The sequence below is a fragment of the Paralichthys olivaceus genome, chromosome 1 (assembly GCF_024713975.1).
Source record: "Paralichthys olivaceus isolate ysfri-2021 chromosome 1, ASM2471397v2, whole genome shotgun sequence".
Classification (NCBI taxonomy): domain Eukaryota; kingdom Metazoa; phylum Chordata; class Actinopteri; order Pleuronectiformes; family Paralichthyidae; genus Paralichthys; species Paralichthys olivaceus.
The window spans coordinates 27,359,281-27,615,947 of record NC_091093.1 but is presented as its reverse complement, the minus strand read 5'-3'; the positions used below and the strand labels follow the sequence as shown (position 1 = coordinate 27,615,947).

Below are 256,667 nucleotides of genomic sequence, written 5' to 3'. Positions count from 1 at the left end.
ACCCTGTCTCCTCCATGTTAGCAGATGGAGCATTAGAGATGGTTTCAGTCAGAAAACAGGGTGAAACCTCACGATTGACAGCTCAGACTGACTCATGGTCAATGTTTTAGCCTCAAGTAGACGTGGAGATGAATCGTCCACATTTATCCACAGTCTGTGGTGTTGTGTCTTTTCATTACCGCTTTATTTTCATAAATAAATTTCACGTATAACACCTTTATTTCAGATTTCACGTCATTAATTATTTTCTGTCATGATTACGATTCTTCATCGTTGATCCTTTTTCATCTGTTTGGGTTCATGCGTGAGGAAAAAAATAATATTGCAGATAATAGGTTTTGAACTTAACTTTATTGTTTCAACATTGTCAAAACTTTTACCTTTGTCAAAGTTTAATTTGCCTGAACCTGCCACTTAATTAACCTTTTAAATAACGAGGTGATGTGAAACATAAATATAGTCTCAGTTTAGCATATTAATTAGAAATTCACCCATTTTTCATCTAACATCTGCTCTGAAGATTTTCCCTCATTGGTGAAGACAGAAGAGATGAGTGTTTGAAACTAGAACATCTAAATCTTCTCTGTAAAGTATTGCTTTAACTTTCCCTCTTGAAAATTCCTGAGACACCAGGTGAGTGTCGGAAGTTGGGGGTTTGATTAAAGGGGGCAAACTTCGGTCACCTCCAAAATGCTCGGGCCGGCCCCGGCTCGTCCCTTTGATGCTGAGTCGTCCTGTCGCGAAGATCATCTCATGGCAATCAGTTCAAGGCCTGTGTGACAATTACGACGGCTGACAGCTGTGAGAATCAACTTGAAGATGGTGCTGCTCCCTCTTGAGCTCTGTGAGCGGCTGAATCCTTCTTTCATGTGGATGTCAGGCAGAAGCAGCGCGTCCTCTTCATCTGTGAGGACGTCAGATTTAAGCCGCGGGACACGACTCGGCCTCTGCAGCCGTCGCCCTCTCTCTCTCTCTCTGAAAGCAGTCGGGCAAGTTTAGATATTTCTCCTCGATCTGAGCTCCCTGGATTCCACTCACGCAGTCTGATTGTCGACTGATGCAAATCATTTTGCACATGGATTACAGGCAGAGCATCATCTGCATTCGTTGGCTGCTCTGTTTTTGACCACCCACAGTGAATTCACTCTTTCATAGGCGAAATTGCTAATTGTGTTTGCTGGAGCCGGGTAAGAAGCACACAGATGTTTTATCTGAGCGTTTTCGGGGGAAACTGTTTCCTCCTGCTGCCGGGAACGAGGCTGATGTGAGAGCTGAGTGAACCAAAAGAGTGAAAGAGTCATTTTAGCTATTGTCCCTGCAACAGTAGTTATGGTACATAACATATATACATATAGATATATTATTGTTAATCCGTTTTATGCACATTTCCTGTTTCTAATTGAGTCGTGTTGTTTAACGATATAATAATATTTCAGTCAGGAGCGACTCTGATGTTACAGTTGAACAAACAATTGACATGCACAACAAAGAAAGTGATGGTAAATATTGTAAGCACTTAAGAATTTAGTTTACTCCTTCACGTCTTTATTTCATCATCATTAAGAGCCCTTTAATTACTTTGGTATACACTACAGTGCGTATTCAAGTAATTAAAGTGCCTGTAGTATTATAGTATAGCTTGTAGTAATGATTGTAGTAGCTCAACAAACTGGCAGAATGATTTTATATCAGAGAAACTGGAACTAATGTGCAACATTTTTTTTTTAAACACTAAACTCTGCCCAGCTGTCCTGATGGCATCTTCTAGATAAATGAATGAATTGTATGAAAAGCAAAAACCTTGCAGCTTCAGGTTTTAATTAACAACTACCCTTTACTCTTCCCACCTGGAGGCTCAATCAATTAGCATGGAGTCACAGTTGAGCATGAGGAGCATTGTTAATCTTCATGGCCTCAGAGAAAACAGGGAAACGGCAACAAAGTTGTGGGTAAATAACCGGCAGTGTCTCATCCATCATCCTTCCCGTCCTCGAGGATTATTTTCACTTGCTTCTTGCAGCTCGGCGGCGGCTCGCAGAGACGCTCGCTCCTCGTACTCCCACGTCCAGCCACTCCCCAGGGACTGAGACGGTATCTGTGTGCATGTGTTGGACATGATTATCATGCTTCCTCTGCATACACCTCACTGAGGTTGATGTGGAAGGGACTGAACTTTGCTCGTTCTCACAGCTTGAAGCGACTGCAGAGAGCTGGCTGTTCTGAAATTCTTCTTATAAAATAGTTTCTGAGCATTCGTATGAGATGGATTATTTAGACTTTTGTTCACTGTGACTCATGCATTTTAAGAAATGGGAGAAATATTGTTTGGAGCTGCACTTATTTCAGAGAACTGTCTCTAAAGTGTCGGCCCGCTGTAGAAGCTCAGGAGCTTTTTCTTGTTCATTCTGAAAACAAGACCATTGTTGCCGTGTGTGCAGCGATGGGTGTGTTGAACCAGATTGTGTTTATCAATTGAGAGCTCTATTCCACAGTTCTGTCCTCATCTGCGGCCCCCAGCTCTTGGTGGTAACTACGGTAGTGAAATTGAAAACGCAAGAGGCGACAATGAGTTTCCTCCACAAGTTGTGTGCACTCACCCTCGGGGGGGGTCGGATAAGGGGCTTGGAGTGGAGCTGCTGTTCATTTGCGCTGAATGGACCTGATTGAGTTGGCTCGGCCGTCTGATCATGTCTCCTGGACGTCTCCCTGGGGTATTCCAGGCAGTAGTCTGAGACCCTGGGGCAGAACCGAAACACACTGGGATTATGTACTGTACAACCATCTGGCCTGGGAACGCCTCGGGGCGCCCCAGGAGAATTGTGGAGGTTGTGACTTAAATAAAGAACATCTGGGCTGCTCTGCTCAGCCTGCTGCCACCACTCACTGGAGGCAGATATGTGAGAAGTCAACAGATGGATTGTAACTCAATAGCAAGGATTTCTTTTAGATGGTCTATACAATTGGAGAGAGAGTGGGAAGAGAAGCGGTGAGCGACACTGAAACACGCTCTTCATTTTAAAGTTAAGTGGGACTTGCTCGTTTATCGGTTGCCGGCAAATATCTGCCGTTTGCAAATATGAAAACTTTTACTTTACAAAATCAACAATACAGAAATAAAAACATTACAAAACTACACATTGAGACCATAAACAATGTAATTTAAAATTGCATTACAGTGATTTCACATTCATCCACATGAAATTCAAATGATTTGAAGTAACACAGACCCTCTGTTAAACCCTGACCACCTGAACTGCAGCCTGTCGCCATGGTTTTGTGTTAAAGTGCAGCAGATTGTGCTGATGACTTCCTCCGAGGCCACAGAGCTGACACTCATCTCCTACCTCCAGCTTCATTTAGCATGAAGTGGTGACAAGCGTCTGTGCTGTGACCTTCTGCGACCAACAAGGTAATATGCCAGCATGTTATTGGTAGGGGACTCATGTAGATATTTGACATCACCAGTCTCCGAGACGCTGCACATCACCTTTTCCTCCGAGAGTCTGCGGAGTCCTAGAAAGGCTTTATTAGCAGAGGTGATTTATCTGATCTGGGCCGAGGAGCGATGATGTGTGAAACCACGAGTGATGATTAAACCTTTCCAGTGTCGGTGAGACGGTCCTCTTCAGAATTTAAGACCCCTCTGCCTCGACATGCCAAACTCTAAACTCTGCACCGTTCACTCCTTCTCTTTTGCACGTTTCCCTTTGTCCCCGAATCCCCACTCGATGTGGCAGAAACACAGATTGATTCATTTAATTGCTGTAAAGATTCAACTCACGGTGGGAGGAAGCGTCAGATCACAAAAAGTCATCATGTCTGTCTGGAGAATAGTTTTTCTTATTTCTAAAGACGGTAATTAGTTGATCAGACATTGACCAACCAGTTGTGAGGCCTTTGTCAGAATTTCAAGCCAGGAAGAGAAAGAAGATTTCCCGCAGCTGAGAAAACTCAACTGACTTCCTTCAAAGGGTCTATTGTCCAAAATTTTGCCCCCTAAGATTTTTGTCTCTCGCTAAACTCAAAAGATGTGAATAGAATTTACTTTGAGGCTTTCACAGGATGGAAGCTTGTGTTTTCATTAATTCAGTAAATCCACACTTCTTTGTGAAAGTAGTGTGGACAGTGTTTTTCTGAATAATCCACAAACCTCACTATGAACTCGAGCTGTGGTTTCCTGTTCGATGCGGCTGATCGATATGCTCTCGTCAGATGTTTGTATAATCGCCAGTGTAACATTCATAAGGAGAAAAGTGCTGCGTCAATAGGCCTCCAGGAATAATCCATTGCTTTTGGCAGTGGGTGAGACAAACTATGACTTTCACAACTTTTCACAACTCACCCAGTTTGAAGCAGACTGGTTTATCCAACTTGTTCAATCGTTTGGAGTCGGCTCCAACTGCACTGGAACCGTGAAGAGGAATTTGTGAATATTCAGTCGTACATTATCCCCAGAAGGGAAACTTGGCCTGCAGTCACAAGATGAGACAACAAAACAGTGAAGTACAGTGTGGCTGCATTTTGTTAAAGCAGATTAACAACAGAAACTATGATAAGCAGGCTAACTTGTTTGAGTTAGGATGATCCGTCAACTTTGTCTTTAATGCTTTAACACTTGAGACGCATTTCAATATGTTTGAATACCTCCTCCCAGGAAGTTGTATATCAGTTACCGTTTGTTTGTGATGAGCAGGAGTTCTCAAAAACCTCTCTGGAGGTGAATCTGGATAAATGGTTGGATCCAGCTCGGTTTTTTCCGCAATGAACACCATTAAAACTTCAATATCCTGCGAATACTAGCTCTTTGTTAATTTACAATTAATTTAGAAGAGTGTGAAGCGTAGGTACAATTTATTTTTAACTGTTTTATGCTATAAATAGTCCCTAACATCTCTCACACCTCCATTGCACTGGTGAAGACAGAAATCCTGCTGATATCTGTTTTTCACATAATAGCGACATTACTGCAGGGACACACTAAAGTCAAAGTATGATAGGAAATCCTGTCTTCCACATCAAATAGCACGTGAAGGGAAAAATGTGTGTGACTTTGTCTTTGTGTGCACGTGCATTTGTTTGTGTGTGTTTTCACGTGTGTGCATAATGAGGGAGAGAATGCTGATCACAGCATGAAGAAAGCAGGGACTGTGTATAAATAATACAGCCCAGTGAGATTTTCATTTTCCCCTTGATTGACTCTGAATTGGAAAAGCATCCTTTGGACACTGATGGTGAGTGCTGACATCACGCTGAAAGGCAGAGAGCACAGTGGGGAGATATATCGAAGTAAATATCCGCTCGCTTTCTCAAATTATTTTATAGTTCAATGTTTCAGGGGGGATCGGGGTCAATCCCAGCATGCACTGGGTGTTGGCTGGAATACTGTGTGCGCAGGTCAGGACTCTAGCACAGCGGGAAACTCTGACAGCAACGTGAGGCAGAAAAAGCAGAATTTGGGAGAAATTGAATGAAATACTCGGTAGACTAACCCACAGTCCATCTAAATATGGTCTAACATCAGTTCCAGTTTCACCTTGATACATTTTATTTGAATCATTAATGGTCGTTAGCAAGAAAACTTGGTGCTAAAGGTGTCAAAAGCAAGATTCCATGGACCCGACATACCTTATATCAACACTCCAGATTGTTGGAGGCGTAATGATGTGGAGAATCTATTTCTTGGCAAAGTTTGAGCCTCTTAAAACCAGTCAATCATGGGCGGGAGGCCCAGGGCTACCTGAGCGATGCTGCAGACCATTTCCATCCCTTCACGGACACAATTTGCAAATGACTAAAAGCTGCTTTCATCGGGATGACGAACCAAGTCGAAAAGAAAATCACGATGAGTTCGGTGAACCTCAGTAGCCGCCAGTCACCCAGATGTGAATCCAGTAGTTTGGGCTGTGATTGAAAACAGTGCAACTCGCAGCATGAATGTGCAGAAATGTTGCGATGTTGTTCACAACGAGGATCTTTGATTGTGGGACGTTTTACATGAACCTGATTGGAACAAAAGGAAGAAAGAAAAGGAGAGAAACCTTGGTCCGGGTTATCATTCTTTCAAGCACTAATGTGGAAGCTTGCATTGACTGAATACAATGCAAATCATTGTCACAAAATGCTCAGAGAACCCTGCTCAGCTCGGTGAAGTATTCCCACTGCGATGTGATAGAAAATAAGAATTTAACCTCAAATGAGCAACAGCATTGTCCCAGTGAGAGCTGTATCAGTGAAAAGAACAGTGTGATCTCTTCAGCAGTGTCGCTCCGTCTGGCCCCTGGCCAATCAGCTCAAAGCGAGCAGTCAATAAATGACCCATCAGATGGTGAACAACAACTCTGCCGCTGCATCCAATCAATCGCTTCACTTGGAAGTTTGCTTTTACTTTAATAGCTGGAAATGATGCAGTTGAACGAGTTGAACACAGCAGAGTTTGTGTGGTCGCAGCCCTACCTCTCTTTCGCCTCTTTCAGTTCCAGTCTATAAAGTCCATTAGCCCTAAAGCAAATCACTCACAAACTACCAACAACATATATGTCTTTTAAAGAGTCACTTTACGTAAAGTGCACGACTGTGGTCTGCCTTGTAGCTGTAGTTTCATCATAACAAGCTTCAGACAACACGTTTTCATTAGATTCACTTGCGTCTTTAACGGAGCTGCAGTAAAGTTTTACTCTTAGATTTCTGGCAGATTGAATTGTGAAAAGCACATTATGCATTTGAGATTATAATATGTAAGAACTTCTTTATCATAGTGTCTAAATGTTCCATCTTTTGTGTGCTTTCATTCATCTTCAATTTTATTCAACGTAAACGAACATTTAATTTTGGTCGTCTCTTTAATTGGGTCATATCCACTTCACCTGATAAAAATCACTTCAGTGTAAAAAAGTTAATTTTCCCTCTGGCAATGGAAGCTGAGACATCAACTCCCATGATCCCACGCTGCTTCACAACTGATATTCGTACAAAAGCCAGTTTTTTTAAAACATCTCATGTCAGATGAAACACAAGAAGAAGATCGGAGATGTCCTAGATTTTGAGCATCACTCTTATAAATGTGCTGTACAGTAACACTTTGGCACAATTATCAAAGAAACAAATCAGTGGTGCCTGCTGATCAAATGTCTTCGTCCTCCCACGAGAAGCTGCTCAGCCTAAAAACCAAATCTCCCTCCGCCTCAGCTTGTTTCCCTGTGAATCAAATCGGAGAATGTCAGATTGCGATTGACAAGGATACACCGGGACGCACGATGTAAATACGAGGGAGGCCTCACGGGGAAATTTATTGTGTTTCCTGCATCCTGGTGTCTCGTGCATCTGCGTGCTGCCTGTGTTTGTCAGAACATCCTGGGCCGGGGAGAGAGTCGGGGGAGTGAAAGCAGCAGGAACGCAGCCTGTGGTCTTTATGAACAATTGACTGTGATTTCTCAAGTTTACATGTAGAGCTCATTCCAGTCAACAGAAGCAGCTTTGTCAGTTTTGCAGACTCTTTGGCGGCGAGTTTTATTAGAGCTCAAAGGTTTTTCACACAAAGAAACAAACACTCATTAAATGCTTTGCTTAAACAAAACCACAAAGGGTGAATTCAGGTAATCTAAGAACATTTGTTTTCAACTTTTGATATTGGTTCTACACATTAGATCATCTAAAATGTGATAAACTAAATCACCTGGTTTTATGCACGTCAAGCTCAATATTACACATTTTTTTAAAGCATTATGCAAAAAGGACAGAAAGCTGATGTACATTATTCATTAGTACTGTATTTACTTATTTTTATTTAATAGTTTATCATTGTTTTACCTCAGAAAGTCTTTAAATGCATATTTCACCCATTTTAGAGACATTTATAAATCAAGTTTGATTAGTGGGACGAATAAAAAAACGACTAAAGCACATTTTCAACAGCTCAACGCATATTTTGTTATTCCATGTTAACTGTAGTAAAAGTCCTGTGCGTGTGTGCGTGTCATCGTGGTAAATGTGCTTGAAGAAGGGTATGGTTTCCCACCGATGAGTTTGGGGAATAAAGATGAACTTATGATGGGATCACTTCAGCTGCGATGCCCGTCAACACCTTTACATTTTCACGCCTGAGTAGCTGCTGCAACATTATTACATGAATAATCTGTATTCAGCCACCGCAGTGTCAAATCTGTCCCCGTTCAAATAAACACCTGCTAAAGTAAAAAAAAAAAAAAACAACCTCTGTGGGAGTTCCAGCTACAGTCGGTGTCACCAGGACCACGTTTTACCGCAATGAAAATTACACACACACACGCTCAGAGGCTCACAGGGTAAAAACAATACCAGCCTCGCTGTCACAGCTGATAATAACTACTGAGCACTCAAGGGTCAAAACATCAACATGTTGACGGACATCACTGCTGGTGTGATCCAGGAGGATCGAGCTTTCCCTCCAATAATATAATAATAACTGACAGAGGTTGCAAATACACCTGTGGAAGAAACACATCAGAATAAAGAGGTCTAAAAATAACAATACACAGGAAATGATAAAATGAAGATCTGAAAAGAAAAATATATTAATATCAACCATGTTTAATTGTTAAGTGGACAATACAGGTAAGATAAATAAAGTAAATCACTGATCTGAGCTCTTGTTTCATGTTTGGTGATGAAATATTTTCTCTGGCCGTGAGATGTGAAGCCGTGGAAGTAGAATGAACGCTGTTTGGTTCCTGCTGTATTCAGTCCGTCCCTGCCGGGGGAGGCAGCGCTGGCCAGCAGCTGTCTTGTCAACATGAACAGTCGCCTACAGATGGATTAGTGAACTCAAATTCATAATTAAAATGGATTCCTGCACTTAGAGGAAACATCTGCAACTGACCATATGCTGCTTTATGAAAGAGCATTTATTTTCTGAAATATGCATAAATGTGACACATCGTAAGTCATCCAGGAAAATGTGTTTTTTTATAATTTAGCTCAATGTCGCACATTCAGACCTAAACAACACAAATATCTCTTGTTTTGCATTTAGCCTAAAATTTCTTCCAAGGATAAATTCTAAAAAGCATTTTAGACAATATAACTAAAACTGCCTTGAGTCTTTAGCACTGATCCACCCCTGGCGACTGTTGGATGTATTTTGAATATATATATATATACATATATATGCAATTTTTAACTTTATTTAAAGACTGAGTTACCAAGCTAACAAGCTAACTTAACATTTAACTGTTGTTTGCTCTGTTGGTGAGTAGATGCTCGTTTGCAGATATGTCACGATATGATTTACTTCTCAGATAATAACTTGAAGAGCCAGATGTTCCAACAGTCCAGCCGTGTACATTAATCCCACTGAGATACTTCTGAAGGTGTCTGCACGGATACTGCAAAACTGGCAATTAATTCTCTCTTGGCACCTCTGCAGCAATGCAACAGGCTGTAAACCTACACCCGGAGATCACTCCTCTACAAAATTAAAAAACTATTTACCACAGTCGCCAATTTCCAAATCCAAGAGAACCAGAGCAACGTCGGCATCGTGTTTTTAGGCGACCTGAGTAAAAATAAGTTGAACATTTGCTTTCCTTTCAGCTGCTTCTCTGCCGTTTGGTGGAGTTTAGCCTCTTTCATTGAGATCAGCTGCCTAATTAAAGCAGTGAGATTCAAAGATGCACAATGAAGAGCAACCTCTTTCACATGACTATCTTGATTTGTTTTTCATGTGGACAGATTAGACGCTACACCTCTCTCGCTCTCGCTCTATCACCCTCTTCACTAGCGAGCAGTCGTCTCTGCGTAGGAGGGTCCTCACAACTGATGTTTCCATTGAAGTGTTGATTAGAGTGAAACCAGAGAAAATTGTTCTGTGAGTGGATGTCGTGTTCACCAGCCTGGATGGAGAACCGTCATTCTTATAATTATAGATTATATATTGGTCTTTCCAGGTGACTTAACAGCTTGTTGTTGTGTCCCTGTCCTCATTTGCTTGTTATTGTGATTTTAACCTATATGACATTTCAAATATTGTTTTTTTGAAGTGTATTTTTTATTACCTCACTCACTGAATCACTGCTGCTTCTCTCTGGTGAGGCATCTGACGTCTGATGCTAGTGACCATGATGCTAGCTGGTGTGAGCTACATTAACTCCAAGGTTAAATCTTCAACCTTGGTTGTGTCGTGTTTGGTTTACAGAGACAATAAAATGCCGTGTTTGCATTAATGTTTGTTGCCGTGTTCCCTCCGTATCTTGTGCCGTAACAAGAATCCACTCTGCAAAAGATCTTTCGAGACAAACCAACAATTTCACCGTGTCAGCTCCACAGCAGCAACATGGTCCTTGAACAAATTCTTCTTTTGAATGAGGTTTCAGCTTCTTAACTATTTGCTCACTCATCACAAACACCTGCGTAACGTTGTTTTGTAAAAGCTTCTCGTTGGGCACCAAACTCTGTGAAAGACAATGAACTTCAACCAACATCATTTGTCCTTGCGACTCATCCTGTTTATTTAATTTAATTTTTTTAACTGCTTGGCCATTTCCATCACTGCGATTAAATCCTGTTCTCTACATTTGTTGGAAACTGCAGCATTTTGTATTTACTTCACCGTCGCCATGAAACGTAACAGCTGTATGTGCCGGAAGAAACTACTACACACTTACTGCTACTTTTACTACTTGATTTTCTTTTACACCATAAAAATGTAATTGCTCTCATGATACCAGTAGTTTTTGGAATTGATTTTAAACTTTTATCGCCTATTTCCTAATCACTGTATGGCCTCTTGCCACCTTAGTTAGCAGAGCTTAACTCTCTTTCTCGTAATCTTCGTTCTGCTGACCAGCTGTTAGACCTGAGACAGAGGTACGGCTTCTAAATTGACTCTTTTTTTTAATTGTTATCCTTAATTTTATGTATTATCTCTTAAATTAACCTAAATTTAATGTGCTTTTATGTCTTTGAAGCACTTGTGTCACTTTTTTTGTTTTCGTGAATTGTCTCAAAGTTTGTAGTCAATTGTCTTGTGGGCCACACAAGACCAAGAAGTTCTCCACCGCTGCTTCTTCTATCTTCGCGCTTCTATCGGCCTTCATGTAAACATACAAACAGCTCATCCTCTTCATTTGTAAATAAGAAGTTATTCAAATATGAAGTATGTGACTGGAGCAGTTCAGTTTGTTGAAGTGTTTTCTATCTTCTGGTACCAGGTGTTAGGTGGTTTTTATTTCTGACAGTGTACGATATGTATTTGCTCTCAGCAAACGTAATCTCTTGTGCAGCTCTGACATGATAAATAGTTGCTCACCGTGGACGAGGTGGCCGCAGGTTTCTACATGATTTCCTGAATGGAATGTTCCTGGATGACTTTCTCCAAATACTCACTATTTCTGCTTCACTGGTTTCATATTTCAATTTAGGAACAGCTACACTGTGTTACCCGCTCTTAGTTACAAATATCAGCCGCAGCAAATGGGCTCCCATTAATATACAACAGCCTGCTCGGCCATATTTTTCATGGGCGAATTGGCAGTCTCATTGTTTTTAGTCACTGGTAACATATGCACCTCTCACTCTCTGCTTGATAATGCTCTTGAACTTTTCAGCAAAATTGCATCGTTAACGACGAGGTATTTATCAAGAGGAGGGCGCCTCTGTGGGGAGGAGAGGACTTTACAGTGGGAGGCAGCTTTTAAACCATCGTGTTTGTCCAGTCCGATGGCGTTAATGGGATTCCTGGAGCGCAGATGTTGGAGCAAACAGCGTTGAGGGAGCGAGGGGGTCGGACATTAAGAGGATGGGGGCTGAGGAAGAAGGTGTGAGGTTAAGGGATCATTAATGTGTGAATGCATCCTGGATTAGGAAGCATTGATCTCAGATGAAGACGTTGGCTTTGGCTGTCTCTATTACTCTTCTCTAGCTGCTGAAGGAGTTTGGACATTTAACCTTCAATCTCCTATTAGGCACTCTGCAGATTAATCAGTGTTCCTCCTGCTTTTATATCGTCTCTTTTGATCGACGTCAACCGTTCGATCTGTTTTGTGTCTTGCTGCTTCTCTTTGTTTGTTTCTTTGTTCTTTTTTTCGGGGGCACAGCAGGGCAGGTAGTTATCTCCTACTGCTGTGCAGGCAAAATATGGATTCTTGGCTTGTAAAGGCACATTACAGTGTACGGAGCCACACAGCAATGCATGCTGGGTGCAACTTTTTGTCAAGATTTAGTGAAAACCTGTGCTTTCCATTAGCCTGTTGTTAATTACATACACATCTTTTTTTTCTGCATACTCTATAACACAGGGCTCAGATCAACTTAAATAGCAAATAGCCAAAAGTGTAAAGGTATTTTGCAAATCACAGCCATTAAAACCCCCCGAGCATTAATGCACCTTAGCACTTGTAAAGTACTTGTATATTCATGTTTGCAAATTGTAATTAAGGGATTAAAACAATCAAAGCATTTCCTTTTAGGAGCATGTACAGTACCGTGTAAGCAGGCTGAGGCTTTAGCTGATAATAAGGCTCAGAATTACAGTGTCAGCGATCTTAGAGCACAGATAGATCTTTATAGTCATTGTGCACAGAGAACAATGGAAATCTGTACGGCAGCTCTTCAGCAAACACACAATTATGCTAAAAACAATACAACTGCACACAAAGCTTGGAGAGCACCGGGCCGCTGGGTGTAACAGCACCGCTATCGTTTAACTCTCCAATAATGGCATGAAATTAATTATAGTTTTGTTCTCGCTCTCATATTTGCTGATCAGATATTTCCTGATCCAACATTCAACACTGTATTGTTGTATTCAGAACAACAGATGCACCTTTTTTTTTGTGCTTATGTTGCATTCCAGTGTTCAGTCAAAGCATATTTACTGCCTCCAGTGGTGAACACGTGTAACTTCAAATTGACAATATAATTATATAATATATAACTGAAATATCAAAAAGAACGACCTTAACGTAGTTTCAATGTCCCGTCTTGCACACTCTGCCATCTTTCTTCCCGTGTGGGAAAAGAAAGAATAAAAAACTTTCTCGACTACCCACAAAAGAGCGTTCACATTCACAAACACGTAGCATGCAACACGAAAACAGAGTAGCCTGCAGGTCTACGCTCTGCCAGTGACCCACAAGTAAACTTGCCATTTAAACATATGAAGTCAGACCTTCCTCCCTCAGAGAGCAGATAGCTTTCACACACCTCCGCTTTGCCTCGAGTCGTGCACACTCCCTCCAGCGCAGCCGGGCAGAAAGGTGCACGCTTGTTGTTCTGTAAATATGCAAAGCTCGGCTCTCAAGCAGAAAGCCGTGACACCGTCCAGGGCATCGCTGCCCTCGCTCCACCCGTATCCTCCCTCCTGGTGGTGACTGAAATGTCACCATTGTATCAGGAGGACGGTCACACTGCCCGTCCTGCACACAGTCAGACTTCTTCCCCCCCACCCCCATCATCATCATCATGAATATGGATATTTTCCAGATTTCCCACAAACAGGGAGGATTTGTTTTCTGCCCTCAGCCCCAGGTGGGTTTAGCAACGACCTGTCGGCACAGAGGCCAGACTCACTTTTTCAGGAGATTGTTTCTTTCCAGCTTCATTGGCCACACTCTCTGTTCTTGTTTTCACCATCTGGAGTCATGACGGTCACCAGTCAGAGAGCTGTGACTTCTCTCTAACTTTTTTTTTTTTACTCTTTCTCTGACTCTGCTCTCTTGTTTTACATCAATAGTGATTTACATCGTTATTTACTTCTGGCTGTTCTGGCTTTTTAAACGTCTGACACAGCCGTTTGTCTTGATTAGTCAACAGCCCATTGATTTGATTTTAGCCTTCCAGTAATTTTTCTGTTATTGCACATTAGAGGAGAGTCCAAGCTTCCATTCATGTGGCAGAACGGCTGAAGTAGATGTGTGTTGTGGACATGATGAGGTTTGTGAATTAAGTTTTCATAGATTTTTCAAATATAGGAACTAATCTGAGGTATTAATATAAATGAATGTGGTGATGCTTTTTTTTTTTGTCCAGTTGCTTGAAAAAAAAAATCACATTTTGTGGAACAAAAGCAGGTACACCCCTGTGCAGTATAACCAACATGTTTAATTATTAAAAAACTGCATCATTACACTTTAAATATTGGCCCCAAAGTACATCCTCACAACAACAAAAGCGAGTACACCAGTGGTTTCCAGAGAAGGCTAATTGCATGAATAAGGTTATAAAATAACCAGTAAACACTGCAACTTCCTGGGTTGTGTATTATGCATCGTGGCTCCACATAGTGAGGAATCGCTTCAACAAGTAAACCAGCGCTTTGGGAAAACGTTTGCACCAATGGTGAGGAGGTAAAGGAAGAGCTGTCAGAGCAGTGGCTCTGAAGTTGCATTGCACTTAGCAGGGGAATACTTTTCTTTCTTCCCATCGCAAAACCCGGCTCAACTTTATTTATATAGCTCAGATCCTTCACCATTTAACGCCTTAGATGAACGTCAGGATTTTAAAATTCACGTGCTCCCTGTTGCTGCTGCATTTTGGACGAGATGGAGACGAGATAAACAAACACGACTCTTGTTTATCTGAAGCCTTTTTCAGGAATGAATCAATGTCCATCGAAGGGATCCGGACTTTGTTTTTTCAAATGTGACCAACGCAGCAGGAGATTCTCTGGTCAGACGTGTTCACAACCACACGGAAGTCTCTGGAGCGTTCGGGTGAGGGGTGGCACAGCAGACAGGAGGCGTAACGTATTCATTCCGCTGCGGATGTCAGATGTTTTCTCATCAACACCGGCATCGACACTTCGAAAAAGTCATCTTTGTCAGCGTCTTCCACGTGTGCGGCTCCTCGTTTTCAATCCTGAGATGTTTGTACTCTTTTAGTTTTTTCCGGTTTTTACGTCCCTCGCATGTTAGAAACGTTATCGACACCCAACTCCTTTACAGTTAATACTCTAAACACTCTGGAGATTGTCCGGAACATGTCAGTCGGACATAAGCCTTCTCGTGTAATGTCAGGAGATTATCCGGAGTTCAGTGCATGTCCTGAATGATTCCAAAATATAGAAGCGTTGCTGTGAGCAACGTTGGGATGATATAAAAGTGCAGAATTGATTGTAACTGCATGAGGCAGAAAGTATATCACCTTGTGTTTGTTTTCAAACTTCAATAGGTCAATTTAGTTCAATTCAACAGAAGGGAGGCTAATGTGCCGAGATGAGTATAAATAATGTTTGTCAGATTCACTGGACCAAACGAAAACAACCTCTGTTTTATTCTCACAGAGATGAAGAAGGTTTGTATTCATCCAGTCAGTCAACCAGTTAGTTTGTTGTAGTTATTAGGTTTTAGACGAGCGCAGGTCCGTGTATCATCTGCATAAAATTGAATAATGAAGCCGAGCTGAAGCAAATAGATGGAGAAGAAGATCGGAGGATAGAAGCAGAGATATAAAACCTTGGGGGGTACCGTATGAGACTGGGAGCTGAGATCTGTTGCGTAGGATTTAAATGTTAATCTCCGCTATCCCCCTTTCTTCACTGTTGTGCTGAGAGACCCACATGATGTAACCCTGAGTTAATGATGACATCCACAGCTGTGCCAGAGGAGTTAGAAATATTTACCGGTCCTCACCAGCGAGAGGAAGAAGAACCTGAAGGGAATTATTGGATAAATATGAAGAAAAGCAGTTCAAGGCATGTATTGGAGGCTAGAAGATATGAAAAAAAAAAATTATTTATCAGTCGAATGCGAAACCAAACATTGTAGAACGAGTTTTGTCAGTTAATGTTGGCACAGGATAAACAGATTTTATAAATCCCAGAGCAGTTTCAGTGCAACCGTTTTATTTTGTTTGGCCTTTATCTTGATTCAGTGTAAGAGTACGTCTTCTAATTATTATTGATTTTTTGCAACTTTCCATCTTAACCCCCCCCCTCTGCTTTATTATGACCTTCTAATCATTACTTTGATTCTTTTTAAATGTCAACTATTTAGTTAGAAGACGAGGTGGCGGGAAAGAGTAACTAAGCAGACACCAAATGTGAAATGTGAAAAATGTGTGCGTTTGTAGAGCAGGTTGAATATATGTGGTGATGGATGGTGTGTTCAATGACACAGCAGAAAGGTGTTTGTTTTGAAGCTGACCAGAAAGGTCTGGCTGTCCAAGATAAACAGCGCTCACTACACATGCTGAAGGAACTGAACGTACACATCGATCAGCCACCAAGTTAAAACAGCTAACTGCTGCAAACAGACAAAAATGGGACGTTTCTGAGAACCGTGACATGTGGTTCGAAAATATTGTGTAAAAGCATTTGTTGTGAGGGGGAAATTCTTCAGGGCCAAAAGCAATCAAAAGTTTTCCTGCACAGTCGCTGCTCAGCAGAGTAAATCCTGAGGCAGGTGAACACGGCAAGGTGCAGCTACATTTACATTCTTCATATAATAAAACCTCCATCTCAGGCATAAAAAACAAAACCAAGGATGCTTCTTCAAAATTAACCTGAAAAATAGATAAACGACTGTGGATTATTCAGGAGGAACTGGCCGAAGGGGGTTTAATTAACAGAGCTTCCTCTTCGCAGGGGGGAGTCACCACACAAGAGGCCAAAGAACCAAGTGAGGTAAACAAACATATTTTGGACAGGGAGGATTAATGGATTGTAATCATGTTTAAAGAAAACTCAGCGAAGGACGAGGTCTCCGCTGACGATACCTCGCATTCACCACGTCCCAGGAGATTTGACAACCATTCACAACTGGCCTCATACAACTCTTAACGACTTTTGTTACAATAGCCAGAAGCACTGGAGCACTAACGGACCGAGAAACCTCAATGCCTGGGCTCCCCAACAGTCTCTCACAACTGGGAGGTGAAACTACTTCAAGTATAAATAAACCAAGTCCAGTTGCTCTGAATGCAACTGTGATTATCTTCCACCATTGCGAGGAAATGAAAAAGACGAGACAAAGATTGACTCATTTTTCTGTCACGGGATGAAACAATCATCGTTCAGTGTCCAGGCCTCGTTCTGTCTCTTTGTAAAGACGACAAACATCATCCCTTCAAAATACAATTTCGATCTTCTGTCCTTGCTTCTCTGTCCAGTGCTGTTAAGGATTGTGGGGAATTAAGATGGATTTACTGGGAGAGCGCAGAGGGTTGAGATGGAAATGGCTCAAATCTAAAACCACTTGCCAAGACGGAAATATCGTTTGTCTTTGTGGATATGCAGATTCAAACTGAGATGAGTTTATTAGTAGGAGAGATAAGTGGAAACCTTTATACGGCCGAGTATAGTGGATGGAAATTATAACGCTCCATACCAAGAGCTGTATGGACCTCACGAAATAAAAGAAAAGAAAAGAAAGTACTTAACTTTATAGCTTCACTTCTGCAAAGTGTAATTAAAAGTGCATCCCTGTAGTTTCACATTAACTGAATTTTATTTTTCGAGCAACTAAAATTAAGAACTTTGCATCCACTGCTGGCCCCGTTTTTATTTTAATACTTTGTAACAACAATGACTAAATAAATACTGAGACGCCTGGAAAGTATTTGCTTCCTGATTCTGTGTTATTGGTCACAAATTGGCTCCCAGCGGTAAAATGCTAAATGTTGCGAAAACAAACTATCAGTGTCAGTTCTGCCTCGTCGTCAGTCCAAGAAAAGAAATACCTGCTCTGACGTTTTAGCACAGAATGTTTTTTTTAAACAAAGAATCCAGCAACAGCTTAAAAACTATACTGAGCTTCAATCCTAATTTAAGAAATGCTCTTACATCTGTGTGAGTGTATCCAGCATGTTCTGTCTTCAGTGGCCTCTCCTGCAGAGTGTCTGATAATCCAGCCAAAGGCCAGTAAATGTCAAATGCTGAGGTCTGACTCCCTCTCCTCCTTCTTCCCTCAGATCCTCCTCCCCTGCAGCCACCTCTGAAGGTTTCCTGCTGACTGAGGTCATGCGAGGATCACACCACGTTCCATCCAGAGCTGCAAGGTAGGGCTGTAAAATATACCGTGAGTAAACATCCACACATACATGCACGGCGAGATGAAACAGCAGGCGGCAACTCAACCTGTCACACTTCGCAGCAGCGGTTAATGAGAATAATGGAGACTGCTCGGTCTGACTAAAACTTTCGTAAAGTTTCCTGGAACGTTTACGCCGATGTCGCTCCGAACTAACACCTCGTCCAATAAGCGGTCGGTTTCTTAAATCAGAGCTTAAACTTAGCGAACATCACAACTACATCCAACATGGGATTCAATTAAAAACACTTACTTGGATGTTTCCACATACTGAGTGCAGACAAATCCGAAATGACATATTTCAATATTTGTTTTTCTAATAATTAGGTTAAAATGATTTAATGTAGTTTGTATGTGCATCTAGGCTAATGGACCAACGGGTAGAGTGCACTGGTCCCTTTAGGTAATGTAGAGAAAACATGCAGACTTTTTTTCCCTTGTGACCAACTGATTGATTAAAGTGTATTTTAAGCCTAGATTGTATTATAGCATAAAAGATTTTATACGAACGACAAACTACTTGTGTGAGTCACATGAGCTCGGCTTTCTTCTTATGTTCTTTGCAAAGTATCTCAGAAAATGAGGACGTCTTGGCCAACGTTTTGTATCTATGACAACTGTGAGGACATGAAGTCACGCTGGAATTCAGCCTGAAAGCTGCAGAGAGTTTGTTCCCTGTAGGTCAGGCTCCTGGGGACTCTGCTCCTCTCAACGCCTCCCGCCAGGCAGCAGATTGTGTGTAAACCAGGCCAAAGTATTTGGCACCAGGGTGAAGGGGAAGCAGTCCCAGATTGTTGTGGGTGTGTGCGGGTAGACGCTAGAATCACTAGGTACAGATGGGTTGTTGAGTTGAAGCATCACAGTGTCGACCTACTTGTCTCATTCGGGGCAGAAGAGAGCGGAGAAGCAGGAAGAATGACACGACATGACAGTGCTTCCTCTGCAGTTTGTAACTGAATGTTCTGGAGCCTGAAGCAGCCGCACACGTCTAGGTAGTGACAGAAGAATCTTTCAGACTGTGTAGGCTGTATGTCAGGTTACATCAACTTTCTCTGCTCTTCCTCCTGCTGCAATTTCTATCATTAACCATATCTGAGACACTTTTTAAATTCAGAATTCCCTTCTTACTTCATACATTTGAATTTATCTTGTGGAAATGCATGCCAGCCTTTCGATAAGCCATCATGGAAAAGCCGACATTTTTCCCCGGGCTTTCTTTGCATGAGATCCAAAAATTCAAGGCCGACGTCTGGAAGCAAGTGAATTGCAACCCCCATCTATCCGGGGTTAATTGACTCTTAGAATCCATTTCCAGTGCTCGTATTTCTCTGTTGCCCGAGCCATATCAATATCACTTCATTATGCTGGCAAACAAAACAGCCGTTCCACACAGAACAAACCAAATATTCATTTCTGAACCTTCGCTGCTGGTGAGAACTCTGTCTAGACTACAGTGTGCACCGAGGTGCCATCGGTTTCCAGGGCGGTGTTCACCATCTGCTCGCCCAGATAAAACATTCAATTTCATTTGTGTTGCAACTCGAGCCGCGCTCCCATTTCTGCTCGGTCTGTGTGAGAGCTACAAGAAGCAAAGACAAGAGCGGGACATTGGAAACCAAAGCCCACAGGGAGTTTTCGCCGTCTGCCTCGGCAAACCCACTCAACAAATAATCAACTACCTGCAGTGAATACACCTCCGGAGCAGCAGTGGAGTGCAGGCGCTGCAGTGAAAGTATTGTACAGGGACCTGAGCTCATCTTTTGACTAAGGAAGAGAAATCACTCATTCATTAACCCTTACTTTATAAATATCTTTACCGTATACAAAGTTTTTCTCTGCACCTGTGATTACGACATTGTCACAGGGTTGTGACGTACAACAAGAAAAACCGGCTGGTGAAAATCCAACATGTTTAGGTTAAAGAACCTGATCATCTTTAAATGTAGAAATAAACTTGTTTGCGCTGCAGTGAGCTGCTCTGCTCGTATTTACATTGGTACGACAGGTTGGGCTGTTCCTGCTCTCGCTCCTCTCGTCTCTCCGAGCGCAATGCGTGATGGTAGATATTGCTCTAGTGGACTACATAGTGATTAGTTAGTGATTTCGGACACAGTCATCTGAGAAGTGATTCCACAGGAGAATATCTAAGATAGCATCATTTTTTTTTGTGTGTGTGTGTCCATATGTGACTCTCTCCTCTGAGGCTCCCCGCTTCTCTTCTTATGAAAATGTGTCTTTTAATTAAACGGGTTGGTGGGACGCATCGTGCTCGGGGCTCGGTGCCAGTGATGATCAATGTTGGCTGAGGGTCAGAGCTGGCACAATGAGAATGACGCTTTGTTTTCAGGCGTCCTCCCTGTTGTCTCTCAGTCCCACTTTAAGGCATATCAATCCATCTCTGAGTGTGTGTGTGTGGAGAGGTGATTATGAAGACTGTAGAAATTGGTGCACAGACGGTGTGGTTCCATTTCTACGGCCCATTGTCCTCTATCAGGCACAACGGGATGTTATCGGCCTAAGCCAGGCTCAACCTTCTACAATGCTTCATTACCTGAGAGAGAGAGAGAGAGAGAGAGAGTGTGTGCGTGTCCTTATCCCGCAAACAATGCTTCATTACATGTCTCTCCCATGGCTCCCTTAACACTTCTTATTGTCTCTGTATCCAGTGAGAGTCGTGTTATCTGTCCTCGTCATATTTACAGAACAGACCTTTGCCTTCTCAGACAAACACACACATTTTTTCTCGTGTCTATAATTAAAAAGAAATTTACTAATTTAAATATCTTATACTTAAGAGAAAAAAAACACTTCATATTCCTCTTTTCATTTTTTTTCTTATAAAATAATCCCTTTACACAAAAATGCAGCACGCACAGTGTTAATTCACAAATCTCATAAGGGAGGGGACAAAAGTTCAGAGTGAGCAAAGACGGAGTCAGCTATTTATATAATACTGTAATGACAGTAATTTAATGTTGCTCAAAGAAACAAGATTCTGTATCAGCCTATGCAGTTGGACAATGCATGACATCACCCCATTCACAGTAAATGACTCGAAGCTCCAACGGGTTTGAGCGAGTGCTCTGTCAGCCCTTATCATCCGTTGCCTTTCTAGACTTTACTCCACGTCTCCTCTTTAAAATGCGTAAACATGCTAGAAACATCAGGATGTGAAGGCTTTGTCAGCTCCGCCATGTGGTTCAGGACGGATTCTGTCAGAGTCTGTTTTGTTCACGGCCAGATATTCAAAGTCAATCAGCGTGAACGCAGATGAATATGACGGCAGGCCTGCAGGATGCAGAGCGTCACATCGAATAAGAAACTGTCAGGTTATCGCAGGAAGTTTATTGATCATTCACATCTGGCCCAGTTTCTCTCCTCGGCCCTGATTAAGGATTTCACAGCGGAAGAATGAATCACAGAAAAACACAGAAATAGGGACACGGGGAGTTGGGGGGTGTATAATTAGAAGAAATCATTCAGTGTTATGCAATCTGCTTTTACATTTATTTCAAGGAGCTGTGTGTCATGCTGGTGCAACATAGGATTAATGGTTTACATAAAAATCAGATTCGGTTTAACCTGCACGTACAAAATATTCAATATTCTAACTGTCTCAAATCCAAACTTTGATTTAAAAACTGGAAATTTAAAAAGCACTCCATTATAATCTGTATTTATGATGGAAAATGTTCAATGTGTTGTTTTTCAAATTAAACCTTTTCTGTTCCACATGTGATAAATCGGGAAATAAATAAATAAACCGGATTCAGAGAGATTTTTCTGTAATAACCTGTCTTTTCTCACAACCAGACTCAGTGGATAATGGAGCCTCAGGCTGTTGAACAGCTGATTGTGGAAGCATGTTTTTTTAATAAAGGCCGGATGCCTGCTCGACGTATTATGCACCGTCTCTATACGCAGTGATAAACAGGCACATTAGAGACCGGCGTATCTGCTGACGTCTCCTGATATACAAGGTCTTTTCAAAAATCCATTTACTTGTGTTTTTTTCTAAATGGGCCTGGCTCTGGTGTGGACGGCTCTGCCTCTAGGCTGCGTGCCCTCTCCAATTAAAGTCTGTTTGCCTAATTGATAAATGTTATCACTTAATAAGTTGTGACAGAAAATTAACTGCGCTGGTCAGGGTGGGTGTGTGAAGGTCGTGGTGGACGGCTGATGGTTTAATTGTTTTTTTACTTTCATTCAGAGTTGTTTCCAACCAGACGTAGTATCCTGAAACCACGCTGATGGACAATTCTGGCGCACTTACTGCCACTTTAATCAGGATCCAGTGTCCCAAATGACTCCAGACCGGCCTGCTGCCTTTAGATTTACTGTATTACAGTGAAAAGCCTTCCCAGGATGCACCTGTAGTGTTATATATTGTACCAGTGATCTGATGTGTAAGAGTCTGAGGGTTACTTTGTGATGAGATCCTGCAGTTCAATCAATTTTATTGATTTGCTGCATTATCCAGAACGCCTTTTAGCAAACCTTGGAGGCAGGCCATGAAACCGCGTTCCGCTGTGAGCATGTTTCTCACACGTTGGCGAGCATGTGCAGAGAGATAAGCCGTTTTCTAACATGAGCTCCACAACATGTCCAGACATCTGGGTCCACACATACTTTCGACGTTGCCCTTCACACGTGAGGAACGTAGCGGGAGATTGTCCAAGTCTAACACGTTCACAACAACAGGAAAATGTCCAAAACATTCAGACGAAAGATGACATGAGCATGAAAAACGCAGTCTACACGCAGAAATTGTGTGTTTTCGTTGGTTTTTATCGCCAAAAGCTCGTTTTCATCCTAAAATAATATTTTAAATGTCATTATATACATTCTTCTGTATTCTCCAGATATTACGCTGCTGTATTGTCACATGGGAGGCTGGAAGAGTATTTGGAGCAACTGACTCAGAAGTTTGCGTTCTCACTCCCTCTGAGTAATTTCAGGAGAATGTCTGGAGTTCAGTGCACGTTCGAAAGCAGGAATACAGTATTTTACCCTGAAGATGGAGATGAAGTTTGTACATTAATCCTAATGTTTCCCCTTGTGTGCGACGAATCAACTCATTGCTAAATACCACGTTAGTTAATGTTTATCTCCTGGCTTGTTTCAATTTATTTTGCCCCCTGGTGGTCATAAAGGAATTAACGGAGCCTTACGAGTTCACTAATCACATGTAAAGCAGTTAATGTCTTGGCTGCAGGACACAGTTGAGCCCTCTTAACATCAGCTTGGCCAGTGCTTCTCCTTCTGTGAGTGCATTGAAACCAATTTGCATTTAAAGCTTCAGTTCGGCGAATTTGCTTTTGCACGGTGTTATTTCTTCCCCTTTACTTTCCACACGAGCTCCATTATCTGCAAATTTGTTTAAGACGTTTAAGGGAATAGTGGAAACATTTTGGCAAATATGCTTTTTCGATTTCTCGCTAAGAGCTGGATGAAAAGATAGGTAACCCCGGTCGTACCTGGGAGGATTCAGCCAGGAGACAGTTGGAGACAGTCGGCTTAGCGCAAAGAGCAGAGGGGAAACAGCTTTAGTTGATCTGTCCAAACAAAACAAATCCTACCTACCATCACCTCTGAAGTTAAGTCTTTATTAGATCTCCCGCTGCTCCGTCTCATCTTTCTCCTCCATATTCTCCCTTTCAGCAGCTCTATGAAAAATTCATAGTATGGGGAAAGAGAACAGCCCACTCTTATTTAAAAAATAATCTGTTGGTATATTCACTCCACCTCCTTAGATCTGATTCTGCACTTTACAGAGAGGAAAGTTCTGAAGGTGGTGGACTAAAAGGTCTGAGTAGGCAATTCATTAGCATGCTGGTGCAGGTTTCTCCTACAGCTGACTGAACATAAATACATTCAACACCTCTGGCTATGCTAACCAGACTTTTGCCATTTGAAAAATACAATACTCCTGGTGCTGTGCTCCACATAGTTTCCAATTTTCAGGGACTTGAGAACATAAAATGAGTCGATCTCGGATTGTTTTTGCTAGTTGGTCTGATTCCCACTGCTTTAAATGTAATTTAACGTATAAAAAACAATGCATGGATTTCAATCAACTCTAAACATTTGCAAAATCGACGAGCAGGAAGGGTCGGCAGGTCGTATAAACACATTAGATATACACACACGCTCCGTGGCACTGGGTTAAATAAACACTTAGCTGCTCCAGCTGACCGCGGGTCAATAGTGGGGTTGCGGGTTGCCTTGTCACTGGCTCACCTGCACTCTGTAATTATACACCCATTGATTGGTCAGGATGTCGATAACGCATTTAAGCAGCTTAATCCTCGCTGTATCAACATGAGCAACATATAGTACATGTACATAGCACATAGTTTGTGTATTAATTCTTAGCCTGAGGTAGAGCACTTGTATTTGTAGCCTTTTTGCATTTCAAGCGTGCTGCCTTGGGCGTTCATGAAATGTCAATAGATGGAGGAGAGGTTGATCGATTTGACTGCTGATGGCAGGAGGAGGAGGAGGAGGAGGAGGAGGAGGAAGAGGGGGTTGGCTGCTGAAGTTACTTTCTGTTTCACTGAGCTGATGCCAAAGTGCCATCTCTCCTCTGTTGTTCTAAACCAACAAATCCATCAGGAGGAGTAAGACATCTCTTACAGTTAAATTGGAGCTGATTGAAAAAGCAATTTTCGATCGTACGCGTTTCAGTCAGTCCATTCATGTGCAGATTCTGGGTGAACCCGCCTCCGCCTCCTCCTCCTCCTGCAGCTGTACAGTAGATGAGAGTTGTTACTGAGGGAGTCTCTCCATCACTTCTGCGTCGACCTCCACGGTTCCAGCCCATGAATGGCAAGCACCTTTGGGTGGAGCCGTCCCGGGCTGAGGGGGCGGACCAGGGACCTGAGGACCACTACTCACTACGACCATGACAAACAGAGTGTGGAGAGAGAGGGGACTTGCTTTACAGCTCACTGACAGCAGGTTAATTGACTGAACCCTCCACAGCACAGTTCAATAGAGAGAGAGAGAGACAAGCTTTACAACAACGTCAGCTCGCCCCAAATAATCGGTGTGTTTTTAAGACAAACTGGTGTCAGGCTCGTCCGGTCCAGAGCTCGAGTGACGCTGCTGCTGCTGTTCCCCTCAGACAAACATGGGAGGACAGGCTCTGACCCATCGGTGCTGTCAGAGAGGAAATAATCCTCGTGACGCAACAAGACCAAGGCTGACGGGGTCATGTACAAAGTGAGCGGTTTTAGTTTGTCTTCAAATAACTGATTTAGTTTGTTTAGAAATGGCTGAGGGGATTCCTAGAAAACACAGTATTGCAGGCCTGTAAAATATAACTAGCTCAACTGTTTGTTCGCTCAGATCGTTATCCGAGAACTTTCCTCTGCACACAACACATTTAAATTCACCAGATCCGCAATTTTATTTGTAATTGTACCAAATTGTAATATCAGTCCCCTAAACATTCATCAAGGTCCAGGAATTATTCTCTGAGAAATGAATGTTGAGATTCCTGGATCTGCCCCCTGATTTGGATCGACACCATGATTTAATGAGTTCTCTCCTGACTCCTGAAGTTTTGTGCCAATTCATTCAGTAGGTTTTGTGTAATCCTGCAGATGAAAATAGACTTGAAGATCAGAATACGAACATTATCTTTATTATACTGCCAATGTTTGCGTTTAGTTCAGGAAGATTTTACTAAGGAGAGTGGTTTGTATATTTGATATTTGACAGCAGAGCGGCCACAACATTTGCTTTTCACACGACTTTGAGGGCAAAACGTATCAGTAAAGAATAATACTTATGCAATTAGAGGTGGGACTCAGTGTTTTTAGTTCAACAAGACATATTTCAGTTGACTGTACCCAACATTTTCCATGATGAGTTAGTGTAAGAACGGGTTTCACTCCTGATGAATTCAGATTTTTTGTAGGAGGAAGGTTTTTTATTCTTCTTCCTGACGAAGGATACAAGTATTTATTAACAAAGAAATAAAATGTTATCTTATCCTGGTTGTATGCAGTTGAAAGTTCCTGCTGATTTAAAGAATCACATTTCACTATTTTCTTATCATTTAGATTTTTTTTCATTACCAACTGTGGTGCTGCAGGAAAACATTAGATCCCATGTTGTGCACCTTTCAGGTTTTTTTTTTTTTTTTTCTCCACACAGTGAAGCTTCAAAAGTGTTGCTGTACCTGTTAGCGGCACAGCTACGCACCATTACGGCTTCAAACACACGCACTTATCTTTACTGCAACACAGCCTTTCATACATTTCCTGAGGGGAATGGAGATATTGATAAAAAAGAACAAACATGAAAGACTTTTCCAGCTCTGCATCCTGATGCTGGGATTCATCTGTCAGGCTCAGACAAACTCTGCGATCGCTGGCGACAGGCGACGTGAAGAGCCCCACTGATATGAAGGAGTGAAATTTGGCTGATGATTTAAAAAAGGATTGAAATTTCATTATCTGTTTTTAAATCATCCTTCAAAGTGTAGTTACAGAACGGCTTTTACTTGATTTTATTCCCCCCACCCCCCCATTACTTACTTTCTTTTGCCGTAACTTTTAAAGGATGTTGTTTTTATTCTTGTTATTTGTCCTCTCTGTGAGTAATGCACCTTGACGTTGGTGGACTCTTGCCAATAAACCAAACAAAGAATAATAAGAAGAAAAAGCTTTCATAGAGAGGAAAGCACAAGCGAGAGATGGGAAGAGGGAATGTGGGAACTCGCGCCTCCACACAGGGGGCACTGGTGTTAGCAGGAAATCTTTGCGGGCACTCCAAGAAAGATTTTAAGTAAAACTTTTGTCTTTCCAGGCATTTTTCTGTAAAATAAAATATTTAATATGAGCAAATACGCGTGGCCTAGTGATGCGTAAGCGATATTGATATTGGATGGATGGAAATAGGCAAACAGATGAGAAACAGTCTGTGTGTCGGCCACCTGATGGTTGTGACGCTACTACTAGCAAACATCGAAGTGAAGCCAAATACTCACAGCAAATAAAGTAAACAACTAAAATATTTATTAACTGAAGTTTTTTTTTTTTTTTTTTTTTTACAGCAAACTCTTATCACGACACAGTCTTCAAGTCAAATGACACTTAACCCTTTGAGTACAATTAAGTCGGTCACTCTGAACTGGAGAGGAAACGATGAACAGACCTGGGAGGGGGTGGGGTGGGGTGGGGTGGGGTGGGGGGGCTTTCTCCGCCGTGGTCCTCTATCAAAAAACATGAACGAGCACATCAGGATCAAGACGGTCCAAAACCGTTGCTTTTTAAAAAGTCAGACATTAGATGAGAAACAAGATGGCTTGTTTTTTTTTTTTTTAGTCGGAACTGAATCGAGAACAACATTAGATTTTTTCTTTTCCTTTACATGTGTACATAGTTCTATTTTGTCTTTTTTTCTCGTGAGGAGATTGTTCAGTTCACTTTCAGTGGAGGTGGAGAAAAAAAAGAAAATAAAGAAAAAGGCTTGCGAACAGTCTGTTCCAGCTCCCGTCAGTTTGCCGAGGCGATTTTTTTTCCCCAGAATCCACTGCTGTTGATGCTTTTAAGCGAGGGATCAGAGATCTGTACATGTACACACGAACTTATCAAATCCATCGTGTTGTCATAAAACAGTGAGGAGACATTAAACTATGGCAGATACTGAAAGGGTTAAGGCAAGAATAGAAAAATAAAATAGTAAAAACAATAGAAATGTTGCATCTCTCTCATACTCGACTTGCAATGCTCGTATCCTAAGAAGCTGTGGTAGTGAGAATTATTCACATTAGTCTTACTGTCTTTACAGAACCCTTCACTTTACACAGTATTTACAGCCAAACAAAAAGAATAGTAGTCCACTAAAATTAACACATTATTCATGAACACAATGATAATTAAAAAACTGTATAATTTTATCATCAGTATGTAAAAACATTTACACACAGACTTGCAAAGTGTTTTACAGTCGTCGTATTTCATATCAAATCAAACAACAGAGCAATCTGAAAACCTTGTTCTCAGTGATCGTTTGTACAAATGTCTGCCTTCGATTGCTGTGTCAAACGTTTATGGGTACAGATAGCATTTACAGCACTTTTTTGTGGGTCAGGTGTGTGTGTCTGTGTGTGTGTGTGTGTGTGTGTCATTGTGATAATGGAGGAGGGGGGAGGGGGGCAGACGCTCAGACGAGACACAAACAGATGTACTGAAAACCAAAGACGGCGGAGAGATCATCGCACATCGCTGCCGAACAATCAGCATCTCACAGGGCGCTCTGCGCTGAGAGGGCTCGGCTGTATGTGTTTCTGTGAAGGATCAGAGAGACGAGCCGGTGCGACATTTAATAATGGAGGCTGAGGAGGAGGAGGGAACCGGTGGAGACGTTTACTCTTAACTTCCCTGATGCTGGTTCCAAACAGAATGCTCTTTTCTTTACACTTTGAAAAAAAACGATTGTTGTATTGCTCTCATTTTACAGATGAAGATGAGGTGTACTGCTCCTCCACTGGAACAAATGATATCACAACAATGACCTTGTTACACGTGTCTCTGTAGTCGTGGTTCGTTGTTCACTAATTCTGCTTTTATGCTTATTTAGTTTCTTGACTCCTTTTGAAATCTCGTCAGAGATAGTATATCTTTCATAGTTGTGTTAATAGGTATCTCGGCCATTATATTAAGGGTACGTGTCTTCCGAAGAAGTAAAACGGTGAGGATTAATGATGGAAGTATATTTATTTTTTATTTACTATCACTACTTTGATATTTTGGGGTTTTAAATATGACGTTAAGTTACTCATCCACTGCTGCCTTCATTTCCTGCCTTCAGCCGGATGTTGTAATATCAGTGGATACTGTTCATCCCCAGCGTCGTACCTTTGTGTTCTACATGTGCATCGTGTTTTTAGCTCTGACAGAAATGCATTGTGGGATTGCACACGATGGGCTTTTGTCTTAGAACAGGAAACATTCATGAAGTTGGTACTATAGCTTTAGAGTTGAACGTCAACACCAAACCCGACGTATTGTTTTCTCTGTTCGTTGCAGCTGTGGAGTTAATGTCGTTTATTAATATTTATACTGTTGAGTGGTTTTTTAGTTAGATTTTTAATTTGAGGTCATTTCCTGGTTGAAGTACAATTCGTAGCTACAACTAGTTTTCAAAGTTTGTGCTCAAGGCCCGTGATAGAGATTCTCTCAGTGACGGACACTCAAGGTGATAACGAGCACTTGAGAGAAACTTGAGCACTCTCAAGAAGAACTTGAAGATAACGGTGGGCGGTGTGAAGGAGAGGACAGGATGTCAGGGCAGCATCATGTGAACTGTAGCAGGAAAACCTTCAGACTCTCCGGCCTTAATAAGCCGCAGCGTCTGTAAACACGTCTGACACTTGGTGACCTCCTGGCATATAAACCCAGCCCTGCCTGACACGGCTTTAATTATCCACATTCTCTCATTTTCTCTTCTTTGTCTCTGTGTGATCTGCACTTTCTCAAACACGACAAGATGGATTCTCTCAGCAAATGAGCATGCAGCATTCATGTCGGATAAGGTGACGCGACGCGGCTGTGACTCTTCGGCAGAACTCACAATGTCGTAGGATTCTTTAAAAAGACCCGTTTTTATGAAATATCCAGAAATACGGATGTGATAGGAGGCAGTGTCTGAATTGGGAGCAGCAAATAGCCATCACAGAGTTTTTAAACAGTATGAATAGAGAAGCTGATCTCAGTTTATTCCTTTGCAGGTTTGCTTAGAGAACTACAATACAACAGATGCACTGAAAAGTAAAGGTTTAGTTGAATAGATTCATATTTTCCACCTGTTTCCCACAGACTCAAGTCTTCTTCTGAGAATAATGTAAAAGTTCTGTGTAGGTATCTTCCTTTGCTTTTGCACTAATATACTTCATGTGGTGAGCGAGCGCAGAAGCAGAAACAGCTGTGAAACCTCCTCCAAACTAGACTTCCCCTTGAATTCAATCAAGCCGCACTTAATTGCACACACTCATAGATATCAGTTCCTTAAATATGCCAGATGTTTCTCAATCAAGATCCATTAAGTATTCCCTGGGACATCTGTACCAAACACCTCACATCTCACAATGTTAAAGAAAGTTATATAAAATTCTGGATATGCCCCTTTTGTTCAGATCCAAAATTGAAAAATTCACTTTGCGTTATCCTGCTGACAAACAAACAAGAGGAAAAGACAAGTTGTGACTCTGAGCTACTCGTCTCTGGTTTTTGTTTTGACGTAGGACACATTGAAATGGAAACACAAAGACACATGAACAACACAGTGGCTGATGTGAGAGCAACCTGGCTTCAGTCTTCTCCTGAGCCCTGCACACACACACACACACACACACGGACACACACAGCTTGTTGAGGGTACAGAAGCACAGCCTCAGTGCCCCAGTTCGTCCAGTGTGTGTTTGTATTTTCTGTGCTCACACCGGCATGCACGTGTGTGTGCGTGAGTCTGTCTTATGAATCAGAGGGGAGAGTCGTCAGATGGAGGAGGGGGGTGTGGCAGTCCCATAGTGAGAGGAGGAGGAGGAGCAGAACAGGAGGAAGAAAGATTCAGTTGTTCTGAAGGCAGTCGAGATCCACTGAGCAGCAGACGTTCCCGTTCTGAGCAGCGTAGCAAGAAAAGACAGGAGAGAAGAAACATGAAGTTAGATTAATGGTGTTTCACTACGAGTTGAATGTTAAGATACGTTCCAGAGCCTAAAATACAGTATGTAGGACTCAGTTTACACAGATTACACAACATTCTGTGTTTTTCCCCGACCACTAGTGTTTTCGAGTCATTTTCAGGATTGTCCGCTTTGCTTTTGAGAAATGCAGCCCGGAGATTTATGCTGCCACTCCGGCGCACTGGAAGTGAACAGAATTTAGGACACTCGGCTCTGAGCGCTGACAAATTTGAGAAATTGAAGAGAAATGTGTCTTTTCGCAGACAAGGTCCGTGTGGTTAATCAGCAGAGCTCAGTGTTGCTGTGCCACGCTTCCCACTGGAACTGACAAATAGTCCCTGATGAAAAGGGTCTCCGAGGACAATACCTCAAAAGCTCCGCAAATAAACTACCTGCAGGGTAAAGATACATCTGTGGTCAACAGGAAGAAGGAGGATAGTGACGACCAGGAAGGAGGGGTTCTAACGGATTTAATGGGACATGCCAAGTTAAAGAATATAGATTGTGTCCAGACATTTTTTCCTGAAATGTCCGTGACAACACAAATATCAAAGTCAGTTGTTTTTCTGCCAGCCTCCAAGTAAAAGGTCCATAAAATGTCCAAATGTGAGAATGCCGCAGGAAAATAAACAATAAACAGCAAGCAATGCAATGCAAAACTGGAAGAATACAAATATCTCTGTGTGACCGGAGGAGCCGAACGAGTAGGAAGAGGCTGACGAAGACGAAGATATTTGAGAGCTTGTGGTCGTGTCCTGGCTCCTGCAGCTCCACCTCTGACTGTTCCAGACATGTTCTTGTTGTTGTGACAGTATTTGATCCAAACAACAAATTTTCTGCCGTGTCAGAAAATGTCCGAACCCAAATTAGATTGTTTGTGATTCCTCTTTGTCGGCAAATTTTGGAAAAACATGCAATTGACAGCGTTATGTTCCCTCATCACCATGAACAAAGTAGGCACAGTTCAGTTTGAGTCCTGCTGTGACATTTCAATCTGCTGCTGAACAAATACATAAATTCACTGATAATTCTTGTTCGAGTGATGTTTACTTAAACCTGCAGTTCCTCGTGATTGCAGAACAATGTTGAGCCTTGTTTTTAAATAAAACTATATATCTGTGACCTGTTTTTACAGCTTTACATATTCAACAGGAATGAATTGGTTGAATCGGGCTTCAGGCTGAGTTCCACTGACGTGCGGCAGCAGATTATTTTCTCCTGAATGTGTGGAGATGATCTGAGCGATGGTGACATGTTCCTGAAACGTTGATCTGCATATTTTGTTGTTACATCATCTGATTTTTGTGTGTCAGAACAGCACGACGTTACATATCCTGCAGCTCACATTAGCTTCCCATTACCAGCTCCAAGAAGATGCTCCATCAGCTACAGCTCGGATACACCATTAAGATGGTGAGGGAATTTAAAACCGACATAAACACGAAGTGGGTCTGGAACTTCTCGAGAGTTTTATATCACAAACTACAGTTGTGTAGTTGCAGGGATGAACCTTAGACTGTAAACTTCTTCTGCCATCTTGTGTCGATGACGTTACTAGTCTCCACCCCCACTTTTGTTAACATCACGTAACTAATTAAAACCAAAATTATCAGAAACATAAACACGTAAGAAAAACGTAAGACATCTACCTAAAATGACAGAAATCATACGTAACCTTTTACTTTTAATTTGTCCCAGCCACTTACATGGAGGAGGCCGGATATAGAGTTTATATGTCCTCGATTATTATTTTTTTTGATGGGCACTAAATGAGCCAAACAAGTGTTTGAATGAAACTGAATCAAACCTCCACTGTGGCTGCTGTTGCGTTTGGCCTACCTTGCACTTGCAGGTGGTGCAGGGTGAGTTGGGCATATGCCATGTGTCCCCACTGAGGCGGACGAAGCCTGCAGGGTCCTGGCACGTCTGCCGGATGTCGTATGACAGGTTGTCAGCCAGGCAGGGGTCTGTGACGCAGCGCGGGCAACACTCGCCCTCCGCCACCGCCGTGTACTCGCACATCAACACGGGGCAAACCAGAGGCCAGCAGTCCACCTCCCCCTCCTGCACAGGCACAGAGAACGTAGCGGGAAGGAAGAGTGAGAGCAGTAGGAAATGTTACCTGATGTGTGAACCAGCTGCAGATGTAGCTCACACACTGATCTGTTGCCTCGTCTCTAATTAGAGAGGTGGTAATTATCTGAGCCTTCCACACACGGCCGAGCAGCAAAGCTCTGAGCTGCATGTTGACCAGATTTCATTTGTTTTCTTTTATGTCCCCGGCTCCTTCTAACAGCCCTGTTTCACCCCATCTGGGATTTCCAATGAAGGTCAGCTTTCATTGCTTTGTTCGAATGTGTGTGTGTGTGTGTGTGTGTGTGTGTACAAACCATGCAGCGGCACTGCTGGCAGCCGTACATCCAGGACGCTCCGCTGCGGTACAGTGTGCGTCCGCTCTGGTCCAGACACTGACTGCTGGGCCGGTTGTCGCAGCTGGGACAGCAGAACAAATCCTCATCTGGGTCGCCGCAGTCGCAGGGTCTCCGTCTGCAGTACGTCTGCCCGTCCTGCAAAACAGAGGCCACGGCGGTCAGGGAGCACTGACGTACTGTGAGATTTAAAGCTCCTGCAAGGAACTTTTTTCGCTGATTTAGCGTTTTCACCCGTCGTAAAAACCTCCGTCCAGACACCATTCGCATTTGTTTTGGACGAGTTCGGGACAAACACCAAGAAAACACTGCGCCTCTCTATGGATTGTTTTTACTGTGATGATATAACATGAAACAAGGATCAAAAGACTAAAAATAAAGATACATAAAATATGAATCTATTTGACAGTAAAGAGATTCTTCCAACACAACATAAAACTAGGGGCCTCAGAACGAGTGTGATAGATGTAAAAAATAAAATAAGGAACTTTTAAAGACACTAATGTGAAGAAATACAGCTTGAAATCTTTCTTGAATCTTTCCCATTAGTGTAAATGACATGTTGTCCGATGTTAAAAGTTGCACTTGAACACACCGTAAAGGTCAACAGGCCACTGACTGCACGAGAGGAAACACTCAATATTCTGTTTCTCATCAAAAACTGAAATGAAATATAAAGCCGACCTGGTTTCTCTGTATGTTTGCTGCTGGATGCTCAGGGTAAGAATTTCATATGACACTGAATTTATTAACCTGTTGTTTATTTGCTTCTACAAAGTGGAGAAGAAAATAAAGAGATCAATAATCACATATTCAGTCCTGGATTTTTTTTTTTTTGCTAAAAAAGTGATGTAATTTAAACTCAATATAAAAAGCACAATATCAGGATTTAAAGATCCGAGACTGTGGAATACGATCGCTACGAGTATCTCAAACCTCAAACCTAAGCTGTTCGCATTTGTGCATGTTCAGGCAGCTCCCTCAAGGCTGGTAAACAACTCTAGCAACCCTCCATTTTCTAACTGCAGTTTATCGGCGCTGTGACTGAAGCAAAGAAACGCCAGACGTTTGGAACCCGTGCTGGAATACAAAGTCAAATTGCGGAGGAGTCTGACGTCTCCGTGAGTTTCTCCTGTCACCGTTTCCCTGGCTCTCCGTCTGCACCCGGAGAAAACTTTATGGGCCGTATTACTCAGCACAGCCAGCACTGTCTGGCCTGGGGACCACGGCGTAATGGAGATGTAAAAATGTTACATAAAATGGCTGTTAGAAAATGTATGGGGGCCATAAAATCATTCTGCATACCATTAAAAGGGCAATTCAGAGCCAATTTTTTATTGATGCATATTGTCCTGCTACAGTAACCGCAGAGTCCCAGGGTGCCAATATCCATGGCCTTGGTCTTTACAGTTCCGGCCCTGGACTTGCTGGTAAATTACTGCCAATTGTAGCGCGGTGGCAGGATATATACGATGACAGACAGTTCATTTTAATGGCAGGAGTAAGAACAGGTCTGCATGCCAATGCTGCACTGTTGTGTTTTCTAAAACGACATCATTACTGCAGTTTTATGACAACTTTGATGACGACTGTGCAGTGATGATGAATCTGATGACTACGTATTTTTATTATTATGAATATAATTATTATTTATTTTTATGATTCGACTTGCTTTCGGGCACAGACCTTAAAGTAGTTTTTATCTTCAAAGTCGTTTATTTCAGAGTCTTTTGTTGCGCGTGGAGCCACTTTTGGAAAAAGCTAAAAATCCTTTCTACACTGACAAAAGAAAATTGTTCATCTTTAAAAATGTGTCGGTTGGCAACACACAAATGAACAAGAGGAGCAATGTGAACGGTCTCCTTATGAAACCACATTTAAAGTCACTAGATCTGCATCTTCATGTGGATCTGCACCAAATTTCACACACAAATAAAAATCCACCAAAAAGAGCCATAAATAATTCTCTGGGAAAAGATTCTTTGATCCACACCAACATTTAGTTTAAAGTTATGATTTATTTTACTCTAGCTTTCTGAACAAACATATTCAAGTTGTGTGTTCGAAATAATGGTAGAAAAAAAGAAGTAAAAAATAATTATTCTTCTGCTGTTGAAAAGATGCCGTGCTCATCTGTAAAGGTCTTTAATCACCAAACCAGCAGGTTCGAAACAATTTGCACAGTTTCCAGACAATACGACTGAGAAACGTAAAGTTTAAAGTAACTTGGACATTTTTAAGTGTTGAAGTAAAATGTTACACTCGTTCCATTCAATAAAATCCTCTGTGTCTGTTTCCCGTTAATCTCACTCACCTTCGAAAAGACAAATCTGATCAACGTCTCACTCACAGACACAACTCACCAGCTCATTCCGAGTCTCGAGCACAGACACGAGTTGATAAACTGACACAAATATTTGCCAGACTGTAAAACCGGCTAATAACAAACAGACGGGAGCACCGAGGTGTGTTTTTCTCCTGCTCGAGTCGACGCTGTGTGATGCTTATTTATTCTCTCGGGAACCGCTGATATTTTTGTGTTTGGTTGATAATTATTCATAGTGATGTCAGCAACGTCAACCGCCGACAGTCAATTACGAGTGTGTGTGTGTGTGTGTGTGTGTGTGTGTGTGTGTGTGTGTGTGAGAGTGGTGTCACAACAGTGAGTATATTGAAGGCTGTAAAGTTAACCTGGCTCCTCACTGTTAATGGGTTTTCTAGAACATGAAATGTATTCCATATTCCATACAGGAAAAATAATTTGATCCTGATAGAATTTCAGTTTTCTGTCTCTCGTGTCTCTTCGAGTGATTCTCCACCTAAAATCTAACTTTATGTTTGGAGAAGTCGACAATTTACAACATTTTTAAAACACGGAAGTTAAATTTTGTAAATTAAAACATATTTGCGTATGCATGTCAAACATATTGTTTTCACATACACATCATAGATTGTAAATAACGATGGACGGCGTGTGGAGCAGTGACCGCGTCTCACCGATCCACAGGCTCGACCAATCACGCGCCAGTCGATCGTGGCATTTCACCCCATTTTTATAGCATCAAATACATCATATAAAAAGAAACTTAGTGGAAAAATAGATGTGAACATGCATCAGTGTGATAAGAACTATTTAGAATGACAGAAACCATCGTAAACGTTGACTTTTTAGTAGCTCAAAGTCCCGTCCACTAACATGGAGAAGGTAGTTTTTTAACCTATACTGCAGAAAGCCATTAAAGGTCAATTCAGATTATTTGGCTTTACTTTTGTAGTTTTTTTTCTACCCTTCGTAAACAGCTCAGTTATACAGGGCATGATATTTATACGTGACACGTGGATGTTCCCTCGTCTTTACCTTGCAGGAGCAGATAGCGCAGCGGTCGAAGCTCGGTTTCCAGTCTTCTCCGTTGCGTCTGATTCCTTCCTCCTGTGGACAGTCGCCGCTGCAGCCCGGCCCGGACGTGCACACGCAGTCGTAGCCTCCCGGGAGGTTCACGCACACGCTGTCGTTCCAGCAGGTGTGCGTCTGCAAACTGCACTCGTCAACGTCTGGAAGACAAAGAGCAAATTACCGCCGATTAGCCGTTTGTAAGAGGAATGAAACTGTGTGTTTCACAGTCCTGTCCGTCTTGAAGCAGGAGGTTCAACACAACAGCAAACAAGCAAACGCATTGTTGTCGTTCTTTATTTAAGTGACGAAGTTTCCCTTCTGTTTTATATTTCTCTCTCTTAGAATCACAGTAATTTCATTAGTTTGGAAATACAAAACATGTTTGCTTAAATTACTTTGTTAGTGTGACAAATGCCTGAGTATTAAAGCTCAACACTTTTGGTCCCAATTAAAAATTATTATTTTGCCCATTTTACACAATAATTGAGCAGAATTTCACACTTCTAAAACAAGAATATCCCTCAGTAGAATATTTATCTTTTATAAGATTGTGTTAGAATAAAACTTTATTTTGTGATATTATTAAACATTTTCTCGGCCGTGAAAAACCGGCGACGCAACTGACGTCCTCTGACCGGCTACAGTTTCATGAAGACGTGGAATTTTTACGCTTGACACTTGTTTTGAATTCAGCAATTTTCTTTGTGATGATTCTTGAATCCACATGCACTAAACCAAACTTCCCAGCAGCAACCTCTTTAGAAACCAGTCCACGGAATCTATGAGCGTGACTACACATCATTTTTAACAAGACCGTGATTAGCTCATGTCTCAGTTAAAGTTTAGTTACAACTCTGGACCAATGTGCAAGATGAAAAGCCATCGATAGATAATGAGTATTGTTAAATGATTGTGTATATACTGGCAATATAAATACACATTTCTCAGTAAATAACCACAAAGTAGAGAATGAACAAAGTTCACAATTACACAACCTTGATCCATATCTTTATATTGCACACACTTTATTATTTCTACATTGTTGTATACACTATTTCTATTTTTACCCACATTTTTATTCTTACTACATTGTGTTGAGGATCACATATTATCTAATGCATCTCGTATTGGAAAATAAAGTGGATTTAATGGCTCTTTACACATTCATTGTGGTTCAGAGGTTAAAACTGTCCTCCCACAGTGTTCATCACCTTCTCTGCTCTCGGAGAGTTTGCAGTGTAAGTGTAATATTTGTAATATCATATGCACGACTTCAATGTGCACGAATAAGAACAAGCATAAATAAATATTTCAGTTGATGTATTAGTATATATTTCAGGTTGTCGTGGTCAGTTGAGTGTAAGAAGATGTCTCTATTGTTGTGTAGTGCCAAACAAATACTGCAATATGAGATATACTGAAGGCAACAGTATATTTCAGGTTTTGACAGTGAATAATAATATTGTGTTGTCTCTCTCAGTCTGCAAACATGGTTATCTGCTCAGTCAGCGCCTTTCTGTTGCTCATCTCTATCAGGGCAGAACAGGAAACCAGGTAGCCACGGTCCGTCCCTCCCTCTTCATCAATCCATGACATTTAACTTTTTATCCACACTGAATGTGAACTGTTCACAGAGAAGAAAGAAAAAAAAAGACCAAAGTCCCTTCGACAGCAGCTCTGCTCTCCTGCCTGCAGACATCGATCGCACCCACGCCACACTGGCAGCGTGCTGGGTGAACAACGCCAGGGAAGAAGAAAAACCAAACTAAATAATGAAAAAAAAAATCAAATGGAATTCATGTTTTTGTTTGTTTAACTCTGACTGCGCTCTCACGTAGAGAGCAACATGGTCGACAAGTCTATTACTTTATACACAGCCGGCTGAGATGGAGAAACTATGGAGACTGCCGACGGGTCTGCGAAGCTTGATTTCCACATCATGTCTGTGGTGATGCAGGATACAGTGAGAGGAAATCATCTCAGCCAAGAATTTATTGTGCCTTCGAAAGACTATTTGCATACGCTAAATGAAATCCCCATCATCCAGTCAGACATACTGTTCCTCTGCTGGTGAAGGATTAATGCTCTTCATGCTACATTCACCGCAGCCACGAGCTGCTGCTGCTGCCGCTCACAGATGAAGCCAAGTCTTTACACGTCAACTGTGAGCGACCGTCATACAACCAAACACAAAAGCCCCAGGAGAACTCAGCCGAACACAAGCAACAATATGAAAAACTTTCCCTCGCACCTACATGCGCTGTTGTAAATATGAACGCACTAATCCTGCAGTGCATGTACAAAAACAACATGCGTTTGTGTTCATAAAAAACATACACACAGACAAAGTGAACAAATAAATCCCTCTGACAGATGTTGGTAATTAGAAGGCACCAGAAAGCTCAGTATTTGAGAGTTTAAATGATATTTCCTTGGTTTGTCTGCAGGCAGCACATATGGAAAGGTCATGTACATCTCGGGGAGAGAGAGAAAATGATACACACTCTGTCGTGCAGAGAGACAGTGGGAGTTTGTGGTGTATTATCCTCATCTTTATGCACAATCTGTTTATTAAAGCCACCTGTCTCTCCCTAAAGCACCAGGCATAATAAACATGTTTTCAGACGCAGTGAATGCAGCAATAAAGAAAAGAGCAGCTGTTTGCAGCTGCTCTTTTCACAATATGCAATGCAACTGAATACAGTAGCGTGTATTGCATCGCAGCGTAGCTAACTGCAACAAGACAGAACTTAATTATCAAACGTGAATATTATTATGATGTAACACATACAGTATTGTAAGAAAAATTAATGTGTTGTGTTGATGCACAACAACATTCAAAGACCGAGTTCACATGTTACAATCGAAGATATCCAGCAGAGTTTCAGGAAAATTTCATTCATCCTCTCTTCTCTTTTCCAAAATCACCAACAAACTGTGAAATCTGGTTGATGGTGTGGTTGTTGCTAGTGAATGGGGCTTTGCAACACAAATAAAACGCATTGGAGAGGTGATGCATACCTTGCACAAGCTTTATATGTACCCTAGTCTGGCAATGCTAACTTTTCCATGCTCGAATAATGGCATTTCATAATGGTGCCTTCAATTAAAACTTAAATTTAAAACTGCACTGTAAAGCGATTTGACTGAAGTGATTTATAAAATACACGGTGAAGGGAGAAAAACTGCTTCTGTTGATGTCGGAGTGGAGGCTAATGGACGAAATCAAGCGAACAGAAAACACACAAAAAGGATGAGAACAAAAAAACACAATAATGCATCAAGCTTCAATAAGAGTGATTTCTGCTGTCCAGGCGTTTCACTGCAGCAAATCATTTCTGAACCTGACCCAAGCACCAAACCTCTTCCTTTGACAGATGTAATTATACCCACAATTACTGGTATACAGTACATATACACAGACCTTCATCCTCTCCTGTCTCACTAAATCTCTTCCCTCGTTCTCTCTGACACGACTCCTGCACGACCATTTGTTTAAGCGGCTGGAGCTGCAACTCTGTGCCTGGATTTTTACAACAAAATGCTGCCTTTTCCGTTTTATTTGACTCGTGACGGATATCGTGGAGGCCGGGAAAGAAAATCTCCTGTTAAACTGTCATTCGTACTTATTTCCCATGTTGGCTTCCAGCCTAATGCTGCATAGAGGGAGGAGAGAAGGTGGCAGATACACTGTCACTGCTACATGCACTTGTCTAGATAAAGAGTACAAGTACACAACACACACAGACACACACTACACACTCTACAAAGTATATGGAATAAATGGGATTGAATTAAACATAAATATAATGAAATACACAATAAGTGATTTCACTCATCATATAATCTAAGTTATGTTTTTAATCAGATATTGTTACATGAACGATGTTAACGTCCAATTGGATGAGTAACTTCTGTCATGTGCTGCACATGTGAGTCACGTGTGGACGAATGATTTTACGTCTCTTCAATCATTCTTAGGATTTGTTTTAGTGGAAATATGAGGCTGTGCTGTCTGCCTGTCTCAAGTGCATTTCCATCCCTGTGTTGTTCGCACATCGTCAATTAACACGGAGCAGAGACACTATCAAAGATGCTTTTACACTTGACTGAGGTGCAGTAGAAGCTGGTGTATGGAATAAAGCAAAACTGTCGACTTTAACATTTAACACTCACGGAAAGGACACAGATATGTAATGTGTTTACCTCCGTTGTGGAGAAACTATGAATTTAAGAAATGGCTGACCACAGCAGAGAAGTGGATCAGGCTGCAGGGAAGTTCTGATTCTGTACCGTGACTCTGGAGACGATTGTAGTCAATTACACCTGCTGTCAATGAAAGCTGACGAGAGCAGGAAGCTACAAACCTTTCATAGCCGGGGGGGGGGGGGGGGGGGGGCAGATTTTTTGAATTTATCCCCAGCAGATAGTTTTTTCATCTCTCATTCCCACTCCACTAAACGTCTGTTCTTGCTATAAAGCTGCTTTCAGACATGAACCGAACCACGGATATTCTCCTGAAATTATCCAGAGGGGCTTGATGTGGGAACGAAAAATCACTGAGTCAGAGGCTCCGGAGTTTTTCCTGCCAGCCCCCGAGTGAAACCGGAGAATTCCCTGGTGAGTCCGTTCGAGAACGCATCAGGAAAACATCTGGAGATTTTACCGCGAGCGAGCGGGTGTGCCGATGCTGTTACTAACACGACGGACGCAAAACTGAAAAGAATTCAAATATCTCAGGATGAAAAAGAGAAGAAGGTTTCTTTCTCTCTGTTCCCGAACTGGACCTGACCGAGTTAAAACATCAGGACATCAAGATCCTCGTTTTCTAACACTTTCCTCTCTTGGTTTAAATTAAATGGAATAACTACACAACATTTACGTGTGAAACATTCATCAGGATATTGTCTATGACTTCAGTGAATCCCATCTGGTCGCAGCATCAGGATGAGAAGCAGAACATCGTCAATTTTCAAAGAGCTCAAATCAGATCAAACAGACTCATCAAACTATTTAAAACGGGTCCATTTGGCAAGTGCAAGACGCAGTTGAAGTCGATTCCAGCTTTTCGCAGCCTCCTGAAACTTTCATCTGACAGCAGCAGAACAAATGTCTGGGTGTGGGAGTGACAGTCGCAGCAGCTGCGCCGGAGTAAACGCTGCTGAAACTCATTTCTTTCTTTCACAAGAAAAAACAGAGAAGTGGGAAAATACTTCTGTTTAAAACGTGGTTGCGTGAATCTGTGAATGTGTAATTAATTAGATTCACGCAGAGGCACATTAACACAATTAGCACCAATCGGAAAAATATATGGAAATTAGTTTGAAATTACAATTGCAGTCCACAGGTGCATCTAAAAATGTTGAATATCGTTAAATGGTTCAATTCTTTTCGTCAGTTAGTCAAGAAAGTGAACATTTAATAAATCCTAGAGTCATCATCCACATTACGAAGGTGAGAGGACCTCTGATTAGTTTCCGAGTACGTCTACTTGATGGCACATTAGAGCAAACACACACATGCACCCGTCGCAGTCCACATGCAAGACTCTCTGACAGTACAAACGAGGCAAATGGAGGTGATGGAGTGATCACGGAGGAGAAGAAAGACGTGGAGGGGAAGTGAGGGAATGACAGCTGAATTCCTGAGTAATTGGGCGGAGGGAGAAAGAGAGGGAAGGAAAAGAGCGCAAAGTAGCTTAGAGGCTGAGAGACTCTCCGGCAGCGATAAGGATGTTTTCAGTTCTGTGTTTCTCTCACCAATGCAGGAGCTTCCATCAAGCAGGTAGGAGCCATTGTCATGGAAACCACTTCTGCATTCACAGTGGTACCAGCCGGGCAGGTTGACACAGCGGGAGTGGTTGTGGCACTCAATCAGCCCCTCTGCACACTCATCGATATCTGAGGACACAAACAGCAGAGAATCAGTATCGGTCGGCATTATGTTTGTTTCCCTGGGAACCAAAATGAACCTGAAACTTCAGCACAGTCGTGTCCCCTTTTTGCCGCCACAACAGCAGAGCGGGGTCAGCGGCACGTTAGACGGCGAGCACGCCGGCCACAGCGAGAATCAAAGTGTTTTATAAAATCACACCGCTCGGCAGCGCAGTCGTTTCCCATGTTTCCCACGTCTCCATTTCTTACTCTCGCTCATTCTAGCGTTTTTTGCTAAGCTAGCTTTGTCTCAGGCGTGTGGTGCGCATACACAGACCCGGAGGTGTTGGGTCTCTGCTCGCTCAAATCCCTCTCATCCATTATGTAGGATGCAACCCTGCATATCTCTCTCTCTCTCTCATCTGCAGCTCTCTCAGGTGTAAGACCTGAACCACACACACACACACACACACACACACACACACACACACACCCCTCCGATGGTTAAAGCGTGACCTTCATTTCTTCAATCACCCGTGGACCAAATGCAAACCACAGCAAACAGGGGGAGGAGGTGCTAATTAACCGTCATGTGTGTACACCTGTGCTGCTGAGGAAGGAAACTCCCACATCTGCTGCAAACAATCAGGAGAAAGTGCGTTCAGAGCTCGATCAGCAGGCTTTTTCTGCTTTATGTTCCATTAGTGGGTTTCCATGGGCGGAAATTAAAGCTTTAAACTCACAGCAGTTCTCTCCACCGTATAAAATATTTCTATTTATAGAGCGGACGCTGTGAGAGCAATTCCATTTGCCATCAAAGCAACAACAACACAAACTGGGCTTCTGGTCTCACATGCTGTTCGTGTGCTGCTGCAGCTCTGTTGTGAAGCCACAGGTAAAACCTGAACACACACACACACACACGCACACACACACACACACACACACACACACACACACACACACACACACACACACACACACACACACACACACACACACACACACACACATTTGTCTGTGTCCAGATAAGAGGGACACTGGGTCAGATTTAGCAGTGTGTGTTGTGGCTGTGCCGTCGGACTGGTGCACTGTGGGTAATAAGACGTGACAGCTGCTGGGAGGGCCGTCCTCTGTCAGTCTCTAAAGATTAAAGGTGACTGGCGGGTGAGAGCAGCTAACCCTTCAACAAAAGAGCACCGCTGTGTGGGAGCACGAGGGCATGGGCTCATTTTTAACCAGCTCAGTGCTTCATCTATAGTGCGTGGAGTCAGGGCGTGGCCAAATCCACCTCTGCTAGCTTAACGGCGGAGAAAGAAAAGGTTGCAGTGCAGGATGCATGGTGGGAAAGTGCTGTATTAAAGTCCCCTAATAATCACAACCTGTAATTGGGTTTAACAGGATTTTTTTTTTTTTTTTTAAAGTGTCACTTTGTTCGGCTGTAAAAACGAACAATTATGGTCCGAAAAGACAAAATCAACAAACGAATGTTTTCATCCTGCACCAGTTTACAAGGACGTGATCACACAACCGGGATGAAACACGACCAAATCACTTCGGTCCCAGTGCCATGAAGGAAAAATTGTGTCTTTTAAAAAAATAGTAGATGAGAATGTTTTTGTACTTTGTCCTTCATTCTCACATGTTTATGGAGAACAATAGCACCGAGGCACAAACCCAGACAATGATTTAATATCAAAATATAACAATTCAATTACACATGGCTCTTGAGACTGCAGAGAAATAAATGAGACTTGTATCTGAACAATTCAAGCAATATATGGAATTCACTTTGAGGCATACGCTGTCGCAATACGAGGAGCATCGGGGAGAAAGTGCAATGAGCAGAAATTGAAAACGACAACTCACTTATCATGCTACCTTTGTTATAACAGATTTATTTAGCAGTTCGTGAGTGCAAAGCTTTGGTATTTGTTAGCAAACAGCGGGAGTTATCAATCACTGTAACTGCCAGCAGCTCTGACACACGGCACCCTGTGACCATCACTTTATCCAACCTACAGAGCGTCGCCTGTCTGCCGCAAGTCTCACTGTTGCTGGAAGTATTGGTTTGTCAGCTGTCACAGTTGCAAATGATGTGCAATGTTCAGGGAGAATTAGCATCGTGACACGTTTCCTTCGTCGAGATAGATTAGACTTTAATGTATAAAATGTTCTGATGCTTTACTTTTTACAGGTTTTCTCTCGTTTTCTCTGATTCTTTTGTTTGTGAAAATAAGATCAACGTCATTTAGTTCTCTGCCTGTTTTCCTGTTTCCTCTCTCTCTGTATTTGACTACTGACTATGAAATTAAACCCCAAACTTTCAGCTTCAAGGGTGCGTGAGGGCGATCACCGGCCGTGACATGCGGGGCTGCTAATGTTTATCACCTCGTGGATCTGAACAAGTGCGGAAGGCGTCTGTCTGTGGACGAGTTTCATCACCGCGACAGGGTCATAACCGTTCAGGATATAATCACCAAACTTCAAACACGGTAACAGTTGTGTATCGTTGACAGTTGCTGTGTTTCAGATGGACGTGGCCTGAGCAGAGGATGTAACCCAGTTTAAACCACTCCTGTCCACTCTGAGATGTTCGATACCCTGCCATGGGATCACAGCAGCTGTCAGTCATGTGGAGGTGAATACGCTGCAGTCACAGATCATTAAATCTGTTCTGAGCAGTGAAATCATTCAGATGCTATAGACTTCGAAAGTATCTGGAAGCTTTTAGTCCCAGAAACTTTTGTTCACCTGCGTTTCCACCAACCAAGACGTTTTTTTTCCAAAGTCACCTGACCGCACACGGCTGATGATGAGGACATTTAGTTACGTCCTATGGGGAATACGGTGATGCATCTTTTACTGCAGACTCTGATGTTCCCTCTCGTTCCTCTTTAAAGACTGCGGTCGATGAACGGCGTGATTCAAGTGCTTTTATGTTGAACTCTCCATGAAAGAACCGCTTCATTTTTCCTTTTTTTGCAAAAAATTCAGCCAGCTCATCGATTCCATTCAACGTAAATGAAACCTTAATGCTGGTGTGACATTTGAAGCTGAAGTGTCCCTGAAACAAGCAGGAAGTTCAGCTGAGAAATAAAGGAACATTATATTTATATATATATATGAAACACCTCGTCTGAAGTTTACCTTAACTTATCCTTTTACTGTTTTTTCCCCAACAGCTACAACTCTTATGAGTGAAGCTGAAAGTTAATATTGACAACATAGGTTTTTATTAACAGAACAAAAATGAGACTGAACTGCATTGTTTGGATGAGATCTACAGATTTTACATCAGCATTACAGTTGAAACACGAGTAGAAAACCTTTCCACCGGTTTTCCAGCTCGATTTCATCATCGTTCAAAGCGCTCATCAAAGCTCATCGACCTTGTCTGTAACTTATTATTCCATTTGACACACATGCACACACACACACACACACACGCGCACACACACACACAGTTTTGTCTTTCATCAGTAAACTCACTAGCTTCCATATTTAGCAATTTTATTTGGCACAGAGCTTTTTATAAAATGAAGGTGTTGGACTGAGCGAAACATTAAGGGAACAATAAAACTGCACGTTCAGATGCATTGTTATTTAGATGTAATCTGTGTGTAACATTAAATTCTTCTTTATACATTATAAGAGTCTTAAAGTCTGGTTTCTAAAGATTCAGACACCGTCCGGCTCGTATTTAATGAACTACATTGTGGTGTCTGTGAATCACGAATTGACTTTTCAACTCCAAAAAACGGGATCAGTAAAGTTGAAAATCAGGACTAAGACGTCTTTCCGGCTAATTTTGTCGTCCCGCCGTCATCACCTGCGCTGGCTGTGTCGACCTATACTCAACATTGATTGATTTGCAGATGGACGTGTGTCTGACGTTGTCGTGTTAATCTGTGGTTTGGAAGGGAATTTTTTTTTTATTTCATTGCCACCTTCATATCGTGATATTATTGTGGGCGTAGGATTAAGATGTTTACCTGAGATAATCCGTGGGGAGAGCAGGCGGTTCGATGATGTCATAGGCATGTATTTCATGTGCGAGAAGAAAAGTACACGCTGTGAGTTGTTGTACACAAGAGAGTGCAAACGTTACATAGATATACTACCAGCATCTTAGTATTATACACTGGTTCAAATTCACCAAATCATCGTCCTCGATGCTCAAACATTAAATTGTCAGAGAAAAAGATTTCAAACAATTCTGTGAGCGTTGGCCAATCCGGTGAACTTTCCAAAACAATGAAGTGAACCATCAGTTTGATCCAAGCTGAGACCACCTGGTGATCCGAGGCCCTTTTCACACCTTTTATTTTAACATGTGTGAAAGCGTTCTAAAGCTACGTCACCAGCTCGCCTCAACTAGTAGTTTAGTTTTTCTCTTATACTGTTGTAACATGTTAAATAAAGTCTAAACTCATATTAACCGAGAGGAGAGTAGAGCGATCATGTGCAGGTGCTGTGAAATTCTTACAGACGTCATTACGTTGGAATATATCGATCAAACTGATGGAGACACTAGAGGTCACGACGACAACAATTAAGCGTCTCCTTGTCCGCAGCAAGAAAGTTAATTTCAAATTAAACAGCAATTAGAAGACGTGAGAGCGGCGATAATTCACAGCTGCACAGAAATACCTGATTCCACCGGGACTCCGAATCTGCTGATATTGGAGAGCGCATGTTATTTAAAACATCATCCCTCACCCACCTAGTACGACCTTTTTATTTAGACGCAATAAAAGCTCATTTCATTCACACACACAGTCAATAACTCCTATTGCTCAATAGTCGTATAAAGCTGTTTGTTAACTGGTGTGTGTGTGTGTGTACAAGTGTGAGTTTGTGTGTGAAGAGCCATTCATCCTCTCCGTCTGTGGCAGTGAAGTGGATAGGTGACCTTCCTGCGCTATGAGGTACAATATGAGTACATACACACACATACACACAAAATACACACACTCACTCCATCAATCTTCATTACAGCCACAGGAAGGAAAGCAGCCAGACAGCATTTCACAGTTCTCTCTGTTTCCCTCCATTACGATGCAAACGAAAAGTACAGTTTCTCCTCCGGCTTCACTTTCACCATCGGGACACGTGAAGACTGCGACAGCTCGGACTTGTGAGGTTCTGCGACTTTTTAGCTTAGTAAGGAAACGAGGATTAATCCACACGCAGGATATTTCTCTAAGCTCTTCGGAGAATCCTCTGGACCGCTGAGCTTAAATTACACTTATCTGGCCTCTACTGAAACAACGTCACAGGACATGTCTCACGCTGCGTTTACTGTAATTTGCGTCAGACAGGAAGAGTTACCGGGGTTTTGTTTGTTGCTGACAGTCTGTGAACCGTCAAAAATGAACAGCCGGCTCGACTAAACGAGGCGCTACAGTGACCACAGACCACAGCCAAGTGCTAATGAGGAGAAATCAGACACCAGCTCTCACTTTCATTTACTTCTTGAGAGATTTGTTTTGGACATTGTTCATTTTTACCTTTGCCAAAGTGGTTATGTTTTCATTTTTATTTGGATTACGCAAGAATTACAGAACCAATTTTCTTGCATCGTGATGGAAGGGGGGGGTTTGGAGCAGATTTGATAAAAGGAGAGAAACTAAAATGACACAATAGATTGCATACTTCCACCAGAGTCCTTTACTCTTATAGCACTTTTTAAAAAGAGTTTTGAAAAGTAAATATAAGAGAAATGACAAAATGCAGGATGCAAAGGGGGCCAGACAACCACAGTATGGTCGGAAAACAAGGTAGTGTTCAAATTCAATGAATAAATATAAAGGTGTGTCACATGAAAAACTTGAACGCATAAAAGTAATATGACAATAAATATAAATGTACAAGTAAAATAAAAGGTCGAAAGAAAAACAATGAAAAAACTCCATCAGTGTAATGGAGTTCAGCTTTTGATCTTGAAGAAAATCCTTTTCAGAAATTAAATCAAGAAGTTCCACCAGTGGATCCATGACGGCCATGAAGAGAAAGACTGGATCAACGTGAGAGAAGACGAGCAGATCAACTCTGTGTCTTTTTATTCAGAGGCTGTTAACTGAGCCGAGCTCTGAGCTCCAGTGTGCAGAGGAGAGGAGTGATGTGTTTTTACAGGAGGGCAGAGCAGCAGGGAGGCAGACGGAAGTGAAGACAGAAGAGAGAGACATATTTACACAAGAGACAGACAGCGACAGACAGACACACTCAGGTAGACACAGGAATCACAACAATTTAACACGGACTATTATTATCATAAGATTCTGTACATGGTTTTTATTATGATGGTATTTATTTAAAATATATATATATATATATATAGGGCCATGGGGAGGAGAGGTGTTCGTCCATATTTTGGTTCCTATGAGCTGCTGCTTTCTTTACTTCTTCTGCTTCTCACTTCCAACCTGTTTTCTTCTTTACATAATCTTTCCTCCTCTCGCCCTCGTCTCTGAAGTGCTTCAAAGAGAAGCAACATAATCGTTTTGCAGATGCAATTATTCAGACCCATCTTGCATTTTGTTAGTCATCGGAATTTAAATCACGAGCGCAAATGTGGAAATCTGTGCCGAGCTGCTGCGGTGGCGAAACGATACCGCTTGGATATAAATTTCATCTGCAGGGAGCAGCACTGAGGTTTTGCACGCCACGTTAATTAATTGATAGATATGTGATGGGAGGTTAATTAGCCCTTGGTTGATTGCCAGCTTTAATGAAATGTGTTACACAGCGATTGCAACTGATTAACTTTCAAACCTCAGAGTATTTCTGAATTAAGTTAAAAAATGTATTAACACAACAAGTTCTGAAAGTGTATAATTTAACTACAGAGGGGCCTGAATGACTCTTCATGTTGTCTAACGTTTGAGGAATGTAAATATACTCATTCCTATTAATGAACTGTAAACTTACCGATCATGTTTTAAAAAAAGAGATGTGAATTTCCCTCGAATGCAGCGACAAACATGGACAAATCAGCTGTATGTATAAAAATAAACATTTGTTTTAGTGTTTCAATAATCATTCATTATTGTTTTAACTTAATGTATTATTTTAAACTTCTGTTGTTCGGGGAAAAACTTTAAAACTGAGCTGCATTTTATGCCATGAAAACATATAAAGTATCCATGATAAAGTATATTATCAATATTATTCTTACTCATGCAGTATGTATGTTTCTACTTATTCAAGATATGCGATATAAAGTTCTAAGTTGGGCAAATTTTCCTTTATCTGACGTTATCTCTTTTTGTGCTTAAGAGCAGCATAAATGAGCTCATACTATTAAAGCAAACAGATTTTTTCGATAGTGTAGAAGACAAAATACTTCGCTCAGGACGGCTTTACTTGCTAGCATCCTCCATTTTTGCATCAAAACAACGTAAGAATCTAACTTGACTGGCAATAGGTCAAGGTGATCCTGAGCGCCCCCTGCTGGGTCATGAGGAAACAAGCTCTGCTGAACTTCTAAACTGTTTTTTTTTTTTTTTTAATTCAAAAGGTTGTTACAGTTCGAATAAGAGATTTGTCCACCACGTTGAAATGGATTTCGGATTTAGAATAAAAAGTGACACCCTATAGGGGAACGTTTTCACACACGCACACACTCACACACACACTAAACACGGATTCTTGATATCATCTGGTCTCCACTGTGTTCACTAGCGTGTTATCCACAGACAACACAGACTTAGAAAGAAAGGAAACGATCACAGGGGGACTGCAGCAGAACACACATGTACAATCTTCCTGCACTCAGATTGTTAGCAGAGGCTTATAGGGCTCAGAACAGCTGCCTGGTGTCGCCACCGTTGTGTCTACATGTAGAGCCCATGTTTCCAGTAACAAGCACATGTATGTACTCTCAAACCTAAGTGGGAGCTGTGGCAACACGCTGTGAGCGGCCGACCTGCGAGAGCCGGTTGATCACTTCTGCAAGAATGAGGCCGCAGAGACAGGAGGTTTAATAACAGAGGAGAGAGGAGAGAAACGAGGGATGAAAAGAGGTGATGAACGAGCAGAAAAAAGACGAGGAGCCGAGGGAAAGGGTAGAAGCAGGGGAGGTTGAAAAGGAAAGGAAAGGAGAAGAGAGGAGAGGAGGAGAAGATGAACAAAGGAGAAGAGAGGAAGAAAAGCACAACAGAGCGGAGGAAGGTGGGGAAAGGAAAGGAGAGGAGAGGAGAGGAGGAGAAGATGAACAAAGGAGAAGGGAGGAAGAAAAGCACAACAGAGCGGAGGAAGGTGGGGAAGAAACTGGAAGAGGAGAGAAGAGAGAGAGAGAGAAAGAGAAGGAGGGGAAAGAGGGAGGAGAGAGGAGGAGGCGAGGAGAGAAGAATTAGCTGTCGTTTTCTACAGCTCTCCTGGGATCCTCAATTGCTGCAGTGTCCAATTTAAACACAGTGCTTTAGAGATGGAGTGTGAATGTGTGTGTGTGTGTGTGTGTGTGTGTGTGTGTGTGTGTGTGTGTGTGTGAATGTGCGTGTGTGTGTGTGTGTAAAAGATAGTGTAAGTGAGAGAGAGGGAGAAAAGAAGGAGAGAATAACAAAGGGCAGCTACCGAGTCGTCAGACCAACCTGATGAGAATTCCTCTCTGATGTCATCTCTGAAACTTGGTGTGTGTGTCTTCGTGTGTGTGTGTGTGTGTGTGTGTGTGTGTGTGTGTGCGCTGTATGTATACGAAGCTCGAGCTGTAATTGCGAACAAACAGGAAAACTGAGAGGTCAAGTGTGGTCTTACCCGTCTCGCAGCGGCGTCCTGTAAATCCCGAGGGACAGACGCACGTGTTGGGGGACACACAGATTCCTCCGCTCCTGCATCCCTCTTCACAGAAGGCTGGAAAGAGAAAGAGAATCATTCGGTGAGCTTAAGTTTATCTTCGTGTACTAAATGTCACAACAGCAGCAGCAGCAGCACAAACGGGTCTTTGAATTCCTGCAGTTTAACGTCTCCCGAAGACATTACAAGCAACAAAGTGGTTCCCACGACTATGATTTAAAACAGTGGAATAGTTCTGTGAGGAAACACTTGCACTGTTTTGTCATTCACACGGGTTAATGAATGTGTGTGCGTGGGCTCAGGACGCTGGAAGAAATCCGACAAAATATTATCACAAGATGTGAAACGGCCACATTGTGCATCTCAGAGAGCCACTTTTGTTCCAGTTTTATGACCTGACTTCACCTCGTATGGAGCTGAGAGCCGTAACCTGTCCTCCTTAAAATTCATTTTGGTTTATTGGAAGTGTCTCAAGTGAAATCTGTCTTTCAGGCGCTTGTCATCTAGAGGACAGCAGCTCCGTGGGGCTGTAAAAGTTTCAGGGAGATGCAGATAAAAAGTCTTGATGGGTAAAAGTGTCTTGAGGGGACGCAGGCCGTAATAATGCCGCCTGCTTTATTTTGTTTTTAGAAGTTTCACAAATACATATTTTTAGAGGAACACAGAAGAGGTGATGCAACTGTGAAACATACTTTTCAGACGTTCTCTGTTGCCTGGATACAAGAGTTGCAATGTCATCAGTGTCCAAATCGCTCACTAATCACCTTATATCCCACTAAATAGTCAATATGCCATTTAGAAGTACTGTGTGAATATCAAGTGACATTTTATTATATCCTCAATACGTGACTCATTGTTTCCCACAGTGCAAATGTATACCGTCACGAACTGGGCTTGCAGCATTGACAGGAAGAAAAAAAGGTTTCATTGCTTCTGATCTAATCAAAAAGATCTGAACGATTGTCAGTCAATCAAATTCTTTATATAGAGCTCATATTCACAAATCACAATTTGTCTCATTTAACAAGGTGTGACATCCTCTGCCTCATATAGAGATTTTAACACCGTATGTTGTGATTGGTTTATATTTTGATTTGTTATCAAAGCATCACATAATTAATTAAAACCTAGAGTTCTTAATTTCTCATTTGATGCTGACTCTCGATTGGTTGATTGTGTGACTCGATCAGACTCCGGCTCCAAATATACAAGATGGCAGCATTTGTCTTAATGTGGGCTTCATTTCTGGACAGTGGAGGGAAGTAGATCGTATCGTCCATCTTTATTTACATTCAAACAAAACCCTGAGACACTATATTATCTTGGTGAGCAATTTATTAGGAACGCCAGAAATACTGGGTCTCCCTTTAATCTCAAAATAGTCTCATTTCTTGTTGGCATGAATTCCATAAAGACGTTGAGACTTTACATTGAGATTCTGCTCCATGTTGACATTTGTGCACATTTCTTAGCTGCGCGTTTAAGCTGCAAATCTCCAAATCCCAGTGGTGCTCTATTGGATTCAGATCGTGACTCAGAGAGGCCACTGAAGTTCACCGAACTCGTTGTCGTGTTCATGAAACTCATTTGAGGCGGCTTTTGCTTTGAAATATGACGCATTACGAAGCTGCAAGTAGCCATTAGAAGATCGTAAATTGTGGCCATAAAGGGATGCACATGGTCAGCAACAATACTCGGGCTGCGGCATTCAAACAATGATTTGTTGCTGCTGAAGGACCCAAAATGTGCCAAGAAAACATTCTCTGCACCGTTACACCACCGTCTCCGCCCCCATCAAAATCACTGAGATCACATTTTTCCTCATGGTTTGATGTGAAGCTCCTGACCTGAAGCTGCATGGTTTTATGCCACATAATTAGCTTATTGGATAGTTGCATGAATAAGCAGATGTGTGTGTGTTCCTAGTTCAGTGTCGGGTGAATGCACATCAGCGTTATACAGGCATGTTATTTTTGTTTAGCTATGAAAGGGAACATTCATTCTGGACCCTGCCACTAGAGGTCACTTGTCTGGATAATCATAAAAACAGAACAGGTCAAAGGTCAAATCTGGATCAATGGGAGTAAAATCCAATCCAATGACCAGGCGTCGTTGTTCTATGATAGTCAGTCATAACTTTTTGCTCGTTTGCTTTGTCTCGTTTGTCACATCACGAACACGTGGATGAGCGCGTGCGTACGACTGCCTCACTGCCTTTGTCCTGGAAGCAGACTAGCCGTGAAAGTGCCTGTGATTTGTTCTGAGGGCGCGATGCATCAACGGGGGGCTGAGACGAAGGAGGAGGGGCAGGTTGCGGGATGAATGTCGTCCGAGGAACAAAAGAAGGAGCGAAGAGTCGGCGAGAAAAAAGTAGTTACTCAGTGCTTAAAGCGAAGAAGAGGATTAAACTAAAAAAGAGGGCAGACTTAATTGAGCAAGTTCATTAAAGAGAAATTACTTGAGTATTTCTGAGCTTAATTAATGACATGATTTGAAAGATGAGCCTTAATGGGCTGAAAAGATCTATTTCTAGTCACATACATAGAGAGTGTGAGTGTGATATATGTGTGTGTGTGTGTGTGTGTTTAATGTATGTGCAGCAGCTCGTCTCTCTTTGCTTTATGAATCCAAATAAACACCATTTATCTGAGTGAATTATAACTCTGGCAGTTGGAGGAAAAAAAAAATGCTAAACATACAAACGGATGCATCAGTGCAATAAATAAAAGCAGAGTCCGACGCCAGGAGCTATTAGAGCTATCAATTTGACTGGCTCCTCTATTTAAGAAGTTCTATCAGGCGCTCATTAGGAGCCTGATTGCCTCTGTACTAATAAACCTCACATTTAAAAATTAATTACACTTATATTGACTCAATCTATCTCCAGCCCTAATTATCATTTCACCACCATCAGCATAATGCCGCCTGCCTGTCAAGCTAATGATTTCCAGAGATGATGGGGATTCACTGGGAGTGGGTGTGGAAATGTTTTGTGAGACTGGCATTTTTCAGTGGAAGCGGCTGGTTAACCATTTCCTCGCCCAGCGACAACGTACAATTCAGAGTTCCAAGGCAGATATTTACACCAGTGGCAGGATTTCCCCGAACATTATAAGACTATAAGAAAACACTGAGATTTGTGTACCTCTCCTGAGAGAAAAGAAAATATAAGACGCTACTTTTCCTCTACATTTCAGGACTAGACATTCTCTGAAAATAGAGAGAGCACCAGTGCAACTATGGTCTTTTCCTCAGTGATACATTATGGATTACTTGTATGTTGCTAGGCCAGTGACTGCTGCCGATTCCATTTATAGTGTAATTCAAAATGAATCAGGCTTTTGTTAGTCCAGTTTATTCTATAGGAGTTTATGCATATTTAAGATGTTCTCAAGCCGTGTCCCTCTTCCTCTTCCTTGGCCCTAACCCTAGATATGAGGTAAGTGTCGCCCTCCAAGGGAGAGGGCTAGAAAATCTTCCCCCAGGAGTTGGGACACCACTTGTGATGTTAACATCAGTTATTTCAACGTCCTGTCCATAGAAATGTCTTCTACGCGCTAAAATTAGGAATAGCGTTTTAATTTGCGACTGGTTATGGTTATTTTGCAGCAGTCGCCGTGTTGATTCACTTTGTCTGTTCGTAAAGCATTGTGGAAAATTCTGAAGGGACGAGGGCTGATGAAGAGCTGAACAGGAAGAGTAAAACTTAATGCATATTTTTTTTTACCACCCAAAAATTAGAAGATGAGCTTGAAAAGTTTGTGCACCAACCATCAGGGCAAAAAATAATGCGAGATCACGCGAATCAAATTCCAACACAAACCCAACAGAGTCGACTAGTTTCTCTTGTAACGCTGGGGGTTTCTTTCTGACACTGTAAAGGTCATATGCATTCATTAAGCTGCAGCAAGTAAAGACCGGTAGACAATAGAACCCTGGAGCTGAGCCACCGCTACTGCACAAAGAGCTGATCACCTGTTTATTCAAAGGTTATATTGGACATATCCAGTTGTTCACGTGGGACCAAATACTCTCCTGGGCCTTTCATAAGACACATGACAAGTGTGAAGCGGATGAGCTGAACAGTTCTCGAGATATACCACAACGAAACACATGTTCATTTATAGCTGAATTGATATGTCTCCATCCCAGTGTCCTTGCAGCCATGCTATCGTCCATACAGGAAGTTTTGCATGTGAAAAAAATTCAATATGATAAAATGATCAGCAGATTTTGCTTTCTTGGTTTTTCCTTCCTGAATAACATTCAAAAGAGAATAAAACTGTGAAGCTGCTGTTCAACAACGACAGCTGAAAACATCCAGTGCTGCTGAAGACGAGTGGTATTTCACATCCTATACTGTCCTCGACAAGATGAGGTAAAGCTGCGGTGTACTCTGTTGCACCGGCCTCCCCTGTGGAGACAAAAATTGGTCTTTTACTTTTTCCTCTCCGACACCAAAACCTGATGTTTACCAGATCCTTATCGTGCTCCATTGTTACTGGAAATATCTCAAACCTTCACCAACTCCATTGTAATATCAGTAGTGAGCAAAACCTCAGTTCCTCCCACCATCGTCCACTCCTCTTTTTGTCCATTTCTCCTCTGTGGCCCCTCCCTCCACATTACGTTTCCAGGACAGCGGAAATTAGCCCGAGCTGAAGCTGTGAGGAAGAGGAAGGTCCTCTCCTTGACTTCAGTCCCTGTGACCTCCAGCTCAGCTATCTCACTGCTTAACTGAGCCTGTTGCTGACTCGAGACTTCTTGAGACATGCTTATAACTATAGATTTGCTCTTTGAGTTTCCCATTACGGGCCGAGATTGCTTTACAGTGGGTGGTGAGAGTGGAATCATTCCACTCTGCGCCGTGGCTAAGAGCCACATTCACGGTCATTGGGCGTTCAAGGAGCCATCCCAGAATTAATATCGGCAATATCACAGAGAAAGACAATGGATAGTCCACAAATTCAAGTGGAGGGAAAAAAAGAGCTTTGCAATTCTATGATAGAATAGAAACAAGCTAGTAATTAGCCTCCCGTGGAGAATAGCACTGCTCAGTGATATGCTGCATTAAGACTGTTAGCCTCCTGAAAATGATCTCATCTCAAACTAGCTCAGGTTTTTGGATTTTAAATCTGAGTTCCACAATATGTTTTAATCTTGACCCCAGCACTGACTGAACATTATGTAAAAACTGCTGCTGCTAGCAGCAATTTGTGCTTCGCCTGTGATAGCACAAGCATTAGATTCAAGTCACAGTGGTGAGCATCCATTTCTGTAAAAGATAAATTTCCAGCCGTGCACACGCTGAGACAGTCAGAAGAGTCTTTGAGGATTCGGGAGACGTCCTGAGAACATCAGTAATGAACCGCTGGGTTTTTCAAACACAGGCAGGTATTAATCTCCAAAGAAAAACAGATGCTCTCCACTGTGAGTCAAAAGTAACACTAAAAGATAAGAGGCACAAACTGAGGCTGGGTCACTCATAGTGATAAACCTGCAGCGTTAACATGCAACTCAGAGCGTGCGGGTATCTGGATGCAGTTTTTGAAACACAGAAAGGCAACACATCAGTAAATATTATATACATACAGCAGAGACAGTGTATAAAATGATATGAAGCTGCCATCTTGCACCGCTGGAATCATTCGGAGCCAGAGTCTGCAGAAAGAAACGTGTACAGTTCAGTTTGGTCCTTGTCCCATCCAATAATATGAAGTATGAGTATTTCTCCAGTGCTCAATCAAAGCCCTAGTTTCTCCGTGATTACATGAACAAAGTAAACAAACCATAATCTATAGTTTTTCTCATTATAACAGGCAAATTTTGAGAATTGCAGCTGGTGAAGAAAGTGTCAGATATATGAATAATTCTGAATACGTGATAATGTCACTCAGTGTCGGGTGAAAGTACAAAAAAACATTTGCCTTAACAATATTCCACTTTGACTTCATGTCAGGGTCTAGTTTCCTGTCTGATGTTTTGTTGCAGGGAAAAAGAAATGATCTTCTGAATACAAGCATGACTTCTAACAGATGCAGAAATCAAGAGGAGGGAGAGAATAGACGATAAAACAGATCCCACATTGTTCCTGAACACACCATAGACCCACTAAATCTAATGGAATAACAGAGGGGCGTCCATGTGATGCACTCCTGTTTCTTTTTCATCTCTCTGTCCTGCAAACCTGATCTCTCTCTTCCTCTCTCCGCAGTGCATCTGTATAACATCTGCACAGCTTCCCCCTGATAATGAATGCACAACAGCAGGCCTAGATGCAGCGGTAGAAGTCCATTGTCAGGTTGCACGGAAGAGCTGAGAACACCAGTTCACCCTTGGCTGTGCTCTCTGTTCGGCATTTACTGAACATCACAGATAATGGCTGCACTTACAAGACAATAAGGGCTCAAGCCAGGCGGTCGGCATGGATTAAAGATGCATTAAGGAAGATTTTTATTGCCATAATGTATCTGCAGAGGGTTGAAAGGGTGGTTGATCAATACTGCTGACACAACGGTCCATGCCACCAGGTGGTTTCGGAGATTTCTTGCTCTCGAATGCAGCTCCGCACATTTCAAACTGCTCAAAAATGAAAGAGGGAGCGGGGGGGGGGGGGGAGTAGAGATGCATTTGAATTTCAAACTAAAACTGCATTAATAATTCAGGGGTTTGTATAGTGATATACTAAGAACTCTTTCTCCTATATTATATTTTCTCTTCGATAAACTGTCACTTGGTTGCACGTGGAGTGTAGTTCAATGGAGACTGCATGTGGTATTCTCGGGAATGAAACCTGTTTGCTCCCCCCCGTTATACTTTAATCAGTTTGCTATATGGGAGGTACAATATCATGCAAGAAAAAGAGTGGAATATGAATTAATTTCCATTGGTAATACTTTCAATAACAACTGGTAATATGACCGATCAGAGCATATGAATAATTTGTCCCCTCTGGTGTCAACTGTATACGTTTCCTGAAATAGTGTCCAATGTGGGGACAATGACAAACCCATTATAACAACAATAACAATAATTATCGACCTATAATAATGTACGTGGCCCAGGTATCTCGAGAACCATTTATCTTAGCAGCTTCACGTTTGTATTTTGGGCCCAAGGAACCGGGCGATTCTGGAAACACGATCCGTTCAACGTAAGTATGAATAAACAGGCGGCTAGCGCTCTGCGGCAGCATCACCACAGGCCGAGCAATTAAAACAAATAAGTCATGAAGTCATCGGCTTTAAATAAACCGCAGCTGAGTTCTTTACATTTTGAATTCACTAAATAGTTTTAGTAGATTAAAAAAGGAACAAATATTAGTGTCAGCGGACTTTGACCATCGCTTTACTTCCTCATCCAACTTTCTCCTGTTTTGCTGCCGTGCCCAAAAAAAAGGCACAGGCCACTTAAGAGGAGTTTTCTTTTCGAGGGCCCATCTCTTCAGTTCGGTTTTGCGACTTTAACTTTAAACCTGCCGGTGAACTACACTGACCATAATTCATTGCGCCTGTAGCTATAGTGTGTGCAGAGAGACAGTTTGAAATGATGCCTCCATTAACCGACTGAGCTAAAACTGAGGTGTCATCCGTTTATGTTCGTCTGCGAGATTGAAAAACATGAGCTAACTGATGAGCAGATTTTTTTTTTCCTGTGCCACATTTCCTGGATGTAGAACAGCTGTCAATATTTAAATGGCCCTCTGAGATTCTCGCTCTCGCTTTAAAAGCATTTTGCAGCTTTTTCTCCCTCTCTCTAGCCATTACATTACATTTTTGACCACAAAACTCTTTTTTTCTTGAGTTATCTGTTACCGCACAGCCTCGCTTAATGCCACTTTGAAATCAGAAGATCGCTGTCTCGAGAGTTAGACTGATCTCTTAAAAGCATGTACCGTAATCCTAATCCAGAGACGCGCTTTTATAAATATCCACAAGTAAGACGCTGCCTCTAAAGACTCGCTAATGCTTTATCTTACACTCCCCTGCTCTGCTTCACACGCACGATCCTGCGGTTTACGTCCTCGCACTGACGAAATTTAACAAGCGTGTCATGAACTTTAGACTTGAAGTGACAGATTATAGCACAACTGACGGAGAAGAGACGGATAAAAAGAGCAGAAGGAAGGAATCATTTAAAAGACGTGAATTAAACCTTGAGTGTTAATCCCACATTGGACCTCCTGTCATAAAGGTCACAATTTAGGGACATGGAAATGTAGGTCGTATGAATAACGCCTGTTCCCTTGTGGCTCTGATATAACGGATGAAAGGTTACTGTTGCTGTACGTGCTCAGCATCACAAAACGAGAAAAACACAAATAAGATCACCTGAAAAACGCCGCGGTGTTGGTTGTCTGTGAAAGATGCTCTCAAACAATGTCCAATAAAGACGGAGGTACTGGATCAGAACACATTCATGTCAACAACAATCTACGTTGGTGTTTAGGTTTAAATTGGTCCTTTAATTGAATAAAGTTTGTTTTCATTAATCATCAAAGCCAGGACAGTTCTCACTCCCCTCAGATCTGAGGAGCAGTTCAGTGTCTCAGATTATTGCTCCTGCTCCTGTTTCACTTTCACCTCTCGTCCGTGGGGTTTCCAGACACAGCAGACATCATGAGCTGCGAGTGAGAAAGTTCCCCTCCCACCCAGCGAGCACCAGCAGACACCCACAGTTAGACATCACCTGCCGAACTGAACACCGTGAGGATTTCTAACCATTAACAAGCCTGATATTGTCCCTGTGAAGGAGTAAAGACATTTGAAAAGGAGAGTGAATGTTCCCAGGTAACGTACGGACGTGGGCCACTTCAGGCAACGATGCGACACTTCTGCGGCTCGAACAAAATGGACGTGGGCCTGAAGTTGAAAAATAGCAGACGTGGCCTTTTTTGGCAAACGTGCGGTGCTCTCGGCAAAGTGTAATCTGGAGAGTACATCTGGCAGGATGCTGTGAATGAATATAAAGGAAATGTCCCTGAGGTTAAATCATCGTTTTTTTTTTGTGTGTTTTCATGAATAAAAAAAAATGCTAAATGACAACTGAATGAATGAAATAAATAAATTCACCTCATTGCCTCTTTTTCAACTGAGTCAGTGTGTGGTAAACATTAACTGGCTGTTCACGGCCACGTCGGGGTGATTTTATCTGTTTTCATCTGTCGAGGAGTTGTGGTGTTATGGTCCTATCAAAGCAGAGAGGGGTGGGTGGGGGTTGGGGGGGACGCCCTTGGCAGCTGATGTGAGGAGCTTTCATAACGGAGGGCAGAGCAGGACGAATGATTCCCGCTATCTGAATCCATTACCCAGACACAAACAGGTAGGCAGCTGACAGAACCGCTTTCTACCACCGCTGCTGTTTCACTGATAAGATGAGGTTTGCCGCTGAGAGATGAGATGCGGCGGTGGAATTACCCGTGACCCACCCATGCAGCTGAAATCAGGAGGAGGGATATGCATCACATCAAGGAGCCACGATGGGAATTAGATATCAGGAGGAAGATTGTGTTGAAAAGACGTCACTTTTTTTTTGCTCGGAAGTGGTTTTTATTTCCATTCCAGTCAGGTTTGCCACTTTTAGCTAACAAGGAGAAACTCACGATTTTGATCTACATTCTTTCACAGATTTCTGCCTCCCCCCAAAATCAAAAGACATAAATGAAACCATTTTTAGAAGCAATGTGTTTTTTTTCACTATCAACGTCCATAACTTTGGACAATCTTAATTATATCTTTAATAGGTATTATTCCATTTGGGTTAATTGCACAGACACTTGGAAATTAGCACATTCAGAGAGATTGTTGGAACAAGAAGATTTGTGTGGCTCCTAATTTCCTACTTGGCAGAAACATTGTACTAATTAGCTGAAGAAACCTGGATATCAGATTCTAATTAACAGACACGTGTAAAAACATGTACACAAACACCTTGCTCGACCCCCCCCCCCCCCCCCCCACACACACACACACACACACACACAGCAGATCCCATTATCTGCACTCGCTCGGATCATCTCTCTCTCTGTATCTTATCTGTATCTAAATCCTGGACCATACCCCGACTACGATGGCAGATTGAAAAACATGATAATTAATATAACGAGAACAGAGACGGTAACTATGAGTTAAGATCCATTTATAAAATGACAAATGCTCCGTATCTCTGTGTCCATCAGCTGGTTACTGAGGGGATGGAATCATTGACTGATGTCAGTTACGTTCATACAGACCGCTGGTCGTCTGTTTATTCAGATTTATCAATACTGAACGTAACATACGTCCAAAACACAAAAAAATTCAACACTTAATAATACACACACATGACAAGTGTGAAGTTGGTAAAAATTAATTGTTCTTGAGAAATGAGTTCCAAATACGGACTGACAGAGATTTCTGGAATTAGATAGTTAAGGGTTAGGACAATATAAAATATCTAGAATTAGCTTTTGACATCTTGATGTACAGACAATTATCACTGGATTATTTTGATACTGAACAAAGCTAGATGATTCTTAAGCAAGCTGTGCAGAGTTGTAAGGAGAGTCTTCATTTTATCAATTCTAAATGGATTTGTGGATGTTTGTTTACAATGAATATCAGAAATAATGATATAATCACTAAAGTAAAAGTTGCAGTATTGTGATTTAAGCCCCTTTGTTACTTTTGTTCTTGAACGCTGCTTTATAAATATTTTCTTTTTTACTTTCGATATTTTTCTTATCATTTTTAAAGTTATAAAACAGTTTAAAATGACTGTTTCTCAAAACATCTTGTCAAAGTGCCGCCTTATAACTAAATAAATAAATACACACATTTCAAGAAATATAAAATTGATAGTCTAACCTGAAAGTTCTGTGACATTTAAGTGATAAATACTTAGGAATTAATTACCTTTTAAAATGCATACACATCCCCAGCAATGGCTGTAAGTAAACAAACTTAAGTTTCAACGTGTTTTCTTTTAGTCAAGTATTTCCTCTACCCATCTATCCATTATTTGTGTGTGTGTGTGTGTGTGTGTGTGTGTGTGTGTGTGTGTGTGTGTGTGTGTGTGTGAAGCCTGCAGCCTGCCATAAATCAGTCAGGGGCCACAGATCTGAACTAACAGCTTTTGGAACCTGCAGCCTCTGGGCTTTGCGCGTTTGACTCTCAGTCGAAACCTCGTCTGTGTTTGAAAACCGTCTTTTCTTCCAATCGCAGTCGTGAACTTAATTCTTTTAGAGCAGGTTCCAAATGTAGTTTAACTCATGTGAGTGCAACACATTTGGTTCTGAGTGATGTTTTTTTTCCCCATCAGCCGACTACAGGAGAAGGAAACTAATGCTTGTGCATCATCTCCACACATGTTGCAGGAAGGTTTCACTTCACTTTATTTACTTCAACAGTATAAAAAGACTTTTGAAGCACAATTTCCATTTCCAGTTGTTGATGAGTGCATCAGTGTTTAATGTAGTGAGCGATATGTTTACACCATAGGCTGTATATAGATAAGATACAAACCATCTGGATCCCCCGGTGACGTGCCACAAACCCTACCTCCTCCATGTTAGCCGATAGGACATGAACCAAACTAAAAAAAGTCAAAATCAAAGGCTTCGCGTCTCTCAATTTTTGATGGCAGCGCCTAGAAATGCAAAGGGTTCCTGTTTACTAATAATAAATGGGAGCTTTTGATTTTGTTTGGAAGCTAATGTGGGTAACTCATCCTTTAAATATTCAGAAAACATGAAACAGTAAAATTCCAACACTAAGCTGAAGGCATAATGTCAAGGTCCGTAACTTTGGATTGATACGTTGGGAGTTGAGGTCAAATGAGCTCAAGTACTTTTGATTTTTCTTAATTATGATTTTTTACAAATGAACAGATGTTTGATATACTATAGAAAAAAAAAATTAAACTGTCATTCTTTCCAGATACTACCAACTACTTAGAAGCCAAAAGCTACGAGAACTATCGGAGTGAAGCTTCAGGAAATTAAATCAAATCGTGAAAAACAACCAATTAAATGACTTTTATAACTGTTCATATTCATAAATGTGATTTGACATTTTCATCCTGTGTGTTCATTTTTCAGGTTACCGTGAAGGACACGATCCCACAAAGACACAAACATCTGGTGTTGTGTTGTGTTGCAATAGAGAAATATTAACAGAGGACACTGAGGTATTTGACAGAATGTTCAAATTCTTGTAAAACAAGAAATAAAATGAGAAGACTCCTTTGATTAACTGATGTGAATCTTTTTCTCTGGCTTTTTCTGAAGCCGTTTTCAAATCCTCCTCTGACTCCGTGGAGAAGGCCATTACAGATAATGTGTTCCCACAAGACTCTTATCACAGGCTTAGAGGTAAAACCAACATGAAAGTGCTTTAATTGGCAGTTAGACTAATGGTCACTAACCGCAGGCTTCCAGTCACGTTCAAGAATAAGAAAAGAGGTTTGAATGGTTGGAAATTCAATGTTTCTACAAAAAAAACCTCACACAATTTGACTTTTCACCACTTCAGACCCTATAGAAATATTTCAAATGATGAAATCCAAGGAAGAAAAATGACTCCCTCTCATCACACCTCCGCACTTAAGCCGTAATCTTTAACAAATAATTACAAACAGCTTCGATTAAAAGTGGCACGATGTGAAAAAGGTTGGGAACCTCTGATAAATGTTAGAACACAAACACATCAACGTTTCCCTGCTGCTTCCATGTGTTCTCGTCTTTGCTTGGGTGCATATGCAAACATTTGACACTTCACTGTGCCCACACAGCTCCTCTTATCTCACAATCACCTTCACCAGCCAAAGTAAAAGCACTGATAAAACACTGACACGCTGCATTTCCAGATCCAAACCAGACACAATGCGGGTGATAAGAGTTGATTTAACTAAACAATGTTCTACCGGCCTCAGTGGACTCTGCTGGTCCCTCTTGAGAAGCTGTCAGACTATTAAACACATACAGGAGGTGCACACATTCTCACCGTTTCCTCACATTCTCTCCCCAAAGACTCAGAAAACCGGCCTGTACCATTATCAGCAGCAGCAGCTGCTCCAGAGCCGGTGCCGGGTCTCTGGAGGAAGGCGTAAATCTCAAATACAAGTCAAATCTCTGACAGAGTTTAGACTTCAGAAGATGCACAAGAAGAACTGAAGGTCTCCAAAAAGTTTTCTTTCATGCGCTTTTCCTTTAAAGCAGTTTTTGTGCTACTTTTACACCTCGTCGGGGAGACTGAGCCCTTCAGCTGCTCGGGCCTGATAACTCATTAAAGCATGATTACAGTTTTGATTGTACAACTTAATTTCTAGCTGTAATATCAAAGCAGTGAGAAGAAGAAATCCAACAACACAAGAAACAGACAATAAGACAGATCAGGTTTCAGATGTAAAAATCTTTTTTGCTATGTGAGGCTTGATTATCTTTGTCTGAGAGGAAACATATTTAGATTTTTCAGCAGCTAAAGCTCCTTTAATTTCACATCTGCACACGTCAAGCGCCTAGTGTGACCATAGACTGTAAAAACTGGTGGACCAATCACAAAAGAGCGGGTTCGGCTGGCCAATCAGAGCAGACGTGACTGCAGCAGGAGGAGGGGCTCTTAAAGACACAGGAGCTAAAAAGTGGGAGGACGAACGAGGACGGAATTAGGAAAGCGATTTTCAAGTGAACCTTAAATATAGTAATAAGACAAATTAAAATTATGAATTTATTGTATTTAATCTTTGGAAAGTCTTTATTTATATAAGACAAGTTGAGGCTTTGGAGTCAAAATCAGAAAACTTTAGAACGTAGACAAGGATGGAAAAAAAGTGTCTCTCTGATCCCTGGTGTAAACGAGTAGACAAAATATATAAGTACGCAAAATATTAGATACACAACGCCATCTTGACTTGATAAAGAGCTTCAGTGAGTAAATGACCTTATTTTTGATGCAAGTCTTACTTTAGTCCGTATCTCAATTCCATTGCTATGATTAGCTACATTATATATATTTCTATACGTACAGTTAATAAATCCAAGTATTTCTCTTTCTATTACTGTTATTGTTACGTTCCGTGGCACCTCACCTGTACTGCTCTTCATCAATGAGAAGCATCTCCTTCTTGTCACTGACGTGTATCACTGACACAAGGTTGATTGAAGAGGAACAATCACCACAGAGTCGATAGACTGACGAAGACACGCTAGTTTTAAAGGAGTGGATCTGATAGAGCTGAAGAACCAGAGAGGATTTTTCTAACAGCGGCACAAAGACTAAAAATAATTGCCTCAAATGATAATTGCTACAAACCTTCAAAAAACACTGTTCTTTCCTCCCCCATTCTTTCTTTCTTTCTCTTTTTTTCCATGTTTGCAATTAATCATAGCTTCAGATATTGTGGTTTTCACCCAATTAAATGTTGTAAAACACTGAGCCCTGTAGCACAGAACAACACAGCAGAAAAAACACTAAATGCGCTTCTCCTATCAAGAAGGGATGAAGGGGTGCAATAATTATGTAAACAGAAAATTAAATGCTTCAGACTTGTCGGAGAAACGAAGGCTGAATCCAACACCTCCCTCTCTCATTTCCTCTCGCCTCCCTGCAGCAAACACTCCCCCCTTTCCCCTCTATCTCTCAGAATACATTAGCCTAAGTTTCACTGCCGGCTGTGAGCTGGTTGCAACATGGCTCCTCTGCGATTAGCACCGATAGTGAGATGAGAAAAGCACGAGTCAATGCCTTTGTCCACTGTGCTGCTGTTTAGACTCGCTACTCAAATCCCCTCTATTTAAAACCCCCTTTGTCTATACAAACCAGTGCTGGGGAATGAAACGGACCATTAACAAGATTAGCTCACTCATTCTGCCGCCGACAAAGGCTCTGCAATAGGCTGCTGATAATTAGGCTGGCAGTGGGAAAAAATGTTGATCTATAATCTTATGTGGCGCTCCGATTGAACTATTGTGGCCCATTTATTGTGCTGTAAGGGAGATGACATAATGGTAGTCTTTTTCTCCCTGAGAGAATTGCAATACAAAAGGAGGGGGAAAGTGAGATGAAGGGGAGGAAGACGGAGTAAGTAAAAGGTAGAGCGAGTCGTAACCCCTCATTTCTTCTCACTTCCAGTCGCCAGAGACAATCAATAGCAGTAAAATGGGCTCTTGAAATGGAGGCCTTTCTTTATGTGCCCCAGCAATCATCCCAGTCACGGCGAGCGGAGGGCGGAGGGCTTCGAGGAGCTGGGTACACACCTGATATGGAGTTTAATTGAAAGTGCAGTATGTGATTACCGAATGCACTAACCAGCTCACTGTTTTTCAAGTTGGAAATTGTGCATTGGAAAAACTCTCAAGCAGAGAACACAGTCATTTGAACACAGTATCTTAGATTGTGTTTTCAAACCAAAGCTGTGCAGCAGCATCACTTCTCCATGTATCATCTGTTTGCATAATATCATGAAGTCAAATCTCTTGTTTCGTTCGCAGCGACCAAAGGAGCACGACACTGCTGCAGCAGCTGAATTAGCAACAATTACTCGAGATGGGTGTTTGGTGTTATCACCACTCGGTCTGCAAGCGAGCACGAGTGGGCCGGACGCTGTAGACCGACCGTCTGACTGTGGCGAATGTGTCTGGCCTCGCTGAGCTCCCCAGAGAAGATCACCGAGGCAAAGATCCAGCTGCAGCGGGGGAGGACCGGCCCCGCCGAGAGCCACACTGGAGCCACATTACACACCCGTTACAGGGGCCTATCAGGGGAAATCTAATAGGTTCACCCTGGTGGTAATTCTCTGGTGTCCAGCAAATCCTCGCAGGTGCGTGTGGGGAATGTGGCACATGTGAGCACGAGAAGATGGAGAACTTATCATCACTGAATCACCAGCTTGACCTCAGCAAGAGTCATTTGCTGCTCATATATATGTCGCACTGGACATTTTAAAGTCTCTCTCTTGTGGCAAATTGTCTTTCACTTTATTGAATTAATGCATTTTAAATGTAATTAAGACCAAAGGTATACGCATCATTTGTGTAGCCTGTGTATGTTTGGTGTCTCGGTTGTGTACGTCCTCATAAATTGACACTACACAACGTGGCCACAAACAATGAATGAATTGATGTACGGAGTACTGTTAAAATACGTAGCAGGTGAGGTCAGCGTCCCACAGGGTCGATGTGAATGTGTGGATTAAAAGTAAGGATATCTGCAGCCATGATGATGTCACCAGTAACAGTGAATAGAAAACTCTTGCTCGGGTGCTGTTCCTTTAAGTTCCTCCACTTACTTTGCAGCTAAATACCAAAAGTTCATTCTCATTCTACGAGGTTTGTTTAAAATCATTCAGCGAAAGGTAAGTATTCACCAAATGAAAAAGAAGGTCCTCAGGCAAGCTGAGTATGGAGCGATAAATCCATACTTCATCACAAAACAACATGTGACTCGTGTAACGACACTTAATGAGCTCTATCAGAGGACGGGGATCTGAGGAAGGATTTTCCTTTCCGGTCTAATGAAAACCAAAATGAGAGATTTAGAGTTTTAAAGTCATTGAGAATGCAAAGCCACATCTCTGGTCGTCCTTGTCATCTGCGTATAGTCACAACAAATACAAAAGGTCAAGTTCTGCAAATAAAATGCTCTCTCTTTGGAAACCAATTCGAAAGTGTCAGTGGAATTTGAAAATATTTACCTGTTGTCACGTGAGTTAATCCCACTCTTTTGCCTCAGAAACCAGATTTTGCCTCGTCTGCTATGTTCTCATTGCTCAAGGTTGGTTAAACACACGATGGCGACGTATTAACATTATCAGGGACAGAGTGAGGAGCTGCAGTCACACTCACACTAATTCCCTTATTCCTGAGGGGGCTGCGGTGATGTATGAGGGGAATGAGATGGGAGGCACAGGTCGATTGGCCAACACTGTCGCCATCACACAGTAATGAGATCTCAGGGGGAGGGGAAAGGGAGCGGACAGTTCCTCCAACTACCTGCTCTCGCATAATTCTAATTGGCCAAAGGTAGCTCGGATGTGGGAAGTTTTAATGACATTATTAAAAAGTAAGTGTCAGTGAGGAGGAGTGACAGTGACATGAGTGTGTCTGTGTGTATACTGACTGATCATACATTCAATTTACATTAAATACACAACAAGGCCAAACTTTTGTGGACATGTCTAACCACTTACTGTCTGTACTTTCAGTCTGAGGATGGTTTGGGGTAGATTTCTGATTTTCACTTATTATCACAGCATGAACTCATGTTTTAGGCAATCGTTTAAATTCGCGATTAAATCTATGACAATATAAGGACGGATGACATGTCTCCACTGAATTGGCACCCAGCAGTCCCCACATTTAAATTCACAATATAAACTCGATCTGCAATAAAAAAAAAATACAATAGAAAGTATTTAAAATATAAAGGGCACATTCTAGGGTAAAGAAAACAACAATTAGGACAATTTAGATGAAACACACGAGTGAAAACATCACTAGGATTATTTTATATTCTGCCAAACGATCCCTTTCACCTAAATCTTACACACTCAACCTTTAAAAAGTGGATTTTAAAATGGATTATAAACTAGATCCGATGCCATTGTGTAAGGTTTTGAATGGGTAATACAGCTTTTTTTGCTGTAGCATTATGGATGAGGTACAGTTTGTGATTTCTTAAGTAACAAAAGGCTGATTTCACATTTGATTCCCTTTGATTCACTGGTATCACGAGCTCCAGTCCTCACATTCTGTCCCAAAATCAATGACTTCACTTCGGTCTTTTTTCTTTATTCTAAGAGAATCCAGACACTGATTTGATCAATGCACTGCAGTCTGAGATGGACTGTTGACATTGTGCATGAAAAATAAGTGGAGGTAGCACTTCAGTCCGGTTGTATTCTGTCTGCATGAGTGTTTCTGTGCCTGGAGAAAATACAAGGCCGACATTGTTCAGACGCCACTTTGCAAATTGCATCGACCTCTCTCTAAATCTGCCTTCCAACCGCCGACCATCCTGATGTCTGTGTTACAGGATAAGAGCAGCTGCAGAGAACTACTTCTTTTTCCTTCCTCCGTCATTTTCTGCTTCTCTCCATCTTTGCTTTTAACTTGTGTCTCACTTTCATTAACTGTCCTGCGTTAGCTCTCCACTCACACATGAACACACGTGCACCTGCAGTAGCATATGACACACTTTCCCTTGCTAATAATTGGTATGTCCGACATGCTTCGCCCCCCCTCCCCCGTCCTGTCCGTCTAATTACAACATTATTAGTCGCCACGCTCATGAGCAGCTGTGCAGATACAGGACACGACTTAATGAGTGAGAAAACACGGTGGAACGTGGCAGCAGGGTCAGAATCCTCCGTATTTTGATTTGACGTCCGTTAAAGAAATTGAAAGATGATCAAAAATATCTCAAAAGGAGGATCCCGGTCCATCGATCGTCGGAGCGGATTTTGTTTTTAGATTTGAATTTAAAAAAGACGTTTTGTTCAGGGGTTGACGTCTTGCACCGCTGCAGGTGCTGTGTGTTGGAGGCACCTGCACTGGGAGGTGTCATCTGGTCCTTACTGTGCCTAATATCCCATGATGCAACTTATTTTGCCTCAATCTAATCGAAATGGTGTTTAAGTAGTTTGGAAAATTAAAGCCTAATTAAGCTTAATGGTTCTCTTATCATCTGTTGGCCAGCAGCCAGGCATAAGCAGAGACTGATAGAAATTACATGAAAAAGCTTTAAACAAACTCATGGGATCTTTTTATCTACAAACCAAGCACGAGTTTATCAGTCTCGTTGATTTCTCATCTTTTGGGGAGGTGATGTAAAGACAAATACAAATGGAAAGAAGAATGGAACTCCAGTGGAGCACCTACTTTATCACAATCAGAGAACCAACAAAAACAAAAGACTAACAACCGTCTGGGCAGGTCTTTTTTTATATCACTACCAAAATTCAGTTTAAGAAATATTACCGTCACATGAGACAATGTGTGATTCCCTTATCACTGCGTTAAAACAGAGTTTCCTGTTAATGATCTAAAGTGTTGCGGTGACAATTTTCTAATTCGTCCTGCCACAGTTTCATAATGTGCCAAAAATGTTTTGACACTTCTTCTCAATTTCTATGTTGGTGTTTTGCTCCATTTCAGAATCGCACAACCTTGTGCTATCTTCCATTTGCTTATTGCTTACGTGCTTGATCATAAAGTTGTTATTGTCCTCGCAGACAGTCACACCTCATAGTTTCAACTGCACTGCAACTACTGACACTAACAGACAGATTAACAAAGAAAACATAAGGTCCTCGGCAGAAACAAATACAATGTTGGGAAATAAATAAAACTTAAAAGTCCATTGTGTAAGATTCAGGTGAAAGGAAACTACTGGCAGAAATGTTCTATAGAATAATCCTAGTGATGTTTTATAAAGTGTGTAATCATCTTATTGTATGAATTGTTGTTTCTTTACCCTAGAATGGGCTCTTTATATTTAAATACTATATTTACATCTCAACGGAAGCCGCCATGTTTTTTTTCCAGCCCTCCAAACTGGACAAACTAAACACCTTTTGAGTTTTCATGAAAATTTAAGGCTTAAGGTATTTTCCATATTTGGAAGGGAGGATGAGGATGACAGGTGTTCAGCTGCAACTTCACCACTAAATCCTACACAGTGAACTTTCAAATACTCAAAATGCTGTAAAAAAAAAACAATATCTATCACATATACGGCATATATGGTGAAGTATAAATGGTTTGGCTAAATTGCAACCTGAAGATTTGAATTCTTTGCTTGTGAAAATTATAAAAAAATTGAATAAGACATCAGTCTGTATTCCCCCTGATTCCTAAATAACTAACTCTATCAACAATGCTATAAATCAATCTCTGCTGATACAGTATCTCAGGAGACTTTTCCGGTTACTTAAAGACTTGACGTGTAGTGTACTTTCTCTCTCTGCACGCTGCCAACCCTCCTAACAAGTGTCCTCACACTCCATAAGGGCCTATATAATTGACTGTCCTGTTTCATCTGCCGTGAACCTACAGCGACTGTCCCACTGCGGGAGCCTTCAGAGCAAACTCCCAGTTAAAAATAGTTCACGCAGCTCACGGTTGAGTGGACACATGGACGGTAAGAGTCTAAAACCAGAGGTCGCCCTGTACAATGTGTGCACTCACACCTCAGAGCCTCCGAGGGCACAAGCAACACAAAGATCCACTCACATTACAGGACCGCAACTGATAAACAAACAAACCCCTGCATGCTCCCAATTTACTTCCCATGTAAACTGGAAAAAAACATAAATATAATTTAATGATTTTTTCATTCTCAATTCTTTGTTCGGTTCGATAAGAGAGTTGTTAAGCACGGTGAGCACGGTGCAGCTCCACAAACGGGAAATCATTTTGGTGTCATAAAAACGCAGTAACTCATTGTTATGAAGACCATTGACTGCTGTTGGGCTCACAGAGTTTATTAAAAATGCCATTTCTGAATTGGCAGACCAATAAAAATGGCTGATTCTGGCCAAGAGCCAGTGTTTATGGGCAACACATTAGCATTGATTGTGACCGGCGACTGAAAACAGGCAGTAAGTGTCAGTGTTGATCATTTACAGCAGAATATTTAAAACGTTCTACACTCAACACCAAACGTGGTTCAGACAAAGGGAAGTTAAAACTATGACAGAAGTAATATCAGGTAATTTCTAATCACTGGGTTATTGTGGTTTACGTTATGTTAACGTCAAATAAATCAAATAAATAAATGAATAATTTTTTTAATTAAGATATTGGATCTTTATGCTGACTTTGTGTTTAAAAAAAACAGCCACAGTGCATAACTAGAGCTTGAACAGCATTTTAATTATGAAGTTTTGTTTTGTCAGTTAATTTTAAATTTAGTCTTAGTCTCGAGATTAGTCAGTTATATTTGGTCCAAGTTCGTCAAAGTAAAACAAACTTCCACTCCAGTTCTAGTCCGGCACCGAGTGTTTTAGTCAAACCTCAGCAAACTGCTTAAAAATAAGATTTCAACCAAACGACAATAACAAAAAGTAAATTAAAGTCTGCAACAAAATCAGCAAATCCAACACAATCTGTGCTTTGAAATATGAGTCAATCAGAAAGTCAAAAGAAAACCTTTCACGATAAATACAGACCTTGTATCACAGCCCTTCATAATATTCAGTTTTGTCCTGAAGCGCTAGAATGGATTGATTTGGTTGATTTAATTTAATCTCTGTAATTTGCAGACCCTGGAGGACGTGTTCTACTGAATTGTGTGAAATAAATTTGAATATATTTGGAACTTCTTTACACACAAACCAGACTAAGAAAATCACACTAACTTCCCTGTATATTTTAATAACTAACAGAGGCCACAGATAAGTACAAAGCCAATTACATTTTGTGTGCTTCAACATTTTTAAAGCACCAAAACAAAGTAACCTGTCTGAAGCAAAGAAATTGGACAATGTAGAGAAACCAAATCCCCATCTGCCTGTAATACAGTGAAGTGCTAAAATCTTTAAAAGTAGAGTACAAATGATTCAACAGCTTGATGCTGGGTTACATCAGCCTCTGTGTGGTGCCTTAAAGTGTCTCCTGAGGTCTGTGGTTTTCTGCCCAGTGATTTTGGAGCCACAGGGCGTCTCTCCTGGCAAAAACTACACACTTACATTCTCTCTCGGTGGAATAATATCTGAAGTGGGGTCAGACATCAGCCTGTTTTGCTGCTGTCGTGTCCCTTTCTGCCTTCACTGCATGTTATCCAGTGTCTACCGTCGTAGCTTTTAAAGTGCATATAGCTAAGGCCGGTGCAGCAGTGTGTTCACGGCAATACATGCACACACTGCACAAAAATATTTGTATGATACGGCCAATGGGTTGAGGCACCTGGGTGGAGTAACAGGTCAGCAGGGAGCAAGGTGAGCGAGAGGAGCTGAAACTGGTGCAGAATTAATTTTCATTATCTGTGAGGCAGCTGCTGCCTGGTTAGCTGATGTGAAGGCGGAGTGAACCGTGGTGTTACGGAGCAGAGATCCGGCCACAATCAGGATGTGGGGGAAGGTCTGGGTCCGTATCTGACGGTCAAACCTCCAGGGCCGTTCCCCGGGCAGGAGCTTACCTCTGCAGATGGTGCCGTTGCCCACGTAGCCCGGCTTGCAGGTACACAGGTGTCCTCTGATGGTGTTGGTGCAGATGGCGTTCTCATCACACAAATTCTGGCTGCTGGCGCACTCGTCATGCTCTGAGGGAGAGAAGAGCAAAGGGTTGGACCTGAACCAGCGGCTGCTACAGGACTCAAACCTCCGTATGTGGGGAACCCGCCCCACCCAGCTCGCAGACACCACCAGAAGGATTTTATGATTGTGACAGACAGCACAAGAAGAGTTATGTTGCTCTTTATCACAATGTGAGTGACGGACGACACTTCTATCATTATATCACATCTAAACATGGATAATGTAGGTGACAGAGCTCCGATCGATTTTGGCAGCGATTGTGTCGGCCAGGTTGGAGAAGCCGATCAAATGATGCGACATCTAGAGTTTACGGTGTTTTGCCTCTTTTCTGAGCGTGACGTGCGGTTCTCCACAAAAACAGAGGGAAAGATCTGCTGTTACATTTTCGTTTCACTGTCCAGGATGATGCACTTTTTTCCTTTGTGCTCTTTGTGTAGCAGTAACACACAGTGGTGGTGTGAATACACACACGAGAACGAACTGCACCCAGTGAGGTAACACGTCATGCACATGCTGTAGGCAGGAGGTACGCAGGGGGGCCCAGGCAACAGAGCTGTTACAACAACCAAAAGAAAAATCCGCAACAACAACGAGATGCATACGAGCGAGCGCAGCACCAGAGCGAGTCTCCGCAGCGGATGACTGCAGCCTCGTCACATCCTTGCACCTTTGCTTTTTCGTCTTTTCTCTCTGCAGTAGTTGCACAGTCCTTCATGGACTATATAAATTCTACGACCATAAAACGGACTAATTACAGAAAAGCTGGCCGGGTGAGTGGAGGGGAGTTTTCATTCATGAAATGCTGACTCTCCAAACATGGGGGGAACACACAGCTTTATGCCCAGGGTCACTCTTTTGTGTTCTGGTGTCATGAACTTGACTTTTATAGTTCTCTCTCAGCTGGAGGCCAGAGGGAATATGATGTTTACTGCTGCAGACAAAGTGTGATTAACCACGAGTGAACGTCAGGAACGTTCACATGTAGCTTCCACTCTCCAGATGTTAGCCACAGGTTGAAACTACTTTTCAGACTTTGATGGCCGACTGCATCTGTTTATGGTGCAGTATGTTGCACTAAAAAAACGTCTCGATATCAAACACTCACCTGCAGACTGAAAAGTTTGTATTTACCAGGAATTAAAACAGCTACTCTTAGTCAGTGAACAAAGTAAACGTCTATATAAACTTCTCTAAGTACGTCTGCGGCAAAATTCATGTTTCCACTGATCGATATATGAATCGTTACCTTCAGAAAGAAAGTGGAACTCTAGTGCTGGAGTGATTTACTGGTTCGTCTCTCAATATCGAAATGTAAGAAGAAATCTAAATGTTCAAAAACCAGATATTGAGCCTGTCCCTGCTGAGGTTCCAACTCTGATTTCTTGGGAATTAAACTTCAAATGTGAGATTTTAGCTCAACTGATCTGCTCCATGAATGAACCAATGGATGTGCAAATTAAAGTAAGATCCAAGCTGCATGCTAATACTGAAGAAGTGCTTATTGAGTTTCCACTATATTTCCTTCTCTTCTTCTTTTAATCCACAATAAACCCAAAGTATCTTTAGGCTTGAGGAAAGACCACAGCAAACAGAGTTTATTCAGTTTACACCAAGTTATCTGAATTGTACATGTAGAACGGATCCATTGTTTCCATGATGAATCAAAAAATTCATCACAATTTTTAACATTTTGAGTTGTTTTAGTATAAAAAGCCTCATTAACAGTGTCTCAGTGAGACATCACAGTGTGACTGAGCAGGAGCCTTATCCTGAATCATTCATTACGTCCACCAAGGAATGTTTTTACTCAGATTACGTAAAAACTACAGAACAAATTTTCCACCAAAAATCAACAATTTAAAAGTCTTTGCAATTTGGTGCAGATTCAAATTAAAATCTCTGATCGAATGAATTTAAATTTGGTTTGACAGCGGGCAAATGCTTTAAAGGTTCAGTGTGTAGACTTTAGTGACATCTAGAGGTGCAGTTGCATGTTGCAGCTGGATACTCCTCATCTCACCCTCCCCTTCCAAACATGAAGGAGAACCTGTGGTGAACTTCAGTTGTTGTGATAACTCAAAAGATTTCAGTTTGTCCAGTTTGGCGGCCTCCACAAAGAGGACCCCCACCCCCCCCGCCAAAAATCCCTTCCACCTAAATCTCACACCCTGAACCTTTAATTTATTGTTTTCATTTTTTTCTCAACCTATCATTCTTCCGTTAAGAGAGTCTGATTTCATTATCAGCCTTGTTTTGTTTCTCACAGTTGATTGAACGTACAGGGACTGAGAGCTGGGCGCCATTCAAGTTTTATTTGTGGTTTTCCAGCTGTGATGAGCCGAACATTCAACCAAACCAGCATTTTTTTTTATCTCTGCTCCTGTGACGTGAAATGAATTTCTCCATCACTGATAAACGTCCTTTTGAAAGTTTAGCACATGATCAATAATCTATGAGTGCCTAATTTCTCTCGGCTCTAGTTTCTCAGGTCCACCGTTGGTCGCAGCTCTGCAGCAGGTTTATGGCACAAGGATCAACGTGCACGTGATGTAACCCACTACATGTTCCACTAATGGGCTCCACAGTGAACGGTCCTAATGAGGCTGATCTGCAGTTGACCTGAGGGCATCATAACGCATCTTAAGTGGGATTGAGCCATTAGCGAAAAGGGGAAATTATATTCATACATGTTTTTAAAAAAGCGTCATCACAACTTGTCTAATTGTGAATCTCTGCAGTTTGCAAACATCAGAGCAACACACATGTTTTTTAGACTTGCTGCTGACATCATCAAGCAGGTTAGGACGCAGACCAATTAGAATGATGAATGAATTTGGATGATTACGAACAATACAACCTTTGATTATGCAGCTGCAACGCTGAAGTATTGTTCTTTAATATCAAACCGTGAACTGTTTCTTATAGTACCGGTCGTGGCCCGAGGCTGCCACCGCTCCGAAGGTGCACACTCACTATAACACACTCCTCATTAATATGCAAAAGCTTTGGTGGGAGTCATGACTAATGCATTCCCCCTTAATTAATGAGTGGTGCTCACGGAGCCCCCGAAGCAAGTGGGAGAAATTATTTAGCTTTTCTCTTCCTGTGGATTTCCTCCCCGTGTTGAACTATAAAGTGGAGGTGAATGTCAACAGAGCTGCTGGGACACATGAGAGTTTATGAGAAGGGATAGGAAAAGTATACTACATTAACGGTACAGTACAAGAGGAAGGTTTGCGTCATTAAATATTCAGTGTGCTAATGGCCGCGAGCTGATGGAGGAGAGAGCAACACAATTAAAACGCTGACGGCCTCGGCTGCTTATTAATTCTGTTTAATGTCGGCCGGCCAATTGAAATTATAGAAAAGCATAAACACACAGATGCAGAGGCTGAATCGATGGATAGTGAATAAGTGGGAAATAAAGGCAAAGCTCAATAAGCAAAAAAAAAATCTCCTCTCACAACACCACATTTCTGCGGTGGTGCAATCTGTGACGTTCAGCTGGTGCTGCACCATCAAGACAACAATGTGAATTCTAAAGGAGAGGGTTTTTCTGCATTATTGAGCCGTGTTGCTCTGCATCGCTGCGATTGTTGCAGCTATTTCTGAGCAGGTGATGCATGACTGAGCGTATTTATTAACCACTACACCCTCAGAGTTTTAAGTTCTCGACTAGCAGGCGCCGTTGGACACAGCAACACAGTCTGTGCACTGACCCCTTATTGTTATTGCACCTTGAATATCCATCTTTTCAAAAAATCTAGCTGTTGTATCTGTTCCCAACAGAAACAGAACAAAAACTTTATTTGTACAATAAACACCACAAAGTTGTATTATTATTATTAGTAGTTGTAGTAGTAGTGGTATAAGTATACAGGCTTTAGTGCTTCTGACTTCACAGGTGTGTTGTGGATGAACATACCTTATCCATTGTGACACTGATGGAGGACTCTAACCAGTCCTGCCGATGTTCTCTTTGCTATGCAGCTGCTGTACAGTCTCAGATTCATCGCACCTTGGCACAGGTAACAATGGCCACATCAACTTTAACTTTCATCCATCACTGGTTTAATGCACCACACAGAGCTTCCTGCAACCCGCAGTCTGCAGCTCAGTCCATCAACGCTGCCTTTTGTCCTGCACCTCAGAACGAGCACAATGCTCATGTCAGAGCACTTGACAGGTCCTCACTCACACGATAAAAGCAGTCCAGAGAAGAAGGGAGCTGCAAGAACATGCTGGGTTTTCTAATCAATATAAAAAACTGAAATCAATGTGTAAAGAACATTCTTTGTGTGTGGTTTGCGCTGAAAGAGGGTTCTGGCCGGGATCTTCAAAGGATGATGGATGGATTGACGTGTGTACGTGTTAGAGGGCTGCACTATTCTCCATCCTCTGCGTCCATCTCTCTTTAGCAAATACAGATGTTTTTATCATTAATGTGTAATAATAATTGATACGACTGAGGTTTACAATATAATCCTAATGCTATCGAAAGTGTACGTTTCCAGCTCACACTGCAAAAGCTTGTTATATATTTTTAGCATTAGCTTCAAAACAGAGAACACGACGTTAATCTCCCTCCATGTTTGTTTTCCTTCTGAAGTTACTCAAGTTTCTTGGAGATCTCAAGTCTCCGGAATCTCCTTCGTGAAATTGTTTCCTACAAACGGCAAATTATTTAGTTTGGTAAAATATGTCATGATCTGCAAAATGTTTGATTCAGGTTCAGAGTTGAAAATCCTCCTGTGTGAATCAGGTGTTATGCAGCTGGAATATCACATTTTATGAATTCTGTATTTCTCTTGACATGTTATTTTCACTGAAAACCACATATTGGATCAGATTTCAATGCACTGCCACTCTGGTTTCACAAATCAGTAGCAGCAGCTGTCGCTTGGTGGGCGGACTGAAAAATAACAGGTCTTGCAGAATAATTAATGGGATGTTTTAACCATTAGAGATTGATAAGATCCACCAGTTAGAATATCCGAGGGGGGATTCTCTCCCTCCGTAATACAATAACCAGACCCAGTGATGAACGATTGTGTCACTGGAAAGTTATTACACTGACAGTAGTGAGGACAATGATTTTCCTGGAGATAACAAGTGACACCAGGTCTGAGCTCAATACCCAGGTTCTGGTGTAATTAGTGAATAATAAAAAGATTGATGCAGCGTCAGGTCTAAACATGAGAGAGACAGTGTTATAAAGCCTCCGGATACACATTGATTCTTTTGGAAACATGTTTAACGCATGGACAGTCATTTGCCTTATTTTTGCCTTGAGCTAATAATTTGTGTCAGCGTGTCCCTTCACGCTGAGTTTGTATGTAACACGTCGTCTGTAAAATGAGCTGAATTAAACACGAAATGAATACGTGAGGAGGCAGCGCAGTAACGAGCAAAGTACATTTACTGAATTTGGAGTATTTTTGTTTATTCGTCAGCAGGATTATGTAAAAACTAATGAATGAATTTCCACAAACTTTGGTGGAAGGACCAAGATATTTCCCAAAGAATAATTCATTGATCTCCTTGAACAAAAAAAAAGGAATTTGGTGCAAGTAAAATAAAAATCCACTGAATTGAAATGTGGTTTCATCAGGGGACTGTTGGGTTAACCCTAACCCTTCAATAATACATAGAACAGCTGTGGGTTCATAAATTGTCAAAGTGGTTGAAACCACTCTATAGTTAATATATATATATATATTAGTATCTAATATTTCAACTTATAAAATCTCTGATTTGCAAATATATTTCCATTATTTTATTTCTCTAATGTATCATTGTATGATCACTGACGGTCAGGACATGAGCTATGCTGGGAATCACTGCTCTGAACTGTATTTATAGATAAAACTAGCTTGAACTCAAAAAGCTTCAACATTAAAATTATAATAATGTACTAATCATAATACTCTAAATATTCAAGAGCTGTTTTACTGCAGAATAAATATTGTTACTATTGATACAAAAGTACATTTTGCTGATAAAATGAATATAATCTGAAGTAGGATTGTGAATTGGGAGTATTAATATATTGTGGTATTGGTACTTCTACTGCTGAGCACTTCTTCCACTTTCACAAAGTATAAAGCAAAGAGAAAGTGAACTTCAGAGTATTTGCATTAAGTATTCTGCTACTATTATTAAATACTCTTTCCGCAATTATCTCTTGAAAAAAAATATTTTCTTTAACATTTCTTTAACTTGAAACCTTGACTTACTCATTACGCTGATGATCTTTTCATTGAAGCTTTTTCTGGCAAATAAACAACTGAAATATTTATATAAATGAAATGTGCTGTAACTTCAGCAGCTCTGACTGTGTGTGAAATTCAACGTGATCTGTGTTGAAGTGTGGAGGATAAAGCTCATCATTTTTGGAGTGCATTAAATGTGTTTGAGTATGTGTCATAATTATAACGTTAAAAAAAAGAAAAGAAAGAGGCATGAGTGGGACTGTAATTAGTGTAACACAATCAAAGTCCCTTTACTCATGACTGTTATTAGACACAGCAGGGGCTCTGCGCTCTGAGTGTAAAGTCACTAATTCAAAATAGGACCAATGAAAGATTGAGACATTTTCCAGTAAATACGGTGACAATCTGTCTCCATTCTGCAGACAAGAAGATAACAAAGCAGCTCGGGCAACAATATTTTGTCAGGTTTGGAAAAAGTCACAGTGAAATCTTTTATTCGGTCTAAGAAACCAATAATAGCTAAAATAATCGCTGTAATTACTTTATCAGAGGTGAATCCAAAAAGAAAACTCACAATGTTTGATGAAAGTTAAGCGTGTTTCTCTTCTGTCATATGTCGTCAGAGGTTAAAGCAGAGACGGTTGAAGCCGAGGATCAATTGGATATGACGCAATTAACAGGCGACTAAAATGAAACGTCCGGAAAACTGGAATAAAGATTTATTCCAGATATCTCAGAGTTTGAACATTGTAGGAAACATTCTGGACGATGTAAACATGTCAACAGAATATATTACATAGGTCTATTAGATATTTGAATGAGGTATTGTTACATATTAGATCCTTAATTTAGCCTTAACAACGCCTGTATTTTGATAATTAATAAAACTCGGTGTTAATCAGCTGAGTAGCATCTCAAGTGTTAAAAAACCCCTTTAACCAACCATCTCTCCTCCTGAAGCAAACACTGCAGCGGTGACGTCCCCTCACATATTCTTCTGTTCATATTTCACTGATCTCTCTTTGCCTCAAAGAGACGGCCTCTGTGTGCATTAGCCGGCATCTCCGAGTAAAACCAACTCCTCGTGATTCACTTCAACTTTGCATAATGAATATCTAAAACACGTCCTCGTCGCTTAAGCACCTACCGTTGTCTCATTCAATAATGTCAAGCAGAACACATCACTAATGTGAAATTTAATGACCAGTGACAGCACCGTAAAAAGAGCAGAGCACGCCAGGATTTTTCAAGGGTTTTTCCCCTTGAATATATTTTTTATTTATGCCAAAGTCGTCATGCTCTCCTGCTGCTGGTCACCTTGACATGATGCGAACCCGACAGAGATCCTTCTTATGTCACTGGGGAAAAATATTGACTGCCTGTTACAGCATTTAGCCTGGAGGACACGGATTCCCATGAAATTAGTCGGATGGATATTTCTGATTTTCCTGCCGTAATCCACCTGGAGTTCAGGAAACGGTTTCCTTTTGACACGAAGGTCAATTAATTCCATTTTACACAGCTGCTTGGCAATACGACTGCGCGCAGGCCGTTTGTGCAGAGAGGAAAAAGATTTTATTAAGATTTTATGGAGACAAAACAGAGCTTACAGGGCTAATTGGATAGGGCAGTGAGGAATTAGGAACCTTTGTGTCTTCTGGCGACTTGTTAAGGCTCATTCTCTTCTTTCTCAAAGCAGACTTACTTTTAAGTTCCTCTGTCTCACGCTTTTTTACATCATAATTTATACCATTGTTGAATTAAAGCACAAGGATATGGAGCATATGTATGAGATATGTCAGGATTTCCAGTTCCTACTGTTTATTCTAAAGAGGATTTTGCATTTAGTCCATGTTCCCTCAACCTACAACCAGACCTTTACTTCCATTTACAGATTACTTGGCCACTTAGGAGCAGAGGAAACAAGCTGTAAACACAACGTTGACATATTTTCTCTGTGTAAAGACGTTAATGAAAACCAATTTAAACATACAGAGGCTGTGGGGTAATAAAAGAAGTGATGAATGTAAGTCCTGTAATCACTTTCCCTTTTACCAGCCTGCCTCCTAGAAATTACATTAAGGAATGACTAAATGTTTTCCCAGTTATAATCTGGTGGCAAATTAAACACTGGAATGAATGAATGAATGAGTGAATGAGTGAATGAATGAATGGCTGCAGAGTTGGCAGGATGTGCTGGGTTTGGTGTTATTTGGTTGAGGAGTGAACGTTCAATTCATCCAATGCATCCAACTTGCCAATTACACAAATCAGCAACATTTGCTCATTAAAATAATAGAAAATATGATCTGGTCACAATTATATTTATTAAAGAAAATCTGCTGTGTATTAGTCGTGAATAAACATAATCTCCTGGATACAGGGTTTTGCTATTTTGGTGCTGAGACAGGTGGTGTAATGATGAGACTGATTAAACTGTTGAGAGGAAACTGAGACGTAAAAGTTGCAGCTGCACAAACTATGAATAAAAAAGGGCGACAAGTCTTCACTTCCTGCCACTATCCAGAAATTACACGAAAATATCTTGGACAAAAACCGTATTAAAACCAAACTGAGTGAGAAAAGTAAAAACCAGATATTCATCAGTTTATTAAGAACAAACTTAAATGGACAGAAACCCTCTTTGCTCTTTGAGAAAATATTTACTTGGTTGATGTCCCATCCGCTAACATTGAGGAGACGGAGTTTATAAACTACACTGCAGCCGTCTATGGTTTGAAATGAGTAACTCCTTTCCTGCTTCAACTATAAAAGTAAACTGAAGTTGATTTTGTAGTATTTCATACCATATTTGTTGTTTTGACACGAATTCCAAAGTAAAAATCATCATTTACAATCTTACCTCCGTTGGCTTCTTTATTCTGACATGTTTCAATGGACACAACATTTCTGCAGCACATTTATACCAACGTGCTGCACAATACGACTCATTCACCTTGACATCAAAACAACCATTCAAATCTAATGGCCATGGCAGCGATAATATGGACTTTACCTCCGCGTGGGTTTTTATTTCTCATCAATGTTTTCAACTTGTGATGAAAAGAAGCCAAAGAAGTAGAAAATAAACGTGGCATCCGAAGAGAGTGAACTGCTGAGGGAGCATGTGTGTGTAACAGTCACACGCAGCACTAAAGACCTGGCACTTTAAAACAACTGCTTCTCATTATGCTGCAAATATTTTCATTTACATCATAAATTACAGCTGCTTCCTTGGTGGCGAGAGCTTTTATAGAGTCCGCAGCAGCCAGTTCATATCCTTTGTGTGCGGTGGCACCGGAGGGAATAATGCAATTCATTTATGACCCCGTGAAATATACAGCTCACGGCAATAAAGATGCTTAGGTTGCAGTTCCCATTAATGAAAGCATGTTCCATTAATGTGCTCTGTCGGTAAACATCCATCCCACAGCCACAGAGCATTATTATTCCACATGTCTCTACGTGCATTGAGCCGGTGGAGCAGCGAGACCATACATCAAAGAGGAGACGAAGCTTTAATAAAACTCCAGATGGTTGTACAGTCGGAGACGAGCGGGAAGGAAACAGACATTAACATCAAACCTTTACGGAGAATCTAAATATAAACATTAGCATCTCGGAGTCAGTGGGAAATGAGGAGTAAGAAAAACTTATCTGACTCCTTCTCCAAACTGTGTTTGATGGGCTTATTAAATTGGCTGGTGCTGAGCCAGCCTGACAGCGCCGTGACCTCCATTTTTGAAGCGTAAATGTACACAGGGAAGGTTGCCAAGGTTTCCAGGCTCGTCACACCTGAGCTTCACATTCATTACATGCATAATTGGAATTGGATTTGATTAAATTTTCATTAAACATGTGGTGTGTTTTTTTTTTTTTTTCCCGCCAATGCTACAATTTTTGAGAATACACGCAGCATCTGATGCATGAAATTAATGGTTGCTACTTTCGTTCAGTCTGAGCACGAACGCCTCGTAGATGGAAAGTTAACGAAGGCAGGTATTGATCAGTGGGATGCAGATGAGTATAAAGGATAAATACATTCATTGAAAAAGCAGCAGAGAGTAAACAAGCCGAAATCAGCCAATACCAATATGTGTCACTTAAATAAAATATAAACAGCCTGATGGTTTATTCCTGAATAGTTTATTGTTAATGACGTCTTGAGTTGACGAAGAGGAGGATAATATCTGCAGCTCTCAAACACAAGACACTTTGAGTGTGAGTTCACACAATGTGAAAAACAACAGCGCCCATTTCCCCTGCAGGCCTGAGCCCAACCTGACGGAGTTTACTTACAGGACGGAGTCCAGAGGAAGGAAGTGACCTCACAACTCTCAATGCAGCTGTTTATCACAGGGAGTATTATCAGTGCCTGTTTAACGCGGGAAACAATTCGACAAAAGAATAAAAACCCAGAGACAAGTGCACCGTGGGAGTCACAGAGCAACAGACGATTAAGTCAGAGATCGTAACGACCGCACACAGAGGAGATGAGGGTGAATGGTGACATCATCCACAACTCAGAAAACTGGAGCTTGAACATATTGATCATCACATCTATCTTTAAATACATATTCTGATCTGTTTCATATATTTAACTCTAGGTGCACCCTGTGTTCTCTAAAACGATTCCAGCTCTCAAAACTCTGTCTGCCTGATTTTTAAAACCAAAGTAATGACTGAAACATGTACTTTGACTTTTAAGTTTGTCCCACGTCCCATCTGCTTACATGGAGGAGGCAGGGTTTATTTCCTATACTGCTGATTTGTCTTCACTTTTGGGGAGCTGTCATGTCGTCCATCTATATATACAGTCTACGGTTTATCTTAAAGAGACTGTGTTTTAAAAATACAGAAAATCCAGGGTAGGTCTGTATTCCAATAAGAAAACCTGTGCAGGTAAAAGAAGCGGTGGGTCAACGGGGGTCAAGGAACTAATTTACAGCTGCAGAGTTCAACTGGTGGTTTAATCTGTACATGTAAAAGTGAACTGTAGAAAATGTTTGGTGATCTCTTTGTTGAGGGGCTGATCAGATGTGATAGCAACAAAAAAATATTACGAAGCATTAGTTCCACATCAAATGTCCTTTAAATGTTGTTTCGTCCTGGACACTGAACTATGAACAGATTCGGTCTGCACAAACCCCCCCGAGCTGCTCGCCTGCATCCGTGCAGGTGAAATCAAGTGAAACCACGATTACCGGAGCCTCCGATTGTTTACAGGGCACCAGCTCCACAAAAGGACGGGCTGCTCCACCGGCAGGCAGGATGGGAGCGATGAGGCTGAGTGTGTCCAAAGAAGAAGGCGATACATGATGAGTCGTGTAAACATGCTGTGGGTGACATTTGATTTCTCTGAGGAAGGAGCTGCTCACGATGTAATATTGAGAGTGAATCTGTAGAGAAGACTGTGTGGCGCCTGAGGTGATATCAGGTTCGGTGTGTGGGCGGATGGAGCTGCCTGACGTCTAGAGAGAGACACACGCACAATGTGCGTAGCAAAACGCTGGGATGTTTGTTTTGTATCATTTCTGCTTGATTGTCACATTTAAGGCATAGTATACGTCCATACGTGTCAGGAAAGTCAATATCTGAGACTCTAAATCTGTGACACTCCATACGGACGATTAATGTGCCATTTATTTTTTCCCCGAGATCCAATTCACTGAAGCTAATTTCACTCACTGTGCAAACCAAACAGACGCCTGCGTCCCTGAATAAATGTTCCCTCAGCCATTTGCTTGATAGACTGCTCAAAGATCTCGCAAATTTCTTTGTTTAATCACAAAACGGTTTTCCGCGGTGCCTGCGTGTGTCCCGTTTAATGCAGCGACAACAATGCAATTACCGAAAAACCTTTCCAGATCCGCAGACACAATGAAGAATAACAATACAGATTTGAGCGCGACGCTGCAATTACAGGAGCTAATGGGCAATCATGTTAGCATTGTGAAATATGAGCAGTCGCCTCCGCACGGCGTGAACGGCGGTTTAGCATTCAAGCGGAGGGACGCGGCGAGCGGCGAGAAGAAGCCGAGAGGAGACGCAGGGAGAGAGGAGAGGAGACGGAGGGAGGATTTATCTCTCCCAGCAGATGTGGAGAGCACTCCTTGGGCTCCCAGTCAGCAGCCACGACAGTTTACAAGCTGCAAAAGAGATTGATTGTCCATGGATCCCTGTCCCTGCGTGGCTGCCAACTCTGAGCTAATTAAAGAACACTTCTCCGGAGAAACACTGAGCAGAAACCAAGCGCATCCTATTCACCCTTGAGAGAACATGCTGCTTTTAACCCCTGTAGAGGGAGATATTGCTAGCTTTGCCAAAACAGGTGTCACTGAATGGTACGCTGAGAAATAGCTTCACGTCCATAGAGATAAACAAGGGCAGCAAATGTGCAGTATGTCGTTAAAAGTCTGTCGAGATGTTGATGAAATTCTTCTTCGGCTCTGAGAAGGTCAGAGATGAAGAGGAAACAGGATCCTTTTCATCAGAATATTTATGGTGGACTAAATATAAAAAAACCTGGACGGCTGCAATCACTGGCTCTTGTTTAGTCGAGCGCTGATTCTCTCAATCTTTCAAAAGACAGATTCTGCAGGGTTGTTTTTTTCAGTTTGCATTAATTTCTGCACTCGTTCATTTTCTGAAAACGAAGGACAGCGTCTGTGTGTCAGAGTCACGAGGGAAGCAGCTGATTGGAGTTTTCCAGCAAATTTAGGAATCACTGCACACAAACAGTGTGACGAATAAATTACTCATTCATCCATTCATTTGTCTTCTCGTGTTAGAACTTCCTAAATGTCGCAGGGGTATTCTCGGCTTCAGTCTGATCTGATATCTGGTAAAATTACCCTGTAGTGTGACGGGTTTGCAGACATAGGCCCCGTCCCAATTCTTCTCCCTCGGCTCTACACCTCGATATGAAGTGTCCAAACAGAGCCACAAGGGAGAGGGCAAGAAAATCTTCCCCTAAGAATTGGGACACCACTCACTACGTCATCAGCAGAAGACAACAGTGATTATATTAACAACTGTTATCAATCAACGTTATAATAGAGACACATCCGTCTAAGTGGAGAATCTCCTGCTGTGTCGTTCATGTGTGAATGGAAAAAACTCCAGAGCAAGTCCAGACCCAATAATTACTAAACAACGGGAACACAGCGACAGTTTTGCTCCTCCATGAAACAAATCATCAGAGTTAAATCAGCAGGAGATCTTAATACGTGTGTGTGTGTGTGTGTGTGTGTGTGCAGACGTACCAGTGCAGGAGTATTCGTCCACTCTGATGAAGCCTGGCAGACAGTCACAGCGATGGCTGCCGGGCAGGTTGACACACGCCGTGTTGGACTGGCAGTAATGCATCTGCGTCGCACACTCATCAATATCTGAGGACCAACAGAGCAGACACAATGGATCAGTGACTCCGTGACGCTTCTCTACAGGCGACTGATGAAGCAGGTGGACGAGGCTCATCGAACCGACTCAACACTGTCGCTTTATTCACATCACAAAACCAGGGTCTGACCGCATGCCTCCGCCGAGGCTAAACGAAAACTTTAAACATGCTGTTATTTGGATGTGCTCTGCTTCATGCAGCATCTTTTACACTTCAGTCCGTCCTGCGAGAGGAATCCCTGACTGATGCGACTCTCTCTGAGGTCTCTGGTTTTGAATCACTGACAGAGGGTGTTGCACCTTGTTAAGCCCTGTGAGAGTGTAGTGGAAAAAACAACTTAGTGTGGTGGGAAACTGTTTTGAGGCTGAGTTGTAGTTATCCCTGTATAAGCCTTTTATGACCTGAACTGTTTGTGACCTACATTTTTATTACCTTGCTAATACCTTTATGACCTTTCTATTGCTTAATGTGTGTCCAAGGAATTATGCTCGATCTTGAAAGGAAGCAAATAAGTTCCCTGTGTCTTAATACCTGTCTGAAACTCCGCCTGCAGAACCAGTCTGAACCAGTCAAACAGCCTTAGATCTTCTATATAAGATGTTCGCATTTGACTGTTCTCCATCAGAACTCTGATCCCTGTGACTCTCTGTGTTGATCCTTTCCTCAGAAAGCCCCTAATAAATTTAGCCTCTTGTATTTTCAGATTTCCGTCACGAGACAAATTGTGAATTTAGGCAATTTAGGTTCAGTATCATTCCCAAGACTGGGATCGAACTGCCGATCATGTTAGAGGAAGACCGCTCACCCACAGCCGCCCCTGCTTATGAAAACACAACCTCGTCTGTGGAGGTAATAAGAGCGCTGTCCATCCGCGACTGCTCCCAAAAATTAAATCAATCACACAAGCAAACTTTTTCAAAGGCAAGTCGAGCTTTTCCCCCTTTCAAAAAAAAAAAAGACGAAGAAGTGAACGAAGACGAAGAAGGGAAAAGGACGAAGCTGATAAGGACGGACAAACCGGAGAAGACAGCAGAGAAGAGAGCGCAGCACTTTTTCCTGACATGGATAATGTTCCACTAATATCATGATATATTACATCCTCTCGCTCCACACACAGAATCACTGTCTTTTCTAATGTAGCTTGAAAGACGTTGTATGAGCATTAACACAAAGAGCTGAGGGAGGCATTAGCTGAGCAGGATGACTGCTGATGAGATGGGATCAGAAACACGCTTGGGAGGTGTTATGCAGAAGAGCCTGGATCTGTGAGTGTGTGTGTGTGTCTGTGTGTACCATGGTCATATTTATGTGGATGAGACCAGCAGAGACCCGGCTCCCTGAGGCTAACAGGCCTTTCCACAGCATAAGGGACTCGGTACGCTGCACTTAATGGAGAGCGAGGATGAGGAGAGCATTTCCATATCCTCTCCTTGGATAAATACATTCCAGCTTTGAGGTTCTCAGCTTTCCCCCTTACAACAGAATGAATTTGTATGAAGTGTGTAATTGACTTACATGCAACACCCAGAGGTTTTTTTTTTTTTTTCCTTCTGCAAATTTCATCCTTGGTGAGTGTACAGTAGGAGCATTGAATTGCACAATCAAAGAGAGATGGATCATGTGTTCAGGCGTACAAAGCCTCGCCGGCCTTCAGCATAACAGGCATTGATCTGCTACATCAAAAACAAGGAAGTTATTCCAGCGCTTTAAGGCTGGAAACAGAATCTTATATTCATCTCGTCTTGAAGCAGCACTGCACAATGAGAGCTGCTCATTTGATTATTGGCAAAATAAATAAAAAAATGCAGCGATGCATTGTTCGAGCCGGATGATGGCCCGCTCCGTGATGTCTGCGACGCACCGCCTCAATAATTCAAAGACGAGAGCTCGCCGCTTTTGTCAGCTCGCATTTACAGTGGGAAAAGCATCTGCTGTCAAGTCTGCAGACGTGATGAGGTGTTCTGATCTCTGCTGGTCCGAAGGTCTCGCGTCGCATGTAAATGTGCATCCGAGAGTGTGTGTCTGTGTGTGTGTGTGTGTGTGTGTGTTAGAGTGTGTGAGTGTGTTCGCACTCTGCAGCCTCCTCTGGGACGGTCGTAGCAGGTGAGGTCTGCTGACAGAACTGGAACTGTCATTTTGCAAAGAGGGGAATTCATTTTTCTGGATTTGTGTGTGTCTCTCCCCCCCTCCTCCCACCGCCACTCCCCTCCGAGTTCACTTTCTTCGTGTCTCTGTTGCTTTATTCATGCTGTGATGTAGGTCAGAGCTGCTGGTGGTGGGTAGGTGGGGATCAGCTAAAAATAAGGCAGGATAGGACTCTCTCTGCATGTGCGTGTGCATGTGTGTGTGTTTGTGTTTGCACTGGCTCATCCCTTTGTGTGTTTGGGAGGGAGAGACTGTGCATTCGGATGTTTTGGATGCTGTGAGGCAGAAAGAGAGAAGAGGCTTCATATTATTTTTATGTGTGTGCATGCACGTGCACTCATATCTGCATTACATTCTATATTGTGCAGAGATTAACAGAAATAGCTTCAACTTCAACAAAATGATCTCCTGCTGCTGCTGAAATGCCTCTTTTCTATCCTCTAATCAACCCACATATTGTGTTGTGTTTGTGTGTGTGTGTGTCTGTAAATGTCACCCAGGTCTGCCTATTATAAACTTCTATTAATGTAATGTTCTGTTTTTATTGGCTGCACGGCTGTGACAATACCGCTTCTGTCGAACGCTATGGAGCTTTTTGAATTGGCATATCAATATTCACAGGGAGGAGTAGACGCACTTTTAAGTTAAGATCAGGGACATAACCTTTTTTTTTTCTTGCATATGCATAAAGAAATATTGAGTAAAAAATTATTATTTCAAGCCGAGTACTTTATATGTCATAAAACATGTCCGGGGGGCGTTTTAAAGATGTAAAACAAGACAAACTGTGTGGTAGCTTTAGATTAACTGTCCACGGCCTGACAACCACAGCACAGTTTATTTTCCATAACATTCGGTTAAACAGTGGTCGGCCTATCCAGAGCCGAGCAGGATTCCTGAAACAATTTCCAATATGCAGTAATATCATAACTGCACATTTATAAAAAAAAAAAAAAAAAGTCCAGAGGCACAATGTGAAAACAAATGCAGATGATGTTAATATGAATTCAGTCACACTGAGACAACACTGCTGTGACTCCCACTGCTCCTCCCTAGAAATGACTTGTAGCCACAACACCCACTAACTTCAGCTGACGCTAATGTAAGAGCACAAATTACTAATTCATGTGCACGAGTTAAGACAAAAACAAGTTTTTTTGGGGGGAGGGGAGTTGATGTACCCCGGGTACAAATCTCGTTCCTGTCTCGGCAGACGTCTCCTTCACACGCACACGAACACGTGTTCGCAACAGTCTGCACCCCCCCCCCCCCCCCCCCTTCTTCTCTGACCTTCCTCTCACTCTTTCTATTTTTATGGACCCAAGAGTTGATCTCATCCAGCGATCACACACCATGATGATAATTGAGGTGGAGCTTTACTTTTAGCACACACACAAACGTGCAAACACACACACATAAACACAAACGCACACATAGTAAGAGAATTACGATATTTGAGTAGTTTTCGCAAATGAACGAATTTTAAAACACATTTGTACAAAACTGCTTTTAATTGTTTATTCTGATTCAGATATTTTTCTTTGGTTTTATTTATTTTATGGTGGTTATAATGATTAATTGAACCTTTGTTAGTGAGTTTTAATCATTTTATCTATAATCTATATCTATGTCATCTATATTTGTAAGAGACAGAAGCTAAAACCATGTGTTTCAGACAGAGGCTATGGATTATACGGAAGGTGACATTAGAGCATGTAAACCTTTTCATGTAATAACACCTAAATAATTCCAAACTTGGTTAATTAACAATTAAGGTTGGAGTTCTGGGTGATGAGTGTGGTCACCAGTGTGAAGTCAAAAAGCGAAAAATGCAGCTAAACCACAATGATTCAGTTTCTAAACTGCATTAAATACATTCATGGATTATACAGATGTGGCAGTGGTTTGAGGGAGCTCTGATTGAGTAATTGATTGATTGGGAAATGACATTGAGTAGCAATTAACAATCAACTCTATAATTACTTCAAACATGGTTCTGTTTTACTGAACCTTCCACAAACAGTCACGAATGATCCTCACTTAACTTCTTCACCAACATCTTCATGTGACTACAACCAATCACAACACTTCTTCAAATGTTTGCATCAAGGCCTGGCTGAAGAAAAGACCTGATGTGTCCTTGATAAAGGAGCTGACGATCATCTGCCTCCATCTTCATGAAAATTCAAACAAACACACTTTGAGTTTTGATCTCACTTTCATCCAAGAGTCTCTATCCCCACAGGAAACCTGTCAGCAAACCCAACACTCTTGTCGGTTCTGTTTGATTTAGTCGAACCTGTTTTTGTGATCATCAACCTGAACTTCAGGACCTCGGTTGATCACCTCACTGTTCTGCTTTCGAGGAATAGAAAGTTAAGTTTGTTTGTTTGATGCCAAACAATCAGATTTTTTCTTTGAATGCAGAAACACGTTTCGTCTTTGTGCATCAGACGACAGGCAGGGCAGCGTAATGCAGAGCTGTGCGTGGTTAAATGAAGATGAAATGAAAATCTTCTTCTCATTACATTACTATCTCTGTGTGGACTTTGTTTTTAACACAGAGAAAGAACATCAGAAAAATGGCCTCCTCTGAAGGAGGTAATTAATCTCAGCTAGCAATTACACACCATCATAATTGAGTTTCATACACAGCATAGTTTTCCACAACTTGTAAGGTTAAGAGAGGAAGCTCGGTTATAACCCCCACTAAGCACCAATCCTCCCTGCGCAGCGGGAACCTCCACTACTGACATGAACTTCCTAAGAACTGTTATATCATCCTGTAATTTGAACTGAGGACCAAGGGATTTTCATGATGGTTATTTGATCTCCGTGATGAAGACTTGTACTTAACTGCAAACACATCAAATACAAAATAAAATGCAGCTCAGGACTACACCTCTCTGAAATGCCGGAGCCAGAGGAGAAAGAGAACTGGCTATTGTATTTAATCAGAGCTGCAGCACCATCTTTGTCCTTCTGGAAGACACAGATGGAGCCGATGGAGCAGATTCGAGCCGGCTGAGGGACATGTCGCGTGCATCGGCGAGGAGAGAAGAGCTCGTGGGTAAGAGAACTGAACGATGGCGAGGGTCGCTGTCAGGAGGAAGAAACGGCGCGTGCAAGGCGGTTTAATCTATCCGTCACTCTGCGGCTTCGACGAGGATCTGCCATTCACCGAGCCGCAGACTGGCAGAGTTTCAGACTGACACTGAAGGCAGAAAGTGTGGCAGAGTCCTTCTGTCAGACAGAGCGGAACAGTTTACCTCCATGACAGATGCTCTGTGTGTGTGAGTGTGAGTGAGTGTGTGTGTGTGTGTGTGTGTGTGTGTGTGTGTGTGTAGGATGTTCACACGGGTGTACTTACTGCAAAGCTTAGGAGTACACCTGGGTGCCCACCAACTAAATATATATACCATATATCAGGCTGGAGGAGGAAGCACAGTGAGGGGTTTCCTCATGGTTTCACAGAATATTGCACAGCTGAGGTCTTATTAAAATCCTATAAGAAATCCGAATCTGCAGCAGCAAACAAACAGACCTGCAGCTGTGGATCAGGAGGGAGAGCGGGTCGTACATTAACCAGATGGTCGTTGGCTCAATCCCGTGCCCCTCCAGTCCACATGTCCCTAAGCAGAAAATCTCACAATGCAACCTAAGTGATAAAATATATCCCGACCCTGCACCTTTGTCTAGATACCAAGAAGTTTTTTTTTTTACTCATGTCTCATCATTTCACCAAATTTCATGGAAATCCGTGGAGTCGTTTTTGCTCAATCTTGCAGAAAAGCAAACCAAACAATCCGACCATTAAACAAACAAACATAAACTCCTCAGCAGAGGTAATAAAGATATCTTAATATCATATCTGCAATAGAGTTCCGGAGTTGAGCAGTTTGTGCAAAAGAAAAAGTGCACCGTCATTCGGGGGAGAGAAGTCTCTACTTTGAAAAACTCCTTGTTAATTTACCACTGGCTCTGTTGTCTATTTCATTTTGAAATATGTTAAAGAGATGAAATATCAAATTGCTGCAGGCAGTTTGTCTGAATTTAAAGCTGAATACAAAATAAACGCATCAACAAGAAGCGTTGAATCAAAGAGCAGCAGCTGGTGTTAGAAATGTTTTTTACTGCGAGAAGTTGGAACGGAAGAAGCCTGATGGACGAGAGGTGAAAAACACCTTAAAACATCCAAGTACGGCCGACCTTGATTCAACTTTTCTTGGCTAACCATGACCTGGACCACTGAGAATCTCCACAGACACAATAAATACATGTTTTATTAGACAGTTTAACAACGGCGCTGCCTCTGTGAAACCTTGGGGTTCTCGTATGTACAGATTTATCACCACGTTTCATTGAAAATAAATATATATAAACGAAAATGTAGAAAGTAAGGTCGACATTACATTTTCAGTTTATGGTGCTATCTCTCAATATATTACAAATTGGATAAAAGGCTCATCTTTTACTTCAGTTACTGTTCATTTTAGCTTTTGAAAAAGTCAGTTTAGGAGAGAGTCTGTAATGCTGCTGCTTATCTGTGTCAAACACATCATGGAGCTCAGCCAGCGTGTGTTTTCCGTGTGTGTTTTTTTATCTGTGCACGTCTGCATTTGGAGCATGTGTCCCTTAACATCATCTCAAAAGAAGGTCCCTGGTTTGCTCCTCTTGAGGGTGCTGAAGTGTCCTTGAGCATCAATGTGTGAATGTGTGTGAATCGGTAAATAAGACGTGCATGTGAGAAGCTTTGAGGTCAGCGTTCATTCAACAGGTGCACCTACAGTATATCACAGTTTTCCTGCAGCTGGGTATCAAACATGTCAAGTGTCCCTGTTCCTCCAGTCCCTACGTGCCGAAGTCTTCGTGAGCGAGACACTGAACTCTGTGTCAACAGCATGCGAATGATTTGCAGAGGAGCAAGTGCCTCACATAGAGAACGTACGACTGTGCGTGAATGGTCGAATGTGAGTTGTGCTGCAAACGAGTCGGTCTCCGTCAAACTGAACCACAGTTTGGTTTTTAGTGAAAACACTGTTTTGGATAATCACAGGAAGTTGAGACGGCATAGAACCATAGAAGAAGAAAAATTTGTGAAATGTGAAACCAAAACTAACCAGATCCAATGTCACAATGTCACAAAGACCTGATTCGAGCCTTTATTCAGACTGCAGAAAAAGCACTTTGTGAACGCAGTCGATTATTACTTGACACATACAGACTCTTAACAAACGTACAAAGTAATCACAGGCTGCGATGCACACGCCCGGAGAGGAAAAGTTTTCCTGGCGACAGGCTGATAATCAGGAAGCGCTGCAGATGCCGTTGTGAATTGAGATGCAGTGAGAAAGCTGAGTGATAAACACAGATGCTAACAGAGGAAAACAGTGACAGAAGAAAAAAAACCCAACCCTGATTAAATTAACCGTCACAGCGGTTCACGCTGAGAGTTTGACATAAGACGACAAAAAGCAAGTTAACAACGGTTCTCTGTGAAAAAGATTCTCCGTCAGCACATTCTCACCTGTTGACGTGTGTTTGGTTTATCTGTCCGTGTGTTTCCACCACGTCCACTGGATTGTTTTCTATTTTGCCCAAAGTCACAACCAGCATTATTATTCCATGTCAGTCCCCTTCACACACACACACACACACACACAATGACAACCACACACACAATCTCACACAGACACACACACACACCCTTGATTGTCCCTGAGTCTAGTTTTATGGGTAGGGCGACAGCAGCAGATGGTTGAATTTAGCTCTCATTGTTTCAGATTACTGCAACACACACACACACTGATACATATACACTAAACTAAATCTGTCAGGTAGATCATCGACCAGTTGATCTGCAAATTGCGATAAGAACTTGATTAAGAAATGATTCCACCGTTAGTGAGCAGTTGCTAGGTAACGGTGAAGCCTCGCGGGTAACGACCTGCATGACCTAATTGACCCCCCCATCAGTCACCATTCACCTTGTAGCCGACAGGAAATACAAAAAGCAAAGGAGAGGACGTGTGGAGCTGTTATTATTCTCAAAGTCTCGACCGAGAACAAAAACTAAGATGGAAAAAAAGACGCAGAAACAGAAAAGGAACATGGACAGAAACGGAAAATCCAAGAGACGAGGAACCAGGAAGGACCAGTGTGACAGGCACTAATCATCTGACTGGCAAACTGGTATTGGGTTATAAATATTTGACAATGCAGCGTTAATTAGCGTCATTGTTACTCTCATCCAGAGGCAGCTGTTACCTGTGCTGACAAAATGCTGTGTGTGTAAGTGCAGGTGTATATTTCATATTGCCTCAGTTTTATTTGCAGATGGTGCCGGTGGGTTTCGGGAGATTAGTCATGAGATTAGTTGATGTTGTTCATTAAGTCGGTGGATGAGTTCGTGTGGGAGGCAGAAAATGGATTAATGTTTTTTTCAAGGTGAAAAGAAACTTCATGGATCAGAGGTTTGAGAATAAACATTTCAAGTTACATTCAAGAAAACATTGATACCCGTGATAAATTTAAGAATTAAAGCCTGAAACTAATCTAATCACCCACTAGCGTTTATGACCTATACCGCAGCCAGCCACCAGGGGGCCATCTAGTCGATGTGGCCTCACTTTGGGGGAGCCGTCATGTCGTCCAATTTTTATTTGTGATCGCAGAGTAAGAGATCCTCTGATGACGCAGCAGAATCAATACGTCACATCTGCGGCTCCACCCTTCGTCTGAATCCTGCAGAGAATCCGTTGCTGTTGTGATCGCGTCCGAGCGGAGAACCTCCCACTGCATCGAGCGCGTGCGAGAGACAAACTGAGGAGAAAAGTCTGAACCAAATTCTTCAGAGATCCTCAAGTAGGACACGAATGAAAATGGTTTAAGAGAAGTGCTACAGGTTCCTAGCGGACCCTTCACACTATTATTCAAGTTTGTGAAGCTGAAGAGTGAAAAATTAAAACACAACTGAACTCCATCACTAAAGTAAACACTTCTTTCTGGGCTCATTAGTGACCCACTTCAGGTTAATAAGCCCAGATTTGGTTTTAAGTAAATCGAACAATATTATATATATTTATAATACATGTATTTTTTATTTAATTGTGATTTCAGGGACATTTTTTTTCTCTTCAGGAACTCGTACATTTTTTAAAGCAGTTTGTAAATATGTTTTCATGCCCCAGTGCTGCTGCGTCCCATTTTCCTGAAAGGTAGATGTGCCGGTACGAGTCCCAGCGGGAGAACGAGGAATGTGACAGCAGAGTCGCTGAGGAGAAAGGAAGCAGCAAACTCACACGCACCCTCATTCACACACACACACACACACACACACACACACAGTTATTGTTCACTGTTGGGGAGGCAGAGGCAGCAGATGGCCCTGCAATAGTTCTCATTGTCTCATGGTGTGGAGACAGAGAGCGAGGCGTGCCCTGCTCTGGGGTTCGGCCCCCGGCCCGGGGACGCCACCGCTGCTGTGCCTCAGTGTCGCAGTCAACCTCTTGGTCATAATTAAGGCCAGCCCCCAGCGGTTCCACTTGACAGCAGAGAGCAGCTGGAGGCCGGAGGAAGAGGAGGAGAGGTCGAATCCTCCAGATGAGAAGCAGCTGAGCAAGAGACACAAATTCACGTCCTCTTGACACAAGTTTCTCTGACGATTGCTGAGGAAAACTACATGTTCAGAGCCGAACTCGACCTGCAGCACGGCGTGAAACTAGTTTAAAAACATAAATGGAAGAAACTTTGTTTGCTGAGTGTTTAAACTGTTAACAAGCCACAAATGTCTTTTATTATTGCATCTATAAAATGGGGGAAACCCACTTCAGGCTGTTCGAATATCTTAATTCTATTAAGTGTAGATTATTGATGTGCTTGTAAACGTAGCCGGTGAATTCATTATCAGATTGCTTGAGTCTCTAATTCAGGACTGTGCCTCTTCAGCAAATATTTGTGTCTTTAAAGTATTGATTGTTGTATTTTAGCCTCAGCGTGTTTTTATTGGGCTCAACACTTTGATTCTCCTACAAACGTGTCCAATCTCTTTTATTGGCTGTTTAAACCAGTTGGCAAACTCTTCCTTAGCAAGTGTTCACTGGGTCAACATATATTACTTCTCTAGTTTTAAAAGCCACTCAAAGCTTTACAATACACGTCACATTCACACACACACACACACACACACACACACACACACACGTACGCTGCTTCGGCGGGACCTCAATCCTGCGGCACAGACTCTGGCTCCAAATGTGCAAAGACGCAGCGTTTGGAGGAAGTGGAGACACGTCATCCATCTTTATATTCAGGACATGATCCTTTACCACATGAGAGTAATAAACTGGACAAGAATGGTTTATTCAGTCAGGATGATGAACGATTTATGCCAATGAGTTCTCCTGCAAATTCTAATCCTAACTTAATCCTAAATATGATTTAGTCCCATTTCCTGAAACTATTCCTTTTGGAAAAAGTGATGACAAACCACGCTGATCTGCTTGGAAGGATTTCCTCTCACTCACACACATGCACACACACATAAACTCTCTCCGACCTCAGCCCTTCTCTGCACAGACACTTGTCCCACCGTTCTAAAACGATGCTGAAATTTAAAATTCTCCACCACAACACCCATGACTTGAGTTGAGGTTTTGTGACTGGATCAGAAGCGACAACTGGAACAGACAGAGCAGCTCCCGTCCTCATGGCAACCGCATCAGACACACACTCGCTCCTGTGTTTCAACATCGCAGCTCTTCTTTTAAGACACGGTGTTGACAACTAACTTTGGTAATACATCAGCCGTGCAGGAGGCGCCACATCTGCTTCTGACAACATCCTCGCTCGTCAGCTGCTCCGCCAGCTGCAGGTCCTCCACTCCCCTTCTCCCAAAACTGCAGAGCGAGGGATGCATCATAATCAGTCCTGCTAAGTTAGTGCGTCTGAATCTGCCGCTGACCCCCTGCACATGAACAACTTGTTGCCTGATGGATGCAGACAGTTGCATCAAAGAGCTCGGTCCATCACGGCTGCTTGTTATTTCAGACGGATTTATCTTCCTCTGCAGCTCGTTGATTTCACAATGTTAGCTCTCCGTCACATCACACATACTGTACCACGGAGGTCTATTTATTTCTGCAGTTTGACTGTGGTACCGTATCAAGATGCATTTGCTTCTAATACAATCAGTTTGGTTGAGTTAGTAAATGTATTTATTTTGTGTCATTGCTGCAAGTGAAAAGTGAGAATGCCACCATGACTCTGCTCACTGGCAATATTTGCACAGTGTTGCATTCGTGTACCACACAGTAAGTCCTGCACCAAATTTCACAAACTTATGGACCCCAGTCTTTTAAATGCGCCTGACTTTCATTGGTTTGTACAAAACTCAGTGAGAAGGATGGAACTTGGGCCAGGAAAACTTTTTTAAATGAAGATCTGGAAAAAAAGAACGGATCCTGGATATGATCCTCAGATATGATGGGTTAGTTTTATTGGTTGTGACATTAGAGATGAAAACTGACATGACATAAGTTCTGACTGGTCCAATAACAGCATCTGTCCTGCATCCTCTCAGTTTTAGCTCTTGTATAATTAATAGATCTTGATGGTGAAAAATCAGGCACACTTTTGGATACTTTGGGAACTGCTATCTATGACTGTGTGTAATTTGGTGCATTGATTTAAAAGGAACTACTGCAGAGGTTTTCTACTGAGCGTCACAGAGTTAATACAGGTCATTAGTTTCTCACTGATACTTCAGTCTTTCTCTTCATATTTGATTGTATGAGGGATGATTGGTATTGTGCTGTTTGTAGCCTTCTTAAAATCATGCTCCCAGCTTCTGCTTTTTTAAAACTCACATCAGGTTTTTCCAGGGCTCCGGTGATTTCCATTCATTCGGTATTTCATTAAAGTCAACTTGCAGACGCAGGTAATCAGTCAAAGTAAGAAATCTTTGCTGAATGAGAGCAGGCTCTACTTTGACTTTGTGCAGAGCATGATTATTTTCAAGGAACAGCAGGGTTGTGCTCTCTCAGACGGAGGGTTGCACATTACACAGGTTTTGCTTCGACTATATTGGACTAGACCCCCAGATACACTCAGCTCTGTAGCATGTGTCCAGTGTAATTCATATATTGATGAAAGAGAGAAGTAACGGCACATGCGGAAAAACAAATATTTTGTTCAAAGCCAAAGTCTCAGAGTTATGAAACTATTTCAGATCCGAGAACTCAAATCTCACACAGAAGAAAATATGATTCTATTGTCAGGACAGCATCGTGTAGTGTATGTAGTTAGCTGCTCACGCTGCTCTTCATTCTCTGCACTACCTCAAGCAAACTTTTCGCTTTTGTGAAACCCAGGACAGAAAACTCTCAGTTTGCGCCTTTGAGAAGAGTCAGACATGACAGAGGAAGAAGAAGAAGAAGTCTCAGAAACAGACATACAACATGTTTTTCTCTCCTGTCTGACTTTACAACCCTGTTTGTAAAATCAGCTGTCGGAGGCTCCTTGAACACACCACAAACTCGTTTTCTCGTGCTTCTCTGTTTCAACCTAAATGTACATTTTTCATCACCTCATGGAGGTTACGTTTTCAACCAAGTCCATTTTTTGGTTGGAATATTACACAAATCAACAGAACCGATGGAATCTACAGTGGTAAGATGTTATACGGATCCAGGAAGAACTCTTTTTTGCAGAGTGAGAGCAGGGGCTGGAGTGAGGATGTATTTTTTTGCTATTTTTCAACATTTCCACAGTCTCTTATGAGTGTGTATAATCTGGTGCAGCTTGATTAAATTCATGCTTGATTAAAAGGAAGTGCCGGCCCCTCAGAGGTGATGTTCACTCTACTGAGTGACAAGTTTGGTTTTTATACTCTAATGAGATTAACCTAATCTAATGTCCGTGGCACAGGCTGCTAATGCAAAAACATATCACATGACACTGACGGGTGAAATGAAACTCTGTAAATTAAAATTCATTAGAAAAGATGGACGTCTGGTGACCGTTACGACCAGTCGGAGGTACTTTATGACACCGACGCAAATAAAAACAAAGAGCAAATCAGATGTAACTTTTCTAAAACATCTCATTAGGTATCGGATGTTTGTCTGCAGGATTACACAAAAACTACTTAACAGATTTCCAAAAAACTTGGTGGAACGAAGGTCACGAGAGAACTGAATAAATTGTGGCTCGGATCCACACGAGGCAGATCCACGATTTTTTCTCACTTAAACATTGGAACGTAGCGCTTTTTTCACGGACATATTCAGTGATGTGATATCTGCAAGTGTCTGCGAATTGGTGAAGCCTTATTAAATATAAGGGGACTGTTGGGCCCTGTATGCGTTCTACTAGTGACACTGTAGTTGTAACAGCATGTATTTAACGTCATTAACATCTATTTGATATCTCCTCTGGTTCATCCAGTTTGTTTTGGCTCATGTCCCTGTGTCCTTCCCCCAGCGACGGCTCCATCTACCTGAGCCCGACCTCCCTCATTCCTCCCGCCTGCGCTGATGCTATCAGCCCATGATTCACTGTAGCCGCCTCAACTCTCATAATTGATACCGAATCCTGATGCCCCGAGCAGCTGACATTCAACGCAGTCTGAAGGACAGCGAGGGAAATGAGCAGCACATAATGGAATATGCCGCCAGCGCAAACAGTAGGAAGAGCCACTTGTAATATGATCTGCTCCAGCGCTTAAATATCAAGTGCAATTAAATGCCAGTGATGGCGGGACAGCGATGAGCCGCATGTGTGTCTGGAAACAAATTTGCTCTCAATCGGCCGTGACATCCTTTATGTAGTCAGCTATCATTTACTGTGTGTGAGTGAAACAGCAGGTCTGCTGGTTGTACCCGAGCAGGAGGGGAAACGCTCTCGCTCAATTCTGTGAAATGAGGACAAACGAAGCAGTAGATGGCATTTCCTGGACACAAACAAGGATACGATTGTTCCTCAACCACGAGCGGTGACCTCAATGCACATCGGACGCCTTTCACATCGTCTAACCTTGGGTTGCAAACTTTTCCAATTTTTACAGGTCAACATGAGTGAAAGTTGGTGCTTCGATCAAGTGATTTGTAATCAGGAAAATAAATGTATTCATGGTGCATCCTGAGTGAATCCATCTACCTCTAGGAGGCAGTTATATAACCCTGAACCAGGTGATTAAGATGCAGTGCTACAGCAATAAAATATACATTTTTACGATATTAAGAACTGATTATTTCAGCGTTGTCCCTGATTTCTCCTCTAGCTCTTGTTTCTGACCCACTGGCTGCAGAGTCTTGTCTTGTCCTGTCGCTGTCCTCTGTCCTCAGCCTCTGCAGTGAACTCTTGCAACCTCTGATGGGTCTGGGTTGTCTCTGGGCCCCCGGAGGCTGATAGGGGGAGGCTGCACTCAGTGGAGCACCAGGTCAGCCATTTGGCTCATCTTTTTTTCATGTTCCACAAGTTGTACACTGCAGGACTTCACTTGGGACAAAGAGAGTGGTGGGGGATGTGCACGGAGTCGTCCACGTGTGTGCGTACGTGCACGAGAGCGCCTGTGCATCAGCATGTGTGAGACCTTTCTACAAGGGCACAGAGCTCAGAGGGGCAGGCAGAGATTAATGATCGGAGGTGACACGTCTGCTTCAATATTAAAGGAAGGAAGTTCTGCCATTGTGTGGGCGGCTGGGGGAGGGGAGAGGGGGCGGGGCCGAAGGAGGATTTACCCTTTCTAATTCCAGTGATTGTCAGAAGTAGCATCCTGGTGTAAACACAAACTCACTACCTGCCACATTCACTTTGAATCAACGAAAAATAAATACAAATGTACAAAGGACAATAAAAACTGCTCATCAGTGACGGTCTGTATGGAACCAAATATATTTATTTCAGTTCTAACATGTTTGTTGGTTTGGCAGCAATGTTCCGCAAAAACTTCTGGACTGTTCAAGGTTCGTTTTGTACCTACACAGAGGAGGTTAGGTTTTCTCTGCTGTTTGTCTGTTAGCAGAAATAACACGAAAAACTACAGGAGTGCTTTTCTTTAAACACGGGCCGAGAAGGAAATCCTTCGGAGTGAACTGGATTAAGGGGGTGATTAACATTGCGAGATGGGGCATTAACATTGGCACTGGGCTGTACTCTCTTAGTGCCCTTCTAGTTTAACTATGACAAATAACTCACGCAGGTTATCACACTACCTTTATTTCTTTTTATACTTCTACTATAAGAACTTCACAATCTTGTGTAGGATTGATCGGCCTTGGCGGAGTTATTCATTCTGCTGAGATTCATTCTAGTAAAAAAATACATTCATCCATGTTTTTAGTGTCTCTCTGTAACTTGTGTTGCAACTTATTTCCTTTGCTGTGAAGGGGGCGTTTCTTAGTGCTGCATGATTCACTTTTCTTTGCTAAAGTCATCTTTATAATGTAGCTGTCGTTCAGTTGTTTTAGCCACAATTTCTACATTGAGCTCCTGAAATTGTGTTTCTGGGAAACGGTTGTAATAAATTCTCAAAACACCAAATATTGCATAGTTTATGCAAAACAAGTATTGTCTTGATATATTTCAGGCTTTCTTAGTTCTGGTAGTCAACCCTGCTGTTGTTTTGATTAAATTAATTCTTTAGCCATATTCCTGGAGAAGAGGAGAAACTACAAGATGAACAAGATGTTTATCGATATGTGCACAGCTGGAGAGGAGAAGAATTCACATCGCGCCGCTGTTAAAACTTCATATAAATGATCCCTGTGGGGCAAACAACCTGCAGGTAAAACACAAGCTGTTAAATTAAAAACTCCTCCGTGACGGGGGGATCTCTTCCCCAAGTTGTGCTTGATCAGAGGAGGAGTGGGACACCATTTTGACATCCATCACCACAAAGCTGTCACACGCTCCTAATCACTGCCAGTGTTACTTGTCAGAATAAAGACTTTTGGTTTAAATGACTCAAGTCTTCGGTAAGCCCTCCAGAAACACCTTTTCTCAAACATCCCTCAGTTTTAACAACTGCCACCAGGATACACTCACTAATGGAACTTTCATCAAATGACAAAAATATGTTGAACTCAATAAAAAAAGTGCAGCTGCAGTGCTAATACTGATGAAATTGCTATAATGATAAAGAAATCCAAACCCAAATGTGCTTTCATATTGAAATGAGGTCCAAATACAGGAGCAGCTTTCCTCAAAATGTTTTGCTTTTTCAGGAACCAACTTAATGAGGTGAACTCAAGGAACTTCGGTACACGTGAGTGACAAATTAAAGGAAAAACTTAAATTAGAGAAAATACAAATGGAGATGCTTGTCACAAATGAATGATAAATTCCATTATTGATGAATCTGATGATCATTTTCTCAACTTTATGATTCACCTTTTTATCTATATATATATATATCCAACCAAGAATTCAAAACCCAAACACAATCAATTGATCTAACTGTTAAAGTAACAGGGACACTTTAAGGGCCAATCAGATCAGATCCCTCCCTGGCCCCACCCCTGGATCAGCCCCTGCTTTAACTCTGCGTGATCCATGTCCAGTCCACGGACACAGGGAACTGTAATCTGTGTCCCCACTGGAATTCAGAGGAATTCTAGCATTGTTTGCATGACAGCAGGGGATCGGATCGTCGATTAGCAGTTATGGAAGAGTCACTTTCATTGTTCACAGCCTTGATGGGGGGGGGGGGGGGGGGGGGGGGGATCTCCTGGGTCCGCCTGGCTTCACATTGTTCTGTTCGTCGTGCTCACATCAATCTGGTGGCCAATTTCGTTTCCTAGCGACCGAGGTAAACAGCTGCACTTCTAGCGTTGCTTGACAACGGGGCCGTGGTCGACCAATGAATCGGGACAATAGCAAGACTCTTTCTAAGCAGACCAGTGGGGCCGTATGGTGGTGGTGAGGGTGGGGGTGGGGGCGGTTAGAACTCAAAGAAACAAAACCTGCTAAAACATTTAAAAGCCAGAAACAAAGAGACTGAAGAACAAAACCAGTGGTCAGGACGAAGAACACACTTCTAAGGAGATTGTTGCAGGGGAATTCAATCTGTAGATCTGAACTCAGCCCATTTACATTAGGTCTCCCCCAAGAGACCATACTAACTTAAGGTTGCAGCCGATTAATAATGTTCGCGTTGCTCAGGAAAAAAAACAAACATCACATGTTCCCAGAACCGAAGGTGATGTCCTGTTGTGTCTAAAAAAAAAAACAGTGTTCACTTTAGTTCAGTTAAACCGAGTTTGACCTCTTTTGGACCGTGGCCTGTTAAACCTTTTACTTTGGTTCAAACTCACCTAAACATTTCAAAGGTCCAAACCAAACAAGGCAGGTGTGAAAGTGCATTTAGTGGTAATACATCTTAAATCTTTAAAAAAAACATCCCCCATGAATATTTACGCCAGTTCTCTGATCCGTGGGTGAGATCTCGGACAAACGTTTCGGACGGACCGATCTGTCCTCTGACCTCCGGCCCTCTGTCCACAAGGGGAAAAATTACTTTCATACAGGTACTGAAAATTTACATGAGCACTCCTGCCGTTGTCCTTGCTCCTGTCTTTGTCCACTTAATAATTCCTTGCCGGCTTATTTCAATCCTCGGGAGTTCAGAGCCGGCTCTTATCCATGCTGGCCGACACACCGGGTTGCTGCTCAACACTCCAGAGTGACATCACCCTCTTCACTTCAAGGTCACCTGTGGGTGGGATACAGCATCAGGCAGATTCCAGCTCACGACTGCTTTCCTCTGGATGATTTCAGTTTCAGCAGTCTATTTTTTCTACTGTGTGTGTGTGTGTGTGTGTGTGTGTGTGTATGTGTGTGAGTTCTCTGCAAACTGTGATGTCATGATGAATGGGTGGCCAACAAAGCGGAGGAGAGGTGGAGAGAGAGAGAGAGTGGTGGGGGGAGAGGAGAAGCGATCTCTCCTCTGCCTTTTATCGCTCTGTTTCATCATGGAAATCACCTCATTTAGTCTGAGCACTTCTCCATTCATCTCTTATTGTCGCTGGCAAAACCCATTTTCTATCTGCACCAGCGCTGTGTGTGTGTGTGAGTGTGTGAGAGTGTGTGAGTGTGTGTGTGTGTGTGTGTGTGTGTGTGTGTGTGTGTGTGTGTGTGTGTGTGTGTGTGTGGGAGTCAAAACGAACAGGGAAACGCACAGCGCTCTCTACATGCAGTTATGTTTGCACATGAGCAGTTACATTAATGAACTCAGACTGCACAGCCAACAAACTTCTATGTTTGGAATCTTTTGTTGTTTCTTGTTTTTTTCTGAACAGACGGCTGCTTCACATTCTATCACCATTTGATCAATTAACATTCATGATCCCCAGAGGAAAAATCCAACTGACTTTGATGATCCCCGACTTGTTTGCTTGATTAACAAATGTTTGCATTGCAACACATTCCGATAATAACGGTAATAATGACATTTTATATTGTAAATGCGAGCTGCTACACAACGTGGACTTGTTAGCATTTAGCTCAAAGCACTGCTGTGCCAACATGTGTCTTCATAGAGCTGATGTGTCTGCACAGCCTCAGTTTTATTTCTTTACGGAGTCGAAGACATGTGGTTACCTTCACCAAGGAGGTTACATTTTCACCCCTGTCTGATAAGTAAGTTTGGGCAAAAACTACTGAACGTGACACTTGGTGGAAGGATGTGGCCTGCGTAGAACCAATTTAATTTTGGTGCAGATCCAGATCAGATTAACGAGACTGCACAAGGCCTTTTGCAACATTTTCCCTGATTTCTCAGGGAATAATTAATTGTGATGGAAAAAGAAAAATCAGGCATCTGGGGACTGATATTTATGAGTGTGTGCACTTTGGTGCAGATCCACATACAAATCTGGATGTAGTGAATTTAAATGTGGTTTCAGAAGTGGATTGTTTCTGAGGTATGCTCAGCCTGACCGAGGATTCTGCAGAAACCTCTACACAGATTTCCACGAATCCCGGTGGAGGGATGGGAAATGGGCAAAGACAGGGCCACTTAAAGTTTGGTGCAGATCCAGGACTTAGTTTCCCCCCCTTTTCTTACAGATTCCCAAACAATCATGACTTTGCCTTCCATACATTGGCAGTAGATTTTATATTAGGTCTATATCCTTTTTATGAGCATGCATCACATGAATCAAATGTTAATGCCAAGATCCAGGAGGAAGAAGAGCTGCTTTTGCTGCTGTTCTCTCGGAAAGTTGAATTTTAAAGGGAGAATTAACGGTGGAACTCACAACCTCAACTTAAATGAATCGTCCGTTTTTGAGGAACTGGTCCGTGAAACCAAATTGGTGGAAACACCATCTGTTGATGAAATTTACTTTATGTTGAGCTTAGCGGACACTTGTGTACGCACACATGCAGAAAGTAAAACACTAAGTAGTCTGCTGTGTTGTGACAGTTATTACTGTTCAGGCTTTTCTGTCTGTTCCAGTCTGAGAGCATTGAGGGACATTAGCTGTTCGCCCTGTGAACCGAGTCCCTGCCTCCTCGTCTCATTAAGGTATTTTTTAGATACGTTCAGTTTTTGCACTTGAAATTTGGATCATAACAGTCGTAAAAAAGAATCAGCCAGTGAAGTTATAATGAACAAAAGTGCAAGAAGACAGTAACAAAGATACAATGATTATTCCAGACCAGTAAATCAGTTTTAATTAAGAGCAGCAGTTCACTTGAAGTTCACGTCACTATTTTTAAATTAATTCTCCTACAGTTTACAGTCCACGATGCCCTCATCTCTCCTTCAACCATCTCATTAAACTGTAGTTCTTCCTCCTGTCGTTTGTCTATTCCATGCAAATTCCAAGTTAATTAGGGAGACTGCGTTTGACGGATGCTACTTTACGTTTTGGGACAGGAGGATAATGTATTTAGGGATTTATCGATGGTCAACTCTAATCACTGAGGCTATATATCATGGTGCTGTGGCGTCAGTGTTTCAATATGTGCCCCTGTCTGACCATTAAAGCTATTTTCAGACATGAATGCTGGACAATTGGGTGAAAATGTCTAGTGATGGTGGCGCCTGAATTAAGCCAGACGTGATATTTAAATCGCAAAAAACGTGTTTTCACTGAAAGCGTTTAAATCTCCTCGTCTTTCCAAGGTGACATCTTCTTCTGCATCTTTGAGCTCCACTTTTTCATCCTCAAAAATATGTTTTGGTTGCCTTCCATAAAAGCATCCACCAAATAAATAAATGTAGAAGGTGGAAGTGTAGAGACGGACACTTCTGCTACACGGCAAACTTCGATGCCACCACTACTCCGGTTGCCATGGTTACAGATGTGCTCCAGCATAGATGCTATATATGGCTGCAGTGCTGCTGTACCCTGTTCCTATAAATTGAGATGTCATATTAAATATCCCAAAAATAAACATCTAAATGTATTTACTGTCGACTGATTCTATTTTAATTTGTGTTTTATCAGGTTGTGTGTCTTTAATCAATTAATTAACTGTTTGCAGTGGAAAGGAGGGTTTGAGCTGCATCTGCTGAGAATCTAATCAGTGCCTCGCTGTTTCCATTCCATGTCAAGCGAGGGGTCCTTGGCTGCAGAGGCTGTGAGAGCTGGTTAATGACATTGCTACGATTAATAATTCAGAACGAACCCTGTGTGGGTCTAAACAGGAACGTGCCAGCGTGCCGGTACCTTCAGCGAATAGCAAGAAAGCAGCGGCATGGCTTTTGGAGTAATCTGACATGACAGCATTCACCTTGGATCATAGAGAGTGGAAGAAAACTATCAAAATGCTTATAAATATCTTATAGAGACACAGAGGACTGGCAGAGCAGGGGGGGGGGGGGGGGGGGGGGGGGGGGGGGGGGGGGGGGGCTGGAGGGGCGAGGAGGCTCTCAGACGTGTTCCAACTCCCGCTGCAGAGGCAAATATGCCCACACGCTACTCACACTGAGGGTGAGGATGATGATGCGTGTTTCTCTGTGTGCATTGTGTGTGTGTGTATGTGTGTGTGTGTGTGTGTGTAAACACACATTTTCAGTAGGTGACAATGACACTGGCATATTGAGGCAAGCAAGTAAGGGAGAGAAAGTGGCTCTAACTTGGCAGTAACCCAGCCACACAACCGGGACTGTGGGATTCCAGGTTCATGTGTGTGTGTATGAATGACCAAACACCGGCCGGGAGGAGAGTAAAAGCAGCAGGCAAAAAGAAAATGAAAAAAAATGAAAGAGAATACAGTTCCTGGGCTAAATCTACCTGCCGGCATCGGAAAATAACACGACCGCACTTGTGATTCAGCGAGTTGTAACATGCTATCCTACAAAGACAGGTTCCTCCTCTGGTGATGGAACGTGGGAGAGAAGAGGTGATTAGTGTGAAACATAGAGGAGCCATATAGCTCTTCAGAGACCCACTAGCATATATACACGTACTGTATATATCCATAATGCATTGTCTTACATTTCTACTGTTACATCCCCCATGCTGATGTTATTTGCTGTGATTGAATGTTGAAAGTACTCAGCTGTAAAGTACCTGCGATTTGATATGGCCCTATCTATTAAATGAGAGAAGCTGCAAACCTGAATATGAAAAAATGGTGAATGCTTCCCCACTTTCTTCCACTCGTAAAACTGAAGCCAAATATCCCAGATACTGGCGGTGACAACAATCTGTGCAGAAGTCACACTGTGTTAAGGTATCATTGTATTTATTTTTGTATGTAGACTGTATTGTGAAGCACCTTGCACTGCAACTATGCACCGAATGCACAATATACATAAAGTGATGCGACTGAAGCAGTGGTATCATACAGAGGATGAAATGACAGATTCATAACAGTGTGATAAGTATTATTTAACGTGTACTTTTTAGTTTGTCCCTTCTGCTAACATGGAGTAACCGGGGTCAGCTATTTTCATCAGGCCGACGACACTAAAAGACTTTGCAAATGTTTTCTTGAGGTAACAGGTTAATCTGACTTTCATGTTATGTTACAAGGCTGCATTCACTCACTCGTTGATGTCTACTTGACCCTAAAAGTCTGTAACAAGCTGAATAAAACAGTCTAATATGTTAAAGCCTTGGAAAGGTGCTATGGCTAGACCATGCGAAACATCCGGCCGACATTATCCTTCATTTGGAGTCATATTTCTGACTCCAAGCCCAAGATACATTTTCCTTTAAACAGTTTGGAGCTCGTTTGATGAAAGCAGCTGCTGGATCCAGAGATGATGACAGTGCTACGACTGAGCTGTACAGTGAATGTGCCACAAAACCAAAACGATGAGAGGAAACAAAGCTCCACAGAGCCTCAAAGCCATCCTCGCTATGTGACCCTTATTTGCACTCAAGCATTTAGTTCAGTGTTAATATAAATATATATATATAAATGTGTTTTGGTTGAGGAATTTTCAAATGTTTACAAAAACCATGTCATTTCAGTGCCAAAGGACAAAATTAGAAGTGTTGGAATAAAATACATTTTGTTTTCCCCCTCACTACTAATCCTGGTTTCTTCCAGGTCTTTATTGAACCAGGTTAGGCTTCCGCGTTGCGTGTGTGTGTTTTGTACCTTAATAGAATGGCCTTCGGGACTTTGATCCTACATCTCAGAGGATTAAACACCTCCCCGCAGAGGGGGAGCGCTCCTTTCTCTTTAAATCCCTCCCCTGCCAGGCCCCGACCAACGAGACACATTATCGATCGCAGGAGGTTCCCCCCCCCCACAGCCTGTAGCCTCATTTAAACCAGCCTCGTAGTTTCCAGATGAAACAGCAGACACCAGCCTCCTACTGGTGGAGTTTAATGCACATTGCTGCTTTACAGCCCATAACTCTCTCTTCGTTTCTCATCTGTATACGTGATCAGTCTCTCTCAATCCCTCGCTCTTAAAAAGCTTCATCTTCTTCTCTCACCAGCCACAACAGCTTCTTGTAAAACCACCGTCTTCTCCTCCTACTCTTGTTATGTCGTGCTCCGACTGCAGCTGAAAACCAAACCCCTTCTTCTCAGGATATAAATCAGTCAAAGTAGAGACATCATACACATCCAAATCTCTTGTCCGTTGAATGATGTCCCACCATCATTAAAATGTGGTTCTCTTTTCAGCATCGGAACTATTCCAGTTGGTTACAAGTAGATGCAGATTAAAGTACGAAGAGAAAACAGACTAGAAACACGTGTTTTTCTTATGGGGCAGATTATACAAAATGCAGCAAACATTAATGGGGGCTGAAATGTAACTGACTAACTTACTGACTCGATTTGCATCATCCAAAACATAACGACATAAACATAAAGACCAACAACATATTTGTACCGAAAGGAAGAAACGAATGTGAGGATGATGCAATAACATTTTCTCACAGTTAAACATAACGACTTGTTTTCAATCTCTCTAGACCAATGACATCCTTCTTCCATTAATAAACACTACACTTAATATACATTTACACATAAGTCAAAACCTTAAAACCTTGTAGACAAATAGTTATACAACACAAACAATTTCCAACTGCAGAAAAATGATGAAACAGTACAGAACTCTTATCATTAAAGTAACTGGGGATCATGTTTCATTACCATTTTTATGGTTTAAATAACTTCTTAAATTCTCACTTTTCACATTATCTGCGCGAGACAATGTTATGGTTAATGTGAGGGGAAGATGGCTTGAACTAATGAGCTGTGGTTATGTTTTGGCAACTTAAACATTGGGTTGATGTCGGGGAAAGGGAACGGCAGGTTTAAATGAGATGCAGACTCATGAGGTAAAAATCAGGTCCAGTAAAGACGTAATTCTTCAGGACATTAAGGTTTACAAATATATAGTCTAGGATTTAAGATTTGATACACACCAAAGATCGTAATGAAAATCTAATTAAAATGCGGCGTCCATAGTAATAAGAGCAATACAGTGAATTCCCATTAAAAAATATCCTTTTAGATTCCTGGACATTTTCCAGCCCAAAAGCTCCTCATGTACTTATATGCAAATACTATGTACTACATATTTTACTGTTGCTGTGAAATAAAACTTCACTATGTGAGTAAGACAACAGGCAGACGGCTCACAAACACAGGCAAACCCAGAAGTAGAGTATGATGCAGGGGTAAAAAGCACAAACGACTTACAACTGTTCTTTTGCAAATGAAGACAAAAACCTGAAGTCGAGGGAAATTACCAAAATGACTATGTACGTTATAGAAACATAAACATCGGTAACCAAAATGGAACAAAGTGGAAATGTACGCCATTTATGAAAACTAGAGTGCCATTTCACCGTGTTGAGGTATATGCCAGGGGGCGACGTGAATTATACACTGCAAAGTGCCTTTCACATTACTCCAAATGTACACATCTGCCCATGTCTGCACTGGGTGATTGTTAGGTGCTATAGCAACCGACAAATCCATTTAGCATTGTTGGATAATGAGGACCGAACGGAGCGATTACCTCTGCTGACAGCAGAATGTCTGCAGCAGCAGAGGAACATTATACAGCTGCTGAACTGTGGTCTCCTCTTAGTCGCTCTGAGAAGTCGACAGAGCGAGGAGCAGTAACAGGAGGGTTTCTTACGACAGATTTAATGTAAGGTGTTATTTTTGATTAGTCAAAGTAGGTGATGTATTTTAAATAGTGTAGGTTACTTCACGTCATCTTACATAAATATCTCCGCCTGTCAGTTGGTCAGTCGGTTGTTTTTTGGGACGATGGGTTTATTGGTTGGATGGTTGGTTGATTGTTTGTTTGGTCTGTTTGTTGGTTTATTGATTGGTTGGTTTATTGATTGATTGGTTGGTTGGTTGGTTGGTTGGTTGGTATATTGATTGGTTGGTTGGTTAGTTGATTGGTTGGTTGGTTGGTTGGTTGGTTGGTTGGTTGGTTAGTTGATTGGTTGGTTGGTTGGTTGGTTGGTTAGTTGATTGGTTGGTTGGTTAGTTGGTTTATTGATTGGTTGGTTAGTTGATTAGTTGGTATATTGATTGGTTGGTTGGTTGGTTGGTTGGTTTGTATATTGATTGGTTGGTTGGTTGGTTAGTTGATTGGTTGGTTAGTTGATTGGTTGGTTGGTTGGTTGGTTAGTTGGTTGGTTGGTTAGTTGATTAGTTGGTATATTGATTGGTTGGTTGGTTGGTTGGTTGGTTGGTATATTGATTGGTTGGTATATTGATTGGTTGGTTGGTTGGTTTGCCAGCATGATTGAGCTAAATTTACTGTACAGACATTTAGTGGAAATCAGCCAAGTCAGAACCCAGGAATTCTTGGCATGAGTCATGACAAATAGTCAGATCCAAAACATTGTTATCACTCTCTTTGGCAATATGATATTTCTGCACAGACATCAGACTGATATCTTCGAGTGTGTGAAATGTGGTGTGGCTTGGTTGAATTTAAGAGGGCTGTTGGGCCTCGGTGGGGGTGTGTGCCTTGCATAGAGCCATTGTAGTTTGGAAGAATGTGGCAGTCACACAAAACTGCTACTTAAAGTAAACTCAACCCAGCAGTCACGCTGATGTTGATGGTTTATTCTGGCAAAAAGGATGAGGGCAGAATTTTTCCTTGACCTCTTATTTCCACAGAATTACAGTGAGTGAAAACCAGTGAACAAGACAGGAAGAAAAAGGTTCATTCTGTTCTCACTCTGTGGCCTTGCAACTAATCTTCTAAAAGAAAATTAGCACCAGTAAAGGTCATTTGTATCTTTTCTGTTTGACTGCTATCGGATTTACAATCTGGCAAAAATAAGAAACATACAGTATAGGCAAGTGTAGGCTTACAGAAACAATAATACCTTGTCAATTTATATTCTGATAAAAACTGAATAAAAATGTCAAAGATATAAATAAAATGTGAATAAAATATCTGAACTCACATTTAAGTTACTATTTAAGCGTCTGAAGAGGCAATAAATGCTGTGATTTATCTGGTGAGACATTTCTGGATGGGATCATTTACTCTTTATCTATGATTGTTGGATTGTTCAACTCTTGATACCCCGAGGCTAAAAACGCTGATATTAAAAGAGCATTCATCCTCTGCTCTTGTAGTGAATGAATCCATTGTTCCCTTTTTGTGCCAGGAATTGATACTTGATACTGCTCGTCCAGATATTACAAAGGGACAAAATGCACTCAGCGTATCCAATAGAGGAGAAGAACTTGATTACTTGGTCTTTTGAAAGTTTCAGCAGAGTCATTTTACATGAGGAATTCTAACGCATCCATTAAATAATACAATTCTAGACATAACTGCAAAGTGAAGGGAATTTGTGCATATTCAGAAGAGTCATCAGTGACAAGTGCACAGAAAAAATAGCCAGAGAAGTTACAGTGCTGAGGATGGAGGTGACTTTTTTACTTTATATTCTCAGAATGAAGTAATTCCAAATGGGCAGCTGTATATGGGAGATCAGAAGATTTGAAAGTTTCTTATGAATGTTGCTTTTTCTCCTGTTGACTTAGAGCTGCATCTTATTTCAGAGAGCCACTGCTTGTTTTTAATTGCAAGCTATTAAAACTGTAAATGAGCTTTAACAATCTCCTCCTCATCACAAGAAATTAACTGTTTAAAAAAAAACATGACTTCCTCTGATTCAGAAAAGAAAGATGCAAGCGTACTGAGCAGTCTGAGATCGTCCGGGAATTGGTGACAGGATTTTTTTATTGCCAACAGGTAAACCTTGAGTTTTTTTATTCACAGAATCAAAATGGATGTCCATGAATGAACGAGGTTTAGCAACAGAAACATCCGACTGCAGCAGCTTAGTGGGTTTGGTCTGTAATACGATTTACCTCCTACCTCTCCCAAAAAGGATCTGACTCTTATCAGCCTTCTGCACACCGATACACACAAAGATGGATGGATGACACGGGATAAAAACGTTTTCCTTTCTATGCACACAATCTTAAGGAGCTGAATTTACATGAGCGCTTTTCATCAGGCTTCTCTCTCTGGTTTAGTTTCCAATAAATAATGGTGGGCACTGAAACTACAGGTGGGAACACAACCTTAATCTCGGCTGTATGTCTGGAATCAGATTAGTATTTTGAAGCTGAAGAATAATCGAATCGCTACCGTGCATGGAAACCAACGATCCAAACAAAACATACACGGTAGACATTAGAAAAAGGAAAAGTTTCATTGGTTAACTTCGTAAACACAGATCAGGGGGCGGTAGGAAGCAAGGAGACGACGCGTGCTGCATGAGAGAGTGTGTGTGAATGGGCTGAGAGCTGGAGGTGTAAGACTTTCCTTGGTAAGATGGGGAGCAAATGGAAAAATAGAGTAGAATGAAATAAAGATGGAGGTGTGGATGAGCAGAAGGCGAGGCGGCAGTGAGAAGAGAAATCCTTGGGAGGCCTGAGAGAAGCAGATGCTGCAGACTCTGCTGCAGTGGTCTGAATCATTCATTCTCCTTTAGCTTTCATGGCGATCTCGGTAAACATCAGCCCTGCGCCGTGTCAGAGGAGTTGTTTTCTCCAACAGTACGTGAATGCTGCTGAGAGATGATGGATGGTAAAGGAAAACACTCCATGCCTGTTCTGTCCTTGTCTCCTCCTGTTTCTTTTAACCCTTTATCTCTCTCTCTCACACACACACACCTGATAACAGAGGGTCATGAAAGTTTTAGAAGCTCAGCGTTAAGTGCTCAACACTCAGTCATAGTTGACCGTTTCCTGTCCAGTGTTTACACAGCAGTTGAAAACAACAGGGGGAGACATCCAAATTGATGCAATATGCATTAGGTCCTATTTATATTTAATCTCGGGAAATGGTAATAAAAGCTGCACGCACGTTGAGGACGCTACACGCTACTGTTCCCACACAGCTGCAGGCTACAACACGAGGAGATCACAATGACTCTGGTCGCTTTATTTGCTTTGTGCGTTTATCTAAAACTGCTTTCGGACTATCTCAAAGTCCACACCACTGGCGATAAAGCAAAAGCAATTTCTTCCCTTGTGTTTTCTGCCAGAATTTCTCTGTGCTTGAAAACAAAATAGGCAATTTGTCATTGACTTCCACGTTGACCCATTTGGGCGTTATCTTATCTGGCGTCCTTATCGGCATCATCAATGTAACAGTTTTCAAAATCCATTACAAATGACCCGTACAGAAGTTACTGCAGCTGCTTTCTGACCTCTCACCGTCAGGGTCTGATCAAGTTTAGGTACAGAAGCAATTTTGCTAAAGGAAAATTAACCAACACGTCCAACCAGTGGTCTTTCATGAAGTTTCAAACTATTTACCCTCATCCACCTTAACCCCATCAAATGTCACAATAATTCTGCATTTTGTCGCAAAGAGCTCGTAAACCAAAAACTTTTTTGTATTCGACCAATGATTGATGTTACTTAGTTTACACATTTGAGTTAAAGTTTTCCTCAACAATGGAGCCTCCTGGATAATGTCATGATAACATATGTCTATGTTGTGGTCTTTTGCGAAACATATCTCAACTTCAAGTGCGACACATCTTCTTCTTCCTGTTTGTGACGAAAGCAATAATAAGCCTCAGCTACTGTTAATATGAAAAAAACAAGTCACAAGGTACAAATTGGAACATAGAAATTTAACAATGACCAACGAATGAATCCAGAATTTGAACGCAACAGAGTTTTTCAACGTTTTTTACGTTTATGTAATTGGGTGTTTCTTTGCAAAATGCTTCTAGGGAGTAATAAAACACACACAGGTTTGTACGATAGACTGTAAACAAAGACGGATGACGTGACAGATCCCAATCTAACTAATAATAATCTACTAGTGTAAAATCATTCTGTTTGCCCCCTGGTGGCTGGCTGCAGTATACATCCCAAACCCAGCCTCCTCCAAGTTTATGGATGTCACTAAAAAGTCAAGGGTAGATAATTTTTTCTCAAAGATGGTTTCAGTAATTTTAAGTCGTTCTTATAACGTCAAGTTTGAATTTGATATACAACGATGGTGAAACAACATGATTGACAGCTGAGACTGACTCGTGATTGTTTGCGGCTCCACATCACGATCACTACTGCGAAGGATCTGGGTCCAAATGATGTAGAAAGCAAAAAATGTGTCAGCACCCGTATTCTGGATAAATCATTTTTTATTCTAAAATAATTATTTTTTACCTCCAGAACCTGTACGGCCACAGCAACCACTGTATTCAACATGATCAGAGATTATACATCCACAGCTCAGACCAGCAAGGATCCCTTAAGCTCCCAGAGAGGACATGTGTCATAGTCCTCATCACACACACATGTACACACACATGTACACACACCATCCTGTCATCATGCCTGAGAGAACAGCGCACAGAGGATTCATCCATAACATGTATCATTCAGATGCTTCGCTGGTGGCTACATCCAACACATGATTCATTCTGCAGCAGGGGGCATTGTTTCACCCTCGATACGATTAAAACGTGAAACACACATTTGCACATCAGCAAAATAAAAGCTCAGCTCGGCTCCATGAGTATTGAATTCACGTCTGCTGTCGGAGACTTGCAGGAGGCCTCACACATAACTATAAGTCACCAGCCTGTTCACCATCTACCAGCGGGTGTTACAGTTATATGCCTTTAGATTAACAGCGTTTCTGTGAATATTGAGATTTAACACCCACTAAGTGTGTTTTAACATCCAATAGAGGCACTGAAATCATTATTTTAATCCCAGTCTAATGCCCAGTTGCACATTTTGGTGATTAACCTTTCTGGTGAAGATCAAAGTTTCTAGGTACATAACGAAACCATAAAACGAAATTAAATGGAAAAGTAATTTCCTCAGAGCTTTTTTAGTGGATTTATTATTCATTGTAAAACAAACATATAAGGATAATAATCATTTGTTTTAAGCAGTTATCACATTTTCATCCATGTGTCTGGTGTTAGCACCTGGTGGAACGGCACCTTCTGCACAGGATCGTTTCCACCAATTTAATAAAGTTAATAAATAATGAGGAACACTAACAGTCTCTCGGGACATGGTGAAAAACAAATGCACAAAAGGCTGAAATGTGAGTCAAATGAAAACCTTTAAACTTTCCAGAATTTGAAATCACAGCTGTGACACCCTGAATAATTCATGACCTGCTCATGACTCAGGCCGAAAAAGACTCTGTGGTTTTTTCGCTAAGCGTTTCCTGCTTGCACATTTTGCTGAGCTGTGAGATGTTGATGTTGAGGAAATATCTACCAGAGAGGAAACCAATGTGAAATATTCTTACCTAAAATAAATGAAAAATCACCCGAGCTTGACGTCCATTTCTGTAGCATTAATTTAAATTTCATCAGGAAGTACTTCTGTAGAAAGTCGTCACAGGTGATTACACACACATATATACACACACACACACACACACACACACACACAGACACACACACACATATGATTTAGTTGCAAATCATGATGTTACTGTACTTAGGTCATGCCGATATATGCCTGCGACCAATCGTGTAACCTGGATAAACATCAGTGTTAGATCAAATTTCAAATTTCAGTCACAGTGATATCAAGATCTTACTTCTTTGATCCATGTCCCATCCAATAACGTGGAGGATTCCGGGTTTATGACTTACACTAGGGCCAGCCACCAGGGGGCAACCAGGATGATCAGGCTTCACGTTAGGGAGCTGTTATATCATCCAGCTCTTCATACAGTCAGTAGTTTATAGTGAAATGTATGAATACATGTTTTTTCCCTCTCTGAAATGACCCTATGAATAATTTGTTGTAAACAGAACTTAGAGAACCTCTGCCCCTCCTTCACTGAAGCACTTGATGAATTGTGGCACAAAGGCTCCTTCACTCTGCTCGTCCACACTCTGGAGAACTGAGGCCGTTAAAGTGAGTGGGAGTTTATTCGGCCTCTTCACTGACTCTTACTCCACAGTCTCTGACTTTTATTGGGGAGGGGGAGGCGAGGTCACACCGCAGCCATCTCTGACTCGCTCTGAATAACACCGACGCTCATGATCATGACACGCCTGCATTTTCAAACACATATTAGTGTAATATGTCAAGCCCACGCATGAGCAGACAAATACACCGCGTTAAGGAGCTTTGCCGTGTCTGCACTCACACACTAAAAGCTTTACCCAACATGCTTTGCCCTTCATGAGGTAATAAAAACAGTCTTGGCCTGTAGAAGAAGGGGATTAAAAATGATAAATGATGATTATATCACATAAGATTCTACAGGACCCACTGAGGCGGCCTTGAAACAACAACAGATAAACCACTGATAAAATTGTTGCTGGAAGTTAAAATCTCCACTACATGGTCATTCTATCGATTATGTAACCTCGGTTTCTTCACTGACTGGTTCATGGTCAGTAAGTATAACACAGCACGGTGTCCACAGCATCCACTAAGGCTGCATGTTTCACCTTCACGGTTAAATAAGAAAACAGGGATGCCGCCATAGTTGGGCCGTAAAAAACAGAACGATCAAGATGTTACCATGACGACCCTGCGTATAATTATTTTGTAATATAGCTAATGTGAACAGAGGGAACTGTATAACTTTCTTACTTTCATGCAGAGCTGATAAACCTTTTTATTCTGCGGTTACACCTCCAACAAACGTGTCTACTGACCATTTGCGGTTCGGCCAAACCAAGGTTTACGTGGTCTTCCTGTAGATTTAAATCACCGTGCTATCCATCATGGACGCCGCCCTCCTCCTGCGACCTCAACCCATTCGTTGCCCGCCTCGTCCAAGCAGCTTATTACGACCCACGGCTACAGTTTATTGTTCGACCTCTAGCAGCCGTAGTTATTATGACAGAGGCCAAGGAAGAAAGGTGAACACGGAGCGACAAAGTCCATGTGAGGAGGGGGTTGGAGGGATGGATCCACTAAACACAGGATTTTCTTTTTATGAAAATGAATTCCTTTTTGGAAGTCTTCTGAAACTCAAAATTACTTTTTTTTTTAATTAAAGAAGCTCTGATTCACATCTCCAATCTGACTTCATTGTCTAGAGGGCAGGTTTGCCAACTCCTGACTGAACCAAGGTTTTGATAATTTGATAATCAACCTCAGAGATCACACTCTTCTTTATCACAACTTCACATGTGATGCATTCATGAATGTTTTCATACCTGCACATATCAGCAAACATAAATGTCAATTTCTATTTGTCAGTGAAAGGCTTTTATTGGCCTATTCTATTCTATTTAATATTTTATATACTTTTATACAGACAAACCCTGACTGAGATATTTCATATTTCAATAACCTTTAGGGGAAAGCCCTGTTTTCTTGCCACCTGCCTCGTTTATTCTTATTATATTTATTTTTAAAGACTATACAATAAAGGGTTACACTTGCATTAATGTTATAGTAGTAAAGTAAAGCAATTTTAAAATCTGACTTAAATAACTTTTGACAAATATCAAAATCATAAATGTACATTTAATTTCAATCCAAACAAATAGATTCTGTTTTTAAAGAGGAGCCAGAATAAAGTAAATAAATCCCATCGATATAATCAGGTTGAGGTTTTTAAATCTCCTCATGTCTGTCAGTGATTGGCTGAATTATAAAAATAAACTGTAACTGTATTCCATTAACTACCTTTATAACCATATATGGTCAGGAAGAGTCGGAACATCCAGTCGCAGCAGAGAAACCCGCAGGAGTGGACTTTTTTTTTTTTTTATTGTGTTCAGGAGCATATGGCGCGAGTGGGAGGTCCCACGGGAACCGGTTCCACTTCACACCACAAAAAACCTTCCTCAGAGGAGAAGAATCAGATCTCAGTCAGACTTTAGACATGTTTCTGTCACAGTCTGAGGATGAATTAGAGGAGCTCGGTTCGGATTCAGACTCTGGGAGCAGCACTTGCAGCCCGGAGGAGGAAGAGGAGGAGGAGGAGGAGGAAGGCTTCACTCCTGGAGGGGTGAGCAGAGGATCAGAACAGTGAGTACAGTGCAGAGCTGGAATCAGTCCAAAATACCTGAGACCTCTTCTGTTGTGTTGCGTCAACGTTCCACAGGAATACGCACAGTGAACACTGAGCCAGGCCCTAAACGTCTGTGTCACTCGTTGTTATTGCAGAGAACGAACTGATGAGATAAGACATGAACGCAACACTCCACTAAACAATAAACGCACCGGTGTGTTTGCAGGCTGCAGGATAATCTGCGTAACTGTTGCGCGTTTTCACTCTGCGCGTTATTTGCGGCAGATGTTCACGTGCACTTGCTCCTTTGTCCTCGCCGCAGAGACATGCACGTGCACACGGGGAAGCTCGTGATGACCGGGAGAACGCTCCGCTTCCGATCGGATAACAAACTTCACTTTTTTTTTTACGCACACGCACATTAAACGACATCAAGCTCGTGCGCGTTAAGGGCGCATCCACATCACGGTCCAACGTCGAACTTCTGACCGGCTGCCCGGCTCCTGTGAGAACAAAGCCTCGTCTGTGTGTTGGTTAATCATTGGAAAATTATTCAGTGGATCACAACACACTGATGATCCAGGACAGGGGCGGCTCCAGGGATTTCAGTGAGGGGCCAGGGGGCCAGGGTGAGGGGGGGTATGAGGGTGGCAGGGAAACCCACATTGTTGTGGCTGCGTATAAAGTGCACAAATACTACTATTACTGCATGTTGTGATTTATTGTATCTTGACTAATAATGACATGTATATGAATATGAAAACTTTTTTTTAATTAGTTAATTTAACACTTGAATAATTAAAAAAAGATTAAAAATGTACAATGAATAATATATAATTAAACATATGAATGTAATATAATGAAAACATATAATAAAAAATAAAGCACACAAATTGCTTTATTCAATGTTAAACCTTTAATTTTACTGGTGAAGAATGATTTAGGAAAAGCTACTCATTAATTTACCACCTACTAATTTGTTTATTTTAATTTAATTTTTTTCCAGGGATGACTTCACTGATGAGGACAGTTCAGATGCAGAGTGGAATAACACGCCCACAAAGAGAAGAGCTTCTGGAAAGCGTTGCCGCTCCATCTCTGTTTCTCCAGCAGCGTCGCACCTCAAGTCCCCATTCAAAAACTGTGAGCATCGACCCTGCAAAAAGAAGTTCCATGATGCAACTAAAGGCGCCTCCTCCCCTCGAACTCGTGGGACATTCTCCTCTCCACGCCGAAAGAGTGACAGCGGGAAGAAACAAACAGCAAGACGGCTTGTGGTTGAGGAAGAAGATGATGATGGAGACCGGTGGCGGAACGTCAGTGAGGAAGATGTCGAGCCTCCTCAACCCCGGTTCAGACCTGAGAGGGACGTAGGGCCGCAGCTGAACAGAACTGCAAATTACACGCCGCTTGAACTCTTCCAGCTGTTCTTCTCCACGACTGTAATCAGCACATTGGTAAGAAACACCAATGCCTATGGCAAGAAGAAATATCAAGGCCACAGGGAAAACTGGGTCCAGGTCACAGCAGCAGACATGTACTCCTTCATCAGCCTTGTCCTCTACATGGGTATCGTCCCACTAAAAACTCTGAAAGAGTTCTGGAGAGGGTCTCAGCTGTTCAGCCTGCCGTTCCCTGCCTCCGTCATGCCCTGCAGACGCTTCCTAGCCATTTCCCGCAGCCTACACATGAATGATCCTGCCGTCGAAGCAGCAAATGACAAAAAGAAAGGGACACCAGCTTATGACAGACTATGCAAAATAAAGCCCCTCTATCAGCAGATCTTGGAGGCCTGCTACACTTTCTTTCACCCTCACCAGCACATCTCCATAGATGAACGTATGGTGGCGAGTAAAGCCAGGATTGGGCTCAAGCAGTATATTAGAAACAAGCCTACTAAATGGGGCTTTAAGCTTTTTGTTTTAGCCGACTCGGCGTGTGGCTACACCCTTAACTTTTTCGTGTACGGAGGGAAAGAGGGTGAACCCACAGGGAAGGGGCTAAGCTATGATGCTGTCATGAGACTGCTGAAAATACCCTTTCTAGGCAAAGGATATAAGCTCTATGTGGACAACTATTACACCAGTCCAACACTATTCCTTGACCTCCTTCAGAGGAAAATCTGGGCGTGTGGCACTGTGCGTTCCAATGTCGCTGGTTACCCCAAAATGAAAAAGAATGACATGGACAAGAAAACAAAAAAGGGAACTATCCGGTGGATCAGAAACGGGAAGCTGTTGTTTGTCAAGTGGTTGGACGCCCGCGAGGTAACAATGTGCTCCACTATGCACAAAGCCTACAGCGACGACACGGCAAAACGCAGAGTGAAAAACACAGACGGACAGTGGACAGTGAAGCAGGTGCCTATTCCAGGTTCCATCAAAGATTACAACCGGCACATGGGTGGTGTCGACTTGTCGGATGCGCTCATCGGATATTACAAAGTCCTCCACAAGACCCAGAAATGGTACAAAACTCTGTTTTATCATTTTGTGGACATAGCCACTGTGAACTCTTTCATCCTCCATAAAGAAATGTGCAAACTACAGAACCGGCCTATAATTACACAGAAAACCTTCAGGGAACAACTGATTTTGTCGCTGGCTGAGATTGGGTCCAGTCCACGCCGGTCGGCTCCTCAAAACTTTATGTTGCCTGCTTCTCCACTCAAAGTCCCACCGACCTCCCAAACAACCCCGTCCTCAGTGGCCTCTGCCCCCGATGTGCCGTCAGCCTACACATCTGCAGGAACCCCTAGATCTCGATCTAAAGCGCCACCTCCTTCTCTGTCCGTCGACGTGCCCCCCACAGCAGCTTCTGGTGCTTCAGGTTTAGGGCACCTACCATCTTACTTTGTGGAACAAATGAGCAACGTGGCCCCCAGAAATCGGGCCACCGCCGGCAGACGGGCATGTGTGGTCTGCAAGAGAAAGTCCCCGGTCTATTGCAGCACCTGCCAAAAAACACTTTGTTTTACTACTTCGAGGAACTGCTACAGTGAGTGGCACAGATGCAACAACATCTGTATGTGAGAGCTAGACAGTGTAAAGGTGATGGTGGCAGCAAACGTATTTATAAAGCATCTTCAATCAATCAGTTGGTATTACATAAACATGTGCCTTCGGCCACCACTAGTGCACAAGTGTTTGGTTTCCTTGCCAACTTCTCCTGTATGCCCATGATGTACCATGATTAAGCTCGTACAACTATACCCCCAAGACGTCTGAAATGTCCAGGGACAAAAGATAAAGAAGATATTGATGTGATATTGAGGCTTCTCTTCTCTATCTCTTTAATACCCTTTCAAATACCTTTAAGTGTCTTATCTCGACAATGTTACTCCCCTTGTTGCAGGGGCCTCCTGATCTGTGAAGGCTTTAGTTAGCTGGTCTTTAACTAACCCGGCGTTAGACGGACACGTGACCCAAGAGACAGTGATTAAAAGCGGACGACGTATTCTTATGGAGAAGGTGCCATGGAATTGAATTTAAAATCGTATCTCACATCTACTAGGACTGATTTCAATGCTTTAATATATGTTTAAATCAAATAAGGGTGATGGTCCGGTAGAGACGCACTCAACAGTGTCTGGAAGACTGCTGTGAAACCAGAAGCCTCATTTCATCTGCTTTTATTTGAAAAAACTGGAGATTGACAGTTGATTTTATATTTACATGTGCATTAGTTTCACCATTATGACCTTTTCCTCCATTTTATATTTCGAATATAATGTTTACATAAAACATAAGAGTTACTGCTTATTCAGATGTTTGTTTCACCATCCAGGTTTTTGGGTTGTGTGGTTGGCACAGAGATGTGTTTTGACTATTTGGCATCACAGCTAATCTTTGACATTTCCACCTACCTCAGCAGGCGAGGATGAAGCCAACTTGGTTTCTGGCTGCATTTAACATGCTCAGCTAGATTTGGTTTCGTGGGCTCGACTTCCAGGGACCACAATAATATGACTCAAGCTGAGGATGCAGCAGCACAGATTGCAGAAAGTAATTAAAAATTAGTATAAGGTGTTTTTTTATTTTTTTTTTATTAACCAGTATTTGGATTCCTGAAATCTAAATGTTTACACTCACTTACTTCATAAAACAGTAAACACACTTGATTGATTACAGTTCACGTGATGGACTCTACCTCCACAGATTTCAATCTGTATGATCCTCTTCTACTGATATCACAGGAACTACACTGGAAACACATTACATTTCTTTGTGCATATTTAAGAGAGTCTCTGTTTATAGAAATACAATAATATAACTTGATGTGTTGCATATCATTAAACATCTATAGTTATATGTTTGCTCACGAGTGAAGATTGTTTTAAGCATACACATTATATTCCTTTTATTATTATATTTTGATACGTATTGATATTATGATCACATATCTCAGAAAGCAGTTCGATGTTTTAGCACATTTTCAATGTTATGGTATTGGACTAACTGCATCACCTCTCTGACTCTGGAGCTCAGATATGGATTTGTGTTCTTGTGCGTGTTCTGTAAAAACAATGCATTTTTAAAAGGGGTCTGTACAGATGTTTTTATTTTGCGGTGCATTGGAAGAGCCTCAGTTATTTTGTTAAACTTTTTTTAATCTTATACGGTGCAGATTGTGTTGTTTTGGATAATTTTGTAAAAAATAAAACTTTGTTAAGTCAAGAGAGTCAAAGATTATTTAGTATTTACAGGAAACACTTGGGATCAAGTCATCGTCACCTCGGAGAAGACGTTCCGGTCGCATGATTCACTGAAGCTAAATATGTAAAATAATGATGTGGCACATTTGAAGTGTCACAAAACAAAACATTTTTCATTATCGTTATTATAGTGATTCATCATCATTTGGGACCTTTGGAAACTTTTCTGAGAGATTTTTGACACTGAAATACCTCAGAGCAACTAACGTCTGTCAAATTTAAACTTTTACACAGATATTGAATATTTTAATAATTTCTGCATCATTATTATTTAAATCACAACTTTGATAAACACACCTGGTGTCTCTGTCAGGTCGATCTCTGTGTGCTCATCCATTCAGGTGATAGATATTCAGAGGTATGAAGGTCTTCATGTCAAACGCTTCTGATGTGAATTTTACAGATGCAACAGCTGAAATATTTAGAGGTAAACAGCAGCAAGGTTAAATACAGGTTAATAATCCACACTTCACAGCAAGAGATTATATGTAACCTGAGTTTAGTTTTAATAGTAACAAGGTTAAGGGTCATGGGACCTGTGGCTCAGGGGGTAAAGCGGATCATCCAATAATTGAGAGGTTGGTGGTTTGGCCAAAAACAATCCCTCAGTCTACCAGTGTGAATGGGGAAGTGTCCTTGAGCAACCCTGGTGTGTGTGTGTGTGTGTGTGTGTGTGTGTGTGTGTGTAAAGCAGTCACTAAGAAAAGTGCTTTGTAATTGTGCACCGTGAAACAAGGAGGTGGGACTGTGCTGATACGGGGCTGCATGAGTGCAGGAGGTGCAGGGGAGCTGACATTTATAGATGACGATATGATTGCACGTTTGCATAACCCTCAAATACTGAATGACAAGCTGACTTCTAGTCTCAAGACGTTTGACAGGGGAGATTTTACAACATGACAGAGTGAAAATCTCTGAGTGAAATCTATGACCCGGCCAAGTCAATCCTCCGGCTTTAATCCAACAGAGCACCTGTGGAGATTTTAAAGCAACTAAACCGCTCAGATGAAGAGTAACAGAGAAGAACTCAGCTTTGTTGTAAACTGTAAAAACAAACTGCTGTAGCTTTAGAATGTACTATGCATGTAAAAGTTGCTCACGGATGAAATAACGTGTCCATGTTTCCTTAAATTACAGAACGGCTAAACATAGAGACTCGGAGAAAAGAGGGTGGACGACAGATGAGGTAACTAGAAGCAGGGAAGATGCAGACGTAAACTAAAGGCTGAGTGAACCCTAATCTGATCCAACTCCGGCTGAATGGAAGCCGCATCCGAACACACACATTATCATCCAGGTGAAGCTGCGGCGCTGTTCTGCCTGTGATTAATAGCCTGATAGCTCCCTTCACAGCTGATTTGCAGACAGAGCAGCCTCTCAGGTGGGGCGGTGTGATGTGAGCCTCCCCTCTGTGATTATATATCCTGTGTCTGCAGATAAGGGACTGTTTAACCTCCTGCCAATCACAAGCACAGACGTTATTTGGTTTTCCTCTGAACGTGAAATTGGGAGCAATTCTGCAGGCGCTGCACTGAATCTCATATCTCAGTCCATAAAGCTGTGGCTCCATAGACAAACTTTTGTTTCTATTTCAAAGGATATTAATAGTTTTTAGTGATGGAGAGCGAGGCCTGGCTCCGACAAAGTTTAATGACCGACAAAGTGTTTTAGTGTTAATATCACATTGCTTATTTCATCTTTTTTACTGCTTACTTTTACATCCTATATGCCGTGCAGTTAATGGTTCAAAGGGTTTGAATTCTTCCTTTTCTTATATTGCATGCTGGGCAAAGACAACTATGTCAATCCAAACCATTCAAAGAAAGATTTTACCAGTTCAGTCATTATGTGGGGATCAGTGTTGACATTATTATTCATTGTGAAACTGTAGTAGGTCAGAGACGTCAGCTGAGTGGGCGGCTCCATTTGTGGCCCAGGATGCATTTGCATTCACGCAGCAAAAATATTGTGACCACGTGTCCCAGAGTGATCTGATCTCAGGATGCATTGAGACTTGAACTTAGCACTGACCGCTTGCTATTGGACGGATGTTGCTCCCGGGCCCGAACAGGGTCGTAGATTAAGTCACATACAGCGTGAAAGAAAAGAGAAACTGGGTTTGGGGGCGTTTTGCAAAGCAGCTTGCAGAGGAGGCTGAAAGAGTAGGTGCACTAAAGCAGCTAAAATCCACTGATGCGATCTTGTGTTTTATGGTGTTTGTGGCCTGCCTGAACTAACGCAGGTTCAATTTGACTGCATATGAATTACTTAGACCTCATGATGATGATTGTGCCTCATTAAAATAAAGGGTTTCCACGGGCACCTCACCGGAAGAAGAAGGTCTTCAAATTCAGCTGAGAGTATATTAGTGCATTTTAGGGGAGAAGGAAGTTTGACACCCGGGTTCCTCTGGGAAAAGAGCTGAGGCAAACGTCCCTAAAGGTTCCTACATTTCTGGAAAAGTTCCCGGGTTCAAAAGAGTCGCAGTGATAAAGTATTGACCTTTTGGAACCCGGCACTTTGTCCAGAGGGGGCGGATGTAAACCTCGTGTCACTGTGACCTCGAACAGATACAGAAAATAGAGATAAAAACTACTTTTAAAATTAAACTATTTACAATCTTGCAGTAAAGTAGATTATCAGCTTTGAGTGGTGACATTTTCCATCAAGAGAAACGAGTGACACAAACCACTCAATACATTATTAGATGCGTCACCCTGATCACTGACCCAGAGCGCGGCCAATCAGACGGACAGCATCTGCCCCAACAATACCATGTGCCCTGTCATTACGGTGCCGGTGCCGGAGTGTCAACACCCTGCTGCTGCTCTCTGACAGGCCTCATCACATCATTACACACTGTTACTGTTCTTAATGAAGTCAACAGCTCCCCTCCACTCTGCTGTGTGACTCATTAAATGATCTAACATGTGAATAACCCAGGGCTCAATTATCAAGTCGCTCAGCTGTCCCGCTCACCACCTCCTCCTCAAAAGCCCAACGCTGACTCTCAGTCACATCTCGGGCTTGTTCTGCTGCTGTGCATGTTGAGGAGGTCCTGGCTGAGGTTAAAGCAATTTATCTCTGAACCAATATTGGCTTTCTATTAGATATTCAGACAAGCTGCCCGCTGCCAGCGTGATTGACGTTCTCCAGGGTATAAACTAATTATTTTTTATGGGTTGTTATAACATGAAAACTCTGACGTTTGAAGATAATGAGTAAAGAGATGCTGCCACACGTCAGTGAAACTGGATTGATGAGCAACACTTTTTGCATTGTGTATTTTATCGGGTAGGCAAGATGGAGATGTCAAGAGGAGTGAGCTGCCATTCATTTTCTGAAATGAATATATAACTGGTGGAGTCTGCGTTGTGATTTACTTGATGGAACGGCCGCACCATGAACGTCGTTGCAGGCAATTTCTGTTTATCCAGACAAAACGAGCCCAAGAACTTAATTCGCCATTCAATTCGGTTTGTATACGGAGCCACCACAAACATGTCAGCATATTACACAAACTACAGACGTAATAGACCGACTAACATACAGAAATTTGTGGAGGATATAAAACGACACGTCCACATTAGCATTTTCCACCTGAAATAGAGAATGTTTCCTCTTTCTTGATCTATAGAACTTTGATGACAGTCACTGCTTCAGTTGTCAGAATCAGCTCCAGCAGGTTGAACTGTAGATCAATTAAAAAAACAGAGTTTATCTCCAATATTCAGCTTTTAAAATCAGGAAACTTTCAAATATGAAGAATTCTCAACAGAGTTTGGTGGATTCTTCTGGTTCAGGAAGCCGGGGATCATGGGTAATATCTAGCGTTCTGTGGATTTCCCTTGCCCTGCAGGATAACCACAACATGTAGCTGCAGGGGGCGCTGCTGCTCACAGTTACACAGCGTGGATTTAAAGCACAACAGCGAGCTAGCTTGTTTGCTTCGTGCATTGCCTATTGAATGTACATGAAATAAATAATGAATCATTTTACAATGTCGATGAAACAATACAGGAATGTTTAACACGGGTGCACGTGTTACGGGTGTGTACAGTTGTTGTGTGTACATCATCTATCAGAGGACTTACATGCTTGTCATAAGGGAGTTCATCTCCCTTCACTGCAGGATGTTCATCACCTGAAGGTCACCCAAAATCCACCATCTGCTCTTTATTAACACTCAACCTTTCAAGTCAGCCATCTGCCAGCCAAAGAAATGAACGTCTGAAGCCTTTCTGCAGGAAGCGTGTAGATAAACACGAGACACCGGCCTGTGCTTCTTCACTTGTGACGACCTTCGACTGACAACATTCACACACCAAGCTCAACAGCTGCGATTACATCCTCCACTTCTCTCTTTACACCATGTTCTGTCATTCTGGATTTATTGCCTAAACAAGCTAAAGGCTGAATGAAGAGTGCGTTCATTAATTAGTCCCATGGCAGTAAATATGAAAAGTGTCGGTGGGAGGATTTCATGATGATGACATTTATCACCAGACAAGCAGAAGATGCATGAACACAGGTGGAAAACATGAAGTAGTTCCATGATTAGAATCTCAAAGTTATCTGCCAAATTAAGACTGTCTCTACCTGCAAACTGTTACAACAGGATCTGTAAAGAGGGAGGTCATGTTTACATAAGTCATTAAGTCATTAGACCGAATAAATAGAATGTATTAACAGCATCTGATTAACTTAACCTGGAAAAGGTCATACTCTGAATAAGTTATAACCGAATCAAGATATGTGGAGTATTCTGACCTTAGTCACTTTATAAGTACACACACACACACACACACACACACACACACACACACACACACGGAGAGCTGTGCATTGGCCAACAGATGCTCCTGAGCTCTCACTTTTAACCCGACAGTGTAATTCCAGTTAAACACCTCAAACATCCAACTCCGTCATCTTTCTTTTGATCTACCAAACGGCAGATGATAATCTCCACTTCCCTTAACCTGCGTCTTCTTCTGGGCTCCGTTAGGGCGCCACATTTATGCCACGTAACGAGGGAAACCAAGATTTCTGTGAATTTTAAATGATAACAGAGTTTCATGCAGAGCTTTGATCGTGTACACACTGAATAAATCGACCAAGTCTTCCCTCACTGTGCTGACAGAACTGAACCGAAGCACCCGGGCTAAGATACACTCCTCAAAGCCACAGTTGACATGCTCTGGGCGAAAAGGTGCAGAGAGCTGAAGCCCTTTGTACTTTTAGCATCTGTATCATAGCTGCGAGCGCTCTGCAGATATATTCGGGGGAAGCAGTAGATGGGGCACCCGCTGGTGATGCAAGACTTTTTAAAAACTCCTTTGAAGTGTGGCACAATTAGGTTCGAAGTTGAAGTATTTTTAAATTCTTGCACTCGGTGCTGTTGATGCCAAAACACACCAGGCCTGTAGAGCTGGAAACTTAAGCCGTACCTGTAGAATTTCAACAATGAGAATGCGACAAGAGGATGAGAATATGGAGCAGTTACAACAGGCAGGCTCACAAACACAAACACACGCTGCTGATAGATGAGCACACGGAAAACAAAAGATCCAGATAAGCAGGAGACACAAAGAGAGACGGATGTTTGTCTTGGACCATTTAGTTTTGTTTCTCCGGCATCTTATTCAGCTCAGAAAGGTTGGTCAAAACAATACAGAGATGATCTTAACGGTGGGTGACTAATAAATCAAAAGACACCTGAACATCGAGGTTAAACTGGACTTAATGTGGTTAAATAGGTTATTCAGGGAGTTTTCACACCTGAAAGTCTGAACCAAGCTTCAGGTCTTTGTTATATTTTTTAAATTTGATCTGCTTAGTTTCGGTCTCACATTGTAATTGAGGCAGCGCTCTAAATAATTTTCTATGACGCATCCTGTCGCCATCACCTTCGTGGGCCGTGTCGTCCTATACTTGACTTTGATTGGTCTGTAGATGGGCGTGCGTCTGACGATTGTCAATTCTTCTATTGTCCTACCCAGACTAAACCAGGTAGGTATGAAAGCATCCAAAGTTCTAGTGTCCAATGAAAAAACATGGATTACACGTCATGAAACTAACAACAGCAACACTTAGCAACCAGTATACATCATTAAACTGCGACAATATAAATGCATAAACACTCACGGACAGTAAAAAGCCCTTTGGACAACAGCTGGGATATAGAGGCAGGATGTCTTATTAATTGCTGCTAGGGCTGCTTCCCTCGGAAAGGGCACTGTTGTTTCTTTGGTATTTTTAGAACACTAAATTCCTACTAATAGTTTAATCTGCTTTAAACTGAAATAAAAACTTCAAATTCAATTGAAAACCAATGCAAAAGTGTCTCAATGCTGCTTTTACTCTCATGACTGCAGGATTCTGGCTTCATAAAAATCTCTCCACATTGAAAAAGGTCCTGACAAATCATTTCATCAGAATCCCAGCTGCAGACACTGTGATTTTAAGAATGCATTTTTCATTAGAGCTGAAAGAGAAATTCTTACGGAGGGTATATTATTCTTGATTGCCTCAGACCCCCCCCCCCCCCCCCCCCCCCCCCCCCCCCCCCCCCCCCCCCTCCAGGCAATCCCCCCCCCCAAAAAATAAACAGCGGTAGCTCCAGTAAAAACCCAGATGACAACAAACTGTAAACTCAAAGTGAAGCTTCAAAACAGTCTGGTCACAGATCGATGGACGGAACAACAATGTTCTTAATATGTAGTGAAGTAACAGTTAAGATCAACTGACCTTCACTCCTGTGCATGAATTTACAGACGTGAGGTGAGCGTAGCATCTTCATAAAGCCACAGCTCATCTTAGCTGCACTGGAGCATTAAATTAGGATTGTGACAGACGAGACAAAAGGCTGCTGTTGGGTTTAATTGCCAGCGGTTAAATATGGTGTGAGAACGTGAGGCGGCCCGGCGGAGCGTTCGGATCGTAAAGCACTCGGAGCTCTCGCGCTTTGTGGAGCGGAGCAGAAAATCACTACTCCAAGGGAAAATCCTTGACACGCACTCTTGATGGCGAAAAATCAATCCCCGAACAAAGCTAAACTTCAGGATGAATTCAGAGTCTCGGCATAGAAACTATCTCATTTCATCAAACGGGGGACAACTGAGCCAAAAATATCCATCCATCACTTGATATACAGCATGCTACTGTTTCTATCAGCCCATGCATTCACTCTGGACCGGACTAGATACTAATCTTATCTTTCAAAAGGCCCTGTCACGTCAGTAACTTGGAACGAGAGAGTCATTTGGCTCGATGACACTCAGTCATCTGAGTTTTTGTCTTATTCACTGCTCTGGATGTGTGTGTCTGAAAGGCCAAGGACAACGCCTGAGCTAAACAGAGAAGACTGATGGACTCATAGTCATAAATGTGTCATTACCACCCAGTGGAATACGATCATTAGTCCCTGTGCTGTAATTAACAGATTGGGGATGACTGAGGGGAAGACCGAGGAGGAGCGTCTGTCCGTATCTAAACTTGACCGCGGCTGAATCTTCACCTTCCGGCCAAAACACACAGGAAAAGACCTCAAGTGATGGTTCAGCGTCTTAAAATCCACTGCACACGAATCACACGTTAAACGACACAGCTCGGCAGCTCAGGAAATGTATCAGACAATCAAGTAGTTTGTGTTTTTAGTGGCAATCTGTCACATAAACTGAATCAATTGAAGTGTTATTGCAAAGTTTATTTAACGGACACTTGCTCCTGAATATTTGCTGTTTATCACCAGAACATGAAGGTATAGCTGTTGATTTTGTCTTTCACAACAAAATCATCTCCAGAGCATTCAGACGAGAGGTGGCTTCACCGAAAACTCTTCAATCTTCTTGTCTTTCCAAGTTTACGTCTTCGTCTGCAGCTTCTACGTGCACAGCTCCTTATTTTCAGCCTGAGGTTTGTAATCTTTGTGTTCAATCCCAGAAACGTCATCGACACGCCCACTCGCTTGCGCTGAATTCTCAGATTCATTCGGACATTCTCTGCAGCTTCAACTAGGGGCTGTTAGGAAAACGTCCAGAGAATGTCCGGAGACTCAGACTAACAGCCCCTCTGGAAAAGTTTAGGGGATTATCCAGAAGTCAGTGCATGTCTGAAAGCAGCTTATTTGCCTGATGTGCAACAGAGCTGAAAACTAGAGATATAAGGATGTGCAAAGTGAGTTTAGACGAAGTGAGTCTGCAAGAGCCCTGTGTATCTTGCTTTCAACTGATGTATATAGATTTAGTCTTCTTGAAACTTAGCTCCCCTGATAAAAGCTTAAAGTGTTGATATGACTGTTGCTGTAATTAACAAAGACTGTTTATCAAAAGAAAAAGAAAATAGAAAGAAAGAGTAAAACCTGATTTTGTTCTCCCTCGTCTCAAAGCTGAGTAATTATCTCTTATTGGCAATCTGATATCACAATGAAGCTAATATGCAAACAGGGAAAAGTAAATTGCCCCAAAAACACGTATCCCTGTTAATGAAATAAAGCCGGCCTGGAGGTAATCTGCAGTCACTCCCATTAGGCTACTTAGAGCGAATCATTTTTTCAGGCCTGCACGGGATTTTTCAGGCTCAATTCCAGTTGAAATGTGAAGACTTTAGCCCGTGGACCATGCAGAGCGGCACGCCAGCGAGCCCTCTGGCTCGAGGATTACCAGCCCAATCCCCTGCAGCTCAGAAACGGTGAGGAAATTGAACGGGAATAAGCAGGGATAAATAACCGTATGAGGAATGAGGCGAGGGGAAGGAGCGCTGCCAAGGACGGCGTTGGCAGTGTCGGAACACGTGCAGTCGGTGTAGCGCAGATGGCAAAGATGGATGCCACCCAGAAGAGAGTTTGAGAAGTGGGACAGGGAGGGACGGAGGGACGCAGCGGCGGTATATAAACACACACAGTATATAATTCATTACATTGACCTTTAACCGGCGTGCTCACCCACTGTGACTCCAGCAGACCTCTGCCAGCGTTACACAGCAGGTGGAGTCAGTCCACCCGCAGCTCACAGACAGAACCTCTCCTCACAAACTCAGATTTCCAGAACCATGGACAGAACTTGGCGAGCAGCGCTGATCTCTGTCCAACACACACTTTCATCATCTCTGACTGAGCAGAGAAAAGAGGCTTTTTATTGTTATTTTTACCCCAGCCTGTCTTTTTTTACTCGTCTGTTAGCAGGCACAATGGTTTTCTGAAGCCTTTACTTAAAAGATAAATCTATTTTATCCTAACTAGGATCTTGTTTTTGCAGCTTTTCACCATTGTCTCTTACGATAACATGCACGATGAGTTTAAGTGGAGTTAATGTTGAGATTAAGAGATTTAGCATCTGCTTATCTTCACCTGTCAGCCTCGTCTCATTCCCCACATTTTTATTCCCACCTCGGTGACTCTCTTTCTACATTTAACAACATTTTGATTATCATTTAAACTGTGCCCATTTACCGCACTTTTAAAAACTCAATGAAAATACATTCAAATTCGACATGAGTTTGGCGAAAGGCAGTGATGTCGCTCCTGAGATTCTTCAAGACACTTCATTTAAAGTGACATTGTGTTTTAGTTTTCTAAGAGCACTGAGAGAAAATTTGATTGAAGAAGTTCACCTTGTCGGCAGAATGTACGGAGTGAAAATCACTGTGAGAAGTGGCAACACTTTGAATTCCAGCCAAGTTCATTTTGACTTAATGTCAGAGGATGGAACTTCAGAATGGACAGAAATAACTTAATTATAAAGTAAATTCAGGCCTTCATACTTTTAAAACACGTTGTGCTGCTTCTGGTGTGTCTGCAGACTCTATTCAGTCATCACACACAACAAGGTGATGTAGTGTAGTTGTCAAATAGGTTGTTCAAGTGTTTCAGCAGGAGAAACAGTACAGATTAAGCAATAAGCAATTAACAGGAAATTCCAAACAGGCAGGTTTAGTTAATGAAAGTAATGACAATACTGATTAAAGGTCCAGTGTGTGTAAGATTAAGGTGAAAGGGATCTATTGTCAGAAAATACTTGTTTTTCTTTATATTTACATCTGGAGTGGGTCCTCTCCATGTTTTTTACAGTAGCCCAGACCTTTTGAGTTTTTATGACGACTGAAGTCTAGCACAGGTTCTCTTTCATGTTTGGAAGGGAAGGGTGAGATAAGTGGTGTTCAGCTGCAACATGAAACTTCACCACTAGAGGTCACCGAATTCTACACGCTGCACCTTTAAAATGAAAGAATTGTGTATCAGTACTTTCAGGACACTTTCCTCACTTTAACACTCCTGTGATAACGCTGATAAACCACAATAGTCTTGGTTCGTACGCTTTCATCTCTGTTCCTTCTCTGTCATCACACCTTTGCTCTCACGCGGTGGAGACAGACTTCCCACCGAGAGCCTGACTGATTTGCAGACCAACAAACACGGCCAATTACTCTTTAATGCCACTGAGTGAGAGCCAATTCAGCCAGCGGCTTGGGCCACTACCATGAGAGAACAGACGCACACCACTGCTCCCATCATTGCGGACGGAGTAAGGACAAATGAGGATTACCTAGACTGCTCCCGATCAATAAGGGACTTTCTTTTGCGTTAGGTCTCTCAGCGCACATCACTTACACCCTCATCAGTGCTGCATTGAAAACCTTAATGGCAACGACTCGACACAGAGGTGCTCTGCCATGCAGAATAAGTGAAGCCTTCTCGACATATCGCAGGTGTGTATTTCCATGTGTCTGCGGCTCCTGGTGTTGTTATGTGTGACCAGACTCAGCGGGGAAAAGTAAGCAGAGGCTGTCAGTTTTAGCAGATTAGCTGTAGCATGAGGCAGGTGGTGCACTCCGGGTGGAGACATGTCGTGTTTTCCTGTGCTTATCTGAAAACCCAGGACAGCTACACACACCGCCTCACACATGCACACACAAGCGTATTTGCAGTCGTACACACACCTTCATCTCTTCTGTGGGAGCTCTGCAGGCAGGCGCTGCCCTTGATGAGCTCATTTCCAACCTCTGTGGATGGGATTCCTGCAGGTTTGCACACACACACACACACACAGATCTGTCTGTGTGAAACCGCAGCTTCCAGCCGCCGTGTTTGTCTGTCCTTGCACCCAGAGGCCTAATACCGAGTTTATTTGCTACCATACAATAACAGCAACTGTCTGTCTCAGCAACACTGGGACACAAGATGGTTAAAATCCTGCAGAAATTACTTCCTGAATCCTAAACCGTCAGTCCCAGGTGTTTGGAAAATGGGTACGACTATAGTAGCTGTGACAACTCATGACTTGAGGACGCACTAAATAGGAAATGCTTAGTGAAACAGCCACCAGAGCCTCCAGGAGAGCGTTCAGAGGGAGGAACAACCAAAACAACGACATTTAAGGGTTCAGTTCGCCTAAATTGCAAAGACATTTTCAGGCTCCTCTTGAAACGCGTAGCCATGTAGAAAGTTGATTTATTAATTTATTTTTTGTGCCAAGGTTTTTAGATGTTTGCCTGAGACCATGCCAATACAAAGGAGGTGAGCAGAATTTAAATTGTGTTGCTCACAGCATTTAAAATGAGACCTTGCAATCAACAGTTTTCACTTGAACTCCTTCTTACTGAGGAAATGAAAACAGTGACGGCAGCAGTGTCTTGAAATATGTTCCTGTTAAACTTTAAAAGTATAATCAAAGTCCAGGAGAGAGTAAATTTACCTCAATTCCACCGTGATGGAGGCACGGAAATGTTGTGTGAGTCAACAGGTTTGAAAGTGCATTTTAAAGAAGTCATCAAATATGAATTTTACAGTGATGAAATCTATATCTATATATGTTTCTTGTGTTGATTTCTTATATTTATAATCATCTTATCCAAGAAAAGAAATCTAACCTAGTACAATTTGTAAAGGTTGTTAAACATGTTCCATGGTAACTGGTTCTGGTTTTTCTTAAACAGTTTTCAGACATGAACTCCAGAAAATGTGCCCTAAATACAAAATGTCCCCTTTTGCCTTTCGGGACCACCCAAGTTGATAAAAGTGACAAGACATTAATCACGGCCACTAAAAACCCACAGTAGCACTATGGATTTTATGTAAAACAATCCACAGACACAGGCTGATGTGTCTGAATCAGCTGGAGGCTCAGATGTTTGGCTCTAAAGTGATTTTATCGAGGGTGTTTTCACTTAGTGCAACACAATGTGATGAGCTCACTCTGCAGGATTTAACATGACGTGTCCATTAGTGTCACAAATATTGAGAAGCTAAAAGTGGCTTTTATATTCAAATTTGTCTGGAGGTTGCAGGATTAGTTTTTCTTTTGTTTTGTGCATTTTATTTCTGTGGATACAGGATAAAATAGAGAGAAGTGATCAGTTAATAATTATTTATTTGACATATTGTATTTTAATAGTCAGATATGAAGATGCAAAGGTTGAGCCCCCTTTTTTGTTGGACGTTTGTAGTAAAAGAAGGGGTTGTATATATTTTGTACTTTTGTCTCATTTGGTGTATGGTCGTATGTTTTTGTTATTCGATGTGTGTGGTATATATTGAGAAATTCAAATACATATTATATAAAAAAGATAATGCGTCCATCCAAAGAGTTATTAAAGCAATTTATATTCTCGAGGGAGCCGCAACTTAACTTAAAAATGCAGTGACTGCTTTTTATCAAAACACTTTGATTTTAAATTGCATTTTATTCCACTGAAATTCATTATGATGCATGAAATTGTCTATATGAAACCTTGGATTGCCTCTTGCACCGTCCGGGACGGTAGCAACCTCTCAATCGCAATGTCTGAAGTGTGCTCAAGCATTTCCCATTCCAGTAACATTGATGCTATTAGCCGCAAAGTCACGACACATTATCGGCAAGTGTTAAAAGCTAAAGAGAGAGAGAGAGGGAAGAAGGGTAGACGCTGAAATCTGTTGTGGTGTCAGCGGAGATTGAGTGGAGATCAGGGACATCTTAAAGTGCTTCGCCTGGAGCCTGTTAGCTGAGGGGACACAGCAGAGTCAGTCCCTGAACCCAGGGAGTTTGGCTGCTCCGGAGCTAAATGAAAGTAAGCTGAACAAACAGAAATAGCCCTGTTAGGTTTGATGTGCTGGCCCAGCACTGGGATCTAATCTTATTACACATAGCAGAGAGGAAGAAAAAACTGAACTGTGGGTCGCAGCAAACCGCAGAAGAATGCAGCCCCAGCTGGTAATTGACAGAAATGTGAAGGGGAGAGAGGGAGTTGTGGCACGACTTTTGATTGAATGCATGTTAATTAAGCCAAATTAAACGTTGCTATTGTGCTCCAAACACAGTACGCAGCCGGTGAAGCGGTGAAACAAATCCACCTTTACAAGTAAAACAAGGGCAAGTGAGTGTTTGAGCTCCACATTAGAGCTGCAGAGTTACAGGGCACAACGGGAGCTAATGGGTCCATTAACGTGGGCAGAGTGACCCACGAGGGTTCTTCACAGCAGGAGAATTCTCCACAATAACCTCCTGAGACCACTTCTATGGAAATCAGCTTCAATTCCGCATTTGTGGAAATTTGACTTGAGCATCTCTTCCGAGCGGCTCTCACTTTTCCCTAATGTGCTCACCCATAAACATTTCCATGGACGAGCCGTGCTGATGGGGCCTTTAATTTGAAACATGGAGGAGGAAGGAAGCGTGCAGATGAGGCACTTGAGAGGCTGTAGAGTGGGAGATCATTTGGTTATATTGAGGAAATATGTCCATATAAAGCTGAGAACATATGAAAGAAAGATGTGCACTATCTTGGTGCATTTCGGTTCGGCATTAGACCGACGCTGGGATTTCACCCACCACAGACAAAGGAGAAACCGGAGAGCAGCCCTCTGCGGGGAACGACCAGCCTGTTGGGGGGTGGGTCCCTGCAGCACTCGGGGAGGAAACAGGGAATTATGTTGTTTGCTCTCTGCTGATGCAACTATTTTCAACATCAGCAGGTCCAGCACTTTCTTTGTTTAGAGCATCAGTGTGAGTGGTATTGACCCACAGTGTTTCAACAGTGCAGATCATTTTTAGGATGCAATTAAAAAGCAGTGATCATATCGGAGTCGCAGGCAGCTGAGAGGATACGGCAGCTCTGAGGGGACAAACAAAAAGCTGCTGAGGACAATACGTCCATTTGCACACTGAGTGGGTCAGTTGGTCACTGGTGTGACACTGAGCTGGAACAAGAACACAACCCACAGGATGTTCTCAGTGTTTTTTTTAATCATTTATAATTAGTCCCTTCTTACAGGATTCATCTGATTGTACAAATAATCTTTTCTCCCAAGCTACTGAGAGCTGTGTTACATGGCATCCTAATAGAGAGACCTTGATGCTTATACACTCTAAGTAGTTCAGCCTCAGTGGTCTGTGATGGAATTATACACAGGATTATCTCCAAAATCCTAAACCAGCATTTAAATGTTCCAGTAATGTTCCAGTAATGCAGAAGACTAAACAGCAGCTATGACGCTATACAAACCGAATGCTGTTACAACAACATGAGAGTGAGATCATGCTGCTGTGGTTGTGATTTACTAACTTGTGAATGGTTTTGTCGACGACATTGGATAAGAGACGTAATCTAGTAACAACAATGCTAAAAAATAATGTATACAAAGCAGCAAGTTTAAAAAAAACAGTGGCTGCAAAAAAAATGCACCTTCACCTTGGTTATTTACTTTAAATGATCTTGTTGTTTATGATGCATTATAATAAATATAACTAGAGCAAGACTGATATAGATTTTGTGGGCTGATGCCAAAATAATTCCAATACAGAGATATATGTATCAAAAAATAAATAAATTGGCAAAGTCTTATCAAAAGCTAATAACAGAGAAATGTAAGTGAAGCTTCATAATTCACAGTTTAACCATAATTGTTCATACAAAAAAGTATTAATACACAGAAAACAAGAATTTGAACAAAGAAAATAGACGATCAGGCTCTTTGACGAATAAAAGCTTCGTATCTATAGAATCACAACTTTCCAGAAAACTGCTTTAATAACCGAGGTCAGAAAGTAAAACTATAAGAAGCAAACCACGGCTATGATATAACAAGCTACACATAAGATACACACTTATATCCACATCACTCATACACCTCAAACGACACGAAACAAGCTAATGGAAGCAAAGCTAAAGGTCATGTAGGTAACTGTGGCGAGAACATGGCCTTTAGAGAAACACTCACTTCATGCAGAGCGGCCCAGCTGAAGCTCTGCCTCCTGAGCTTCATGTCCTCACTCTGTGGCAGCAGTCGAGCCAGCGAGGCAGCAGTTAGCCCTGCTGGAGCCTTTGAGTTGGTGAGTGTTGACAGGACGGATCAATAGCGACCACCGTCTTCTCTCAGGCCTCGCTGGATTAGAAAGTATTTCCCGAGCTGCAGAGAGGAGGAGCAGCTGTCCTGACATCCAGTACGCACAGCGCTGCCTCCGACCGGACTCATCTCTTAAATCTAGAAAGATGTCAGCCCATATGCTGCGATACATCTTTAATGGAATAGATAGACATGCAGGCGTTGGTGGGAAGGATAGAGCGGCTGAAACCATCATTAGTCTGTGTTTGTGTTTTTACACGTTTGCATATCACACACATCTGCGGTTTTTCTGAGATCAGGCAGATTGCTTTGAATATTAAAACCTACAACACGTCCTAGTGATCAGACATCAGGTCTGTGTCGTACATGATGCGGCAGCAGACAACATGCTGCAGATCCTCAGGCTTCTTACACCAAATAAAATAATCAAAAATCACAGCCTTTCTTATCAGGGTCATAAATCTGGTGAAACTGGAACACAGGCAATGCACGTGGCACAGCTGGATTCAACTCACTCTCTGCATGGGTTGTGGATAAATGTCCAAATCCATTTAAAGACGATCTTACAACTTCACATATTCTCTAATTAAAATCAAACGCTGAGGATTTCAGCACTACTTCATTGCGCATATTGGGTGAAATTCAAACAAATGGCTCTGGTGGAACTTGCTGCTTACTAATCATTCTCAAAAGGCGATGGCAATTCATTTCCTCTGCACACATGCTCATAAAGGATCATGTCATAGGCTGTAAAATGAGACATTTTTATCATTTCGCTGCTTCCTGGTTTGACGGGACATCGGACCATGTTGTGATAACACATCAGCTACTGTTAGACAACAGCTAACATTCACATTCAACCACTTTCTGGATAAAGTTACCATTTTTGAAACGGGAGTACCCACAGAAAACCCACCCACCGGGAACTTCTTAATGACAGTGACACCCACCAAACCACTGTGCCACACATTTATTTAATTAACATTGCTTTGGCTCAGAAGTAAAATGCACTGGATGTTATCAGGTTTGCGATGTTACATTAACCATCTTGTTGTGTTGGTAGAATTTTAGATCTGGGCGTACTCGAGTACAAACACATAATCCAGAATTAGAAAAAAATCTTCCTCCTGGTTTAAGCCCAGAGAAATACCAATATAACATCTCACAACAGATGATACACCTCGTTCCCTTAAGGAGAGGGAGAGAGTCATTTTGGTGCCACAAGGTGACAGAGCGAGAGGCTCAGGGCACAGATAAGACTCAGCTGAAATCCTCAGCTCCCTCCTTAGACAACCCGCTCTGATTACAAGTAAATAATCTCATGTTCAATCATTCAGCCGTTTATTAAAACTTTTAAGGGGAAATAATAATCACATTTCATGACAGCTCAGAGAGAAAAGCCAGGGAAGATCCCCTGTTAATAAAAGACAACAGAAGGGATTCATTTGCTCTGTAAAACATCTACTAAGATATCAGTGACACTGTTCAGCTTTGTTTATATCTCAAATAAAACCACGTCTGCTCCGTGAGGCATGTTCTCCTAAACCCATTCACGTTGGAGGTGACAGTGAATCCATGTCAAATATCACCACACTGTACAGCAGGATTCCAGCTAATCCACTTACAACAGAAGTGTGAGCTGCCTTAAGGGAGCAGCCCCCCAAATGTGGATAATGCCGCCATAACAAATAGAGCCGCGGCTGCACAATTTTAAAAGTTGATCTAACAACGGCGTTAGCAGGCTCCCGCTCATATGGTGTGGGACGGTAGTGGATTGGAGTGGAGCTCTGGGTAAACCTCTTTACCATGCAGATCAAACACAGCCGAACAGACTGACGGGCTTGCAGCTACACAGCTTTCAGCGCGTTCAGTGTATTCAACGCGTCGTGGCTCCGGCCCAAAGACAACTGAGCGTCGAGCAAATCCTCCGATCCGCCGACTGCCACTCCCAAGCCTCTTTATCAAATACGGACATTAGCACTATCACACGTCCCTTTAGTCTGAAAGACTGAGCGCTTCACTCATCACTTCCAGAATCCAGGACAGGACAGAATCCCTGTTAGATCTTATGTCTCCAAACTCAGATCATGTTTTCCAGGAAACACAAAATACAGACCTCTCTTTTGTTACTGCACTTTTTAATTCCATGAAAAGACAACTGAGTTACTTGAAGTCAAGTTATTTCAATTTAGAAACACTGACCTGGATGACAATGAAACTTTCTCAGACATAATCTGCATCGTCTCATCACATTTCCTCATTATTTTCTATTCTCGTATTTATTTCCCAACAACTACGCAGCTCTTGAATGTGATTCTTCTCAGAATCTGTCTCTTAACCCTTGATTATGTCGTGTTACATTTATATATCTGCTGCGAATGAAAGTATGTGGCTTGAGCCATCAAGGGAACAAGACCAAGATCTTCAAGTTAAAGCATCATCAATCAATCAAGCTTATAGCTGCATTATCATATATATAGACATTGTGACTATTTTTTAAATTAGACAGATGAGAGTTCGAAAAACTGTTGTATAATCTTAAAATGTCCGTCAATGACGTAAAATATAACTAATGGACCAAATATACAAACTCTAACCCCAGGGAATATATTCATTTGCTCGTTTCTCATAATTCATGATTCCTCTTGCTTTGTGAAACCACTCATGCCATAAACAAAGGTTCACCACTAACAACAGTGCATCAGGACAAATCTTATTCCGCTCACAGTCCGTCATCATCCTTCCTTCAGGCGCTTACACGCTGCCACCCGTCCTGCTTCTAACATCCAGAGCTAATGAACATAATGAGTCAGTCACACGACCCTCGTCTCAGCCTGAGCTGGGTACGCTTCAGTCCTACCTTCACAGTAAGTGGAGTCCCCGTGGATTGAGGCATAGCCGCTCTTGCATTCACACTCCGCTTTAGTATTCCGGTTTTTGCACTCCGAGTTTTCTCCACAAATGAGTCCCTCTGCGCAGAAGTCATAACCTGAAAGAGAGGGGCAAAGGAAGGGTTGATTGACTTTGGTCTCAACATTTGCTCACGCCGACGGCAGAGAAATATTCTGTACACAAAGACGCAACTGTACACAGAGACAAAAAGCTAACAAATGCACAAATGAGGAACTTTGTTTCTGACAGCAACAATACTGTGGATGACAAGACGTCTGATTTATAATGTTTACCATGTGGTGCAGCGATAGTGTTGTTTTCCATGAAAGCATGCGCTCACACAAAGAATAGAAAAGTACATAAAAACACGTGTTGCTCTCGTATCAACATCTCAGTGTGTGTGAACATTGTGTTTTACACAATTTTGATAGGTTGTCTTCCATAATTTTCCACTTCCACAACAGCAGATGTATTTTGGGATTCTATTTTCGAGAAACATCTCCATGAGAATGAGATTTTTCAGGCTTTCACGTCCTGCTGCCAGGAATCAAACTGTGTCGGACTGGTGCCACAACACTGCAACCCCCGTGTGCCACCACGCTTCTTTAAACCACACAGAAGTCCTGCATGTGCACAAAAATGTGACAGGACAGACACAGAAGGGCTGAGAATCAGTCGTGTAAAGGCACAGACGGAGAGAGAGATGATTGTCTCCAGTAGGTGCAGGCTGATGCCGCCCATCATGTCCTGTAATGAGTGACAGACTGCCGGCACATAAAAGCCCCGAGAGACGGGGGAGCCTGGGGAGCCATTACTGTGGAGAGAGCTGTGTCTGCATTATTCTTCCCCACACACCATAGAATGGTGTAATGTCACAGGACGGATAAAACAAAGGTGAGTGCATGTGTGTATGTGGAAAGTACAGTCCTGAGAGGACATAAACACTGGATCCATAACTCCACCATGCAGGTCATGTTTTCACCTCAGTTTGTGTGTTCGTTGGTTTGCATTCTTCGTTTATTTGTGAGCAAGACCACACAAAATAAACAGACGGATGCGGGTAACTCATTAAATTTTCAGGAGGAGAGAGATCCAGTGTGGCGACCGCTGCTGTAACAGATGACCTGAAACATCAGGATTGAGTTGGTGGAGCTCTCAACCGCTGTGGGCGTCACAACGTTCTCCAGGCAGGAGGAGCTCACCTCAAAACCGACATCATCACATCAGCAACGCACACGGAGACTGAAGCTGCTTCTCTGTTCGTCTCATCTCAAACATAGTTGCTTTTGGAGAGCTGATGTAAATGTAATTCAATGTGTTACAGGGGCATTTAATATAGTTTCATATCGATCAATGGGCCCCTGAATCGTATCAAATCGATTTTAGATTTTGGTGCAGATCCAGACCAGGCCTGATGTAACTTCAATTTTGGCGTTGACAAAGGGGCGGATCCATCCGTACATATTTGTGCGACTGATATCTTTCTAATGTGGTGCAGCATGATTGAAATTAAAGGGACTGTTGGGCCCTGGTGGAGATTTGAGCTCTACTGAGCTGTACCAAGGTTTCATTTGCGATGTGCAGGATTCAGGGAAAATCCATCCCAGTAAAACAGAGGGGGTGTGAACACTCTGACAACCGACAGTTGTATGATTACCAATTTAACAGAGCCAGCGTGACTTTGTGAACTTAATACTGAGGCTCGGGTAAATTTCAGAGCAAAGGCAAAGCCCTGAGTCACAAAGTGGAGAAGAGGTCTGGAGATGATTTGGAAATAATGAGCAGCTCTGAGTTTTTAGTGCCTCAGGGTGAGAGAGGGAGAGAAGAGGTTTTGCAAGGAGGAGGAACTGTGACTCTAATCTTTAATTGTTGGTTCTTACAGTCTAAACTCTTCCTCTCTCTCCGCTGTGCTTTCCTTCTCCGTCTCTATCTTGTCCTTTCCTTTTCTCATCTTCCTTAATTCTCATCAGCTTCTATCTTTTCTTTTCCTCTCCCCACTTCTCTCTTCATCCCATCTTTGGACTGTTCTCTCAACATATTAAGTTTCATCCTCTTCTCTCATGTGCTTTAAATGCTTTACAGTCTCTCTGTTCTTTTCAACATAGCAAGACTTTATATCCTTTCCTTCTCCACTGCCAGCTCCTCTTCTCATTCATCTTCCCTTTTCTCCAAAAAGATATATTCCTTTTCTTTTTTCCCATCCCCACATTTTTGTCTTCCGGTGAATCCAGGCCCTGCTGCTTATCTTACCTAAACGAGGCTGCAGTGTCCTCTGCTCAGAATCTGCCCTGGGTTCCTCTCATAATGGCTCTATGGCTGACAGCCTCCTACAGTTTGTTTATTCAGTGTATTTACTGAATTACCGGTGGCTATTTACCCTGTAGTACCTCCCTGCCAAAGCAGCGGGGCTCAAGCAAATTGGCATAGCAGGTGCCTTATAGCAGACAGACCAATCTGCTCTGGTAGGTATTCCAGCCAAGAAGCATTCATACTGGTTTGAAAAGGAAGAGAAACATATTTATTGCAGAGGCACAGCCTGAATCAGCATCCGGAAGACTGGCTGTTTGCTCCTCGCAGCGGCAGGAGGGGTTTTTTTTTGTGCACGCCCGTCCAAAGACAGAGTGATTCATGCAACTGTGAAGAGTAAATTACGGAGGGAGACATACCTCTGCAGACATTGCAGCATCTGCCGTCTGGAAGGATCTGCTCGCTGATCGTGCAGTTGAGCTCTGGACAACTTTCAGTGACTTTAATCATCAGGCCGTTCTGAAAGGACAGAAGCAGAATATAGATTTTATTCATGTGTTTACTTAACTACGGTTAATTTTCAGACAATTTGGACAAATACAATTCTTTTCACATTTCACCTTTTGAACCATGAAAATATTTTTAATGAAGCTTCAAAATATTATTTGCAATTTTAATTATTTTCACTAACTGCAAGCAAATCTAATGCAGCTGCAAACAATTAGAAAACGCTAAGGTAAGGTTTTATTTAAGTGAATTAATTTGATCTATAGAAGTTATATTTTACTACAAAAATACATCAAAACAAATATTTCAAGGAAAATAAATAACCCATTATGAAAAAAAAAACCCACTGAAATCGTTGCATTGTTTTGTATTTTTTGCCAAACTACTTTATCAAACGCTGTTTTTGTGTCCAAAGTGTATTCAGGCTCATTTAACAAACTTCCAATATAGTTTTCTTCAACATCTATCAACACGATGTTCAATGAAACAGTTTCTCTTCATATACTAAACACATTGTTAGAAAATAAACAGGTTGAAAATCAGTAAAGTTCCTGTTTAATGGGTTGAATTAAACAGTGGCTACAGTAAATCAGTTAATATTTATTTGAAGGTCTTAAATTGGATTCGGGAAATGTTTGAAATATTAAAAGTTCGTGTTTTACAGCTCTGCAAAAAAAAAATAAAAATCCAAACGTAACCCTGCTTTTATTTTATCTTTTTAGGTTTAATAAATATTCTCACAACTCTCTTATCTCACACAAAGGCCTGTGGCTACGTTTTGCCAGTTTGAACCTTATGATTTTAACATCACAAGGTGAGGTTGACACTGCTTTTGAAATGTATGAGACCACACCGACAGTTAAAAGGATGTTTTCAGATGTGTAAAAAAAACCTGAATATTTCAGGTCTGAATGAGGCTGCCATGACAACGGAGGAGGTGGGAAGTAAAGGCTGTCCGCGAGGCTCACATTCATGAGGCAGGTCTGAATACAGAGTGAGGTGCAGACACATGCAGATGCCACCAGATACAACTTGGTGGCATCTTCCCCAGGGATTTTAAAACAAACAGACACAAGGCAGCAGCAGCACAACGCCTCCTTAAGAAGTACCAAATTAAATCTGTAACACTCCTTATTATAATTTTTTCTATGTGTCAGGAGTCATTAGAGACCAAAATATCATGAACATGTACAGGAGAGAGACTGAAAATGTTGCTCTGCGTCTGTGTAAATAAAAGTGTATTCACATGTTAGCCAAAACACCTAGACAAGACCATCTATCAGATGGTTGTGTTGCTACCCCCTACTGGTTAAACACCTGTGATTGCAGCTTGAATCTTCTTTAAAATTGCCAATAACAATACCGGTTCCTGTGCACCGGTTTTTCAAGTGCGCAGCAGGACACGTGACAAGAATTAACCAAGCAGCTCCACCTCCACTGACTTCACAACATCCAGCGAAATGTTATGTTTTCATTTCCACACACTAATCGAGCAGTAAAGCCACTGAGAGTCTTTAACAGCGCTGGAAATCCATTAATGTTTGTTTTGACTCTCTTCTTCGTTCATTTAGTCTGTTTGACTTTTGGTCAAACAGACTAAGCGGTTTTGGTTGCTTGGTAACAGCAGGCGTGTCAGTAGCGCAACCTCTCGAGCTCTTCGGATAAAACGACGAAAGCAGCGCAGACGGCTTTTTCTATGCAATTTTAAATGCAACATCAGAACAGCACATTAAATTTGTTTCTATTTTCCCTGATATTACCGTATGACGTTCTCATGGATTTGTTAATGGCGCACAATGTAAACGCAATGACGAGTTGCATCACGGTTTCTCTTTATTTGTTGTAAGAAATAGAAAATGGTGATCAAAATAAGTCAGAGCCTTTAAAGATGAATACGAAAGTCTAAAGTTTACCTCACAGGAAGAAAAAGGAATTTGATGTGTAAATAATAAAGAAAAATAAATTCCCCAGCTTTTGGTGGCTTTTATTTTAAGGTGCAAAGTTGTATTTGTCCATAGAGGGAACCTCCCTCTGAACTAAAAGCAATGGTTGACTAAAGCCTCTCTCTCTCTCTCTCTTACTCTCTCTCTCTCTCTCTCTCTCTAAAAACACACACACGTCTTCACTGTACTTACACGTTGACATATTCTGCTGAGATATAATTTGTCCACAAATATGTCATTTAGCAGCTGTCACATCCAAAAGTAAAGGATGCTTTTAATTGCTTGAAACAAAGCGCGTAAACAACATAATGATGGTTCAGGGTCTCTCAGGGCTAATAATGAGCGGACGAATCCACTGCGTGGCTCTTTGTTAGCAATTACACACATAAACCGCTGGTGTGTTTTCCTCAAAAGATGTTTTTTCTCTTTAAAGATAAACGGCCTCTGAGTAGAGAAAGCTCACCTCTGTTCTACGCTGAACTGGAATAATGACTTTAATTATAATCCATGCAGTGATGAAGCCCCAATTCAAATCAGTCCTTTGTGTTGCTGAATTCATAAGTTATTCTAATTACTAATTAGGGGAGAAAAAAGGCAGATTGAATGGAACGGGATAGGGAGGGAAAACTAATAAGACCTGCTGACTAATTGAATAACACATAGAGCAGACCACCTCACACAATCCTTACACGTTTACGCTGAAGGGAAAGTGCTGCACGGTGATCTGAACGCAAAGCTGAGGCTGGAGAAAGAAATGCTTGATGTGAAAAAAGAGTTACCTTGCATTCCCTGCAGCTCCGGGATAAGAAGCGCTGGCCTTCAGAGAACATCTGGCCCATGTAGGTGCACTTGGCTGTGGAAAAACAAAACAACTGTTTTAGTAATACCAGCCCCATTAAGGTGAGTACAGTAACTATGAAACACCAGAAACATAATATTCCCTTGGCTCGTGATATCAGCTCCTGCAGGACTTTCAACAATATTGAGTAATGCTTTAAAAATATCCTGCGAAAAAAAGTTTCAGCCTGAAGTTCTGCATAGTTAATTCCATTAGAAACAAACTTGTTCTTGGCTAGTGTGCATAAGTGGAGAGGAACTGTATCAGCGCATTAAGAATACAACAGAGGAGGCCCTTCTACATATTCCTCCGGCGATGAAGCAGAAATAGAAAATGAAGCATATGATATGACGTCCTGCTTTTCTCCTCTCTAGAGGGCAAGACCACGGATCGCTCAGTCGCAGCTCTGGAGCGCTGCTCCATCGTTCGTCTCTGCCAGAGCTCTGATGTTCGCAGGGGAGGAAGAGGAGGAAGAAAGATTTAGCGCAGGGATGGAGGGAGGCAGAGGAGGGCTGGAATTATTCAAAGATGGACTATACCTTGGGGATTTAGTGTTTTTCCAGTATAGCAAGAGACACAGTTGTTCGTGGGTCTGTGAGCAGTTAGCAGACCCGTGTGCTTTATACGAGAAATGGTGCTTCCATTTCAGCTTCCGTGGAAATCAGGAGACTGTGATCTTTGCTGCTGCAGAAAGTTTACTCCGGTTTCTCGCAAATAAAAGCCATATCCACAGTGGATGTGGTTTTACTGGCACCTTCAAAAGCAAACAAGCTTTCCACCAACTGTACTCACCCTTAGCCCTGAAAAAGCGTGTGATGTCACATTTCTGGAATAAAGAATTTGGGGGGGGTGGGGCCCAGTATGAGAGCGAGGCTGCAGCTTCCAGGCATTTGAGGAGCAGTGTCTCCACTGGACAACTGACGGAAGTTGGAGCGAAACAGGAAATGCAAACTGGGAAGTGTGGGAAGAACGGACACCTTTTTAAATTGTGCAGGAACCTAATGGATCTTCAGTTTCACTCAGACTTAAAGAAAAGACAGATTTTTATATAATCTGTAGCCAGCGCAGCTTAATACTGATCCTTAAACTCCATGATTAGGTTTAAGAATCAATTTCCAGCTGATTTTATACAAATTCAAGGAGAATTTCTCTAAATAATAAAAAATGATGTAAGTTCACTTCCACCTGAGTAAGATTCTATCCATCACATTATCTATTGCTCTTCCGTGTTTGGTTTGGGAAAGACTGAAAGAAAATTCCCTTCACAGTCTCACAGTTGATGTTCTGATGCCGTCGTCACCATCAGCGAACATCCTGCTTCTGCTGCTTCACCATTCAGTCAAAAATGGATGTGCTTCCCCTTTGTTCCGAACACGTGCCACAGATACTTACGTCTGCACTTCTTGCAGCAGGTCCCATCTACATGCACAGGCAGCGAATCCTCCGAGCAGTTTGCCGGAGGACAGAAAATCCTGCGACATTCCACTACACCGTTCTGAAAGAAAACACAGATTTTCTTTATTTCCTTTTTCCCACAGAAAACATGCAAGAATCAGAGGGAAAAATCCAACGCTCAGCGTGCACGTACGACTCTTGCCTGTGGCACTACTAAAAAATTCACACTGAACATGTCTCCCGCTTCCCTCTATGTCTCAATTTACATTTTCACAAGCAGTCATTCAATTTTAAACCTTGATCTGGAAGCAAACTCCCTCTTTTGCCAAACCCAACAGTAAAACCTGTGCAGGCTATGTTCAATGCAGCTCACAGTGCAGCCGGACAACGCTCCAGCAGAGTTAGCACCATGCAAACCAATCCAAAACTGTTCCGAATACCGCCTTCAGGACTGCAACCTAAAATCTGAAAGCTATATCATAAAAAAAAAAAAATCATAATGTGATACAGCCTAGATAACAGATTCATCATCGTGCGCTGGATGGCTGATACTGAAATTGAGCAGCCGGCTGATAGCAGGTAGTTATTCGGGCCCTGAAGGACTGCCTTCATTTTTGAAGCTGATATCTCTCTCTCTGCGTGCGCCTCTTCATTTCGTGAGTCATCGGAAATGGTTCCCCCAGGAAGCCGCAGTTATCAGTTAATGGTGTGTCCACGGGAAGAAATCAGACCAAATAAACTTCACCCTGTGCTTGATGTGCAATGATGCGGCAAGGCCATTTCCCCAAGGGGCCGGGATGGCCTGATTCAACACATTTTCGAAATCTGGCTCCTATGTATGAGCGCAGGCAGAGAGGCTTATTAGGGGGGCGCTTATTAGGGGGCGGGCAGGGGGAGATGATGCAGGGGCTGGGAAACTGTGAAATGTGATGGGACCTCAAGTTAAGGAAGTGTTGAGAGTGGTGGGTTGTAGTGACTTTCCATTAAAGAGGAAATCTACCTATATATATATATATATATAATCTATCTATATATATATATATATATATATGGCACAGGATTTCCTGACACTGACGTTTTAGCCAAACTCAATCTAATCTTCCATTTAACTTCTGTTTTTAAGATGATGCTGTCGGACATTGTGGATTAAGATGATTTTAACAATCTTGACTGAGCTTAGATAAAAGGGGACTTAATTAAGGGATTAATAAACTAAGCCTTTAATTGCTTCCTCTGTAGACACATTTTTACGGACCACCTCAACCTGTATAGGGAACAAGTTTAGACTAATCTTGCGTTAGACTAACATTCAAGTGACCGCCAGTGGTCGGAGGTATGACTTGTTTGTTTTATCTCAAGAAAGTCTTGAGTGAATTTCTTCAAAAATGGGGGAAATGTTCACTTGGACTCACGGAGGAAGTGATTGGATTTGGAGGTCAAAGTCACTGTGACCTTACTAAACCCGTTTTGCCTCATGAACTTGTTATCTTAAAGGTTCAGTGTGTGAGATTTAGGTGGAAGGGATTTTTGACAGAAATTGAATATAAAATAATCTGAGCGATGTTTTCACTGTTGTGTTTCATCTAAATTGGATGAATTGTTGTTTTCTTTACCATAGAACGGACTCTTTATATTTAAAAACTCTATATTCACATGTTTTTTTACTGTCGTCCAAACTGGAAAAACTGAAGTTCACCGCAGGTTCTCTTTCATGTGTGGAAGGGGAGGGTGAGATGAGGGGTGTTCAGCTGCAACATACAACTCCACCTCTAGATGTCACTAAATTCTACACACTGAACCTTTAACGATGCCTCAAAATACTCCTCAAATTTGCATTTGAGTATTTTCTTCCAATTCTGACTTTGACTCAAAGAACAACTGATTAGATTTCAGTGGTCACAGGAAAAGGTCACGGTGACCGCACATGACCGTGAATGCAATATGTCTCCTGGAGAGACTGAAACTGCCCTGGATGGCAGAGGCTCACAACAACAGGGGGATGATTCAAAGAGATGAGAGCCGGGGCCTCCTCATCTGATGTTTTTAAAGTTGAGGGTGACACTGACCTTACATGCACAGTTCCTGCAGTTCTCGGGCTCCACCCACAGCTCCTTATCCCGGTACACCAGGCTGTTGGCGCTGCAGGTCCTCTCGCAGTGACAGCCCTCCAGCTGGGTCAGCCTGGACTCTGCGTAGTTCAACTGAGGACAAATCATAAAGTCTCAGCGTGCGTGCAGGTTAACCCCTCAGCCCTCAGTCCACCCCCCCTCCCCCTCTGGCATTCCCTCGCTCGGTTTTCACAGAGAACTGCTCCACCGGGAGCCACTCGTTAGAAGAGCCCACAGAATAATAAGTGATCATCATTCAGCTCATGCTCCTCACCTCAGGCTATAATCTATTGAGAGATGATAGACAGGACTGACAGTCCCCATCCTGCCTCACCCCTCTTTTATTCCTACACACTGATAAGTCCTCCTTCTCCAGATAAATTCATAATGAGCGCTCTACACGGTTGTCTCTTGACAAAGGAGACGCATCTTTGACTGACAAATGTCACAAGAAGGTGTCAAGGGTCAAACCATGAGATTTAATGGAATAAGAAGATACGATGACCCTGTCGTCTGTCTCTTTACTCACGTTGTATAAACTAACACTTTCTTCCAGCCAATGTGTTTTAACACATACATGCTACCTGGATTATATTCAAAGCTAGCAGGTTTTTTTTCCAGTGAATAAGATTTGTGGTTGTATATCACACGGAGGGAGGAGGTTGAGGTTGGTGAATGGCAAAGAGACAAATTGGTTGAAGGTTAGGGAGAGAGGCTAGTTTGGTTGTTTGATTTGTTGGTTGGTTGGTTGAAATCCCAAAGACAACCTGAAAACCATTCTTGCAAGAGTTGATGACGAAGAAAACAAACAGACATAAATATTTAAATTCAAAATGACTTCTTTTTCCAGATGTATGCCTGTACAGTAATTTACCATAATGTCTGACTGTGACTTGTAGCACCTCAAACAATGGTCTTATGAAAGAACCCCTTTCTCAATGCATCCGTCACTGGATTGAACTTTTGAAATAAACGTCCTTCAAAGTTCAGTTTGTATCTATAATCTACACAGAGGGTTTTTGTGTCCACTGTCTCCATCAGACCTCGGCTCTGAGCCTTCAGTGGTAATTCATAAATCTGTGTGAAATACGAGTGCTGCCTGACCTATATATAAGTAATGAGAGTCCAGTTTGAGAGGTGCAGGTTGAGGGATCTCTAAAAGGTCCAATTGATCTGAGCAGCGAGGGTCAACTTGATAATTGTAGGTCTACTTCAGAAACTAAAGGCTGTTCTGTTCACTCCGCCCCCTCCGATTCCTCTGCTCCCAGGCCACCGTGTCAGAAAGAATGACAAAGGCTTTCCGGTTAAAAACAGATTAAAAAAAAAGAGAGAAAGGCTGGATGTCAGTGAGGCTTTTTACTTCATTTAGAGGAATCCCGGCTGGCTGGCGACCGGAGAGAGCTGTGGAAGCTGTGAGCAGTGGAGAAGTGTCCTGTCAAAGCCCCAAACAAAATGTTTGAAATGCAATTTCAAAGCAGGGAGGCTGCCTTGAGGCGCCACAGAGGAAAACCTCTCCTGTACAGCGTGAGCATCACATGGCACCATGATGCTGAACAAAGGAGTCAGAGGCTAATAGGTACGTATCTCTTATGGTTGATACATGAGGCAGAGAGACATGAGAAAAATAAACAGGAGGTGTAGACAATGTAAGGACGTTTCTTTCTCAGGGGTTTCTGAAGGTACGTCAAATCTCTGATGATCTGTCAGTGTCGGGCGGATGAGCAATTATATAACTCTGCAATGTTTCCACCTGTCTGTTTGTTTGATTGTTCGCAGAATTACACAAAAACAACTCAACGGATTTCAATGAAACTTGGCGGAAGGATGGGATGTGGACAAATTGGGGGGATCCTGGAACAAGTGTGGCAACACAAACCCATAACTGACACGTCAAATGATCTGAATTATTGATAATTATGACAATTTTTAGATTTCACACACGCCAGAACGTCTGTCGCGTTTGGTGTCGGGCTCTGACAGAAATTGTGTTCCTACCAGAATTGAATTTTAGGTTTGGGTGTTTTTTTTTTTTTACATTTTCACAGATTTCCCAAGGCATCATTCGAAAACATTCACACACAATTTACGAGGGATTTTTTGTGCTTTGGTGGCTAAAATTTGATAATTACTTCATGTCAAGGAAACGTACACACTGAAAATCCTAAATGTGATCAGATCCTCTGTAGTGTTGCTCGTTACGCTTCTTGGTTTAACTTCTGAAGTGGAATCCTTCTCTCTTAGTGTGGAGACATACATTTAGAAAATGGCTGCGTGTTGTACATTTTGCAAATTAATGGGATATTCTTTGGTAGGATTTGGATCTTTAGAGTTTTTACTATTTGGTCTTTCAAAATATTTGGTCTCCTTGTGTATAAGAGGACTATTTCTTTGGGAAACTCAACAAATAAAAGCAATTCTTTTTCTAAATTGCGATGAACCAATATTTATCCCTTTGAAGAGGAAATAAATCGGATTAGCACCTGTATTGATGTTATCAGGATCTGAGCCATTTCTTCAATGTGTTTCGGCGTAAACACAAGCTTGTGCTTCCTTTGCACAAACACAGGTCTACAACAAGCAGGTGCCTTCATACTAATCCACACACAACGAGGCTTATTGTCACTTCACCTCACCTTGACACTCCAGATCACACATTCAGGACCAGGCAATTATTCACCTCACGCTAGATTCCTCTCCACAGCATAGAGGAAGAGAGTCATTCAGAGCAGGTGATGACTGCCTCCCCCCTGCTGCAGCTCCTGTGAGCGATAAAGTCGGATGGCAATGGTTGGAGGTGCGTTCGTGTGAAGGAGGCGGTGCTGACACAGCAGTCGAGTAATGTTCTTCAATTTACCCTTTATTTACACCAAAAAACATTCCATAGCTGAGATGCACTCGCCTCAATCACTCCCACCTCAGAGCTCTCATTTATGCACACACACACACACACACACACACACACACACACACAGGTAGCTATGCAGATGTTAAGTCTTATAAATGGTTCAAGCTCTCCCCCATGGCTCTAGGGCACAGTGCACATTGCCTTTTAGCCTCCTGTTGTGCCAATGTAGTTGACTGACACCTTTTTTGAACCCTCTGCACACCTGTGTGTGTGTGTCTGTGTGTGTGTGTCTGTGTGTGTGTGTGTGTGTGTGTGTGTGTGTTACCGAGAATAAAGATTTTTAAATGTCAACCAGATATTCACACATAGGGTGTATATTGTCCTAGAACTGCATATGCCAGCTACAATGGCACTCAGTCGGGGGCCATACCTCCACCACGGCCAAACAGATTTGCACCAAATTGTACACATTTATGAAATCTGTGAGATTTCTCATTAAAATCCATTAATTATTCTCTAAGAAATCAACAAAAACCAAACAATCTCCAAATGTTAAACAAACCTGATCAAGAAATTTAAATTATAAACTGGACATTTCCCTGACTCATACCTGCACCAGGTTTAGTAGTAACAACAAATAAACCTGTTTGATTAAGATTTTGCTGTTACTGAGGATTGGTCAATAAAATGTATACTGTAATACTGCTTAAATAGATTTTATACTATTTAATACTCACAACTATTTTGTTTTGTCGGCCAGTTTCAAACGCATTTCAACTCAATCTGCTGATGAAGACTATGTGATACAATCAAAAGCTCTGGAACAAGAACATAAAAGTTTTTCAGCTTTACTCTTTAGTACTTTTATTCAATAATCAAGTAGCTACTCCGTGCACTCACACGTCCCTCTGTTGTGATATGCAACTATATATTCAAAAAGAAAACTCCATCTTTTCTTTACTCCTTTGGGGATCAAGTGATCCTCTGTGTGCGATTCCCTCTCACATTGAATGAGTGTTATTTTTGAACCACTTCCCACTCACCATAATGACGGACACAACAATCAGATTTTCTCCGGAGAGATTAAGGTTCATTTTGTTTCCGTTTCATAACAATAACATCTATCTTTTATTTTACTTCTTTGTCGGGCAGCGTCCTCGTTGAACAAAGAAGAGACGCTGACTTTGTTGGAGAAAGAACAATGAACTTCAACGAAGGCGTCAACAGCTGAATCAAAGGGTTCTTCTGTCTGCAGCTGCAGTGGAGAAGGATGTAATTTATTCATTTCCATTTATGTGTTTATTTGTTTGCAAGGCTGCAGCTTTTAACCGGATAATTTCATTTCTTTTCCTGACATAGTTGCATATTCACAGTCTTTCTTTAATCTCTGTCAAGTCTTGTTTTGCTGTGTTATTCTGTGTTGATGTGAGCTGGTGATGGTTGTTTGCTGCGTGGGAAGCTGTTTGTTCTCCTGCTTGTCTTTACCTTCAGGGTCATCTTGGCCAGGAGCTCCTGAAGGTCCATGATGCCTTGCACCAGGCTCAGGAAATCGCTGCAGGTCGGACAAGCTCAACGCAGGAAGAGGAAGCATCAAACCAAGAGAAGAAAAGAAGAGAGAGAGAGAGAGAGAGAGAGAGAGAGCAAGAGGGAATAAATTAGACAGGAGATAAACAGAGCAGAACAAGAAAAAAATCGTTACCCAGACTGTATTCATTTGGACTCTGCTCATGGTGGCCAACAGCAAACACAAGGGAAGCCTCACACATCTGTTTACTCTTTGTCTTCGGCCTGTGGCTGGTGTTAGTATCAATAATAAAGCAACACGGTGTGATTACACGCCTTATTGATCGGTGACAGAGACAGTGGCACAGCGGTGACCTCGTATCTTCATCCGTCCGACAGTAAACAGATGGAGGAACAAGGTGGCGGGCGAGAGGAGTCGGAATTAGATCAGAATGAAGATGACTGGAGGAAGAGACTTTGTCTGTGAGGTCACCGCCAGATAACACATCGCTCATTACAATCCAATTTCCTAATGGTGCACTGTAATGGAGAGGCTGCTTTTTCCCTTTATACCTCAGCCCTCAGCTGTGTTCAGAGCACCACCAGCGACTTTGTCATTATACTTACTGCGGTTGAGGTTAGGACACTGTGTGATGTACCCGTTGGGGGCGAAAATCAGCTTCACATCCTGGATGACGCCCTGGCAACACAAAGAAGTGGGGGAGGCGGGGTGAGTGCAGGAGGGAAGACAAGCAGACAATGATACATACATGTATTGATCCATGCTGCTAACATGCACACAAACAGAATAATAATGTATGGGGCTCCTTGAGGGGCTCACATTTGCTAACGAGCAGTGAACTCAAGTTGAAGCTGATGCAGATCATCAATGAAAGATTTTGTCGGATTGAAATGTTGACTTGATGATGGTGCCACATGTAAAGTAGAATTCAAATCTGCACCAAATTACACACACTCATGAATATCCGTCCCCTGAAGATGCCGGATTCTGTGATACAAGGAATAATCATTAAATGGCCATGTGTGACCAAAACAGATTAAACTGCGGCTACAGTCTATAAATCGTGTGAGAAGTTGTTTCTGTGCCGAAGAAAACGTCAGATTCCAAACACGCACGATCAGAACAAGCACAGCACTGGTCTGTTTCTACAGCCGAAAAGATTTTCACTGTCGATATTTCATCTGCATGTGGAACCAGATCTGCAGCAAAGTACACAGAGTACGCGATCTACTTGAATCTGCATGAAACATGGACATGTAATGGAAAGGGTGAGAATACAAAACTACACAAACGCCATTCGTTCCTAACTGAGCTCCACACAAGTAAAGTAAAATTGACTTTAACAATCAGAGCTCTCTCTCCTTTAACAGACGTCCTTGTCAATCGCTCTGACTGACAGTCCGGTTCCAGAGGTGCAGACGTCTTCGCGATGACCACAGGGATCAATGTTGGAAAACAAAGCGTCTCTCTAATGGACACCACAGGGGAACCCACACACAAACACATGGGCCTGATATAATTTCAGCATGGAAGCTATCTTACAACATGCTGGAAGGAATTAGAATTCACAGCCCTAAGCAGAGTTGGCATCTACTCATCTGTGCTTTACGTGTTTGTGAAATTCAGTGAGAGAGAGAGAGAGAGAGAGAGAGAGAAAGAGAGAGAGAGACAGCAGAGATTGAAAACAAACGCACTCCCTCTCACACAACACACACAAACACACACACGCTCTGTGAAGCAACGGATGGCGAAGAAGATTGTCAGTGTCACTCAGAATGAAAATGAAGGTGTAGATCACGGATGTCTGTGCCACTGGTCTCATATAGGAGCCCTGACTACACATCACTGTCAATGATCAGCAGGTAATTGCAACCGAAGTCATAAAATATCTTTCTCACACACACACACACACACACACACACACACGTATTTCATTCCTCTGCTATACCAGGTATGTTTCCTTCTTCTGCCAAATAATATCAACTCCCCAATGATAAGACAAGTCCAATAACACGGCTGCATCCCAACTTATTTACAGTGATGTGCTTTTTTATATTGGCATTCTGCTAAATAAACGTTAAGTAAAGGAGAATGAGTTAATGAATATAAGTTAAAAGGAAAACTAATTAAATTAGTAGTGGAATATATTATTCTATATGTTTATTTCAGCTGAATCTTTTTTTTTTTTTAAACATGCTCCTTTAAAAGTTCTATTTTCTGTTTCCTCTTGATTCTCCATGGAAAGTAATGTCCACCCTTTTCTTTCTGGTCACATTATGATGCTTAAAAGTTCTTTATTCAATTATTTAAAGAAGTAAATGGGGCAAAAGCGCTGACTTTCAGCTTTAAAGCTGAATTTATCAATAGTTTCATATTAGCAGTGAATCTAAGAACCAGATCTAATATGAAAGGGGTCAAGAATATCACCAACTCTGCAGCTTCTTTTTTAGCTCTCTCACACACGCACACGCTCACACACACGCACACACAGGAGCTTGCAGCTAATTTCCAACAAACCTGTAATTCTACTTCTACAAATCTTTGTGCCTTCTACTGAACCTCTAAAAATATCCTTTGTTAACAAGATAGAAAATATTCTCCTGTGCTCACAAGATAATTATCTCATGTTCATGCACACATGAACAAAAAATATCTCCTTTCGGGAATTCAGATGCATCATGTGCTATTTAAGTATCCGTTTGTTTGTGTCCCCCAAACATTCACAAGTTACTGTGGATAAAATTATCTTCACTGCTCTTGTCTGCACACTTTTATCATCATGCTTCGCTGTTAGCTTGTTTACTGGAGCAGCAATAGTCCAGGCATGTTGTTTGCTTTGCCTTTGGGAAACATTGACAGAGGTCTTCTATCCCGGGTGAGGTTTTATCGTGTGATCCTTGTTTTTTTTCTCACTTTCGATCATGCAGAACATGACCTTTCTTTTCCCGAGCAAGGTGTGAGGACGTAACTCCTGCCTGCTGTTCATCTCTGTGGACCAAATTAACATCAACCACACTAATTAACAAGTGTGAGAGGGGAGAGACCAAAGCCAAATACACACAGAAAGACAGAGGATGATCTCGATTGAGAACGCTCTCCCTGGGAACATACAAAAATACAAGAGTCAACGGGAAAATTAATGACACCAGAACTAATATAAATAGAAAAAGATGATTTGGATCAATTCCCCTTTTCTTTAAGGTAACAAATGTTTTAAGGAAAATAGAAGACAAACTGAGTGAGAGATCTCAGCCCTGAATCATTCACGTCCACGTTTCCTCCATCACGCTACCTCATGTAACCTGTTCGAGCTTTCCATCACTGTCTGTGTTAGGATTCATTACCGTCCCGTAGTGCATGAAACGCCGAGTGCTTCACAAAAGCGCCGGCTCCAAACGAGCCTGCAGCGTCCCTGAGGAGTCAGCATTCTTGGTACAATGGATTCAAGATAAAGATAATTTATTACAGTTGCTCTTTCAGATTGAGAGGGCCCCGAGAGGAGGCGGCGTTAGGACGTGGAGCGTCTCAAGCCACAGCGAGGACTGAATATGTTTTATTTAAAGGCCTAGTTAGCTCGTCTTATCATTATCCCACTCCTGCGTCCTGAATGGGATAGATTACAGCCGTCGCTTTATTTCGCCTCCTATCTCCTCCTGCAGCGTTACTTGCTCTTGGCTATTTTCCCTTTCGCTTCTTTGTTCTCATTTTCGTTCAAGCTCTTCAATCGTCTCTACGTTTGACATGAGAAGATGTAAGCGGACTCGGTTCAGCCCTTTGTCTTAAGCAGGTTAAAGAAGGAAGAGGTGGACTTAAAGTTAGGTGTCATGTTTCAGTCCAATCTCTGTGTCTATCAAGACCTTCTCACAATACATCGGATCACTGTTTGCCCAGAAATACTTAAGATATTATAAGAGAATCCCTTATTGCGCACAATCGTCAGGTTTTTCAGAAGACGACTGATTCATTTTCTTGGACCGCCGACGAGGTGAAAGTGGTACCGACGGTAAATGTTAGCAAACCTCAAGACTGAGAAGAACCAATCAGGAAGCGATGTGGATGACCACATCATCGTTTCCAAACGTCTCCACTTCTGCTCGTCCAGACTAATCAGTGTTTCCAAATGTCTTGATATTTGCTGGTGCTTGAAAACTCCAGATTACTGTTGATGCATGTGAGTGGCGGATATGATGTGTTTAAAGATTAAATGTATTGTGACACAAACTGTTGTAGTCTTGTGTTTTATTATTTTCCCTTTAAATTAGGTGTCATGGGTAAAGACATGAGGGACACAGCGACCCCGTCCCTCTCCAAAGTTCAAAAATACCCTGTGGAAAAATAACACGCATATAGACAACAGCCTGCAGCTGAAATGTATCTGGGTTGACAGATACGTTGAGTAAGACGCTAGGATTTAGGATTTATATCTTCAGGTAGAATACATAAAAGTACTTATTTCTTCTTATCACATGAGGGTAGACCCCATGGAAAAACAATAGAATAAAGAAAATATGAATAAATGTATTTTACCGAAAAACATCTTAGCATTAATTAAAGGATTAGACAAACAAAGCTGTGTCTCAGCTGCACACTTCTCTTTGACCGATAACTTGTGACATAATTAAAAAGGAAATAGATTTGAAGTTATCTGTAATTTAATTCAATTCAATTCAATTCAATTTTATTTATATAGCGCCAATTCATAATTTACATTATCTCAAGGCACTTTACATTTAAAGGTCAAGACCTTAAAACAATAGTAACATAGAGAAACCCAACAGTTCCCACAATGAGCAAGCACAGGCGACTGTGGAGAGGAAAAACTCCCTTAATTTAATGGTTTGAAGATGTCACTATAATGAGATGAAATATTGTTCGGACTAGAATCAGCCAGCAGACTGCACCTCTGTAAAAACACAAACCCATATCTCATCTGTGAGAGTAGCTCATTACGACCCATAGTTATGTTTTATCTTTAGAGCTACCTCAAGCAGCTGAGGTAATTATGAGGGGAGCAAAGGGGAGGAAGTCAGGGAGGAGCAGGTCGACAAAACTCACAGGAGACAGATGTTTATTTTTCTTATGTGAAACAGATGCTCAAGATTTTTTTTTTAATCCATCACCGCTACAATAACAATAAAATAACCTTAACCTCGATTATTGTGACCACGATGACGAGGGAAGTTCTCACTTTCACCCAAACCAGGATCCGTCCCTGAGCTACTGAACTGTGTCACATTCACTCTCTTCTTCATGTTTGTTTGCATCCGTGCTGTGTGAAAAAATGCAAAGCGTCGTGCAAATAAAAACATTGCAACAACGAGTGATTTGTTGCACAATGAAATAAACTAGAGGGCATATGTCATCATATTGTACATTCCTAATAAAGACAGAACTGACTTGTTGATTAAAATGCAAAAAGTCTTGTAGACTTTCTGCAGTCGTGCTATAATAATGTGTTTCTCTTCCCTTTTCTTGTATCTCCCATTGTGTGCTTCTATTCAGCTGCTGCACCTTTTATTCTCCCTCTGCACTGAGCCCGATAGCAGAGCTACTACTTAACAACGAATAACATTTCCTCTCATGAATATGCACGAGTGAAAGGATATTACTGTGTAAAACACAAAAAAAAAGGGGCTGTAGCACAAAAATGGTCGTTCTGCTTAACTGAGCAACAGGTCGTTGATCTCAGGTCTTACAAGTGCACACGTCAGCCAACATGCAAACTAATCCCACCAAGAACCGTCACTTCACACGAGCCCGTGCACTTCCACACCATCTGCCTCCGCTTTTGAGCACTCCACGCACATGTAGGGGAAGTGGATGATGGAGCAACGTCTATGAAGACCACAGCTTTCTCTCAGAAGAAGGAGCTCCTTGGGGTCTCGATGCGAGAGAGGCGGATGAAGGAGGGAGGGAGGGAGGGAAGAGGAGGAGGAGGAGGAGGAGGAGGAGGAGGAGGAGGAGGAGGAGGAACTGTGGGTTGATGTGCAGCAGCGATAGTTTCAAAGCACGAGGGGGAGAAATAATTTACACCGCAGCGGGGTCTGGTGGCTGATCAATATGTTACATAGACAAAAATAAAAAAGCCCATTGATTGCAAGGTCGGTGGGCAGGAGAGGTGGGAATATCAAGAGCATGTGCATGTCTTGGTGACACCCCGCTATCTCCACTCCCTGCTGTGATCGCATGCGGGAGCCTGACAAAATGAGCAGTGATTAAAAATCGACAGCATTGTAATGGGCTCGGGGATACGCGTTTCAAAGAGACTTTTTTTTTTTTTTTGTCTTCTTCTGTACTTCTCTCTCTACAACTAAAATTCTGTCTTTTTATCCGAGGCAATCTGGAATGTGAAGCACGTTCGGCTACGTGAAAGGAAGTACGTGTGTTTCTGTGTGTGCATCATCTGTGGAGTCTTACCTTGAACAGGCCGTGCTTGTGGCTGTGCTGGCCCAGCCACACTCCACTGCCCGGCGTGAGCTCCATCTGAGGAGGGTCTATCACCCGCTCATAGATCCTGCCAACAACAAATCAGAGGAGAATGTCGGGTTAGGATAGCGGTGCACACAAACACGTTTCTCTTTTTGTCCTGGTGCGGCAGGAACACTGATCCTATGCGGATGAATAGCAGAGTAAATCCAACAGACTGTGCATGTCCACTCCCTCCTGCCCTCCCTCTGCCTTCGTGAGGAGCAGAGAGTGCAGAGCATGAGGCTGCTCTCCTCAAGCATGACAGCCAGTCTCGCCCCGCAGCTCTCTAACACGGTATTGATATCCGGACGTGGGATGTTGGCTGGATTAACCGTCCAACTACTGACACAAACACAAACAGGCTTTGGCATTATCAAGGCAAACATCCTCAGTGTCATTCAGCACCATTTTTCCCTGCACTGAGGTTTTCTTAACAATGCCAGCAGGCCGTGATGGGTCTGTGTGAGGATGTCAGAGAACAATTTGTCAGGTTTCACCCTCCTCCTCCTCCTCCTCACAGTGTGCAAGCTTCTCCCTTTGTCTTTATTCATTATAAAGGCATTACTGTAATTTAGTGCTTGTGTTCATCCCCTTGACAGAGGCAGCGCAACAACGACATCCACAATACGCCAGGTTTTACTTTCAGAAGTAGAAGTGCTTGTTATCTTGAGGAGTCAAGAAGAAGAAGAAGAGATACTTTATTAATCCCTCAAGGGGAAATTCTTTTTACTCTCATTTTTTACTTGCATTTTAACCCCGAAACACAACCGCACACACACACACACACACACACAAAGGGCTCATAGACATGCAATGTGGAGAAAGATGTAGGAGTGATGTGCAGCCCCGGAGAGGCACCCTGCAGGCAATTGGGTGGTTCGGTGCCTTGCTTAAGGACACCTCGGCAGTGCCCAGGAGGTGAACTGGCACCTCTCCAGCTACCAGTCCACCTTCCATACTGTGGTCCATGCTGGACTTGAACCGGCCACCCTCCGGTTCCCAAGCCGGGAACTGAGCTATGGACTGAGCTACTGCCGCCCTAACTAAGTTAGTCTTCATGCAAAATAAACTTTTGTCTTATCGGTGTTGGGGGTTATTTCCACAACAGAGCACAGGGCAGAACGTGAGATTTGAGAAGCAGAGGTCCTGGAGGTGCTTGGTCTTGATATACGACCGTTCCAACCCTCTGCACATAAATCACGGTCATTTCAATGCGTTCAGCTTACACTTAACGCTCCATTAAAGATATTTCTGTTATTGACATTGACTGAAATGACTCACTGGAATGTCAAAAGAACACTTGAGCAGCTCTTAAGACTCCAAACGCCTCTGTCAGCTTTGTTGTTTTGTCTTGACTATATATATATATATAAATAAGATTTTGCTTGAACAAAGAACAGTTTTAAAAAATGTATATTTAATGAATGTCTTTGAATGGATGGATGGATTAATGGATGGATGGATGGATGGAGGGAAGGATGGAGGGAAGGATGGAGGGAAGGATGGAGGGAAGGATGGAGGGAAGGATGGAGGGAAGGATGGATGGATGGATGGATGGCTTTGTTTGAAACTATAGAGCTAACTAAACAAGGAACAACTTAAATGTGCCCGTCACTCAATCAGGAATGGTGTTTGGATGTTGGACATATAATTGGACCCTGATTTACAAAAATCTAACCTGCACCACTTAAGTGCTCTCACCAACGCAGACGTTTAACCTCAAGTAGCTCAATCAAAGGGGAGGCGAGACAATTAGCCAAAGAAACAACACAGTGGTTTTTATCAATGCTTCATGCTTGACATTTCACAGTGGAGTGGGCTCCAATTTTCTCTGCATGTATACTTCATGAAGTGTTCACTAAGATGTTAGCTGAGTCGGTCTCTGATTTTAAAAATTGCCATTCAGGTTGTGACAATCAAAGTTTGCGTCATCGTGCGTCCTAACAACGACAGAAAGAAGATAAATGTCAAACGAAAAACTTGGAAAATATGCACAACGCGAATCCTTTTCACAATCAAACAAATGTCCTCCAGCGACAGTATGTATCCGTTACAAAACAGAGGCAGAATTATTTGTCATCTAAACATCTGAGTCACAGTCGGTCTCTTTTATGTGTCACTAAATCCTAACAATGGAGAAAAACGACGCCATACTTCACTAATTACAGCTCATAAATGTCAAGTATGTGTCTTCTAAAACAATAATTTAACAGAATCATTGCTTCTGTTAATTTTTGATCTAAAATGCATTTGTAAAAGATGATTCTGTGCCACTCTGTGCACACGCTTGGTTCTTCTGATGTGTGAGCGCTGCAGTGACTCGGTGCTGTTGGCTTTGGATTTCCCACCTGCTGAGCGAGCCGTCATTCTCAGCGGTGGAGGTGGAGGTCACGTGATTCACTGTATTTTGTTTCCCTCAACCTTTCTGTCATCGCCTCCCTCAGGTTCTCGGCTCGTCAGCAGTGAGAGGCAGGCGATTAACATAAGGAAACACTACGAGGACGATGCCAATTAGTAGTAATAGTGATGTGCTCATGGGCATATTTGCAGGGTCTGACACCACAGGCTAATTATAGAGGATGTACACAAGTCAACATAATGTATAGTGTGATTAACAGTGCTCCTCTATTGATGATTCAATGATTTATAGCTTCTCTTTACAACCCAGAGAACAGACAAATAACAGAAAACACAGACGAATTCAGCCAATCAGATGGTTTTGGTTCATTTTGATCAGTCTGAGATTCCGGCCTCACACACACAAATTCTACCAGGAGTAGAGGGAGTGAGGTGGAAACCAACCGTGACCTCAAGCACTTTGTGAGCTGTTCCTTTTTTTTTTTTTTGTCTGGTCTGGTTTTTTGAAAACAGACGCAACAATATTCAGCCACAACTGAAATCCTGAACATCATCAGAGCAGCACTCAGTTCAGCACATTTCTCTGCCAAGAGCCTTAATTCCACAATGTTCAAGAAAGTGATGACAAATTCCTGGTTCAGTCCTTTTTGTCCAGATCCGCATCTAAATGTGTTTCCACGGAGCCCCTTCCCTGACCTGGGAACCTGCATCAAACTACACATGCTCATTAATATCCATTTCTTGGTTGGTTGGTTTGTGTTTTTACGTTAATTATACAAAAACAACCAAATGGATTTCAGTGAAAGTTATAGGAAGGTATTTTCAACATTTTCCCAGCGAAAAATATATATGGATTTTGATTAAATGAATTCAGTATGAATGTGTGCAATTTGTGTTTGATAGAATTTAATTGTTTTTAATTTGTTGGACTTCTGCAGAGGAATATTCTCTCCTGAGTGCCAATTTTGTTCCCTGGGAAATCGGTGAAAATGTAAAAAAAACAAACAACCCAACTGACAAACACACAAATGGACAGGGATGAAAATATAACCCCCTTGGTGCAGGTAACTATTTGAATGTGCAATTAGCTGTAACATATTACTTGGCATATCTCCTCTTCACATTAGAAAGGGAACGCTCCAGCGGAGCCAGATAAACCAGAACCATCACTTCATCCATAACCAGTAAAATAGGGCAGCGCTGCTCCACTTTTAGGCTGCTCCTCTTAACCTTTATCAGCGTCAGTGGGTTTGTGAATGATAGTGAGAACGAGAAAGACCCACATCTGGATGGAGAAGAAAAAGTCGGGCAGGTGTGGAGCAACTCGCTCATTCATGAGAATGCCACGGCTGAAGCAGAGAGAAAACCTCGAGATGTGGGGAAAGCGCTGACAGAGAAACTATGGAAACACTACGACAGAGAGAGTATAAATACACATCTTACTGGAGAAGCAAATATTTTCTTCTCCGTCCGCTTCAATAAGCTGCCAGGCTGCCTCGTTTCCAATGGTGCATCCACTGAAGTGAATAAACTGCATTTAATCTCAGGTGTGCAGCTATATTGGCTGCCTGTTTCCCACCTTCACTGATAAGAGCGAATAAAAAGCCAAAAATAAGCACCAAGTGAGGCCACGAGCACAAACAAGCACAATCCAGAGTCGTGTCCATCTATCTTAAGGACAACAGGTCAGAAAAAACCCCAAAAACTAATAGCCTTCATCTTCAAAAGTGAGACGCATTATTTAGGTCTCTGGCAGCTTTCATGGCTCGCCTTCAAAAGAACAATCTCAATCACAGCCTGCATTATTTTCACTGCCAATATCTGTCGGCCGCACTAAACTGCAGACCACTTCCAATTTTCCACTCGTCGAGCCCGAGACATTTTCTGTCATGTTTGTGCCTTGCCTCTGTCAGAGATATGAAGTCAGAAATCAGGAGTCAAAGTCCCTTTTGAATCGCTCGCCTCACTGTGGGACAAATTTCTCAAAGCTCTCCATTAATCCTCTGCCAAAAGCAAGCTGGGTTATGTCGTGTCACTGGAGGCTGCTGGGAGATTACGGGTTACTGTGGTATTTTTGGACAGGAAGCTATAAAGAGCGTCCCACATGCTTTAATCTGTTAAAAAAAAAAAACGTGTGTGTAATTGAGTTTGGTGTTTGACGAGTCTATTGAATTTGAATCCACTTTAGAATCTATTCTCAAATTGACTGTGATTTAATGGTCAAACAACATTTCATAGATTCAAGAAGTGAAATATTATATTTGATGTGTTCGAAACAAAATGTACACAAATTACCCCCAATTTTTCCTTTGTGAATACAAATTATGCCCAATTTATTCTAAGGAGCTTGTAATAATTGGGATGATGCTCAGTTACAGTCCATTTGTAGAGATGGGATGTGAACTCCAGCTCATTTACATGTTGTACAGAGAAACTTACAGGTCGGCACTTCTCCTCACGCTAACACACGTTATTATATTATCGCTCTAAATTGAGTTTCTACAGTTAAAATGACGGGAGTCGTGGACATCAGCGAGCTAAGTGAAGTCTTGTTAGCTCAGCGACTTGAGGTTTTATCTACTTAATAAGTCACACAGTCATCCATCATCAGTGTTCGGGATGTTTTTCCAAACAAACCACAGGAGATCACAAATGAGTCCGGCGTCACAGGGGAACGTCTGCGTAATTACATCTCTTGGTAACAACTCTATGACAACAGAGGACTCCCAAACAATAGAGACAACGAGAGTCGTGTGGAGCACAGAGAGGGAACGTTAAAAGTGTTTTAGCTGTTTGAGTGTTTTAAAACTGGGTCAGAGGGTGTGTTTGATGGTTTCCAGTGACAATCAGTCAATGTACTAGTTAATGTGCCAGTGAGATATAAAATGATTGGACATAAAGTACACATACACCGTGTTTTTGTCCGTGTCCTGATTACTTATTTATTTATTCAGTTTGTTAACCTGGGTTTGCTGCGAGCTTCATAAATTCAGGGTTTCTACCGAGATTTTCCAAGATGGAAAATGAACATCTTCACATCCTCAGAAGAGCTGGGACAATTTTAATTTAATACAAAATAAATCTTAGATAATTGATTAATCATTTAAGTTATTATTTAGGGATAAGAACTTATTAGTCAGTAAATCAAGAATATAATTGCGAGATTAATCACCACCAAAAAATGTTTTTTCATTTCAGCTTTGCTTCTCGGAGCTACGAGGACGATGGATTGCAGAAGTGGAATGATGTTGTGCTGGTGCTCTTTTCGTGACTTTAGCGGAGGCACTGCTGGATACTCAGGCAGCTGTCATCGCAGCTCTGGAGCATCTACTTCTGAAAGGGCATCTGTCAGTCTCTCTCTCTCTCGCTTCTTAAGAGCTGCGGATGAATCAAACTGTTCCAGCTCCACTCAAACTGGAGCTCTGCCACCCAGAGCGGTTGAAAGACTTCGGCATTATGCTCAGAGAGGGCACGTCTTCAATTTGAGTCAGTGCTCCCTTCTCGATGTCGAATCCAGTCTGAGACGTCTTCCAGTACCAGTGAAAAAACGTGGAAATCCCTAATGGATGAAATATCGGCGAGACAGGACTTTTTTTTTTTTTTTTTTCCACAACATGTGTTTTTTTTTTTTTTTGACATTTTGGAAATACATGATTCATAAAAAAAGAACTGGAGCATGGTATCGTTGGCGAAAAAAGGAAACGCATGAAAGTAGAGCACATCCTAATAAGATGGCAGATGTATCATGTTTAATGGATAAAATGACCCAAATTCCTTTACCCCCAGCTCGGCACAGGAGATAAGACTGGTTTTACCTACAGTATGTAGATGAAGATAGAGTCTAATCTGGCTTTGTCACCCGATTCCCAAAGGAGCTGTACGTCTGCTTCCTCTCTGTCTCAGATATCTGTAATTACTTCACCTCGGCAATGACCTCACCTGTTGATAGAGGCTCCTGCCCTTTGCTGATAAGACTCAACTATTACAGGTGCAGATACATTCTGAGGGGGAAAAATAAAAATAAAAACCCAGAGGGACGGAGAGGCTGCTAAGTACATGTTTGTGTATGTGTGTGCCCCCTGGGTCTCCTTGGTGCTCCGCCTATCCTCCTCCTCCTCCTCACCACTGCTGCAGAGGGGCCAAAGCTGGGGAGCCTGCTCACAGGGGGCGGGTTGGACCCTGCGGAGCTTGGTGCAGGGAGGATCCAGTAATGACACACTCCATCACACCTGACACGAGACAACATGAAACCCCCAGACTCGAGAAGGTTTACTACAGGGAGGACTAACAGCTTCAAACCCGCCTCTTAAAAAAAATAAATAAATAAAAAGACAAATACTCGAGCGGCACGATGATGTAAGCTCGGTGAGAGATAATGATGACGGAAGGCTGACGCAGCGTTCATCCCACAGATCTTGACCCGGGAGTTCAGATACCTTCAATCAAACGAGCGAGATATTAAGACAGCTGTTGCCGTCAAGTCTGACAGTGATGATTTGCTAATGAAGAGCAGAAATATAAGGAAATAACACCCATGTATCCGTTTTGAATCTTGACGTATACCTTTACTGACGTTCAAGAATGTTTAGCGACACAGACTGAATATAAAAATGGACCCTCCCTAAAATTAAACCCTCCTCCTCCATGTTAGCATGTGTAACTTGATGGAAAATCTGTGTCAACAGTTGCATCAGTGCGAAGGAAGGTGAGAAAAAGACGGTGGAGGTTTGTCTCAGAGCACATTACGTAAAATCAGTCGTGGGAAAAGACTCCACCGACACCGCCATTCATTGACATTTAAAATGTTCCTTCATTAGGCTGCAGAGGGCAGGAGGAGTAATTACTCCGAGAGGCCTGTATGAGCTGCAGCAGCGTCCCATTGATCTAAATGTGGGTTGTATTCTGCTGGAGCGGCCCCATTGATTAGAGACCCAAGGGCCACGTATAATATCCTCTGTGCTTCCACCGCGCTCTGTGTCCTGTGCAGCTGTCACAATACAACCAGCCAGTCAGACAAAAGAGTTGTCTGCTCAGACACCGACTGTACCTGGAGCCTGACGCTTGCCAAGAACAAGGGCAAAGGTGTCAAGGTTAGAAACAGCATCGGGTGGCATTATTAACCTGATTATCATTCGCTGTGCGGCCCCTCCTCGAAGCGGGGGCGTCGATGATCAGGTAATGAAGTAATGAATGCTTGCTGCTCCGCTGAGCAGAGCTGACACTGCCCTTCAGAGGAAATTAAAACGTTGCACCTGAATTCCTCATGTGGAGCAACATTTTTTGTTCTTCATGCATCGCTTAGCTAAGAATTACATCTATCCACGTGTATCTATACCACTTATCCTGTGACATACGTATTAAAACAGAGGAGATGCAAAGAGGCGTGAGAGAAAACGACTTAAGAGAATAATGGAGGAAAAGAAACGGTATTATCAGGTGAAGTTTGCCTTTATAGCAACTCTCTCATTTATCTAATGTTCCATTCAACTCTTACAGCCTTGTTCTTGTCCTAATGATAGTTTTGGCCGAGCTGATGAGCTGCTTAGCAGGTAAGGGAAAAAAAAAAAAAGAAGGAGAGCATACCTTCCAGCTCAGTGGCCTCTTTAATGAGCGAAGCAGAATGTCATTTTCTGCCTGCTGGTCACAAAAGCCGTACGAGTCATATCATTATGAGATCTGATATGAGGAGGAGAGCTCTCGATGTCTGTCCCTCCTCCTCTCGAGTGTGAGCCATCAGTCCACTTCCTGGCACGTTAACAGCCTCGTAGTGAAAGCACGACGGACAAAAGAAGACAAATAATGTGTAGCAAATACAAAAGGACACACAGTTCTTTGTAATGAATGGATTCGATGATGCACAATCCACTGAAAATATCATGGTGTACTGATGGTATTTTATCAGTATTATAAATCAACATCAATCATTAAAAGAGACAGATTCCTCAGCTTCAGTGTTTCTGTCGGGAAGACTTTGGGGCTTTTTAACTTTGCAGAGCTTTAACATGCACTACAACCCTGTGACACAGAGCGGGGCGAAGATACACAGAAAAAACATCATTTATCCAAAGTCCAGCAATTGGACGAAATTTACAAATGTCTCTGTGTTGCCAATATTCTGCGATCAAAGGTCCTAAACACCAAGATATTCAGTTTACATTGACAAAAAACTAAAACCCCTCAAATTAGAGAATGTTAAGTGCTTTGCTTGAAAATGTCTTAAATGAATCAGACCTGTAGAAACAAATCGTTTCAGCAGCGGTCACATGAAAACTTCAGTCTAATTCATGCACTTCTCTCGTGCGCTCTGAAACATAATCTTCTCACTGTTTGTGTTCACGACGCAACTTCACAACATTTCAGCAGATTCTGTGTTGCGGCAGAAATCGACCCTGATAATCAGCTGTTCTGAGGATCAATCAGGACATTGCTCCACACACAGCCACATGAGACAGAGAGAGAGAGAGACAGAGAGAGAGAGAGACAGAGAGAGAGAGAGACAGAGAGAGAGAGAGGGAGCATCACAGGAGAGAGAAGAAGACAGAGAAGAAGACATCTCAGTCTTCACACTCTACCAGGATCGCTTGCCGTCGGCAGCGTATTCCTAATGAAACCAATAACAGTCGCTCTTTCAGTCACAACAGCGGCCCGTTCAGGCAGCAGCTACAACTTAACCCTTAATCTCACATCTGTCCGCGGATGATTTATGGGCCAAATGAGATGAATAATGTAGATCGGGCTACGTTGTTAGCCAATCGTCTGATTAATTCAGGCCACGTAAACGCTTCTTCATTATCACGTCCTCATGCTGTTCCAGCATCTGCTCCTCTAACGGCGGCTGAAGTGAGCATCCACTGGCCTCCGTCCGTCCCTCAACAACAGGTAGTTTCACTCAAAGCCGCCCGATCGGCTGCAGACACTCGTAACCAGCGCTAATAATTCCAAACACATGATTTAGAGGAAACCTTGGAGGGCTCATGATGCAACCTGGCACCACTTTCTGGAGCCAATTGGTGTAATTAGGCATAACGTCTCAAACTGCCAAAGGAAATATCACTTCTGATTTGGATCAAATTTAGCATCTTGTTACTGTTTCACTTTCTTCTTCCCTTAATGACTCTCGAGGGGGAAAACAGAGCAGAGGAGCTACTCAGCAGGTTTTACATTTTCTTTTTTTAAGTTCAAGATATTTGTATTTTTTTTACTCTCACGCCGGATTTAACAGCTGCTGCAACAAAATCCTGCGGAGAGTCACCTGTGCACCGCGAGGCGTGACTAACACAAAGCCTCTCTGAGCCTCGGAGACACTAAACGGCAGAAACTTGTAAATGACGTGCGATTGTTATTCAGTTATTCAGCTCCTCCATAAGTAAAGCTCGTCACTGATGAGCATACAGAGCACGTAGCTGTGACACCCACATTCTCCCAAACAAAAACCACACAATAATGTGCCCTTAATCAAATCAATGCAATATAAAGAAGGAGCTGTAGCCTCAGACACACCAGACAGAAGCCGACAAAAGAAACAAAGTCTTTCACAAAAGTAAAACTGCAAAGATTTGTGTGACCTATGATATTTACTGTATTTTAGTTATTTATGCTGTGAGAGAATATATAACCTGAGTGTTAGTATTTCATGCCCCATATGATTTTTTGTAAAGATGTGTATCATCAGCGTTTCTTGTTCTGAAGTTACCTCAGTGAGTAAAATGTGATGAATCTGAATCTCTGAAGAATTAATTAATAAGTTTCAATTAACCAACAATTTTAAGTTCACTATGGTTCATTTTTGTTGCGTTTCATTAATGTCCTGCATCTCTGATCAATGATAATAATCACCTTTCTAAAGTTCAAATTAGCTTTGTTGACTTAATTAGGACAAAAACTGACAACTTTAACATCAACTATTCTTTTGTGATCTTGATCGAACATTTATGAAAAGAGGAAAACAAAGTAATCTCTTTCTTTCCTCCATCAATTATTACAAAATCTTATTTTAGGTTAGAGACACACTACACACAGACTGACTGAGACGATGATGTTTCACCTCCTGGATCCATTCCGAGCCTCTGCAATTGTCCGATCAACGTTTTTACTATTACTCCTGCTTGTAAAATGCATTTCCTCTGCTGGATGTTTCTCTCTTCTCTCATTCTGAGAGAATGTGACTTTGCACTAATTAGGGCAGAAGCATGACCTATGGATGAGCTAAATACGCGGATGCCATTTTGGTCCGGAGCTGTTGCCATGACAACATAGTCCTCATTCTGCAGGAAAGACTCTAAGTTTCGGGGGGGGGGGGGGGGGATCTAGAAATATTGAGCTGCTTTCAGACACAAACTGGACTCTGCAGGTCCTCCGTGCTTTCTCCGGTGGAGGTGCATGTGAGACGCACATGTCAGAGTCTGGCGCTCCATAGATTCTGCGATTTTTGTCCGACTGAAGTATAAAGTCCATAGAAATCGAAGTCCATGTGTGAACACAGCCGGGGATCAACCGCTGAATTCCACACGAGCGAGTGGAGGAGTTGTACTGCTTTATCAGGGTCTAAGTGCAGCAAAATGTTGTGCGTTGCTCAGTCTGTTTTATTGTGCCGTAGGTGCCGGTGGCTCTTTAGACTTTTAGTCTTGGTGAAAAACTAATTGATGTGCACAGTAGGCACAGAGCAGAGAAAGCCAAACAGGGGTTGAACGGCTCTGGAGAGAGGGTTGCTTTTGTTTGGAGCCAATTTCTGTGCTGCATCCCAGAAGAAGGAGCCAACGAGGAACACCACTTACTTTCAACTCAACCCTGCTTGAAGATTGGCTTTCATAGCACATCTAACGATTACAGGAACCTGGCTACACTGGTGCCAAACGGGGAGGAACTGTGCTGAGAGCAGCGACGGCCCCCTGAGAAACACCAGCCAGTCTGCACGTGAAATGACCTTCTGTGAGTATAGGGGACAACCCGTGTGGTCGTAAGTGACGGGCACCGCCAATGTCATAACTGCCATTCAGGTCCAAAACAAAGAGCTGGCTGAGGGCATATGCACTGGGTGTCTGCCATTAATTCAATTAGGGAGAATTTGGAGATTGCAATTACACACTATAGTTATGGAAGTATGTGACCTTGTCTGAGCTCCACTGTGGCACGACTGCAGGTAATATCACACAAATGTGTGTGTGCGTGGGAGAGAAATGACCTGCAGCTACCGAATGTGTTCGGATGAAATGCATTTGAAAATGATAGGCGGAGGTGGCAGAGGACAGGAAAAGTCATTGACTCTGCATTAGGGAACACACTGCAGCCATCCTCTCACCCCACACATCCAGATTCAGCAACACTTCCCATTTCAATATTTATCATTATTTCTCGACGTCTGAGCCGTTCTGTGAAATGCTCCTGAAATGCTGCCGAAGCAAAACAGAAAATTCATTTTTCATCTGGACGGAGGAGGCAGAGTGTTTTATTCCCACAGAGGCGCAGACTGTTTAAGGTCCAACTCAAACGATTCCACGTTTCTAAAAGCAATTAAAACAATTTATATTTGAATTGAAGAAGCTCAGGTTCAGCTGCTCTATTGTTATTTTGAGCGAGACGATTTATTCTAATGATAATAAAATTGCATCTCAACTTTAACCAAACCCTGGAAATGTGTCAATTATTGATTTCAGTATTTGGATGCATATCAAAAATCTGAAGATAAATCGAGTTTCAGGTGAGAGATTTTTTTTTTTTAATTTCTAAGGAAACAAAATGATTGATGCTTTTAAACAGGACAAGAAAATAAAGCAACAAAAATATTAGATATAAGAGAGATGATACATGGAGCAGACATAACTAATATAATTAAAAAAAAATTATGAAACCGATGTTTAGATTAGAGGCAGATTACAGAGTCTGTTTAAAAACGCCCTCTCTCTGTGCATCTGTACCAGTTATTCAAACACCTCATTAAAAATATGTTTCTTTGCTCTTCTTGATCATTTCAGTGTAAATGTGTCGCCCTCACCTGCCTTGTTATTTCATACTGTGACCTCTCAGTGAGATGAATCACTTGGTTTTGAGTTTGCATGTTCTCCTCTGACAGGTGACCTTTTCACGCTGTTCTCTCAGATCCAGCCAGACACTGCTGAACCTGATCAACTTTTAATAAAAGCCAAGAATTACAACTTGCGTTTCAGCTTTGCCAGACTCACGATGACACAGATTTAAGGACAGACATCTATTCAACACAACCGTGTGACTGCTCATTGACGAAGATAAAGTATAGATGTGAATAATTTCAGATGAAAAAAACGTTAATCAGTGACCAGAAGAAACATAATTAGAGACAGAGACTGAAACGTTGTCGGATAAGAGGAGAAAAACGTCCAGAGTCGACCAGGAGAAAAAAAATATGATTAGTTAAAAGCTGCTCATTAAATCTGAATGAGATGATGTCAGGAGTTTTTATTCTGTTGTGTCGCAGTAGAAAATCTTTCATGTGGGAATGGAGGCAGCAGCCAATCAAATCATGTTAATGCCAAAGAGGAGGCGGAGGCAGCTGGTGAACCTGTTTATCTCATCGTGGATTTTATTTCCTGCAAATATGTTTTATTACAACCAATTTATTAAATTCACGTTAATACTGAACATATGAGTAACATGTTCATGATTCTGCTGCTGTTAATACACGTGGCATTTATGTGCATTCATTCACAAATATGTTTCCTCTGAAAATAATGAAACTTATGTCTCGCGGAGAAGATTATATTACTATAACTAACTACGATTATATCTGTGTTGTGAACCTTTGATTCTTATTAAAAGGGTATTATTACTCTTATTGGTGGTAACGTTGATTGATAATTAATCTTTATTATTGTGCAACATTATGCTGAAAACAGCATGTTGGTGCGTGTTTATTAAAAACGTTTCCTCTTTACAAAGCTGCCATGTTTATTGACAAGCTTCTTCTCAGCTGGAGGCGTCGCTGCGTCTCTGTGCTCCCTCAGCGTGTTGCCCCTCACATCTTCACTTCTGTGATGTTTCCCTCACATCAGTTTCAGACAAGAACAGACGAGGAAACAGTAACGGGGGAGGGGGGAGAATTTCCATCTACTCTCCACCTTCAGATTAAGTTCAAATCCTAACCCACGGAAAAAAATCCTTCACTCGGACATGAAAAGTGAGAGGGACGAATCGAAGCGGTTGAACATACGGCAACACATCAGAAATCAGTTCCTGATTAAAAAAAGTCATTAGTTTTATTCCAATCAATCAGTTAATGAATGAATCCCACTGTCAACCATTAAGGGTTAATTCACGAGCTGAAGAATATACATGGAGCTATGCAGAAAAAGACTCTGAATATCTATCAGAGTTTAGAAATAAAGAGCTGTCAGTAAGGAATAGATGGATTTTATCTTCCCGACAGAGGCGACGTGTGAAATACAGCCGGAGAATAAATACAGACGGAGAATAAAGAGATCGTTCAATTCATTTGAATGTGACGATGATGAGGATGATGAGAAACGCGGGTCAAGGACTTTTAAACACAGACAGAATTCATCACGGTGTCTGGACAGAATATTTGTGGCGGCAAAGGCAAGAGAGAGAAATGTATCATTGAGAAGTGATGTATTAAATTCCCAGAATGCCCTTTGGTAACCTCCAAAAAGGAGACGCAAAACGACATCTACATCCACATGACATGGTTTTAACCTCTATCTCTGGGGACCCATCTCAACTACAGGTGTGCATGAACCCACGATGCATCGAGGACACATTCCGCTGCGTCTCAACAGACGTCTTTATTGGCGACTTGTGATCAGATCTCACTTCTCTGCTGTGATGGAAATATATATCACGTTTATGTCGAGGTGATTGTTGGATTATAAGTTATCTTGCATCACAGCAGCAGCTTCATAAGCAACATGACAATAAAGTAAAACAAAAGGATTCATTAGACTTTTTATCCAGTCTGTTAAACAGATGTTCATCATTTTTTTGAATTTAGGACTTTAATGAATAAATGATCGATATCAATTAAAGACACAGATTTCAGATCTGTTCGGTCTGTAGCGTTTATTACAAAATCAAAACACTTGATGACGCTGAGGTAAATTTATGTCCCTAAACCTATGCAGAAGACCCTCAAACAACAAAGCATAATCACCCAAAATAATTTGTGTGCAAAGATGTTAGCGTCATATGAGATTTAACGAAATGAGGACATACCTTAACATGCATATGTGGATATTTAAAACATGTATGTAAGAATATCAAGGCCTAAAATGTAATTTGTTGAGTTTAAACCCTGGATATTAAGTGTGGGTGTAAAAAAAGAAAGAAAAACACAAACTGAAACTTTTTCACGTGGTGGTCAAGGTTAGCATTTAGCTGGTGGCCACAAATAAAAAAATCAATGTATGTGAAACCCTGAGAAGAGTGAAAACACTGAGGGTAACAATATTAAAGGATCGTTGGTCCGTCTATTAAAACCACCACATTTAAGTATAAACCCAGGAAACCCCACAACATGCTGCCTGTGTGTGTGTGTGTGTGTGTGTAACCGTCGTCAAGAAAGCAAGAACTGTGAAGGGCAAAAAAACTCAACGGTGAAAGTTCACCTGCAGACGTGAGGATTAACTGCACTCTCTCACATTTATGGATGCTTAAAACCATTTAATGAGCCTTGAAATCAATAAAGTGCTGTTTAGTGCACAAATCAAATTGCTCTAAGGCTAATGAGTCTGCCAATTTGCTATTAATGGAGAAATCATTCCCAACACTTAGACGGAGTGAGATGATCATGTTAGTAGAAATATGACTTTCCATTTCTTCACTCCTGTTTTTGTTTTTCGTCATCACGGTGAAATCTCGTTTTGCCGTCAGAGTGGAGAACGAGAGGAGAAACACATTTGGATTTCTAATCCCTGTTTTTTTTGTGTGGGGTGACATGATCAGCTGTGGCTCCGGGGATGCCCCACCCCCCCACCCCCCGAAATCAAATCATCAGTCGGAGAACCCATTGACATTCTTCAAGTTGAGTATTCTTTCAGTGTCTGTCAGTGTGTAGTGTACTTCAGGGGACATTTCAGTCCCCAGACGTAACTTGAGAGTGAGCGCTGCTCGCTCTCCACACTTCTCCTTGGGCTTATTTCATTCCACTACATCAAATCTTCCAGTTGGCTTTGTGAAAGTCTCTGCAACAGGTACCGGCTCCTGTGGCCCCGCAACCAGGGTGAGTCTGAGTGAGACAGAGGCCGCTGCCCGGTCAGACTCAGAAAACTTTATCTTCGGTCTTTGGCTGAGAAATGGGGAGTTTCAGCTCAGAGCAACTGCGTAGTTAGCACGGAGGGAAAACATGGCTTAGTTATAGTAGTATATGAACACTACTGTCACCTGGAGCGCAAATCCTGTCCAAATATCTGGCAGTGCTATAAAAGCCTTACTCAAGAATCTATACAAAAAAAATTATATAAATAGGTAATTCTCAACCTGGGGTTGTGAGATCTTTTCTAGGTGTTGCCAGATGGTTGTGGAGAAACAAATAAAAATATATTCAAAATGAAACGGTACCAGCAGCACAACCACCGAAGCTAATGTCCTTTCTTCCATTGAATTTTTCTTTTCCATTAATTATATAGACTGTGGCTGCTGCCATTTTCTAATTCGTCCTGCCAAATTTCCTCATAATGACATAAACCATCTCTACCTTGCTGCATTGTATGTCCATGCGCTATATTCTTCCTTTATGCGCCCGCACTGTCATCCATAAAGTTTTTATTGTCCACGAGACCTTCTCTTTCACTCGTCTTTTAGACTCTTTCACTCTTCAGTCTGTGTATCTGTCCCTAAATCGAGAGGCAGGGAACAGTTGACGATTTCAGAATGACGACCGCAAAATCAGGTTTTTGAGAGCAAACACACAAAGACAGTCAAACTGAAAACTCGTGCATAATCATAATGCAAATAACAAAAAATCTGGCAACTGTCATCCTCTGTAGACAAACTAAATCCAGTCCCCATATGAACCGTCTTCATTAGAGCCCTGAGGGAAAGAGTGATTGGCAATTCTGGACATGCTCCGCTCGCTGGAGTGTTCATCAGCATTTAATTACAAGCTTTATCATCGTTGAATTAAGGATGAGAAACAGGCACACAGTCTCCTGCTGAAAACTCGCCATCAAATGATGGTAAATAGAGTTTGGTTCAATCGGTTTTCATTTCAGCTCTTTAGGCGATGGGAATATTTGAGAGAACATTTGTGGGGGAGCTTCCTGAGTTCCTGCCAATACCCGACACCCGTGATGTCAAAGGATTTTTGATTCCAAGATGCAGAGGTCAATGTAGTGAAAAGCCAAGAGCTATATTGGTAAACTTAATAAGCACAGTACATAAAGTGCTTGTTGATTGATTGTTTGGACCAAACATAAAAAACAACTTGACACAACTGCTGCAGCTTGAGTTGAAACGCGAACATGTAAACATGCGATCAGAGCAGAGAGCGGCCGCAGATGAAGCGTTTGACCTTTCTGTCCGACCCGCTGCATCAACAGTGACAGTGGGGACGGTCACAACTTTCTTTTTTTCTTTTTGTATAGTGTGTTTAATATATTTGCTTCTGTAACACAAGAATTTCCCAGTTTGGGATCAATAAATTTCATCCATCCATCCATCTATTGTTATTTTAGAATAATCTCAGGAAAAAAGTTAAATATTATTTATAATAATGTTAAAAAGTTGAGAATAAAGTCGAAATAACGAGGAATTAAGTTGAAATGTCATCAATAAAATGGAAATGTTCCTCTGTCTATGACTAAAGCAGTAGATCCTCTGCACTCAACAAGTGCAGCACTGACATAAATGAGCTTTGAATAAAAAATAACAATCATTTTTCAACAAAAGAAGCAAAACATAAAAGATGTAAGTGAATATAAAATATGATATAAAGCAGAATAGCAGCATTTTGTCTTAGCTTGGCAGAGCTGTACAATCCAAGCAACAACATCGAGTATTGAACAGACAAGGAAGTGACTCAGTAAATGTGTTTTGAGGCAGAGTTTAGAAAAAACAGTCCGAGCACACTCCTCTTCAATTGTCTCGTTCAGCATCAACCTTCAGTTTCAGACGATAAACGACATTCAACCAACCCAATCAATTTGCTACAGTATCTCTTAATTAACTCAGCTCTCCCCCGAAAGAACTGTAAGCACGCAGAAAGTTTTGATTCCAATATTTTTCCAATTACGTCTTGATCTTTCCTCCCTAATAACAGCCTGATGCTCCTTTATCTTCGCTACAGTCTCGTCTGACAGACGGCGGCTGCAGCGATAATTAATCGACAAACCACCGGCCTGATGGAAATAAAAGGTGTCTGGGAAGAATCAATACAACAATGCATCCCCCCCCCCATGCATCGTACGGCTTTTCATTCACGAGGGGTGACGGAGCGTTTACTCAGATGTATACTCCTTGTCCACGGTGCGTCTGTCTGGCAGCTACACTGGGAAGAGGACAAGTGATGCCTTCCTGGCTCTCAGGAGGAAGCGTGAGGGTTGAGAACTACGGCAGCTGAGGTGCATGTTTATAGATCAGCTCTGACTGAGCGCTCCGTTAGAAAAGGGCCTTCACTGCCCGATCGATGAGGCGATTATATCATTGTTACCTTCCACTTCATTACAGAACAGTGGGAGCTGCACACATCCTCTAGGCTGCATGAAAATCCTCCGTTACACCGTGTCTAATCTGTCTTTGGACGTTTCGTTGTCGGTGAGCAGTCGTCCACACAATTCATCTGACATTTACTTTGATAAACACAGAGAGCTCATTGGATAAATCTTGCGAGACATGTTTCAAGGTCTGTCACGCGTGTTACCTGTTGCAGTCCACGTGAAGCAGCAGGTGGGAGGCGCTGATGGTGAGGGCGATCTTATGCCACTGTCCGTCGGCGAGGCGGTAGGGGAAGGACTCGGAGCGCGGCTTCCCTTTGAAGCGGTAGTGGTAGCGAATCTCCTCCCTCACCCCGCTGCTCTCCAGCTCAAAGTAACTGCAGAGGAAGAGAGGAGGTCAGAGGTCAGAGGCGCTCGCTCTCCTGGACAAGAGCTTGGTTCCAAGCTTGGTTGCTGACAGATTTGTGAAATATGTAGCTAGAACATAAATAAACACAACAGAATCAATTTACATTTTAATAACAATATAAGTAGGTACGAGCGTGTATGAAGAATATCGGTCAATATCTCAATATTCAACATAAATCAGCCCAAATGTCCAGTATTAGCAAGACTGATGGAAGATTTAAACCATTTCAAAACCTAATGAGGTGTGAAAGAGGTGCAGGGGTCTGAAGAGACTCTGGGAAATATCCAGTGTATCTTGACATTTGAAGACAAACAACAAAAACATCTTTAACGATTCTTCCTTTCAGATGATTATAAACTCATAAAAAGATCATTATAAATATAAATGTCCAGATTTAACAATAAATAACCCGAATCCTTCACACAAGTATAGCAACATGATATGTGTCCAGTTGATGGTTGAACACACTCCTGAGTGTTCTCTGCAGTGTGAGCTTTGTGTAAAATGGATTTCTCTGCGCTCGTCTAAGCAAACAGAAGAAAGGAATCTCTCTTTGTCCGAGTTTCACCCCCTGTCCTCACTTTGTGGTGCGACTGCAGGCTTTCGACCTGCAGCTCGTGTGAGCTTTACTCTCCATCCTCAGCAGCTACAGTGTCGTGAGACGTCCAGGCACCGACCGCTGCAGCCCGAGAGCCGCAGGCAACCAGTCCTGACATTTCAGCTTCCCTGCAGCTGCATATGACCCCAACACAGGAACCACTGGCTCCTCAGTGACACACAGACACACAAAATATACTGTTGCTGCAAACACAGCTCTCCAATACATAATCTGAACCTAGATAGAACTTCGCTTATCACAATATATTTTGATATAAAACTCTCTCACACACACACACTCACTGGATCAAGCCCATTCAATACCGAAGCTCAACGGCTCTCATGCATATTTATGGAAGGGGAGAGTGCACCCACTCCACAGAATATCAATCAAGGCTGTGGGGCGGCAGACGGATCAGTGAAACTGAGAAAAACTTGTAAAAAGTCCACACAAACACACGGTACTGTAGGAGAAAAGATCGAGACGTGACTTGAACACACTGACCAGGTTTACTTTAGAACGGATGTCATCTGTGAATATGGCAGAATTATTACAAATAAAAAATCCAATGATGCAAGAACAACACTGGAGAAGTTGTAAACCAAACAGCAGGTGAGTCAGGTTTTCTATCTGTTGATAATTATCCTGATTTCACAGGGAAACTGTGCACAGCTACAGTCAGCAGAGTCTAGTAGAAGAAAAATTAACTTTCTAACAATGTGTGTTTGTCTATAACAGTTAAGATTATTTTATTTTTAGACATATGTCTTGTATATGATTTTTATGTGCTCTCCATTTTACCAGCGTTGCAGAATCCCTGCATCTCATGCTAGAACCTCGGTGACGACAGAGGTCCAATTAAAAGGTCATTAACAATTAACAATCGATAAATGTGCCGTATTGCTGCCAATCATCAAGAAAATGATCAGATTATCATTTGACACCGTTGCAATGCATAAAATCTTGAAACAAATTGAGTGTGCGGAGATAATGAGGAGAGCTCAAACCTCCCCCCTTGCACAGCAGGCTGTGTTAACACTAAAATAGTCATCACACATAAAATGAACTTCACAGGGAAGTGTTTTTCCACCACATTAAATTGCTGCTTACGTAGCAACATGCATGTGAGAAAGACAGAGAGGCAGACCGGCCGGTTGGGCTGCGCGCCTTTGTACCGCATGTCATCACTCTGAAACGAAATGAATGCATCACTCTGCGGCTGTGGCTGGGCACCGACCTGACAGCTCGTTTCCATCATGCTGCAGGAGGCACAGCGTCTGATACTTGTCAGCTGGAGGAGAATCATTTGCATCAAACGAGTAAGGGGAAAGGAAGAAAAACAAGAGCGAAGAGCTTTTCCAGCTTCGCCTCTTCCACAGATGGAAGCCTCCTCAGGGCTGCGAGAAACCTGGAAGCACCGAACCAGCGTCTTTCTGATTTGACTCATGAAATAATCATCAAAGGCATTAACTCCACGTCACGGCGAGGGTTTGTTTTATGAAGCATTTAGTGGTAGCTATTGTATCCCTGCATTACAGCATATTTAATGAAGGGGAATAATATATTGGCAGGGGGACCATTTATAATGAATAGTGTTGCATGACAGACACTAAGCATGATATATCTGTTTTGGTGCTTCTCTGCACAAATATAAACAATGAGCCTTATCACCATTTAAAAGCTGCCTTTTCAGAGATGATCCTTTCATAGCCGGCGTTTCATGCAGCTGCCTTTTCACTAATGGTAGCTGCATGGATCTAACACATTTCTAAAGTGAGCATCCACAGCTTTCATGAAAAAAAAAAATATGTTTGCATATCAAAGAAAATAGAAAATTCTGACTAGCTGTGGCAGGGGAAGACTTTTCTATGATTAGAATGAGTTTAAATTTGATGTGATAGCTAAATGGCTGTGTATGCCTTAATTTCTGAGCAAAAACACACATGAAAAGAAACCGTTCATCTATGAGCTCAACGCAAAAGATTTTATAAAACAGAATATATAAATTTAACCAAGTAGTTGCTGGTAAAATAATGTGGTCAGAGCTGCAGTAACAGAATAGACTTTGTGTTGTGTTTCCGTCGGTTCATACAAATTGATCACCCCAAGTTAAACAATGGACAGCCCACAGGGGATGATGGGATATGAAGGAGCATCAAGGACACAGAGCTTGTGGCTTCCAAACTTGGACACACAAAGCTGCACTTCCCAAATTGTGAGCATCCTTCCAAAAGGAAAAGGCTTTGTTGGCCAATAATGATGTACTCGGTCCAGGAATGCGGACAAAGCGCCTGAACTGGGACACAGCCGGTCGTCTCATTTCTACTGTAAACACACAACAGTTGTCCAGGAAAGAAAAATGCTGCAAACAAAGATTTCCCGCTATTCCACACATTTATTATGATATTTCTGCAAGAATTTAAATGTAGGACGACATATCAAACATAACTGACATGTTCTCTCCACCTTTATCTCTACATCTACACCTTAGCAACCCCCTTGGATCTCATTTCTAACAAAAATAAAAAGTACAAAGTACAAAATGTTCACTTACACTTGGTTACTGAAGAGACGAGGCTGTTTAATATCACAGCACAACTTGTCTTAGGTGTGAGAACCACAAACAAATGTTTGTTTTAGAGAATAACAAAGCACAGAGAACAGATGTTGTAAATATGAAGAGTTTGTATTGAACAGATTTTAATGTGACCAAGTTGCATAACTGTCTTTGTGTTTATTATTTATCTGATCCTCCTCAGTGGGTTTGTCTGGCTTACTGTGATATCTCTGAGGTGTGATTCCTCCAAAGATTCACCTCCCTTCAGGACCACTTCTTTTCCCACAGTTAGTTATGAGGCCATTTGCTGCACTGACCAGTTTCCAAATAACATCTGATGTCTTTATTCAAAGACCAAAGCAGAAGCCTGGATTTAAAAGACACTGCTACAGACACCTTTAGCAGCAGGAGACCACGCTGCTGTGCTGCCCTCTTTAACCTGGAAAATGTTCTTTCAACCTGGAATTAGAAACAGTGGAATGGATTATCATTCAAGATGAATTCAGACAAGTCGGTTTAATTTATGAATTTAAGAGAAGAGAGGGAACCTGAAGCTTAACGACTGGAGAGACCAAATACAAAGGATGGAACTGTAACACTGTGTAGAAATGTGCAGCTGAACACGCACAGTCCGCACTCTAAAGCCTTTTCCACGTTTGAGCTCTGGAGAATGTCTGGAGAGTAAGGTTGAGTGCATATGTGAAAATAGCTTTGGAGCGAGGACGAGCGAGTGTGTTCATAAATGATCTCTGGAAAATATCCAAGAGAATCAGGGCTTCTCCTTCAACACATGCAGCAAACCCACCACCTCCATATTGTATTCAATTAACAGGAAGAGGTGGTTATATAGAAAAATGTTTAAAGCTTTTTTACCGAGATGTCCCAGCTGCTGATTTCAGTGTGAGTACTTTATTTTTTGGTCTCCACAGCAAACTGACCCCTCTTCTAAAGAGGTTCATCATTTTGGGAAAAATGAAAAGACCGGTTTCATAACTTTTCAACAGTGTTTCTAATTTGATATGGACAAAGCAGCGCTAATGGAGCCGCTACGTTTCTAAAGTTCATCAGCAGTTTTTCCTCATCGGCTACAGAGCACATAGTAAATGTTATATTCAAGGTGATGACATAACCGTTCTCATAATTTGGGACATGGGAGGAACACTGCTGATGCCTCTCCACATTTTCTCCACAGTATTATAAATGTGCAGCGACCAGGAGAGATGGTGAGTCAAAGTGCTGAGTAATAAATAAGCAGTCGCTGTGGCAGGGCTGCAGGCAGCGTCTCCTGAGCCGGAGATCCCGGACTCCGGAAGGGTCTCAAGAGTGCGGTGACAGCTCTGGGAAGAAGCTGTTGAGTTGACGAGTGGTCTTCATCAAAATGCATTGGTGTCATGTGTAGGAGAAAAGTTTTGGAAATGAATGGCTGCCCAGGAACGTCGGGCTGGCTGTATATCATCCCGTCCTTTTTCTGCAACCCCCCGGGTGTCATGCAGCTATTTTATGGAGGGCAGCTGACAGCCAATTATCTGCTCAGTGGGGAGGTCAACACTCTGGAGCTTGTCCGAGCTAAGGGAGGAGGAGGAGGTAAACCAGATACCATATGATGGAAAAACGCACTCATGCCTTCACTTACTGACCTGGAAAATGTGACCAGGATTGATTGAAAGGCATTGTGCTTCAGTATAGTCACTGGAAGACTATATCCTCGATGGGAGTTAGCAGATGTTCTCCTCACGCCTGGCGATGGCAGATAGTTGTAACTGTCACGGCTGAACCTGGCCTCAGGTGTGTGGATCAAAAAGATGTGGTGAGCAGAAGGAAATCCATTCTCATCTTCACAGTCTGGAGTGTCTTCAGTGTGATATTATTAGCAGCCAGGCAAGGTGTGAGGCAAACCACCTCAGGTTCTTAGTGATGAGGTCCGTCAGGGATGAGCGTGATGCCCTCAAGCTTAAACAAGCATGATGCACAGGCATGGGAATGTGGAATCATTGGTTTACAGGGTGCTGAGGAGGAAATAAAGCAAATCCACTCGAGTGTCTCTACATAATATCCAGGACATGAGTCAGGGCAGTAAGCCGACAAACTAGTGGGTCCTGTTCAGGCTTCACTGATAGTTCAGGTGTGAACGCACCAACATGTCCTCAATCCAGAATCTTTTCTCGATCAGATTTTTTAACATAGCTGTTCACATTATCTTTTTTTTTAAAATGTGGCCAGGATCAGACTCCAATGTGAACTGGTCATGACCCTGATGTGACCAACAGGCGTGGGAGAACAACAAGGCGTCACGTGCAGCACGCTTAGTACAGAAGTAAACAAGAAGAGGTTCTGCTTTGTACAGACGTGTGACCCCAAGTTCTCATGAGGTCTAAAACCTCACTGTCCCTCGATGACTACCTCCGTCGCAGCTGTCTTCTAAAAAGATGTTTATCTAGAGTGACGTAAAGGTTGCATTGAATTATGGGTCGCTTGGCTGCTCAGACTGATTTAGAGCCACATATGAAAGTGGCCAAAAAGATCAGATTCCATGTGATTTGTGTTGTTCACACTTTCTTCACACTATTAGATCTGGGATAGGGGGAAAAAAAAATTATAGTCATTTTGTGCGACCATGTGGGCACTGATGGGTAAAAGGCTTCTCCACAGTAAATTGATTGATTGACTCAGCCTCTCCTGTTGCTGCTCTTTCTCTCGACACACACAAACAACACACGACACATTTGTAAACTCAGAGTGGATAAAAACAACATCATTTTGTCTGTCGGAAATCAATATGACGCATGTTTATTATCATGTTTAGTGGGGAAGTGAGATTTGATCATGGTGAGCTGTTAGGATCACTTCTCTCAGGACGGTCTTCCACAGAGACTCATGATTCATTTTTATTGTTGAGTTTTTTATTTATCCAATTGTGATAATGTGAAAGAAATAACTTGAAAAGGTCGGTTTAAACATCTGGACAATCGTGCCATTACAGCATCAAAGTGAAGGAGAGCCAGTGGCACAAGCCGTCCAGATGTTAAAGGACATTTTGGAGGGTTTTCTGTGTTTTCTGCCAAAAACAGTTTTGTGCTTTTCCCTTCGCGAGGAGGAGAAGGGCAGCTGAGAGGCTGGTGTAGGTCTCTGGGGTCTGAAGACAGGTGGACAGGTGGAGGAGCTCTGGCTGTGTCTGGAGTGTCGGGGGGGATCCTGTCATTCAAACTAACAACAAACACAGCAGAGAACGTGTGAGTGTGTGCCAGGGTGAGACTGTCTTTTTGTTGCTAGGGAGCGGGCAGACTAATTTTCTCTTTCCTGTGGGCTTGGTGTTCTTCAGGGTTCCTTCCCTGCTGGCCTCTCCAGCAGATGTAGAGCGGCACTGCCCAGTGACGTGCTTTGTTTTCCAAACCCGGCTCGCGGTCGATGGAGACGAGCAAATGAAACAGGAATATCTGGAACATCAGATCATTTCTCTCCTGAAAACAAATCAGAGCTAAAAGGGAGACTGAAAATGAGATATTCATCTGAATGTCTGCCTGGGCAATTTCCACAACGCTCATCAGACCTGTCATTCTCCTTTCCAGGTCAATTAAAGGCACAATGCCAAAAAACCACTAAGCTATAATGTTTTTGAGATCACAGTATGTCAGGCTGTGGGTTGGCCACATTCTTTTAGTATCATGCAGTAAGATCCACCTTTGCCAAACTGGTTTTCCCACACCAGCAAAAAGAACTGTGGGAAAATGACAACATATAAAAGCTGTAATTCTGGGTAAGAACTGAAGTTCACATTTCTGCACTTTGCCTCTGTTTGTTCACAGGAACTCAGAAGAATGAGAAGAAGTGCTAATCATCCTTAAGCAGCATTTGTTCTGCATCGCTTCCTTTTTTCACAGAGAAAATACTGCAGAGGAATAATCCACAGTGTGGAAAGTGGTTTCTAAGTCCTGGCCAACCTCTCACCCCCTGTACTCCATGGGGGGGCTTACACACACACACACACACACACACACACACACACACATTCCATCAGAGGGCAAAGTCAAAAATAAACAAACAGAAAAACATTGAATAAATAGAACTAAATCTACAAAACTGACTCCAGAAAGAGATGTTTCCTCTTCTTTCGTTTTTTTTTTTAATATACCAAATGCAGAGTTTACATAAGAATAAATCCACAAGAGGATGGTTGTTACTCTAGCTGACAGTGTGTGTACTTAGCTGCCAGAGACATATTGGCATAGGTTAAATTAAATTTGAAAAACGTGTTTGTCTAAAACTATCCTTATATTGAGGTAAATATTGACTTCATCCAACTCACCAACCTGCCTGAACTTACACCACAAAGTCGAGTTTGACAAGATCCTCTCCTCCATCACTGTATTTTCAACTCCTGCCACACATCACCTTTGGCTCTGTGTGTTTTCTTAAAAGAGGAGAAGCTGTAAGTGCGTCTGAACCGAGGCTCTGAGGGAGACACAGATCTGCAGAGTGACAAAGGCCAGGCAGACGAACTCGGCAGCTGGAGGAGCTGGTTGAGCATCTTTGGTGTTTGAGAGCTCAGGTGGGAAGAGCAGGGAGAGACGGGGCTCTGAGTTAGTTCATCACAGAGCTTTTGCCACTTGCTGACAACGAGAGTGTTAGTGGGACCCAGAAAACTGCTGGCGAGGATAAAATAGGCTCCTTTTGTTCTATTCAGCCTAGTGGAGCAGCAATAAAGCTTCCCTCCCATTCCCCAGAGCCGGGCACAAGAAGAAAAAGAAAAAATCTTCCGCTTTTTCAGCGGGTACTGAGAAATGCCTGCACTGAAAAGACGTTTTCACTTTGAGGATGAGGAGGGCGAAGGATGAGAGCGTGGAGGAGAGGAGGATATTATCATACTGGGAAAGTGGAGCTGGCAGAGGATGTGGGAGGGAGGAGAGGATGCTTCGATTGTGCTGATGGGAAAAAAATGGAGAAGTAAAGAAGGGAGCGGGTGGGAATGTGTGATTGGATTTGGCCGAGTGGCACAGCTAGTTGTCCGTTAGCTGGCTGAATGGGAGGTCTGTGCTATAATGGGAAAGAATGGGCATCGGCTGAGGGCTCTAATAGGGCCTTCAGAGAGGATTCAGAGGTTCAGAGCAAATCCTCAGTCACAATGGAGCACAGGTCTTCACTGACCCGGTCAAGACTCTGTCCATCTCGCCCAATTTAATCACACTCGCAGTGTGACTCACACAACACCTCGCCGCAAAATAACTTCAGCCCGCTGCGACTCGGCCGAGCAAGATTTGCATCTGAATATCTCCTTTGTGATTCTTAATAATACACAATATTAGGAGGAAAATGAAAGGTCCTGAAAATAAAATAGGTGACTGGAGGTTTTATCATGTTGTGCTCAAGAGAGACGTGTCAAAACATTCTGTCAGTATTTCAGCGCTAATATTACCACAGCTCAAAGCAATTACAAGACAGATCGCTTATTTTTTATTTTTACCACAGGGGTTTGGAAAATTCAGACGGTTTAAGTTTTGCGAGCCGAGGTTTTTTAGATTCTTTAATATTACACAAAGGTTGTTTATTTATTTTTTCCCCCCCAATTTCCCAGGAAATAATCCAAGGATGTAAATAAAAACATCAGACATAATTAAGGGACTGATATATTTGAAGCTGTCGACAAACGCAGGCAAATTAAAACCAGCGTCTTTCTGACTAAACAACTCTTCAAGTCAAAAACCCAAAGAAAGTCTACAACAGCTACTCCATCCACTTATATCTGAACAATACCAATGTAATAGAATCTGTACTTCTGACTGCTGGGTGTGTTTGAGCGTGGCTGAGTGCTCTTAATGCAAAGTTTGCTTAGTCGGAGCACTCCTCCGAGCGACATTTGCTGCATGGTGCATGTCATTGTGCCTGAAGGAGGAGGACAGTACCATCAGCTAGCTCCACTTAGCCTCGCTGCTGGTCGGCCTGGCCGCTGCGCGACAATTATGCCCGCAGGTAATGTGTGAGAGGAAGAGAGAGACTGACAGAGGGAGCGGGAACCGAAAGGCGGCTCTCAAGGTCACCTTTAAAAGCACAGCTGGAGCCGAGACACTTCTCTTCAGGAGCAGACGTACATTAGGTGCATGGAATAAAAAGAAAAATCAGTGCACAGGCACTAACATACACACCAGTGAGGAAATAAGTATTAGATTCGGTGTGTACAAGTATTAGAAATATACGTTATAAAACAAAATCATCTAAATGATGCAGAACAGTCCAGGTCATTCTATTACGTTGTACTTCAACATCACAATACGAGCTTATTATCGCAGAATTGTGATGTTGTAGCTAGAAATGTTGTTGTAGCTTCTCTACTTTTATGTGATTTAATGCAACTGAATTAGGTTTACAAACAGAAAACCTGTTTATAATATTTACAATGTAGAAAAATTATATTTTTGACTGTGCCTTTCTGTCAGTGATGAAAGTGATGGATGGACAGACGAATGGATGGATAGATGGACGCATCTATAGACGGATGGACAAATGGACAGACGAGTTGCTTTGTCAAACCTGCAGCTGTTTTCAGAGCAGAGTATCTGGTTGCTTTTTTTTACTACAGTACAATTCTGTTGTTGTCTGGACAAACAAACAAACACACACACACACACACACACCCATGCATGCTCACTTACTGCACGTTAGACACAACTGAAAGCTTTTACTTTCAGAGGGGAAAATAAATCAATGTTGCCTGCCCTTTAAAAACAATCCACAGCTGTACAGTCTCTCAGGGGGTTGGCGGGGAGGGCGAGTCCTCCGCTGCCACTCGACGACGCCCTGCGGCCATCGCACTTTGCAGAGACATTCAGTCCATTGCAACAAATTCAATATGACTCCATGAAACAGCCCAGATGAGATTACCCATGTTTGGATAATTACTCAACAGAAATAAGATGTTTACCTGTAATTGTTATAGCTCAGTCGAGGCCATATGTTCCAGTCGAGCCACAGCCAGAGATGCTGGTGTCTATTTATGCAGAATTCCACATCAGAGCATTATGGGCATTATCGTGATCGCTCAGTGCTTCACCCTCATCTCGCAGACACAATACGTGTAAAATTATCTCCCTGCCGCGAGCGTACAGGAGGAAACTCTGCATTATTCCACCCTTCAGCTCGCCGTGCCGTCACCTGTCGGCAGCGTGGTAATCTCACACTGATCTTCACTTTACTGCACCTCATCAACGACCATCTGCAAACAGCTGCGAGTAAGACGGCAATTCATATCGGGCTTTAATTTAAAAAAAGGGAGAGCACTCGGTAATCCCTAGAAGTAAAGTTGTTCTGAGAATGAGCTGCGGGCCAAAATGAAGAGGATTAGAGATGGATTACCTGTGTTCTGACTCGTGGATGGAGAATATGACTCCTGACGTGGAGGACTTCTGCTGGATGGAGGCCAGGAAGGTAAACTCACTTTTACTCCTGAACAGCTGCACCACTTTCTCTGTGATGTGCGCCGGGGCGTGAACCGCTCTCCCAACATCTGAGGGAGTAAAGTGGAAGGAGAAGAAATCATGAGCTTGTGTAAACTCCTCACACGGGCGACGCGCTGTCGAGCAACATGTCAAGTTAGTTAGTCACACATGGTGGAACACAAGAGTCATACCTTTAAAAATGATTCTTCCAACTGTTCTGTCTGTTCAAAAACCAAATTTCAGTTTGTAAATTGATGTTTAGACTCTCTTGCAGTGGTGCTGCAGATGTTTTGTCACACAGGCCATGAGGTTGTAGCATGAGTTAACATCTGCAACCATCTCGGACAACAACCTCGGGTATAGTTCACTTAAAACAGGTACGTGACAACCTAATGACTTGCTGCACTCAAGGTCCAAATAAACCAAACTTTTACAATAAATGTAAAAGTGACTATTGTCTTTATTGCAGGGACATTACAAAACGTCAGTATATTCAAATGAGCAGTTCAACTGTGTGTGTGTGTGTGTGTGTGTGTGTCGGAAAGAGATTACTGGAATTATGAGAGAGGATATTAACAAGAAAAGCTGCAAAGCCTCAATTTAAAGAATGCAAACAGTGAATTTTTCTTCAACAGTTATCAGAATATTTTTTCTTCACTTTCCTCAACAACTTTGTCAAGTAACTCTTCAGACCTTGATGATGAAATATTGAGAATTTCCCGTGTTTTCAGAGCATGTTGCTGATTTACATACAGGGCAAGGAGAATTTCATCATTTCTTCATTAACCAAGTTGGGTTTTTTTTTGTCCACCTGAGAGAACTTTATGTCCTTGAGGAGAGAATTAAAGGAAACAAAATGAAAAACCGTGACATATTTCACCCTCACTGATGAATCCGACTGAAGCTCTCAGCAGTTATTACAACTTTGTGCTCACTATTCATTGCCAAAACAGGTCAGATGGGACAAAAAAAAAAAAACTAAAACAATTACACTTCTGTCAGTTTAACCAGCGCCAACAAAAACACATACTGGAGATTTTCCTTTGGAGCTTTGATTAAATACCACAATATGCAGCGAATAACTCAAACAGGTGGTTTAGTTTGTTTTACTTCTGCAAATATCCAATTTTCTGTCACAGCCAGAAAATGTTTTATATTGAGAGACAGTGTTTCCCAAAGTCAACGTGCAGAGAAAATTAATTTACAGGCTTTAAACACAGGTGTTGTCCAGTGGTGACGGAAAAAATATGTTTAATTCAGTTCAGTCTTTGTACGACAGCATCAGTTTTTATAAAGAATGAATGAAACATACTGGGAGTAGATGTTTGTGTATCTTCTGCATGTCACAAATCACCAGAAGCTGCCTGGAGGGGAAATACATGTGGGTCTATAGTTGTCTGCAGCAATTAAGCGCACTCTGCTGTTTTTAAATATAAGCGACACTCGTGGCACAATGATGGCTCTGTGGCTTCATCACTCTGATCCAGACTGAAATCCTTAAGCTACTGGATAAATCACTATGAAACCTGACGCTGGTGGTTTTAATTGACCTTTAGCGATCTCTGACTTTTCTTCCGGGCCCAGTCTGAGTCTGACATTTGTGACTGAAATGTCTCGATATCTTGTGGATTATTGGACGAGTTGCCGTGAACGTGGTCATACACTCAGACAGAAACAACCCTCGAGATGTTTGCAGTGCCAACAAAGAATTTCTTCTGAATCTCAAAAGAATAACATTAATTCACATTGTGCACCATATTTAGTCGCTCGTGTCTTTTTTAGAGCCTCATCAAAATCTTTATTTTACAGAATATACAAAGCAGAAAAAGATTTGGATTTATGTTTACGTTTAGTGTTCAATATATTTGGTTGTACTTTTGTTTTATATCGAGTTATAACAAAGTTTACAGTTAAGCTGTAAAATATCAAACCTCAATTACATGTACGTGTCAGTTTTTAAGATATATATCTGCTGGTAAATCGATATCAAACATTTTTTTCCTCGTTATCGAGTATAGGTTGGGCTCTAGAGTCAACACGCGTGTAGAAGAGGAAACCTGAGGAACTGGTAGAAACAGCAAACATGTGTCTGAGCCTCCGGAACTGAGCCATGATCTGAACAACAGGCTTCTGCGGTTCCACACTCACAGATGCACATGACAGAGCGTCCAGCGGAGAGGAGCCTGTGGCTGTCTCAGCTCAGGGCTTTTAAATCTCCCCGGGGTGACAGCGACCTGCCTGCCCTCGAACTCAGCCTTCCCCCGCTGTCAAAGCTCCATCAATGAAGTGCCAGCTTCCCCCGGTTCTCCAGCACGCCGGCTCCCTGACCGCTCTGTCATTAGATCACTGCTTCAAATCTGCAGGGACACTGCCCCCGGTTTTCATGATGTAAAGATACTGACAAATTTCACCTGACCGACAAAAAGAAACTACATTCTGCCTCAAGGTCAACAAGAGTTTCCACATTCATTCAACCCCACTTACACAGCAGCTGACGCCCTCATGTAAGTGCTTAATACGGTCGAGTTCACTCTCCACAGCTGATGATCTCCACTCAAAACAGGCAGCAAAACAAAGCGCAGACTCTCATCCCTGTGCATATGAGCTCGACTGCAAATGAGAAAGGGCTGTTGAAATGCATTTTATCTGCAGTGATTAACGGCACATCTCTGCCTCACACACAGAGGCGCCCAGGCTGGAAGATCCATGATCAGACTGGATAAGAAGCTGAAGCTAAGTTTCTTTCAGGTTCTTGTGCCAAAACAATTAAAATGTACAAAGTTCTTTTACTGAAAAGGTTGTTTTCCATCTTCAGGGAGGTGAAACAACTTGGTGAAAGTTTACACAGAAAAAAAACACAAAAGTGATGTAGGTGGGAGACATCAGTCTCTAATGCCAAAGCTTTATAAACCCAGTCATCCATTGTGACCTCCTCCTCCTCCTCCTCCTCCTGAAAAGTTTGGTGGCGTTATGATACATCACACGACTCCCAGCTTTGCCTCTGGGAGAGAAAAGTCATAGTGCACATGACGACGAGAGATGTCACTTCTCAGGAAAAGAAATGACGCTGTGGTTTTTTTTATTTTCACGACAGTTTCATTGAATTTATTTATTTTTAAAAATAAAAACGTAATCCCAAAAACACCTGGAAAAGAAAATGTGTGAATTTCAATGAACATTAACAAGAAGTAGATCAAGGCTGCTTTGATGTTGATGTATTTCAAAGGGATGTTTAGTGAGTAAAAGTTACTGACTGCGCTTTAATCTCAGCAGCAAGTCCTGTATTTGTTACTGGTACATTAAAGTATTTCTCCTGCTGTAGATATAAAACTGTAAAGGGAAATAGATTCTCCATGTTGAGTAGATGCAAACTGTTCTTGCACAGTTTGTACCTGAGGATTTGTCTGATCTTCAAACCTGCAACTAAAAGTTTTGTGTGTAAAGTAACTGTTACGTTTTCCATAACGAGAAAATCTATCAAAAGTGCCTGATTGCTTTAAACTGTATTTAAAACATAATCTGGCAAATTAAAACCGCATTTACAAAAGTTGCTTAAACCCAAAACAAAACAAAGTGAGAGTGATCTCGGTCCGACGGTCCGCTAACAATGATGGATTGAAAATATGATGCGAGCAGAGCTAAAGCAGTGCAGCCGAACAGGCTCATGCTTGTAGACATAAACAAACTCATTTACAGTGACAGGAGGAGCCAGGTAGAGCGGGAAGGTTCGTCTCCCGGCAGACGAGCTCAGTGTAGCAGGCAGCCGCCGTCTGTCGGCCCCCTCCCCTCCCATCTTACAGCTCATCACTTTAATCAGGAGCCTGGAGGGTCCTCCCCCAGCTCAGATGGCTTCTTTAACTGAGGAAGAGGAGCTCAGCCTCCGTCCGGAGAGACTTCACTCACCAAAGGCACGGCCGGTCGAGTCTGTGCCGACTTCTGTCTGACCTGATATGAGAAAGCAGTGTCACAGTGTCACAGCCAGATAAGCACATTACTGTGTCTCACTCAAGTTTTCGCCAAGGGCACAAAGTGAGGCAGAGTTTTTAAGGAGGCCAGTGTCCGGCAGGCCGAGGGGGAATACTACTGTGCAGCGCCTCCTGCAGGTTTCTACATGTGTGCAGTGATACATTTATATTAAGAGCTATATATTCCAACAAAACAACAACCTGACATTGCAGTGTTGTGTGATTCATTCTGTTTCAAAAAAGAGATGAAATTAAAATGAACCCTTAATAATCTAAAACTACAAAGAATGTTGGATAAGACACGTGCATCCTGTTTGTAGACGTCATGTTTCTGATATATAGACAGAGAATTAACACAGTTTCTGATAAAAAATAATGATTTTGATGCGTGTAGATAAACACGTATGAACCTGCACTTGATCCTTCACGTTAGATTACATGTTTGTGAGATCCTTTGTTTTCAGTTGAAGTAAATGTTGCCTTTCAACTGAGGGCTCTGTAATTAGCTCGTTCAAAGAGAGACAACTTCAGCGGTGAAAGTAGTGGGAAGCACCAGTGTCTGTGAGGTGCACACTGTTTACTCCTCAAGGGTTTGTAGCCAACAAACAAACACGTCTATTGTTTTCTTAAATCAAGTTCAATCCCCAGAAAGGAGCAGAGCTATCACACTTTCATCTGGATCGACATATCTCAGCTACTGAATCCCAAATTATGGACAGTGTTCAGACCAGGAGGGATCTTTTTTGAACTATACAACAATTAAGCTCTCAAATCGTACCGGTACGGGAGGAAAATCTGTCCCCCCCGAAAAAATATGGAATCCTCGCCATTTGTTAATGAGTTCTTCCACCAGCTTTCAAAAAGATAAAGTAGATTCAGTGTTTTTTGTATAATACTGAACTTGAAACATTTCCTTTTTGTGGATGCAGGGATTTTAAATTAATTAATTTACAATAATACAAAACAAAGAAAAGCAGAAAAGTATAATGCTCATTTTTTTTGTTTGAAGGCCTAGAACTCATGACAAAGGAAATGGGACAAACTCAAATCAAAGAGCGTCTCTCTGTCTGTCTCGGGTGGTTCATGTTCAGAGTCCCACCATCACTGGCAGCTGCTTGGAGACTGTGGCTGTGGTGAAGAACGACATGAGAAGTTAAGAGAACAGAAGAGTGACACTAACGTCTCCTGCCAATTAACTAAACGCACAGAGACGGGAGAGATTACAGGTTGGCAGGTGACACCAGAGATAAAAGCTGCTTTTAACTGACCATCAACAATTCTCTCCTCGAGGAAGATGCAGCTGACAGAAGCCAGACTTTTCCATCCTCTATCCATAAAACCCCCCATCTACCCAGCAGGGGTCTTTTCTTTTCTGATTCCACCGAGCCTCGACAGTCTCTTAAATCTGCTGCCAAATCCATTCAGGATATCAATAAGAAAATATGTTATTGCTTCTTAATATCCGGAGCATGTTCCAACCTTTCATGGTCGTTTTTTTTTATTTCTGTCTTTCTCTGTGATCCTGGGAGAGGCCAGTTGTCTTTATTTCACACTTCCAGCCCCCCCAGTCATCTGTACATCCCCACATAAAGTCAGCCAGCCAGTCATCCATCCAGCACACAGCAGACTGTCCCCGAGGAGCTAGCCTGCTTTCTGCTGCTCAAGGCGGGTCTGCAGTGGAGAAGAAAAAGCAAAAGAGAGACTGGACTGCAGACCAGGGGCTGGGCTGGAACCGGAGATAAAGGACTGAGGCATGAGAGGAAATGGAACTCAAACAAACACGCAGACTCTCAAGGCTTCGACGAAATGTTTAAAAGTAAATAGATTCGTCAGCAGCCACCACTGACGGCGCCTCCACCTTGACTACAGCTTGCAGAGGAGATGTTGCTTAATGCAGTTTACTTTTTCTCCATCACAAGCAAAAATGCAGAACTGAGAAAAGCAGGAGAGGAGACGTTCGCAGAAGTCACAGAGAGAAAGAACTGAACCAGGTAGTTTGTGTGGAAAAGCGTTTCGGTTAAAACGAGACAGCAAAGGAATGTCGAATACGCTTTGGAAACTGGCAAGAAAGAGTTGGTGCAGAAAAACAAAGCAGAAAGCGAGTTTGATGCACGTGAAGGAGAGAGCGGGTGCATGTCAAGCAGCTACAAACACAGCCCGGCTCTCAGCAGGCCTCTCTCGAGCTGACTTGGCTCGCATTTGAAGAACTCCTCGGCTGCTGAAAGATTCATAACCGTGAAATGATAAAACATTGATGATTCGGTTAAAGTTTCCCTCCCCCTCGCAAGTAGATGACCCGACCCACTGTAAACATTAGAACCCACCCGGTGGTTTAAAAATGTGATGTGTCATGTATCTAATGAGTCCACAGAAAACAAGCAGCGAGGTCACATGAAAACCACGAGCTATCAGACAGCGTTGATCGCAGGAAATAAGGATGGAAATCTGAGGAATAAAGGTGAAGAACAACGATGCAGAGCCCCGATGTGAAATCCAGCCAGAGGAATGTCAGATACAGGTTGGGTTTGCCTCCAGGGGGCGCAATCTTTAGCATGTTGCATCTTTTGCACACATTAAAACACATGCTCGGTAAGAATCTGATCCCGATGCTGAGCTGTAGCGTACGTGCGTCTGCACATGTGGTATGAAATGAGATTAGCGCAATAGAAGACGACACTTGAATTGAATGGATTTGAATTTCTCATGCTTATACTGAGCTGCTGAATTAAATGAAACTAACGTCAACTAAAGTAAACAAGAGAAAAACAAGTTTTCTTTCAATTAAAAATGGTTATTGAATTTAAAGGGAGTAGATCTCCTCACGGTTTTCATTCATGACATGAGAAGATTAAGACAGGAAGTGAAAGAATATATCGAGATCCTTATGCTGCTCCCTGGGTTATGTTTTCATCTACACTTGTTTGTCAGAATAATTGCACATAAACAAGCGGCAGCTTTATTGACCATCATCGGTGGAAGGACGTGGGTAAAGGAAGCTTTCTTGAAATTTTGGCACAGATCCGGATCAGGGGGCAGGTCCAGGCATCGCTTCCTTTCACAGGGTGTTTTTTTCTCAGATAATAATTCATGGAGCTTGATGAAAAGCACGTTTGGGGGACTGATATCTTTGAGCGAGAGCAATTTGGTGCAGCTTGATCGAATTTTAGGAGACTGTTGGACCTCGGTGGAGGAATGTGTGTTGTTATTTAAACATGCATGAACAGAAAAAGTGAAAATTGCATATTTGTGGTACTACAGAGAATTACATGCTGGGTTCAATTTTAGTGGCGTCACAGATGTTGCCAGATGTGGTTCTGTACAGGTATTGAAGCCTCTGCCATGAATGTATCTGACAAATCATATTGTATAAATTGCTGTTTGTTAAGTAGAAACTACATTTAAAAAGTAAATAACAGGCAGCGGTTCAAATTCAACATATGAAGTCCAGAAGTGCATCAAACCATCTGATGAAGTTTCCATCGTGATCCAGGAAGATATTTTGATGTTTGAACAAACTGTACGTCACATACAATTAAGTCCAACTTGATTTTTGGAAAAAGAATCTGAATTACAAGGGAAAAGTGAAAAGTACATTTATTCGACTGACTATAAAAACAAACTTAAGAGATATTTTTGTCCACCTGATGTTTAAAAGTGCAATGTTCACTTTACTACTTAAGATTTGGTTTCCACCAACTTTGAATCTGGATCTTTGGCTGTAAAAGTTGAACCGACTTTACCAACGAGTCACTTTGCCTGTTTGCTTTTCACACTCTACTTGTTTACCAGAAATGTTTTTCATGGTTCTGTATGACAGGGTCAGTGAGACTGAGTCCAAATATAAAATTTATGGTCCCCCTGAGTTTTGAAAATCCTCTCCCCCTCTCACTTTCATTGTCTCAGGTTGGTTTTCTTCACCAACAACTCTCTTACTCTCCTGCCTCCACAGTTCAGATAAGAGAAGTTAAAAAAGACTTTCATGCACTCTGAGTCTGTATCTGAGCCGCATCCGAAGATGAACTATTGTGAGCTCAAAGCAACAAGCTTAACAAGGAGCGGTGGGTGATCGGCAGACGTTTCCTGCCCAGACTCTCCTCCTCTCGGGCTGCATACAGGCCGCTCCACCTCACTGCTGAGGGGTGCTGAGTTAATATTCTCCCAAAAACACAATGAAACTGAACTTCAGATAAAGACAAGGCTGCAAAACACAGTGTTCTCTGTAGAACAGATGTTAATACGTCATAGTTAAGTGTCAGGTAAAAGCAGTTTAGGATTACTGCTATATCAAGACCAATAACCAATTTAATCCTATAACTTCAAACTGTCATTATCAAAAGTAAAACCTATTGAGCAATTAAATACTTTTGCTTCTGTTTGCAGAAATGTAAATTGTGAATTTATGCTGCTCAACTCCAGTCCCAGTGGACACTAATCTCTTTGCATATTGTGTGTGTGTGCATATGTGTGTGTTTGTGTGGTGCATGTATTTTGTTAACAACTTTCTCGGCTGAGATTGTATCCATGATCTGCTCCGCCCCCTGCAGCTCGACATGATCCTCCTTAGCTGTGGGCAGGTTTTAACACCACAGCTGGTCCTATGCTTCAAGATCCATAGAAATAAATATATATATATATATATATATAGAATGCAGAGTCACACCGGGGAAATACGTGGGATTGAGATGTGAGCTAATTTAGTAGAATGCCGAGTGCTTTGAGGTGCTGTATCAGTAACTGTCAGGCCTCCGGTAGCCCCACTGCTGGGAGCCTGGCTCACTCTGAGGGGCCATGCAGATGAAGAGCCCGGGCCCCTGTAGAGATCCAGGGGAGCTCGAACAGAAATCACCCCCCACCCCTGCGCAACTCAGCCAAGCTTAATTACCTCTCTCTCCTCGCATCGCTCCGCCTGACAAACAGCCGATCACTGGATCCGACAGTGGGACAGCACCAGCCAGCAGGCTTGCCAGACTTCCTCCTCACTGTCATCAGCACTGCTTACGCGGCTATTTATCTCAATTAGCCAAGCTCTGCATGCTTGAAAAATCAGATGTCAGGATAAGGCTGGGATAACAGCATCCCTTAGTTCTGTGCTGTCCCCCTTTATATTTGTGATAAATCATCCCCTGAGAACTCTGAACCACCACGTCGTTAAACGTTGAATAAAGCAACAAATCGGCAAATAACCTCATCATCACGCAGTCATGCTTATGGCAGTCTCCTTAATCATAGCCTCACAGCCACAGAGCTGACAGCCACAGCCGCATTGTTTACCCCTGCATGCATTTCTTCATCCTTTAAAAGAAAGAGCAAAGTGAGGGGTGGTGGTGGGGGGGGGTGGGGCAGAAGTGTGTGGCTGTGGAGCAAACAAGTGGTGTAGCGTGGGCAGCATGCAGAGCAGAGCTGGGAGATACAATCGAGACAGGACATACAGGGAGGAGAGATAATGTAACCAAAGGTCACCCAAGGGCGCCATGCTGGAAAAAGAAAATCTCTCTGTCACGGTCCAGCAGGAACCACAGCAAACACCTGCAACTGTTACTGACCACATGTTAAATACGTATCGAGGCAGCGAGACGAGAGGATTCATTATCTTTAACTATTCTGCAGCTGTTTTAATCCTGTACGGCTCACTCACAGTGAATTGATGTGAAGAGACGACAAAGTGTTTTATTATCTCTAAATCCGACCACACAGAGAATTTATGTTTTATGTAACATTTTGTTACAAAAGCCAGAATAAGAAATTGTTCAGTGCATTTCTCCACATAGGACAAATATATTCTTATTCAGCCTGCATTTTATATCTGTCAGGGAACTGAAGCTGCAAAACTCATCCTCAAAAAAGAATGAACTCTTTTAAAGAAAGTAAAAAGAGACACTCTACTTCAGTGGTCAAAGGATGATGGCTGAGTTACTGTTAATTGGACTATATATATATATATATATAAACTATATTTATATAAATTGTTTATATTTTGGGCTTTTGCCAGATTGTGGTTATTTTACATGGGAATGATGTATAAAACTAAATTACTAATTATTAACATTTGGTGATGAGTCAGGATGACAATATACGGCATCGATATTTCGTCTCACACGTATTCATCACAGCGAAGCTCAAGCTTTGCCATCAGAGTATCCACTCTTCTCCATATCGTGCAGCTTCACCAGTATCTGAAAACATCCCAGTGAACAAACACACTAATATTTCTCTAAAAAATAAAAATAAATAAAAAACAGAAAGACTCTGCAAGACAAACATCACGAACGGCTCCCTCCCTCTCATATCGGAGCAAATGGGACATCAATTCACACAAAGGGAAGCAGAACGGAGGCAACTCATCAAATACCGACGACTGGAAATGCAAACTAGCTGCTGCGTGCAGAGCAATATCTCTGGGTGTGCTCTCAACACATGTCGGCGACAGATTATTCACGCGGGACTCTGTTTGGGGAGGAAGCCGCCAAGTTTAGTGACTTCCACTGTGTCGGGGTTGATTATGAAGTCAGAAGCGATGAATTATTAAAACAAATGGCACTCCAGATGTTCCCCCCCCCCCCCTGCATCCTCATGACAAATGCTACCTCTCTCGGGCATTGAGATGCAAGCTGAGCGTTAACATGAGCTTGAAATATCTATGTGGCCTTCCTCCCACCGGTGTATATGTGTGTGTGGGGGGGGGTGTTTGGTGCAGTTTCTGCTCTCTGGAGGTTCTGTCACGGTGATACACGAGCAGCCCTCAGTCATTTGGCATAGTAAAGTTAAAGCTTTAGTGTTAATAAACTGCTGGTATGAGGCCGGCAGGTACTTCAGTACGTCCTGTTCACGGGAAAATGATGTCGCTGTACTTTATAGGCTCCATTCAGGCCGGTTTAATCTTCCAGGGGGAGAAGAGTTGTAAAACGTTGGGCTGCTCTCGTCGTAAAAGAATTGTTTAATCAATTAGGTGATCGGCTGAAATCAATGACGCTCAGCTCATAATCATTTAAGTCACTGACTGAACCAAGAGGCCATACATTTGTGGGTTCAGGCGTCTCCAAGGTCAAAGCATCCTCCACCTTTTAATCTGATCCCTTAACTTGGGACGTGTCGTGTGATTTTCCTCAATGGAGATCAGAAGCGTTTGTTACACACTTGAAAACTGTTTAGAGAACGGACGATGCTTAACAAAGAAATAACAGTTCGGTTCTCTGTTCTTGTTTCAGTGAAACCAAGAATACGAAGAATACGACGGAGGAAAACTCCATTTCTCGTAAATCTCATAAGACACATTGAACCTGACCAATTCAGGGCTGTTTGCTGTCAATGACAACCTTTATTTCAGAGAACAAACAATGCAGAGACGTTTATTTTCTTAATTCAAACTCTATATGCGGATCCAGGACTTTCGTTTTCCACGTTCTTCAACATTTTTTCAACAGTTTCGTTCATTTCTCAGAGAATCATTTACGGATCTTGATGAAAGAAGGCATCTTTAGGGGACTGATATTTATAAGAACGTCTAATATCTGGATCTCAAGAATTTAAATGTGGTTTCATAGGGGAGCTGTTGGAAGATGGTGGAGGTAAACACTCTACTGAGTGCCCCTGAGTATTCCCCCCAAAAATCCATATTTTGGTCAGGATCTAGGTATAAATGAAAAAAAAGCTGAGCCTATTCCTCTCTTACATGTTCATTATTTTTGAAGTGAAGGCTTCTCAAGAAGCAGCTAAATTAATTTAGAAACAGGACTGAACCAGCCTCCGTGGTTTCCATCAAAGCCCCTCTCACTTTTAAGCTCTCCGTCTTGCCTCAGAGACAAAACTGTCTGACATGAAAAGCTCGCAAGTCAAGGAGAGCAGCAGCATCTCGGGCTGTGTTTTGAGATGCCTCCTCTTCCTCTAACCCTGACTAAAACAAAATGACGGCTCGTCCTGTGAAGCAGTCGGCGCTCACATTTCTTATTTTTCACATCCACCACTCTTTGATCCTTCACTGGAGACTTTGCGTTTACTCCTTCTTCTAAACGCAGTGGAAGGTACAGTACAGCATCTGCAAACTTGCCGACGGGCTGAAAAGAACTCGGCAACAAAATGCACCAGGCCACAAGATTTCATCTGAAACTTCAACACTTGTGACACGACACTACAGTTTACGGTCTCATCCACCACACTTCCATTAAAGACACAACAATCTTGCTTCAGCTTCTCTGAGTCACCGACATCAACACCTTCTCACTTTCTCTCAACCTGGAATACCAGGACAAATACAAGACAAAGTCAAATCAACATGATGATTCAGTTTTCATAATTTCAAATGCACTGTGTTCCAGAGTGAAAGCAACGTTTTAACTGTTGATTTTCAAGTGAACAGGGTTCAGCAGTTCAGTTCAAACACAGTGTGTTGAACGCATTCTAATGAATTGAGCGGGTGAAGGGTAAAAATAATTTAATTCTTGGAAATTAAGTTTGCATCTTCCTTCACTGATGACATTCTGGGATATAGATACGCTTAATTATTTATATTTGGATGCACAAAACATTACTACTACTTAATTTTCAGGAGAAATCAAACCGATAAAAAATCTCCAACAACTGTCAATTCTGTGAGGAAATACACAAAATATTAAAATCTAATTATGTCAAAACATTTTCTACACTGAAAAAGTAGCAGAACAAGATGTTTCAGATCTTATAGAGACAGTGGGGACTTTTATAATGACTTCTGGCGACTGTGTTTGTGTCGTGACATCAATCAATATGTATAAGGTCATAAAGGGGAAATAAATGAATATATTAAATAATACTGTCATAAACTAAGGACATTCACACTCCCCAGAGGCTGAACCTTTTCTCAATAGCACCTCATTCAAACTCTTGATATTTTACTATGCGTTGGGTTTCATGGTCGGACACATGGGCCCCAGAGATGACATCAAATTCATGCCCACTGTGATTTTTATTGCAATTTCTCTTTACCGTAAGAATCACTTCCCACCACCAAACACATACATGTGCACAAACATTCATTTAAGCCGAGACTGACACTGAGGCTCTAAGGTGCCATAAAATATGCTGCACTCGTCTGACAACAGGTGAATGTTAGCTAACGTCAGACGGAAAGGTTTGAGACGTGCGAGCTCCGAGCTCCTCCCACTCGTTTGAAACGGTTTCATACGATCCACGTGTGAAACTTCCTCGTCGGGCCCCTGGAGGCGTGTGAAGTTTCGTTTCCAGTTTAAACGTGAAAAATCAGCCAGATGGGTCTGGCAAGGTGTTGGCGCGGTAAACAAGCGATATGCTCTGTGTTTGCTGCTGCACAGTTACAGGCTTCAGCTCACGTTAAAAACACCGCCACTCACAGGTTTTGCCTTGAAGATGCCACGGCTGCATCTGGTGAGTGCGGCGAATTACCAGCAACGTCAGGGTTGCCTCGGTAACCAGCTTGTAGGGTGTTGACAGTTAATCCCACGAAATACCGTGACCGCATTGTAGGAGATGAGCACAGTGCTGCTAAATCCCCAAATACTTTATCTCTGAATATTTTAACTTTTTAAACAGGTAAACACATTTTATCATCTAGATCCTGCTTAAATAATAATCAAATAATGTAAATTTTAATAGTTTAAAATAATTATTAATTTGTCCTGTTTCCGAAACAGTCCGACTAATGAATGATTGAAAATCTTAAATTATTGTTGTCTCATCCAAATTTTATCTTATGGGTCAGACAGAGAAGCTGCTTGTTGGCTGCAGCTCTGATGTTATCTCAAAGACACTGGTTACTTTCATGCTTGGATATTATTCTTTCAGAAAAAAAGAGCCAGAGCCAGAGATTGTGGAGCAAAAACAGAAAATGTTGGTTTGTTCCGACGTGGAGGAGAAATCATATAATATTTTATGAAATTAATTCATGCAGTTGCACATCTATGTGTTTTCGTGGAGGCAACATGTGCATATAAACAGTCCAGCACCACAAAGAAGAAGGAGTCAACAAACAGCAGACGAGGCTGAACATCACTGAGTCAGAACAAGAAGAGACAGAAGATACTGAGACAGACGAACTGTGGCAGGTTCACAAAGACGCTTTAAACAACCAACCTGCCAAGGACCTTGAGAAACTGTGTGAGCTGTCTCACAACTAAACTTCCATTCATATCATATTGTTTTTTTATTCAATCGTAGTCTTCAGTATTTTTGGATCAAGCTCATGAAACAAGGTTTGTGAGATTATGTGTTCAGTGTTTCGAATAAAGGCTATTTAATGAACATGTAAATAACGTAAATGTGACTTGAGGATTTCTATAAGATGTAAAAGTACATCATCAGAATCAGCTAAAAGGAAGTTTGAACTAAAGCATCACTATTGTTCCTGCTCTCGATATGAAGTGAGTTACATGCTTTTACCTTGACCATCACAGACTTGGATCAGGGGAGGGCCATGGTGCAGTTTGTTATTTTTATATAATTAAATGTATTCATATCGAAGTGCTTCACAAAATCCATGGGAAAAAAATGAATGAAATTAACTAGAGGTTTTAAATTCAGTTAAAAAATCAGAACATATTAAGATCGACACCTTAAAATGTATAGAGAACTTATAAAGAAACGCAATTATAGAGAAACCTACAACACTTTGGCAGCTGATATACATTAGAAATAATAAAATAATAAAAATCAGTGAACTATGCTTCACTACTCAATATGTAAGAAAAATACAAATGTCAATTGATAATCTGCATGAGTTACAAATTAAAGGAAAATCATCTGGTAATAGTAATTTATTTAACATGAACAGACATGATCTGATAAATCATAAATTTAAAACCAAATATTTGCTTTATTTAGGGTCAGGTGATACAATACATTGCTTTATGTGTCTTTAAGGTGCCATTCATCCGTAAAGGGACGAGACAAAACAGTGCAAGCTCCAAATGGCTAGCTGGATGCTAAAAAGCTAACGAGAAACCTTCCCTCTGTGTCGTTTCTTTTTGTTGACAATAAAGTTTTGGCTGCGGTTGATACAGAATGCATCTCCTGCATCATATGCAGATGGTACCAAAATGTCATTGGCTGCAATTAGTCATAACCGAACAAATTCCAATCTACCACAGGTTATAAAGCCAGCGGAGTGAAAGTAAATGCAATTACAGCGCAACTCGGATACCATCAAAACAAAGACAATGGCTCCGGGCAGGACAAAGCAGGGCTAATTAGATCAGGCGTCTGATGGAGATAGGAAGGTGCTGAAGGCTCATTCTTGCTCCTCTCCACGAGCAGTTTGAGGCGGCGTTAAATAGACAGAGTTTAATTGCTCCGCGCTGAGGTTACAATGCCGCTTTCCAGTCATGCAGCGGACGACTTAAAGATGTTGCATGTTGAATCGTAGATGACATTTCTCTGTGTGTGATAATGAGGCAGCCTTTAGAGGGAGCTTTGAGCGTATGGCAATCCGTGCATTGCGACAATTTTCCAGACGGTAAATTTTAAACTTGCATTGTTCATAAGAGAAAAATCTGAGGGTGATGCAAAAATATAAACAAAGCAGCAAAGTTGGCTGGAGTCGAGGGAATAGATGAAGGAGCTGTGAGCTCTGTTGGGGATGGTGGAATTATTAAAGCTGTAACTATTTACCGTGTGCGTGTGTGTGTGTGTGTGTGTGTGTGCAACACAGTTGGATAAGCTGGATGAGTCAGACTTGCATTTTCCATAACCATGTTTTACAGTGATTGGAGGAATTCATGGCTGAAAGTGTTGATGGGAATTTTGAACATTTGAAATTTAGCAGGGGTAAAGAAAATACAAACAGCACCGCGGTGTGTGTGTGGAAAAATTGGGTCCAGAAATTTCTCCAAATCAGACGAATTCGAACGTGCAGGAAAAGTGTCGGAAACATTCAGGTGATGGGCGGAGCCTGGGTAGAGCAGCACGAGGCAGGATGAATTACTTCTGCTGTGGAAATCACATTTTTATTTCCAGCACATCGACACTTAAAGTTAATCCTGACATTGAAATTTTCCCTCTGTATTCCCAATGGAAATGTTTTTGCACATGTTACTAAGGGGCTGGCAGGAAAATGTCCATAGCAACTGGTTCAAACGCAAAATTTCACGAAAATGTCCGGGCTACACAGTGCAGGTCTGAGAACAGCTTGAGACGTGAGGGTGCTGTACAATGTTTCTACAAACAAATCAACCGGAATGAGTTCTGAAGACCAAACTGGTTCAGGTGCAAAGAGATGAGATCATGTTTTCCACATGTGACCGAAGCCACTCGAGTCCGACCCTCGTTCCTCCACTCTGCCTTTAATTTGACAGCAGGGGGGCAATAGAGACACGACTGTCCCTTTAAAAGATATCGCCCTCATGTACGATGAATAATTCAGACCTATTAATTCCACCGAGGTTCCTTTGAGGTGGGACCAGTGTCTCGCCTCCTCCAGCTGTAGGACAGCCAGGAAGCTCATACATAAAAGATGAAAGGTTTGATAGCCTCCGTTGGATTCAGTGGCTGGGAATGTGCGCCGTGGAGTTTAGAGATGTAGTCTGGCTTAGCTGCCGCTATGTGTGTTGTCAGGGAGGGGTGAGTGGGGGGCGTATAAATAGCAACAACACGGATGCAGGAGAGAATTAGACCTCACTGAAACCTCTCAGTTTCTAGCCTGCTCACTCCGAACCTGCAGGAATGGTGCAGAAACAGCCTGCGACAAAAATATGATGCTGCTGCTGCTTTATTTGGGTTTATCGAGATTTCTAAAATATGTCATCACCTGCATTTCATTCTAAAACCACTGCAGCATCTGCAAACGTGAGCTAAATTCAGCTCTTTAATTTGCCGTTTCCTTTTTATGTTTTGTCAGGCGCAGCTTCGTTTCATCTTCACCGTGAGAGAAAACAGACAGATCCGTTTGAGTGGAGCCGAACCTCACGCCTGCCCCGTCACACCGACACGAACATGACAACATTTCGCTGGAGCACATCAGAGAATGACATATTTGGACTCTAAAAGAGGGGAAACACACACAGCCCTAATAAAAGGGAACCTGTGGTGAGACGAGGATTCATGGGCCCGTCTCGTTAACCGTCTAGCTTCCTCGGTAACCCTGAGGGTAAATCTGCAAAACTAAAATAAAACAAGGGCCAAACATTTGGGCTCAAGCATTTTTCTTCTGATTAAGTGTCAAGGAGACAATCTGCGAAGAGACAGATGTAACAAGCCACCAATTCAATCATGAGCACCATCGCTATGCTGCAGAGTCGATGGATTAAATCCCTGTTGGTAACAAAGTGGGCCAGAGTGTTCTTATTGATTTACATGGAGAGGCTGTGGGTTGACGAGGAGACATGTCAACACGAGATTTGATGGGAGGTTAAAGCTCGATATGAAGAAAAATCTGGAACAAAACGGTATTTAGATTCAACGATGTGGAGCAGATTAACGAATTTGATGTCAGAGTTCGGGGTTTATTGGAGATAAAGACCATAGGTGCGAATGTGAGTGTGAATTTTTGTTTGTCTCTAGATGTTGGCTCTACGACACACTGTCGACCTGTGCAACTCGCCCAGTGTCGGAATAGATGGTTTCTGTCATTTTTGGCTTCAGTTATTTCAGCCTATAAAAACTGGATTGAATATCATGATTGGGAGCTGAGACTGATTTGATGGTGAAGGTCGTGCTTGTGAAGAGCCGGGACCTCGATACTGCTGATCCATTTAACGGAAAATAACTCTGGCAAACGCAAATTACTTCAAAAGCAAGATGGCGACACTCGTTTGTCCAAGATATTTTGGCTTGATTTTTATACAATAAGGAAATGTTGTCCATCTCTGTCTTTAGGTGTTACCAGCAGACAACAGCTTTTCTGCATTGGGCAGAAATAAAGGTTCCACTGGTGGAAGTGGATGCAGTTTTTTACAAATATTCCTCTGTATATAATATACATTTCCCTTTTATTTCCTGTTCCTCTAGCATATGGATAAAATGATATGGCCATCAGTTAAATACCTCGGCTGTCCACTCGGCTGAGGTGGCAATTACCGCTTTACTGGTGGCAGCAGCTCATTTCATTTTGCAGGAGACGTGTGAAGGCAGAGTTCAATGGTATTGCAGTTAAGTGGTGTGCACCTTAACTACTAGACTACCAGGAAACCTCTAATTCACTCAAGCTAATGTTGAAATGTCCGTTTTCACTATTGTCACTATTACACAAGCAGACAGTGAAGGGATTCTGTATTAATTGATAACCTCCTGATTAAGTGTTAACAGGTAGAATTTAAAAGACAATTAATGTTGATTTAATAGATTTAAACTGTGATAAGATTTCTGTTATTAAAGCTTTTACACACACACACACACACACACACACACACACCCACACACACACCCTGATAGTTGCGTGATGACTAACACATCCATCATTACAGGTAATAAGGAGCCCCGTGTATTCAGAGACAGTCATCGATGTAATCAGCAGTAATCGCTGTACTTTGCCTCAAAAACGTCAAAACATTATTTCTACAATGCTGACCACTTCTGAAGTCTAGACAGATTTATCGATAAGAGGAAGTTGTATCTGCTCGATTATCTTTTTGAAAATCAATAAAGTTCTACTTTCTTCCTCTACCGTCATGTGATTTAAGGTTTTTCATGCAGACACTTTATCATTTATATTTCATTTTTCCTACTGTAGCATTCCCAGACTACCTTTTGGAAAAGGCAGAGCAAGAGAGGTGTTGAGAAACCTGTTGCATTCACTTCTGAGCTAAGGCAATCTTTCGCCGCTAGCTCCCTGAGAAAAAGACGTAAAGAGGAAAAGACTCTGACTCAACCTGGTTTCTGGTTTATTTTTCTGAACCTGAAAGTGCAGAATTTCATGTCAGTTCTGCTCAGATTTCCTCTCCCTGAAAGTTCAGACTGGCAACAAAAAATAATGTTGTTTTTTTTGCAGGTTTCAACAAGTTAAATTTAAGATCTTGATGAAATTTAACACCGATGTCAAGTATGACAGCTAAGACAGAATAGTAGAGTGCGAGAATTAGTTCAATTTCCATAATATTGAAGTAGATGAATGGATAATAACCCAGGAATCATCACGTTATCTGTCAAACCACAGACAGAGACAGAATCATAGTCTTTCTCACAGATAAGCTGACTGAACTGAGATCAGTTGTGACCATACTGTTTGTAGACTGTTATCACTTCCGTGTTGGTTTCGTTTGTAGTTTTATCACAGCACGATAATAACTGTATCAAAGCAAATGGAGCCATTGCAAACTATTTATGTCACAGAATATATCTCTTTTGAAAAAAGGAATATCTACACGACTGCAGATATTTTTTTCGAACAGATATTCCCCAGATATGTGTATTTACAACTTTTTAACACCTAATATTCAGATTGTTCAATTTCATACTTTTAGAAACGCTGCTGACACCCTGACTAACCTAAATCTTTAAAAGCAGCTCCATCATACCTACGACGCAATGACAATAAATGATATTATTCAAGTGTTCTTCATACTTTCAACTAATGTGATGAAAAAACAAACCTAACACACGATGAATTGTTCCTGACATGAACTGTCTGTGTGACAAAAGTATTCAATACTAATTCAAAACAACTTTATTTTTTATAAGTCAAAACACAAAGCATGATATACAGTAACTTAGTCCTCAGAGCCATGGAGCTCCATGATCATCAACCAGGCAAGATATTCTTATGCCTTAAAACCTAAAGAAATACACCATCTCCTCCTGATTGAGAAACATTTGTGGATCTTGATCTTTTCACGAGCTTTGCTGACAAGAACAAAAGGTAACATACGCTTTATCCCTTACCTTTTAGGAATAACCAAATAAAATAAATCCTCTTCATTACACAGTTTCTACTCACAGCGGACTTGAGTCCGTCTTTCAGAATGTAACATAGTTTTCTTTCATTGAGTGTTTCTATTATTTTTTCCACTTCCTGTGTAGTTCTGGATGGGTTTTTGAAGAACGAGGTGGTGAGACAGCAGCAGGTTATCCTCTTCTTTTTTTGCTGTTAATAAACTGATCTCTTCACTGTAGCTCCACTGTTTGAGACACATTACATTTTTTCTTTTCATTTGCTAGCAATTCCAAAAATTGAGCAATTTCACAGATGCCAATTTTGCTGCTCATAACTCGCCTATTTCAACTTTCACAAAAACATATTTTTCCTCACAACAACAACATGTTCCATAACAGGCGGACGTAAGAGGCAGCTGCAGCCACTTGAGAACTTCTCCAGAAAAGATGAGACCTCTGTGATGACCGGTGTTATTACCACTCTGCTCTGTGTGGCTTCACGGAAAATCACAAATGCTCCACAAGTTCAAGTCTTACATTTCTGGCCAAAATGGAGAGTTTCATTGTACAGTCACCGGTGTCATCTGAGGAGAGTTAGAGTAGAGATGTTTTGCGTTCTTAGGCCAGAGACATACTTTATTTCAATAGTAATCATGGTAATCTTACATGTGATGAATTACGCTGACGAAGCATCTGGTTGTGCGGCTAAAAAGCAATTATTTCTTTGACCTTAGGGTCTTTGCGCTTTTACCATTTATGATAGAAAGTAAGGAGGATGTCAGGTGACGTAGCATGGACAGGGACATTTGCTGCATACAGAAAGGAAGTTGGGAAACAGCTTTTTATGTGACATGAAATTTTTTTGTAACCAAAGCAACAAAGGTCTAGTACATGGATGCCGCCGCCAAGAAGTTCAATCAAGTCACACAAAGTTGCCCAAACTCATAGATACAAGTCCCCTAAAGATCTAAAGTCAGATTTTTTTTATAATTGTCTGAGGAATCTGAACAATCAAACATTTTACGGATGTTTTTTTGGCCCATGTCATGTTTTTGCGTAATCCTGTTAAAAGTAACACAAACCAATAGTCATGGGTGAAAACAAACTGTATTTTTTGATTGGTCCCAGTGAGGAAAGCTTCAGCACAGGAGCCAATTGGCTAGAAAGCAAAAATCTAAAAGCCTAGATTCAGCTTTCAGTATTTTAGCAGATCCTGTACAACAGAGAAGTCCCCTTATTTAATTGAGTCGATTGCAAATTGCTCTAATTTCTTTCAGTCCTTGTGAAGCAGGATTTGGCGACTCATTCCCAGAGGGTAGTAACCATCCACTCACTCTGTTCGATATAAGCTGCTCTTCAACTTGATTTCACATGGTTTTTTTTGGCTGTGGGACAGATTTACATGTTGCAAGGGAGGAATGCAAAAAGAGCTTATGGCAGTTTGGGCAAACCTCAAAGTTCTGACACATCGTCAAGCTACAGTAAGCTCATAACACTGGTGCCCTGAGAAATCCCACCCACGTGCAAATGCATCATCGTTTACAAGAGAATCCCTAAATGCAAGGAGGAATCATTTCACTTTGAATTTGATTGTTGACAACATATTTAAAATGGAAAAAGTTTATTCTGCTTCATGTAGAGAGTAAGATGAGAAACAACATTTGTTTGAATTGAAGATTGAGCTACAAGCTCTGTCTAAAGGTTAAAAAGGGAAATTTTAAAAACTGATATGTAAAACATACAGACAACAAATGCATCTGGAGAGGCAAAAGTCATTTTGGGAAATTAAATCTGTTAGCTCCGAGCCTGTATTTTGAAAATTGTCTGATCATTTAAGTAAAGGGTGATATACTGAGGCAGATTACAGCAGAGTTTCATTGATGAAGCCAAATGTTTAAGCTATTAAATGTTCTGATTTAATGTCTCTATTTGCTTCAGAGGCTGAGAAACTCTACTTTCATGCAATAAAGCTAATAATCACAGTGTCAAAAGTTGAATCATTCTTTTTTTTTTTGTATTTTAAAGTTTAAATTGCTTCACTCAGAAATCCACAACAACTTGGACCCATAAAGGTAAAGAGCAACAGGTACTACAGCTGTTTAGTGGACAGTGGTGCAGTGTTTCAGTGTGTTTTTCTGCTTTAAATGGGAATCGAGAAAGAACAAAAGCTTAGAATCGACAGCAGGGTCGATTAAACGTTAGTTAAGAACCATTTCAGGCCCCAGACTTGTCATATGTTAAGGATAATTGGTCTAAAAGGCTGATAAGAGGCGTGTTTATAGATTTCAGGGATATCAGAATCAAGGCTGCATTTGTTGTTAACATTTAACTATTTAACATTAATGATTTTGAGCAGCAGAGTCAATGAAGGAGGCGATACTGACTCCATGGATTCACAGCTAACTTGGTTTCACACAAGTTGTGTAAGCATGGAAATCTATTCGACTAAACAATAATTCAAATAAATCAGATAACCAGTAAATAATAAACTGTCTCGCTCTAATTGGTCAAATCTTGAACAATCTAATTTTACAGATTATGTAACTTCAGATTTTCCAACAGTAAATTGCCGTGATTTCAATAGAAGGTCATTCAAATACAACAGCTTAATATTCATATATTCCTTTGTCTATAGACGTGCGTGTGGTCCGGTGAAACTGAAGCAGTGATCGTGACACGCCAGCAGACAAACAATCACTGGATAAATACTACTTTTTGGGTAACCCTGCTGGAAATATAAACTCCTCGGTGGTGGTCGTAAGGGGGGGGGGGGCTGTTGGACTCTGTTAAAGACCAGAAAATGAAATAAGCGGCATGATGACGTGGCAGCAGGTAAAGAGCTGAAACGAGTTTAAAATACTTGTCATTTTCTCCATAACTCACACCTCACGCTTGTGGTCCTGGGTCAAAAAAACTCATTTTCCCCTGTGGTGAATATGATGTACCTCATTATCAGGACTGATCAAAGGTCCGCTGGGATCCACTCTGGTGTTACACAATTTCACACACGGACACAAAAACCAGCTGCGAGGCAGTGAGGCCCCTGCCCGACCTCAACCGACTGAATTAGTCTGGATGAATCCCAACTCAGGTGCAGACTCAGGTCACAAGATGCTTTCGGACATACACTGAACTCTGGGTAATTTCTGTAGATTATCCACTCTACGTGATATTGCAAACTTCTGAGCTGCTGCGGACATTCTTCAGAGTGTGTCCTGCCTGACCCCGAGTAAAAACTGGGGATAATGTTTGTGTTTCTTACACGTGACGGATGCAAAACAAACCAAAGAATACAAATATCTCTGGGTTAAAAAAAGGAGACACAGACGAAAATGTCAATATGGAAGAACGAAATTTTAGGGTTTCTAGTGATACGGGTCAACACCAAGGTCGATGTGCTGTAAACAAAACCACATGATCTCAGCGGAATGTATACGTCATATCCAGCCTCCGACATGCTGCGCCGCCCCTAGCTTTGGACGACCTCCGGAAATGAATCTGTGCTGTTGTGACCCTGTCTGACTGGAGAATCTCCTGCTGGGGCAAACTTCAGAAGTCCAGACCCCATTGTGCAAACTTTTTCCAGAGTTCATCCTTAAAACAAATGGCTACAGATGCTAGAAACTGAGCGAAGACCTGCAGAATCCACTTTGTGACATGGTGCGGATTTGCATGTGCTTATGCTCGATGGTCTGAACGGAACATGCATGAAGTCAGAGTCTGTTGTCTGGGAAACAAGACTAGATGGTGGGGAGACTGAGTAATGAGGTTGACAATCTGAGTTCCAATGTCGGATGAGAAACTAGGTCAGGTTCTCATCTGGACAAATTAACTGTATTCAACACATCACAGCAAACGTAAGCGGTTGATTAAAAGAAACTACAACAAACATGCAAATATCTGAGCAATTAGCGGAGCTTTGTTCCTCACTATCAGAGCGCAGCAGGATTACGAGCGTTGTTTTTCCTTCTCTGCACCGTGAGGTCAGAGGGCACATCCAAACAAGGACCTTTTGAGTGGAGGCTGCACGATGCATTATTCTGCTGAAAACCTAAACTAGAGGAAATCTACAGTTTCTAGTGCAAAAACCATCTGTTTGTAAATCAGTGTCCAGAAGGAAGACAATTCCAGGGCCACGTCCCCAGTTCTCCCAGAGCTATGGACGCTAATTGGAACACTGGCCATTTCACCAGTGTTACAATCTGTTCCTCCATGATTTACGCAATCAAACAGATGAAATATGATATTGAGCTCGGAGCACAACATGATTGCATACAGCCGACATAAATCATCTTGAATAATCACTGACCTAATCAGCCACAGCGGCTCAAGTAAGGCTTCTACTAGGCAGTTAATCATGGGCTGTTTGTGACTCTGAACTATAACCGCTTCAACTTCTACACTTTCAAAGAAAAAGAACCTGGTTCTTTGCTGCAGCCGCTCTGTGGGGCGATCTGGGTTACAGGGCCATGAAAGCAGCGCCGGGGTGGGCGACGCGTTAAATGGGTCACGACACGAGCGTCATCCACAACACTCACAGGCCCTGGTTTCCCTGCTGGATTAGCTGCCTTTCCCACAGTATCTGGCTCCTGCACCTCCACCCCCGGGAGCCTGGAAACCACAGGGGAGAGCAGCTCGGAGTAGGTGTGTGTGCATGCAAGTGTGTGTCAAGTAAGAAGTGAGGCTGTGCTTCCCCCATGGCCTCCAGCCCTGATTCTTGGACGGCTCCACCTCGGTAGAGTTGGCCAGGCCGCCCTGCCTGCATTCAAACAGAGCCAGTGGCGCACCCAGCCAAGCACTCTAGAAAATAAGACCACACGCACAATCACGCTCACAAACACACACACACACACACACACACACACACACACACACACACAAAATACACATCCACTATGCTAATATGAGTCTCAGCACCCATCGCTGCCTCTTTTGGATTCAAGCTGCTGGTGTCGGTGCCAGTTTCTTTGAATTTGAATATTTTCACAACAGAAAGTAAAGTTTCAGTATTTCCCCTGAGCTGGTAACATATTCGACCAGTATTGACGAAGCCATACTGGCTTCCTTTCAATATCATGCTATCGAAAATGAAATTTAACACCTTAATAGTTGTGATTTCAGGTTTTCCTGGCAGTTTGTTGTACTCGCAGCCGAGCAGGAAACAAAACACACAAACACACTCAACATCCAACGCTCTCACACTGTCATCCAGGTGTCCCTCTGGTTTCTCTCAGTGCTTTCTATCCCACTCGTTCCGGCTCTCTAACAACTCAGCCTCTCTCTGCTGAAAGCTGAGGGCACTAGATGAAGAAAGGAACAAGTTGCAGCAGAGTGCAGGAGAGGAAGCAAGAGAGCAAAGCAAAGTTATCACTGGAAACACATCTCACACCACCACCACCTCAACATGTCAGCAGTTTATCATGTTTACTTCCCTGTTAGACCCTAAGGCTTTGACATATATGGGAAATTAAGGAAAGTGTGATTTATTTTTTTCTTTGAGGCTGTAAACATCAAAGCCACACGCTGTGCGCCCATCAGGGTCCACTGGCTGTGACGCACCTGATCTCCATCCACCACCACCGGTTTTTAGATGGCACAACGGTGGATGTCAGTGGAGCTTTGTAAAAATCCTACACACAGACAGCTCAGTTCAGGTGTTTCCACGAAGAGCCCGAGCATCTGCTGCCCGGGACAAATTAAATGTGGAGTAATTATGAGAGGAGGCTCCCCGGAGATCTCCGTCTCACAATCCCCTCTAACACCGTGGCACCAAAAGGTGTGGCGCGCTGCGCGTCTGCGCTCACACCAACTACTGGAACAAAGAGCGTGCGTGCGTGTGCATGTATGTGTGTGTGTGTGTGTGTGTGTGTGTGTGTGTGTGTGTGTGTGTGTGTGTGTGTGTGTGTGTGCGTGTGTGCGTGCGTGTGTGCGTGCGTGAAGCCATGGAACAGACAAATACGTTTCTGAACTTCGACTAATGAGGAGGACACTGTCAGCGTGCGTGCGTTACCTCGGAAGAGGAAGGCTTTGCTGCTGTTGTGGAGCCCCGCCACTTGGGTAATTCCATAGGTGGCATTAGCCAGGTCAAGTTCATGGATGATATCAATCTGGTAATCTTGATCTGATCCCAAAGCTGGAGAAGAGAAATGAAGGTTAGAGGAGGTGACGCGCAGCTGAGAGGATTAAACCTGACAGGGTTTCCAACTAAAACCCACGAACTCATCCCACGGTCACTTGACTATGTGCATTCCGCTGCTCAATAAAATGGCTGATTGTTGAAAAAAAAAAGTCACGCAGTTGGAATTTACGCGCAGGGTCTCTGGTAACGCTGCCCGATGACATGCACCGTCTGTGGCCGCAGCCAGCACCTGTCCTCTCCACGGACCGGAGCTGGACTGTGCGCACTCGCTAAAGGTACAAGGTGCCATCATCCCTCTCACCTTAGTATGTTATTTTCACATATTCACTCAACAAACTGCTAATGCTAATAAAAAGACAAAAACGCGCTGCAGTCCAGAGACACTACGAAGAAAATCTGACAAGCTTGCGCGTAAGGAGGAGCGTTAAAAAAATTTAAAAAACCTCCAGAAGCTCCTGTTACTCGTGATAAAATTCCTCCGTGTGACCGCAGCGTGCCCCGCGGCTCGTACTCACCTGGTTTGGTAAAAAAGAAAAGCGATAACAAAGCCACGTAAATATCCATTTGTGTTGGAGTTGCTCTGTACAGTCCTTAGCCGTGCGCTCCGCTGCGTATCCACAAACCCGCTGTGGTCCGACTGACGCTGTGCGCCGCGCTCACCTCGCCTGGATGTGGAGGAACGATCCACAACACGCGAGCGGGGGGTTCCCTCCCCCGCCACATCACTTCAGTTTACACTGTCTGAATGAGTCAACTGTGCCAGTGCGTGGCGTCAACACGAACAGTCATCCACGTTTATTTAGGCAATTATCAAACTGCACCGCAGAGGGAGATTTGGAGGATTTCCTCAGCCCTGGATGTGAGAAGTTCCCCCCGCTCGGACCAGTCAAACTTCCAGTTTTTGGAGGTAAGAAAACGGCCTTTCAGAGGAAAAAGTCTGCAAGTGACGGAGGTGGGAATTCTATGTAATAAAAGGGAAGCTTGCTCTCACTGCCCAGAGCAGAGATTATTCAAAGAATGCACAGTCTCATGGGGCAAATTAACAAAACTGCAGAGGACAAAGGAGACAGCTTGTATTAAATGTGTAAAGATACTGTGGTCTGCAGAATTCGCAACATATTAGATATCTTGTATTATATCACAGAGGAGTCCTGCATTTTCTCTTTGCTCCCAAATCAAACTCCATGCACCTCCTCCACTGAGACAATCCTGGGATTTACAAGCGGCTGCTACAGTCCACTTTCCCCTGGCGCCTGTCCTTATTGGGAACCATTAATCATACCCTTCCCCTGTCTGCCTCTAATTTGTGCACATTGTCAGGTTTGTCTTCCTGCACCAACACACACTGGTGAGGGTAAAGAATGACAGTGTATGCTTAGTGATTATGGCAGCTAGACAATGTGCACCGCCTGCTCCACCTGTGCTGTTGTGTTCTACACAAGGGGAAGGTGTAATGTCTGCTCTGGGATGCAGGTCACTGTTCCACCCGCTCAAATTAGACTGTAAACAATAGCAGCCTTCGCAGAGCTTACAACCTGATCCAGGACCAAACGTGTCTTTAGGGGGGAAAACACATTATTTGAAATTACAGGTTGCAGAGCTGTGAGGAGAAAACCGAGGGAAGCAGATTCAAATTTCTTTTGTGGAAAGAACATCAGTGCTGCCTTTATGCACTTAGTATGAGAGGGGTGATGCACCATGCAGACACACTGAATAATGCTTGCTTACTTTTTAATATTATATTAATGCAAGTTCACAATTACATCATCAAGACCACATTTCTACCACATAATGTCGTAATTGGTTCAATACCTGAAATATGGATATTTGCGTGACATCTTTGTTGTACTTTATTTACTTTTCTCGCTTGTGTGTGTTTTCATCCCTGCCTCCCACTCTGTCTCTGACTCTGTTGTTGTTCTGCTGAAAAGGCTAACGAGGCTGCATCAGGGGATTTTCCTACGTGGCTGGTGACATGACAACCCCGTGAAAAAATAATGAGATCACAATGAGATCTATTCAGTGAAGGACTCTTCAACTTAAAGCAGAAACCTGAATGAATGAGAGGGAACGTGGCAGGTGTAGATACTGGGCTCAGGGAACAAGTTATAGGTTTCATATGGTGATTATTTGTTATTTTCTTCACAGTTGCTGGATTCGGTCTAACACCAACACAGGGAGCAACAAATGGAATGTTTTGGAAAGATATTGCACCATCTCTCCATTAGGGCTTCAAAGACTTTGACAAGGAGCATTGAAGCTTTTGTGGAGGCAGGTGATGAAAAAGCACTTCCCCAAAAAACACTTTGTTTCGACATCTGAAAGAACTCACTTTTCTTCTGGATGTATTTTGAAATCAACAAATCAGCGCTTGCTCGGCTATTACCGCGTTGATTAGACATTTGTTGACACGTTCTTTCTCTGCGATGTACCGAACCAAAAGTGAACAAACAGCTAGAGAGAGAGAGAACGAGACGGAGCAAGACAAGAGAGAGACAGAGAAGCCATGACTGGTGGTGGAAGAGAAATGAATGTCAACAGGATTCCCTCTATAATTTAGTCCCTTTCTCCAGATTGTGCGATTACAGTGCGGCCCGGCTGTTTTCAATCTGTGCTTGTCAACACAATACCCGCGATTGTGCTGCAGTCAGATGCAGTGAGGTCACCGGGAGAGGTGCAGCCGGCGGACCGAGTCTCATCAGGGAACAGGCAAGCTAGACACACAATTGTTCACAAACAGAAGTGAGCACAAAAACAGCATCGGCGAAGTTCACCTGCTGTTGGTCTCAGCTGCACGACGGAGATGGGAGGACAAAGTTTGGCGTTTAATCAAGACACGATGAGATAAATGACATTAGGATGGGTCTCATAGTCAAACCCACATTGTTTTGTTCTCACCTGACACTTAAGCCTGACAATAGAAAGAGCTCAAATAATAAGACCTTATATTCTTAAACAGTTGTATGGATCCACTTCAGTGATGTGCCAAACCTCTAATCTTGCATGAACCCATGGCTTTTCAAGTAAAAGTCTTAAAAATCACATATTGCTTTTTCCCCCCAATCGAACCATGTCAGAAAGGTTCAGGCGGTTTGTCGGTGGAGTATGCAAATGTACCTTGAGAACATGTTGGACGTTCTGAAATGTAATGATGCAATTTTTTCCGATGTGAGTGTACAAAGTCCCTCAGACCAAAGTGTGTTCTCAGACATCAGACAAAACTGCTGGTAAAGTCTAGAGCTGGTATCTTCTCTTGTAAAAACTTTTCACTCCCCCCCCCTTAAAAAGCTTGTGGGCCTACACCCGGCACAAAGCAGCACCGAGACTGTCTCTGCTATAGTTTCAAACTGACACAGTCTGCAGTGTTTAGAAAGAAAATGCAGTTGGACCTATGTGAGCGCCCATGAGTCTTAAACTGAGATATTAAAGCAGAAATGCTTTTGACCAAACTAAATGGAGGATATTATCAATCTATCTATTAACTGGTACGGCCAAATAAAGTGCAGTGTTAAATCTGGAGCTGGTTCAGACATGTGATATAGGTTCAATCTTAATTAATTTCTATAAGACGTTGTTTAAGGTGTTCATAACAGTGACAACAGCTGATTCTCCAGTTCTGCATACTGAGCTGATGATTTTTGATAAACAGGTGAACAGCTCTTTATTTTCCACGGCTCAATCACTGCAGGTCAGTTTTACAGTTTCAGAAAGAAAAGCTGCAACCAGCGTCGCCACAGACCAGACAGGCAGGTTTAGAACGGCCACTGCACTGGTTCAGATAATAATATGCAGCTGCACAAGCTGGTGCACATCCTCTCGCTAAAAACTGTTTCCTGTATCTAGCAATCTCCCCTTACGATAACACTCCGCAAAGGTGCAAGCATATCTGGCTTTCAAAGAGAATAGGAGATGACACTCCGACTGGTTTATTCCACGTCAAGTCTAAATAATACCCACTTTAGACCATGCACTTTCAAATAGGGCCCAGTGTTTCTCATGGTCCGATCATGTTTACTGTCAGGAGATGAAATCTTCTCTCATACAATAACCAAGGCCGACTTGAAAGAGAAGCTTCTGATGAGCAGCGGTCGGGCTGAGTATTACAGCCTGGGGAATAGAGTCACGCAGCAGAGCCCCGCTGTGTCTGCTGAAAACCCATCATTACCCATTAATCACAGTGTTAAAGAGCTCACCACCGTAATGGCCACATTTGCAGTTCTCCAGCAGCCTGGTGGACGTGGTGTCATATTTTGATCTGGTGAGAAGTGTGGTTGAATGAATCGGCCGTTCCACCAGACACGGTTATCTAGACCTCGATCGACACCTTGACCCTTTAGTACAGGTTTACTCCGCAGCTGTACGGCAGCAAATGTACAAGAAGAAAAAGTTTAATGATTGATTAAAGGACTGGAGGCATCTGGGAAATGTTTAAAAGAGACTGAGGAAATGGTACAAAGGGTTCAATACCTCCAACAATTAGGTAAAGCCTATCGTTCATGTCCGTTTGTTTGTTGATTTGTTTTAACAAGACAACTGAACAGATTTTCATGAAACTTGGAGGAAGGATGCGTTAACCCTTTAAATGTTGGTGCAGGTCCAGGAATTTTATGTAACTTTCTTCAACATTGTGAGATGTCCAGGGAATACTTCATGAATTTGGATGAGAAACAGGCATGTTTAGGGGATTGATCACTTGGTGCAGCTTGAGTGAATTTGAGGAAACTGTTGGGCCTTAGAGCTGCTTCAGTTCATATCTATTGTCCTACAGCAACACCTTAAAAACGTATATTTGCATGACATCTTTGGGATTCCTCATTTATTGCATGACATCATATGACTCAATTATATGCAGTGATATCTTGGAAAATGTGACAGTATCTCTGAGTTTTTGGCCGTGGCGGAGCTATGGGCTCTACTAAGTGCTATAGTCATTAACATAGGCAAGTTTGGAAATTATTGAAAAGTATTATCAGTCACAACGTAGCATTTGCTCATTCGTCAGGCTCCTATCACACGACCCCTTTCCAGAAGAACACAACCGGTATTACCCTCGGCTACCAGTGTACAACACTATTACCCAGTTTATTTGAGTGGTCACTTGATATATATACGTTTTGGGGCGATGGCATGGACACGGATTAAAACTGATGCAAAGCGATAAATCCTTGTGTGGACAGAGATTGATTTAGTTTGAAAAAGGTGTTTGTAAGAAGATGAGAAGAGATTTTCACTGTCTGTGTTGAAATCAAAACACAGACAAAATCAGCATTAGTATGAACCTGGACTTTGCTGCATCGTGGTTTAAGTGTGTCTGCACACACTTTTCCTCGGAAGAACCAGGAAATGTTGTACCGTTCACGGTGGGGCTTTGTGTGCCTTCCCCTCTGATGTGGTTAAAACTGCAGGGTGGAGGTGAAGCTTCAGTAAATAGTGTTTGTTGTTCCATTCAGCTGCGCCGGAGAGTGTTAGGTCCAGTCTGGCTTTTATAGGTCAGGAGGAGGGGGTGAAAGCTGTGGGAGGGTTACAACTCCGCACTGTCAGAGACTCTGAGGGCCCAGGGGCAGCTCCAGAGGGACGCCTTAATGGCGCTCCGGGGAATCAGCACTTTAAGTTGATATTGTCAGCCACAGTTGGATTCTCATTGACTGTCACTCCTCCGGGAGAATGATTAATCTGCTCTACTCGGGTGTTTGCACACAAAAGAAAAATGAGTGGCACCAAAATTTAAAAAATGGTTTGCCTCATTTAATAGCAGGGAAGGAAATGTTGACATGGAGTGTGAGAGCAGAAGAAGTTATGGATTAAACGGGCCCCACCACCACTGTCGAGCGGTGGATTGTTCTGAAAAACTGGCAATTATCGGGTCGCACAAAAATAAAAATAAAAACACTCTGAGCTGTGGACATGATGGGCATGAATTGTCCCTGCAAGTTTGTCAGTTTGATTTGTTGGACAAATATAGCAGCACTTATCCCAAGCATGACCCACTTTTGCTCTCGACTTTCTTCAGGCAGAGGTAAACACGCTCGCTAAGACGAAAGAGAGGCAGCATCTCTCCTGCAGAAGGCGGCAGTGTGATTGGAATGACAACTTACAGCTTTATCACTGCATCACTGAGATCAGAGCTCTGCAGCTGCAAACTAAAGATGTCTCTGTGAGAAAGACACACAGACAAAGACCTGGAACCAACCACGAGCAGAACAATAAAGTGCAGAGTACAAACATGAATGTCTTTACCAAAGTGTATCTTGCAAAGGATTAACTTGCTGGTGGTATTACAGAAAAAGTCAAGTGGATCTTCACCATCATTAAAATTCATCCTCTGGCCACCAGTGGTTTTTATTTTGAATCAATCCTCACATGCACCATCATGTTGTTTTAGTTTGCTTGAAATTTATTTAACATTTTGACCTGTTTTTTTTATATTTTTTTCTCCAAGAGGAGCCTTGGGCTTGAGCTAAAACACAGAGAGTCTCATGTATTATTGGTTTTACTTCTCCAGCCCTTCTTCAACTATTAAATCACGGATAGCAGATTTTTGTTGAGGATATTTTGGTGACGTCTATTCTAATCAATATATAATATTTCCCCTTCATTTACTACTGTGTTGATGAGCACACGAATAAACTTAAATAATAAAATGGCTTTATCAAACAATGACAATGTAAGTGACAAAAGTAAACATAGACTTGATGGACAGTGATTTATCACAGTTACGTTAAATTTCAAGTAAGTTTCGAGGGTGGACGAATTGAATGAAAATTAATTTAAATGACTGCCCTTAAAAGTAGAAAAAAGTTTAATTGGATTGTGTGGATGAGTAAATGATGAGCTGTCATGTAAAGATACAGTATAAAGTTCTGTATGGTTTTTAGTTAGGATCCTCTAAAGCAGTATCGGTATTTTCTTCTGCATAAAATTGCCTTTTTGTGAAGATTTCATCAACATCCAACTCATGTATGAAGCTGTTATCTTGAGGGATCACGAGGAGCTTGTAATGTGAATTTCAAACACAAAGTTCTTCCATATTTCAAAACCAGGAGTTGCTCTGTCTCGGAACATTTCAAGTACATCGAGTACAAAAACACAGAAAACAGACAAAAGCACAGACTCAGAAATACTGTTGTCGGGCAATCAATGGCAAAAAAAGCCTTTTGAAAAATAAAAAGCACAATTTATTAAAGCAAAGACAAAGTCAAAGGCTAATGAGTCCAAGTTTAAAACATCTTGCAGCCTGCATGCACCACACACATGACTTTCTTGTGTAGAGATAAATTTTTTCTCATTGTTTGATTTCATTGCTCCGTCGCTGAACTGTTGTTTCGATTGTTGGTTTCTAGTGGAACAATATGTTCTTGTTTCACTCGATGCTCTCAGATAAATGAAGCATGTTTGAATCGGTTTTTAAAGCAACTGAAGATTTTGTTCATCTTCAGTCAGTGAATTAGTTGAAAGCTTTTGATTTACTCTTTGACCGACGTGATGAAACGCTATTCTAGGATTATGCTAGATAACGGTTACACGTGATTTTTGTAATATACATAAATAAAGACATAAACGCTGAGGACTTTAAAACCTCTGGAATGTGGAACACTCGTAGGAGCGGAGCACAATATATTAATAAACCATTAACTGCATGACACTGCTTTGATCCGTTCCATTGGTTCCTAAATTTGCTCACTTAATCAGCTGCTAATAATGACATCTGGAACGTGGAGACTGATCATCACAGCGTTTCTGAAGAGGAAGTAGCGTACGCAGTGTGTGCTATGTGTCATCTCTGGCATCACGGCTCATTGAATCACCTTATTACACTTGTCTCGCCTTATGAAAGGTTTCTCTGAGCTAAGACAGACTCTCCAGACGGCTGCTTTTATGGGAAACATTAAATGCAGACTTTAATAATATGTGCTGCAAAATGTTAAATATTTTTATAGCACTATAACATGCGATTTACAGAAATGAGGCTCTGATTATAAGCCTTGGAGAGCAGGGCTATTAAAGCTGATTGAGCCTTGATGGGTTTCTCCTGGTCAGGATTATTAGAGTACAAATGGAGGCGTGCCTTAAGAACTGAGTGCACACATTTCGTTTGCAAGGATCTAAATTAGCGACTTGGAGGCACAAGTACGCTGAAATAATACTCATCAGATTGTGTGATTCTCACCATGAAGCATATGGGAAAAACCAACCCCTCGAATTAGAGAGTTCACACTTTGCAGAGGCTCCTTACATCCAGCAGTGAGCAGGGGGAATCACACTTTATCACCCACTGTCTCTAATACACAATGTAATTTAGATGTGTTCAATACGAGGTTTTTAAAATCCTTTCATTTTGACATCGCAGAGTTCTAAGAGACGTGACGATGCATTTAAAATAAAATGTCTGTGTATTTATATGTTTTGTTTCTTTGTTGTTTCTGTGGTTGTGTCTCTCAGCTTGTGTCTTTGTTCAAATGGAAATCTTTGTCTCTATATTGTGTTCATCACTTGTTGTTGGTGAATTTCATTGTCGGCTAAATAAATAAATGCTAAAAACCCACCTGTGACTGTGAAATCTGAACTCTTCATGGTCAAACTGTACAAAAGCTCAATTGCACATATCTCACATCTTTTTCTGGTGTTTATCATTTTTTCATATAATGCTCTATGTTTTTTTTTATTCTCATGTTTATGCTCAGTAAAAATACCCTGTATGTGTTCACCTAAAAACAGATTCCGAGTCTAGATTAAGTCAAATATGTTAATTATTCTCCTCACAGACAAAAGGGATTAACATTTCAATCACTCTCTTCTCTGTGTGGCTCTGCCAGGACGGCTGCTCTCGTACAAGAATGAAATCAAAAATACATTTCGATAAAACACTTGTCAGATCCAATTCAAAATGACTGAGCGGCATTTGCTTTATACTTTTCACAGCTGCTTCTTTTCTAATGAGTCCAAACTTTCTGTTATAACTTTTAGACTTTATACTCTATTTTTTGGTCCCATTGTATATTGTACTGTTTCTGTAATCTTGGAGAAAGATGGAACAAGATTTAATTAAGTCCATCTTATCTTTTATTATATTTTATCTTATCTTATCTTATCTTAACACCTCCAAGGGAAAGCCTCCACAACATCAATGTGACGCTCAATCCACCTCAACCTCTCCTCTCCTCTCAATATGAAGGAACCATAGTTATGCTCAAGGCTGCTTTTCGGTATTCAAGCTTCTCACACCATCTTGACAACTAAACCCTGACTGCCTCTGAAGAAAACTAATTTCAGACCCTGGTGTTGGTGATCTCATTCTATCAGTTACTATCTGCAGCTCCTGTCCACATGTGAGGACTGAAATCTTAAGCCACTGATAAACAGAGTTGGGTCTTCGGGCTGCAAATCCCATTTTCTACATTCTCCGTAGAATAAGGTTAAAGTGAATCACCCCCCTGAACAATATTTCCAGGAATCTGTCTGTAACTTGCATATCTGCAGAAATGTTATCAGCTTTAAACTTGTCATGTGTTTTGTTTGGGCCCAAGTAAAAACATGCCACCAGCAGCTGCGGCTGGGAATCATCAATGTCAGCAACAACTGATTCTCCAGTTCAGGTTCTGTGTAGCAGCAGCGAGTGTTTTCTCACCGTGGCTGAATTACTGCAGGTCACTTGAATACTCTGAGAAAGAAAACTGCAACCGATCACCACAGGCTGAACAAACAGCCCATTGCACAGACAGGAATCAAAATCCTTGTGTCACAGATCAAGATTTCTCCCTTTGAGCCCGGTTGTATTTGACAGAAATCATCTGTAAACTTCATACCTCTTATTTAGATTTACCCAAACCTCTCAACAACAAAAAAATAAATCACAGCCACATGTCGAGTGACGGCAAACACAATGATAATACAGCAATTACAGGCGGAGCACTAAGCGCTTCTTTCCGGTGTAAAGGCTTTTATATTATTCTGATAAAGGGGCCCTTGCATAACCAGCCAGTGGTAGAGAGCTCTGTTAGAGCAGAAGATTAATGGATAATTCAGGAAGATTGTCCCAGGGTACAGAGAGCCGCTCTGAAACTAAATGACCTCGGCCAGACCTCTTTTGAATGTGAGCAAGCCATACTGAGATAAATTACCTCTTCCTCTCTCCATCGTATTGTAAGTCCTTTGGAATTAGTGTAAGTTTTGGGTTTAAAATGAGGAAAACAAAAAGTCATTACGACTTTCATTAGATTTGATGCAACCTCTGTGTTTGATTTCCACTGATCTGTTTTCCTCGAATGGGTTTTCTGTGCTTACTTGACGTTTTGCAAATCCCTCGATGCAGCATTTATAGTTTATGATGTGCACAGTGACGGACAGACGGAGGGAAGAGGATGTCAAACAGTTGGCAGGCAGGTTTCTCTGAGGGAGTTTTCACACAGGAAAGTCTGAACCAAGCTTAATGTCTTAGTTACATTTGAACTTGACATTGATTGGTTTTAGACGGGTGTGTGTCTGTCGGTGTGTTGTCAGGTGGGTGGGTTTTCTTCTTTCGAATGCAGAAAATGAATGAAGCACTTCACTGGTTTCCGAAAAGGTGCTTGTGATCTTTGTCGATCAAACATTATATCGTTCGGAGGTAAAGAATAAAAACAATCCTGTGAGGCGCCACTTCTTCTTTTTCTTCTTCTATTTTTTCAATCAGTCTCAATTTCCTGGTCCAAAAGTCTGAAAGTGTTTTCACAAACGAACCCAACGTCTGTTCAGTTTGATCTGACCCCAGATCACCTCTTTTGGTTGGACATGATCTGTTATTGTTATTTTGGTTCGGTCGAAAATGAAAAGTCCAAAGCTACAGCTCAAACAAAGTCGGTCATCATCCTGCCCCACTCTGAATTTCAAAGTTTACAATACCACTAGACTATTGGAAATGTTGGTGTCTTTTTTAGCAGTTTGGAAGCACATCTAGTGAAGACTGGATTCGAGGGACACGTGGCAAATGCAGCAGTATCAGCTGTAATGATGTCAGGGGGTCGTCTTGAAAACATCCATTAACTTCATCATCCTCCAACTTCCACTCAGTTCTGTAGCTGGCAGCAGCCCAGCAACACTCTGATGCCCCATTTACACTCGGTGCTGAATGAGCTTAGGGTGATCAGATTGCAATCAGATAGCGTTTGGCTACATGAAAGTACAAGTGTAAATGCACCCAAGATACAGTGAGGACAGATTGTGATCTGAAGGGTCATAAACCAGGTAAGGGACAAAGCAGTCCTCTCCTCAGTCCTCATGTTATTCAAGAGACTCATGGACAGAGTGAAGACAAGGACAATAACCCAGCGTCATGGATGGCAATTGTTTCTTTTTTATATATTCTTCTTCTGTATTTCTATTTTAAGTTATAATTTTCAACCGTTTGTTTGTTGGTTGGTTTGATTGTGAACAAGATTACGCCAAACCTACAAAACAGATTTCTATGGAACTTGGTGAAAGTTTGGAACATCAGTAAAGTAAGAACTCATTCAATTTTGGAATAGATTTGAAAAAAGGGGTGGATCCAGGAGGTATTAATCACTTTCTTTAACATTGGCCAATACAGGTTTTTTTAACCAATTTCTCAGGGAATAATACATTTATCTGTAAGTGTGTGCACTCTGGTGCAGATCCAAAGGTATGCTTTCCACTTCATGCCATTTGCGTCCGTTGTTGCTTTAATGCACTTGTACAAAAAGTACGAGCTGGAGCGTGTGATCCGATCTCAGTCAAATAACAAAAGTCCACCGGGCGTTCATGTAAACAGGTTAAAATCACATCAAGCCACAATCTGGATACATAACTAGTTTTAAAGGCGGGTACAAATGGAGAGTTGGCTCACAGGGAGTTCTCACACGCTGTAGAATACACGAGCACAGAATCACAGTGACTAACTCTCTGTATCCTGAAGCAGAAGAAGAAAGCTTGGAAAACCTCATTTAATGTCATGGGGGAAATAAAACCACTGTCCATCACTTTCTTACGCTTTTAGCTGAGGGAGGCTTGATTATTTTTAAAGTCAATTATTGTTTGGTGGCAAATGCTAATTATAAAAGAAAGCGCACACTGCTGCTCTGCACTTGCAACTATTATAGTAATTGCCTTGATTTTATTTGCGACTAAATGAAAACCTTAAAGTGTTTCACTAACCTAAACCTCTTCCTAATAATCCTGTTGTTCATTATGTTTTTCTTGTTTAATACAACTGGGAATAATTAGCTTTCAGTAACGTAGCCTTAGCCATGTAGTGTAGTGAATGTCGGCCCGTAACACAATCAGTGTTTTACTCACCGTTTGAAGACAACGTCTATTTTTTTAAAATAATAATCCGTAGCTGTATTAATTCCATATCATTCACCTGCTTTATAAATCTTTTCCATTCAACTGCCATTGAATCACACCCTCATTCGTGCGTCACCAGGTTTGTTGCCACCGCTAGGAGCCGCTCACTTCAGGTGATGTGTACAGATGATGTCACGTTCGAAGGTTTATCATCTCATCAGCACTTCGGCAGATACTTCCACACCAATGTGCATAATTGTAATTAATAATTCACACCTCACAGCCCATAACAAAGCCCCATAAAGCCAGAGAGGGGTCGAAGCCATGTGCACAGGGCACAGAATGAAACGGACACATCAGTGCATCATGAACCTCTCAATGAGGTTCCTTCACTTTGGTTGTGTCAGAAATCACTCACTCATTCACTCGTCCCTGCTCACGAGAGAGTAGAGGATTTCTTGTGAGCTCGGGAAAAGGAAAAACACGTTGTAACACTACTGAGGTCATTTTCCCCGCAGCAGTAAATACATGATTGTTGACGCTCAATTAAATCGGGCCAGCCAATACATTTTATACTGAGCATATTGTCCCGCATGAATAAATCTAAAATATGGAGCATAAAAATATTGTATACGATTGCAATGCATGATGTTAAGCAGTTACACGATGCATTGTGGGATACATGAGTCCACTACATAGGATAAAAATTCACTATACATACTATATACTGGACTATAAAGTGAGTAGTGCGGCATTTCTAATGCTAAACTTTATATTTTCCAAACCTGTTTCAAAATGTTACTGATATAGTCATATTCTGATTACACACTTACTTTATTTCAAAACATAAAATTAGTCATTAACTAAAGGAACAAATTACCCACAATAATATTGAAATATATATATATATAATCTGCTTTAATTGGGTGATACAGCTCAGCTTTGTGTGTGTATTGGTTAACAATCAGAATGTAATATAATTTTTTTCCATAGCTGATACAAGAGTGATTTGTATGTGTAAGAGTGGATGCTAACAGTTTTATATTGTTACCAGGTTTACTTTAGGGATTGTGCTCTTTGCTTATTAATGCATACAGCTGTCTGGGCTATAATCAAAGTTAATTGGGGAGAGATAATTGCTGTAAGAATGTTGTTTCACTAATGTCAGTACCCGGCAAAATACAACAGAGGACCAGAAATAAAGAAAAGTTTTATATATACAAATTATTACTTATAATAATGGTGTAGAGGTTGTATTTCAGAATATCACATAATAAAACCTGGCAGGGTCACTGTCTTTCAAAACAAACAACTATGATAACATGAGCCGTTCCTGATCTGTGAAATCTAGGTAATTAAACTACTCAGTAAGAACTGGGTAAAGATCATGGTCATGGTTACAAGACGCCAGTGTTGAACAGAGGTGTTAAGTTACAACTATCATCTTTGCTCTGGACTGATGACAGTTATTATTCACAGGTGAACCAATCAGAGTCCATCGGCGTTCGCTGGACAACTAATTAGCCTCCGGGGAAAGAGTAAACATTATGGGGCTTCCAGTGTAGACCAGATATCGAGGCATAGACTCTGTGTGTTCTAGAACCAGATGAAATCGTGGTTCATCTCTATTAACAGCATTTATACACAGATAAATGAAAAAGCTGATCGCGGAGATATTTTCAGCAATCAATTTGCACCATTTTTTTTTGCTCTCCACATGCACTGTTTGGCTGCAGGCAACAAAAAAAAAAAAGACGATTGCAGGTGTTTAATCAGAAAAATGCTGTTAATTATGCTGCAACTTAAACATTCAAGTTTCCTATCTTAGAAACAGTTTATTTCTAGTCATGCAGAAAAAAAACTGTGAGTATGTTCACACGGGGTGTGAGAGCCTGGAAGACGACCTGCACCTGGGGGACCGTTCACCATCATCTCACAGGAAACAGAGACGAGATCCGACATCTAGAAGGAAGAAGATCTGTATTCCGTGCCTTTGCAAAATGAAGGAGGAGACTATGTGGAAAAGAAATGGACTAAAATGGACTCCTTCCACCTCAGGGCATTGAATTATCAATTACCCATCATACTAAATTAATGTCATGGAGTTCCACATATATCTTCCCTCCTCTACCCTGCAGCTGTTAAATGACTGATTTGATTGAAAAGTCCTCTCGCTCTCTTTCTCCATAGTCTCTCCCTTGATAATAGTTTAATACCATTGCATTAATTTTGCAAAAGCAAACATCTGCATTTGAAGAGTCAAGTAACACTGTTCAGTTACAGTGCGATCCAACCACCAGCCAATCAGAATCATTATTAGTGGACATTATAGAATTAATGTTAATGTATAAATTATAATGCTTTGAGATGCTGTTTCTATTATTACTTATTTCTAAGTACTTTAATACTTTTATAGAAATAGTTTCGTAATGTTTTTGTTATTACAATAGATATTATTAATTGTGCACATTTCAAGATTAAACACAAAAATATGAAACAAAGATTGTTCTTAGGTAACCAAGATAAAGAAATTTATGTAAAAGTACAATATTGTTGTACATCAAATAAAACAAAGTGAGTTTAACAAGATAAAATACAATAAAATTTGGCTACGAAGGAATATGTTCCGTTGAGGCAGGTGAATATAAACTGTATTTGTATATAAAAGCTTGCACAGATGCAGAAATGATAAGTGGATGATAATTCAACTTTGGAATTCTGGACTTTGGATTACACTGGAGAGTTATAGATAACATCTCCTGGTTCCTAAGTAAATATACTATATCAGGTCAAAAACAATGATAACCGTCCTCGAGGATCAGCTCGAAAAATGACTAAAACACTGACGTCATGTTACGGTGGAGAGTGTTTGCATCTCCCAGGAGACCGGAGGGATTAAAAATTCATCATGTTCCGTATTTATTTGTTTTCACTCTGATCTGAATACGATTCACAAAATCATCAGCCGTTGTTTTGCACTTTATTTGTGTAAAATCACACGGACACAAGAGAATCACTCTCCAGTAAACAACAGCTTTGAACTCAGCAGACGACTCATCCCACTCCTAATGTTTGCACCTTCTGATTTGGTGAACAACAGTCTGCACAACCTCAGAGCCGTTTCCACTCGTCATAATATTCCTCTCACGGCTCAGCAGAACTCAGAAACTATACAGTCTCTGTTTTAATTTACATGCGTCGGAAGCTTTCAGAGGTCTTACCGAGATCAGCATATTTTATCAGCCTCCGCAGAACAAACAGAACTCGCAGGTGTGTTTTTGTTCTTCGACGCAAGTTTGGTTTTTTTTATTCGACAGACGGGTTGTGCCTGTGTTGGCCGACTGATGACTGGAATATGAAAACATTGTTAACTTCTCTCTGCATGGCTGAGCAAAGTGTTATATAACTGCTTCATAAGCTCTGACGTCAGAATTTAACACCCACCAGCTTCCACTGCTGCTAAGACTTCAAACCACGGATGGACGACACGATCGAGAGAAGTTTGACAAATGTTCTCCTGACTTTTCACCACCAGCAGCTCAAAACTTTCCATTATCCATCACCTGTGAAAGGAGAACATAGACTGTAAATAAAGATGAATGATGAAACTCCCACATATGGGCACAGTCATTTTGTGCTTTTGACATAAATTGAGTCTGTGCAGCTGTGACGTTGGTGTGGATCAATCATGACTTTGTCTCAGCTGTCAATCATGACGTTTCAACCCGTTTGTACAGCATCAAACTACAAAAGTTATTAGATAAACTCCAGAGCTAAACCCAAATAGATTTTTAGTTGGCAATTTGTAAACCAAGACTTTGTAAGTGTGTAAAATGTACAAAGAAATGTAACAGAGGTTATTGGTATTTTTCAGTTTAACCATGCATTTGATTTTTGAACAACCAGATTTCTAAAACAATAAACAATAAACAATTTTTACGTAAAATGTAAACATAAATGAAAATGTTGTTATGTATCTGTGAACATAAACAAAATAAAATGACTTATTACCAAATACTTTAACTTTTTTAGTTTGGTGCGCATCCCATCTGCTAACATGGAGGAGGTAGCGTTATTACCAATACTGCAGCCAGCCACCAAGCTGCACCATGAACCAGCAGCCGCTCTGAAGCAGAAGAGTTTTCCATATGAACACAGTCGACTTCAACATCAGCAGCTCCAAAGTAAACAAAAAGGACCCATCATGCAAATGGGAACAGAAGAGAAACACTGATGATCTGATGAAATCCAAATGTTTTGCTTCACCGTTTGGTTAACGTGTAATCGTTCAAAATGAAAGATCCTGAAGGGGACGCGGGCGTGTTATTTTCTCGGCCGTCTCGCCCACAAAGATCTATGATGATTAAAATCTATAAAAACCCACTGGAAGTAATAAACCAAACCAAAACCTCTTAAAATACCAAATTGCTTTATATGTCCTCCTCACTGTGCTGTATATTTGCTTTACTGCTCACATGAGGTGTTCTCTGCTGCTCTGCCGGCCATCGCAGCAAATGGCCTACATTTTATAGCTATAATCCTAATGACATTCCAATGGCTGCCAGTCATGCACCTCTCTCTCTCTTTCTCATTCAAAGCGTCCCTGGGCTCATACAGTGAAATTATCACATCAGTACAAATATTATTTTCCTCAGTTGCATTTCCCCCTTTTCCTTGAAAATCCTTGAAGGTCGGTGGGGTCGAGAAAATTCACGTTGGCATTGCTTTTGGTTTTTTTATTTCTCTGTTTTCGTTTTTAATAATTTATGGCTGTGAGTAATGATATCTTTTTAATCTCTTATACTATCAACTTGATCGCCCCCTGGTGGATGCAGTCATAAACCCTACCTCCTTAATGTAAGTGGATTGGACATAGAACAAACAAACAAAAAAACAAAATAAAGAAAAATAATAGAACTCCTCTTACTTTTTTGCGAAATATTATTTTTGAAAATCTGAAATGAATCCAGGTGAGAATGAAAAGCTTTTACAGAGATTGAGTGTCTCATCCGAAATAGACTTTGAGATGAAGTGCATGCTCCCAGACACTGGATATGAAGTTCTAATTCTCTGCTGTTGTACCTGGTAGAAAATAAAAAGCTGCTTGTGACGGATTAAAAAAAATGAAATTAAAAATACATCTGCTCTCATGCATCTGTAACTACGTGCAGCGCTCTGCGGACATTTAGTTTTTTTGTGGATTATTTTTTTCTGGAATGCAGTAGATCAAACACATTCATTATTTCAAACCTCTTGAGTGTGATAAAAACATTTTTCTGCCCCTGAAGCTACATAAGGTCCTGAGAGGAGTATCAATCACTGGAGCGAACTTTGATTCAAAGTTTTGGGATGGTCTTTCATTCTGTTCGATGTCGACGGTGTGCGATGAGACGTACACGCGTTACGACACAAAGGAGTTTTCCAATCAACAATAGTTCCAGTCCCTTCTCCTTTCAATCTCTTCACCAGGTGAAAAGACACAGCTCTCCTTCCCTCTCAGCCAATCAACCCATTCTGCAGTTTCTCATCCAGAGAATCTCAATCTCGCCCGAGCTCTATCACTTGTCCTGTTGCAAAAGGGTCGAGCGAAGAAACGTGCTCGGAGTTCAATTTACTTATTTCTCTGGTAGATGTATATGAAGCCATTCTTGCTGTGCTTTCCTGATGTAATTGAACTGAAGCGAGTTATTCAGTTCAGACCCGTGTGCACTCAGCTCCGTAAAAGCACACACACAAAGACTACTCGTACTTGTACTGCAGACCTTACATGGTTTCTGATTCATTCACTCTCTGTCCAGTCACACGACTCTGATAGAAATGTTAATATTTGAGCAGAAACTAGTGAGCACACTAAAACTCTACATGCTCTTACTACTACTACTACTACGGCACTTCAGAAATGTTCCACTTCTTGAGAGGATGCATGCGTCGTCTCGTTTTTCTTTGAAATATGTTTTAAAAGCACCGAACACTTACAGATAATGATTATCATCTGTGATAAATGATAATTACAGTGATAATTAAGCTGAAAACAGTTTGTACCCTTGTAGCTGCGTCCGGAGCTTAAACAATCACTACACTCAACACAAGTGACAAGTGACAGTATTTAAACGATATTCAGCCTTCACTGCATTCTGTGCTTAAAAACACTTCAACCACACTACATCTAGCCATTCATCGGCCATCGGAGCTTAAAGCTGCAGCTGGGAATCTTTTTGAAAATAAGATAGAGGGAGGAAGAGAAAGTGAACATTTGAAAAGTACAACTTTCAGAAGACTTCTCAACTTTTCTCTGAGCTTTAAATCTTTCTTCATAATTCTAGTGATGTTTTCACAAGTATGTTTCAATTAATTGTAGAAATTGTTGTTTTCTTTACTCAAGAATGAGTATGATGTTTTTTCACTGTAGCTCAAACTGGACAAACTGAACAGCTTTTGGGTTTCTATGACGAGTTCATGTTTGGAAGAAGAGGGTGATGTGAGGAGTATTCAGCTGCAACATGCAACCTCACCACTAGAGGTCACTGAATTCTACACACTGTACCTTAAAAAAAAAGCATTTCGGACCATGAACCCGTCTGTGCGTGTATGTAGTTTGCTCGCCATCTGATGAACATTGGATTATTACAATATGCATTAGGAGCTGTAGGTGGAGCCAGAGGAGCCGGATGAACAACGTTATGACGGTTGTAGAAGACCTGTCAATTTAGTTATTCTCGTAAATACTTCTGCAGCTTTAAGGTCAAGTTATCCTCCATCAGGACCAGAGTGTACATTTTGTCACATTTTCACACAGTTGATTTCAATGTAACTGCACCTGATTATTCACAAACAGTTGAGAATTAAATGGATGTACACAACTCTCCATTTCTGCCAGATGATCTAAATGAACAGCTTTATGTGAGAGCAAATTACTTTCTGCTGCAAAGACCCATTATATCCTGCAGAGTTAGTGAAGCTCTGATGGAGTGTTCCTCCTCTGTGTAAAGATACTGAACAAAATGAATTCAAATGATTAATAAAAAGCTGCAATTCCTGTCTTCTAATCATGCATCAGAATGTCAAAGAATCTAATAATAAACTGCTACAAAAAAAAAAAAGAAGAATTTCATGACATAAACCCATGAAATTCCCTAACGTTGCATGTGAAAACTGTCACTGCAAAAGAACGATGGAGAGAAAATGAAAAATAAATGAGATCTGGTGGCGGCAGTCACCAGTGGGAGGCTTGTGGTGAGATGCCGTTTGCTGATCGCGGTGCAGTGTGTGTGTGAGAGAGAGCCAAAGTAGGCCAGCTGAGGAGCCATTGATTGTGCCGAGCACATCAGACTTATTTTAGAGTCCTTCTGTAGCCTCCGTCCCTGGAGACGTGAGAGGCAGAGATCCAAACGCAGACTGGCAGGGGGAGGCCCGCATGGTTTCTATCCTTGACCTGGAAATATCTAAGGACATGATGTTCCAAGTGTCAGGTTGAGGACGTCTTGGCCCTACATCTGCCAAAAAAATGACTTTTGAGAATTTGTCTTCAGCATTATTTAAAATTAATCATCCCAAGATTCTGGATATGCAATTAATTTCAGGGAAAACAAGACACAAGGTGGATTCTTCTTTTCTATTTAACCAGTTAGACTCTTTTCATCTTTGTTTAAATCTGTGGGCACATTTTTTGTAATGTACAATAGCAGCAGAGTGTAGTAATTTCTTCAGGAACAAACTTGTGTTTGTCTTATACTATTTTGCCGCAAACAAAGAAGGGCTGAGGGAGATACACCTAAGAGTGATAACTAGATTAATTTATGCTCAGACAAGTTGTAAAATCAATAGACAACTTGTGGTTTGAGATAACAATATCACAAAGCTTTCCAACTGAGGTAGAGCCATGAATTTGAAGTAAAGACTCACCAGCAGGGGAAAAAAACACTTTCAATAGCAACAACGATCATTAATGCAACATAGCCACAGGCTTAATGTACTCGATCCTTTACTTAATAAAATCCACTTTTCTCCAGAATGGGATGTGGCTGCTGCACCAGAAACGACTGTGGATCCCTCCCTGTGCTGAAGAGGGGACATGGTTGGACTTTAAAAAGATTTACTCTTTGGGGCGAAGCAGGAGTGGAGCAGTGATTTACAGCTGGAGTGTAAAGTGGAACAAGTGTGATAACATCAATCCTGCTGTACCAGAAGTTCCTGAGAGTTGCCAACAACATGTAGAGATGTATTTGCTGCTGCGACCTGCAGGTCAGACAAGAGACGCAGATCATACAGCTTCATTTCCTCTCCCTCCGTTAGCACGAGTTGTCGGCAACCGTCAGGATGAAAAAGACGTAGAGTTTTGCAGAAGTTAAGGTGAGTCATGACTTTTCATCCTTCGCTCTCGCTGCTGGAGACGATCCAACGGTGAGATTGTGTGGAAGGCACTTTGCAAATTGCATTGATCTTTCCCTGGACCTGCCTCCCACCTGCCGCCCATTCTAATGCCCGGCCCCGCTCTCCAGCGGTGTGCCCTGAGATAGATAATGACAGCTCGAGACAGCGCTACTCACACACAAAAAGCCCCGGTCAAACACGCGCATGCATACCAAACACGTGAATGCACCTTGCACATATTCAGCGATACATCTGCAGCAGGAATAACGTGTTGTTATTTTTCCTGTTATCCATTTCAAAGTCATTATTGAAAAAAATGAAGAACTGGTGGTTTTGCATGTTTGGTCCAAAATCCAACCTTTATATTCAGTAAAATACTTAAATAAAACAATAACTTTAATCACAAATAAATTTACAAATAAAAATACGTATGAAAGTAACGCTGAGTATGACAATAAGGCTCATATTGGTATTTAACGTAGAGCAAAAATGAGCCTTAAGACAGCAATGATAAAAAGTCTCCTATTGATTTTAGCAAATCTGTTCTTTGAGGTGAGTGATATCAAATTTATGTAGCAGCTATTTTTGTCCTTCCATACTCGAGCATGTGCACATAAACACACACACGCAGGAACACGTTCACATGACTGCAACCCTGAGAGAGTGAGTTCATTTTTTCACATTGAAACAGTTGAAAGCTGAAATGTGAAGCTGTTTTCCTGCAGCGAGCAGAAGACAGAGGGCAGCTTGTTTTCCTGTCAGAGATTCTACATGTCGTCCTGTGTTTATCTACCATGTCATCATGGCTGTTACAGTAACTCAGGCTAGCAGAGTGTGTTTTATTGCAGTTTTACAAAGTCCAGATAAAGCAGCATCGGCCTCGTGGAGTTAATCGCCTGGGGAACCACGCTATCACTCAGCGAACCTGGCTCCTGATAAGTCTCCTCAGGCTGCACGAGGCCCCTAACGTGGAGTCATTGAGTGTTATTGACCGCCGCGGCTGCTTCGGCTTGAACCAGCGATGCCCGTCCCACTGCAGCAGCACTCAGCGCTGTCACTCCTCTCCATCACCTCCTCCTCTTCCTTCTGATATACACAGCCTCAAGCCTGAATGCACAATCACACTACATGCACCCGAGCCTCACACCCCTATGCACACGTAACACAATCAGTTCAGCTATCTGTGTATTTTCTCCACAAAACAACACAATAACAGCAGCACATCTCCTTGACACATGATGAAAAACAAGGTAAAACAAGATCTTGCACTTGCCAAAGGTGGCAGTGGGAAGCGTCTGTGTGGAGAAGCAGAGGAGTTTGGGAGAGAAAACAGCAAGAGAGGAGGAGGTGTAGGTGGAGAGGTGTTGATGGGTAGAGGAGGCCTCAATGAAATCAATTACCATCATTGCCATGTGCCAGGCAGAGATAAATAAGCAGAGCATGGTGAGGACAGCCTGCCAGGGTGGATGTGATGGTGTGAGTATGGATGGCATTCAAGTACTGCCCACTGGCATACTGCAGAGTGTGTGTGTGTGTGTGTGTGTGTGTGTGTGTGTGAGCTCACAGATGGACCGAGCAGCTGAGATGGTCACTAACATGCTCCTGGTTCCTTCACGCTGGGCTGAAAATTTCAAACAAAAGGATGATTATGCAGGTTTTCCAGAAGAAGAAGAAGAAGAAAAAAAACCTCAGACTCCGACACGCTCCTGCATGACGCATCATCAGTATTCAAGCTTCATATTAATCAGCACTAATGCATTTCCCTCCTAATGAGATGAGGTTATTGAGTCCTAAAGCAATCTTTGCACTAATAAGCTGTTTACAAGCAAATCAATTATGGAAGAGAAGGACATGCATATGCAACGTGCAAAGACACTATCGAATCAAAGCGAATGATTGTGAACATTTAAAAGATCACTGGACTCAACCGGGAGTTTTCAAGGGCGTAATTGTTGCCATAATTAACTGAGTCAAGCTCAATGAGCGCAAGGTTTGACTTTTACGAGGTAAATTAAAAGTTTGGATTCTTTCTTGAAATATTGAATATTTTATTTCTGCACGGGGGAAGTGTGTGGAGGTTAGTGGAGGCGAGAGCATCAAATGGAAGATGAATTAATCAAGAGTTCAAGCGAGGGCTGGTGCGGCATCAGAGGCAGGACGCAATGTATAAATTAGTGTTTTTGTTTTCAGTGCATCACACCAGCATCGGCCTTTATCGCAGCAAGCTCTCATCTTCTACGTGACTCCTCTCTTTCATCCCGAGATATATGGAGTCTTTTTTGGGTGTTTTTCAGTTTTGCATCCACTCGCTCATGGTCAGCGAGTTTCTACGAAACTCTGGAGGAACTCGCAGCAAATAGATATGTGCGTTCTCACGTATGACCCCTCATGAGCTCAGTGCACGTCTGAGAGCAGCTTCAAAGTGTAAAACAATGTTAGCAGACCACACACTGCCGGGCTCACCTCTGCAGCTCTGACATGGATCGAGCCAAACTGATCAATCACAGCCACTTGTGTGGTAAAGAAAAACTGTCACTAATTGCCATTGAGTGGATGTCATTGCTCTCAGCTCAGAGGACATAGATTTCCATCAGATCGGTAGAATAATCAGAAGTCAAAAGTTCCAGGTTGCTGGTAGCGCACAGGTCCATTGATTTTATTAGGTTGTGTGTGTTTGCATGTTTTAAAGGGGGAAGCTTGTGCATGAGACACTGGCTGTGTTAATGCATGTTAAGACAATCAATCTAGTGATTCGAGTAGTATGTAGTTTAGTCCCTTAAATCTGTGAGGAAGGAAAGCACATGAAGCCAGGGGACGCGGTCGGGGGATTTGAATATGTAATTGTTGGTTTTAAACGAAAACAGATTCTGTTTTGGTTTAATTACAGAGGCATTGGATATTTTAGAGAATGAAGTGTTAAGCCATAATTCCCCTTCTAAACAGCCTGAGATAATCAGGCCTGAGCTGCTCTTCTGTGGAGATTTCAGCAAAAATATCAGCAAAAAAGACAAAAAAAGGCCAATTCTCCTTTGACATGCTTCTCCCAGTTGTCTGACTCTGGTGTAATTACATTTACTTTGTTTATGCTCTAATGTAGTGAAATTATAGAGGAGGGATCATGATGGCAAAACACAACAACACAACAAGCGCTGAACAATTTGTGTAAAGAGTAGTCGGGAGCTTGGTTCTGTCTGAAATGGAAAACGTCCATATATCATGAGATGTTTTATATAAAGAGGTAAAGTCTCAGGGTGCACGAGGGGAAATACATGATAGAAATAATGGGGTCATACAATGTTTTCAGTATGTTTCATTTGTGTTTTGTTCGACAAACAGAGGCGCAAGCTCAAACCGCTCTCAAGTCGTTTTTTTATGCACGTCTACCGCAGCTCAAATATACGGTGGCTGACAAGGGCAAACACACTGAGACGCCCCGAAACATTTCCATTAGCAGGAACGTGCTGCAAATTCGGAAACGATGCCAAAGTCGACACCGCGCACAAGAAGCAAAACAAACACAACAGTGGAAACGTGATGCAGATGAATAAAACATCTGGCAAGACGCCAAAGATTTGTCAATTAACCATGAACAGGCAGCAAATAAAGAAACAACCCGATAAACCAAAAACATGCAAACCCTAAAAACAAATGAAATAGGAAATAAAAATGCTACTAGAGCTTTAATATTGTCGTACCGATGTTAACTGCTTTAACAATCTATTGTTCTTCTTCTGCAGACAGGAAACAAGGTGCAAATGTTTTATGTGTATATGTAAAGTTCCTGTTTTGGTCCTTTTTACCCCAAACAAAATGTTTCCGACCGCAGCAGCACCTCTGCCTTTGTCGAACACAGGACGAATATCTTCATTCATTCTGTTTAATGACCTATATTTGGGCGTCTCCGACCCATTTGTTTGTGTGTTGAGTTGTTTTTTCGTCTTAATATTTTTTTATTTTTTTTCTCTTGACCTGTTGGTGGAAAGGGCAGTCTCCCATATGTACGTTTGTCTTATTGTGAAAAAGTTACAGTAAAAAAAGAATTACAAGAAAGATTTCAACCGTATTTATTAAGATCACTTGTAAAAAAGAAGTAGACCCTCGAATCTCCAAAACCACATCATTCAGTTATTTCTTTGTTGTTGAATTAATAAAGACTATTTTTCGTACAAGCTAATTTATATTCATGGGACTTTAAAAACATGGATGTGGCATTATACAGGTGGAGGAGCAGAACCGAAAAAATTACTTCACCGTTGTGGGACCATAAATATTCAGAGGAAATTTCATGGGACTCTGTGCAGACTCTGTATCTCGACATCTCTCGGCCAGACATCTGATTCCAACATGATCAGATTCTGCTGCGAGTGCAACAGCAAACACTTCTTCAAGTCATAAGCCACGTGATCATAATGTTAAGACTCCAGTCTGTCACATTATGAAAAGGAGCTTTAAAAAACATTTTTCATCATAAAATGCAAAAAGCGCCCTCGCTTATTCCTCCACATTGTACTGGAGGAGCACGCTGTTCTGTCTGCTTCACTGCTGCATTTCATCGGACCAGAAAATGTGGAGATTAGCAGCAGGCACTTCCTCTGGAATAGAGCTGAAGCGAAAGAGACGTTTTTCTGAGAAAAGTAATTTCAAGTTTTCTAAAGTATGTCTCCCATTACCCCCAAACTGCCATGAAGCCTCCATCCTTGATCAGAGAATTTCCCTAAACACGTGAATGGAAAAATAAAGTTCCTTTCAATGGTCACATCAAAAAACTGTCCAATACCCAATTTAATAATCTGTATTACAACAACCTCTTACACCCTCAAGAACACAAGCTGCTGCCCATCTTAGATTCACTTGTTGAGGACAGAGCATGTCGCACCTTGTTAAGAAATATAATGTAAATTCAAAACAGAAAAACTGGGAGAAACTTCATGATAGACAGCTGAGTCGAGCATTTGTAATGTGAGACGTCAACAATACGGAGGCTCCGCTCTGTGATCACACCTGCAAAGACTCTGAAGGACAAGATGGCTGCGCCCGTATCCAGGATATTTTGGCTTCATTTCTGCACAGCGGGACCACGAGGAGACACAATGTCCGTCTTTATTTAAAGTCTGTATGGATGAGAAACTGCTGCTTAGAGATTTGAGTGACAGAGCAGCCATGAAACTTTCACAAGGAGGAAAATGGATCAGTCGTCCCGAGGCATTTCTGCTCAGCTGCTAATTAAATAATTCTGTCCAAAAGCAACAAAAAGCAGAAACATCCAGTCAACCCATCACTCGGCTTCAAGCCTCTCTGGATGTGCTGCGCGGCTCAGAAGACAGAAACTGTGGAGCGCTCACCAGGGGTGTTTTCAGCAGTGGCTAATTGTCTGCTTCCCCTCAGTGATTTCCAAAAACCACTCTAGATATTTCCTTGGCTGAGCTGAGAGGTCGAACCTTGCAATTACCTCCTGCCTTGTAAACAAATTGTCCTCCAAGACTGTCTCCTGCCAGGAGCTGTGGAGCAGAGGAGAATTAACTACTCCCTGCTCATTAGATAAAAGAGTCTGTTTTAGTCCGTCTTTATGGCCCCAGAAACCAGCACCACCCTGGAATAGAAATGAGAAGATTTGCATTTCAACTTGATTTCAGGCAGGATCTATACCACTAATGAACACAGTTAAAGTTATATTCCCAGATTGATAGACCATTAGAGTTACATCTATAGAAATCACCGTGTACAGTATATCTACAGTGTTTGTGATTATGAGAGAGATAAAACAAGGAGCGGGAAGACATAAAGAAGAAGTAATAAAAATGCAAAGTACTTATGTGTACATTCAGAGTGCTTTTACTGCGCGAGGCAGACTGTTTGTTTAATGCAGACCTCGGATGAATGCATGAAATTAGCGGAAGGCATGAGAGGAGGACGTTTTCCTAACAGTTATTGCATTGATGGTGACTCATGTTCTTTAGGTAAACTGCTCATTACAAAGTAAATGTGGTGTTGTGGCCTTTAAGCCACATTGTGTTGACATTTAATGTTAGAACAGACTTCTGCAGAGGAAATAATTCCTCTGCAGAATCAAACCTGGGGAGGGGAAGGAAATGAAAACAGGAATAATTAAAGATTCAAAGCCTTAAAGTTAAAGACATATATTTAACTTTTACAATTAAAAGCACGGGAGGAGTGGTGCGTACCCTGCACACGCCGTCTTTACTCAAATCAGACACAGCTAACGTTTTGACAATTTCTTAATAGCGGCGGCGTGATGACGTAACTCTGTATGATCTGTATTTCTAAATGAATCATGAATATTTCTTATTCAGCTCCAAAAGTTAAATCATCTGGAGATAAACTCCCAAAAAATAAAGTGTGTCCCAAAAACAAAACAGTAATCAGCTACAACGGCGACCAACTTCTGGAATCTTGATCACACGCGACTCAGAGCAACACATTTCTTAGCTTCTTAAGCACAGAGGGGGAAATTCAGTACGTCAGTCACCGCCTGCAGAAACCATTTAATTTTTGTAGCACAGCTTAAGGTGTCAGTGCTTCCATCTCAATAACAGGATTAGCGAGAAAGTAAGAGCTTATGTCAGCAACACACTCAAAGTCCCAGGTTGAGCTACGTATTTCTCTAAAAAACACCTGTAACTGACCTCAATCAAGAGAAAGTTGAAAAGGTTTGTTCTCTAATCTTTTCCCCGTTCCAACAAGTAAATAGTGCGAGAAAGATTTAGTTGGTTCTCATCCATAGACCGAATATAAAGAGTTCTCATCACATTGATGTTTGTTCAAGTGTTATTTTTCCCGATAGGTTTGGTTTTAATTACTTAAGTTGACATGTGTTATAAGAACAGGCTGATAAATAGTATTTTCTGACTTCCTCCCATAATCTTTATACGGCGAAGAGGTATAATCAAAATAGCATAAATTCATAAAGTGTAAGAATAAAACATGCAGGTTATTAAAAGCTACTATTTGATCAGTGGAAACTATTTGAATTTCAAAGCTCATTATGAGTAAAAGTGAAAAATCTTTACAAATCGAGTGAGCAGATCACATTTCTAACATTTTTATTTCTAGATCCCACACACTCTCTATTTCTGCCAAATATCTGTTAACTGCATGAGGATGAGAGGAAGATCTGTCCTGAAGTATATTGTGTAGTAAATGTATCCTTCAGAACATCCTTCAGATCACTGGAGTCGGTTGAAGTCATAAAAACATGTATGAAAGTGAACGTGTGAATAAATTACTTTGACATCCTCAAGGTCTCGGCTGAGAGCGGAGCAAGAAATCTGACGGATCATAGCGATGCACCATGAACGCCACATGAGTGTACAATATGAGCCATCACAGACCAAATAAAGGGATTCAGTGGATGAGAGGCAGCTTTTTTAAGAAGAGCTCCAACAGCTAAAAGCCAGAATAAGAGCCGCAGTGATCAGACACAGACACAATTCATTTTCCATTACTGCCTGACAATGGTCGTCCTTCCTCTGAGTGCTGAAGTGCACAAAATGCAGATGCCTGGCGAGAAATAATAAGTTCCCGTCACATTTTCCCCTGGTTATGAATAAATGTATGCAATTGTAAAGCATGTGTCTGTGCACGGAGACGATCAACACGGAAGTTTGTTACATGACAAAATGACACACAATCGATAAATGAAGCCGAGCTGCCTCAGCTGGGGAGAGAACACATGAGGAATCACCGTCCGACTTCAGATGTTTACACATTCTCTCCCTGGTGATTTCAGAAAATTATATTTACTTTCTGTGTATTCCCATTTGCTTGTTGCATGTTATTTTCCTCTTGGCGATGCCTTCTCTTCATTCTGTGTGTGTGTGTGTGTGTGTGTGTGTGTGTGTGTGTGTGTGTGTGTGTGTGTGTGTGTGTGTGTGTGTGTGAGTTATTGTGGTAGACTGGCAACAGAGCTGGAACTGTCAATTCACAGCAGGCTAATTCATTTCTCTGGATCACTGCATCCTCCCTCTGTCCACCTCCCCTCTCTCCCCCCATTTATCTCTGTCTTTGTCCCTTCCTCTTCTTTTGCCTTCTCCATCCTTTTACCTTTCTTCTATCTTCACTCGTCCTACGCCCCCAATAGCAAAATACATTAGAACTATTTTTAGAACCCTCTACTGTACTTAATGACTGCTTGTGATAATACGCTGAAGCTCTGAGGCTTTGAAACGCCACAATGCATGATACGCTCTCAGCTGTGCTCCGGCTCCCCCTGCAGGTGGGATGTGTAATTCACTGAGGTAAATACAAATTGTTAAAAAACCTGATGGAGAAGAAACCGGCAGAAGTCAAAGAACGATGTCGACTGACAAGGGTTCTGGGTCAGTAACAGTTAGAGTCAGAGTATAACACTAACATGGACTCCAACAGTCCAACACAGCAAACAAGTAGCCGACGCAGTTATCGCTATCCGAGCATCGTGTGTATTGAAATCAAATTGAATTGTGAGGCCAACTTTCCAGATACACACGAGACAAACAAGCACAGTTATGCATGTCAAACGACAACAACACCAGGTCGACACCAGTCCTGCGGCCTCTTCTCATCAATGAGCGAAATATGCTTCGATATTCACTCTAAATCGGTCACTCACTCTTTTCCCCAGCCCTGCCATGATGTCCACACCAAGATGGAGAGCTAATATCTCTTATAGCTAGCTCTGGTTGTCGGAGTCACGTACATATAATTTAATCTCCAGAATAGCGGTTGGTTTCTGGATCAACAAGGCCGGTCAACAACGAGGGTTTTAGTTTAGTTTAGTTAAAGTTTGCACACAACTTTGGCAAAGACAAGGGAAAAAATCCACGTCTGCTATGACTGGACGATCACTATTTAACTGACGGGTTTAGTAAAACATCCCTCGTCCCTCTCGTCTTTATTCTGCCGACACAAGCCAGAGCACATAGGCAGCGAATAAGATAAAAAAGGTGTAGGTCTATCCAGCCTGTGTGAGTTTATCATAAAGACTTGCTGATATGGGTGAAGGCACGCGGACCACAGTCGTCTATATTTCAGCCTGGGGGAGTGGTTATCTGCGAGGATAGACGAGGGATGGAGATATCTGCGTTTACCAGGGGATTGTGGAGATTAGTGAAGAGTTTTAAAACCACTTGTAGGGCAGCTTTAAAGATATTCTGTACTTTGGGATCTGTCTTTTAATTATTTGTCAGTGTTTGTGCAGGAGTTTTGCGAGATTTTGAGTTCAGTCTGGACACCTGCTGATTTCAAAGCAGGGAAAAAGCAGAACAGAGACACACTGGTGATTTAAGAGTCTCCATCCGACTGCGTACATGATTCTGGTCATTTACTATGAGCAGATCAAAGTCTTTCCACTGGTCGAGCGAAAGAGCACAAACTGGCCATGCAGCGAACATGGAATACAAACTGGTGTTTGTTTGAAAGATGGTCAGGTCACTCAAAAACACATGCACACACACACACTCACCTTTGTCTGCGTTGCCATGACACCCAGAGACAGAAGAGCAAAGCCCCTCGTGTCTTGATCTGTGACGGAGGCATTCATCACTACGGTGACATCTGTCAAGATGCTGATTTACCACCGCCCAAACGCAGACATCAGCAGACGTTGTTGATGTTGATTCAGGATGAGAAACGATATTTTTAAAAATAAATCCCTGAATAGAATCGGCATGAAATGTGCCCGTCTCGTGCTGCAGGGTGTAACAATTGAAATTTTCAGTGTCAAGGTTTAACTCACACTTTATTTTCTTGGCTAAAGGCTGTGGACACTGAGATATAAAGCCTTCCAAAGGACTGTGCATAATTCATACTGTACAATCTTTTTTGCTACGAGGCAAGGGCACGGCAAATACAGGTCAAAGCTAACTTTGAGATAAAAACTGTTTCACACGGCAAGCAAACTGTGACTTTGGAAAGCTCTGACAGCGTGAAATACAACCTGCACTATGTGACAGCGCTGAAATGAATTCATCCTGCAGCTGATTGATTTGTTTGTTTGCTTCCTTGCTCATTTAAATGCATGTATGTTGATGTTTATCCCGTGAGCATTGTACCAAGGCAGCTATGCTGTAGTTCCCAGCTAAAAACTTTTATTTATTTCTCCTCCGTTTTGTTCATTTGAAGGTTAGTTTTCTATTTATAGTAATATAAGGTCTTGACCTTTCGCATTATCTACCCTGAAGATCATGGTTTGATGCTGTACACATAACACTTCATTTAATAGGTAGATATTTGCATCGTACATTTTTCTAGTCCACAAACTCTCCTCAGTTATTCATTCAGACTGAGCATCAGAGTTATGACACCAGAGGTCAAGTGAAACTGATCAGGTCGGTACTAAATAATGTGAAATTTTAAGTATGAAAAATGAATAGATTTGTAAGTGCAAGGATTTTTGACCGCAGACGTTTCAGTAAAATGCATTCGAAGGATTTGATGTTTCTGTTCCCTGCTATTTGAAAAGAAAAAAAACATGAATTAAGTACGTTGGAGCTTCGCCTTTTCTGTGGCGATGAGGGTTTTCTACTGTTGAGTGAACTCAGGTTTTATCTCCAAATAAAAGGGGTTTAGATAACCTGACTGAAACTTATCACGTGTCATCTTATCATGTGACTGCTCACATCTTTACGAAGAATAAAAGCACAGGTTTTATGAACCAGAATTATCCTTTAACCTTGCAGAAAAGGCTGGGCCAGCCTATTTATCCACCTCTCTCTGTCATTGTGTGACTCGAATGATCATTTCTCTTCTTTTCATAATTCCCTTAAAGACTTTCATAGCGTGAGTTATATCTCCCCTCTGTCATTAACCACTCAATGGTGCATCTCTCATTCCTGCCAATGCCATTAAGAGATAAATTTGCCTTTCCTCTCCCACGTTCATTGCCTCCCCTCTTTCCATCTTTCTACCCAGGTCTTTGAAAATGTGTTTTTGCCCCCTCTCCATCTGCATTGAATCAGACTCCGGTAAACACCGTGACAGTGGAGTGGTTTGAAAACAAACATAACCTTGGTTTCCAACATGAACTCAATGTGTTTCCTGCTGAAAGGACAGCCGTGGTTGGTTGCCCAGTGTGAAGCCTGATATGACTGGCTACAGTTTCAAAGAACTTAGCGTAATTAAATGGAGCACTGCTTCCTCATTGGGAATGGCAGCTTCCTGATAAGACCCCCCCCCCCCATCCTACAGATCACACCAGAAAATCAACTGTCACTCGTGGCAGATATATTCTGCCTTGTTAGCTCAGCTGAGAAGCAAAGCACAAAAGAAACATGGCTGCTTGTGAGATGCAGGAATTTTGTTTAAAAGAGATTAAGAGAAAAGTTTGAATATATTCCGGAGTACCAGAGCCTTGACCATCTCGGAGGATTTGTTCTTATGTAAGAAAAGAATCTACGCACACGGAAGAGAACAACTGAAAACCTTGTGTGAAATAATCAGTAATTGTTTTTTTTCCTACTTTTAATTCTTCATTTGTATTTTACGATTCAAATTACCACAATATTTAATCATTTTTATCTTAAAAAGAGAGACAAGTTTCGGTGCATATTATATATTTTTTTAAATGCATGGAAATGTTAAAGAGACGAACACAATATTAAGTTTATGCCGAAAAAGATAAAACACATGAACATGTTTAAGAGGAGAATATTTATTTACAAAAATAGTCTTATAGTCAGTTTTACAAACTGGTGTTTACGTATAAAATGTGTCACATGTTCTAAAGTTTTACTGCTACAGCTTTTAGTTCTAATGCTCCAAGTGTAGCCTGTTAATTCTGAAAAACGACGTCTCAAGAAGAAATGTAAGTAAAATTCTCAAGAAGATATTGGTGAATGAGGCCCACGGTGAGAAGCTGCTCTTTTCTCTGGGGAACTACGGGTGAAAAGCCTCTTTACTGTGAGAGATTGAAAATCTGGAGCTGCTGTGATTAACAGCTCAATATCTGTTAGATTAATTTTCAGCTAATGAATATTTCAAAATGCTGGTGCGAGACTTCCTTTAGAGGACGTTCGTTGGCATTTAAATTGAAATGCATCGTTATGATCACGTATCCTTCCATCACGTGTGACAGCAGACAGTTTCAAAGAACCTAAGAGGTGAGATACAAAGTGCTCGACTCGACTGATCCACCACGTCTAGTCCGTAAACCTCCAATTGTAAGCGATGCCCTTTTAAGTCATGTATTTACAAATGCAACAACTTCACCTTCTGCAGAGTCAAAAAACAAAATCAACATTTAACATAGCTGCACGGCTACATAACAACGTCATCATCCACTCATCTGCTTTTTGCACCAGCTCCCTGAGACTATCATCAAATAAACCAGGTAATGTGACAGCTTTTTAGGTTTATTGAAAGCTGGTAAAGTTGGACACCATTTGTATTATCAATGGGACCTGTGTAAACAGTGACAGATTTCAAATGTAATGTAATGGAAAGGTGTTTAAAAGCTAGAATGGCAAATCCGCACACAAAACTAAACCCAAACAGACTCAATTATTGTTTTTACTGTTGGACATAAACCAGCTACACAATTTGGAACAGCAGCTTCTGGTCCACTGACAACACGTCTCGACTTCTAAAGTCACTTTGGTGTGAAATAAAAACCCTTCAGTGTTCCGTACGCATCACACCCAGCCTGCATCAATTATTGAAGGAATTCATTTAAATTGCTTTTCATCCCACAAGTTGTTTAGCAGCAAATATATAATATTATAAATTATATATATATATAATATTATTTATTTATATATATATATAAATGTTTGAATCAAATGTTCTAAACACTTTCATTACTGGGGGAAAATTCTATCAAAACTTTGCAGCTGTCTTACTTTTCCACTCGTCACATATCACTCTAACCCTGCACATATCTGGAAGGAGACCTCGACAGAAAAAGAGAAAAGAGTGTCCGAGAGCTTTGGAGAGAAAAGAGGAAAACAGAAAGAGAGAGAAAGATTAGGGTTGAAGTGGCAGGTGCCCAGATTGGCATCCTGACTCTCTCCTGGCCAGAGCCTCACAGTGGATTTGGCTTGGTGCTGCCCCAGGAGAGTGCAGGGAGAGAAGGTCTGCCAGCGAACGCTCGAGAGGGTGAATGGTACCAAACTCTTGTGCATGTGCTGTGTAAAGTGGGCAATGCAAAGGCAGTCCAATTTAAAACGGATATAATCCTTCGGCAGACTTGAGATTTAAATCTTACCCAAATAGATTGGTCGGCCAATACTGTGGCGAATGCACAAGGTAAAAAGAATCGGGTCATAAACATGCAAACATTGCAGCATACACTAATATAAGTCATCTTATGTTATGGCTGCCTCCACTCCTCTGAAAAGCCGTTTCACAAGATTCTGTTTCCTGGCTGCAGGGATTTGCTCCCACTCACTCACAGCAGCATTAGTTGGGTCAGACACTGATGCCGGGCGATAAGACCTGAGTCACACTCACTCCTAAGGTGTTGAATGTGGCTGAGGTCAGAGCACGGTGCAGGTCGTACAAGTTCTTCCAAACAAAACTAGTGATTCTTTTCATGGATTTCGCTTTGTGCACAAGTATTGTCAGACTGCGAAAGCACAAACAAAACTGCTGGATGTACAATCTTATCGGAAAATAGCAGTGCTGCAGTATTTAAATGTTCTTCGACTGGAACTAAAGAGGCACGACCACAGAGTAGAAGTCCACAAAAAGTTAAATCTCTCCAAAAATCAACTAGTCACATTATTGATTACAAAACAAGCCCCTCTTATCTCGCAGCCTTGTTTCAATCTGAATGTTCTCAGTTGTTCCAGATGAAACTGTCTCCTGAAGTTAAAACAACCTGCTTTTCTATCGCAAACACACGTTTCAAATACTTCTGCAGCATCGAAAACATTTGCATTTAATCACAAAATATAATAACACACACCATTCGTCTCCACAGTTCCATAATGACCTTAAGGAAATAACATTTGTGTCAACGTTTTTTGAGGAGATGGACTGGATCAGATTGCTCCTGCTGAGGACAATATAAGGAAGAGATAAGAAGGAAGCAGATACGATCACTGCCGTTATTGATGGCATGGTGCTCTGTTGTGTTGTCAGCGTTTTGTGGCAGGCAGCTCAATGGGTTTATCAACAAATATTCATCATAAAACAAACGCGTGGGTTGAAAATCAAAGTTTGTCCTCTCCGTCTGATAAAACTCCTTGGAATTAGATTTCAGATAGAGAATCAAGATTGGTGCAGGAGCTGATTACAGCAGAATAGATGACTGCAATTACCGTCATTTCTTTTAGCTGGTAGCTTTGTAGCATCCATACTATTTCCACATGATGAATCAGAAGTTCATAAACACACCAAAGTCAAAGGATCAACTTCCCAACTCGGACAATGGAACCATCTGAGGGGCACGTTTATATCTTCTGAAACTTTGACCTGTTTTGTGGACGATGAATTTCTGATTTCCTGCAGGTGGATCCTTCTCAGGCCAACTTTTCCCAGGATTCAGTGCACACCAGTGACGAAGCAGTTTTTTCAAAAACAGATAACGGCATAAATCTTAGTATCATACTTCGACTGAATCATTATCCTCAGAGGACCAGAACATCTTGTTTCTGTTGACTGCGTTCTTCGAAAGGAGGCGGCCCCCTAAGTGGGACACAGCTCTTTTGTGTCTTTTGCTTGTTTTACGTTCTGTCCCTGAGCCTAATGATTCCAGTTTCCCTTGTGTATTTAGTCTCTGTTCTCCACAGTCTTCCCTGTTTGTTCCTGTTCATGTTATCTGATGCTTCAGTTCAGATATTTGTCCTGGTTTCTGAGGTTTGGCCTCTTTTCACTGCCTGAGTTTTGAAGTTTCTGTTTCTTCCTGCGAGCCAAACCACCAACAGAGACAATGATATATATTTCTTTCTGCCCTACCCGCCTCGTTCTGACGACCACTCATTGGGTCAAACTGAAAGTCACTGAACCACCATGTATAATCACCATGTGTACAGCTCTCAGGAGCTTTTTAGCCTCTTAGCAATCACATCACTGTACGTTCACTGTATCTTTCAGTCTCAGTGCTTTCATTCAACAACCTTTTCTGATGGACTTTACAGTACACAACCTGCCCAGCGGCAAACGCCAAGAGGTTTATTCATTCAGCTTCAGAAGCGGTTTTCTTATAAACGTTGTGAAGCATCTGGCAACTGATTTCATGCAGAGCCTCATACAAGTAAACCAATGCTAACAAAGTATGTGCATCTGTCCACATACTGTGACACACTTTGTTATTTTCAGTTGCACCTAAATTATATATAATTCATGTAGAGAGTTAGGGTTGGGGTTGGGGGGAGTTAACTTTTTGGTGTAAAAAATGTCCAAAACTCAACACAACAAGATTTTCTTACTCTCTTAACTTTAAAATGCCCTTGGACCCCGGTGCACCAACCTCTTTATATACAGTCTATGGCACCAACAGATATGAATTCATTCCGTGACTTTGTGATTCACACCTTCGCTTGTAATTTAGCTGTAAACCCACTTTTATTCAGCCTGAACTGAATCACCAGCTTCATAATGCATCGAAGTGTTTGTCCTGCCTCTCTGGTTATAGACATGTCTCTGTCTATATCATCTGTTTTCATTATAATAAAACGCAGGTGTTCTTTTAAGGCTTTAGAACAAAATCGATTTGGAGCTCACCAACTCCTAGAAGTGTCTTCCAGTTGCTGACTCAAAGCTTTTCTTTCGGAAAGGAAAACAAAGAAGAAAGCTTCTCCATACAGGAAGCAAGCTTTGATTCACTGCGACTGATCAAAGATCCTTTCAACTTCTGCTGATGTATTGTGGTCATATTGTGTTCAGGGCAATAAAAAACATCCGCGTTCCCAAGGGTTTGTTGGGATTAGTGATTTGAGTGGGCGTTGATTCACAGAGGCTGGCAGGTGGACAGAAGGCAGCAGCGGTATGGGCTAAAAAAGGAAAAGCAGGTTTATGTCAATATTTGACGGGTCATATATTTCAGTATTTCAACAAAAAGTTTTTTTTAGACCAAAAAAGTTTATGAAGAAATATCAGAGTCGATTTACTTGGTGTAGTTTCCTTGTTTTACCGTGTGCTAATATTTGTGTCATTACTAAGAACTACTACGATAAATGTTACCATAATTAAGACCTGTGACTTTTTAAAGCTTAAAATTCAGACTGTTAAATTGAAGACTTTTTGAGACCCTGTGGAAACCCTTGGTTTTATGAACTAAAGGAACTAGCTGTTTTACATGCTTGGGAAAGTTTTCATAAATTGCTGAGCCGTGATGTTGTGTCGTGAATCACGAGAATCACTTCATTAAAAATCATTCAGAGCTCGACCTCAGGTCCGACTGCATCGTGCTGCTCACAAAGATTAAACACAGCTGAGCGATGTGTATTTTTCATGACCTGCCCGCCTCCGGAGCAGGAGGTGAACACGGCAAGTTATTTATATTGTACAAGCTTACTTGCTCAAAATCACAGATAAACGATAACTCTCTTAACTCTGCAATATTTATCTGTCTGTGCAATATCAACGCTTCCATTCACCGTACATATGCACACATATTTCATGCCTTGACACTGTTTATATTATTTTAATTCCATTCACATTTTTCTACATTTTGTATATTCCTTAAACTTAAGTATTGCATGTTAGTGATGCCTATTTTGACTTTTGCTGCTGTAATACTGCAAATGTCCCCATTGTGGGACTAATAAAGGATTAACTTATCTTATCTTGAATTACTGCTGCAGAATGATGCACTTTCGGTTTCTTTTTCACTGAATGTACAACATGGTCACGTGGGCTCACTGTTTGATATAAATTTAAAGTTGACTCAAACTTGATCAAGTAGCAAAGCTTGATTTCAATTTTTTTTTCCACTGCCCGAGGAATACTATCTATTATTTTTATACTACGCGTACTGCTGCCGCCGCTCCATCAGCAGTGTGCTAACGTACAGCATGTCTGCCCGGTACACGGACAGGAGAGCCCTTCAGAGGGTCATTAACGCCGCCCAGAAGATCATCGGCTGCTCACAGCCATCTTTAGAGGACTTATCGAGCTCTCGCTGCCACAGCAGAGTGACCTGCGTGCTGACAGAGCCAACCTGCCCTGGACTTCAGCTTTTTGACCTGCTGGGCCCTGGTCGATGCTTCAGGTCCATTACATCACAGACAAACAGCTTCTACCACAGAGCCAGACGATAACAGAACACCGGCAAACACTGGTCTGGATGGTTTAAGACTCTGGTTTCTATCTGCACTAGTATTCTAACACAGCTTTACTTCACTACGTGTTCGTCTTTACATTACAACTGTACTTTTCTATATATATATTCCTTACCACATTATACCTGTATACTCAGAAAACATCAAGTGCAATACGTGCTTTTTTTATATCCTGTTATTTTTTATATTATGCTACAACAAATAGGTTTATATTCGTACATTTCGCTCTTTAGTTTAATTTGAGATCTTTTCTATTTTTAATTGTTGTTGGCTGTGTGTGAATGCGCCGTCTGGATTGCAACTCAATTTGATTGTACAATGACAGTAAAGGAATCTATTCGCTGTGCCAATTGTTCCGGCTCAGTAAAACCTCTGCTTGAGATGAACCAGTACACAGGAGGCTTGATGTTTACGTCGTGAAGCTGAATGTTTGCGCTCTGTTCCGTTTCAGCTGGCTGTGTGACTGAGACTTGAAGCACAACAAGCAGAGAGGATAATTATCCATAGAGGGTAAAGTTGGGTTTCAAACCCACCGACCCCAAGGGTGCACACTGAGCAGAGCGGTAATTGTGAACAAAAACAACAAGCTGCAACAACTTTATGAGCAAAAAGTATACGTGTATTACACTGTGAGAAAACCTAGTACATTCATATTATTTGTATTTTAAAACACAGCTATTTCATTTTCAGCCATTATTTTACTTTACTTATTTTCAGGTGAAAACAAACTGGGTTTCACATCAAATTCCAATTTAATTATCCTTCTGTTGAATTTTATTAATAATACAACTGCTTCCACAGCCTGTGTGCAATAGTCTCTGCAACACTGGAAAATGCTTCAGATGTATGATTAAGAATCTGTTGATGATTTTACGTGGTTTAATCACGATAAGCAATTTCACATCACATAATTATCTTAATAATAACCATACAATAAATTATATATAAACACAAGAATAATTACGAATCATAGAGAATAATTAAGGATAAGATTAGAGAGACATAGACAAGCTATGATTAGTATAATCT

General features: G+C 41.8%; 2 protein-coding genes across 2 annotated transcripts; one reads left to right on the top strand and one right to left on the bottom strand.

Annotated features, from left to right (window-relative positions):
• Nucleotides 1-27,003: 27,003 nt before the first annotated feature.
• On the bottom strand, nucleotides 27,004-218,447 carry LOC109637289 (protein kinase C-binding protein NELL1). Its single transcript, XM_020099541.2, has 20 exons — nucleotides 218,286-218,447; nucleotides 217,642-217,764; nucleotides 191,777-191,927; nucleotides 181,075-181,245; nucleotides 162,822-162,918; nucleotides 157,010-157,082; nucleotides 156,365-156,447; nucleotides 151,993-152,127; nucleotides 149,924-150,026; nucleotides 148,473-148,546; nucleotides 145,663-145,762; nucleotides 142,965-143,093; nucleotides 86,896-87,021; nucleotides 73,301-73,423; nucleotides 51,150-51,245; nucleotides 42,279-42,419; nucleotides 36,484-36,677; nucleotides 33,087-33,263; nucleotides 32,536-32,760; nucleotides 27,004-30,631 (listed from the first exon to the last, which is right to left on the bottom strand). Exons 1-20 carry the CDS (start codon nucleotides 218,332-218,334, stop codon nucleotides 30,581-30,583), a joined length of 2,421 nt encoding a protein of 806 aa, XP_019955100.2. The 5' UTR covers nucleotides 218,335-218,447; the 3' UTR covers nucleotides 27,004-30,580.
• Nucleotides 118,322-124,747, top strand: LOC109637290 (piggyBac transposable element-derived protein 4-like). Its single transcript, XM_020099543.2, has 2 exons — nucleotides 118,322-120,088; nucleotides 121,078-124,747. The coding sequence occupies exons 1-2, from the start codon at nucleotides 119,943-119,945 to the stop codon at nucleotides 123,101-123,103; spliced, it is 2,172 nt and encodes a 723-aa protein (XP_019955102.2). The 5' UTR covers nucleotides 118,322-119,942; the 3' UTR covers nucleotides 123,104-124,747.
• Nucleotides 218,448-256,667: the final 38,220 nt, after the last annotated feature.

Bases quoted from the DNA above. Each gene is read 5' to 3' on its own strand.
- LOC109637290 (XM_020099543.2), top strand. From the start codon at position 119,943: ATGTTTCTGTCACAGTCTGAGGATGAATTAGAGGAGCTCGGTTCGGAT. The intron at 120,089-121,077 runs GTGAGTACAGTG...ATTTTTTTCCAG, and splicing joins GTGAGCAGAGGATCAGAACA to GGATGACTTCACTGATGAGG.
- LOC109637289 (XM_020099541.2), bottom strand. From the start codon at position 218,334: ATGGATATTTACGTGGCTTTGTTATCGCTTTTCTTTTTTACCAAACCA. The intron at 148,547-149,923 runs GTAAGTATCTGT...GTTTTTCCACAG, and splicing joins CTGCTGCAAGAAGTGCAGAC to CCAAGTGCACCTACATGGGC. The intron at 145,763-148,472 runs GTAACTCTTTTT...CTGTCCTTTCAG, and splicing joins GGAGCTGCAGGGAATGCAAG to AACGGCCTGATGATTAAAGT.